At 43.8% G+C, this 251,933-nt stretch overlaps 5 protein-coding genes and 1 long non-coding RNA gene across 13 annotated transcripts; 3 read left to right on the forward strand and 3 right to left on the reverse strand.

The window, feature by feature from the left end:
* Nucleotides 1-918: 918 nt before the first annotated feature.
* Nucleotides 919-20,433, forward strand: LOC139547972 (beta-crystallin A1-2). Of its 6 annotated transcripts, none has more exons than XM_071357226.1 (7): nt 1,136-1,229; nt 14,750-14,798; nt 17,160-17,223; nt 17,433-17,551; nt 17,875-18,016; nt 18,471-18,613; nt 19,887-20,433. In XM_071357226.1, exons 3-7 carry the CDS (start codon nt 17,185-17,187, stop codon nt 20,032-20,034), a joined length of 591 nt encoding a protein of 196 aa, XP_071213327.1. In that variant the 5' UTR covers nt 1,136-1,229; nt 14,750-14,798; nt 17,160-17,184; the 3' UTR covers nt 20,035-20,433. The 6 variants fall into 6 exon arrangements, with proteins under 6 accessions (XP_071213322.1, XP_071213327.1, XP_071213325.1 ...); XM_071357224.1 differs by having other exon boundaries at nt 1,139-1,406; XM_071357221.1 differs by lacking the exon at nt 14,750-14,798 and having other exon boundaries at nt 919-1,229.
* Nucleotides 8,344-12,029, reverse strand: LOC139547971 (beta-crystallin B1-like). Of its 2 annotated transcripts, none has more exons than XM_071357219.1 (6): nt 11,922-12,029; nt 10,788-10,861; nt 10,475-10,593; nt 9,460-9,592; nt 9,184-9,326; nt 8,344-9,070 (listed from the first exon to the last, which is right to left on the reverse strand). In XM_071357219.1, exons 1-6 carry the CDS (start codon nt 12,016-12,018, stop codon nt 8,902-8,904), a joined length of 735 nt encoding a protein of 244 aa, XP_071213320.1. In that variant the 5' UTR covers nt 12,019-12,029; the 3' UTR covers nt 8,344-8,901. The 2 variants fall into 2 exon arrangements, with proteins under 2 accessions (XP_071213320.1, XP_071213321.1); XM_071357220.1 differs by having other exon boundaries at nt 11,868-11,957.
* A 21,724-nt stretch (nt 20,434-42,157) lies between the features above and the next one.
* Nucleotides 42,158-80,401, forward strand: LOC139547974 (carboxypeptidase D-like). The gene is made up of 21 exons (XM_071357227.1): nt 42,158-43,124; nt 45,410-45,657; nt 60,612-60,754; nt 61,031-61,200; nt 61,548-61,856; nt 62,190-62,302; nt 70,170-70,361; nt 71,199-71,366; nt 71,515-71,624; nt 71,826-71,928; nt 72,030-72,172; nt 72,347-72,516; nt 72,696-72,998; nt 73,587-73,782; nt 74,034-74,169; nt 74,275-74,421; nt 74,505-74,603; nt 74,754-74,818; nt 74,997-75,128; nt 75,662-75,950; nt 77,491-80,401. The coding sequence occupies exons 1-21, from the start codon at nt 42,412-42,414 to the stop codon at nt 77,721-77,723; spliced, it is 4,182 nt and encodes a 1,393-aa protein (XP_071213328.1). The 5' UTR covers nt 42,158-42,411; the 3' UTR covers nt 77,724-80,401.
* A 532-nt stretch (nt 80,402-80,933) lies between these two features.
* On the forward strand, nt 80,934-135,255 carry LOC139547975 (Golgi SNAP receptor complex member 1-like). 2 transcript variants are annotated; one of them, XM_071357229.1, is made up of 9 exons: nt 80,934-81,106; nt 81,873-81,984; nt 82,295-82,385; nt 82,550-82,657; nt 82,852-82,943; nt 89,706-89,780; nt 127,242-127,271; nt 131,461-131,543; nt 134,363-135,255. In XM_071357229.1, exons 1-9 carry the CDS (start codon nt 81,076-81,078, stop codon nt 134,485-134,487), a joined length of 747 nt encoding a protein of 248 aa, XP_071213330.1. In that variant the 5' UTR covers nt 80,934-81,075; the 3' UTR covers nt 134,488-135,255. The 2 variants fall into 2 exon arrangements, with proteins under 2 accessions (XP_071213330.1, XP_071213331.1); XM_071357230.1 differs by having other exon boundaries at nt 81,068-81,177.
* Nucleotides 135,256-140,496: 5,241 nt separating this feature from the next.
* LOC139547976 (trafficking regulator of GLUT4 1-like) lies at nt 140,497-172,156 on the reverse strand. Its single transcript, XM_071357231.1, has 3 exons — nt 171,016-172,156; nt 143,637-143,763; nt 140,497-143,294 (listed from the first exon to the last, which is right to left on the reverse strand). The coding sequence occupies exons 1-3, from the start codon at nt 171,430-171,432 to the stop codon at nt 143,284-143,286; spliced, it is 555 nt and encodes a 184-aa protein (XP_071213332.1). The 5' UTR covers nt 171,433-172,156; the 3' UTR covers nt 140,497-143,283.
* A 35,373-nt stretch (nt 172,157-207,529) lies between these two features.
* LOC139547977 (uncharacterized) lies at nt 207,530-230,113 on the reverse strand. The gene is made up of 2 exons (XR_011669614.1): nt 228,394-230,113; nt 207,530-210,666 (listed from the first exon to the last, which is right to left on the reverse strand). It is a non-coding gene; the product is annotated as an uncharacterized lncRNA (long non-coding RNA).
* Between the last annotated feature and the right edge of the window lie 21,820 nt (nt 230,114-251,933).

The following is a 251,933-nucleotide window of genomic DNA, read 5'->3' on the forward strand; positions in this document are numbered from 1 at the left end:
GACCAGGACAAAGCCACTTGATAGAACCATGATGCACTAGGTAGTTGACATAAAGATGACCCTGTAAAATTACTTTTACAGCTCACCAGTCACCAGTAACCTAGTGTGAATGCAGAAGGAACAGAGAGTGGATGTGTTTTATACAACAACAACAACAACAACAACAAAAAGCCTATCTGTGTCCCAAGTGACTGTAGCTGTGTTATTGTGTCATGTAACAATCTAATACAGATCTTTAAATAGGCTCTGACTGTCTCAATCTCAGTTGGCAGGCACAGAGCACTGACCACCTGTTACCTAAGAGGAAACAGGTTCTTCGGGTTGGGGAAAGGATTTAAGAAAAGTCTGATTTTCTTTTTTTCATCAACGTGGACAACAGCGGTCATTAGAAAGAACAATTACACGAATCCCTGCCTGTCTGGTTCAAAAGGACTATTTACACACTCTCTCTCGCTTGCTCCAACCTTCTCTGTCTTTATCCCTCTTTCTAGCTCCTTCTCTCTCCCTCTATTTCTCTATTTCTCTCTCTCTCTCTCTCTCTCTCTCTCTCTCTCTCTCTCTCTCTCTCTCTCTCTCTCTCCCACACACACACACACACACACACACACACAGGGTTGTGTGCATACCTATGTTCCGGTCTACTAAACCTGTCTGAGCTAGAGGCTGATAGCCTACTCCCATGTCTTACATCATTATCTATTATGCCCACACAGAAACATTCAAGTATACATTTCGCTAGCCTATATAACCTGTATTTCCACAAATATACTACTTTAGCCTAATGTTCCTCTATGTCGCTATCCAATGCACTGGCAGTATACCCTTGAAAATGAAAACCTGGCACGAGGGCAACTAATATGCTACTACGCGGATGGATGAATAGATGGATGGCTGGCTGCACGTTAACAATGTAACGTTGTTGCTGTGGACCGGATGCTTCATGCCAGGCATCAGGCATCCGAGCAACAGCAGGTGCGCTGTGGCCAGAACGGTTCAGGCTACCCTTCAGACCAATTAGTAGTCTACTTACTTTCAGTGATCTTCTGTAACCCAAGTACATCCTCAGGCGATATTACGGGGTTTCTTAGCAACTCGTCTTCCGATGTAACCGGGACCCCAGCATCTGTCGAGTTGCAGCCTTTCTTCACTTTCATGGCCACGAGCGGTTTGGGTTGCGACTGGCGGGAACTAGGGCTTCTGCTGCTGCTGTCGAGATCTCCGCTGCCACGGTTCGTATTATTAGTAACCGCTTTCTTCGCACTGGCGTTAGGTGCGTCCTGGCTATTACACTCTGTGCTGGTACAAGAATAGCTCATTCTCCGTGCCTCCTCCCCCTCCCGATCTGGTGAAGATACAAATCAGTCTCTCTCCCTCCCTCACCCAAGGCTCAACGGCTCTCTCACTCGGTATGTAATTTAAATCCTTAAAGTTCTTTAAACCCGTCTGTCCGTGACTGCTTGTGTGCGGCGGCTGAATAGCCCTTGCTCTTGGAGCGCGCGTGTGGTGGTGGCGGGGGTTTACTGACTTCAGAACGTAGAGAGAGGAAGGAAGGATGTGGTGGGTCGTCTGCGCTCATACGAAAGCATCATAAACCGTTCATGAAAATACATATAAACTCAAATGATAGCAGGATATTCTCACATAAACGGAGTCCTTTCACCCTACATGCATCTCTGCGGTGGCCAACTAGCGCATGGACATGCGCATCCGCATTGAACAGCCTATGTATGACTCATTCAATTGTTACTGTAACTTCTCATCAATTTATGACATGATCATTACATGACTCCCAGAAACTGTAAAAATGGCCACTTGGCCAGTGTAGGTCATGTCAAGCAGTTGTCCCTTTTAATCAGCTCACATCCATGACTATTCACGTGTACATATGCAATTTACATGTTTGCAGATATTTTGCCATTACTGATCATATCTGAAGGAATCAGCGATTCAGACAGCATTTTGGACACATTCGTACCAAAATTCTGTGAATAATTTAACATCCTTATATACCTTATCTGGCACAAGTGCCAGACGTGGTTGTGTATTCTACATCACTATGAACATTTTAAGATATTTCAGGGCATATTACAATTATATTTCATACAGTTATGGTCCTGCAAAATGTTATGATAAGACCACATTGAGTTGTTTGGTAGCCATATTGGAAAAGAGCTTCTGTGGGGCTAGTGAATTATGTGATGGCCCTATAGCTACAAATCTTTTTTTAAACCCTGTTCTACCGTGTGCCTCTATCACCAAAGTTACAATCCAAAAACGTAGCTGCCACATTACATGGAATTATATGACTAAACGTCCAACATTCTAATGTCAATGGCACAATATGGGCGATTTTTAAACAATAGTTGCAGCTGATGCTTTCAAAGTTGGTTATATTATACAGTACCAGTCAAAAGTGTGGACACACCTACTCATTCAAGGGTTTTTTATTTTTACTCTTTTCTACATTGTAGAATAAGAGTGAAGACATCAAAACTATGAAATAACACATGGAATCATGTAGTAAACAAAAAAGTATATATTTGAGATTCTTCAAAGTAGCAACCTGTAAGGGTGTGTGCTGGTGGCAGGGAAGTCAGGTGCAGGAGATCGAACTTGGTATAAACGGAGCAGTTTAATAAGTGCTAAAAAAACTCAGAAAACCAAAATATACAAAATAATACAAGTGGGTACAAAACCCGTCACACACCAGAACATAACTTGCACAATGCTTACAAACTAACAATCACCGACAAGGACAATGAGGGGGAACAGAGGGTTAAATACACAACATGTAATGAATGAGATTGAAACCAGGTGTGATACAAGACAAGACAAAACCAAAGGAAAATTAAAAGAGGATCAGCGATGGCTAGAAGGTCGGCGACTTCGACCGCCGAAAGCCGCCCAAACAAGGAGAGGGACCAACTTTGGCGGAAGTCGTAACAGTACTCCCCCCCTGACGAGCGGCTCCAGCAGCGCGTCGACACCGGCCTCGGGGACGACCAGGAGGGCGAGGCGCAGGGCGATCCGGACGAAGACGGTGGAACTCCTGCAGCATAGATGGGTCCAACACGTCCTCGACCGGAACCCAGCACCTCTCCTCCAGACCGTACCCCTCCCACTCCACGAGATACTGAAGGCCCGTCGCCTCGAATCCAGTATGGAGCGAACGGAGTACGCCGGGGCCCCCCCGATGTCCAGAGGGGGCGGAGGAACCTCCCGCACCTCAGACTCCTGGAGCGGGCCAGCCACCACCGGCCTGAGGAGAGACAAATGGAACGAGGAGTTAATACGGTAATCGGGTGGAAGCTGTAACCTATAACAAACCTTGTTCACTCTCTTCAGGACTTTAAATGGCCCCACAACCCGCGGACCCAGCTTCCGGCAGGGCAGGTGGAGGGGCAGGTTTCGGGTCGAGAGCCAGACCCGGTCCGTCTCACTGCGGTGGCGATCTGCATTAACCTTCTGGCGCGTCACGGCCTGCTGAAGGTGGACACGGAGGGCTTCCCATGTCTCCTCCGCGCGCCTGAACCAGTCGTCCACCGCAGGAACCTCGGTCTGACCCTGATGCCAAGGCGCCAGAACAGGCTGGTACCCTAGTACACACTGGAAGGGAGAGATGTTAGTGGAGGAGTGGCGGAGCGAGTTCTGTGCCATCTCGGCCCAGGGCACGAACTCCGCCCACTCCCCCGGCCGGTCCTGGCAATGGGACCATAAGAAACCTGCCCACATCCTGGTTCACTCTCTCCACCTGCCCATTACTCTCAGGGTGAAAACCTGAAGTAAAGCTGATCGAGACCCCAGACTTTCCATGAACGCCTTCCAGACCCTAGACATGAACTGGGGACTCCGATCAGGCACTATATCCTCAGGCACCCCGTAGTGCCGTAAGACGTGTGTAAATAAGGCCTCCGCAGTTTGTAGGGCCGTAGCGAGAACGGGCAGAGGGAGGAGACGACAGGACTTAGAGAAACGATCCACAACGACCAGGATCGCGGTGTTACCCTGTGAGAGTGGAAGAACAGTCAGAAAATCCACCGACAGGTGCGACCAAGGCCGCTGTGGAACATAACTTGCACGATGCTTACAAGCAAACAATCACCGACAAGGACATTGAGGGGGAACAGAGGGTTAAATATACAACATGTAATGAATAGGATTGAAACCAGGTGTGATACAAGACAAGACAAAACCAAAGGAAAATGAAAAGAGGATCAGCGATGGCTAGAAGGTCGGTGACTTCGACCACCGAACGCCGCCCGAACAAGGAGAGGGACCAACTTCGGCGGACGTCGTGACACAACCTTTTGCCTTGATGACAGCTTTGCACACTCTTGGCATTCTCTCAACCAGCTTCATGAGGTTGTCACCTGGAATGCATTTCAATTAACAGGTGTGCCTTGTTAAAAGTTAATTTGTGGAATTTCTTTCCTTCTTAATGCGTTTGAGCCAATCAGTTGTGTTGTGACAAGGTAGGGGGGTATACAGAAGATAGCCCTATTTTGTAAAAAAAAAACAAGTCCATATTATGGCAAGAACAGCTCAAATAAGCAAAGAGAAATGACAGTCCATCATTACTTTAAGACATGGAGGTCAGTCAATCCGGAAAATTTCAAGAATTTGAAACGTTTCTTCAAGTACAGTCGCAAAAACCATCAAGCGCTATGATGAAACTGGCTCTCATGAGGATTGCCACAGGAAAGGAAGAGCCAGAGTTACCTCTGCTGCCGAAAATAAATTAGAGTTAACTGCACCTCAGATTGCAGCCCAAATAAATGTTTCACAGAGTTCAAGAAACAGACACATCTAGGGCCTCCCGGTTGGCGCAGTAGTCTAGGGCACTGCATCGCAGCGCTAGCTGTGCCACCAGAGACTCTGGGTTCGCGCCCAGGCTCTGTCGCAGCCGGCCGCGACCGGGAGGTCCGTGGGGCGACGCACAATTGGCCTAGCGTCGTCCGGGTTAGGGAGGGTTTGGCCGGTAGGGATATCCTTGTCTCATTGCTGCGCACCAGCGACTCCTGGGGCGGGCCGGGCGCAGTGCGCGCTAACCAAGGCAGCTAGGTGCACGGTGTTTCCTCCGACACATTGGTGCGGCTGGCTTCCGGGTTGGAGGCGCACTGTGTTAAGAAGCAGTGCGGCTTGGTTGGGTTGTGTTTCGGAGGACGCATGGCTTTCGACCTTCGTCTCTCCCGAGCCCGTACGGGAGTTGTAGCGATGAGACAAGATAGTAATTACTAACAATTGGATACCATGAAAATTGGGGAGAAAAGGGGGGGGGGGGGAAAAGAAAGAAACAGACACATCTCAAAATCAACTGTTCAGAGGAGACTGCATGAATCAGGCCTTCATGGTCTAATTGCTGCAAAGAAACTACTGCTAAAGGACACCAATAAGAAGAGATGAGCAATGGGCATTAGACCGGTGGACATCTGTCTTTTGGTTTGATGAGTCCAAATTTTTGATTTTTAGTTCCAACCGCCGTGTCTTTGTGAGACGCAGAGTAGGTGAATGGATGATCTCTACATGTGTGGTTACTACCGTGAAGCATGGAGGAGGAGGTGTGATGTTGTGGGGGTGCTTTGCTGGTGGCACTGTCTGTGATTTTTTTTGAATTCAAGGCACACTTAACCAGCATGGCTACCACAGCATTCTGTAGCGATACGCAATCAAATCAAATGTTATTTGTCACATACACATGGTTAGCAGATGTTAATGCGAGTGTAGCGAAATGCTTGTACTTCTAGTTCCGACCATACAGTAATATCTAACAAGTAATCTAACCTAACAATTTCACAACAACTACCTTATACACACAAGTGTAAAGGAATGAATAAGAATATGTACATAAAAATATATGAATGAGCGATGGCCGAACGGCATAGGCAAGATGCAGTAGATGGTATAGAGAACAGAATATACATTTGAGATGAGTAATGTAGGGTATGTAAACATTATATAATGTGGAATTGTTTAAAGTGGCTAGTGATACATTTATTACATCAATTTTTCATTATTAAAGTGGCTAGAGATGAGTCAGTATGTTGGCAGCAGCCACTCAATGTTAGTGATGGCTGTTTAACAATCCCATCTGGTTTGCGCTTAGTGGGACTATCATTTGTTTTTCAACAGGACAGTGGCCCAAAACACAGCTCCAGGCTGTGTAAGGGTTATTTGACCAAGGAGAGTGATGGAGCAGTACATCAGATGACCTGGCCTCCACAATCACCCGACCTCAACCCAATTGAGATGGTTTGGGATGAGTTAGACCGCATCGTGAAGGAAAAGCAGCCAACAAGTGCTCAGCATATGTGGGAACTTCTTCAAGACTGTTGGAAAAACATTCCTTATGAAGCTGGATGAGAGAATGCCAAGAGTGTGCAAACCTCAGTGGTGTAAAGTACTTAAGTAAAAATACTTTAAAGTACTACTTAAGTAATTTTTTGGGGTATCTGTACTTTACTATTTATATTTTTGACTACTTTTACTTCTACTTCACTACATTCCTTAAGAATATATTGTATTTTTTACTCCATACATTTTCCTTGACACCCAAAAGTACTTGATACATTTTGAATGCTTAGCAGGACAGGGGAAATAGTCAAATTCACGTCAACCGAACATCCCTGGTCTTCCCTACTGCCTCTGATCTGGCGGACTCACTAAACACACATTCTTTGTTTGCAAATGATGTTGGAGTGTGCCCCTGGCTTTCCGTAAATAAATAAAAAACAAGAAAATGGTGCCATTTGGTCTGATTAATATAAGGAATTAGAAATTATTTATACTTTTACTTTTGATACTTAAGTATATTTAAAACCAAATACTTTTAGACTTTTACTCAAGTAGAATTTTACTGGGGGACTTTTACTCAAGTATGACAGTTGGATACCTTTTCCACCACTGCCAAAGCTGTCATCAAGGCAAATGGTGGCTACTTTGAAGAACGTAAAATATATAATATATTTGTTTAACACTTTTTTGGTTACTACATGATTCCATATGTGTTATTCCATAGTTTTGATGTCTTCACTATTATTCTACAATGTAGAAAATAAATAAATAAAAACCCTTGAATGAGTAGGTGTATCCAAACTTTTGACTGGTACTGTATATCATTTGAAAGGTAATTTCATGATCTTTCAGAACCACCTGTCAAACAAAGTTTAAAATGTATCAGGGTTTCTGATTTAAAGCCATTTATACAGGTAATTTTGATATGTACCCTAGAGGTCAGAGATCAAAGTTCTGTTGACCTGAACTTTCTGAACATGTGTCTGATGTATAACTGTGAATCTAAGCTTTCCATGGATATATGATTAAAGGGTATAAGCGAGAAATAACTTGTTGCATATTGACATTGTTTGTCATAGGGTAAATTCCCTATGAAAAAACATTGGGATGGAGGGATGAAAGAAAGAGTGATAACACACAGAAAGCTACCATTGCTGCACTGCTATCACACATTTTCCAACATTAGGGACATAGACTTAAAAATGTAAAAAAATCACTCTGACATCGGCCCAAGTGATCCCCCGACAGTCCAAATTTGGGGGTCTGGCTCATGGACTATTTGTTGGATTGCATGAACATGATATGGTTACAATTTGTCACTGTTGATGTTGATGCAGGATTGCCTTTGTGAGGATATCCATATTATGTGGAATAATGTTTTGAATGTTCAGCATAACTTATATGAAAACGTGGGACAAACACCACAGGTAATCATACAACACACAAGAGAACAAAAAGTCAAACAAGTAACTTGACATGAGCCACTGATTGCATTTCCAGCACTGAGGTTAGGAATCTTCATTCATTTTTTTATTTTATTGGAAAGTTGCTTTCCAGATGCCAGCATCCCTGAGAAATATATAGTGTATATAACAAAATTCCTCAGCAACCCCATCATTAAGAGGGGGGAGGGGTCTCCCAAAAGGTCAGCATGTCTAGAAAAACACTACCAGGTAGTCTACAGCAGCCTGTCTCCCAATCATGCCCCCTAGCTCACTTCCTCCTTCAGACAGCCTCACTGCCCTAGACTGAGTGGGTCATGGGCATAGCATCACTGCCCTAGATTGAGTGGGTCATGGGCATAGCTTTGAAGCCTTGAAGGTAGAATGTCATTGGGGAAATTATGGTTGAGGTGCAATCCCTAGACTAGAATGTGGCCTTGGGGGAGAGTACATGGGGAAACAGTGCCTCCCGTGGATGATTGAGCTCACTGCAGGGCATGGACAGAGCACAGAGAGCTGGCAGCTGTCCATCATAGCTTAGGGACGAGTGAGAGCAGTATGTAGTATCTCTGCTCGCTAAAATCATTCACAGATCGCAGGAGGGTAGAGCATTGTAATGAACAAGCTTATTCGGCATCATTAGGTATATAGCTAAGAAACACATAAGCAACTAAGATGTATAAAATAAATTGGGTTTGCAGATATGGAAACAAACTAGTGAACACAAACTAATGAAGTTATATAACTTATTAAAATCTTTGTTAACTAATTCCCTTTCTCCAATTAAAATCCCCATCATAAATATCATAAATATTCTCATGCTATAATTCCATCAGGTCTTGGAACAGAGAGTACAGCTATCACTTTCACCAGTATTATTATATTCAGGCATTGTGGAAGTCAGCTGCAGGTGAACTGCAGTAGGAACTTTTGCCCATTAGGTGGCACTGTCTTCATTCAAGGATTGTGCATCACAGTACACACACCCTGAATGTTGCTACTTGTAAAAGTGATTGAGGTGGAGCCAGTGATGTACGCTGTTAGCTTATGTTGGCTGTGTGGAGTTCCAAGATGGAGCTCCAGACCCAGGGATGGTTAGCTCCAGGGCAAGCCAGGCCCCTTCCCCTCTGTCCTGCTGGCCCATGACCCGTCACCTTCCTGGCCCCTTCTAGACGGTCCACTCAAAGCAGCCTCTGCGATGTGTCTGCATGTCCCTCACTCTACGGATGGACTGGATCTGGGGATGGTGGGCGCCCCACTCGTTCCAGTGCTTGAAGACACCGCACTCGAACACGTACTGGTAGCCACGGTAACCGGGGTACTGGTAGCCAACCCAACTGTCATCCAGAGAAACAGACAGATAATGAGTGAGAGAAATGGAAGTTAACATCTTAAATCAAATGGATGTGTAGATGGATGGATTGATTGATAAGTTAATATGCCAACTCACGTTCCACCAGTGACCTGGATACTGGCCACACGGTCCTGGAAGCCGTAGGACCACAGACTGGGGATATCCTCATCACACACCTCCATCTTACGGCCCTCAAAGTTATTACACTCAAACAGGCAGATCTTGTGGTCCTGGGTGTCCTGTAGGCATAGAGGGACAGAGGGAGGGATATCAGCAATAGAGTTTACCCCCTATTCACCCACATCCCTCAGACAAGGAGGGGAAGCCAGTTAGACTAGAGTATCCATGTAGTGGATGGATGGATAGACTAACCATGCGAACGGGCCTGACGGACATGAAGCGGTCACACCTGTAGCTGTTGCTCCAGGTATCCCAGCGGGGGTACTCTCCCTTCTCCAGCATGAACATTTCTCCACTCAGGTTCTGCTGCTCATAGCCCACCCAGCTGTATGGGGACATTATAAAAGTGTTACAGCACAACTATAACACACTTATAATGAATTAACACAACTCTTATGATCAGAAGCCTTGAGGCTAGGTACAGCTAAGTGATTAGAAGGTTCCTAGGTGACATCATGTTAGATGTCACATGTTCATCGCAAAAGTCATGTATCATTGGAAATTGCATGTTGTAAATTAACTATGTATCAGGTGTCTCATTGGACTAAGATAACGTTAGTATTAGTAGGTTTTATTGGTTTCTCTCAGTCATAGACTGAATTGTAAACCAATTTACAATCATAACATCAATCACATAATTATCAAATAGTTCAGGATTGTACTATCAAAACACTTAATATAATATAATAAAAGGTAAAAATATGTAATATATACAAAACAACAATACTACGACAACAAGGTTTGGGGTGGCAGCTTTAGAAAAGGCATCTTCAGAGTTCTTAGGAAGGCATTTCTAAGGCCCTGGGCTATATGGTGTGTGTATTGATCAGTTTAGTGAAGTATGGAATGGGAGAGTTCTGATAGCGGCCTGTGTGTGTTATGGGAGTGTTCAGTTTGTGGCTGTTGCGGGTTGCCTGTCCAGTAATCTGAGGTCTGGTAGGGGGGAGCCAGTCTGCAAACTGGGAGTTCTGTGGGGATTTAGCAAATGTCAGGCAGATCTGCTCCCGTCTGCTGTCGAAGGACATGATTCTGAGGGTTTTGAGGGCTTCCCAGTAGCTGGTGTACGACCCGCTCAGAATTATTCTGCAAGCTTTCTTCTGGACATGCTCCAGCTGACAACTTCACTCTAATGGCTCGAATAATATGAATCCCTATGAATGTATTTTTTAATCTTCTATGTAAACAGATGAAGTTAGATATGACGTACGGTCCACACTCCACCCTGATGGAGCCGATCCTCTCAAAGTTCTTCTCACACAGGTTACGGCACTCAGTGATGCACTCCATCATACGACCCTGGAAGTTCTCAAACTCAAACAGGTACATCTGTAAAGATAGCGAATACCACAGTATGGTAATTTACCGTAATAAGCTATAATATAATACTGTTAATGATTTGATATGGAGATCTTTGATCAAGATGCCGGTCTTGGGCATTTAAAACAACTGGAAATGCTGTATCTTCGCTAGAGATTATTAGTTATGGTAAGTAGTTTGTTAAAAAAAGTGTGTTGACCTACTTTGTGGGCACGCAGCCCCATGGCTGGGTGGCTCCCAATGCTGCCCTGGGCTCCGGAGTGGGACATGGTTGAATCTGTGGCCAAACAGGAAGAGAGGGAGGAAGAGAAATAAAGAGGGAGAGAGGTTAAAGCCTAGCCTCTTGGAAAAACAGCTTCCTTTGACCTTCATATTGTGACACTCATTTTAGTCATTTAGCAGACATTCTTATCCAGGGCAACTAGGGTTAAGTGCTTTGCTCAAGGGAACATCAACAGATTTTTTCACCTCGTTGGCTCAGAGATTCAAACCAGCGAACTTTTAGTTAATGGCCCAACACCCTTAACCACTAAGCTATCTGCAGCCCATGCCCCAGCTGTGTATCTATTCAACAGGCCCCTGGCCCGTCAAGAGTCATATCTGTTCAGCTAAATAGATAAAAGAATGTTTCCCACAGGTTTCATATACAAAAGAGAAAAAAAGACCAACAGTAGTTCATGTTCAACTCAATGACTATAAACAGATTTCAATATTCGTCTTTTGGCAAAACTCCATATCAAAACCCACTTATCCACCCAAACTATTAATGAGAACATAATCTACTTGTATCTAGTCACTCGAGGTCTTAATCTAGACTGGTTTATAGGCTTTTTCCTCTATCATTAACTCTACCCCAAAACACACCTTTTGATGTTGAAGCCTGTTCTAAGAGACTTGCCTGTGCAATTTACCCCCACTAAATATTCCATAAAGAGCAATTCCTCTGTGAAAAAATAAAATCTCTAAAAATCTTTTTTAAACAACATGCTCAAACATATTTCTTACAATTACTAAATTCAGTGACACTGAGCACACTTTCATCTGCCAGATGCAGGTAGGCCTGTCATGTAGTATTACTGAGCTGAGAGAAGATCACAGTCAAACATGGGCTCATCTCTCTCACCGCCATTTCCCATTAAATGAACCACGGAACAGACAGAACGTCAAAGTAATGCAAAACATCACTCTCTTGATATAAGACAAAGAACATCCCAGAGTTAATTGAAGTCAAAAGCTTCAATTTGACAGTCCTTGATTTAGGTAATGGGACGAAGAGACCACACCTTTGCCCCCCATCTCTCTCGCTCACAACCCCCTTCCCTGAGCGTGAATCTCACCAAGTGGCTGGTTGTCAGGTACAAGGGAGGAACGGACGTCCAGAAAGATAAGCCTATGAGTTGAAATCATGCCCCCAGAGTAGGGATATATATACATTTACATCCCCATGCCGCCTATTGGGCCGGGATCCCACCTCGTCATTGGATGAGCAGGGTTCTCTTTGCTTGATCTCCACTAAGCCATGCTGAGTCGGCTGCTCGCTTTGTTGTCCTGTGCTGTGTGGTGGATCTCTCGCTGTCTCGCTCTCTCTAGCAGAGCAAGCAATGTGCTGACCTATTGTGTGTAGTGCGAATAGGCGGGCCGGCTACTGTTCAGTTGGAACTGGCACGCAGGGAGGCAGGTATGCACACACAGTTTGGTGTTTGCTAGGTTTTGTTTTCTGCTATAGCATATAGACACCTCAACGGACAGTAGTGTCTGTCAGACTGCCAACATCTAGTATAGTGAGAGGAACACAGCAAAAGGACTTGGCACCCATGTCATTTTACAATACAAGAATGGTTTACAGTGAAACAGTCAGAACATGACATAGCTAGATATTCTCTGCCTGGCCTAAGTGGAAATCATCAGGTACAGTTGGGTGAAGAAAGCAGTTTTGTAAAGCATGTTTGGTACAGGTGTCACATTATATAGTACATCATGTCAAAGATAAAGGGGGCGATCAAGTGGATTAGGATAGAAATAGTGCTTATTGATAATGGTGCTTAATATACTCTACAAGTCTAAGCTGTTGGGAGGGGGGGGGGGGGGGATTCTACTAAGCTAACATATGGAATTGTTTTAAGATGATCAAATCATGGATCATTTAGCTATTTGATTTTGAAATGTAGGACACTTAGGTAGAAAAAACATATTTACTACTATAGCCCATAGAAATGCATTGAATAACACCTTCATAAATGGCAACAAAGACAGTCCAAAAAATAAATAATAAGGATTTGAAGTGTCTGTCCTATATCTAGGAGACATAAGAAAGCGCAGGATAAAAAAAATAAAAAAAAGAATAATATATATTTAACCATCTCCATACTTCCATTCATTTGTATGGGTTACCTTCAGATGAGTCCCGTGACACTTATGGAGTCATATTAGTTTGTAGCCTAAATGGTTCAGATGCTATGGTCATTTGTGAGAAGACCGATTTTCGGGATGTCACATGGTCTGACAAACACCGCTGTAGCTCGGCCGCCTTCCACCGCAGATGCGGAGGATTGAGATGCAGCCCATGCGGTTCAACTCTACCATTGAAATCGTGATTGTGCCTCTGTCATCAAAAGGGAGGGGTTCGGTATGAAATACACTCCGTTCTAGATGTGCTGGGTGGTACCACCTCAAGGCTTACTATAAAAGCAGGTGAGAGCGTACCTTATGTGGCAATGGTCTTGTAAGCAACCTGGTCTCAAAGCATTTCGTATTATTTTGTATGTAAATCCGGGACACTCCATTTAGTATGATATGTTATGTTTCGTATGGTATCTATTCATTTGTGGATGTCCATTACCTGTTTCAAATCAAAATCAAATTTTATTGGTCACATACAGTACACATGGTTAGCAGATGTTATTGCGAGTGTAGCGAAATGCTTGTGCTTCTAGTTCCAACAGTGCAGCAATATCTAACAATTTCACAACAAATACCTAATACACACAAATCTAAGTAAGTTATGGAATAAGAATATATATATGGATGTCAGAGCGGCATAGGCTAAGATGCAGTAGATAGTATAGAATACAGTATATACATTATTAAAGTGACTAGTGTTCCATTTACTAAAGTGGCCAATGATTTCAAGTCTGTATGTAGGCAGCAGCCTCTCTGTGCTAGTGATGGCTGTTTAACAGTCTGATGGCCTTGAGATAGAAGCTGTTTTTCAGTCTAGCTTTAATGCACCTGTACTGACCTCGCCTTCTGGGTGGAAGCAGGGTGAACAGGCAGTGGCTCGGGTGGTTGTTCTCCTTGATGATCTTTTTGGCCTTCCTGTGACATCAGGTTCTGTAGGTGTCCTGGAGGGCAGGTAGTCTGCCCCCGGTGATGCGTTGTGCAGACCGCACCACCCTATGGAGAGTCCTGATATGATACGAATTGCAATTCATATTATATTTTACGAATATGTTACAAATTTGCAAAACGTATGATATGTTACAAATTCTAGCTAGGTAGCTAGATGGCTGGCTGCTAACATTATCTAGGCTAGGGGTTAGGGTTAAAGTTAGGGTTAAGTTTAGGAGTTAGGTTAAAGGGTTAGGAGAAGGGTTAAGGTTAGGGGAAGGGTTAGCTAACCATCTAAGCAGTTGCAAAGTAGCTAAAAAGTAGTAAGCAGTTGAAAAGTTGCTAATTAGCTAAAATGCTAAAGTTGCACCCTGACCAACCACCCTACTTTCATTTTGCCTTAAGTAACCATTGGTCTTATGTAACCATACCAAACGTACCATATCATACTAATGTTACATCTAGTCTATGAGACCAGGCTGTGGTAAGTGGAGTGTGTCAATATTTGCATGATGCTTCCTTGACTAGACCACTGACATTAAACAAAATTCAAAAGGCAGTAAGTTACATTTCCTTCGGGAATTCAAAATTACACCGCAAGTTGCAATAGATGTCAGGAACTCTGCACCTTACCACTGTGAGCTAACTGTCCAGAGGAGTGTTTGCTCTAGATGCACAATCTTATTATCAGAGCGTGCCAATGGACTTCTGGTAAGTATGCTTTAGTGAGAAAGTGTTGGGATCAGGTACAACTACCCCCCCACCCAAATGTATATTTATGAAAAATTCCCCCCAGCCACAACGTCTCACCTGAATGTATTTTGTTTTAAATTTGAAGGGGTTGAGCTGTAACGGCTGTTGGAAGGAGAGGACCAAGGTGCAGCGCGGTACGTGTCCATATTTATTTAATGAACACTGAAATAACAAAAATAACAACGTGAACGACCGAAACAGTTCTGGCTGGTGCAGACACACAACAGAAAACAACTACCCACAAAACACAGGTGGGATGACCTAAGTATGGTTCTCAATCAGAGACCACACTCGGGCCAAACACATAGAATTATAAAACATAGAACAAAAACATAGAATGCCCACCCCAACTCACGCCCTGAACAAACCAAAATAGAGACATAACAAAGGAACTAAGGTCAGGGCGTGACATGGGCAAAGGATGAAATTTGGGTTGAGAGTTACCCTTTAAGGAAAATGTTCTCGTTTAGTATTTCTCCAGTAGGTTTCCTCAAGGAGAAAGCCTGCACTTCTATGTCAAAGATAATAAAACAAAAATACTATAGTAGTGTCTGCAAGAACACTACAGTAAATACTACAGTCAGCAAAAACACTACAGTACATATTATGGTATACTACAATCCGCAAAAAACACTACATTAAGTACTGTAGTATACTGTATACTACAGTTTTTATACTGTAGTTAACTGTAAAATACTTGCCTAGTTAAAAGGCAATTTTTTTTTTGAAATACTTCACTATACTACAGTATTCACTGTACTGTTTTGTCCACAAAAAAACTACAGTGAATGGAGCCAGCAGCATAACACCCTGCATCCCACTTCTGGCTTAAATCTCAATCTCAGGGTTGGTCCTGGATGGGAGACCAGATGCTGCTGGAAGTGGTGTTTGTAGGGCCAGTAGGAGACACCTTCTTCTGGTCAAAAAATAAATCATTTCCCCAAGGCAGTGATTGGGGACATTGCTCTGTGTAGGGTGCTGTCTTTCAGATGCAACGTGAAATGGGTGTCCTGGCTCTCTGTGGTCGCTAAAGATCCCATGGCACTTATTGTATGAGTAGGGATGTTAACCCTGGTGTCCTGACTAAATTCCCAATCTGACCATCATGGCCACCTAATCATCCCCAGCTTCTAATTGGCTCATTGATCTCCCCAATTGTCATCTAAGAAACACATTTTTAAATGGTTAGAATTTTGGTACATCCTCTTTCTGACGTGTGTCTCTATCTTTTCTCTCAACAGCATATACATTAACTACTGCAATCATGTCGTGGGTTAGGGGTTGGGCTATGACCAGGACTGGGTGTAGTCTATGTCTGTATAATCATGGGGTCCGGACGCTTGTCCAGGGGCTTGTGTTAATCGGCACTGGGCACGGTGCCCTGCGTCCAGACCAGTACACCAGCACACCATGGTAGGCGGGGGAGAGCCTAAAGCCCTGTGGCTCAGTATGGAACAATGGAGGGCCCAGCAATGTGCTGACTCCTACCCCGTCCCACAGGCCTGGGCTCCATTTACCACCACTGTGTATAAATAGGCCCGTTTACTCAGGGGTCAGGACATCGTTTTGTGGAGCCCCCCTTGAGCGCTACACAGCAATTTTTTGGGGTAGGTCAGGTAAGCCCTCCATCTTTAGACCGTTCAGCCTTTTGCCAGCATTGTTGTCCATTTACATTGTCCATTGTCCTGTTTTTTTCCTTTGCTGTTTTCTGCTGAGCCTTGGGAATGTATAGAAAGGGTCATACGCACACACACATTCTCTAAATGGACACGCCAATCGTCATCATAGTCAACATCATACATGACGCCATCAACAGCACAGTTTACTTTACAACACTCAGGGTGTGACAATGGCATGACTTACAGGCACATGACACAATGGTTCACAATGTAGAATTTATAACAACTAATAAAGAAAAACATAATTATCACATATCATTCAGAAATGTGGATGGATGCTTTGCATTGTACCATTTTATTTGTGGTATTACATACCAACGGTAGATACCAGGCCTATGTATTAGAGAGGATTTTTCCCAGTATTATACTATAGTATTTGCACTTCTCTGTTTGTATCCATTTTCTGCTTTGTATCATCGCTCTGGCTTTAGCTAGCTGTTTTTGTATCGTCGCTCCTCTCTTTAGCTAGCTGTTTTTGTATCGTCGCTCCTCTCTTTAGCTAGCTGTTTTTGTGGTGTGCATCTCCTCCCTCAGCCCTATGTGCATTGTATTATCATCAGCAACAGCCAGGGCAGTGCTTTGTTTGGGCTTGTCATGAGTCTCTTGCATAGATTCTCTAGTTCCAGCCACATTAGCATAACCATTACATTAATATATTTGGGCATTAGCTGCTGGGCACAGACTGATGCAAGAGCTAGAGCTGAGTGGAGATGAGGTCCATTTGGGGTTTAGTCAGGTCTACCCTGGTCTCCCTGTAAGGCCAAACAGAAATGTGACTGCGTGACTGTCTGTGACTGTGTGCTTTCTGCACTGCAGGTCAATTATTACTGAGATATCAAACATGGCGCTGACTACTCCTAACCCAGTGGGACCATGGAAGGTGAGTCAGTGTTAGGTACACCACGTTTCCACAACCCTTTCCATTTTTCCTTAACAGACGTAAGAGGAGAAAGGAAAGCTTTGCACACGGAAGTGCATTCTCTAGCAGAGACACTGGTTGTGTTAAAAACAGTAAAAAAATATATATTTTTAAAAACAGCAATAGCGGGTCGGGCAGATTACAAATATGCACTATATCCTCTGTCCTAGATCACTGTCTACGACCAGGAGAACTTCCAGGGAAAGCGTATGGAGTTCACTGCTTCCTGCCAGAACATCATGGAGTGTGGTGTGGACAACATCCGCTCCCTGAAGGTCGAGTGTGGAGCGTAAGTCAGCCAGCCCCCCAAAACACATGTACATACTGTAGGATATTTATCTCCCTGACAGGTTACACATTATCCTTCAAGCCATTGCACAGGCAACAATTTCTAAGGGATACTGATAGACACATACTGTATCATGGACACATGACAAAGTCTTTGCCCCACCTTTGCAACTATCCACATGCACTGTATATCTCTATACCTCTGTATCTCCATGTCTTGCTATTCATCACTATGTCTCGCTATTCATCTCTATGTCTCTCTATCACTTTGTATCTATCCGACTTTCCATGTTTCCCTCGCTCTGTCTCTCTGTGTATGTGTAGCTGGGTAGGGTACGAGCACTCCAGCTTCTCCGGGCAGCAGTTTGTGTTGGAGCGTGGAGAGTACCCTCGCTGGGAGTCCTGGAGCGGCAGCAACGCCTACCACATCGAAAGGTTGATGTCCTTCCGCCCAGTCTGCTCTGCTGTGAGTGTACTATCCAAGCCTACTTCCTGTTCCTGTTCCTGCCAGACTAGACAGACACTCTCCTCTGTGGACTATGTTCCAATATCCATTGTAGAATTCCACTTAGAATGCCCAATACATTCACATAGTAAGCTAGTACCGATATTGGAACAGAAGCCTGGGTTCTGGCCTCAGTCCATGTCTCTGGCTCTTGTGAGTGACACTGACAGAGTCTGGCTCTACTCAGTATTACAGACACTGACATTATTACATTTAACAGATAAAAGTAGCTGTCCTTGATAGCCTCTACCAGCATTATTGAAAGTACTAAATGACAAAGTGAATAAAACACAGTATTACAAAGATTTCATACTTTCATTCATAGTTCTACACAGTATATCTTTCGTAAATAGTTTGGAGTGAAACAGGTTGAATGTAACCTGACATTGCCTACTCCTCTCTCTGAACTGCACAGAACCATAAGGAGTCCAAGATTGTGGTGTTCGAAAGGGAGAACTTCATTGGCAAGCAGTGGGAGATGAACGATGACTACCCCTCCCTGCAGGCCATGGGCTGGGGCAACAACGAGATCGGATCCATGCAGGTCCAGAGTGGAGCGTAAGTAGTAGGAGTAGAAATCCTGGCTTCCTTTTTCACACTACAGAAGACTATGCTCATAACAAATCAGAAATAGAGGAATCAGGCCTCCCCAGTGGCGCAGCGGTCCATGGCACTGCATCTACAGACCCGGGTTCATTCCTGGGTTGTCCCATAGGATGGCGCACAATTGGCCCAGCTATGTCAGGGTTAGCGGTGGGTTTGGCCGGAGGGGCTTTACTTGGCTCATCGTGCTCTAGCAACTTCTTGTGGTGGGTCGGGTGCCTGCAGGCTGACCCCAGTCGCCAGTTGAACGGTGTTTCCTCCAACACATTGGTGCGGCTGGCTTCCGGGTTAAGTGGGCGGGTGTTCAGGAGCGGGGTTAGGTGGGTCATGTTTTGGGGGACGCATGACTCCACCTTCGCCTCTCCCGAGCCCGTTGGGGAGTTTCAGCGATGAGACAAGATCGAATTTGGGGAGAAAAATACAAAACTTGGACAAACTGCTAAAAAGGTTTAAGGTGCAGTAAGAATAAAATCCATTGTAATAACTATATAATTAAAATCCATTGTAATAACTATATAAACTGTGAGAGCATAATCCTTTCTGTAATAGATCATAATATAACTAAGCAAAAAACTTTCAGAACTGAAATGATTATTTATCTAAATGAGTGTCCTGTGACCTTACTGACCTCTCTTTGCCAAATGTGTTCAAGGGACACTATGGTGAAAAATTTGAAAGAAATAGCTATTATATGGTGTCCCTGGATATTATACAGAGACTAACATGTACTGTAGAGGCCAACTCTTTCTGATCTGCAAGTGCCTAGACTCTGAACATCATGAGGGGCCACAGTGGCTGGGGGGCAAGCATAGAGAAAATGTTTCAGTTTTAAAGTAAGTTTGCTGCAACTCTACTCATTTTGCCATGTGGTGGAGAGAAATATTTGCAGGTTTTAATATGATATCTGATGATCAATGGGGAGCCACTGGTCGGTAATTCAACGATGATTTCTGCAAGTTTAGATAGCTGGCTAGACTAATTTACCAATCTGAAAAATGTTTGCTGACATGGGCTAATTGAGTGACTGTCATAAGAAGAAAAAAAACTGCTTATGTACAACCAAATTTTGAAATTGCACCTTTAGTATTTAATTTTTTTTTGTGGAACTTGATCTCCGGACCTACAAAAGTGGCCGCCAGTTGCCGATCCCTGCTCTACAGGGTAAGGGCTGGGGCTTGTTTCCTGGTATTTTCTCACTTCACCCACTTCCTCTCCATCTCCTCTTTAGCTGGGTGTGCTACCAGTTCCCCGGTTACCGTGGCTACCAGTACATCATGGAGTGCGACCGTCATGGCGGAGAGTACAAACACTACAGGGAGTGGGGCTCCCACGCTCAGACCTTCCAGGTCCAGTCTCTGCGTCGCATCCAGCAGTAAGAGCGTCCACAGCCTCCTCCCTCTTTCACCCCTCCTCTTCCTCCTTTCCCCTCATCCCTCCTTCGCCCTATCATTCCAAGCTTGACCAGTAGTCCTGTTAAACCTCCAAGACCGACGGCTCCTGAAGCTTCTGGTGCTCCACAGCGACAAACCTGTTTCCAGCACTTTTGTTTTGTTACATCGCCAAAAGAAGAAAAACGAGAGAACGAAAGAATAAGATAGAAAAGTGACATATGCATCCCACATCAAGCGGAGTGAAGGGTCTCGGGTGATGTGGTGGTACAACCCAGGCTTTGATGCTGTTCTTCAGTGTTGTCACAGGGAATTCACAGCCACAGTGATCAATAAAGACAAAATTAGCAAAAAAATAAACAGCGATACAAGTCTGCTATTAACCTGCTCAAGTGTCTTTACTCTTTTCACTGTCTTCTCTTGCATCTCTTCTCAGCCCTTTCCTCTGTAGGCGACTACTTTCTAATGAAGGCTTCACTATCTGTAATAGAAGTTAGTAGAGTATGTCAATATGCACCGGCCTACCATACAAAAGGGCTATAATCTACTGGTTCATGTTCAGCATCAGGTTTCCGGTCACTATAAAACGGGTCAAACTGGGCTGGAGTTACACCACAGCATTCCACCACTTCTAGGCCTACCCTTACAAGCCTACAGTAGCAGACAAGTAGCTATAAACTCTTAGTTGAAATGACCCTATAATGTCAGTTAATTTTATGTACAGTAGTTCCATCACCTTGAACAAACTAATTTCACCCTTGCTTATAAGAAATATAGAAAGTATTGTTAAGAAATATAAAGTGTCTACTAAGTGGACCTTCATACTGAAAGCAAACTGACACATATTACACCCTTATTACACGCTATAGCACAGCACACGGTTCGAAACTCCAGTAATCAACGTATTTTAGCCATAATTCAACATACCATACAAAGATTAAATAATGAGTGAAATTAAATACTTTGTGTAATGTAAAATGTTTTAATTAAACTCAGGTCTATTGTCAAATCAAAGTTTATTTGTCACGTGCGCCGAATACAACAGTGAAATGCGTACTTAGAGGCTCTAACCAATAGTGCAAAAAAAGGTGTTATGTGAACAATAGGTAAGTAAAGAAATAAAACAGTAAAAAGATAACCGAAAGGTTGCAAGTTCAAATCCCCGAGCTGACAAGGTACAAATCTGTCGTTCTGCCGTCAAATCTGTTCCTAGGCCGTCATTGAAAATAAGAATTTGTTCTTAACTGACTTCCCTAGTTAAATATAGGAAAAATAAATAAAATAAAATTCAGTGCCAAATCTTGCCTAAATGCATGGTGTCTGTCAGGCCTATCCTATGCAATTTAGTATCAATAGCCTATACTGTATGAGGAATATGTTTAGGAAATTTAGACTATGGTAATATTGGCAATTTACGACCTACCACATTTCAGAAATATTCATACAATGTATATATATTACATTACTGATTAATGTTGACGTCATTGTACATAACTAAAATGCACTGTACATAACTAAAATGCACTGTACATGTAGTCTCAAAGTCTAGCTTCTTCAAGCCACCTTAAAAAGGAGGGTCAATGCGATCTGGAATCCTTGGGGTGTTCCTGCCCTAAACCCTAACCTCTACTCTTACCCTAACTTGAAACATAACCATTACGTAACCCTAACCCTTAAAACTTCTTATGGCTGCAATCCCGTTAACGGGATGATATGACAACAGCCAGTGAAAGTGCAGGGCGCCAAATTCAAACAACAGAAATCTCATAATTAAAATTCCTCAAACATTCATGTGTCTTATACCATTTTAAAGGTAATCTTGTTGTTAATCCCACCAAAGTGTCCGATTTCAAATAGGCTTTTCAGCGAAAGCACCACAAACGATTATGTTAGGTCACCACCAACTCACAGAAAAATTCTGCCATTTTTCCAGAGGAGTCACAAAAAGCACAAATAGAGATAAAATTAATCACTAACCTTTGATGATCTTCATCAGATGACACTCATAGGACTTCATGTTACACAATACATATATGTCTTGTTCGATTAAGTTCATATTTATATCCAAAAACCTCAGTTTACATTGGCGCCATGTTCAGAAATGCCTCCAATATCCGGAGAAATTGCAGAGAGCCACGTCAAATAACAGAAATACTCATCATAAACTTTGATGAAAGATACATGTTTTACATAGAATTAAAGATACACTTGTTCTTTATGCAACCGCTGTGTCAGATTTCAAAAAGCTTTACGGCAAAACACAATATTCAATAATCTGAAAACAGCTTTCAGCCACAAAAGCAAGCCATACAGTTACCTGCCAAATTGTGCAGTCAACAAAGCTCATAAAAAGCATTATAAATCTTCACTTACCTTTGCTGATCTTTGTTGGAATGCACTCCCAGGACTCCCACTTCTACAAGAAATGTTCGTTTTGTTCGGTAATGTCCATCATTTATGTCCAAATAGCTATTTCTGTAGAGTGTTTGGTAAACAAATCCAACGTCAGGAAGCGCGTTCACTAAAAGATTATGAAATGTCCAAAAGTTCCGTAACAGTCAGTAGAAACATGTCAAACGATGTATTGAATCAATCTTTAGAATGTTTTTAACATAAATCTTGAATAACGTTCCAACCGAAGAATTACATTGACTTCAGATGAGCGATGGAACAGAGCTCCCTCTCATGTGAACGCGCATGGTCAAAGAATGGTCAGATCATGGCAGACCTGACTAATTCCCCTCTCATTCGGCCCCCCTTCACAGTAGAGGCATCAGACAAGGTTCTACAGACTGTTGACATCTAGTGGAAGTGCAAACTCATCCATATCTCGCTGTGATTTCAATAGGATCTTGGTTGAAAATTGACCAGCCTCAGAATTTCCACTTCCTGTTTGGATTTTTCTCAGCTTTTTGCCTGCCATATGAGTTCTGTTATACTCACAGACATAATTCAAACAGTTTTAGAAACTTCAGAGTGTTTTCTATCCAATACTAATAATAATATGCATATATTAGCAACTATGACTGAGGAGCAGGCCGTTTACTCTGTGCACCTCTGTGCACCTTTCATCCAAGCTACTCAATACTGCCCCTGCAGCCATAAGAAGTTAACTTAACCATTTAAAAAATGTAAACTTCATTGGAGGTAGAGACGTCACAAGGACCCCGGATAGCGCGGACCTTAAAAAGAGGCTCCTCCTCAAGGAGGAGACTGACATCAGATGAAACCCCACCCCTTTATTAAAAAGAGTTGGATGCAGACACTGGCAGGCTGGCCGGAAAGACAGCTAGCAAAATTCTAGATAGGTAGAAATGTTTCCATCATTTACCTTTTTATTTCACAAGCTATGATGTTTCCAAGAGGTAGGAGTGTGGTGCTCTAGATGGCATGGTAGCATTAACTTGACAATGGATTGAGTAGAAACTATTCGGTTTTACCGTTTTATGTGTGGATTAATTGGTGGACTAGAGGACCTTGTGCAATTCAGGTAAAATAACTCAATGTTTATATCCCAGGACAAATTAGCTAGCAACAGCAAGCTAGCTAAATAGGACAAATTAGCTAGCAAGTGCAAGCTAGCTAGCTAAATTGCCATACATGTTTAATGCTTTTTGACCTGTCCCCAAATTAATATAATTGGTTCAGAGTTTGTTTTGATATTTTAACCTGCGTGTCGTGATCGCGTTTGGTGTGGGGGGGTAAAATACATTTATGCACGATGGCACACGCGCGCAGCCGGTTTGGGTTCTGTGTTAGCCCTTGGCAACGCAGATGCTCGTTGGCGCGCGCGAGCAGTGTGGGTGCAATAATTGAATAATAAATGTAAATGTATTTTGCAGCGCACGCGACGCAAGCGGTGTAGTCAGCCTGTAAGCCTCATTTATACCCTGCGTACGTATGAACGCAAGCTTTACAATTAGCTATGCAAAAATGGCGACCCTGCGTAGTTAAATAGCAAAAACATAGTAACCCTACTTTGAGTGTCAATGAGGGTAGCAGGGATGTCGGTAAGAACTTCCTGTGTTGCTGTATAGGGACCAGAGTTTTTCATGGTCAGATCAAATGGTCAGGAAAGACTTGTGACCCTAGCTATTATCCTACCCCCCCCCCCCTTCTACAGAGCAGAAACAGAACCTGTCATCCAATCAGGGCTCAATCAAACCAGTACCTAAGGAAAAACTCCCTAGATCAGTGGTCACTAACCGGTCGATTGCAATTGACTGGTCGATCTCCAAGCCATTCCTAGCCGATCACCTAACATTGCTGTAAAAAACAAAACATTTAAAGCCTATCCTAGCTTTTCCTTCCAGTTCTCTGCTGCCAGTGACTGGAACGACATTGCAAAAAATCACTGAAGCTGGAGACTTATATTTCCCCCACTAACTTTAAACATCAGCTATCTGAGCAGCTAACCGATCGCTGCAGCTGTACATAGTCCATCTGTAAATAGCCCACACAATCTACCTACCTCATCCCCATATTGTTTTTATTTTATTTTCTGCTCTTTTGCACATCATCATCTGCTCATCTATCACTCCAGTGTTAATCTGCTAAATTGTAATTACTTCGCTACTATGGCCTATTTATTGCCTTACCTCCTCATGCCATTTGCACACACTGTATATAGACTTTCTTTTTTTCTATTGTGTTATTGACTGTACACTTGTTTATTCCATGTGTAACTCCGGGGTTGTTGTTTGTGTCGCACTGCTTTGCTTTATCTTGGCCAGGTCGCAGTTTTACATGAGAACTTGTTCTCAACTAGCTTACCTGGTTAAATAAAGGTAAAATAAAAAATATTGATTTATTTTATTTGTTTTGCGCTGTTGTCAGTAGATGCACTTGATTCAGCAGCGCTAGCGCTAGGAAGGCATAGTGTTCCCATTTTTAACCGCTTCATGTGTCTAAACGTAGAACCCCGCCTACCCAGCAGGCCCAAGGAGCAAATCAAGTGCACTTATAGGCCGACCGCTGGCAAATCAGATAGCCCAGATCACCGTGTCTGCACAGGTTCCTCGAACGCACAGCAAAGTTGACAATGTGAAATTTCAAAGCTATGAAAACCATGACTAGAGAGACTCAACAAATCTGCTGTTTTTATGAGTAAGTTCATGTTTAAGTTGTTTTTCAGCACTGTCAACACTTTGTTTATAAGCCATAAAATGCACATTCTCCTTACTTCCACTCACGCTACAACCAGCATTGCAGCTGCAATGAATGAGTATAGCAAAGTGTTTCGATAAGCTTGCGTTATTATTTGCAGCTTGTCTTTTTTAATATAGAGGAATATTTAACTTTCTCTGGTCATAGGAGTAACATGAATTGGTGCATGAGGCAGAAATAATGCAGTGTTACTTAAGTTTCGCCATCAGCTGGAAGACTGTCCCGTTTTGTCAGCGGAGGGAGAAAGGAGGGACAGTGAGTCGGGTGACAGGCAGCCTTACTGCTGCTCCCTCCCCTCAGACTGACCATCAGATGTGGGCCATCAGTCCAGTAAAAAAATTACAAATTATGCTCAGCTGTGCCTTACAAGTAGTACAACAAAGGATCTATTACCAGTGTGATCATATACATAACATTTTGAACTACAATTTCAAAATGGTCTAACAACAACATTGGCAGAGCAATTTAAGCGTAGCCAATATGCAGTGATAATGTATTGGGCCTATTGCACAAACCTCGTTGCTAACATAACAGTTTTTAATTGGTTAATGTTGCACAGGCTTTTTTAAGTAATATTTTTTAAATATTTAAAAAAAATAGATCTCGGCTTCCATTTTGACTCAAAATGATCTTGACTCAGAAAAGGTTGTTGACCACTTCCCTAGTTAGTGTATATCTAGGGAGTTCCCTGGTGTTCTGGTCATGTAGTGAGAAAAAAACCTGTCCTACTGCTAGCTACAAATAGAGCATTTTACACACATTTTACACATATGTGCTCTTCCAGTCAATACAAACCACTGTAATACACTGTCTCTTGATTTTAGATGTGAAACTAAAATTCAATAAGTTGCAGTTGGTATGGTCTTGCTAGGGCAATTTAATTTAAGTGTTGTCTACTTAGTAGCCAACCTACATTGCTGTTTGACATCAGTTGTGACTGATGCTGTGGATTTTTTTTCAGGCCTATTTATTTAATAGTCTTGGTAACTGTTGGGTGTTTTAAGGGGGAGTGTCCACTCCTTACCTGTCTTCCATGACTATTTAAGGAGCTTCACTTGGCCCCAGTCTTAGTGCCTCATCTAAAGTTTGGAAGGATATCAAGTCCTACAAGAGTAGCATTTTTTTTTTTTTTCAATAAGTTGCTGTTGGTATTGTCTTGCTAGGGAAGTTTAATTTAAGTTATGTCTCTACCTGGTAGCCTACTTAATAGGGGTGTAATGGTACAGGTATTGGTACCGAACCATTCAGTACAGGGACCTCGGTTTCGGTCCGCACTGTGAACCTGAATGAATACATAAAAATATTTACAAAATAAAAAGACTAGACATATAGGCTATGCCTACACTGTGTTGTAGGCTCATGCCTCTTGAGTAAATTTGAGCTGAAAAAACAACATTTCCTTTAAAACAACTAAAGCCTATGCACTTGTTATCATCAAAATTCAAATCTTAATTGCCACATTTCCACATTTCAAACTACAACGGCGATGGAGAGTATTATGTCGCCTCGCTCAATGAGAATAGCCTATGCAGCTGCCAACACCGCAAATATTTTGACACATTTACACCAACATCACCCCCAGTGTATCGGAGCAAGATGGAAATGTAAAGAACCGCCACAACGTCGCCTCCTCTCTGCATTCAAGCAACCCTTGAAAATGAATTACAATAGCAATAAGTAGGTTATGTTTATATTTTTTAGTCTTTGGTTTATAGCTGTGTATATGCGCCCATTCTCTGTGGTTGAGAATAGGGGGTTTCAGCACCTCGTGAAAGTTCGAGACACATTATGAACTTCCCTCTTGCACACAATTCAGCAAACAGGTAGTACCTGATCTATACAAGCAAGCCAACGCCTACGTTTTTAATGAATTAGCCATTGCACGGTCGGCCAGATAGCTAGGTTCAGCTCCGAGACAGGATTGTGTCAAGGCACAGATTTGGGGAAGGGTACCAAAACATTTCTGCATCATTGAAGGTCCCCAAGAACACAGTGGCCTTCATCATTCTTAAATGGAAGAAGTTTGGAACCACCAAGACTCTTCCTAGAGCTGGCCGCCCTGCCAAACTGAGCAATCAGGGGAGAAGGGCCTTCGGCAGGGAGGTGACCAAGAACCCAATGGTCACTCTGACAGATCGCCAGAGTTCCTCTGTGGAGATGGGAGAACCATCCAGAAGGACAACCATCTCTGCAGCGATCCACCAATCAGGCCTTTATGGTAGTGTGGCCAGACGAAAGCCACTCCACAGTAAAAGGCACATGACAGCCCACTTGGAGTTTGCCAAAAAGGCACCTAAAGGACTCTCAGACCATAAGAAACAAGATTCTCTGGTCTGATGAAACCAAGATTAAACTCTTTGGCCTGAATGCCAAGCATCATGTCTGGAGGAAACCTGGCACCCTCCCTTTGGTGAAGCATGGCGGTGGCAGCATCATGCTGTGGGGATGTTTTTCAGTGGCAGGGACTGGGAGACTAGTTGGGATCGAGGGATAGATGAACGGAGCAAAGTACAGAGAGATCCTTGATGAAAACCTGCTCCAGAGCGCTCAGGACCTCAGACTGGTGTGAAGGTTGACCTTCCAACAGGACAACGACCCTAGGCACACAGCCAAGACAACGCAGGCATGGCTTCGAGACAAGTCTCTGAATGTCTTTGTGGCCCAGCCAGAGCCCGGACTTAAAACTGATCGAACATCTCTGGAGAGACCAGAAAAGCTGTGCAGTGACACTCCGCATCCAACCTGACAGACCTTGAGAGGATTTACAGGGAAGAATGGGAGAAACTCTCCATACACAGGTGTGCCCAGCTTGGAGCGTCATACCCAAGAAGACTCGAGGCTGTAATCGCTGCCAAAGGTGCTTCAACAAAGTACTGAGTAAAGGGTCTGAATACTTATGTAAATGTAATATTTATTTTTACATAAATTTGCTAAAAAAATCTAAAAAACTGTTTTTGCTTTGTCCATATTGTGTGAAGAGTGATGTTCAGATAACTGTTCAGATAACACTGCTCGCTCCTCGCTCCTCGCTTTGTGTGTTTTACAGACGCTTCCCACGCCTTGGCAGCAAACCTAATTTAGTTAATTCCAGCGGCGTTTGGAACTACCGATCTGCGGTCAAGAAAGCTGAGTTCATCCTTACACTTTTTGGCCCTGACGGACACCTGGACTACCCCAGAGAACAGTGCTACTACAGCTGCTTTCTCGTCATCGGACTATGCGTTCTCTCATAGTCTGAGTGCATCTGGTCATTGCGGTGGTGGCACAGGGCTACTTATTTATCCTAAATTGGAGATTCTCTTTTCCCTCTCACCTGTATCTCCTCATTTGGATGACAACAGTCAGTTCCGTTGATCTTGGTACCCTGTGGTCTCTATTATTGTCACGTTGGTATGAAGGATCGGGAGACATTACGATTTCGCACGCCTATTTTAATTTATTTTTGTTATTTCTTACCCAAATTACTGCGTGCCGTGTAAAGGCACGGGGACGAAGACCAAACAAACACTATAGAAAACACAGGGTTGAAACCCAAACAAAAGAGCGAGGAGTACCTCAAATAAATAACACAAGCGCACAATGATTAACACACTGGATGAGACCCGTAATCATCTGCGCAATCCACAATGGCACGAAAGCCAAAACACACAGCACAGGTACTCACACGAAACAACGGACATTGTAACAATAATCAACAGGACACTGGTAAACCAAGGGTACACTTATACAATTACTAATCACTGGGAATAGGGGCCAGGTGTGCGTAATGAAAGTTCCGGGGGAATCCGTGACAATTATGTCTGGTTTAGTGACTTAACATGAGACTGAAATGAGAACTGCTTGGCCTACTATAGATCTGTTATTCCAGTTATATTTGTTTTTATAACTGATAATAATCTCATAGATAGGCTGTTATTTTCTAGCTCAATGACATCCCAGCTAGCCTTTTAACAGCCATCAGCACAAATCATTATGCTGTGGTAGTGAACTATATTAAAGAGCATACGTGGCTTCATTTACAGTTACAATACTGAAGGCCTGGTTGCTCCAGCTCTGCACTAAATGTTATTCAAATGGGGTTGTTTTCTTACTAGCCGGATTAGGTACCCTGTATTCATATACCTAACAGCTTTATGTGTTTGTAGCTTTTGTCTGGATTCTGGAATGAATCAATTTTGATCTGCTTGTCTTGGGCTGTGAGGCTAATGTACAACAACTCCCAAGGAGACTCTTGGACAATAACTGTCACATTATGGATGTTTTTTGTGACATTGCGTTGGAAAATGTATCAATTGAAATTCAATCAAGCGCAGCTGATACAATACACTAATGTATATTTGAAAGTAAATACATTGCCTTACAATTTTAACCTAGTTCTGGTTTTCACACATTTCGGAATCAGAATGTCAGAAAACCCACAAACTACAACAAGGGCTGATAATAGTAGTGTTACATTAATTCCTGTTCTTCTTTTGATCTGTCCTCTACCACTTCAGAGCCTGTGGTTGTAAGTAAAGTAAACAGGAAGTAACAGACCTAGTGTATATTTAACCCCACGCAGCCTTTTTAACGCCATCCGTTCTTATATTATGTATAGATCTCATCTATGAACTCTGGGGGCTTTACCTGGGGCTTGGGTCAGGTGATAGATATAGACACAATGGTTTCCTCACAGTGAGACGAAGGTGTGTCACTATCATGCCGTGTGTATCCTGCTTGAAGGGAGGATGTGGAGGGTGGGACTGATAGGCTAGAGGTCCTGTCATGAGCTCAATCTCTGGAGGATGTTTGCTCTCAGATATTGTCTAATATGACATGTTGTCATATGATACACACATCACAGGTGCTCCCAGGCCAGTTTTGTTAAACACTAAAAAGTCAGTATAACGTGACTATTATTTGGAGCATTGTTACAATGCAAACGATAGTCTTTTTCATGCTAAGGTTATTAGCCAGTGTCCATAGAGGCACTGTCAGAGACAGCCTAGGCCTGTTGCACCCTGCTGGTGTCACCATATGGGACTAAGCCCCTGAGAACCATCCTGAACTAACATCCCTAAAGTACAGGCACTGCCCTGTTGATCTGTTTCACCACACCACAACTAGACTGGGGCTTACACACACCCTGCCATTTAACAGTCATGCAAGGCAGTCCAACATGTTTAGTAATGTTTCCACTAGCATGACTCAAGCAAAATACTTTGAAAACTCTATGAAACATGTAGAGATATATGTTATGCTGCTGCCATAAAGCCTGGCATCAAATATATTTTAAATAACCCACCAACTGTCTTGTGGTTTTATAACTAAACTCTTTACCAGTCAACCAAAACCACAGAACCCAGAATCAATCTGCAGGCCAGGCAGTCACAGTGATGCAGCCATTTGAGACGATGTACAACAGCTGCATGTACCACTCTGGCTTGTATTCTGGCTTGTCCTAGGCTTACTCAGTACTGTGTTAGTAAGGGCTTACTGTCACGTCTGCTCCCGCTCTTCCCCTCCCCCTGGCGCTTGAGGGCGCCAGAATGCCTTGCATCACTCACTCCTGCCATCCATCACGTACACCTGCCTTTCCTTGTCACGCGCATCAGCGTTATTGGACTCACCTGGACTCTCTTATCACCTGTTCATTTCCTCCCCTATATGTGTCAGTTCCCCAGCTCTGTTCCCTGCTTCTGCATTGATTGTTTTTCTGTTTGCTAAGCTGTTTATGTCTCGTTCCATGTCCGTTATTTATTAAATGTTACTCCCCGTACCTGCTTCGTCTCTCCAGCGTCATCCTTGTGATAGATCGTGACAGAATGCAGAAGCCATCACACGAAGCATCGGGGAGTACTGGCGTTCTGGTTGGTATAGTGGCATCGGCTCTGGGTCACCACCGATGGAACCGGGGGTGCCTAGCCTGCTCGTCGGGCTTCCACGCCCTAGCAGGCTCGAGAGGTTTCCTTGCCCCGGTTGGCTCGGATGGCGCCCATCCCACGTCGGGCCTCAGCTGGATCGTCAGTTCTTGTCTGCCCAGCCTGTCCAGGAGTTTTTTTGTTTGTTTGTTGTTTGTTTTGTCGGTGACGTCGGGGGTGGATTCTGCCGCCGATGGAACCGGGGGTGCCTAAGCCAGCCCGTCGAGCTTTCATGCCCTGGCTGGCTCGAGAGGTTTCATTGCCTCGGTTGGCTCGGTGGCTTCCCATCCCACGTCACAATCCACCGGATCATCGGGTTTCCTTAGCGGGATCGACAGGCGTCTGGACTCAGCCGGATCGTCAGGCTCCCATGCCTCAGCCGGCTCGCCAGGCTCTCACGCTCCAGCCGGTTCGTCGTGCTTCCACGCCTCAACCGGCTTGCCCAGCGCCCATGTCTCGGCCGGTTTGCCCAGGTGGGACGCCGGGTGGCGCCCCTAGTGGGGGGGTACTGTCACGTCTGCTCCCGCTCTTCCCCTCCCCCTGGCGCTTGAGGGCGCCAGAATGCCTTGCATCACTCACTCCTGCCATCCATCACGTACACCTGCCTTTCCTTGTCACGCGCATCAGCGTTATTGGACTCACCTGGACTCTCTTATCACCTGTTCATTTCCTCCCCTATATGTGTCAGTTCCCCAGCTCTGTTCCCTGCTTCTGCATTGATTGTTTTTCTGTTTGCTAAGCTGTTTATGTCTCGTTCCATGTCCGTTATTTATTAAATGTTACTCCCCGTACCTGCTTCGTCTCTCCAGCGTCATCCTTGTGATAGATCGTGACACTTACTCTGTGCTTTCTGATACCTTTCGTCTCTCAGTGAGAACTGGCCTAGCACGCACACGTTCAACCCTGATGTATGTGGATTAAACAGCCGCCTTACTGGAGATTGCTTTTTTTATCTGGTGCCTGGTAAGTGATTACAGCCACTCACTGATGATGGATGGATGGGTGGACTGACACTTGTTTTCTCTTTTCCTTTTCTCCCCCACCTCATCCCCTCTCACTGCCTCTGTGTCAAATAACTTCTGAAGATTCCTGTATTAAAGCCACGTCCTGTAGTTGGACAAATCTCAAGCAGCCACGTTAGCTGTCTGCTGCTGCCGGGGTGTGTGTTGTTCAATTATGTAAATGCTGAATCTGCTGTGTTGTATCTTGCCCACATTATGCTCTCTGATATCATAATATGCACACAGCAGCATTTCTAACCTGAGGCTGGTAGCAGGGGTTGTTTGTGATGTTAGTCTCCTGTGAATTTGTGTGTGTGTGTGTGTGTGTGTGTGTGTGTGCACGTGCGTGCGATTATGCGCACTAGCATGCATTTGCACGCTGAATTGTGTCTGTGTAAAGGCGGCAGTGACTTGGCCTTGTTTTTCTGTGTAAGGAAGATAGTTGAGTTTCCTACTTTTATTGGGTTCCAGTGCCCACCTAGTCATGGCAACCCTCCACAGGCCTACTGCCTGCCTGCTTTCTGGCTCTGTGCTGAGGGCAATCTGGGAATGCTGCCTGAGCGGCAGGTGGCACCAGGCCACAGCAAACACATTCCTCCCCCAGGCAGCCCTCGACTGGAGGAAAGGCTGGTGCTGGCCACAGCCCGCTCTGCTCTGCTCTGCCAGAGGAACTTTGCATTGATCAACATCTTGTAGCCTATATCCTGGGTTATGTGGAGATTTAAGGAAGTTCCTGATTCAAAGCGTTAAGGCTGTGTCCACGCTGTTGCTTTCATGACCTAAACAGAAGAGATTGAGTCAACACACTTGCTTGTGACAGTCAAGTTTATTTTGTATGCTTGCCCACTTTATTTTGTCTGTGCTTCCAAAAATGATATTGATGTCTTCATGAGAGGTTTTGAAGCAGAGGGACAATGAAATGTTTACAGGAAAAATGTTTGACATAGGCTATATTTTCATATTTTCTAATCCCTGTTCAGGAGACATGCATGACTATAACTACCTGAAGCCCACTTCCTGTTTCTGTCAGGCTAGGCCAGACAGGCACTCTCCTCTATGGGCTACGTTCCAATATCCATTCTAGCGTTTCACTTAGAATGCCCAATACATTCACATAGTAAGCTAGTACCGATATTGGAACAGAAGCCTGGGTTCTGTCCTCAGTCTATGTCTCTTGTGAATGACACTGACAGAGTCTAGCTCTACTTACTGTTACTGACACTGATATTATTACATTTAACAGATACAAGTGTCATGTTTTGTCATTGATCATCATGTCTTGTCCCTGTGCTTCCCTCTGCTGGTCTTATTAGGTTATTTCCCTCTTTCTATCCCTCTCTCTCCCCCTCCCTCTTTCCCTCTCTCGCTCTCTCTCTCTATCGTTCCGTTCCTGCTCCCAGCTGTTTCTCATTCTCCTAACGACCTCATTTACTCTTTCACACCTGTCCCCTATTTTGCCCTCTGATTAGAGTCCCTATTTCTCCCTCTGTTTTCCGCTTCTGTCCTTGTCGGATTCTTGTTTGATGTTTGCTGTTCTGTGTCCTTGTTCCGCCCTGTCGTGTTTTTGCCTTCTTCAGATGCTGCGTGTGAGCAGGTGTCTATGTCAGCTACGGCCTGTGCCTTCCTGAAGCGACCTGCAGTCTGTGGTCGCGTCTCCAGTCGTTCCTCTCTACTGACGAGAGGATTTCAGTTTCCTGTTTTGGATTTACCTTTAATAATATCCAGGAGAATTATTGTTTGTTTAAGACTGGAATAAAGACTCTGTTTCTATTACGTCGCTTTTGGGTCCTCATTCACCAGCATAACAGAAGAATCCGACCAAGAATGGACCCAGCGACTACGGATTCTCGCAACACTGCCGTCGAGATCCAGGGAGCAATGCTCGGCAGACACGAGCAGGAATTGTCTGCTGCTCGTCATGCCGTTGAGACCCTGTCCGCTCAGGTCTCCGATCTCTCAGGACAGTTTCAGAGTCTTCGTCTCGTGCCACCAGCTACTTCCTGGTCTTCCGAGTCTCCGGAACCTAGGGTTAATAACCCACCATGTTACTCTGGGCAGCCCACTGAGTGTCGCTCCTTTCTCACCCAGTGTGATATTGTGTTCTCTCTCCAGCCCAACACATACTCAAGAGAGAGAGCTCGGATCGCTTACGTCATATCACTCCTTACTGGTCGGGCTCGGGAGTGGGGCACAGCTATCTGGGAGGCAAGGGCTGAGTGTTCTAACGTTTATCAGAACTTTAAAGAGGAGATGATACGGGTTTTTGATCGTTCAGTTTTTGGGAAGGAGGCTTCCAGGGCCCTGGCTTCCCTATGTCAAGGTGATCGATCCATAACGGATTACTCTATAGAGTTTCGCACTCTTGCTGCATCCAGTGACTGGAACGAGCCGGCGTTGCTCGCTCGTTTTCTGGAGGGACTCCACGCTGAGGTTAAGGATGAGATTCTCTCCCGGGAGGTTCCTTCCAGCGTGGACTCTTTGATTGCACTCGCCATCCGCATAGAACGACGGGTAGATCTTCGTCACCGAGCTCGTGGAAGAGAGCTCGCGTTAACGGTGTTTCCCCTCTCCGCATCTCAACCATCTCCTCCCACCGGCTCAGAGACTGAGCCCATGCAGCTGGGAGGTATTCGCATCTCGACTAAGGAGAGGGAACGGAGAATCACCAACCGCCTTTGCCTCTATTGCGGTTCTGCTGGACATTTTGTCATGTCATGTCCAGTAAAAGCCAGTGCTCATCAGTAAGCGGAGGGCTACTGGTGAGCGCTACTACTCAGGTCTCTCCATCAAGATCCTGTACTACCTTGTCGGTCCATCTACGCTGGACCGGTTCGGCTGCTTCCTGCAGTGCCTTGATAGACTCTGGGGCTGAGGGTTGTTTTATGGACGAAGCATGGGCTCGGAAACATGACATTCCTCTCAGACAGTTAGGGAAGCCCACGCCCATGTTCGCCTTAGATGGTAGTCTTCTCCCCAGTATCAGATGTGAGACACTACCTTTAACCCTCACAGTATCTGGTAACCACAGTGAGACCATTTCCTTTTTGATTTTTCGTTCACCTTTTACACCTGTTGTTTTGGGTCATCCCTGGCTAGTATGTCATAATCCTTCTATTAATTGGTCTAGTAATTCTATCCTATCCTGGAACGTTTCTTGTCATGTGAAGTGTTTAATGTCTGCTATCCCTCCTGTTTCTTCTGTCCCCTCTACTCAGGAGGAACCTGGTGATTTGACAGGAGTGCCGGAGGAATATCATGATCTGCGCACGGTCTTCAGTCGGTCCAGAGCCAACTCTCTTCCTCCTCACCGGTCGTATGATTGTTGTCTTGATCTCCTTCCGGGGACCACTCCCCCTCGGGGTAGACTATACTCTCTGTCGGCTCCCGAACGTAAGGCTCTCGAGGATTATCTGTCTGTTTCTCTCGACGCCGGTACCGTGGTGCCTTCTTCCTCTCCCGCCGGAGCGGGGTTTTTCTTTGTTAAGAAGAAGGACGGTACTCTGCGCCCCTGCGTGGATTATCGAGGGCTGAATGACATAACGGTTAAGAATCGTTATCCGCTTCCCCTTATGTCGTCAGCCTTCGAGATTCTGCAGGGAGCCAGGTTCTTTACTAAGTTGGACCTTCGTAACGCTTACCATCTCGTGCGCATCAGAGAGGGGGACGAGTGGAAAACGGCGTTTAACACTCCGTTAGGGCATTTTGAATACCGGGTTCTGCCGTTCGGTCTCGCTAATGCTCCAGCTGTCTTTCAGGCATTAGTTAATGATGTACTGAGAGACATGCTGAACATCTTTGTTTTCGTTTACCTTGACGATATCCTGATTTTTTCACCGTCACTCGAGATTCATGTTCAGCACGTTCGACGTGTACTCCAGCGCCTTTTAGAGAATTGTCTCTACGTGAAGGCTGAGAAGTGCGCCTTTCATGTCTCCTCTGTCACATTTCTCGGTTCTGTTATTTCCGCTGAAGGCATTCAGATGGATCCCGCTAAGGTCCAGGCTGTCAGCGATTGGCCCGTTCCTAAGTCACGTGTCGAGTTGCAGCGCTTTCTCGGTTTCGCTAATTTCTATCGGCGTTTCATTCGTAATTTCGGTCAAGTGGCTGCCCCTCTCACAGCTCTGACTTCTGTCAAGACTTGCTTTAAGTGGTCCGGTTCCGCCCAGGGAGCTTTTGATCTCCTCAAGAAGCGTTTTACTTCCGCCCCTATCCTTGTTACTCCTGACGTCACTAAACAATTCATTGTCGAGGTTGACGCTTCAGAGGTGGGCGTGGGAGCCATTCTGTCCCAGCGCTTCCAGTCTGACGATAAGGTCCATCCTTGCGCTTACTTTTCTCATCGCCTGTCGCCATCGGAACGCAACTATGATGTGGGTAACCGCGAACTGCTCGCCATCCGCTTAGCCATAGGCGAATGGCGACAGTGGTTGGAGGGGGCGACCGTCCCTTTTGTCGTTTGGACTGACCATAAGAACCTTGAGTACATCCGTTCTGCCAAACGACTTAATGCACGTCAAGCTCGTTGGGCGTTGTTTTTCGCTCGTTTCGAGTTCGTGATTTCCTATCGCCCGGGAAATAAGAACACCAAGCCTGATGCCTTATCCCGTCTCTTTAGTTCTTCTGTGGCTTCTACCGACCCCGAGGGGATTCTCCCTGAAGGGCGTGTTGTCGGGTTGACTGTCTGGGGAATTGAGAGACAGGTAAAGCAAGCACTCACTCACACTGCGTCGCCGCGCGCTTGTCCTAGTAACCTTCTGTTCGTTCCTGTCTCTACTCGTCTGGCTGTTCTTCAGTGGGCTCACTCTGCCAAGTTAGCTGGCCACCCCGGCGTTCGGGGTACGCTTGCTTCTATTCGCCAGCGGTTTTGGTGGCCTACTCAGGAGCGTGACACGCGCCGTTTCGTGGCTGCTTGTTCGGACTGCGCGCAGACTAAGTCAGGTAACTCTCCTCCTGCCGGTCGTCTTAGACCGCTTCCCATTCCTTCTCGACCATGGTCTCACATCGCCTTAGACTTTATTACCGGTCTGCCTTCGTCTGCGGGGAAGACTGTGATTCTTACGGTTATCGATAGGTTCTCTAAGGCGGCACATTTCATTCCCCTCGCTAAGCTTCCTTCCGCTAAGGAGACGGCACAAATCATCATTGAGAATGTGTTCAGAATTCATGGCCTCCCGTTAGACGCCGTTTCAGACAGAGGCCCGCAATTCACGTCACAGTTTTGGAGGGAGTTCTGTCGTTTGATTGGTGCTTCCGTCAGTCTCTCTTCCGGGTTTCATCCCCAGTCTAACGGTCAAGCAGAAAGGGCCAATCAGTCGATTGGTCGCATATTACGCAGCCTTTCGTTTCGAAACCCTGCGTCTTGGGCAGAACAGCTCCCCTGGGCTGAGTACGCTCACAACTCGCTTCCTTCGTCTGCTACCGGGCTATCTCCGTTTCAGAGTAGTCTTGGGTACCAGCCTCCTCTGTTCTCGTCCCAGCTCGCCGAGTCCAGCGTTCCCTCCGCTCAGGCTTTTGTCCAACGTTGTGAGCGCACCTGGAGGAGGGTCAGGTCTGCACTTTGCCGTTACAGGGCGCAGACTGTGAGAGCCGCCAATAAACGTAGGATTAAGAGTCCTAGGTATTGTCGCGGTCAGAGAGTGTGGCTTTCCACTCGTAACCTTCCCCTTACGACAGCTTCTCGCAAGTTGACTCCGCGGTTCATTGGTCCGTTCCGTGTCTCTCAGGTCGTCAATCCTGTCGCTGTGCGACTGCTTCTTCCGCGACATCTTCGTCGCGTCCACCCTGTCTTCCATGTCTCCTGTGTCAAGCCTTTTCTTCGCGCCCCCGTTCGTCTTCCCTCCCCCCCCCCCCGTCCTTGTCGAGGGCGCACCTATTTACAAGGTACGGAAGATCATGGACATGCGTTCTCGGGGACGTGGTCACCAGTACTTAGTGGATTGGGAGGGTTACGGTCCTGAGGAGAGGAGTTGGGTTCCATCTCGGGACGTGCTGGACCGTTCGTTGATTGATGATTTCCTTCGTTGCCGCCAGGGTTCCTCCTCGAGTGCGCCAGGAGGCGCTCGGTGAGTGGGGGGGTACTGTCATGTTTTGTCATTGATCATCATGTCTTGTCCCTGTGCTTCCCTCTGCTGGTCTTATTAGGTTCTTTCCCTCTTTCTATCCCTCTCTCTCCCCCTCCCTCTTTCCCTCTCTCGCTCTCTCTCTCTATCGTTCCGTTCCTGCTCCCAGCTGTTTCTCATTCTCCTAACGACCTCATTTACTCTTTCACACCTGTCCCCTATTTTGCCCTCTGATTAGAGTCCCTATTTCTCCCTCTGTTTTCCGCTTCTGTCCTTGTCGGATTCTTGTTTGATGTTTGCTGTTCTGTGTCCTTGTTCCGCCCTGTTGTGTTTTTGCCTTCTTCAGATGCTGCGTGTGAGCAGGTGTCTATGTCAGCTACGGCCTGTGCCTTCCTGAAGCGACCTGCAGTCTGTGGTCGCGTCTCCAGTCGTTCCTCTCTACTGACGAGAGGATTTCAGTTTCCTGTTTTGGATTTACCTTTAATAATATCCAGGAGAATTATTGTTTGTTTAAGACTGGAATAAAGACTCTGTTTCTATTACGTCGCTTTTGGGTCCTCATTCACCAGCATAACAACAAGTAGCTATCCTTGATAGTGTCATGCCAACTCTCTCTCTCCAGCGCTCAACGTCGCCAGTCTACTAACCACTGGCCCTGGCAACCATTATTACGCACACCTGCTCTCCATCATTACGCCCACCTGCTCCACATCATTAAGCACACCTGGTCTTAATCATCACCTTGATTACCTTCCCTTTATTTAGCCCTCAGGAGCCTCAGTCGTCAGGCAGTATTGGTTTGTTTTCATGTTCATTACGCAGCCCCTGCTTTGTTCATTTGCCTTGCATCCTTGTTATTAAAGTCTTCTACTGCACCTGCTTCCTGACTCCCTGCCTATACGTGACAGAATACTACCTCACAATATGGAAGCAGCAGAGGAGAAAACCATCTTCCAGAAGGTCCAGGAACAGGGTCATCTACTCCACCAACACCACGACCAACTGGCGCAACTGGGTACGGGCATGGAGGATGTCCTCCGCATTCTCCACTGCCTCGACACCACCAGCGAGGCTCCCCATATACCTTTCAGAGGGCTTCCGACCACGGGTCGTCACAGTGAGCCAGTCTGCCAGCCTACCCAGCCATCCGCCCAGGTCAGAGATGCCCTACTGTCCCTTCCAGAAAGTATGACGGTACTCCATCGAAATGCCATGGCTTTCTACTCCAGTGCTCCCTCTATTTCGCCCCACCACCGAGAGGTCCAAGATTGCCACTGATGACCGGGCAGGGGTTGAAGTGAGCTACGGCTGTCTGGGAGAGAGGAGAGGAGGCGCTAGGTTCCTATGAGAGGTTCATGGCTCTGTTCAGGGCAGTCTTCGACCATCCACAAGAGGACAGAGAGGGAGTTGAGCGACTACTCCAACTCCGGCAGGGTGCTCAGACCGCTGAGGAGTAGGCCCTCACCTTCTGGACTGTGGCAGCCTCCAGAGAATTGAATGAGCACCCTATTCTGAAGAGGACTGCACGAGGAGGTTGGTGTGCCAGGACGACAACCTTTCCCTGATGTGCTCATCGCGATGGCCATCCGCCTGGACAACCTTCTTCGGGGGCGCCGGTGCTTCTATCGCCCCTCACCCTCCGCCTTTGGCCGTCCTGGGGCATTGTCTGAACCTATAGAGATACACATCTCTCCGCGGCAGAGTGACGTTGCCAGAGACAGTTGGGCCTGTGTCCCTGTTGCGGCCAGGAGGAGCACCGGCTCCCAACCCTAAGTCCACTGGGGCAGAGGGACGGCCCTGTGATCATCCGTCTCCCAGGGTAGGCGTGAGTATTCCTTCCTCGTTTTCCGCTAAACCCTCCCTGGTTTCCATTTCACTGGTTAGCTATCTCTCAGTTGTTGTCTCTATGGCTCCAATGGACTCCGGTGCTACGGGGAATTTTATCGACCAGGCCCTTGTCTCCTCCCTGAACATCACCACATACCCGCTCTCCTCTCCTTTCCCGGTCCAAGCCTTGGATAAATGACCATTGGGATCCGGCACTATCATGCACATTACAGCACCACTCACCCTCACTGTGGGAACCTTGTACCAGGAAAGCCTTCCCTTCCTCATCCCCACGGTTACCTTACACAAAGTAATCCTGAGGCACTGTTCCAGCAGGTCTTCTGGCACTATGGCCTTCCGGAGGACATCGTCACCGACCGTGGCCCCCAATTCACGTCACGGGTATGGAAAGCCTTCATGGAGAAACTGGGGGTCACGGTCAGCCTCACTTCCGGTTACTAGCCTCGGTCTAATGGGCAGGTGGAGAGGATGAACCAGGAGCTGGTTAGGTTCCTGAGGAGTCACTGCCAGGACCAGCAAGAGTACTGGGACCGATTCCTTCCCTGGGTGGAATACGCTCAGAATTCATTGCGTCACTCCTCCACCGGGCTGACTCCCTTCCAGTGTGTTCTGGGTTATCATCCAGCCCTGTCTCCGTGGATCCGAGCCATCACTGTACATGAGCTCAATTTCGAGTTTCATTACAAAGGGTCTGAATACTTATGTAAATAAGGTATTTTTTTATTTTGTTTTTTATAAATTTGAAATACCTGTTTTGCATTGTCATTATGGGGTATTGTGTGTAGATTGAGGACTTTTTTTCTTTCATTAATTTTAGAAAAAGGCTTTAATGTAACAAAATGTGGAAAAAGTCAAGGGGTCTGAATACTTTCAAAAGCACTGTCAATGAGTGTCCTGTGACCTTACTGACCTCTATTTGCCAAATGTGTTAAAGAGACACTATGGTGAAAAATGAGATAAATGTGCTATTATATGGTGTCCCTGGATATTATACAGAGGATTAACATGTACTGTAGAGGCCAACTCTTTCTGATCTGCAAGGGCCTAGACTAAGGGCTGGGGCTTTTTTCTGGATATTTTCTCCCTTTCGCTGGGTGTGCTACCAGTTCCCCAGGTAACGCGGCTACCAGCACATCATGTAGTGCGACTGTCATGTTGGAGTGTACAAACACTACAGGGAGTGGGGCTCCCATGCTCAGACCTTCCAGGTCCAGGCTCTATGCCGCATCCAGCAGTGAAAGTTTCCACAGCCTTCTCCCTCTTCCACAGCCTCCTCCTTCTTTCACCCCTCCACCTCTTATCCCTCCTCCACTCTATCATTCCAAGCTTCTGGTGCTCCACAGCGACAAAGATGTTTACAGCACTTCTGTTTTGTTCCATTGCAGAAAGAAGAAAAACGAGAGAATAGGAAAATGAAAGTGACGGATACACCCCACAGCAAGCGGGGTGAAGGGTCTTGTTTGGTGTGGTGGTAAGACCCAGGCTTTGATGCTGTTCTTCAGTGTTGTCACGGGGAATTCACAGCCACAGTGATCAAGAAAGAAAGAATGAGCAACAAAAATAAACAGCGATACAAAAGTCTGGTATTAACCTGCTCTGGGATCAATTGTCTAAACTTGTATTAACCATTTTTTACTAGTATATTTTCTCAGCAGTTCTCAGTAGTCCCAGCTCCTTGAACAAACACTTTCAACCCTTGGATATAGGAAACATAAATATTAAGTGTACCTTGATACCAAAAGCAAACTATATTACACCCTATAGCACACAAATATAAACCCCAGAAATCTAAACTATTTTATCAATAATGCAAAAGAAAATACAAAGCTTCAATCATGAGTGAAATTCTGTGTAAAGTAAAACGTTTCAATTTAACCCAGCTTTATTGAGACATCATGAACTGTTTATCCAACACTGCCTCTCTCAGGCAACACTAAAAACGCCAGTCTCAATTCAGTACCATTCTCCATCTGAAATATTGACCATTATAGGACAAATCGTGCCTAAATGCATGGTATCGCTCAGGTTTATCCAATGGAATTTGGTAGCTAATAGCCAATACTGTATGAGGAATGTGTTGGGAAATTGAGACTATGGAAATATTGAGACAACAATGGGAATTTACAACATACCAAGTTGAATAAATATTTATACAACGCATTGCACTTAAAAAGTTTTTTTTTTTGTATATTACAATAACGACTAATAGTGACAGATATCAATGTACAGAACTAAAATACACTATAGTACTGTACTCAAATTATGATATATTATGCAAACCACCTTAAAAAGAGGCTCCTCCTCAAGAAGAGTGACGTCAAACTAAAACCCCGCCCCTTTGAAAGCTTAACGGGATGTTGGATGCATCCAGTCTGGGTTAGCTAGCTAGCAATGTTCACCTTTTTATTTAACAACAGTGGATGTTCAAGAGGTAAGAGAGTCGGAAACATGGCAACATATTTGCGGGAGCATCGACATACAGCGCCGAAACTGTGTGTCTCACTTTTCGTCTCCCTCCTTTTTGTTGTTGTCCCCATCACGGCTCTGAGCGTCGGCGAGGCGAGGCTTGTCAGAAGCAACACCGCAGCGAAAGAGGTAGAAGACTATACAAAATACTACAATTATGTGCAAATGACCCGGCTACTGAAGTTCATGGCCTTGAAATACTCTCACATCGCCAACCTGTCCAGTATAGGCCAGTCCGTGCAGGGCAGGGAGTTGTGGGTTATGCGAATCACAAAGGACCCCAACGCTGACGTACCGGGAAAACCCAAATGTAAATACGTGGGGAACATGCACGGGGACGAAACTATCTCGAGGCAAGTATTGGTTTACCTTGTGGACTACCTATTGACGAGGTATGGAGAAGACCCGCGTATCACGGAGTTGGTGACGAGCACGGATATTTACATTATGCCCAGTATGAACCCAGACGGGTTCGAGGTGTCCAGAGAGGGGGACTGCAGTGGCGACGCCGAAGGTCGTTCCAACGCCAGGAACATGGACCTCAACCGAAGTTTTCCTGACCAGTTTGACAAAATCAACGTCCAGCAAGAGGATATTCCCGAGGTTACAGCTGTCATTAAATGGATCCTGGAGAAAAAGTAAGTATTTTTTTCTCTTTTCTATTTACATAGACCTACATACACCATGGTTTGTTTAGTTTACATTGTTTTTACCAAATTCAAATGGTGAGATGGGGCTCAACTTTATGGGCTACACCAGGGGTAGGCAACCCGTTTCCTGGAGTGGCCCAGGTACTACAGAATTTTGTTCTGACACCTGACCAACTGAGATAATTGATCACTTCACTGATTGCCTAAATTCAACACATCACACACCTGATCCTCCAGGTCAGTTAAATAAAACATATGAAGTGGCTGCGGCACTCCACGACCCTGGGCTACACAGACATCCCTTACTGCAAATCAAATTATAACTGCTAAAACCAAGGACTTTACTGGCAGCCTGCATCTATCATTGTTCCTATTGTTTTGAAGCACCTCATGGACTCTAAATACCCCCTCCCCCTTTATTTATTATTATTTATTAACTAGGCAAGTCAGAAGGACCCCTGAAGGATCTATCCATTTACCACAACGGTTGCCAGCTAACAGTTGTGAATGCCCTCGATCAACATCAGACTCCAATAGGCCAACATAAGTAGCCTGCCATGCAACTTTAGTCCGGCCACCTTTGTCTAAAGACCTGTCAAAACAAACTATACCTCCTCTTCCAGCTGTCACTGAACAAACAGCTGTTGAAAAACATCTAATGATGTCATGTTATTGCATATACTTTATTTTATTAAAGCACATAGGGTTTGTCTATATATGGAAAAACACACGTTTTAAATTGGCCTAAAAAACTGACGACTTTCAGTCGACCAAGATTTTTTTTAGTTGGCGACAGCCCTATTTGTTATAAACCCGTATTGCAGCTCAGGGCTTTAGCTATACAGTCAGGACTATGCTATCTTATGTGTTGGTAATGTTTTTGGCACTACTGCAGGATATGTTACTGTTATAGTCCCATCTGGTGTGTAGAACCTCCTGCATGGACAGGAAATCACTGTGTTATCTATTGGAACACAATAGACCAAATCAAATTATTTGTCACATGCGCCAATTACAACAGGTGTAGACTTTTTACTGTGAAATGCTTACTTACGAGCCCCCAACTATTATTAATAAAAATAAAAATAAAGTTAAATAAAGACAATTATTCATTATTAATATAAAAAATAAAATATATTTTACCTTTATTTGACTAGGCAAGTCAGTCAAGTCAGTTACAAATTCTTATTTTCAATGACGGCCTAGGAACAGTGGGTTAACTGCCTTGTTCAGGGGCAGAACGGCAGATTTTTTTTTTACCTTGTCAGCTTGGGGATTCAATCTTACAACCTTTCGGTTACTAGTCCAACGCCTGTCGCCCCGTAAGTTAAAGACAAAATAGTAACACAATAATGAGGCTATATACAAGGGGTACTGGTACTGAGTCAATGTGCAGGGGTATGGGGTAGTTGAGGTAGTATGTACATGTAGGTAGGGGAAAAGTGACTATGCATAGATAATATGTAGAGCGTAGCAGCAATGTGTGTGAAGGAATGTTAATGTGTGTGTGTGTGTTGGAGTGTCAGTGTGAATGTGTGGTTAGAGTCCAGTGAGGAGTGTACATCGAGCCTGTGCAAAAAATTACAAGGGGTTCAATGCAAATAGTCTGTGTAGCCATTTGATTAACTGTTCAGCAGTCTTATGGCTTAGGGGTAGAAGCTGTTCAGGAGCCTTTTGGTCCTAGACTTAGCACTCCGGTACCGCTTGCCGTGCGGTAGCAGAGAGAACAGTCTATGACTGGGGTGGCTGGAGTCTTTGACAATTTTTAGGGCCTTCCTCTGACACCGCCTGGTATAGACGTCCTAGATGGTAGGGAGCTCGGCCCCAGTGATGTACTGGGCCGTATACACCACCCTCTGTAGCGTCTTGCGGTCGGATGCCGAGCAGTTGCCATACCAAGTGGGGATGCAACCAGTCAGGATGCTCTTGATGGTGCAACTGTAGAACTTTTTGACGATCTGAGGACCCATGCCAAATCTTTTCAGCCTCCTGAGGGGGAATAGGCATTGTCGTGCCCTCTTCACGACTGTCATGGTGTGTTTAGACCTTAGCGATGTGGACACCAAGGAACTTGACGCTATCGACCTGCTCCACTATAGCCCCGTCGATGTGAATGTGGGCGTGCTCGTGTGTGTACTTCAGCTCAGCCTCGGATAGTTAAAGGTTTCACCCCTTTCCCTTCCCCCTGCTACAGACAGGCAGACAGTAGATACTAGGCCTACTATATATGCCCTGCCTCCTGATAACATTGTGTTGTTGTTATGTCCCTCCAGGTTTGTCCTGTCAGGGAACCTGCATGGTGGCACTGTGGTGGCCAGCTACCCGTTTGATGACTCGGCCTCCCACATAATGCAGGGTTACTACAGCCGCTCTGTGGACGACAAGCTGTTTAAACACCTGGCGCTGACCTACGCCAAGAACCACCCCGTCATGAGGACCGGGGAGCCCAAGTGCCCAGATACCCCTGACGAGACTTTTGAGGATGGCATCGTCAACGGGGCAAAGTGGTACGATGTACCCGGTAAGACTTTTTCCTCCTTAACTATCAGACCACTGATTTATGCTCTGTGGGGAGCAAAGGTCATGTTCTTTTTCCTTCTTAGTTTGTTGAAAAAGAGTTTATCTTTCACACACAAAGTAGCCTAGACCAGCTCTAGTATCTTCCTTTTGTGATTTCTAATGTATTTTTTTCTCCTTCATAATTTGTTTAATTTCCATTTCTTGACAAAATATCTTCACCTGCTTTTTTTGAATGTTTACCTCATTATCCCACCTCACCTCTCTCAGAACAATCACACATTATTGTTGAAACAGAGAGCGGAGTCCTGCGTTGCCATGACGATTAAGTCAATTGGGGTCAATTTTAAAATGTTCTCTTCTCAGAGACTGACGACATCATGTGGTATATTTACCTCTCAGGCGTTCATAATCAGCTGGATATCAGGTTTTACTCAGCTCAGTGTTGTATGAGTTCATGGAGACACCTTGAAATGAATATTGAATGAAATGTAGGCCTATAGTAAGGGAATAAAGGATATATGATAACATGTAAAGTGTGGACAGACTTACTGTTTGTAATTGGGACAAAGCCCAATGTGTCTAGCTACTAGACATCACCATTCTGCCATGAAAACGGGTTAATTAATTAGTGTGGTGGTTTCCTCTGTCTTTGCTACTGTACATTTTCCATGGCCCAATTTTCACTGAATATATTTCCCTCGACTCATTTTGGATCTATTTGAGAACCAAACCAGCATAGCCACAGCTGTAATTGTCTGTCTAGTCTTGATTTAAAACCCCACTAATTAGGCTATTGAATCAGAGTACGACTTTGAACATACAGGTGTTCCATTGCGCTGACTTCACTATCTAGTAGAGCAGCTGTGGCAGGGGACAACAGACCCAGCTAGCTAGTATTGTATTATTCACCCCTGCAGGACAGACCTGCTCTCTGTTCTCTCTTCACAGAAAGCGTGACTGGTCTCAGGTTATCCTATCCGTCTTTTACGAGGTGTGTGTGTGTGTGTGTGTGTGTGACACCACCTGTCCATGCAGCTTGCTGTCCCCCCACTACCCTCTTTCATGTTCAGGACTACAAGTGTCTGTGTTCACCAGGCAGTAACCGGACCCCCAGTCTCTGTTGTGCTGTGTGGCTGCTGTCAGGTCAGGGGTTTGGAAAGAGAGCCAGACGAGGAGCGATGAGATGATACTCTAATCTGAGTCTGAAGGTTTCAGGTGACCGTCAAGGCTTTTCCTGTATAGACGTGTGGCGTCATCACCCTGTGTGTATTTGTGTGTAGGGGTTGTATATTCTCAGCCATTCCTCAATAATCCCAGAATCTGCTCTAACTTCAGTTGTAAATTATGACTCGGCAGAAGACTAATTCTGATTTCTCACCTGAATCTAAATTGACCGCCTCTGTGGTTAATGGAGACTGCAGGAGGTCTGTGCATCAGAGGAAATCTGTTTTCTATAAGCACTACCAAAGGAACAGCAGAGGTGTCATTTAAAGGTGAAACTAGGAAGTGTAAAGTTTAGGTGTCTTAACAAGTATTGAAATATGACTCAATTCTCTGATGGTATTTGAGAATAGACACAATGCTCAATGAGGAAATGACAGGAGTGAAATGTACCCAATGATATTGTAGGATCTTATTAGAACATTACAAATGTGAGTTTAGATTCTAGATAATTGTCATTGTGACCTTCCAAGAGGTGACTGTTGAGAGAGCGAATGATAGGGAGGGAGAGAGAGAGGTAGAGAAAATAGGGAGGGAGGGAAAGTTTGGGTTGACTTGGATAATTGCAATAGTGACTGATAACCTTTTGGCAAGCTTTTTTTGTAGACCAATTTTATAGCTAGTTTATCTTTTTCCTCTATGCCAGAGGTGTCAAATTCATTCCATGGAGGGCCTAGTGCAGCGTTTCCCAAACTCGGGCCTTGGGACCCCAAGGGGTGCACGTTTTGGTTTTTGCCCTAACACTATTCGGCTCATTCAGATGATCAAAGCTTGATAATTAGTTGATTATTTGAGTAAGCTGTGTAGTACTAAGGCAAAAACCAAAACGTGCACCCCTTTGGGTCCCAAGGCCCAAGTTTGGGAAACCCAGGCCTAGTGTCTGCTGGCGAGGGGAGTTCCTATACTAATCAGTGACCTTAATTCATCAATCGAGTACAAGGGAGGAGCAAAACATGCAGACACTTGGCCTTCCGTGGATTGACACATGCTCTATGCTATTTTCTACTGTATTTGACATACCCATAGTTTACACAGGGATATAGGCTACTCCTAGAGAAAAAGCCTTGAATCAACTGGATGTACACTGAGTGTACAAAACAGTAACACCTGCTCTTTCCATGACCTAGACTGAACAGGTGAATCCAGGTGAAAGCTATGATCCCTTATTGATGTCACTTGTTAAGAATTTTAAGCCTTGAGACAATTGAGACATGGATTGTGTATGTGTGCCATTCAGAGGGAGAATGGGCAAGACAAAATATTTAAGTGCGTTTGAACAGTGTATGGTAATAGGTGCCAGGCGCACTGGTTTGTGTCAAGAACTGCAACGCTGCTGTGTTTTTCACGCTCAACAGTTTCCTGTCTGTACCAATAATGGTCCACCACCCAAAGGACATCCAGCCAACTTCACACAACAGTGGGAAACATGGGCCAGCATCCCTGTGGAACGCTTTCGACAATCCATGCCCCGACAAATTCATGAACTGATAATTCATGAAGTTTATAAACTACTTGGGCCTGTAGTCTATTTATAGCCTAAATCATTTTAACTAGCCTAGTCCTTTTACTCACCAGCAATACCCAGTGCTCTGTTTCTGACTGTTCATACTTGGATGACAACAGTCAGTTCTGTTGTTCTTGGTACCCTGTGGTATCTTTTATGTCCGGTTTAGTGTTTGTTATTTAACATGAGGCTGAAATGAGAACCACTGGACCTACTATTAGGGATGTAAGGATTCACCTGTACGCATCGGTCACCCATTCAAATAGTTAAGATAGGAGTGGATCGGTCCACGGGACCCCAAACCGATCCAAATGTAGATACTCGGTCAGAAAAACAGTACAAATCATTGGTTAAGGAACATTTTTTGCTCATGTTACTTTCTTTCTACCTTCTAAAAATACCTAATCTTTTGTGACAACTGTGTTGATCTACAAGTCATGTTGCATTCCGAATAACCCCAGGCCATATCAGTATTCTGGTCAAACTTCACACTGTGCCCTGCTTCATGTGTTGACCAAAGAGAGGTATGCAGCTTATTGCTGATCTTGCACATCTGCGTAGCACCTTCATCATTCAAATGCCTGTAAAATGGCTTGCGCAATATTAGGCTTTATTATTGATTTGATAAGTTATCAAATGCGGAATATACCGGAATATAAGTAAACCACCAGAGACACAACACATATGGCTATAGCCTACCTGCTGAACATGGCTTACATTAGATTTGATTTTGATCGGGTTCACCATCAGCTATAGTTTTGGTAGTTTTGCTTTATACGATCACTATATATGGTCATTTCTAGATATACAGGGTAAAGATGATCATTTCAAAATGATGACGGCCATCATCACTTTTGCGAGCGAAGCAGCACTGCATGGTCAAAAAAGGGAGGAGCTTACTCCATAACTTCCAAACGGTCAAAACCATTTCAGTTTGAGACTGGGTGAAATCCAAAGTTGTGCTATATATTCATTGGTTATGTCATGGCTAATTTTGTAAAAGATAAATATTGATACATTACTAGCTCAAACAATTTTAATCTGCAGAAATGGGTGATCAAAAGTGGGGTTAAAAAAACAACATACATTGCCTCCCCTTAATCTAATAGCGGGGTGGTAGATGCCCACTAGGATCCCTTATGGCTCAGGTGACTACATACACCATCGACACATACATCAGACCAGGGGCGCAACTTTCACTGGGGACGGGGGGGACCCCCCACATTCTGAAATTGCATTTTTGTCCCCCCAAGTTTTATCATTGGAATGTGATACAAAACGAGGCAACGATGTGCTTTAGGACCACGAGGACGCCTCCGAGTGTCGGGTAGGCTGTTTGGAGTGTTTATCCGACTGGATAAAAAACAAAAGTTATGTCCTCCCAACTTCTAAAACCAAAGTTGCGCCCCTGCAGCAGACAGACCAGACAGCAGCGCAGACAGATCCAGCTCAGAGCGGTCCAGCTCATGAGTTCTATCAGCAGCAGATTTAAATTTAGTGTGGAAAATGAATGTTTATTCACTAAATGTTAGTGCACAGAATCGCATTGATTTGTTTGTTGAATCGCATCGAATCATTTCAAACTAAAACATATCGGTTGGGAGCCATGATACATATGAATCATCTTGAAAGGGAAATATGCACATCCCTACCTACTATAGGTCAGTTATATATGTTGAGCAAGGCAATTGGTCAATGTGGTTTGGGTGGAAAGCCTATACAAACAGTATTGCAGAGTTGGTAGGCCTAATGCTACAAACAGGCATCACTGCAAACAGACGGAGAACAACAGACATGGTGATTGTAGTGATGACAAGGCTAGTTCTGTGGAATTTCTCTGTTTAAAAGTCTATTGCCATGAGACTCCCACTTGTCTTGTCGAAGTTATGTCTTGTCTTTGGCTGTGAGGTTAATGTAGGGCAATTCTACGGTAATGGAATTATGCTGAGAATCAGATTTTTAACTTAAAATGTATGCCAAACAAAAAACATTGGTTTCAAAGTTCAACAAACCATAGAACTCTATGCATAAGGACAATTAAAAAAAAATTGTACACAGAATATTTTACTAAAACGTATTTACTGGAAGATTGCATATTTGGGTATTCTACACATTGGCTATTATTTGAATGAGCTCCGCCAAAACACGCAGACATGTATTCAGTTACTGTTTGAATGAACGTTGGAATGGGCAAAACGAGTGACCTAAGCAACTTTGAGCATGGTATGCTCATTGGTGCCAGGCGGCCCTGTTCCAGTATCTCAGAAACGTCCGGCCTCCTGGGCTTTTCACGCACAACAGCAGTGTCTAGTGTTTTACCAAGGATGGTGCGACAAATTAAAACCATCCAGTCAGTGGCAGTCCTGTGGGCAAAAAAACTGCTTGTTGATGAGAGGTCGAAGGAAAAGGGCAAGAATCGTGACAGCTAACAGGGGGGCCACAAACAAGCAATTAACGACTCCGTACAACAGTGGTGTGCATAACGGCATCTCGGAACGCACAACTTGTCGGTCCTTGTCACAGATGGGCTATTGCAGCAGGTGACCACGTCTGGTTCCACTCCTATCAGTTAAAAACAAGAAGAAGCGGCTCCAGTGGGCATGTGATCACCCACACTGGACATTTGAGGAGTGGAAAAACATTGCCTGGTCTGACGAATCTCGGTTCCTGTTGTCCTCATCCTGCATGTTGTCAACTGTACAGGCTGGTGGTGGTGGTGTAATGACGTGGGGAATGTTTTTTTCCTGACAGATTAGGTCCCTTGATACCAATTGGGCAATGTTTCCATGCCCCGAAGAATTCAGGCAGTTATGGAGGCAAAAGGGGTCCGGTACTAGCGATTTATCTACAGATATATCATGAAAATATTAAATCAAGGTTGAATACCTACTATTCCTGCAGTGAGCAGTGGTGAGAGAGCCTCATTCGGGTCCAAAATATGATAAAAGTGATTAAAGGTTATAAAAAGGTTATAAAATCTAATGATACCTAGTATTATTAAAGATTTTGATATAGGCCTACTGATTTAATCAACGTGTCAAATGGAGTAGTCAACTGTTGCTTTCTGTATAGCAAAGCCCATGTTTAACACGTGCTTCATTCTTCAATCATACCTTCATTCTTCAATCATACCTTTGTGCACCCCCACTTTTATACAATCTGGCAGGGGGTTTGGGGGTCATACCACTGAATGTTTGCATTTTTAAAATCATTTTCCTGCATTTCTATATTGTTTCTCAAACTAAATATTACTTTATTCTCAAGAGAAGACAAGTTTAATGTTAAAGATTATCTTACTTAAAAAATTGTCCTGATCATATAGGGCTAGGCCATATCCAAAACAACTGGTCCTGATCATATAGGGCTAGGCCATATCCAAAACAACTGGTCCTGATCATATAGGGCTAGGCCATATCCAAAACAACTAAATGGTCCTGATCATATAGGGCTAGGTCATATCCAAAACAACTAAATGGTCCTGATCATATAGGGCTAGGCCATATCCAAAACAACTAAATGGTCCTGATCATATAGGCCTAGGCCATATCCAAAACAACTGGTCCTGATCATATAGGGCTAGGCCTAGGCCATATCCAAAACAACTGGTCCTGATCATATAGGGCTAGGCCATATCCAAAACAACTAAATGGTCCTGATCATATAGGGCTAGGCCATATCCAAAACAACTAAATGGTCCTGATCATATAGGGCTAGGCCATATCCAAAACAACTAACGCACTGAATTCATACATTTTCATTTTTATTGTGAAGTCATGTATTTCTACTCCAACTCATTTGACTAATCTGGGAGGTGAAGTCGTTAAAGTATTAAATCATTTGGTGTATTCGGATGGAATCAAGGCATTAGAATGTACCAGAGGCCACCAAAATAGAGCTCGTTCTGCAAAGTAGCCAGCCAAAACTCCCTGGCTGGCTACTTGTTCTATTTGGCTGGCTACTTCATGTAGTTAGGAAAACACTGGATGAGGGTGTGTCACTCACTGTGTATAGCCTATCCCAGGGGAGAATGACTGCCCCCTCTCACTGAAGCCACAGAAGTTCAAGGCTGACCACGGTACTGCAGGTATTGTTAGCAGAAAACATGATCCCCCATTATAGTGAATGGAAAAACTCGAGTTACTCAGAGGGGTCAGCCTGCAACTTCATTTCCTGGAGTAGCTCAGACGGCGCATGTTATGTCAACAATGTGACGTCATCTTAACCGACTTCATTTGGCTTGAATGCGCTATTGAGTCTGCACATAGGAATGAATGGTGTCACGTGACTGATAGCTTTGTCCAGTCATACTGTGTGTATATACAGTCATCGGGGAGGATGTGGAGGGTGGGGCTGATAGGCTAGAGGTCCTGTCGTGAGCTCGATGTTTGCTCTCTGATATGGTCTAATATGACATGTCATATTATACACACATCACAGGTGCTGCCGGGCAAATCATTAAACACGAAAAAGTCACTAAGATTACTCTTATTTGGAGCATTGTTACAATGCACACTGTACCGTCTTTTTCATGCTAAGGTTATTAGCCAGTGTCCATAGAGGCACTGTCAGAGACAGCCTAGGCCTGTTGCACCCTGCTGGTGTCACCATATGGGACTAAGCCCCTGAGAACCATCCTGAACTAACATCCCTAAAGTACAGGCACTGCCCTGTTGATCTGTTTCACCACACCACAACTAGACTGGGGCTTACACACACCCTGCCATTTAACAGTCATGCAAGGCAGTCCAACATGTTTAGTAATGTTTCCACTAGCATGACTCAAGCAAAATACTATGAAAACTCTATGAAACATGTAGAAATATATGTTATGCTGCTGCCATAAAGCCTGGCATCAAATATATTTTAAATAACCCACCAACTGTCTTGTGGTTTTATAACTAAACTCTTTACCAGTCAACCAAAACCACAGAAATACAAATGGTATAGAGAGAAATAGTCCTATAATAACTACAACCTAAAACTTCTTACCTGGGAATATTGAAGACTCATGTTAAAAGGAACCACCAGCTTTCATATGTTCTCATGTTCTGAGCAAGGAACTTAAACGTTAGCTTTTTTACATGGCACATATTGCACTTTTACTTTCTTCTCCAACACTTTGTTTTTGCATTATTTAAACCAAATTGAACATGTTTCATTATTTATTTGAGGCTAAATTGATTTTATTGATGTATTATATTAAGTTAAAGTAAGTGTTCATTCAGTATTGTTGTAATTGTCGTCATTACAATTTTTTTTTTTTTAATCGGCCGATTTAATCGGTATCAACTTTTTTTGGTCCTCCAATAATCGCTATCGGCGTTGAAAAATCATAATCGGTCGACCTCAAATACATACATACAGTGCGTTCGGAAAGTATTCAGACTCCTTCCCTTTTTCACACATTTTATGTTAGACATATTTGAAAATGTATTAAATAAAAAAAAATCCTCATCAATCTACACACAATACCCCATAATGACAAAGTGAAAACAGGTTTCCAGGAATTTTAGCAAATCTATTAAAAATAAAAGACAGTATCGGAAATATTCAGACTTTACCCCATAATGACCAAGCGAAAACAGGGTTTTTGACATTTCTGAAAATGTATAAAAAAATAAACTTATTTACATAATTATTCAGACCCTTTGCTATGAGAGTCGAAGTTGAGCTCAGGTGCATCCTGTTTCCATTGATCATCCTTGAGATGTTTATACAACTTGATCGTAGTCCACCTGGTAAATTAAATTGATTGGCCATGATTTGAAAAGGCACACATCTGTCTATGTAAGGTCCCACAGTTGACAGTGCATGTCAGAACAAAAACCAAGCCATGAGGTCGAAGGAATTGTCCTTAGAGCTCCGAGACAGGATTGTGTCGAGGCACAGATCTAGGGAAGGGTACCAAAAAATGTCTGCAGTATTCAAGGTCCCCAAGAACACAGTGCCCTCCATCATTCTTAAATTGAGGAAGTTTGGAACCAAGACTCTTCCTAGAGCTGGTCGCCTGGCCAAACTGAGCAATCGGGGGAGAAGGGCCTTGGTCAGAGATGATCAAGAACCCGATGGTCACTCTGACAGAGCTCTAGAGTTCCTCTGTGGAGATGGGAAAACCTTCCAGAAGGACAACCATCTCTGCAGATCTCTTCAATCAGGCATTTAATGTTAGTTTCCAGGCAGAAGCCACTCTTCAGTAAAATGACAGCCCGCTTGTTTGCCAAAAGGTACCTGAAGACTCTCAAACCATGAGAAACAAGATTCTTTGGTCTGATGAAACCAAAATTAACTCTTTAGCCTGAATGCCAAGCGTCATGTCTGGAGGAAACCTGGCACCATCCCTACAGTGAAGCATGGCGGTCATGCTGTGGGGATGTTTTTCAGCAGCAGGGACTGGGAGACTAGTCAGGATCGAGGGGAAAGATGAACGGAGCAAAGTACAGAGCGATCCTTGATGAAAACCTGCTCCAGAGCGCTCAGGACCTCAGACTAGTGCGAAGGTTCACCTTCCAACAGGACAATGACCCTTAGCACACAGCCAAAACAACACAGGAGTGGCTTCGGGACAAGTCTCTGATTCTCTTTGAGTGGCCCAGCTAGAGCCGGACTTGAACCCAATCGAACATCTCTGGAGAGACCTGAAAATAGCTGTGCAAAATGCTCACCATCGTACCTGACAGAGCTTGAGAGAATCTGCAGAGAAGAATGGGAGAACTTCCCAAATGCAGGTGTGCTAAGCTTGTAGCATCATACCCAAGAATAATCAAGGCTGTAATCACTGCCAAAAGTGCTTCAACAAAGTATTGAGTAAAGGGTCTGAATACTTATGTAAATGTTTTTGATTTTTAATACATTAGCAAATGTTTTTGCTTTGTCATTATCGGGTATTGTGTGTCGATTGAGGCATTTTTAAATATTTTTTTAAATCCATTTTAGAATAAGGCTGTAACGATGTGGGAAAGGAGTCTGAATACTTTCCTTATGCATGGTATGTAAACCATTTTTTTAAATCGAAAAGCCGATTTCAAATAAAATTGGTGCAGGCCAATTGTCTGGGAGAAGACAATCACATTGCAAAATAATGCTTTTTAGCTTATTCATTGATTGAAATATCAGTCAATGGAAATACATTTGATGGTCATGCTTATCGGTCTATCAAATCAAATCAAATTTTATTAGTCACATACACATGGTTAGCAGATGTTAATGCGAGTGTAGCGAAATGCTTGTGCTTCTAGTTCCGACAATGCAGTAATAACCAACAAGTAATCTAACCTAACAATTCCACAACTACTACCTTACACACACACACAAGTGTAAAGGGATAAAGAATATGTACATAAAGATATATGAATGAGTGGTGGTACAGAACGGCATGGCAGATGCAGTAGATGGTATAGAGTACGGTATATACATATGAGATGAGTACTGTAGGGTATGTAAACATAAAGTGGCATAGTTTAAAGTGGCTAGTGGTACATGTATTACATAAAGATGGCAAGATGCAGTAGATGATATAGAGTACAGTATATACATATGAGATGGGTAATGTAAACATTATATTAAGTGGCATTGTTTAAAGTGGCTAGTGGTACATTTTTACATAATTTCCATCAATTCCCATTTTTAAAGTGGCTGGAGTTGAGTCAGTATGTTGGCAGCGGCCGCTAAATGTTAGTGGTGGCTGTTTAACAGTCTGATGGCCTTGAGATAGAAGCTGTTTTTCAGTCTCTCGGTCCCTGCTTTGATGCACCTGTACTGACCTCGCCTTCTGGATGATAGCGGGGTGAACAGGCAGTGGCTTGGGTGGTTGTTGTCCTTGATGATCTTTATGGCCTTCCTGTGACATCGGGTGGTGTAGGTGTCCTGGAGGGCAGGTAGTTTGCCCCTGGTGATGCGTTCTGCAGACCTCACTACCCTCTGGAGAGCCTTACGGTTGTGGGCGGAGCAGTTGCCGTACCAGGCGGTGATACAGCCCGACAGGATGCTCTCGATTGTGCATCTGTAGAAGTTTGTGAGTGCTTTTGGTGACAAGCCGAATTTCTTCAGCCTCCTGAGGTTGAAGAGGCGCTGCTGCGCCTTCTTCACAACGCTGTCTGTGTGGGTGGACCAATTCAGTTTGTCCGTGATGTGTACACCGAGGAACTTAAAACTTTCCACCTTCTCCACTACTGACCCGTCGATGTGGATAGGGGGGTGCTCCCTCTGCTGTTTCCTGAAGTCCACAATCATCTCCTTTGTTTTGTTGACGTTGAGTGTGAGGTTATTTTCCTGACACCACACTCCGAGGGCCCTCACCTCCTCCCTGTAGGCCGTCTCGTCGTTGTTGGTAATCAAGCCTACCACTGTAGTGTCATCCGCAAACTTGATGATTGAGTTGGAGGCGTGCATGGCCACGCAGTCGTGGGTGAACAGGGAGTACAGGAGAGGGCTCAGAACGCACCCTTGTGGGGCCCCAGTGTTGAGGATCAGCGGGGTGGAGATGTTGTTACCTACCCTCACCACCTGGGGGCGGCCCGTCAGGAAGTCCAGGACCCAGTTGCACAGGGCGGGGTCGAGACCCAGGGTCTCGAGCTTGATGACGAGTTTGGAGGGTACTATGGTGTTAAATGCTGAGCTGTAATCGATGAACAGCATTCTCACATGGGTATTCCTCTTGTCCAGATGGGTTAGGGCAGTGTGCAGTGTGGTTGCGATTGCGTCGTCTGTGGGTCTAGGGTGTCCGGTAGGGTGGAGGTGATATGGTCCTTGACTAGTCTCTCAAAGCACTTCATGATGACGGAAGTGAGTGCTACGGGGCGGTAGTCGTTTAGCTCAGTTACCTTAGCTTTCTTGGGAACAGGAACAATGGTGGCCCTCTTGAAGCATGTGGGAACAGCAGACTGGGATAAGGATTGATTGAATATGTCCGTAAACACACCAGCCAGCTGGTCTGCGCATGCTCTGAGGACGCGGCTGGGAATGCCGTCTGGGCCTGCAGCCTTGCGAGGGTTAACACGTTTAAATGTTTTACTCACCTCGGCTGCAGTGAAGGAGAGCCCGCAGGTTTTGGTAGGGGGCCGTGTCAGTGGCACTGTATTGTCCTCAAAGCGGGCAAAAAAGTTGTTTAGCCTGTCTGGGAGCAAGACATCCTGGTCCGCGACGGGGCTGGTTTTCTTTTTGTAATCCGTGATTGACTGTAGACCCTGCCACATACCTCTTGTGTCTGAGCTGTTGAATTGCGACTCGATTTTGTCTCTGTACTGGGACTTAGCCTGTTTGATTGCCTTGCGGAGAGAATAGCTACACTGTTTGTATTCGGTCATGCTTCCGGTCACCTTGCCCTGGTTAAAAGCAGTGGTTCGCGCTTTCAGTTTCACGCGAATGCTGCCGTCAATCCACGGTTTCTGGTTTGGGAATGTTTTTATCGTTGCTGTGGGTACGACATCGTCAATGCACTTCCTAATGAACTCGCTCACCGAATCAGCATATTCGTCAATATTGTTGTTGGACGCGATGCGGAACATATTCCAATCCGCGTGATCGAAGCAGTCTTGAAGCGTGGATTCAGATTGGTCGGACCAGCGTTGAACAGACCTGAGCGCGGGAGCTTGTTGTTTGAGTTTCTGTTTGTAGGCTGGAATCAACAAAATGGAGTCGTGGTCAGCTTTTCCGAAAGGGGGGCGGGGGAGGGCCTTATATGCGTCGCGGAAATTAGTATAACAATGATCTAGGGTTTTTCCAGCCCTGGTAGCACAATCGATATGCTGATAGAATTTAGGGAGTTTTGTTTTTAGATTAGCCTTGTTAAAATCCCCAGCTACGATGAATGCAGCCTCAGGGTGTGTGGTTTCCAGTTTACAAAGAGTCAGATAAAGTTCGTTCAGGGCCATCGATGTGTCTGCTTGGGGGGGAATATATACGGCTGTGATTATGATTGAAGAGAATTCCCTTGGTAGATAATGCGGTCGACATTTGATTGTGAGGAGTTCTAGATCAGGTGAACAGAATGACTTGAGTTCCTGTGTGTTGTTATGATGATCACACCACTTCTCGTTAATCATAAGGCATACCCCCCCGCCCCTCTTCTTACCGGAAAGATGTTTGTTTCTGTCGGCGCGATGCATGAAGAAACCAGCTGGCTGCACCGACTCCGTTAGCGTCCCTTGAGTTAGCCATGTTTCCGTGAAGCAGAGCACGGTCTATAGGTTACTTTGTATCATTTAGTGGAATTAAATTGGCACGTGTGTACAGTATATTCGCTATGTGCAGTGCATTCGGAAATTATTCAGACCCCTTGACTTTTTACACATTTTGTTTTGATACAGCTTTATTCTAAAATTGATTACATTGTTTTTTAAATACATTTTAGAATAAGGCTGTAACGTAACAAAATGTGGAAAAAGTCAAGGGGTCTGAATACTTTCCAAATGCGCTGTATCTTATTTATCACACGTGCAAAGCATAGAGAGATACAAAGCCTTTGAGCAGAAAATCTGTCAGACATCGCGAGAGCTGCTTATACAGCATCTCAAACAGCAAAAGCATAGGCAACAGGAGGCATGCTTCATCAGCGCGTCAAACACCTATGCATTTTGACAACATATTTTTAATTGATTAAAACCTGAAAGTTTACCACATATGAGGTATGTTTTACCTTGCTTCAAAGTAAGCTATCCACAATCTGACCATGTCCGTGGAGGCAATTATTCTACATCAACTTTCTTTCATTGTCCAGTAGCCAAAGGCGCAATCGTAGTCATATTAGCAACACATGCTAACGTTAGTTGTAGCATATTAGTTATCCCCTCTTTCTAAATTTCGAATGGGTATTTTCATCTGTCACATGAAAGCGCTCGCATGTGCGGTGCACTTTGGACAACAGTTTTCCCGCTAATTGCATTATGGTTCGAACATTTTCGCTACTGCCTTGTGTGCATTGCTGTGTTTATAATGTGAAAAAATAGTTAATCAAAATGTTAAGCTAAATGTTCTTATCTGTTGCATCATACTCAATGCTTTTTAACTTGTTTTTATGTAGCCTATGCTTACTGGTTGTATGAATTTGCGATCAATTGTCCCAGAGTCTGTTTGGAATAGGCTATTTCTTTCTCAACAAGCTGACCAATACAATAGGCCTAGGTTAATTTTTCTACTATGGGGACTATGGTAGATTGACATAGGCTAGTGATTTTGCTGTTGCTTACTCATCTTGTTGGCTGAGGAAAAGTCAATGTGGACAGTTATTGTAACATCTTCAAAGTGTGCAACATATTTCAATAAGATGGACCACACATGGTTGCATCCAGGTCTTGCATGTTCTAGTACATTTCTCAAATGTCCGGTAAATTTTAAAAGCTGCTGGTCAAATTTCCGGCACCACATTTTCCAAATGGAAACCCTTATTGGGTTACAGCGCCCAGTCATGGCAATCCTCCAGAGGCCTACTGCCTGCAACCCTGCCTGGGCAGCAGGTGGCACTAGGCCACAGCAAAAACATTCCTCCACCAGGCAGCCCTGGACTGGAGGAAAGGCTGGTGCTGGCCACAGCCACTTTGGATTTATCAACACCTTTTAGCCTACTTAAAAAAAAACACACTTATTTTACCAGTTTAGTTGACTGAGAACACAGTCTCATTTACAGTAACGACCTGGGGAATAGTTACAGGGGAGAGGGGATGATTAAGTGACCATGATGGTATGAGGGCCAGATTGGGAATTTAGCCAGGACACCAGGGTTAACATCTCTACTATAACAATAAGTGTCATGAGATCTTTAGTGACCACAGAGAGTCAGGACACTCGTTTAACGTCCCATCCGAAAGACAGCACCCTACACAGGGGAATGTCCCCAATCATTGCCCTGGGGCATTGGGATATATGTATTTTTTTAGACCAGAGGAAAGTGTGCCTCCTACTGGTCCTCCAACACCACTTCCAGCAGCATCTGGTCTCCTATCCAGGGACTGACCCTGCTTCGCTTCAGAAGCAAGCCAGCAATGGGATGCAGGGTGGATTGGTGTAGATTTAAGGACATACCTGATTCAAAGCGTTAGGCCTGTGTTCATGCTGTTGCTGTCATGACCTAAACAGACTTTCTTTTGACAGTTTATTTGTATGCTTGCCCACTTTCCTTAGCTTGTGCTTCCAAACGTGATATTGATGTCTTCATGAGTGGTTTTGAAGCAGAGAGACATTGAAATGTTTGCAGGATTTTTTTTTGAAATAAACTACAATTTGTAATCCCTGTTCAGGAGGCATGCAGGACTATAACTACCTGAATGGAAACTGCCTGGAGATCACCATGGAACTGAGCTGCTGTAAATTTCCCCTGGCCTCCGAGTTAAAGAAAGAGTGGGAGTATAACAGGGAGTCACTCATTGCCTACCTGGAGCAGGTAGGCTTTCACAAGACACAGTGTCACACTCCAACTTTCAAACTATCATACACATCATTTCATTGCACATATGAATATCTGTAGTATTACTCTCTGGTTCTTACTACTGTACTCTATTTATTTTAATTGAAGAGATTTTTCTGTCTTGACATCCGTTTGCATTAGTTACTGAGTTCTGGGCAGCACTTAGTTATTTGAGCTTATTTTGTTCCCAGCTACTGAGGCAATAGAAACAGTGTTTGAGATCTCTTCTGACTTTATCCTGTTTTCTCCCAGGTTCACATTGGAGTAAGAGGCTATGTGAAGGAAGCTACCAATGGGACAGCTCTGCCTGATGTCAGGATCATGGTGGCAGGCATCAACCATAACCTGACCACGGCCCAGTTTGGTGACTACTACCGTCTGCTGCTCCCTGGGACATACAATGTCTCAGCTATAGCTACAGGGTAAGTACTGCTGGAGGAATGAGCTCCTCTATAGTTGCTACAGTAACTTTGCAGGCACAAGTTACTGTAGTCTTTAACAAAAGAAGCATACTCAACTCCTGATTTTAGTTCCTGTCTGTTTTCCTTAGAACTGATTTGTGTATGGTGTTTTCTTACAGGAAGTACATGTATATTTTAGAGCTTGTTACTGGTACTTAACCATGTTACCTGACACTTCCTGGTGAAATACATTTAAAATCACCTGGATGTAGATACACTGCTCTGCACAGGGGTTTTACTTAGTTTTTTGCATTACTAAATGTTTATTTTAACTGCAACAAAATAAACATATTCAATGTCTGTCATAGGTACATGTCCATGACAGTAGTTGGGGTTCAAGTGGTGGAGGGCAAGGCCACCGAGCTCAATTTCACCCTGGCACCCCTGGGAAATGAACCCACAGGTGGCATAACCGTACCCTTTACCCCCACCACCACTACCACCGGCCCTATCACAACCTCTGACCCTGACTCCACCAGCATCGAGACCTCCAGCACCACCTCTGAGATGGGGACCTCTGGGGCCAACGAGAGCTCCACTCCCCAGGAGCACCAGCCCATCCAGCCACAGGACTTCCGCCATCACCATTACAATGACATGGAGCTGTTTCTACGCAGGTACTGTTATGTTTGCTTTATAGCCTTTGCAGTGAAGCATTTAAAATGTTATGCTAGCAAGTATAGGCTACCTGGGGCGGCAGGTAGTCTAGTGGTTAGAGAGTTGGACCAGTAACCGAAAGGTTGCTAGATCGAATCCCTAAGCTGACAAGGTGAAAATCTGTCGTTCTACCCCTGAATAAGGCAGTTAACACACTGTACCTAGGTCGTCATTGTAAATAAGAATTTGTTCTTAACGGACTTGCCTGTTAAATAAAATAAATACAAAAAGTAATATTAGGATGTTGGAGCTTGAATTAAATGTGAAAAAGCCTTGTTCTTTCAACACAACAGGTACAGCAATGGGTTCCGTTCCATCGCTCATCTCTACTCCATTGGGAAGTCAGCAGAGGACCGTGAGCTCTACGTCATGGTGATATCAGACAACCCCACTGTCCATGAGCCAGGTATGGATGTGATTTGGTGTAGCTCCAGAAGAGACTATTAGCTCTAAAGCGAGGCCTTCAATCAATGGCTGTTTGTTTTATGATCTAACTTCTTACAGTAACTGGATTGTGTTCATACACTGAAATTCATAGCAGTTCTGCTGTTTTCTTCGGCCCAATTATCTAGCAGCTTCATAGCAAGATGGCGATGACAGACATGGCAGCTCTGCTTCTAGCTCCTAAGCAACTTTTCAGTATTTAATTTTTGTGTGTGTTATTTCTTAAACTATTAGCCCAGAACGTTTTTTGTGTTAATACATAAAGCTGGAAATAGCTTTTGGATATCAGAGCGGCGGTAACTTACCAGCACTACGACCAGGAATACTTCTTTCCCGAATTGGATCCTTTGTTCGCAACCCCCAGGGAAATTTAACTTCTCCCAGAGGCTGCTCCAAGACTCCGCCGGCGGAGAAGAGGTATTCGGAGTGGACTTCTAGTCCGACTCAGGAGGCGGGCACACCATCCACCGCTTCCAATTATATTACTCACAAATGTTCGGTCTGTGGACAATAAAGTAGACAAGCTCAGGACGAGGATCTCCTTCCAGAGAGACATCAGGGACTGTAACATACTCTGTTTCATGGAATCATGGCTCCGGATATACTGTCCCCGTCCATACAGCCAGCTGGGTTCTCAGTACATAGCGCAGACAGGAATAAAGAACTCCGGGAAGAAGGGTGGTGGTGTATGTTTCATGATTAACCACTCATGGTGTGATTGCGATAACGTACAGGAACTCAAGTCCTTTTGTTCACCCGACCTAGAATACCTCACAATCAAATACAGACCGTATTACCTCCCAAGAGAATTCTTTCGGTTATAGTCACAACCGTGTATTTCCCCCCTCAAGCCGATACCACAATGGCCCTCAAGGAACTACACTGGACATTATGCAAACTGGAAACCACATATCCTGAGGCCACATTTATTGTGGCTTGGGATTTTAACATAGAACTTCAGGAGCATTTTCCTCAAATTTTCTATCAGCACATTGACTGTAGTACTCGCGCTGGGAAAATACTCAACCACTGCTATTCTCTCTTCCAGGATGCCTACAAGGTCCTCCCCCGCCCTCCCTTCAGCAAACCAGATCACAACTTTATTTTGCTCCTCCCTTCCTATAGGCAGGAACTCAAACAGGAAGTAACTGTGCTAAGGTCTATTCAACGCTGGTCTGACCAATCAGAATCCATGCTTCAATATTGTTTTGATCATGCGGACTGGGATATGTTCCGGGTAGCCTTGTATAATAACATTGATGTATACACAGATACAGTTGTTCCCACTGACTATTAAAACCTACCCAAACCATAAACTGTGGATAGATGGCAGCATTCGCGCTAAACTGAAAGCGTGAACCGCTGCATTTAACCATGGCAAGGTGACTGGGAATATGGTCGATACAAACAGTGAAGTTATTCCCTCCATAAGGCAATCAAACAGACAAAACGTCAGAACAAATACAAAGTGGAGTCACAATTCAACGGCTCAGACACGAGACGTATGGGTCTACAGACAATCACGGATTACAAAGGGAAAACCAGCCACATCTCGCTTTGAGAATAACACGGTGCCATCGACGCGGCCTGCACTCTGTGGCCGACGTGAGTAAGACATTTAAGCGTGTTAACCCTCGCAAGGCTGCCGGCCCAGACGGCATCCCTAGCCACGTCCTCAGAGCATGCGCAGACCAGCTGGCTGGAGTGTTTATGGACATATTCAATCTCTCCCTATCCCAGTCTGCTGTCTCCACTTGCTTCAAGATCTCCACCATGGTTCCTGTACCCAAGAAAGCAAAGGTAACTGAACTAAATGACTAGCACTCCGTAGCACTCACTTCTGTCATCAAGAAGTGCTTTGAGAGGCTAGTTAAGGATCATATCACCTCTACCTTACCTGACACTCTAGACCCACTATGATTTGCCTACCGCCCCAATAGATCCACAGAGATGCAATCGCCATTACACTGCCCTACAATACCTGGACAAGAGTAATACCTATGTAAGAATGCCATTTCAGTGTGGTGAAGAAGGCGCAACAGAGCCTCTTCAATTTGGCTTGGCCCCTCAGACCCTCAAACTTTTACAGATGCACAATTGAGAGCATCCTGTCAGGCTGTATCACCGCCTGGTACGGCAACTGCACCGCCCACAACCACAGGGCTCTCCAGTGGGTGGTGCGGTCTGCCCAACGCATCACCGGGGGCACACTGCCTACCCCCCAGTACACCTACAGCACCTGATGTCACAGGAAGGACAAAATGATCATCAAGGACATCAACCACCCGCGCCACTGCCTGTTCACCCCGCTACCATCCAGAATGCGAGGTCAGTACAGGTGCATCAAAGCTGGGACAGAGACTGAGAAACAGCTTCTATCAAGGCCATCTGACTGTTAAATAGCCATCACTAGCCGGCTGACACCCGGTTACTCAACCCTGCAGCTTAGAGGCTGCTGCCCTATATATACACTGCTCAAAAAAATAAAGGGAACACTAAAATAACACATCCTAGATCTGAATGAATGAAATATTCTTATTAAATACTTTTTTCTTTACATAGTTGAATGTGCTGACAACAAAATCACACAAAAATTATCAATGGAAATCAAATTTATCAACCCATGGAGGTCTGGATTTGGAGTCACACTCAAAATTAAAGTGGAAAACCACACTGCAGGCTGATCCAACTTTGATGTAATGTCCTTAAAACAAGTCAAAATGAGGCTCAGTAGTGTGTGTGGCCTCCACGTGCCTGTATGACCTCCCTACAACGCCTGGGCATGCTCCTGATGAGGTGGCGGATGGTCTCCTGAGGAATCTCCTCCCAGACCTGGACTAAAGCATCCGCCAACTCCTGGACAGTCTGTGGTGCAACGTGGCTTGGGTGGATGGAGCGAGACATGATGTCCCAGATGTGCTCAATTGGATTCAGGTCTGGGGAACGGGTGGGCCAGTCCATAGCATCAATGCCTTCCTCTTGCAGGAACTGCTGACACACTCCAGCCACATGAGGTCTAGCATTGTCTTGCATTAGGAGGAACCCAGGGCCAACCGCACCAGCATATGGTCTCACAAGGGGTCTGAGGATCTCATCTCGGTACCTAATGGCAGTCAGGCTACCTCTGGCGAGCACATGGAGGACTGTGCGGCCCCCAAAGAAATGCCACCCGACACCATGACTGACCCACCGCCAAACCGGTCATGCTGGAGGATGTTGCAGGCAGCAGAACGTTCTCCACGGCGTCTCCAGACTCTGTCACGTCTGTCACATGTGCTCAGTGTGAACCTGCTTTCATCTGAAGAGCACAGGGTGCCAGTGGCGAATTTGCCAATCTTGGTGTTCTCTGGCAAATGCCAAACGTCCTGCACGGTGTTGGGCTGTAAGCACAACCCCCACCTGTGGACGTCGGGCCCTCATACCACCCTCATGGAGTCTGTTTCTGACCGTTTGAGCAGACACATGCACATTTGTGGCCTGCTGGAGGTCATTTTGCAGGGCTCTGGCAGTGTTCCTCCTTGCACAAAGGTGGAGGTAGCGGTCCTGCTGCTGGGTTGTTGCCCTCCTACGGCCCCCTCCACGTCTCCTGATGTACTGGCCTGTCTCCTGGTAGCGCCTCCATGCTCTGGACACTACGCTGACAGACACAGCAAACCTTCTTGCCACAGCTCGCATTGATGTGCCATCCTGGATGAGCTGCACTACCTGAGCCACTTGTGTGGGTTGTAGACTCCGTCTCATGCTACCACTAGAGTGAAAGCACCGCCAGCATTCAAAAGTGACCAAAACATCAGCCAGGAAGCATAGGAACTGAGAAGTGGTCTGTGGTCACCACCTGCAGAACCACTCCTTTATTGGGGGTGTCTTGCTAATTGCCTATAATTTCCACCTGTTGTCTATTCCATTTGCACAACAGCATGTGAAATTTATTGTCAATCAGTGTTGCTTCCTAAGTGGACAGTTTGATTTCACAGAAGTGTGATTGACTTGGAGTTACATTGTGTTGTTTAAGTGTTCCCTTTATTTTTTTGAGCAGTGTGTGTATATGTATATATATATATATATATACACAGTGGGGAGAACAAGTATTTGATACACTGCCGATTTTGCAGGTTTTCCTACTTACAAAGCATGTAGAGGTCTGTAATTTTTATCATAGGTACACTTCAACTGTGAGAGACGGAATTTTGTATGATTGTATGATTTTTAAGTAATTAATTCGCATTTTATTGCATGACATAAGTATTTGATCACCTACCAACCAGTAAGAATTCCGGCTCTCACAGACCTGTTAGTTTTTCTTTAAGAAGCCCTCCTGTTCTCCACTCATTACCTGTATTAACTGCACCTGTTTGAACTCGTTACCTGTATAAAAGACACCTGTCCACCCACTCAATCAAACAGACTCCAACCTCTCCACAATGGCCAAGACCAGAGAGCTGTGTAAGGACATCAGGGATAAAATTGTAGACCTGCACAAGGCTGGGATGGGCTACAGGACAATAGGTAAGCAGCTTGGTGAGAAGGCAACAACTGTTGGCGCAATTATTAGAAAATGGAAGAAGTTCAAGATGACGGTCAATCACCCTCGGTCTGGGGCTCCATGCAAGATCTCACCTCGTGGGGCATCAATGATCATGAGGAAGGTGAGGGATCAGCCCAGAACTACACGGCAGGACCTGGTTAATGACCTGAAGAGAGCTGGGACCACAGTCTCAAAGAAAACCATTAGTAACACACTACGCCGTCATGGATTAAAATCCTGCAGCGCACGCAAGGTCCCCCTGCTCAAGCCAGCGCATGTCCAGGCCCGTCTGAAGTTTGCCAATGACCATCTGGATGATCCAGAGGAGGAATTGGAGAAGGTCATGTGGTCTGATGAGACAAAAATAGAGCTTTTTGGTCTAAACTCCACTCGCCGTGTTTGGAGGAAGAAGAAGTATGAGTACAACCCCAAGAACACCATCCTAACCGTGAAGCTTGGAGGTGGAAACATCATTCTTTGGGGATGCTTTTCTGCAAAGGGGACAGGATGACTGCACCGTATTGAGGGGAGGATGGATGGGGCCATGCATCGCGAGATCTTGGCCAACAACCTCCTTCCCTCAGTAAGAGCATTGAAGATAGGTCGTGGCTGGGTCTTCCAGCATGACAACGACCCGAAACACACAGCCAGGGTAACTAAGGAGTGGCTCCGTAAGAAGCATCTCAAGGTCCTGGAGTGGCCTAGCCAGTCTCCAGACCTGAACCCAATAGAAAATCTTTGGAGGGAGCTGAAAGTCCGTATTGCCCAGCGACAGCCCCGAAACCTGAAGGATCTGGAGAAGGTCTGTATGGAGGAGTGGGCCAAAATCCCTGCTGCAGTGTGTGCAAACCTGGTCAAGAACTACAGGAAACGTATGATCTCTGTAATTGCAAACAAAGGTTTCTGTACCAAATATTAAGTTCTGCTTTTCTGATGTATCAAATACTTATGTCATGCAATAAAATGCGAATTAATTACTTAAAAATCATACAATGTGATTTTCTGGATTTTTGTTTTAAATTCCGTCTCTCACAGTTGAAGTGTACCTATGATAAAAATTACAGACCTCTACATGCTTTGTAAGTAGGAAAACCTGCAAAATCGGCAGTGTATCAAATACTTGTTCTCCCCACTGTATATAGACATAGACATAGACATGGAATCACTGGTCACTTTAATAATGTTTACATACTCCTTAACTCATCTCATATTTACAGTTGAAGTCAGAAGTTTACATACACCTTTGCCAAATACATTTAAACTCAGTTTTTCACAATTCCTGACATTTAATCCTAGTAAAAATTCCCTGTTTTAGGTCAGTTAGGATCACCATTTTATTTTAAGAATGTGAAATGTCAGAATAATAGTAGAGAATGATTTCTTTCAGCTTTTATTTCATCACATTTCCAGTGGGTCAGAAGTTTACATTCACTCAATTAGTATTTGGTAGCATTGCCTTTAAATTGTTTAACTTGGGTCAAATGTTTCGGGTAGCCTTCCACAAGCTTCCCACAATAAGTTGGGTGAATTTTGGCCCATTCCTCCTGACAGAGCTGGTGTAACTGAGTGAGGTTTGTAGGCCTCCTTGCTCGCACACGCTTTTTCAGTTCTGCCCACAAATTGTCTATAGGATTGAGGTCAGGGCTTTGTGATGGCCACTTCAATACCATGACTTTGTTGTCCTTAAGCCATTTTTCCACAACTTTGGAAGTATGCTTAAGGTCATTGCTCATTTGGAAGACCCATTTATGACCAAGCTTGAACTTCCTGACTGATGTCTTGAGATGTTGCTTCAATATGTCCACATAATTATCCTCCCTCATCATGCCATCTATTTTGTGAAGTGCACCAGTCCCTCCTGCAGCAAAGCACCCCCACAACATGATGCTACCACCCCCGTGCTTCACGGTTGGAATGGTGTTCTTCACCTTGCAAGCATCCCCCTTTTTTCCTCCAAACATAACCATAACCATGGCCATTATGGCCAAACAATTCTATTTTTGTTTATCAGACCAGAGGACATTTATTCAAAAAGTACGATCTTTGTCCCCATGTACAGTTGCAAACCGTAGTCTTGCTTTTTTATGGCGGTTTTGGAGCAATGGCTTCTTCCTTGCTGAGCGGCCTTTCAGGTTATGTCGATACTGTGGATATAGATACGTTTTACTGTGGATATAGATACTTTTGTACCTGTTTCCTCCAGCATCTTCACAAGGTCCTTTGCTGTTGTTCTGGGATTGATTTGCACTTTTCGCACCAAAGTACGTTCATCTCTAGGAGACAGAACACGTCTCCTTCCTGAGCGGTATGACGGCTGCGTGGTCCCATGGTGTTTATACTTGGGTACTATTGTTTGTACAGATGAACGTGGTACCTTCAGGCGTTTGGAAATTCCTCCCAAGGATGAACCAGACTTGTGGAGGTCTACAATTTTTTGTTTCTGAGGTCTTGGCTGATTTCTTTTGATTTTCCCGTGATGTCAAGCAAAGAGGCACTGAGTTTGAAGGTAGGCCTTGAAATACATCCACAGGTACACCTCCAATTGACTCAAATGATGTCAATTAGCCTATCAGAAGCTTCTAAAGCCATGACATTTTCTGGAATTTTTCCAAGCTGTTTAAAGGCACAGTCAATTTAGTGTATGTAAACTTCTGACCCACTGGAATTGTGATACAGTGAATTATAAATGAAATAATCTGTCTGTAAACAATTGTTGGAGAAATTACTTGTGTCATGCACAAAGTAGATGTCCTAACCGACTTGCCAAAACTATAGTTTGTTATCAAGAAATGTGTGGAGTGGTTGATAAACAAGTTTTAGTGACTCCAATCTAAGTGTATGTAAACTTCCGACTTCAACTATATACTGTATTCTATTCTACTGTATTTTAGTCAATGCCACTCCAACATTGCTTGTCCTAATATTTATATTTTTCTCAATTTGATTATTTTACTTTTAATGTGTGTATTGTTGTGAATTGTTAGATACTACTGCACCAACAATAACATCTGCTAAATATGTGTATGTGACCAATAAAATTTGATTTGATATCCTTTTGAATGTGGTGTACTCACTCATATCAGCAGGCCCATTACAGCATTGTGTTTTTTCAATATTTGGTGGCACTGCAAGGATAAGGAGGGTTTTAAAATGATATGAGTGCTTTAGTTTAATTGAGTGTCAATTTGTTCAGGAGAATTCCGCCCTCATTCTCTCTCAATCGACTCTGCCCTACTTCTCTTTTAATAGCACTCAAACACTTTTTGTATTTATTTTCCCCGCTCTTTTCTCCCCTCTGCTTCAGGTGAACCAGAGTTCAAGTACATAGCTAACATGCACGGAAATGAGGTGGTGGGACGCGAGCTACTCCTCAACCTTATTGAGTACCTGTGCCGTAACTATGGCAGCGACCCTGAGGTCACCCAGTTGGTCAACACGACTCGGATACACATTATGCCTTCCATGAACCCAGATGGTTATGAGATCGCCAGGGAGGGTAAGAGAGGAACGTGTATGTGTGGGGGGTCTATTTGTGAAAATGTTGCTTGTACACATGCCAGATGAAGAAAAATGCAGTGTAGGTCTAAAAGAAGGTATTTAACATGATTAGCGGTAGCAAGAAGTCAGTGGTTCCTCGGTCCGGCTTTCAACTTACTCGAGAGTTGTAATAGTAGAATGCACCTGGTGCAATTTTGAGGTCGGGTAGTGCATCATCAGTTCCTCTTGTCATGTCAGTCATTGCATACCTTAGAGAGCCATTTCTAACTTGCAAGAAATGTCCTGATCAACTAGCGCATGTCAGCAAAAACATTTTAGGTAGGTTTTTTACCCCATAGATTTTGTTGTATTGTTTGAGTCACTAAAATATCACAGGAATACACATTAGAATTTGTATAGAATTTTAAGAAAACTGTCTGGCTGTGAACAAAAACAAGTGTTCAGACCCAAATAGCTTGAGTATGCTAACATAAACTATCTGTACATCAAGTGTCAGACTGAGACCTTGAAATACTTCTGAATGGAATTTCTTCTCTTTTGCTGCCTAGCTTCCTTATTTGCCCTGTAGATTTTCTCACATTTCCTCTTACATAGGTCTAGTTTTAGCTCAGCTAGTTGTGCTGCTGTTTTCCCCAGCACTTTATAAACAGGAAGTTGATCACTGGTTAAATATTTAAGGTGGAACTACCCTATTATTAAAAGAAGCCATGGAAATATGTGTTTTGCTACCTGGGTACTGTGACATGAGAATGATCCGTTTCTGTTGTCTTTGTATAATGGATTGAGATATAGGTATCATGTATTTGTATTGTTTTCTGTTCATTTTCTCTGGCAGGTGATGTCAGAGGGTACACGGGACGCAACAACAGTAACAACTTTGACCTGAACCGTAACTTCCCTGACCAGTTTACTACCATCACTGAACCCAGGCAGCCAGAGACCATCGCTGTGATGAACTGGCTCAAGAGTAATCCCTTTGTGCTCTCAGCCAACCTACATGGAGGTAAGCCCTAAGCTCCCCCATTTTTCAATGTTTATAAAAATTGTATGTTGGCCTGCCACCAACATATTGGCCCACTTTTGGGGGACAGCTTTATAATTTTAGTAATATACTGTATTCTCATTGAATATTTCCTCTCTGCCCACCACAGGGTCATTGGTGGTCAACTACCCATATGATGATGACAAGCAGGGACGTACGGAGTACAGCAAGTGTCCTGATGACAAGGTCTTTAAACAAGTGGCCAGAGCCTACTCTCAGGTCAGTGGACTTCAACACACAATTTTGGTCCTTATATCAGTCCATTTAACGTAACTTTTTAATTAATACATTTATACATTTGTAAACTATTTTAATTCTGTTAATAAAACCACTGGACAGTTAGAAGATACGTTGATACGTTTACTGTTTCATTTCTGATGTTTTTATTGCATTGCATTTGCCCTGTGTGTGTGTGTCCAGGAAAACGCTCTCATGCACAAAGGACACCCTTGTGAGGACCTTTACCGATCAGAGTTCTTTGAGGACGGCATCACCAACGGCGCCAACTGGTACAATGTTCCCGGTACGTGCCCTCCCATTCCAATTCACATACTGTGAGGAACAATTTGTATGTCTGCGCACCTGTGTGTGTGTATCTGACTTCTCTTTGTGTTTACTTGCCAGGTGGGATGCAGGACTGGAACTACCTGAACACTAACTGTTTTGAGGTGACCATAGAGTTGGGTTGTGTGAAGTACCCTAAGGCCCAGCAACTGCCTTTGTACTGGGACCAGAACCGTAGAGCCTTACTGCAGTACATCCAGCAGGTCAGCGTACTTACATGCAGTCCTTCACACACTCTCTCTCTCTCTCTCTCAATTATTATTATTTAAAAAAATGTACGTGTATATTCTTTCCCTCTATATGTCTTACCTACTTATTTTGTCTCAAATGCACCAACTTGTATTTGAGGTATTCATTGTGTGTGTGTGCCTCTGTAGGTCCACAGAGGCGTGAAGGGCATGGTGATAGACATTAAAGATGGTACAGGCATCCCTAATGCCACCATCACGGTGGAAGAGATCGATCATCAAATCACAACCAACCTAGCTGGAGACTACTGGAGACTTCTGGTCCCTGGAACGTACCACCTCACCGCCTCCGCACAGGGGTGAGAGACAGGACCGTAGCAGTAACTGAGATAAATTTGAGGGTTTGTTTAAAATGTAGACCCAAGACCGGTCCAAAAAAACCTGTTTATCTGCAGGGTAACCACACACTAACCCATAGAAACAGAACAACTAGAATGAATGACCTCTATGGCCTAACCCTTCCTCCCCGTCTTCTCAGGTATAACTCAGTAAAGATCTATGCCACAGTGCCAGAGGAGGGGGTGGAGCTGGTAGACTTCCGGCTGACACGGGTGCGTTCTGATCCCAACGGCCAGGCCCCAATGGACCCCAGGGCCACCCAGGACCCTGCAGAGGAGGTGTTCCAGAGCTTCATTAAGGACCTGTCTCTGGGCCAGGGGCTGGAGCAGCTGGTTCAGAGTACCGTCACAGAGAGCAGCTTCAGATACAGACGCTACAAAGAGCTGTCAGAGTTCCTGAGGGGTTTGACGTTCAACTTCCCCAAGATCACCTCTCTGCATAGGTAGGCCTGAGTTATGACCCCTGACCTCTAAACCCTAACCTGACAATTAACCTCTAAACCTCAACTTTCCCAAGAGGAACTCCCTGTACAAGTAGGCCTGAGTTATGACCTCTGACCTCCTAGCTAAATGCATAAAATGTCACCTCCCTGCATAGTAAACTCTGACCTCTAACCCCTAGTGTAACTGCACTTAATCAAAATAATTTATCTTGTCATGTAAAAAAATAAATAATGTATATGTATTGTCACATACACCAGATAGGTGCTATGAAATGTATTGTTTTACAGAGTCTGCCGTAGTAGTACGGCGCCCATGGAGCAAATTAGGGTTAAGTGCCTTGATCAAGGGCACATCGACAGATTTTTCACCTTGTTGGCTTGGGTATTCGAACCCGCGACCTTTCGGTTACTGGCCCAACGCTCTAACCACTAGGCTACCAGCCACCCTGTACTTCTAATGGCTAACCTCAAAACCTCTCCAAATGTTTTGAATTACGGTCTACGTCTCTTTGCAGAAGAGTCTGCTAGGTGACCATATTCCATATTATCTACAGTGGAACTGATAATAACATGCATTTTTCTGTGTAGTTTGGGCCAGAGTGTGGAGTACAGGACCATCTGGGCCTTGGAGATCTCCAACAAACCAGACGAGCCTGAAACGGCCGAGCCCAAGATCCGCTTGGTGGGAGGTATCCATGGCAACGCCCCTGTGGGCACAGAGCTGCTGCTGGAGTTCGCTGCCTTCCTCTGCATCAACTACGGCAAGAACCCCACCATCACCAGGGTGAGATATTTTAACTGAGATGGTTTTACTACACCAATCATAACTACGTTACCTAGTGAAATTATTCACACCCTTGCACAGTTGTGTTGCCTAGAAATTGCTAAATATTCATCATGTGGATTTCTTGATCTACCACACTTTCTAAAAAGTTTAGAGATGTTGTAAAATACAAAAGCTCCCATTAAATATCACTGATGTCCTGTTCTACCCATCATTCCTCTTTATCCTTCTCCCTCTTCTCCTCTCCACAGTTGATAAATGAGACGCGGATCGTCATCCTTCCCTCCATCAACCCAGATGGACGAGAGCTGGCCAGAGAGAAACAGTGCACCTCTACTGTGGGCATGACCAACACACACGGGAAAGATCTGGACACTGACTTCTTCGGTCAGTACCTGCTGTTGTTTGTGTATAGACAGATGTTTTGTGTGTGTATGCTTGCATGCCCTTACATGTCTGATGGTGTCCTGTCTGTGTGTGCTGCTGTTGTAGGTAATGCCTCCCAGCGCCTGGTGGAGGCTCAGCCAGAGACCAGGGCAGTGATGGACCTGATCTTAGAGAGGGGCTTCACACTCTCTGTAGCCCTGGATGGAGGCTCCCTGTTGGCCACTTACCCCTACGACAAGCCTGTACAGCCAGGTAGGACCATAGGGCTCCAAATAGAATACTTTAGTGGGATAACTATAAGATAAATAGTTAACTAATAGTGTACTTTTTTTCAGTTGAAAATGAGGAAACTCTGAAGTACCTGGCCAATGTTTACGCCAGAAACCATCCCAAGATGCACCTGGGGGATACAGGATGTCCAAGCAATGACCAAAGTATGTACCAACAGCACCACAAATAGATCACTGTGACCTATAGACTGTATAGTGAATTAAAAGGAAGTGGTGAATTGGAAAAGAAGATGGATAGCTTCTATATATCTATTGACGCCTCTGTTTCAGCCTCCTCTTCTCTTCTCTCCTCAGTGGGTAACATCCCAGATGGAGTACTCAGGGCAGCAGAGAGACAAAGTCATATGGGCAGCATGAAGGTATGTTCCATCAATCCCTGCTTCTTAATGCTATCTAATGCTATACCTCTCTCAGGAGGAGGGTTGTTCTGACACCCCGGGCCCAAAGAGGCATCTGCTGGTTGAGTCCTGGAACGACAGGACTATTTATTGGTCACCAATATGCCTCTTCTGATCTGTGTGTATGTCTGTGTTCCAGGACTTCAGTGTGGACTTTGGCCACTGTCCAGAGATCACGGTGTATACAGGCTGCTGTCTGTTCCCCCCGGCCGTGCAGCTGGCCACGCTGTGGGCTGAGAACAGGAAGGCACTGCTTAGCATGCTGGTGGAGGTCAGTAATACCCTTGATCTCTGACCTGGGGCCATGTGATACAAATGCATTAAATAAGTTCACAAATGCGTTGATAAGAGTTATTGAGTGTGTTTGATAATAATTAATTAATGCATTTCGGCACTCCGATTTGGTTACTTATCAAACGCATTTGTCAATCGCAGTTGGGGCGGCAGGTAGCCTAGTAGTTAGAGCTTTGTGCCAGTAACTGAAAGGTTGCTGGATCGAATCCCCATGCTGACAAGGTAAAAATCTGTCTGTCTTCCTGCGATAGACTAGCATCACAGATAGAACAATAAGACAGATATTTCATCCACTATGACTAATTTGTTCCCATTTGAAACAACGTGGTCTATCTTGGTTTAGTTATAAAATCTTTGCTAGAGTGTGTACTTGTACTGCACATCAAGCTGCCTTACGCTACAGTAACAGGATATAGGCTCCTGCCCTATCGGCCGTTCTGGCTCGGACATGGCTACTTACTTTTTGTTCTGTGTACTTTACATTCAATCTGTGTTTCGTCTGTCTCCCAGGTCCATAAAGGTGTGCGTGGCGTGGTAAAGGATAAGAGTGGGAAGCCCATCGTGGGGGCCATGATAGTGTTGAACGGGGGTGTGAGGGTGTTCACTGCAGAGGGAGGCTACTTCCATGCTCTTCTGGCACCAGGAAACCACAACATAGAGGCTGTGGCTGATGGCTACCAGCAACAACGGCAGGAGGTGGTTGTGTCGTCATATGAAGCCGCCAGCTCCATCATCATTGAGTTTGACATGGACAACCGTATTTTTGGCCTGCCCCGGGAGTTTGTTGTGGCTACTGCAGGTAAGCATGAGGAGAAATGGTTTTTATGGAGATGTTACCTTTTATGTAATGTTGCCAGATGACTGCAGACAATTACATTTTTTTGACATTTTTGTCATTTAGCAGACGCTGTTATTATAAGAGCAATTAGGGTAACGTGCTTTTCTCAAGGGCACATCCACAGATTTTTCATTGTAGGGAGTATAACAAGGTGAATAAGTTAAATGCTGTAGGTTTTTAGGACGCGTTTGTTTTGTGCCATGGTCTGAGAGTCCTTTAGGTGCCTTTTGGCAAACTCCAAGTGGGCTGTCATACTCACTGTCATAAGTATTCAGACCCTTTGGTATGAGACTCAAAATTGACCTCCGATGCATCCTGTTTCCATTGATCATCCTTGAGATGTTTCTACAACTTGATTGGAGTCCACCTGGTAGTAAATTCAATTGATTGGACATGATTTGGAAAGGCACATACCTGTCTATATAAGTTCCCACAGTTAACACTGCATGTCAGAGCAAAACCAAGCCATGAAGTCAAAGGAATTTTCCGTAGAGCTCCGAGACAGGGTTGTGTCGAGGTACAGATCTCAGGAAGGGTACCCCAACATTTCTGCTGCATTAAATGTCCCAGCATTAAATGTCCCCAAGAACACAGTGGCCTCCATCATTCTTAAATGGAAGACGTTTTGAACCAACAAGACTCTTCCTAGAGCTGGTCGCCCGGCCAATCTGAGCAATCGGGGGAGAAGGGCCTTGGTCAGGGAAACTGAGCTCCAGAGTTCCTCTGTGGAGATGGGAGAACCTTCCAAAAGGACACCCATCTCTGGAGCACTCCACCAATCAGGCCTTTATGGTAGAATGGCCAGACAGAAGCCACTCCTCAGTAAAAGGCACATGACTGCATGTTTGGAGTTTACCAAAGGCACCTAAAGACTCTCAGACCATGAGCAACAATATTCTCTGTTCTGATGAAACCAAGATTGAACTATTTGGCCTGAATGCCAAGCGTCATGTCTGGAGGAAACCTGGCACCATCCCTACGGTGAAGCATGGTGGTGGCAGCATCATGCTGTGGCTAAGGTTCACCTTCCAATAGGACAACAACCCTAAGCACACAGCAAAGACAACGCAGGAGTGGCTACAGGACACGTCTTTGAATGTCCTTGAGTGGCCCGGACTTGAACCTGATCGAAAATCTCTGGAGAGACCTGAAAATAGTTGTACAGCGATGCTCCCCATCCAACCTGACAGAGCTTGAGAGGTGTGCCAAGCTTGTAGCGTCATACCCAAGAAGATCGAGGCTGTAATCTCTGCCAAAGATGGTTCAACAAAGTACTGAGTAAAGGGTCTGAATACTTATGTAAATGTTATATTTGTTTTTTTCCCCCTACTACATATTTTTGCTTTGACATTTTGGGGTATTGTGTGTAGATTGATTGAGGGGGATTTAAAAAAATAAAATAAACATTTTAGAATAAGGCTGTAACGTAACAATGTGGAAAAAGTCACGGGGTCTGAATACTTTCCGAATAAACTTTATGCTTGTCTCTCCTTCCCTGCAGCGGCCTCCATGACGGCCCTGGTGGTGACAGCCTGTATCATCTGGTGTGTGTGTTCTGCTAAGTCCAACCAGCAGAAGGATGGTTTCCACCGGCTGCGGCAGCACCGTGACGATTACGAGGACGAGATACGCCTCACGTCCATGGGCTCCAAGAAATCCCTGCTCTCCAATGAGTTCCAGGATGAGAGCGAGAGTGATGAGGACACACTCTACGCCAACGCCGACAAACTCTGAGATCCCACATACATACACGGCCAACCTGGTTCGTATTCGTTAGGCACCAAACAGACGGGAGCAGGGAAGGGACAACAAGAAATGCTTGTTTTTGCTATCTGTTGTTAAAAAACATTTTGCTACAGTGTGCCCTAATGAATACGATCCTGTTAGCACTGGGCAATTCCACATTAACAGAGTGCTGCTGAGACTCAGATTTTCCACTTTAAAACAAAAACCAATGATTGCAAAGTTGAACACACCATAAAACTCTTATGCACTACTTTTAACAATTTCCATAGAACATTTTACAAAAACACATTTACTTGAAGAACAATGGTGATGCGAAGTTTAGTAACAGAATGATGGTTTGTGCAGTTGGTGCCGTCATTCTGTTACCAAAATTTGCATCTGCACTGTTCTTCATGTAAATGTGTTTATGTAAAATGTTCAGTGGAAATTGTAATAGTTAGAGTGCATAGAGTTGTATAGTTTTTGTTTGACATACATTTTAAACATGAAAAATCTGAGTCTCAGCATCACTCTGTTACTGTTGAATTGCTCTACTGCCCATCCCTGTGACTGTTGAGTTGGTATTGTGCTCTGTGGCTCTGCTTTACTGGAGGAAGAGGTGGAGCAGGGAGGGCTTGTTCTTGTCCTTTCCTATAAGATTCCCCAGGTCCTATTTGCCTGTCCTCCTCCAGCCCACCAGAGAGAGCTGTTTCAGAGTCTACAACTCTCCTCTATGGCTGGTGTCCAAGCCGAATCGTCCAAATCAGCACCTGCTTAGCTCTGTTCATGGATGCACACTAAAGGCCTAGTGGAGCTGGAAAACCTTTTTTTTTCTTTCATGCACGCAACGCACACTTTTGCAGCTCACCACTCATCAACCTGTCCATATATGTATTTGATACTTATACTTGGAACTAGTACAAATGAATACACTAACTACAGTAATTTGAAATGATTCAAGAAATGTCTGTTTCTCATGGTTTTTGTCAATGTTGTCCCAGTCCAGTTAGCCAATCTTTCAGAGGGAGCATCAAACACAGTGCCTTGGATGCTGTAGAGTTAGACACCTCACTCTCTTTTAGGGCTATAGTACAGAAGCGTGGTGGTGTGGGTACTAGAAGCATAGTAAATATACTAGAATCTCATCCAGATTATGACCTAGTACAGATTATATTCTGTGATCCATCAGATACTCAGGTGGTATGGAAGACATAATAGTCGTCCAGGATTCATCCGGGAGTCTTGAGTATTTTAAGTGATGCACTCTCAGAGCAGAAGACTTGCAATGGGCCTGGGTTCACAGGCGGTATGTGTTTTCACTTCTATTGCCCTCTGCTTATTAATGTGCCCTCTTGGACATACAGCACAAGGCCGTCTATGCATTATACTACACGCACTGTATGTTAAATACAAATACATGATTCCCCATTTAATTGTTCAGGGAAAGCACTTTGAAATAGATGCAAATACTGTAGATTACAAATGGATGGTTTTCTTTAAAAAAATCAATTTTAAAGAATATGTATGCTTTTTTTCTTTCTACACATAGACCAGCTTGTTTAAAATGTTTCATATCTTAAAATGACCTTTTAAGATGGCAAATTACTTACCCATGCTTTAATAATCGTCAGCAACATAGATGTATATTTTGTTGTAATTTACTTTTATTTCTCTATTTTTGCTGTTAATTGTTTTGCATGCATTCATTCATGATTTATATGTACATCTGATATAATACAATTCTATCAAATCCTTATGGTAGATGGCAGCCCTACATTACTGAAAATGTGCAGAATGTCTGCTCTAGAACCATCCAGCAGTGGCAGGAGAGTGTTTAGAGAGGAGGGCATCTTCCTCTACAACAGTGGTCACCAACCCTGGTCATGAGGAGTATGAGGTGTGCAGACATGTTCTAGGCCAACACTGACCCTCCCAATTCTACTCTCATCAATGTCTTATTGAGTAACTGGTTAGTTGAATCAGGTGTGTTAGTGCTGGGCTGGAACAAAACCCTGTACACCATGTAGTTATTCAGGACCAGGGTGGAGGACCACTAGTCTACAGGAGTGTCTGACTCCTAGCTTTCATCTCAGTTGCACATAATCAATATTGTAGCGAAGCCAGCTAATCTTAGGGGAGGGGGAGAAATTAAGTTATTTTTGTTTTTGTTTTACTTTCTGTGTGAGAGAGAGATGGAGAGAGTGTGTTTTCTGAATGGATGTTGGTGTTTTGATATAAATGGTTATTTTTGTTTCTTTTTATATGAAACTGAATTGATTGTAGATAATGAACTGTTGCCAAGTGTATTTGAGTGAGAAAAATAAGTGCAATTCAAGTTAACCCTGACTATACAACACACATTTCATAACAAACCAACCTGTTACTTTGTATGTGGTGATAATTTTTATTTTACTAGGCAAGTCAGTTAAGAAGAAATTCTTATTTACAATGGCGGCCTACCCCGGCCAAACAATAACCTGGACGACGCTGGGCCAATTGTGCGCCACCCTATGGGACTCCCAGTCATGGCCGGTTGTGATACAGCCTGGAATCGAACCAGGGTCTGTAGTGAAGGCCTGAGATGCAGTGCCTTAGACCGCTGCGCCACTCGGGAGCCCCATATGACAGACCATGCTGACATGAACATTCTTCAAGACACATTGATGAAATAAATCATTTTCTTTCAATATGGTTTTATGTCCTAATTCGTTGCATTGGTTTGACTCTACACTAATCTCTTCTCAGAGATGTCATTCAGCAGCAACATAGCAGCAAAATGTTAATGCAGATTCTCAATTTTAGCATCTTCTATTGACCCACTATTGCCACTAGTGGACAGCCAATGAATTGATGTTTTGAATGAAGACAACTTGCATGGTGGCTGCTGTGAAAGGTTAAAAATGTGTTACCGCAGATTTCGTTTAGTCAGTTTAATAGGCTGGATTTTGAGATGTCAATGCAGTTGTTTGTGTTGCAGACTACTAGGATTTACCATTTTATTTTTATGGGGAGGGGAAGAAGAATGTAGAGAGAATAGGACCAGTTTCACAACATTCCTCATTGCTTCTGTCGACACAGTTTATATGAAAAGAAGGCTATAACGGCAACATCCTATTCTCTTCTGCTGGCAGGTGTGGTCTGTAGCTGTCTTTCTCATAAAATAATTCCGCTATCAATTACTGTTTGAGGCTATACATACACTGCTTTTTTTGTTCCCAAGGTTCTGACCAGTTTGTCAATGGATGCTGCACATGACTAGTTAACAGCACGGGGAGGCGCTGTTGTAGTGTACAGTTGTAGGAGTTTTCCAGTTCCAAGTACAGTAGGTGGGCCGTGCGTCAGCTGATGACGTTGGACAAAAATGGCAGGAGGAAGCAGCAACTACTGGGAAGGTGAGGTGGCAAACTGGCACAACTAGGGTGCGATCAGACAGAGCCATTGGATACATTTACAACGATGTTTGGTAAATTATAATGGGGTTTACAGGCCAAAAGTGTTGTCAAATATGGAGCAAATCGACACTGTTGGGTTGGGTGGCCTGTCTAAGAGCTCAGCTAGCTAGCTAGCAAAACAAGCTTTTGCTAGCAAGTGAAGCGTTTACCGATGTAATGTTAACTTCGTCAGCTAGCTAGCTAATGAAACTAGCCAGCTAGTTTCACATAGCTATACAAACTTTAGGTTGTAGCAAGCTATTTTAGATTAGTTGTATACAATAGTTAGTTTACTAGTTAGGTTGCTGTCGAGTTGATTAACTAGCTATGTGATTTCAGTTTCACTTAGTTAGCTAACAGTAGTTATTTAGCTAAATGATCAGCCAACCTAAGCAAAATTGTTTTTGTGCTAGCTAACTAAAGTAGTTGGTTAGCCAGCAAAGTTATATTGTCAACAGCAGCAGGATGATTAGAGTGTTGCCTGGTTGTTTTTTTGTCTCCACTTAGCGAACGTTAGCTATCTACCACTATTGTATAGATAACTACCGTTAACATCAATTCAGATGTTTAACTAGCTATACGAAAAAGACAGCAAGACATCTGATTTAATATGACTGATTTCAGCTATTTGGATTACAATCTTTCTGTAGACGTACGTTGCTGTTGACGCCAACCCTGTTAATCAATTCCAAACGGTGTGTGTGTCTATGTATGTTGCACATCCCAGATTTGCGAAAGCAGGCCAGGCAGCTGGAGAACGAGCTGGACCTGAAGCTGGTGTCCTTCAGTAAACTGTGTACCAGCTACAGCAGCTCCAGAGATGGCCGTCGAGGAGACAGGTAAGACTAAGACCAGTTCCTTTTTTGTCCCTAACCCCTTTCCCAATGGCCTAGGTCCTACATTACAGGTGAGACTAGTGCCTGCCACCACAACTTTGGGGCCAGTTTCCCAGAACCGAGATTAAGCCTTCTGGACTAAAAAGTACTTTCAATGGAGATTCTCCTTTAAACATGCTTTTTCTTGGTGTTTATGGATCTAAAAGAACTGATAGGTGTTACAAATATGGCGATACAGTACCTCCACCAAGCCCACATGTTGCCAGTCCTAATGGTCTTTCTCTCCCTCCTTGTCTTCCTTTCTGCCCTATAGTAACTCGGATACTACTCCCCTCCTCAACAACTCGACACAGGATAGAATGTTTGAGACCATGTCTGTGGAGATTGAACAGCTGCTGGCCAAAGTAAGACTTCCCAGCAAATAATTATCATTGTATGCAGTTGATATGAAATTTCAGAATGGATTTTGGTCCTCAAGTAGTATTCAGCTTCACTATCATAGGCATGCCAATATGGTTGAATCTTGCATTGTTGTGTGTATGTGTACTGACGGTGCTGTGTCTCTTAGCTCACGGGTGTGAACGACAAGATGGCGGAGTACACCAGCACCCCAGGTGTGACGTCCCTCAACGCAGCCCTGATGCACACGCTCCAGAGACACAGAGACATTCTGCAGGTCCGTCTGTCTTCTCTTACTTTCTAAGTTTTTCTTCTCTCTCCCTCTCTTTCTTTGTTTCACTCCCCCTCTCTCTCGCCTATTCCTCTATCAGAACTTAGTCCTAACTTGAGCTCTGCATGCATCATTTTCACTTCCATGGTTAATGGTTTTTCATTCCTTTTACTCCTGTTTTTTTTGTTGCTGTACCCTAGGACTACACTCACGAATTCCACAAAACCAAAGCCAACTTCCTTGCCATCCGGGAGAGAGAAGATTTGCTGGGGTCTGTCCGGAAAGACATTGAGTGAGTATTTCTCCCTCCAGCCATCCCTCCCTCCATAGATCCTGTCTTACCATTTGTACTGACTTGAAACAACAGATTGTCGACTATTTCAACTGAAAAGGGTGATTGATAAAGCATATGATTATATTGATTATTATGGTTCTCTATGTAAGAACACGCCCTCATGTGTGTCTCAAATCCCTGATCATTTAACAGTGAAAATAAAAGAAAATAGAATACCAGTCCTATATGCTGTTTAGATGTTGAAGTTTAATAAAAAATGTTTTAGTGACAGTTCATCCACTTCGGGCAGGGTGACGAAAGCATATACAATGAAAGGGTAAAACGCTGCATTGAAACTTTCTTTATAGGCACTTTCACACTCACCACATACGCTGCCGCTACTGTCAATCTGTCCTGTTGCCTAGTCACTTTACCCCAACCCATGTACGTAGCTACCTCAATTACCTCGTACCCATGCACATTGATACGGTACTGTTACACCCTGTATATAGCCATGTTATTGTTAGACCTGTGAAACCAAAATTATCATATCACTGTAGTTTTCATATTTTTGATGGTATTTGATGTTTCAGAATAAAAATAGTTTTAAATATGCTTAGCGGTAGTGCATGGCAACAAATCTATTCTTAGTAGTTTTAATGAACTTTCTCCATTCTGATTGCTTTATACTGTTCAAATAAACTTAAACCGAAAATAATAGGAATACAAAACTGACAGTGAAGTAGTCGGCAGGTAGCTTAGTGGTTAGAGCGTTGGACCAGTAACCAAAAGGTTGCTAGATCGAGTCACAGAGCTGACAAGATAAAACTGTCATTCTGCACAAGGCAGTTAACCCACTGTTCCCCGGTAGGCCGTCATTGTAAATAAAATGTTGTTCTTTAACTGACTTGCCTAGTTAAATATTTGTATTCTTTTTTTAAGTAGGCCTATTTGTAGAACATTGCATAGGATTGAAAATCCTATTTTGTAACCTCACTCTGGTACTCAACCAATGGTTCCCATTTCCATAGTTATTTGTTGAATTCTAGCATTCACTTCCTGCATTTTCATACATTTCTTCATTTCCTGCGCTAGTTTGTTGTCACTGTCACTAATTTTTGTCTTAGTATATGCCTGTATTTCGTCAAGTTTCCTTTATGAAAATAATTATTCTCCCCTTTGACTGTTTTTGGATTCAATTACAGTTCTTATTTGTGCGTAGTCAACCTACTTCTGGGGGGTTTGCCAAGCTTGCCCTCCTGAAGTGGTTGACTTGTCGTGCTAGAAAGTTAGCTAGCAGTTCTCAGCTTTTAGCCGTTTTCTTACTGGCGATAAAAAGGGTGATTGCTATAATTTTTTTACTCTTTACTGAATGTTTAATATAATAAATCAAACATTAAAATGCCTTTTTAATAGAAGGTAAAGTAAAAATCCAAACCGGTCCTTGAATGAATACAGATATGTTTTTTTTTAATGGTTTACCGCCCAGCCCTACACCCATGGGCCTCTAATGAGAGAGAAGGTGCTCAGTGCTCCACTGATTGGCTTGGTAGTGAATGAGGAGATTTAAATGAGGGCTAGGCAACCAGACCATGACTCTTGTCTGCTCTAATGGCTTATTGATCTATGGTAAGATGCGTCAGGCCGCACCACAAGATCACTGCAGGATTCCTATTGAGCACACACACACACCCCTCCTTTATATAAGCATATAGCCTTATTCATCAGTGCTCTCTGTTGTTCCATGCAGTCATGTGTGTTCTCCTTGTGCTCCACAATAAACCAAACATCATGGTGCCTGGGAATGAACCTTTCACTGTTCTGTTGGCTGTGGACTGAATTTATAATTGTTCTGCTTGAGAAAAGGACATTACTGCCCACCCACATAATGTGATGGGAAATGTGAGCTTTGTTTTAATGGTATTCCTATCCTGTCTTAGTCATCACTAAAGTCCCCAAAGGAGCATTTTTATTATTGTATGCATTCTGATCCATGTAGCCTACATGGTGTATGATGTACTGTAAGCATTAACATACACATTGGGAAATGAGATACTACATACACTGCCTCCAGAAAGTATTCAGACCCCTTGACTTATTCCACATTTTGTTAGGTTACAGCCTTATTCTAAAAAAAATACCCTCAATCTACACACAAAACCTCTGCGAACAATTACTTTGACTTCATGGCTTGGTTTTTGTTCTGACATGCACTGTCAACTCTGGGACCTTTTATATAGACAGGTGTGCCTTTCCAAATCATGTCCAATCAACTGAATTTACCAAAGGTGGACTCCAATGAAGTTGTAGAAACATCTCAAGGATGATCAATGGAAACAGGATGCACCTGAGCTCAATTTCAAGTCTCATAGCAAAGGTTCTGAATACTTATGTAAATAAGGTATTTCTGTTTTTTATTTTCAATACGTTTGCAAACATTTCTAAACCTGTTTTTGCTCTGTCATGGGTTATTGTGTGTCGATTGCGGAGGACTTTTTATTTAATACATTTTAGAATAAGGCTGTAACGTAACAAAATGCAGAAAGTCAAGGGGTCTGAATACTTTCCGAAGGCGCTGTACATGCTGCTCCTCAAGGATTTAGACTGGTGTTGTAGTGCTTTCAAAGCCCACGTGCTTGAATCTTGTGGCGTGCTAAGGCTGAACTAACGCACACTAATAGCCAAGCTACTGAAGCTAACGACACTGCTCATAATCAATACAACAGCGCTAAGCTAACAAGAACCCCTATTGTCTTGTACTATCAAGCATTGAGTTGAGAGACACAGGCAGTCGTGCAGATGCAGAGACTCAGAGCTTCCATTTCCATGAAACTCAGAGAAATTGGGAAACAGAGAGAAAGTGATGGAATAGAGAGGGAGATGGTAGAGGTGGTAGTCTGTCAGGGCACCACTGGGATGCTTCGCCACTATTCTGTAACAGTTGTCCATTTTGTCAAGTTCCACAAGTTCTAAGGCCATTTCAGTTTTTCTGATACAGCAATACATGATACTATAGTCGTTATAAAATGGACCTATAGTCATTTTGCCTTCTTTGCTACTTGGCTGACTGGACTAAAAATCATTTGCCATCTGTTCTAGTACAATAACTGTTGTATCCTCTTGTTCTTCCTACCCATTTACTGTACAGTATGTTCAAGCTTCATACAGACTTTGGACTGTATTAGTAAGTCATCTTGGCAACCCGATCGGGCACGTTTTCAGCCTCGTGTCATTCAATGGTGTCCTTTGAGACTTCCCATATATCAATTCATGTTATGTCGATCAATATTATGGCAGCTTGCAACGGTTTGTTTGGTGGCCATGCTAGTTACTTAGCTTATATGTCAAACTCTACTGTAATGTTGCATACCGTTGTTGGGCTTCTTTGAATCAATATAGTATGTTGCGCTGTTTTATAAGTTCACCATGCAATCATGCGTACTCTTATCAATACTGTTTGCATTATTTCTTAAGTGATGTATTACTTCCTGTAACCAGACAATGCCAAATCCCCCAATAAGTATATTTTAAAAGATCCCTGCCAACATGGCATAACACATTATCCACCATGGATGTTCCCCCTCTAGTAGGTTTGGGCGATATACCGATGGTAGGATTTTCAATACTGTGCTACGCCACTGCTTATAACTAGAAGTTAATTAAAACTATAAGAAATCTAAGATGTGTCAAATTATATCTAGCTCAGGGCTCCAGCTATGCCTTCGGTTTGCTAACTTGCTATGTAAGAGGCTAGATGTCAAGCTTCTTGTTTACAGCAGAGACATTCGATCATAGAGATCTTATTAAATTACTATTAGTATTCTGATTCTATGCATTCATCCCCTCCTGGATCAAGTATTGAAACAATGGCTGCCTCTCCTTTCCCCAGGTCAGTGGAGAGGAAGGAGAGCATTAATAAAGTGCTTATGGGCTTACAGCCTATAGCTAGTCCAGCAGCCACTTCCTATAGCACCCACTGCAGTGGGAATTGAGAGTAGCGCTAAGGAGCTGTCGACGGGTTGCTGGGTGCTCATATCTACTCTGTGAGTGTGCCGTTGTGTAGGCTACATGGTGAACAGTATAGACTTAAGCAATAAGGCCCGAGGAGGTGTGGTATATTTCCAATATACCACGGCTAATGGCTGTTCTTAGGCATGACGCAATGCGACAACGACACATTAGCCGTGGTATATTGGCCATATACCACAAACCCCCGAGGGTTTTATTTCCGCTCAAACTTAATTAACCATTATTGAAATGGTTCTAGAAACCCTGAAGCGTGTGGGGCTGGTCTTTCTTGTGTAGCACACATTCCCCTGTTGCCCACCAGGTGGCAGTAGATCTTCTGCATACCTGACTGGGTGTGTGTGGCTGCTTAAGTAAGCAGTCACAATGAGGGATTTTTCTGTTTACAACCATACCACACACACACACACGGCTCCAGCCATCTTTAAAGGATTCTTCTGCATTTTGGTATCTACTTCCCCAGAGTCGGATGAACTAGTGGATATCATTTTTATGTCTGTGTCCACTATGAAGGAAGTTGGAGGTAGTTTTGCGAGCCAATGCTAACTAGCGTTAGCGCAATGACCAGCAAGACTTCTAACGTTGTTACTGTAGCAATGACCAGACAATCCCTCTGAGATGTGGACCATTCCATTACTACCTCGTCATCCATTTTCATTATAATTCTCCCACAACTAACGTAAACTCGTACATCGCCTTGGTCCGTACAATTGCCCTTATTTTAGCGCCCCAAAAACGTAATACTTCCAGATCAACTGTAATGTCAATACCATTGTAAAGCACAATTTCTCCCCTTTCCAACAGAATCAATTATATGACCTAAACGCTGTCCGTTTCTGCATAATTCAAGCAGGCAATGAGCCCCGTCGGGTCTTTTTAAAAATGGCGGGTGGGGAAGCGAAACTAATGCGTGATAGTGAGAAGGAGAGATGTTGTGTGGGAAAATTGCTTTTTTTCACTCGATCTGTCCAACTTATCACCTTATCGCCTCTAAAATGTAAATAAAACACTATAAAGAGTTTATATAATGTGTCATTACATACCTATTTGAAGGTTTGTGTCGAATTTGAATCGGGTTTTTAGCTAAAGTGATCTTAGAAGTAAACAGCAGCTTTGAGAAGGATGATCGCATGCAATGATGACGCAAAAAATGACTAGGTATCCCCCCCTTACCCCTGTCACTGTCCATTTCTTGTTTTTAAACGATGAGAGAAGTGCTACACCTGGTGGAGAGAGATTGTAAGACAGAAATAATGCTTTATGCGTGCTGTACGTTACGACATGACCCGTCACGATGTAACGGAGGGTCCGTTTTTTTCAACTTTTCTCCAATACTATAGAGGCATTACCATGTCGATCAATGCTTGAATTGAAACCTAGTTCACACCACCGATTTTGAAGTCAACACAGTCGCTACAGTCCCATTAGTTTTCTTTGTGTAGCCTCGTTTGAATGTTGCGTTTGTGCACATTTGTAAGGAATGGGGTGAGTTTACCTTATGGCCCTAGCAGGGTCAACAGATCACTCTGGCCAACACACACCAAGCTATGGAGCAGCACTCCGGGCCAGCACTAGTGATGGTGGAAAAAATCGCTAGTTGCATATCGCAATATTATTTTGGATATTATAACAATACTTTGACTCCAAGTATCGATTTGTGTCCAAGTATAGCTAGTTAGCGTCAGTTAGCGCTAGTCTGCTGTACCTGTGCAGAAACGCTGATGTTTTTCATCCTATAGCTTGTTCTCCATCCTTCTTTTAAAATAGTAAGCCAACATGTCTTCAGCACTTTTATTTCCATCACTGATTTAACTCATTTTCTCATGCTCTCGTCTCTCTGCAGCAGACAGAGTATAGTGAGCAATATGTTTGGAACATCATCGTAATAAAATCCCAGTATCAAATCTTAATACATATAGAATCGTAATACATATTGTAACGGCACCACGGTGTTGGGATAATATCATGAGGCCCAAATAGTACATTTGAGTCATTTAGCAGACAAATCAAATATCTTATTGGTCACATGCGCCTAATACAACAAGACCTTACAGTGAAATGCTTACTTACAAGCCCGTAACCAACAATGCTTTAAGAAGTTTCAAGATTATTTAATTTTTTTTTTTTACAAATAAGAGTTAAGTTAAAAATGGAAAATAAAAGTAACAAATAATTATAGCAGCAGTAACATAACAAGTGAGGCTATGTACATGGGGTAGCGGTACAGAGTCAATGTGCGGGGCCACCGGTTAGTTGAGGTAATATGTACGTGTAGGTAGAGTTAAACTGACTAAGACAGTCATCCAGAGCGACTTGAGTTAATTTTACATGGTGATGTTGACAGCAGGAGAAACCATCCTCAGTGTTTTCCATTCAGGCCAGGCTGCTTTAAAAGAGCTGTACATCTACTGCAGTCCTATAGCGGGCTCTTTAAACCACCTCAGCATGGCTGGCCTCCTATTATACATGAACTCCTCCTTTTACCAACTGTGCCCGTCTGCTTGGACTGTAGCTGCATAGACAAACCTTGTGTCAAACAAACCTTGTGTCAAATGGTCACATTGATGAATCCATAGATGTTGTGTTTGATACAATCGTGGCTGAATTTGGTAATACCTTAGATTAATCAGGATCAATTTCTCAGTAAATATTTAATATGGTCATAGCAGTGATGTCATCTTGAGTTGTTTGTGTGTCTAATTTATATGCACTGTGTTATATCAATGAAACCCATTCTCTCTTTCTGTCCAACAGGACATACAAGAGTGGCTCAGGAGTAAACAACAGAAGAACGGAACTGTTTCTGAAGGAGCATGACCACCTGAGAAAGTAAGAACGAACACACACACGCGCGCACTCACACTGCTCCTGACTTTTTGTGACTCTAAATCACCAGATTACTTCGCAATATCATCTTGCAATATTCTCCAAGTACCCATACTGTCATCTCACAATTATTCTGTCAAGCTTTTTCTGATATTCTTACAAGCAAGTTGGCTTTTTGCTTCTGTCAATTCCAAGTACAGTGTCTTTGCTGTTCCCAGAGCTGTTATCATAGCTGTATCAGGTCTCAGAGGAGCTGCTACTTCCCAGTAACCAGACCAATAGCAGTCTGCAGAGCAGCACAGTGCTGGGATAACTCATGTTGATGGGCCCAGTTAGGCATTTTGAATAACTCTAAAATGATCTTCCTGCTCTTGCTGTTTGCTTGCTAAGCACTGCTTAAGCACTTCTTCCCCCAACAAGACAGATGGGAAGCTGTTTGGGTTTTTCATTTTATAGGTAGAGCTCGGGGTAAGGATGTTTTGGTGTATAAATCAGCGTGTGTCATCTTGATTCACTGGCATTTCTGGCAATTTTTTTCTCCGTAGACAGCAACTTGACTGCTTAAGTTAATGATCTGTTTAAATGAAATGTAAGAGAAAAAAATAGATTTAAGGTAAAGGGTCATTTAGGTCTAATAATTCATAAATACAATAAAAAATCCCTTCGCGTTATGTATTATTCTCCCATTAAAATATCAAGGCAATAACTCCTAAAGGTCAAACCCCACCACACACTCAGTCATAGCACAACTATACATTTGAGTTCAGGAAGGTTATTCTCATTCAGTCAGACCATAAACGTCACACGGTGAAACACAGCAATGGAACTGTCATTTTATAATTTACCTCAACTTGAATGGACTTGCATGGCGCGCTAAATTTCAAGGGTTAATTCTTTGTTTACCTCTGAAGTCGTGTGACGCGCAGAGGTGTTAGCCCATTCAACCTCACACAGGGTATCAGCATGGTGCAAAGACAGACAGACACATACACATTAACTACAGCGTTACATGTGTCATGGCCAGTGTCAGGAGGGAGACATTGCAAACCATCTGACTGAGGGGACAAATTAGGCGTAACATAACTATAAAGAACTCTGATTGGTCTGCCCATTCTTTTCTGCCAACCCCGGTGTGTCCTGGCTACACTAAAGAATTGGCCCCCAAATAGCAGTTTCTCCAGATACACCCCAAACTTCCATTCACTAGAAGAAACCGTCTGACTGTTCTGTCACAAAATGGCTGTGTCGTGTCTGTGACTCATTAATGACATGCTATTTTATCAAATCGATTATCTAATGTTTAATTGATTACGTGATTGAATTAAATCATGCAACAATTAACTAATTAATAACCTGGGGCACCACGGAGATGTTTATTTAAGGAGTTCCGTCTTCTGAATTAACTCTTAGCGATCTAAAGATCTTTTGCATTTCAGTCATCAATCGGTCATTAATTATTCTTTACCTTTTCAGTCTCATCTGAACGTCGTAAAATTCTTGGTTATCTGCACGAACCCTAGTTTCCATTATCAGCAATATACAAATTGGCTTAATTATTTATTTACTAACTAAATAATCACAGAAATGCTTAACAAACCAACAGTAGATATTGGTTACTAACAATGATAGAGAATTCCCTAGTGGGCTAAGCCGATATGACAGCTTGGTAGACAAAGGAAAGGGGTGGGGACTGAGAGAGCGGGAAAGACGAAATGGATTCACTACAAACAGTCTATAATTATATTCATTGAAATGCTAATCCTTTTCATATGAACGGCCGCTCATTCGAGAATAATTTAAATGTATATGTTTGTCTTCTGTTGGAATCCTTGATCGTCCTGTAGGGTTCATCAGAGTATCTGGTTCACTTTCCCAGAAGTCACGATGTCTTTCGTGGTTGTAGTTGGTACCATTCGGAAATGTTCTCATAGATAGATGCTTCCGCGTTTGTCGGTATTCTCATTCTAGACTTACGTAATTTCTAGCTGCAGACTAGTAATTATGTCTAAGATTTGCTCTAATTCTGTAGTGATGGATAGTCTCAGAGTTTAACCATTTCCAGCCGTGTAGCCAATGCTCCACGTGGTATGGTCTTGTCCTTTGGTAGAGTTATAGTGCCAACTATTTCAACATGTCGCATCAGCGACATGTTTTCTAGTCTTAGAAATTCATCCATTTGCAACCTTAGCTTACACCGGGGTTTGCGTGATCTTAACAATTCGAGACGTCCGGCTTACCGTTGATCTCTTTGGTATGAAATGTAAATTTCGTCACGGGTGGTTTTATACACTTCAGAGAAAAGGGCCGGTCCATGACGCCGACGTAATGTCTACGCTCTCGTGGGCGTGGTTACTGACTTGGTTAACTTGATATAAAAACCCATATTTTCTCATTTAGAAGGTTAACATCAAATTACATCTTTTCACAAATGGTTTCATGTATAATCACATGCGTTTCACAATATTTAGATGTAAACCTGACAGCTGGGAAATGTACACTTTAAGAGATACCGTTATGTGTGTTTCCTGTCCTTCATGAGATCACGATATCACCAAATGAAACACACTCGTCATAACTGTCCTTTGTGTCCACGGACCATTTCCACATTCTCAGAAGTTGAGATGTTTCATTCTCCCATTTTGGGGCTTAGGAGTTTGGCCAAGTCTAGTTCTTTGTTCTCTCTCTCAATACTGCATGTCTAAATGGGGAAAGGGTTCCTTCCAGGAATTTACGACATGTCGTTAAGTCATAAAACTGTGGCGAGAGAGGAACTTCTGTGAGTGTAATGTTTACTGTTCATTTGATTGTTTTTCACTTTTGTGTATTATCTACTTCACTTGCTTTGGCAATGTTAACATATGTTTCCCATGCCAATAAAGCCCCTTAAATTGAAATGGGGTGGGGGCGCCTATGATACCCCTAGGGCACATGACAGCTGAATGGTATTTTTCCAGTCACTGCACTGAATGTGCTCATTCAAGTACAGTACATGACCAAAAGTATGTGGACACGAACATCTCATTCCAAAATCATTGGCATTAATATGGAGTTGGTCCCCCCTTTGCTCCTATAACAGCCTCCACTCTTCTGGGAAGGCTTTTCACTAGATATTGGAACATTGCTGCAGGGACTTAATTCCATTCACCCTTGCGCATTAGTGAGGTCAGGCGCTGGTGTTGGGCGATTAGGCCTGGCTCGCAGTCGGCTTTCAAATTCATCCCAAAGATGTTCAATGGGGTTGAGGTCAAGTCTCTGCAGGCCAGTCAAGTTCTTCCACACCGATCTCGACAAACCATTTCTGTATGGACCTCGCTTTGTGCACGGGGGCATTGCCATGCTGAAACACGAAAGGGCGTTCCCCAAACTGTTGCCACAAAGTTAGAAGTACAGAATCATCTAGAACAGTGATCCCCAACCTTTTCTGAGTCAAGATCACTTTCTGAGTCAAAATGCATGCCGAGATCTACTGCTCAGACTTAAAAAACGTAAGCCTATGCAACATAAACCAATTAAAAACAGTACTGTAGCAATGAGGTTTGTGCAGTAAGCTATAGGCTCAATACATTATCACCGCATATTGGCTTTGCTTGAATTTACCTGCCAATGCATTGTTTGGGACATTTTTTTAAATTGATTTAAAAAATTGAGGTAGGCTATATGATCACACCGGTAATAGATCCATTGTACGTGAGAGGCACAGCTGAGTGAGCATACATTTAAATAATTAGCTTTTTATTTTACTGGGCTGATGGTGCCTGCATCTGATGGTCAGTCTCAGCAGAGAGGAGAATGAGGGTCCCCCTCAACATCCCTTCACTCTCCCTTTCCTCCACTGACACTGACCAAAAAGGGACACCGTCTTCCAGCTGATGGTGAAATGCGAGTCGCACCGCATTAGTTCTGCCTCATGCACAAATTCATGTTGTTTCTCCTATGAACAGAGAAAGGGATATATTCCTTGATATTGAAAAGACCCAAGCCACTAATAATAACAACGCAAGCCTATAGATACACTTTCCTACTCATTCATTACTGCTGCACTGCTTGTTGTAGCGCAGAGTGGAAATGGGAAGAAGGCGCATTTTATGGCGTATAAAAGTGTTGACAGTGCTGAGTAAGAACTTACCCTCACTCATAAAAACAGCAGCTCTTTTCTGTATTTGTTGACAGTCTCTCTCTAATCATGGTTTTGAAATCTCACAGTATCAATTTTGCCATAGCTTTCTTTTATGCCTGCCTCGTTACTGCAGACTCGGTCATCTGAGCAATCTGATTGGCCAGCGGTGGCATAGTGCACTTGGATTTCCTCTCCAGGCCCACCGGGAAGGCAGAGTTTGTGCAGAACCGCCTAGAAATGCCTTGGAGATCGACAAGACGATCGCGATCAACTGGATGGTGACCTCTGGTCTAGAATGTCATTCGATGCTGTAGCTTTAAGATTTCCCTTCACTGGAACTAAGTGACCTAGCCCGAACCATGAAAACAGCCTCAGACCATTATTCCTCCTCCACCAAACTTTACATTTGGCTCTATGCATTCAGGCAGGTAGCGTTCCCCTGGCATCCGCAAAACTCAGATTCGTCCGTCAGACTGCAAGATGGTGACGCGTGATTCATCACTCCAGAGAACCCATTTCCACTGCTCCAGAGTCCAATGGCAGTGAGTTTTACACCACTCCAGCCGACGCTTGGCATTGCGGATGCTGATCTTAGGCTTGTGTGCGGCTGCTCGGCCATGGAAACCCATTTCATGCAGCTCCTGACAAAGTTATTGTGCTGACGTTGCTTTCAAAGGTTGTTTGTGTTAACTCGAAATGACACAACGACAAGGTTCCAGTTTAACAAAGTTTACTATACTATATGAACACACTACAAGTAGCCATTACACTCAAGGCCAGGTCCATCAACGACAAGACTTCCTGCGCATGCGCACTCTTGACTCAGTGATAGCCCCGTAATAACAGAAGTATAGGGATACTTAAAACATGAACTTAACAATCTCCCCCTTTTCTTTAAAGACAAATAAAACATCAACAACATAATTAAAGGTCCAAGTATTATTCAAGATCCCCATTACAAATGGGTTGTGTGACAGTTTTTATTTGTATTACTCAAGCTGCCACTTTCCATTACTGAGAGCCTGTAGGAGCACAAGACTTGATGCTCCTTTTTTAGTCAGACAGTCAGCAAGCTGTTCCTTTGTGGTCGACCACAGAATCCGCTGGATTCTCTGTGCTTGAATAAGTTCCTTGATGCTGCTAATCTCAAGACGAAGTCTTTTCTCTGTGACAGACTTGGTTGACTTCACAGCATCAACTAATGAGTAGTTGTCAGTGACACAAACTACAGGTAGAATGTGCCGTTTTGTCTCACCAGTGGTAAGCTCTGAGAACAGTGTTGCAAGAAAGATCGCATTGTCAATTCCATCCGCAAGAGCAAGTGTTTCTCCAGCAAGTGTGCTTCGGACAACCCTTCTGATCCTTTTTGACTGCCAACAGATAGGTGAGAATCTTCCTCCTTCACCCATTAACACGATTAGATGTCCACCTTGTGTGCCTCCATCTGTAAGGTTCCCTAGCGAAGCATCACTGAAGACAACTAGTTTCAAAGAGTCATCTTTTCCAACATGCTGAAACTTTAAAGTCACTTGTTGTGATTTCAGTTTACGAACAACTTTGTTTGCCTCATGAATGGTTTGTACAGTGGCGTGTTTTGTGTTAGATGCCAAGTTGCAAACATCAAACATTACACCAGGTATACTCTGTCTAGCAACCCATAGAATTTGACCTATCTTCGACCTCAATTGATCAGCTTCAATTCCACATAGAGGGGAATTCCTTTGTACGGCTCTTGAAGAATCCATGTGGATGGGTTGAAGATTCTTAATATAGCTCTCCTGTTGCATCAGTATTTTTCCATCAACTGTAATAAACTCTCTGCCAACATAACAAATGATCATGCTCCTCACGGCCAACCTAGAAAACAGCTTTGAGGTGTGGAATCACAGTTGAAGCCAAGGTCTGTGAGCCACCCCAGATAAAGTCATCAACATGACAGGCAAGTACTCCAGTCACATTGCAGTCTTGATCAAGCCAATAGAAGAGTGCAGGATCCACTTGTGACATTTTTCCACCTGTATTCAGCATTGTTGCCTTGACTTTGTACCAGTAGAGTGATCCATCTGCCAGTCCATACACACACTTTTTTAGTTTCCACAGTGTTCCTTCGCTTTTAGCTTCGGGCAGAGGTTGGATGTGAATGTCCCTTGACAGCTCTGTTCCCTGCAAAAATCCAGATTTGATGTCTATGGAATTAAGTTTCCATTTTTTCTGGCAGATCACTAACATCAGCAATCTGAGTGACTCTGAGGCGCATGTCGGTGAGTCTTTTGGGAGTTCTTTAGCAGCCAGCTCCTCAAAACCTCTAGCCACTAGACATGCTTTGGGCACTATTCCAGTTAAGGATTCTTTAAGGGTACACACCCACCTTGTTGAGACGCACTTTTGGCCAATGTCTTTGACTTCCTCAAACACTCCATTTTTCCTCCAATTACTGAGCTCATCTAGCTTAGCTGAGTCAAATGACACATCCTTTGTTTCAAGTACATCATCATTTTGAATGTCATTCTGTTTTTCTCGATTTTCCATTGGTTCAATTCTGATATTATCTACAAGTGACAGGTCAGCTGACCCTGTTGTACCAGAAAGTGTGGCTGGTTCAGAGTACTGCAAGTTGTACCAGTTCTTGTGTTTTGCTTTTCCTGCTCGTCCAATGACGGTTGCTGAATGTGGAATACCACTTTCTCTGTCCATGTATTTAACAGTTTGTCCAGTTTTCAGATTGGAACAACCATGTTCTCTTAACACATGTGGCTGTTGTTGAATGTTTTCCTCATTTGAACGCTCAATAGTATTACCTGTGGCATGGTTGAAGGTCTCTGCTCCATTTCCTGTGTCAGTTTCGGTGTCCATATCATTGGATGCGACATCTGGTAGGTTTGTGTCTGTTACTGTGTCCTTTTTGTCATTTTCATTAGGAGACTGATTCTCAGCAACAGCCCCTCTATCTTGTTGATCATTTACTTTCCGCAATCTTGAGTGATGCACCCTGACAATCATGCCTTCGTGCCTCACAAATATCACTTGACCAATGACTACTCCCGGTCCTTTCCACTCTTGACAGTCAACTCGTTTGTAGTACACTTTGTTTCCAGTTTCCTACTTCTCATCATCATTATTCCCTGAACTGCTGAGAAACTTCTGAAGTCTGTCAACTGTATCATGTCCAAACTGTTTGTAAAGCTTTAACAATACTTTGTGTTTTTCTTTAGTGCTCATGTTCTCTGTGTCAGTCAGAATCTCATTTTTGCATGGACTCTGTGTGATGTCTTTGTCTAAAATGTTTACACAATAGTGGCCTGAGGTAGTAAGTTCAAGAGTCACTGGTTGTTTAAACATCACTGCCTTGTCATTTTTTAATGTCTAGTACAGCCTCTGCCTTCTTGAGGGAAGCTTTGCTTAATAGTAAGGGGATATCTGTAGGGACCACCTCTGTTTCAATGTGACACTTAGTCTGACCAATTTTTTTGCTGGTATCTTAACTCTCTTGGTAGAATGGACAATTCTCCCGTCTCCAAATTTGAAAGCTCTGTTGCTTGGTGTGTCAATCATATTTTGTACTTCTTTCATATTTAGTTCACTGACATAGCTATCAAGCCATTTTGCACCACACACTGTCCGTGTACATGCAGCATCAATCACAGCTGATCCTAAGGATTCAACTATAAAAATCTCAGTATCAGTAGCAGATTCATTTGAAAACAGTGTAATGTTACACTGCTCTATCTCTGTGTTTACATTTTCCTCTGTTAGTTTAACTTGTTCATTTTTATGAGGACAGTCTTTAACCCAATGGTAAGTGCTTTGACAAATTGCACATTTCGATCTCCTTCCATATTTGTCCAGTGGATTTGTGCCGGGAAATGGCGCCCTCTTCTGGTTGTCTTGAGAACGTGACTTGTTGGCGCCTTTTCTGTGCTGCTCGGTGTAATATGCTGCGTCACTCACTTGCATTCCATCTGTTATTGGCGCGACAGACGTCTTTTCACCAAATATTATTTTTAGTGCCGACTTCATAGATGCAAAAGTCAGCACAGTACAAGCAGTCAAAGCCAACTGTTTCTCCCTACCATCTAGACAGGTAGTATCTAGCAACTTGAACGCTAACACTGCATCTGGGAGAACCATGTCGTACTTGCGCATCCTATTGTACCTCTGTTCGAAATCAATGATGTAGTCCATCATTGCAACCGAAATATCTCGTAACACTGTCAAACTTTGAATATGCCTCGTAGGCACGGTCTTTCTCTTCTTTAAGAAATACAGAATCCAGTGCTGTGATCAAAGTTCCCATACCGTCATCCTTGTTCAAATCCTCAACGGATATTTCCAGTGCTGTATTTCTCGCTCTTCCCTCGAGCGATAATACCACCGCAAGTGCTTGCTTTTTCGCGTCCAGATTAGTAACGCGTGTCCAGATTCCCAGTTCATTTTTCCAACTTTCGTACGACCTCTTCTCGTCGATGCGAGGTGGCACATTGTAGTTATTAGCCATCCTCTGCTACCAATGTTAACTCGAAATGACACAACGACAAGGTTCCAGTTTAACAAAGTTTACTATACTATATGAACACACTACAAGTAGCCATTACACTCAAGGCCAGGTCCATCAACGACAAGACTTCCTCAACTGACAAGACTTCAGTCTCACAATGTTTTTGTAGAGGACCTTGGTTGGTTTCGAAACCTGTCCTAGACCAATCCCCAGAACCTGTCTTTAAGAGAGGAGGCTATCTGTAATCTGAGCCATATCTATGCCAGTTCAGACATACAATACAATCTAGGAAAATGTGGTCATGTTTGCTGTCGCGGTATGGGAACACAGCCTCAACCACATGACAAGCTAGGAGGAGCACAATATGATGTTAACCACAGGAGATACCAGAGAGGACTTTCCCCTACTATACCAATGACTGAGGAGAGGAGAGCGAGCTGTAGCTTAGTGGGCTTGATTCTATTACCTTAGATCTATTGTATTAAAGAGAGGGCAGGAAAGGGGGATGTAGGAAAGAAGGGATGACGTGTTACTGGCTGCTGTGGTAATGGCCTATAGCGGTTTAGAGACACAAACAAATAGATGCCAAAGGAAGAAATGCTTCCCATCAAGGTTTTCAGCTCTGCTGCGTAGACCAGTGGAAATGTTTGGGAGGTAGGGTGTGTGTGCGTGCCCAGTTTCCCGTGGTCAGGAAAAACTTCTTGCCCTAAGTACCCTGCTCTACAGGAGGTCAACCTTACCTTGGCAGATGAAAATGGACACACACAGAATCCCCATGCCCAGGCCAGAAATGCAGAGGCTGTGTTTTGAAGAACACTTTGAAGAGCACTGTCCCTACAGGAGGTGTATTTCTTTATTCATTACTAACTCCAAATTCAATATTGTTGACCTGTGTACAGATACACTGTTTGCATTTATTATGTATCCCCATTAGCTGCTCCCAAGGCAGCAGCTACTGTCCTGGGGTCCAGCAAAATTAAGGCAGTTGTACAATTTTAAAAACATTACAATACATGTGTGCTCCCGAGTGGCGCAGCAGTCTAAGACACTGCATCACAGTGCTAGATGTGTCACTACAAACCCTGGTTCGATTCCAGGCGGTATCACAACCGGCTGTATTTGGGAGTCTCATAGGGTGCCGCACAATTGGCCCAACGTTATCCGGGGTAGGCCATCATTGTAAATAAGAATTTGTTCTTAACTGATTTGCCTAGTTAAATCAATTAAGGTTAAATACTACCACGTATCTACAACACAAGATCCGTGTGTAGTGCTTATGTTATCGCATGTGTATGTCTGTGCTTATGTTTGTGTTGCTTCACAGTCCCCGCTGTTCCATAAAGTGTTTTTAAAATTAACATTTTACTGCTTGCATGAGTTACTTGATGTGGAATAGAATTCCATGCAGTCATAGCTCTATGTAGTACTGTGTCTATGTAGTACTGTGCCATAGTCTGTCCTGGACTTGGGGACTGTGAAGAGACCTATGGTGGCATGTCTTGTGGGGTATGCATTAGAGGTCGACCGGTTAATCGGCATGGGTGATTTTATCAGGGCCTATGTCAAGTTTTCATAACAATCGGTAATCGGCATTTTTGGACGCCGATTTACATTGCACTCCACGAGACTGCATGGCAGGCTGACCACCTGTTACGCGAGTGCAGCAGGGAGCCATGGTAAGTTGCTAGCTAGCATTAAACTTATTTTATGAAAAACAGTCAATCTTAACATAATCACTTGTTAACTACACATGGTTGATGATATTACTAGTTTAACTAGCTTGTCCTGCGTTGCAAATAATCAATGCGGTGATTGTTAATTTCTCATCATATCACAGCAGTTTGGGCTGCCTGGCTCGTTGCAAACTGTGTGAAGACCATTTCTTCCTAACAAAGACCGTAATTAATTTGCCAGAATTTGACATAATTATGACATAACATTGAAGGTGGTGCAATGTAACAGCAATATTTAGACTGGATGCCACCCGTTCGATAAAATACGGAATGGTTCCGTATTTCACTGAAAGAATAAACGTTTTGTTTTCGAAATTATAGTTTCCGGATTTGACCATATTAATGACCTAAGGCTCGTATTTCTGTGTGTTTTATTATAATTAAGTCTATGATTTGATAGAGCAGTCTGACTGAGCGGGGGTAGGCAACAGCAGGCTCTTAAGCATTCATTCAAACAGCACTTTTCCTGCATTTGCCAGCAGCACTTCTCAATGCTTGAAGCACAGCGCTGTTTATGACTAAAAACCTATCAACTCCCGAGATTAGGCTGGCAATGCTATAGTGCCTATAAGAACATACAATAGTCAAAAGTATATGAAATACAAATGGTATAGAGAGAAATAGTCCTATAATAACTACAACCTAAAACTTCTTAACTGGGAATATTGAAGACTCATGTTAAAAGAAACCACCAGCTTTCATATGTTCTCATGTTCTGAGCAAGGAACTTAAACTTAGCTTTTTTACATGGCACATATTGCACTTTTACTTTCTTCTCCAACACTGTTTTTGCGTTATTTAAACCAAATTGAACATGTTTCATTATTTATTTGAGACTAAATAGATTTTAATTTGTGTTATATTAAGTTAAAATAAGTGTTCATTCAGTATTGTTGTAATTGTCATTATTACATATAAATATATCTCGATCGACCGATTTTAATTGGTATCAGCTTTTCTTGGTCCTCCAATAATTGGTATCGGCGTTGAAAAATCATAATCGGTCGACCTCTAGTATGCATGGGTGTCAGAGCTGTGTGCCAGTAGTTCAAACAGACAGTTTTGTGCATTCAACATGTCAATACCTCTCACAAATACAAGTAGTGATGAAGTCAATTTCTCCTCCACTTTGATATTATTAATGTTAGCTCTGTGTACATCCAAGGGCCAGCCGTGCTCCCCTGTTCTGAGCCAATTGCAATTTTCCTAAGTTCCTCTTTGTGGCTCCTGACCAAACGACTGAACAGTAGTCCAGATGCGACAAAACTAGGTCCTGTAGGACCTTCCTTGTTGATAGTGCTGTTAAGAAGACAGCCACTCTTTATTATGGACAGACTTCTTCCCATCTTAGATACTGTTGTATCAATATGTTTTGACACTGACAGTTTTCAATCCAGGGTTACTCCAAGCAGTTTAGTCACCTCAACTTGGTAAATTTCCACATTATTGATTACAAGATTTAGTTGAGTGATTTGTCCCAAATACAATGCTTTTAGTTTTTGAAATATTTAGGACTAACTTATTCCTTTGTTAAGCGTTGCAGTCATTTCAGTTGCTGTAGTAGCTGACATGTATAGTGTTGAGTCATCCGCATTCATAGACACACTGGCTTTACTCAAAGTCAGTGGCATGTCGTTCGTAAAAAAATTTAAAAGCAAGGGGCCTAGACACCTGCCCTGGGGAATTCCTGATTCTACCTGGATTATGTTTGAGAGGCTTCCATTAAAGAACACCCTCTATGTTCTGTTAGACAGGTAACTCTTTATCCACAATATGTGACTCTACACCTGGATTCAGTCTTATGTAGCAACATTTGAATTTTTTTAATTATTTTTTTTACATTGGATAAAAGTAGAGACTCAGAGCTACAAAATGGTATATCATACACTGCATTTGAGGAAACAATGGGAAAGTAATTCTGCTTTGAACATTGATCAACTTGTAATCTCACTTTTGAGAACCATCTTTTAAATGTTTTGATACCACTATTGGAGAGCCCTTTGTCTACACCCATTCAGCATTGTTCACAACCTCTTAAGCTGTAGCCCCACCCATCTCTTTATGGGTTGATCCCTGCGTTCTGGGTTGATCCCAGCTACTTCCAGACATCTAAGAGAGAGAACAGCTCACTGAACATTACTCGCCCTAGCAGAGCTGGTTAGGCTGTTATGTTATCCAGAGTGTTGGTGACTACAACTGTCCTGCCAGATTGTCCGTTCGTAAATTCAGAGGACGCTTGACGCTCTGGCCAATAAGTAGGGTTGTTCCGAAAGCTCTGACCTCACAATGACAGTCAAGCACCCAAGCTAACTGGCTAACATTGGCTAGCTACTTCCAAACACATATTGAGAGAACACCCCACTCTGACCATTTTACTCCCCCTAGCAGAGCTGGTTAGGCAGTTTTCATGTTCTCCAGAGCATTGGTGACTGTAACTGTGCTGCTAACAACAATTGAATTACGCTTTGTTGCCGATGTTTACTGACACGGGACATATTCAACGAGTGTTGTGCATTCAAAAATCCATAAATTTTGACTTTTGTTAAGAAATGTAGCTAGATAGCTAGCCATGTAAACAATGAATCCCACCGCATGACGTAACGTTAGTTAGCAAGCCAGCCAGCTAACATTAGCTAGCTAGATAACAGTATACTAACTTGAAGTGAAAATACTTTGTCAAAATTAGTTGTCTTTTGTTAAGACATGTAGCTAGCTAAACAATGGACCATAATCACAACTCATGACGTTGCTACCCTGCATGAATCTGCAGGTAGCTAACCAACCAGGTTCTATGGCTATAACTAGTCAAGCTAATGTGTCTGAGATAGGAAGAATTAGATCATACACAACATTAGCTAGCGACCCAGCCAGCTGACGTTAGCTTAGCTAGCTAAGCTACAGTACACTTGAAATGAAACCACTTTCTGTGAATTAGAAATGTGTAATATCTGAGAATGTATCTTACTAGTATACATCATGGTTGGATGCGTCTCCTGTCTGATGCCATGCATGGTTGCCCATAGTTTCATGTAATCCAGACTGGTGTTTTCTCCATCTCCTTAGCTATCATATTCGAATTCCACTCATTTCTAAACTCTGTCCTCCCAGAAAGTGTAAAGCATACACAAAACGTTAGCTAGTGAGCCAGTCAGCTAATGTTAGCTAGCTAACAGTACACTTTAACTTGACAATAGGTTTATGCAGTTTTACTACGAGATACATTTTTTAAATGTAGTGTTTGACACGGTTACCTAGACATACTGACAAGCTCCAATAGACAGACGCATGCTATATGGCAAACCAATCCAAACTCATCTCTCAGCATGTCCAGCACACTCATCATCTCAGCCAATCATGGCTAGCGGGAAGGTTGCTCTCTTTCTGTGGCTAAACCAACTAGGCTGTTTTTACAGGTGACAAACGAGTTTGATATTAAGGCACATAAACGTTCACATGTTCGAGAAGGTATTTCTGCCAAAAACGCATTTTGATTAAAAAATGTACGATCATACCGCTCTCCTGTGAAGTCGTGACTTGCGACATAACCCTAGTTTCCTGAATCGGGTCATATATAGCAGGGGGTGTAAAGCCATAACAAATACAGTTGGAAGTCGGAAGTTTACATATACCTTAGCCAAATACATTTAAACTCAGTTTTTCACAATTCCTGACATTAAATCCTAGTAAAAATTCCCTGTCTTAGGTCAGTTAGGATGACCAATTTATTTTAAGAATGTGAAAAGTCAGAGTAATAGTAGAGTGATTTATTTCAGCTTTTATTTCTTTCATCACATTCCCAGTGGGTCAGAAGTTTACATTCACTCAAACGTTTCAGGGAGATTTCCACAAGCTTCCCACAATAAGTTTGGTGAATTTTGTCCCATTCCTCCTGACAGAGCTGGTGTAACTGAGTCAGGTTTGTAGGCCTCCTTGCTCGCACACGCTTTTTCAGTTCTGCTTTTTCAATTCAGGGCTTTGTGATGGCCAGTCCAATACCTTGACTTTTTTGTCCTTAAGCCATTTTGCCACAACTTTGGAAGTATGCTTGGGGTCATTGTCCATTTGGAAGACCCATTTGCGACCAAGCTTTAACTTCCTGACTGATGTCTTGATGTTGCTTCAATATATCCACATAATTGTCCTTCCTCATGAAGCCATCTATTTTGTGAAGTGCACCAGTCCCTCCTGCAGCAAAGCACCCCCACAACATGATGCTGCCACCCCCGTGCTTCACGGTTGGGATGGTGTTCTTCGGCTTGCAAGCTTCCCCCTTATTCCTCCAAACATAACCATGGTCATTATGGCCAAACAGTTATTTTGGTTTCATCAGACCAGAGGACATTTATTCAAAAAGTACGATCTTTGTCCCAATGTGCAGTTGCAAATCGTAGTCTGGCTTTTTTATGGCGGTTTTGGAGCAGTGGCTTCTTCCTTGCTGAGCGGCCTTTCAGGTTATGTTGATATAGGACTCGTTTTACTGTGGATATATACAGTGAGGGAAAAAAGTATTTGATCCCCTGCTGATTTTGTACGTTTGCCCACTGACAAAGAAATGATCAGTCTATAATTTTAATGGTAGGTTTATTTGAACAGTGAGAGACAGAATATCAACAAAAAAATCCAGAAAAACGCATGTCAAAAATGTTATGAATTGATTTGCATTTTAATGAGGGAAATAAGTATTTGACCCCTCTGCAAAACATGACTTAGTACTTGGTGGCAAAACCCTTGTTGGCAATCACAGAGGTCAGACGTTTCTTGTAGTTGGCCACCAGGTTTGCACACATCTCAGGAGGGATTTTGTCCCACTCCTCTTTGCAGATCTTCTTCAAGTCATTAAGGTTTCGAGGCTGACATTTGGCAACTCGAACCTTCAGCTCCCTCCACAGATTTTCTATGGGATTAAGGTCTGGAGACTGGCTAGGCCACTCCAGGACCTTAATGTGCTTCTTCTTGAGCCACTCCTTTGTTGCCTTGGCCGTGTGTTTTGGGTCATTGTCATGCTGGAATACCCATCCACGACCCATTTTCAATACCCTGGCTGAGGGAAGGAGGTTTTCACCCAAGATTTGACGGTACATGGCCCCGTCCATCGTCCCTTTGATGCGGTGAAGTTGTCCTGTCCCTTTAGCAGAAAAACACCCCCAAAGCATAATGTTTCCACCTCCATGTTTGACGGTGGGGATGGTTTCTTGGGGTCATAGGCAGCATTCCTCCTCCTCCAAACACGGCAAGTTGGGTTGATGCCAAAGAACTCCATTTTGGTCTCATCTGACCACAACACGTTCACCCAGTTGTCCTCTGAATCATTCAGATGTTCATTGGCAAACTTCAGACGGGCATGTATATGTGCTTTCTTGAGCAGGGGGACCTTGCGGGCGCTGCAGGATTTCAGTCCTTCACGGCATAGTGTGTTACCAATTGTTTTCTTGATGACTATGGTCCCAGCTGCCTTGAGATCATTGACAAGATCCTCCTGTGTAGTTCTGGGCTGATTCCTCACCGTTCTCATGATCATTGCAACTCCACGAGGTGAGATCTTGCATGGAGCCCCAGGCTGAGGGAGATTGACAGTTCTTTTGTGTTTCTTCCATTTGCGAATAATCACAGAAACTGTTGTCACCTTCTCACCAAGCTGCTTGGCGATGGTCTTGTAGCCCATTCCAGCCTTGTGTAGGTCTACAATCTTGTCCCTGACATCCTTGGAGAGCTCTTTGGTCTTGGCCATGGTGGAGAGTTTGGAATCTGATTGATTGATTGCTTCTGTGGACAGGTATCTTTTATACAGGTAAGAAACTGAGATTAGGAGCACTCCCTTTAAGAGTGTGCTCCTAATCTCCGTTCGTTACCTGTATGAAAGACACCTGGGAGCCAGAAATCTTTTTGATTGAGAAGGGGTCAAATACTTATTTCCCTCATTAAAATGCAAATCAATTTATAACATTTTTGACATGCATTTTTCTGGATATTTTTGTTGTTATTCTGTCTCTCACTGTTCAAATAAACCTACATTTAAAATTATAGACTGATAATTTCTTTGTCAGTGGGCAAACGTACAAAATCAGCAGGGGATCAAATACTTTTTTCCCTCACTGTAGATACTTTTGTACCTGTTTCCTCCAGCATCTTCACACGGTCCTTTGCTGTTGTTCTGGGATTGATTTGCACTTTTCGCACCAAAGTCCGTTCATCTCTAGGAGACAGAACACGTCTCCTTCCTGAGTGGTATGACAGCTGAGTGGTCCCATGGTGTTTATAATTGGGTACTATTGTTTGTACAGATGAACGTGGTACCTTCAGGCGTTTGGACATTTCTCCCAAGGATGAACCAGACTTGTGGAGGTCTAAAAAAAAAAAATCTGAGGTCTTGGCTAATTTCTTTTGATTTTCCCATGATGTCAAGCAAAGAGGCACTGAGTTTGAAGGTAGGCCTTGAAATACATCCACAGGTACACCTCCAATTGACTCAAATGATGTCAATTAGCCTACCAGAACCTTCTAAAGCCATGACATAATTGTCTGGAATTTTCCAAGCTGTTTATAGGCACAGTCAACTTAGTGTATGTAAACTTCTGACCCACTGGAATTGTGATACAGTGAAATAATCTGTCTGTAAACAATTGTTGGAAAAATGACTTGTCATACACAAAGTAGATGTCCTAACCGACTTGCTAAAACTATAGTTTAACAAGAAATTTGTGGAGTGGTTGAAAAACAAGTTTTAATGACTCCAACCTAAGTGTATGTAAACTTCCGACTTCAATTGTACGTTTTTCCAGCAGCAGACAAGTTATATTTGCATGATGTTGCATAATTCATCATTACCGTTTTGTTTCATTCATGTGGCAGACCAATACCTCACGAGGCTTCTTCTCTCTAAGCTGAGACCTTGAAACTGAGATGTTTTGTTCTCAAAACAAGGTCTGGGCGTACTGCCCAATTGCAGATAGTGATAAGTGAGGATTCGTTCAATCAGTCACTTGCATGAACACAGAAATTGGTTATTAGAGCAGCACATGAATAGAACACAGAAATTAGTTAGAAGAAAAGCACATGTATAAAATGTCCATCACAATATCACATACATTTATCAAGCATTTCACACAGATACTGAATGTTAGCACCTGGTGGTCTATAGCGGCTTCCCACCAGAATGGGCTTTAGGTGAGGCAGATGAACCTGTAGCCATATTACTTCAACAGTATTTAACATCAGATCCTATCTAAGCTTTACAGGAATGTGGTTCTGAATATAAACGGCCACACCTCCACCTTTTGGCGTTTCTGTCTTTTCTGTAGATCTGATAACCATGTATTGCTACCACTGTATTATCTAAGTGAGTTTCAGAGATTGTCAGAATATGAATGTCATCTGTTACTAGCAAATTATTGATTTCATTAACCTTATTAACTTGTTTTTTATGTTAGTGCAGGGTGAACTGCAAACAGTGAACTTCCTACTAGGGCTTACCGCCTCAGTGCTACCAGTATAACTCTGGTTCATAGGCACATCATTACTGCATACAATAGCTGTAGGATCAGCAGAGGCGTTCAGGGCAGTAAGAGGAACATAAATTAGGTTACATACATTGTGTCTTCCAACACCCCTGGGATAATGTACATTTGCTGACGCATTATGACAACTCATCGACACAATGGTAGGGATTAACTGAGCTGGGTTTGGCTCATCGATAAGTAATTCTCTCAACGCAGCCTTATAATGCTGTGAAAGGATCCAGGAACTTAAATGATTTGGGTGTATCCCATCCTGCTTCATAATATGAGCTTTGTTTCCAGAAAGTATCTAAATTGTCAAATGTTACACCCACAGAGCTGCAATAGTCTTATAGCCAGTTATGGAGGGCTAAAAGTTCAAAAGGACAAACATAATATTTCATTGACGAACAGACTAAATGAATAGGCCCCATATGAAACCACACAGAGCATAAAATACTTCCTGGGACCCCCCCTGCTTGGTGTCACTGTGAGAAATATTATTTACAATTCTCCACTGTCCCATCTGAAATCCTAGTATTTGTGAATGGTGAAGAAGCCTAGTTTTGGATATGGATACTCATTGATTGAAAGGGGATCTGAAAACACTATAGGCCTTTATCGAAGGTTGTTTCATATACAACTATGTTAAAAGCAGACTACAGCACATGTAATAACTATTAAGACACATCCATGTTGGAATCAGATCTGGATATAAGGTGACTGGCTGTGTGAAGTTGGAGAGTGGACTTATCCCTGTGTACCAAAATGGCTAGGGGAACTCTTGTGACATGTATTGTCCTCCGCTATGTTACTCCCTTGTTCCCTCTCTCTCAGGGAGGAGGAGGATGGGGGTGGCGGGAGTGAGGGATAGTCTGTTGTCCCTAAGGAGAACATTTGTTTAATCAGGTTTGGCTGGGGCCTTGGAAGTGTGTTGTGCCGTACTGTTTAGGTCTTTCTGTCTCTCGCCGACACACGCACGCTCTTACTGTCTCCCACTCATGCGCTCTTTCCATTACATAGCCTCTTCCTTTCTCGCTTTCTTTCTCTCCCTCTCCCTTTCCCCTCCCTCTCCGTCTGTAAAGAAAAGGTCTGGTCATGATTAAATGAGAGGAAGGGAGGAGCATGCTGCAGGACCAATCAGTCCAGAGTGACTGGAACTGATGTTGGTTGTGGTTCTGCTGATTGCAGCTCTCTTACAGATTTTTTGCTTTCTCACTCTGTTCTCCCTCCCTCTCCTCCTTTCCTTTTCTCCTGCTTTCTTTCTCTGTTTCCAGCCAGTTAATCATCCATCCCTGGCCATTTCAGTCTAGCATCCAGCAGAATCCTGTACTGCTTGAAGACATAACATGCTCCTATTAGTGATGTGCTGTTTGAGACAGGAAACAGGCAAACGATCCAGTCCTCTTTTCTATTGGGAAATAACCTTCTCAGGGATGGAAAATGTTGAGGTAATTTCCACACTAAATCAGTGTCTCAGTCCGTAGCGGCTGGGGACAGAAGAAGCAAAGATGGCTGGGGGTAGGGCTGTGGCGGTCTTGAAATTTTGTCAGCCGGTGATCAAGAAAATAACTGAAGTAAATAACTGATGGTCTAACAGTAATTGACCTCTAGTTAACATAAACACATTTAGCATCACCTGGCCTCCACACAGCCTACAAGCCACTGATGCAGACCTTTGGAACGTCTACATTTTAAGTGTAATAAATCCATGTAATATGGCCTACACCATCACAATAAATTCATTATTTATTTTACAGGTCTAAAGAAACATGATATGAAGTGAATCTAGTCTATTTCAGAAGAAAATAATAGCATACTCTGAGTTGTCCTGATCTGGCTATGCTATATGGCTGTGGGCTACACGAGTTCATTTAGCAGACAATATTTGCTTAGAATTCTTTGGCATTATTTCATAGTATGAAGAATACAATTGAACAAAGCTGAATAAAATAGAAAGGATATTTTCTCAATGATTTGAGGGAGTGCGCACATGCGGCTATTCTGTGTTGGGCGGTTAACAAAGAAACAGGTTCTCCTATATGCTTAATTTAGACGTATTTATGTAACATTAGTTGTGATACATACGTTGGGCTATACTGTGTTTTTTGATTTTTAATACATTCTAAGGCTGCATGATGTGATTCTAATGATGATTTGAAAAGGCTAATTACCGTGACTAAACGGTCATGTGGCATTTGAATGCCGTCATGACTCTGTTACGGTCACCGTTAACAGCCCTAGCTGGGGGCCTACGGGCCAATGACTCAGCACTCCGTTTTTCAATGGAAGTGGAGACTAGCAATGAGAGATTCTCCTTCCTGCTCTCTTGTTCACTTTCTGTCATTGATGCTCTCTCTCCCACTGGCGAGTGAATGTCTGCAGTATCGACGCAGGACTAAACGGACGTAAGGCTCAGATGTTTTTCTTCCCCTCCCTTTCTCTCTCTTGGTCAACCTATCCCATCTCTCATATCTCTCTATCTTTCTCCATTCTCTTCCTCCCTCTCTCTCACTCAATTTTACCCTCCCGCTTCTATCTCTTTCTGTATCTCCCTCCATTCTCTCGCTCTGCTCTGTTATCCTCTTCTGTCTGCTCCCTCTCTCCCTCACTCTATCTCTGTCTTTCTCACTTATACTCACACACGCGAGCTCATACTCATGTCTCCCACTGGTACTTTCTTTCCCTTTTATATTGCCTCATCCTTCATCTCTCACTTTCTCTGACCACTGCACTTCCTGTGGCTGTTCTGGTGCACGTTATGCTAGCTCCAGATATGCTAATGTAATCAGCATGAGTGGGGAGAACCCTGGGGAACCAGAGAGGGAGCGGCAGCTGCTCCTCCGTTTTGCCTATGAGCTGCTCAGGAGTGATTAGAGATGGAGCCAGTCACACCCTTTACTGGAGGTACTGCCGTTAGTAATAGTGTTCGTCATTTTTTGTGTATATCAAGTATTTTTCACTCTCGCACGCTATTCCCTCAACCTCACTCTCTCCCTCATGCAGCCTCCCCATCACCCCTCTTGTACCAGTACTCCCTCACAGACCATTTCTCCCTTCTTCCCTCCCATCTGTTTGTGTCAGTTTTCAGTAGCATGGACATATCTCTCACACACACACAGTCCCAATGAGAAGCTGTAGCAAGACAGTGTGTGTTACTTTTGAAACAAAAATAAAAACCTATCTCTCTCCAATATCTGTCTTACTTGGTGCATCAATGAAACGGACATCCTCATAGCAGAGCTGAGGCTGATCACGCCTGTTTAATTAGCTATCTGATTTTCTAATCTGGCATCGATCATCTCACTCACCCCCATTGTCTCAGAAAAGTTATGAAGACAGAAACTACTGTACTATCTGAAAAGTTATGAAGACAGAAACTACTGTACTATCTGAAAAGTTATGAAGGTTAACCCCAGTAGTTCTGATTTAGGAGACATTGTGGACAGTGTGTGCCAGTATGCCTTCAACAATGCAGTTGTTACGTTACATTAGTTCTTCACTGAGTCATTGATCTCTGCACTTGCGGTAAAGTTTTGCTCCTAGAAAGGTAGGTTTCTAGAGGATAAATCACAATACCACTTGGAATTAGCTTTGCTCTGATGGCTGAACATCAGAGCAAAGCACTGAGCTAAGAGGCAGGATGGAGAACACCCTAGTCGTGGCTGCCGCAAGGATACACACATCCCTACCTTGTCCTACCTCCCCTCCACCCCCTCTACAATTGAACCATATAGCCTGAGAGTGAGTGAGAAACGCATAAATCCATCCTCCATCTCATTGGCGCATATAAAAATGCCATGAATTAGCTCCCGCTGCAGCTCAACAGTCATCGTCCCCCTTTCTGCACCTGATGATTTACTAGCTGAGCAGTCTTCCTTTCTTTCCTCCTTCCATTCCTCCTTTTGCTACCTTGCCTTTTTATTCATTCACCCAACCTCTCATAACAGCTGTGTCAGGTGGCTGTCAACCCCTCACCCCCTACCCTCACCCAGCTGTCCTCCTTACCCCCTATCCTCACCCAGCTGTCACCATAGTTAATAGACCAATAACAAAGAATTCCAAACCTCTCTGCCAATAACAGCTAGTTTTCAGTTTCCCCCTCCCCACTAGGAGCACTCCCAGACAGTCCTAGCAAAATTCTTGCTTGAAAGTTTTTTGCTAAAAAGCTATTTCTGCCCATTTTGAATGGAACTCTATTACAGCTGCTGCATTGGACCTTTTTAAATGAAACCTTTTCATTGGCTCATTCATTTTACCCATGTTGCACTACAATTTTTTCGGTTTCCTTACATAATTTTTTATCACTGTCAATTTGTGCGATTTAAAAAATGTATATACAGTGGGGAGAACAAGTATTTGATACACTGCTGATTTTGCAGGTTTTCCTACTTACAAAGCATGTAGAGGTCTGTAATGTTTATCATAGGTACACTTCAACTGTGAGAGACGGAATCTAAAACAAAAATCCAGAAAATCATATTGTATGATTTTTAAGTAATTAATTTGCATTTTATTGCATGACATAAGTATTTGATACATCAGAAAAGCAGAACTTAATATTTGGTACAGAAACCTTTGTTTGCAATTACAGAGAACATACGTTTCCTGTAGTTCTTGACCAGGTTTGCACACACTGCAGCAGGGATTTTGGCCCACTCCTCCATACAGACCTCTCCCGATCCTTCAGGTTTCGGGGCTGTCGCTGGGCAATACAGACTTTCAGCTCCCTCCAAAGATTTTCTATTGGGTTCAGGTCTGGAGACTGGCTAGGCCACTCCAGGACCTTGAGATGCTTCTTACGGAGCCACTCCTTAGTTGCCTTGGCTGTGTGTTTCGGGTCGTTGACATGCTGGAAGACCCAGCCACGACCCATCTTCAATGCTCTTACTGAGGGAAGGAGGTTGTTGGCCAAGATCTTGCGATACATGGCCCCATCCATCCTCCCCTCAATACGGTGCAGTCATCCTGTCCCCTTTGCAGAAAAGCATCCCCAAAGAATGATGTTTCCACCTCCATGCTTCACGGTTGGGATGGTGTTCTTGGGGTTGTACTCATCCTTCTTCTTCCTCCAAACACGGCGAGTGGAATTTAGACCAAAAAGCTCTATTTTTGTCTCATCAGACCACATGACCTTCTCCCATTCCTCCTCTGGATCATCCAGATGGTCATTGGCAAACTTCAGACGGGCCTGGACATGCGCTGGCTTGAGCAGGGGGCCCTTGCGTGCGCTGCAGGATTTTAATCCATGACGGCGTAGTGTGTTTCTAATGGTTTTCTTTGAGACTGTGGTCCCAGCTCTCTTCAGGTCATTGACCAGGTCCTGCCGTGTAGTTCTGGGCTGATCCCTCACCGTGCTCATGATCATTGATGCCCCACGAGGTGAGATCTTGCATGGAGCCCCAGACCAAGGGTGATTGACCATCATCTTGAACTTCTTCTATTTTCTAATATCTGCGCCAACAGTTGTTGCCTTCTCACCAAGCTGCTTGCCTACTGTCCTGTAGCCCATCCCAGCCTTGTGCAGGTCTACAATTTTATGCCTGAGTCTGTTTGATTGAGTGTGTGGACAGGTGTCTTATATACAGGTAACGAGTTCAAACAGGTGCAGTTAATACAGGTAATGAGTGGAGAACAGGAGGGCTTCTTAAAGAAAAACTAACAGGTCTGTGAGAGCCAGAATTCCTACTGGTTGGTAGGTGATCAAATACTTATGTCATGCAATAAAATGCAAATGAATTACTTAAAAATCATACAATGTGATTTTCTGGATTTTAGATTCCGTCTCTCACAGTTGAAGTGTACCTATGATAAAAATTACAGACCTCTACATGCTTTGTAAGTAGGAAAACCTGCAAAATCGGCAGTGTATCAAATACTTGTTCTCCCCACTGTATGTTGCATCCCTCTAGTGAAGCTCCAGACACTTGTAGAATCTATGCCAAGGCGCGTTGAAGCTGTTATGGCGGCACGTGGCGGCCCAACGCCCTATTAAGACACTTTATGTTGATTTTGGCACCTGTATATGGCTTACATCCTGTATGTCTTCAGCTCTAGCCAAATACTTTCCAAGCTCATGATGTTTCATTTGGGTGATTTATATTATAGTTGATTCGGATCTTTCCTCAAGCTTCAATGCTCCACAGAGTAGCTAATTGGTGTTTTGCATTGCATACTTGCATAGGATATTAATGAGGCTTTAGGTCATTAACAGCTGTTTGACAGATGGGAAGACCCTGTAACACAACTCCTCTCGAGTGGCCAGAGAGACAGCAGGTAGATTTAGTAGATTTGAGAGTAGTCATCTTTCCAGGAACGCCAGTGAACACCAACTGGAAGTAATCATCAACTCCCCATACATACACACCATTAGGGCTTGTCAGAGCACAAATATTATACCAGAACGCCCCCATTAACTCTAGCACAGTTTAGATCACTAGTCTTATCTTGAGCTCTGTCAGAAGTGGAGCATTTTGGAAACCTGTGACAGGACATCGAGTCACATGCTCCCCCATTGGTGAATTCAGTGATGTGCAGTTTAAGCACTTTGGGACATCTGCTAATGTAAATTGATTTGATTTGTAGCCGTCGGATCCTGGACCCACAGAGGAGTAGTTGTACTTGGCAAACGCTCTGTTTCCCTCAAGTCCTCCATGTCCACACTCAACTCATACTTCCTCCTCAGGGTGAAATGGAAGATGTTTTCCAGACAGTATTCTCCATCTGCATTGCCAAAGCCTCTCTTGTAGTGATCCCATCGCCTGTAGAAGTACCGTCCCGCCTGCTGTCAGTGGCCATGTCACAGCACACTTGCTGGACGTTGGGCCAATGGGGTCGGCGCTTTAGATGCTGCTGGGTTGGGTGTTGTCATGGTTGTAGATGTCAGCACAGTAAAAAGGCAAGGTTTACTAAGAGTGGACGGCCACAGGAGCCAGTAGAACCAGGGTCAACACTACCTTCATTCTACCGGGTGGAGAGAGCTTCTTCACGTTGATTTGTGTCGTCTCGTTTTCTGTCTGAGATGTTTCTGCTCGACTCTGACTCGATTATGCCTGTGATGAGCCCAAAATAACGTGATCAACATTACGGCTTATATGGAATTAACTGTGCAATAGACCTTTTCTGCTGACTGGGTGAAATGTTGTGGCTGTGTGTGTTCAGTGATGTTAAGGTACCTGTACTGCTTTTTTTAAATGTTGCCTTAAACCCTGGAAGCATTTGGTCGTAGCAACTTTTAAAGCTACAGTCTGGCGACTTTTCTGATATATAGCCATTGATTCTTGAATAGGGCTATTGCGGTGACCGTATTACCGCCACACCGGCGGTCACGAGTCATGATGGCATTCAAATTCCACGTGACAGTTTAGTTTTTCTCCAAGCTCTGATGCTGCTGATGGTCATTAGTAGCCTACCAAACTGCCTGGTACTCGGCGCACTATTGTCCCTGTAATCTCTGACATCAATGCAAATGTAATTGAAAATCGAATCAAACTTCGTGAGAGCCCATGTTGTGCAACATTTCTATAGGCTATGAAATTGTGTGAGAATACAGAGATCCATTGATCGTCCTTGAGATTTTTCTACAACTTGATTGGAGTCCACCTGTGGTAAATTCAATTGATTGGATATGATTTTAGAAAGGCACACACCTGTCTATGTAAGGTCCCACAGTTGACCGTGCATGTCAGAGCAAAAACCAAGCCATGAGGTCGAAAAGCAATGCCGTAGCTCTCCAAGACAGGATTGTGTCGAGGCACAGATCTGGGGATGGGTACCAAAAAATGTCTGCAGCATTGAAGGTCACCAAGAACACAGTGGCCTCCATTATTAAATGGAAGAAGTTTGGAACCACCAAGACTACTCCTAGAGCTGACTGCCGGGCCATACTGAGCAATCGTGGGAGAAGGGCCTTGGTCAGGGATGTGACCAAGAACCCGATGGTCACTGTGACCGAGCTCTAGAGTTCCTCTGTGGAGATGGGAGAACCTCCCAGAAGGACAACCATCTCTGCAACACTCCACCAATCAGGCCTTTATGGTAGAGTGGCCAGTCGGAAGCCACTCCACAGTAAAAGGCACATGACAGCCCTCTTGGAGTTTGCCAAAAGGCACCTAAAGACCCTCAGCAACACTCCCCATCCAACCTGACAGAGCTTGAGATGATCTGCAAAGAGGAATGACAAACTCCCCAAATGCTGGTGTGCCAAACTTACCCAAGAAAACTCAAGGGTGTATTCTCTACCAAAGGTGCTTCAACAAAGTACTCAGTAAACGGTCTGAATACTTATGTAAATGTGATATTTCCGTTTTTATTTATTTTTGCTTTGTCATTATGGGGTATTGTGTGTAGCTTGATGACAAATAAAAACGAATTTTAGGTTGTACCATTGTACCATTTTAGGTTGTACCATAATAAATTGTGGATAAAGTCAAGGGGTCTTATGATTAAAAAAAAATCATAGTCGCACACCTCATGTAGCCTAGCCCCCATTGGCCTACATGTTTTAATAAGGTTTGTATCACAACTAAAGTGTCCAAATAACTTAAGCACATTAATCCACTTTACAAGGGGTGTAGAGCTAACTGGCATACATAAGCAGGGCATGAGTTTCAAGTTTGGGGAAGATCATTTTCACCATTAAAAATGCACCTTTTATAATAAAAGCATTATATGCATAATCACATTTGTGGTCACTTTTGATAATGGTGTTTATAGCCTACTGCCCTGTGCGCATTGCTGAACTTATATTGTGAAGAAATAGCCTTCTAGTTTATCAACATTTTAAGCTAAAATGCTTTAAACAAGTTTTTGATGCTAGCGGTTGTATTCATTTGGGATCTATCGCATCCCACAACTGTCCCAGACTATGTTTGGAATATTTATTTCTCACACAGAATATAATAGGTCAACTTTTGTACAATGGGGGATAGTAGATTGACATAGGCTAATGCTTTTGCTGTTCGTTAGGCCTACTCATCTTGTTGGCTGACAAAGGAAATGTGCACTGTTCTTCCAAGATCATCTTCTTTATGTTTCTGTCTTCACTTGTAGCCTGTGAGAAAGACCAGATCACATGATGGAGAGTCGTTTTAGTGAGAAGTGCTTCGGAGCAGGCACCACTCAGGGAGAAGAGCTGCAAAAGACATGGATTTTTTTAGGGTGCATTACGGCCTCACAAAGGGGATGCCGCCGTGAAGTTTGAAGCATTATCAAGTGCTTCTCAAATTGTGAATGAGAGACAAAGTGTGTACATTCTGCGCAAAAAAACAAAGCAGAGCTCATGCCTTTTCAAGCTACTTTTTTCAAAACATCATTAGTCAAAACCTATATCGTCCAATGTTTGTAGAACAACTAAAGTTACATTAATAACTCTAAATTAAGTATATAGGAGTGCCTATTTCTTTGTTAACCGCCCAACACTTGTGCTCATTCCCTCAACTTTTGGAGAAAATATCATATTCTTCAAACTATAAAATAATGCCACAGAATTCTAAGATAATCTTGTCTGCTAAATGAACTAGTGTAGCCCACAGCCATATAGCATAGCCAGATCAGGACCTAACATAAGGAAAACTCAGAGTATGCTATTCTTTTCTTCTGAAATAGACTACATTTTCTTCATGTCATGTTTCTTTAGACCTGTCTAAAATGAATAATGAATTTATTGAATAGTGTAGACTATATTACATGGATTTATTACACTTCAAATGTAGATGTTTCAAAGGTCTGCATCACTTTCGAATCCAAGATGGCGTAGCAGTCGGACGTGTCTTTGTCATGTCCTGTCCCGTGTAAATAGTCTTCGTATTTTTCGTGTACATTTCGTATATATTTTAATTTCACTTTCCATCTAGGAACTGAATATACATTCCTACATTCCGCCTCACCCAATGTGGTACGGACCTGCTATTTTTTTATACTTTAGAACCGTAACCCCAATCAGAAGCTAGCCAGATAACTAGCTAGTAGTCAGTTAGCCACTGCTGCGGTCTTCACCCTCAACTCGGACACAGCCAGCTTCAATACCGGGCCAATACCTGCCAGTCTGCAAGCGCGATATCAACCCAGAGCATATAGGACTGCTTTTTCTCTACCACATCACCGGATTCCTGACGCAAGCTCTGGACAATTACACCGTATCATCACAGCTAGCTAGCTGCAACCGAGTGGCTACTACTGGCTAACACCTCTGTCCCGAAGCAAGCACCAGTTAGCCTTGAGCTAGCCTCGAGCTAGGCCCATCTGCCGGCTAGCTGAAGAGGTCTACCAGCGAATTCTTGGGCTACAATACCAGCTACAAGCTAATTTAGCCATTTTTTTTTTTTTTTTTTTTTTTTGCTGCTGCTAGTAGCTTTTACCTTCTGCACAGACACCAGCCCTGTTATTAGCCTGGATATTACTCACCAATTTACCAGCATCGGACTGTCTCTCGACAACAACGCCGGATTCCTGCCGTAATCCCTGAGCCACTACTTCTGATCCTCACAGCTAGCTTGCAGCTAGCGCTGCTAGCGCCACTGCCACGAAGCTAGCACCAGTTAGCAAACACAATTCTACAATTCACAACCTCTCTTTCGCCATCGCCATCTGGCTTGGATTCTCTGTCGACACGACCACGTCTGAGCAGACCCCCTCCGTCTGAGCAGACCACCCCCCGGGCTACTAACTTTAAACGCCGCGTGCTAGCTTAGTGGAGGCCTCCCTGCTCCATCTACGGCTGCCCCCTGGACACTATGATCACTTGGCTACATAGCTGATGCATGCTTGACTGTCCATTAATTCACGGTACTCCATTCTGTTTATTTGTGTTTTATCTGTCGGCTCTGTGCTTTAACTCAGGATCTGTGTGTAGTTAATCCGACCCTCTCTGCCTAGTCGTCGCCATTTTTACCTGTTGTTGCTGTGTTAGACTAGCACCCTGTTATTGCTGCTGTTATCTTACCTGTTGTTTTAGCTAGCTCTCCCAATCAAGACCTGCAATCACTTTATGCCTTATTGTATGTCTCTCTCAAATATCAATATGCCTTGCATACTGTTGTTCAGGCTAGTTATCATTATCATTGTTTTGGTTTGCAATGGACCCTGTAGTTCCACTCTCCGTACCTCTGATACCTCCTTGGTCCCACCCCCACACATGCGGTGACCTCACCCATTGAGACCAGCATGTCCAGAGATACAACCTCTCTTATCATCACCCAGTGCCTGGGCTTGCCTCCGCTGTACCCACGCCCCACCATACCCCTGTCTGCACATTATGCCCAGAATCTATTCTACCACGCCCATAAATCTGCTCCTTTTATTCTTTGTCCCCAACGCTCTAGGCGACCAGTTTTGATAGCCTTTAGCCGCACCCTCATCCTACTACTCCTCTGTTCCTCGGGTGATGTGGAGGTAAACCCAGGCCCTGCATGTCCCCAGTCACCCTCATTTGTTGACTTCTGTGATCGAAAAAGCCTTGGCCTCATGCATGTCAACATCAGAAGCCTCCTCCCTAAGTTTGCCTTACTCACCGCTTTAGCACACTCTGCCAACCCTGATGTCCTTGCCGTGTCCGAATCCTGGCTTAGGAAGGCCACCAAAAATTCTGAGATTTCCATACCCAACTATAACACTTTCCGTCAAGATAGAACTGCCAAAGGGGGAGGAGTTGCAATCTACTGCAGAGATAGCCTGCAAAGTTCTGTCATACTTTCCAGGTCTATGCCCAAACAGTTCGAACTTCTAATTTTAAAAATTAATCTCTCCAGAAATAAGTCTCTCACTGTTGCCGCCTGCTACCGACCCCCCTCAGCTCCCAGCTGTGCCCTGGACACCATCTGTGAATTGATCGCTCCCCATCTAGCTTCAGAGTTTGTTCTGTTAGGTGACCTAAACTGGGATATGCTTAACACCCCGGCAGCCCTACAATCCAAGCTTGATGCCCTCAATCTCACACAAATCATCAAGGAACCCACCAGGTACAACCCTAAATCCGTAAACATGGGCACCCTAATAGACATTATCCTGACCAACCTGCCCTCCAAATACACCTCTGCTGTCTTCAATCAAGATCTCAGCGATCACTGCCTCATTGCCTGTATCCGCCACGGGTCCGCGGTCAAACGACCACCCCTCATCACTGTCAAACGCTCCCTAAAACACTTCTGCGAGCAGGCCTTTCTAATCGACCTGGCCCGGGTACCCTGGAAGGATATTGACCTCATCCCGTCAGTTGAGGATGCCTGGTCATTCTTTAAATGTTACTTCCTCACCATATTAGACAAGCATGCTCCGTTCAAAAAATGCAGAACCAAGAACAGATATAGCCCTTGGTTCACTCCAGACCTGACTGCCCTCGACCAGCACAAAAACATCCTGTGGCAAACTGCAATAGCATCGAAGAGCCCCCGCGATATGCAACTGTTCAGGGAAGTCAGGAACCAATACACGCAGTCAGTCAGGAAAGCAAAGGCCAGCTTTTTCAAGCAGAAATTTGCATCCTGTAGCTCTAACTCCAAAAAGTTCTGGGATACTGTAAAGTCCATGGAGAACAAGAGCACCTCCTCCCAGCTGCCCACTGCACTGAGGCTAGGTAACACGGTCACCACCGATAAATCCGTGATAATCGAAGACTTCAACAAGCATTTCTCAATGGCTGGCCATGCCTTCCTCCTGGCGACTCCAACCTTGGCCAACAGCCCCGCCCCCTCCGCTGCTACTCGCCCAAGCCTCCCCAGCTTCTCCTTTACCCAAATCCAGATAGCAGATGTTCTGAAAGAGCTGGAAAACCTGGACCCATACAAATCAGCTGGGCTTGACAATCTGGACCCCCTATTTCTGAAACTGTCCGCCGCCATTGTCGCACCCCCTATCACCAGCCTGTTCAACCTCTCCTTCGTATCATCTGAGATCCCCAAGGATTGGAAAGCTGCCGCGGTCATCCCCCTCTTCAAAGGGGGAGACACCCTGGACCCAAACTGTTACAGACCTATATCCATCCTGCCCTGCCTATCTAAGGTCTTCGAAAGCTAAGTCAACAAACAGATCACTGACCATCTCGAATCCCACCGTACCTTCTCCGCTGTGCAATCCGGTTTCCGAGCCGGTCATGGGTGCACCTCAGCCACGCTCAAGGTACTAAACGATATCATAACCGCCATCGATAAAAGACATTACTGTGCAGCCGTCTTCATCGACCTGGCCAAGGCTTTCGACTCTGTCAATCACCATATTCTTATCGGCAGACTCAGTAGCCTCGGTTTTTCTAATGACTGCCTTGCCTGGTTCACCAACTACTTTGCAGACAGAGTTCAGTGTGTCAAATCGGAGGGCATGTTGTCCGGTCCTCTGGCAGTCTCTATGGGGGTACCACAGGGTTCAATTCTCGGGCCGACTCTTTTCTCTGTATACATCAATGATGTTGCTCTTGCTGCGGGCGATTCCCTGATCCACCTCTACGCAGACGACACCATTCTATATACTTCCGGCCCTTCCTTGGACACTGTGCTATCTAACCTCCAAACGAGCTTCAATGCCATACAACACTCCTTCCGTGGCCTCCAACTGCTCTTAAACGCTAGTAAAACCAAATGCATGCTTTTCAACCGTTCGCTGCCTGCACCCGCACGCCCGACTAGCATCACCACCCTGGACGGTTCCGACCTAGAATATGTGGACATCTATAAGTACCTAGGTGTCTGGCTAGACTGCAAACTCTCCTTCCAGACTCATATCAAACATCTCCAATCCAAAATCAAAGCAAGAATCGTCTTTCTATTCCGCAACAAAGCCTCCTTCACTCACGCCGCCAAACTTACCCTAGTAAAACTGACTATCCTACCGATCCTCGACTTCGGCGATGTCATCTACAAAATAGCTTCCAATACTCTACTCAGCAAACTGGATGCAGTTTATCACAGTGCCATTCGTTTTGTTACTAAAGCACCTTATACGACCCACCACTGCGACCTGTATGCCCTAGTAGGCTGGCCCTCGCTACATGTTCGTCGTCAGACCCACTGGCTCCAGGTCATCTACAAGGCTATGCTAGGTAAAGTGCCGCCTTATCTCAGTTCACTGGTCACGATGGCTACACCCACCCGCAACACGCGCTCCAGCAGGTGTATCTCACTGATCATCCCTAAAGCCAAAACCTCATTTGGACGCCTTTCCTTCCAGTTCTCTGCTGCCTGCGACTGGAACGAATTGCAAAAATCTCTGAAGTTGGAGACTTTTATCTCCCTCAACACCTTTAAAAATCTGCTATCCGAGCAGCTAACCGATCGCTGCAGCTGTACATAGTCCATCTGTAAACTACCCACCCAATTTACCTACCTCACCCCCCATACTGCTTTTATTTATTTACTTTTCTGCTCTTTTGCACACCAGTATCTCTTCTTGCACATGATCATCTGATGATTTATCACTCCAGTGTTAATCTGCTAAATTGTAATTATTCGATTTATTGCCTACCTCATGCCTTTTGCACACATTGTATATAGATTCTCTTTTTTTTCTACCATGTTATTGACTTGTTTATTGTTTACTCCATGTGTAACTCTGTGTTGTCTGTTCACACTGCTATGCTTTATCTTGGCCAGGTCGCAGTTGCAAATGAGAACTTGTTCTCAACTAGCCTACCTGGTTAAATAAAGGTGAAATAAAAAAATAAAATAAAAAATGCTTGTAGGCTGTGTGGAAGCCAGGTGATGCTAAATGTGTTTATGTTAATTAACGGTCAATTACCGTAAGACAGTTATTTGCTTGACAATCACCGGCTGATTTAAATTTTGTCATCACCTCAGCCTTTATTCTTGAAGAATATAACTTTTTCCACATGAGCTTAGTTCAATTTTCTTACCCAATCAGAACCCTTCAAAACATCCATGAAATAATTTAGATTTCTTGGATGGTCAGTCTTTACATCCATAGCTCTGTCTATTAATGCGAGAGTCTTTCTCCAGACCCATTTCTCAGGCTTTTACCAAAGTGACAGACGGACATTTGTTGTTATTCAAAGCTTTAAAACATCATTTTCGATCTCCTCTTGGGGCAACATTCATCTATTCTTGACTAAATGTTAAAACTGTACCAACAAATGGTAAATACAGTATATAATATGTTTAATTCATAATACATTATCCAGACTTAGTACCATGGGCTATGTCTTTGAGGTACATGTGTGCTGCTTTGGCTATTGTAATAGTGCGAGGTTAGAACAGTTTCTATTGGGAAAGGAACTGTGTGTGTGTGTGACCCATCTGGTATTCAGAGGTGTGACTGTGGTCAGGTCCCGTATGAGGACAAGGCCTTTTGGCTTTGTGTCCCTCCACCAATGACTTTGCCAGAGAAACCCACTATCCTCCTCATATTCCGATTCTCTACCCTTCTCCAGAGGTGTTCACTCCCAATCATGCATTGGATTGGTGCAATGAAAGTGTTGGATTGGTGCTAGCATTTCTGGAAGGAGTTTCCACCATATTCCTCACACCAGTTCATTCCTTTTAAATCCATGACGGGGAGTGTAAGTGCACACTTCAGGAGAAGGGTAGAGAATCGGAACGCAGCCGATGTCCCAAAACAACCCCCTTTTTTTATTTTATAGTAAGTTTTTAAACAGGAACACAAATCATACAAACAGGAATCAAGACATAATGGTCATGTTATTTTCTGAATTGATGAAAAGAATGATCCATGTTTAGTTAAACCAGCTCACTAAATGCAATTGTACCTGTAATGGTTTGATAAGCAGATACAACTGTTTCCTTTGGGAACACAGCTACACACACTTCCTACTGTATTGTCAACACTCACTCTCCATCCTGATTATCAAGCCCTCTTTTGATTCATCATTATTGACGACCTCCATATTTTTTCCCCATGGACACGAGCAAGACCAACTTAGAGACCGCAACGCTCTGCACTCACCCCTTCTCTCTTTGAGTTGTGCTGCCCCTCCCCCTCACCTCTTTCTATCCCTCCTTTGTCCCCCCCATCTCCCTCCTCTCTCTCTCCCCACTCTCCACCTCGAGTCATGCTGTTCCCTCAAGTCCTAACCATAAAATATGTGGTTGCCAAGCACTGGTCAGCCCATTTAGTAACAAGAGGACCTTGCCAGTCATAGATCTGTCTCTCTCAGTAAAGCCAGGTGGCACAGGAATGAAGGATGGCGGCGCCCGCATCCCCTACTGCCCCCCCGGAGACCATTCATCACTGGGGGAATAGGGGATGAAGTGTGTCCGTGGGTATCCGTGTGTGTGTGTGTGTGTGTGCGTGCGCAAAGCCAAGACACCATTGTGTAGTACTGTTGTGTACGACATGATTCAAATTGGCTTGACTATCACAATCACGTCCTGTCTGGCAGAATATAAAATCATTATTTTTCCAACAATGGAGGTTTGTAAATGATGTTCCAGATTTGTTCACCAATGACCTAGCTATACCCTGGTGTCCTGTTCCCTGAAGGGAGGACTGAACTGACTGCTACTTTGTTTTTGTTTTTCCTCCTTTTCTGAAACATTATCAGTATTGATTCTAATTAGGAAATAAAGTGCCGAGACCGTTGTTTTTGACGAGCAACTTGAGCCACGGGGGGATCGTGACACTAGGAGAGTATGCATGCATGCTGTGACGTTATTAGGCTCTGTGGGACGAGATGGAGGAGAGTTCTCCTCGCCATGTCCTCTCCCTCCAGGGTAGGACAGTATACTCTGGGGGGAGCAGGATCCTGGGTCTCCTGAGCCCAGCTTACCACTTAGTCATCCAGGGCCTGGAAAACCAAACAAATAATTTACTCAGACAGACTGACTGAGGCTAAACCTCATTATCTCCAGCTTAGATGTTACTGCTTGGGTCCATCAACATCACAACAACACCTCTGGTTTAATTAACCTGTCAACACACACACACACACACACACACACACACACACACACACACACACACACACACACACACACACACACACACACTGCTCAGGAAAATGGTGAGGTGGGGGTGCTCCTTTAAAAGCCACACATAGCTACAGGAGTAGCAGATTGCCTTGTCTTCAGAATGCGTTCAGTATTTCCATCACAGCAATATTTAATGTAAGATGCTGCCCAGTGCCCATATACTGTAACAGTCATCCCATCCCACCACCAATCCACACCATTAGCTCCGTTCAAATTGGTTAGCATCCATAATGCTGTAATATACACGACCGGTCAAAAGTTTTAGAACACCTACTCATTCAAGGGTATTTCTTTATTTTTACTATTTTCTACATTGTAGATTAATAGTGAAGACATCAACACTATGAAATAACACATATGGAATCATGTAGTAAGCAAAACAATTATTAAACAAATCATGAGTCTAGGGTAAGCTAGTAGTAATTTACCAGTTTTTTTAAAAGTTTTTTTATTTTTATAGATCCATACCATATGGAAAACAGCTCTGCACAGCCATAAGATACTATTGCTAATTGCTATAGGGCAGGAAGAGAGACTGAAGAGGGCCTTGTCAGCAGCAACTGGGGCCATTTTATAACGATTAACAGCACATTGCTAACAGTGCTGATCTCCAGGCTTAATATGTTTTCATCAACTGGTTGGCTTCAGGCTGCAGATGAATGAAGGGCTAGGTCTGCCACTGCACTGACACAGTATGAGGTGACACACCAGCTAAACAGCAGGCTATTTATTAGCTGTGTGTGAAGAGACGAGCTCTGAGGTGATTGGTACTGTGTCAGAGTGAAGGGGACTAGAAATGATAGCAAGGCTATTTGTTTGTAGGATAGGTTGGGGCACCTTGGGAAGTAGGAAGTTAGAAGTAGTACTATTTTTGTCTGTGTGTTCGTATTCAAGTCAGGTATACACTGAGTGTACAAAACATTAGTCTCTTTCCATGACAGACTGACCAGTTGAATCTAGGTGAAAGCTATTATGTAAGCCTGACTTTGACTGACAGTGATAAAAACATAAGACACATCTGTCAGACTTCAGATATACATTCAGGTGCATCCTGTTTCCATTGATCATCTTTGAGATGTTTCTACAACTTGATTGCAGTCCATCTGTGGTAAATTAAATTGATTGGACATGATTTGGAAAGGAGCGCACACCTGTCTATATAAGGTCCCACAATTGACAGTACATGTCAGAGCAAAAACCAAGCCATGAGGTTGAAGGAATTGTCCGTAGAGCTCAGAGACAGGATTGTGTTGGCACAGATCTGGGGGAAGGGTACTAAAACATTTCTGCAGCATTGAAGGTCCACAAGAACACAGTTGCCTCCATCATTCTTAAGTGGAAGACGTTTGAAACCACCAAGACTCTTCCTAGAGCTGGCCGCCCAGCCAAACTGAGCAATCGGGGGAGAAGGGCCTTGGTCAGGGATGTGACTAAGAACCCGATGGTCACTCTGACAGCGCTCTCGAGTTCCTCTGTGGAGATGGAATAACCTTCCAGAAGGACAACCATCTCTGCAGCACTCCACCAATCAGGCTTTAATGTTAGTTGCAAGACGGAAGCCACTCCTCAGCAAAGGCACATGACAGCCCGCTTGGAGTTTGCCAAAAAACACCTAAAGACTCTTCGACCATGAGAAACAAGATTCTCTGGTCTGACGAAACCAAGATTGAACTCTTTGGCCTGAATGCCAATCGTTACGTCTGAAGGAAACCTGGCACCAGCCCTACGGTGAAGCATGGTGGTGGCAGCATCATGCTGTGCGGGTGCTTTTCAGCAATCGGGACTGGGAGACTAGTCAGGATCGAGGCAAAGGTGAAGGGCGCAAAGTAATGAGATCCTTGATGAAAACCTGCTCCAGAGCACTCAGGACCTCAGACTTGGGTAAAGATTCACCTTCCAACAGGACAACGACCCTAAGCTCACAGCCAAGACAACGCAGGAGTGGCTTCGGGACAAGTCTCTGATTCTTTGAGTGACCCAGACAGAGCCTGTATTTGAACCCGTATCTGAACCCGGTTGAACATCTCTGGAGAGACCTGAAAATAGCTGTGCTGCAACACTCCCCATTCGACCTGACAGAGCTTGAGGATCTGCAGAGAACAATGGGACAAACTCCTCTAATACAAGTTTGCAAAGCTTGTAGTGTCATACTCAGGAAGACTCCAGACTGTAATTGCTGCCAAAGGTGCTTCAACAAAGTACAGTGTAAAGGGTCTGAATACTTTCTGAAGGCACTGTAGGTGACAACAGCTGTCATAAGCCATCCCATCAAATCATATGGCTTTATGACCCCAACTGTGACATGGGACTTATTCAGTAGTTTTTCATCCTAACTCAAGATGCACAAAAGCAACTCTGTTTTCTTGTTAATCATAACTTCATACATTGAAGGCAATGGGAAATTGGAATTAAGGCCCACAACATAAATCAAAGTTAAGGATTTCAGCCCATAGGCTCTGTTAGCTGGGGTGCTGCTGGGGATAGATGGAGGGAGGAGGGGGATCCCAGCGCAGCCCGCCCAGGGACCTGATCAGGATTCTGGCCAGCTTGGCACCGATTGTTGCCACCCTGACTCCCAGAGATATGTGGAGGAGCTCAAGTCATTCGATCTCCCCCATATCACCACACTGCTGCTGCCTCACCACAGAAACTAACCATCTCTTTCTTCTCTGGTTCTCTCTCCCTCTCCTTGCAGCTCAGACCGGCTGATGGATGACACAATAAGGTAAGCCTAATGCAGACAGACGTTATTTCTCTCTCTCACACACACACACACACACACACACACACACACACACACACACACACACACACACACACACACACACACCATATGTTTTACTATTCTTGTGGGGACCTAAAATGTATTTCCATTCAAAATCCTATTCTCCCCACGAGGGAGAATTTTTGTTGTTTTACTATCCTTGTTGGGACTTTAGGGGATAGTCACACACACACTACTGTACTCCCTAGTGTCCACTTTTTTGTTGCCTTTAAACTGGTAGCTACATTGGACGTTAGACATCTCCATGGGCATGAGGTGAAGTCTCTCTAAAGAGTCCAGTACAGAGACACTATTGATCCTGACAAATCAGATGGTGACCTTGGTCTGTGTGGAGCTCCTTGCCTCTGACCCCACCTCTTAACATCCACTCTGTGACACCATTTAGATGAGATTACACCATTAGCCCAGAGATGGAGACAAGAACAGCTTTCAGGCCTAAGTGGGTTGATATGGTCAAGCAAAGTTTGAAGAGCGAGGAAGTGGGCTATGCATCTATCCCTCCCACCATCTCAGCCTCCCTGTTCCCTTTTCCCTCCCATCATCTCAGCCTCCCTATTGCCTCTATCCCTCCCACCATCTCAGCCTCCCTGTTGCCTCTATCCCTCCCACCATCTCAGCCTCCCTGTTGCCTCTATCCCTCCCATCATCTCAGCCTCCCTGTTGCCTCTATCCCTCCCACCATCTCAGCCTCCCTGTTCCCTTTTCCCTCCCATCATCTCAGCCTCCCTATTGCCTCTATCCCTCCCATCATCTCAGCCTCCCTGTTGCCTCTGCATCTTATGCAGTTAGGGGCGTCCCCAACATCCCCAGTCATGTGTGGCCACCCAGCCCAAACTCCTCCGACTCTATCCACCCTCTTATCTATCCTTCCATCCCTCTTCATCTATCCTTCCCTCCCTCCCCCTCTCATCCATCTTCTCTTCCTGCCGCAGCCCACCCACAGATTGCTGCCTGAGGGGAGGCTACTGGCACAGGTGCTTCATTAAGTGGATTTGTGGGCCGTGCAGCACCTCTTCCTGTCCAGCCCCCCCAAGTCTCCCTCTCTCTTCCCTCTTGTTTTAGCCAAGCAGAAAATTACACTGGATGAGAAAGCCACGATCATTACCGGTTCCCTCCCCGTCTTGAACACGCCTAACAAGACACACCCACGCACACAGCCAGAAGATAATGAAGCTTATTTTTTGTCCTGATTAGTTTTTGTGTGTTATTATGCCCTGTGGGAACGAGGAGGGTTGAGCTATGATTAATTTATGTGAATTAATATGCATTGGGTTTTAAGACCCAGGTTGGAAATAAAAATCGACAATATTTTGAGAGGAACAGTTGGTCGGGTACTCCAGTGAGTGCACCGAAGCAGAAAGAAAAGAGTGCGATTCTCACAGCACAAAAAAATGCTGTTTTTGGTAGTTAAAGTAACATATCCATATTAAGCTCTGTCAAATTGGGGTTAGACTGGAGAGAATTGGTCTCAATAAACGTATCTAGAAACCCCACAGTGACTTTACTTTAGATGCTAACGGTGATGAGCTGAATTAGTTTAGCATTGAGCTGGTTTTCAGCCAGAGTGTGTGTGTGTGCTTTAGCCTCGCCCCTATCAGATAGCAGCTCTGATTGCCAGCGCGTTAGCGTAGCGCTAACGCTGGCCCAGTGTTAGTCAGCAGTGTTGGGCTTTGGGAAGAGAGGCGATTGGTCTTCCCCTCTGACTCTGGAGAACATGATATATGAGCTAGATCCTTGGCATAGGGACTGATTGTCCCCTCAGCAACACCCTACGAGGTGTTAGACTGTCAGCAGCTGGCAGCGATGAAGATTACAGACACAACACACACATACACGCTTATTCAAACATGTACTACAAATGTTAAACTACCACACTTTCTCAATCAAACACCTTAGCTCCCACACACACTCAACACAGTGCACCCACATCCTTACTTGGTGAGGAAGTGTCCATATCACAGCCATTTAATCTTCCAATGACAAGGCAGCACTCAGTTGAAGGAGATGGGAGAACATTAAGTGCTTGATGTCCATGTTCACCGAAGAACACCACAAGATCTGAAATTAGCTAGAGCCCTCAGGCTTGGTTCCAGGCTTTACGTCTTTGAAGGAAATGGACTCTAACTGAATGGTACCGTCTCTGACGGTACTGAGGTGCATTTAGTCTCTTCAGACTAAATTACAGTTACCATGTGAAAGCTACTATTTTTCTTCTCAAATGAGATTGTATATCTGCTGTCTGGAGGTGTCTGGGGAAATCAATATCTAACATAGGGTCGTTCTCTGAAGCTTTTTTGCTGTGAAGTGTGTGTGTACAGTGCCTTCGTATTCAGACCCTTTACTCAGTACTTTGTTGAAGCACCTTTGGCAGCGATTACAGCCTCGCGTCTTCTTGGGTATGACGCTACAAGCTTGGCACACCTGTATTTGGGTAGTTTCTCCCCTTCTCTGCAGATCCTCACAAGCTCTAAGCTCTGCCAGGTTGGATGGGGAGCGTTGCTGCACAGCTATTTTCAGGTCTCTCCAGAGATATTCAACCGGGTTCAAATACGGGCTCTGTCTGGGTCACTCAAAGAATCAGAGACTTGTCCCGAAGCCACTCCTGCGTTGTCTTGGCTGTGTGCTTAGGGTTGTTGTCCTGTTGGAAGGTGAACCTTTACCCAAGTCTGAGGTCCTGAGTGCTCTGGAGCAGGTTTTCATCAAGGATATCTCTGTACTTTGCGCCTTTCACCTTTGCCTCGATCCTGACTAGTCTCCCAGTCCCGATTGCTGAAAAGCACCCCCACAGCATGATGCTGCCACCACCATGCTTCACCGTGGGGCTGGTGCCAGGTTTCCTCCAGACGTAACGCTTGGCATTCAGGCCATAGAGTTCAATCTTTGTTTCATCAGACCAGAGAATCTTGTTTCTCATGGTCTGAGAGTCCTTTAGGTGCCGTTTTGGCAAACTCCAAGAGGGCTGTCATGTGCCTTTTGCTGAGGAGTGGCTTCCTTCTGGCCACTCTACCATAAAGGCCTGAACTCTAGAGCTCTGTCAGTGACCATTGGGTTCTTGGTCATCTCCCTGACCAAGGCCCTTCTCCCCCGATTGCTCAGTTTGGCTGGGGGGACAGCTTTAGGAAGAGATTTGGCGGTTCCAAACTTCTTCCATTTAAGAATGATGGAGGCCACTGTGTTCTTGTGGACCTTCAATGCTGCAGATGTATTTTTTTGGTGCCTTTCCCCTGATCTGTGCCTCGACACAGTCCTGTCTCGGAGCTCTACAGACAATTCCTTTGACCTCATGGCTTGGTTTTTGCTATGACATGCACTGTGAACTGTGGGACCTTAAATAGACAGGTGTGTGCCAGACAGGTGTGTGCCTTTCCAAATCATGTCCTATCAATTGAATTTACCACCGGTGGACTCCAAGTTGTAGAAACATCTCAAGGATGTGCAATGGAAACAGGATGCACCTGAGGTCAATTTCTAGTCTCATAGCAAAGGGTCTGAATACTAATGTAAATAAGGTATTTCTGTTTATTACATAAACATTTTTTTTTAACACATTTCTACCCCACCCACCCACCGCTACACTTGCCACCACTCCTGAAAAAATATAATTGGGAAACACTGTGCTAGCACTACACGCCTCAGTGTATCTGCGCTAATATCCACAGGGCCTCGGAGTGACTCGGCTCCCCCTGTAATATCCACGGCCTCAGAGTGACTCAGCTCCCCCAGTATTTCTCTCTCTGCATTCTAAATGAATGTGAAAGTTCTCCTCCCCCCTCTAATGGGTTTCTCCGCCTCCACCCGCCTTCTGTCTGTCACGGTAGTTGCACTTGGGGGACCACACACACACACACACAATCGTGCCTCATACTTTTTGCTAGAGAAAAGCTGTTTGATGACAAGCCTTACAGGGGTGATATTGTAGTGTTGCCTATACTCTCGGTTGGAGAAAAGCTGTTTTATAACAAAGCAGAAGTCTTACAGGGGTGATATTGTAGTGTTGCCTATACTCTCGGTTGGAGAAAAGCTGTTTTATAACAAAGCAGAAGTCTTACAGGGGTGATATTGTAGGGTGGGTTACCTCTCCCCTAATTTAACCTGTGTATGTCACTGTCTTCCTCTTCTCTCCCTGCAGTATTGCCATGGCGACCAAGGAGAACATGACATCCCAGAGAGGGCTGTTGAAGTCCATACACAGCAGGGTCAACACTCTGGCCAGTATCCTTTACAACACCCAGCAAACTTTATGCACATTGGAGATTCTCCATGTAACATAATGTTTAGGACTGGGCTTAAAATGTGTCTGGGAAGCCAACCCTATGTTCATATCTATTTGAGAAAGAACAAATTCACATGAAAAATAACAATTTCACAAATACTTATTTAGGTATTTAATCCGTCAAGAAATTCTAGAGATTGTCAGGTATCGTGTGTTTTAAACCACTTTTATTTGATCATAATTGTCTTTTAATGTCACTTAGAAGATATTTTTATCCAAAGATATTTACAGAAGTGAGTACATGTGAATTGATCCCCGCAGGAACTGAACCCACGACCTTGGCGTTGTTAGCGCAATGCTCTTACTCATTACGTCCTCTATTTACCGTACTATTACCTCCTGTGAGCTGCAACCAGACACAATACAGCTATAGAGTCCCTTAACCTCTCTTGGGTACGTGAGACGTTAGCGTCCCACCTCTTCAACAGCCAGTGAAACTGCTGGGCGCCAAATTCAAATACAGAAATACTCATTATAAAAATTCAGAAAACAAAACATATTTTACATAAGTTTAAAGATGAACTTCTTGTGAATCCAATCACGGTGTCAGATTTAAAAAATGCTTCACGGCGAAAGCATACCTTACGATTATTTGAGAACATAGCCCACTAGACAAATCATTACAAACAGTAACCAGCCAAGTAGAACAGTTACACAAGTCAGAAATAGAGATAAAAGTAATCCCTTACCTTTGATGATCTTCATATGGTTGCACTCAGCAGACATTCATTTACTCAATAAATGTCCCTTTTGTTCAATAAAGTCTCTTTATATCCAAAAACCTCAGTTTTGTTCACGCGTTTTCTTCAGTAATCCACAGGCTCAAACGCAGTCAAAACAGGAAGACAAAAAAATCCAAATTGTATCCGTAAAGTTCAATGAAACATGTCAAACGATGTTTATATTCAATCCTCGGGTTGTTTTTAGCCTAAATAATCAATAATATTTCAACCGGACAATAACGTCGTCAATTTAAAAGGTCTGTGACACTTTAGGGTCCACTCATTCAGACTGCTCTTACTTCCTAATTTTTCAGAATACAAGCCTGAAACAATTTCTAAAGACTGTTGACATCTAGTGGAAGGCATAGAAACTGCCAAAGTCAATGGATACTGTAGTGGCATTGAATAGAAAACTACAAAATAAAAATAAAAACTACTTCCTGAATGGATTTTTCTCAGGTTTTTGCCTGCCAAATCAGTTCTGTTATACTCAGACACTATTTTAACAGTTTTGGAAACGTTAGAGTGTTTTCTATCCAAATCTACCAGGTATATGCATATCATATCTTCTGGGCCCGAGAAGCAGGCAGTTTAATTTGGGCATACATTTCATCCAAAATTTCGAATGCTGCCCCCTACCCTAGAGAAGTTAAACAATTAATGCCAGAGTGACTGTCGGTTTACGTTACGAATCCTAACTGTTTTATAGGGGGGGGGGGCAGCAGGTAGCCTAGTGGTTAGAGCGTTAAACCAGTAACCAAAAGGTTGCTGGATCGACTCCCCGATCTGACAAGGTAAAAATCTGTCATTCTGCCCCTGAACAAGGCAGGTAACCCACCGTTTCCCGGTAGGCCGTCATTGTAAGTAAGAATTTGTTCTTAAAACTGACTTGCCTAGTAAAATAAAGGTTAAATAAAAAATAAATATATGTAGGCACAATAAGCATGCTCCAAGTTCAGTTTGTATTGTTATCAAACGCATCTGTCCCAGCAAGATTTAAAGACATCCTCCAGTGGTTTTTGAACTTTTCCTGTTGAGAAGTGATAGCCCAAGTATAAATATAGTGAAGTACAAGTCACTAAATAGGTAAAAAAAGAAATTTGAGCTACATTTCAAGGAGTTCAATGAGTTGGTCTGATGGGAATGTGTGATGTCATTGGCCTCCCTCTTGCTTGAAAAGCAGAAGAGGAAAGCTTCCCCACCCCCACTTGTGCCATGTCATGACATACCTGGACCACCTATTGAGATGTGCCTTTTGTTAAGTAAATCAGGTTTTAAATGAGGTGAAAAGGAGACTGGAGTGCCACTTCAATGGGAGCCTGATTCTGCCTGTTATCTTCTCTTTGCTCTGAGCATGGTTGTCAGGCCTTTCGGCCGGGCGATACAATATCTTCCTTACACGGGGCACCAACACCAGCCTCTTGAGGTGAAAAACTCCTATTGATTCTAAGGAAATATCTGAGCATGCGGAGCATTTTGATCCATTCTGGTCCATTTAACTGACTGGGGGGGATTCAGGGCTTAGATTGCTCCATTCCTCTCTCCTGCTAGGGTTCTATGAACAACATATTGGATCTATATTTCACTTTGCTGTCAAAAGAAAAGATCAGTTGCCTGTTTCAGAAATACAATTTCAGAACAGACCAAAAAAATTAGCAATGACATCAGAAAAGCAGGCAGTTTGGCTTTTTTAGATTCTAATTAAGGATTAAGGCCAGAGGGGGTGTGGTATATGACCAATATACCACAGCTAAGGGTTGTTCTTCTGTATGACGCAACGCTTATACAGCCCTTAGCCATGGTATATTGGCCATATACCACAAACCTCCCAAGGTGCCTTATTGCTATTATAAACTGGTTACTAATGTAATTAGAGCAGTACAAATAAATGTTCTGTTGTATACGTTCTTGTATATTATGGATTTCAGCATTCAGGGCTCAAACCACCCAGTTTATAATTCCAATTGAATGATTTTCTGAACATACTTTTAATAAGAGGTGATTGGTTCTCTGTTTCCCTTAACTTCCTCCTCCAGATCGTTTCCCAGCCATCAACAACCTCATCCAGCGAATCAACCTGCGGAAGAGGCGGGACTCCCTAATCCTGGGCGGAGTCATTGGCGTCTGCACCATCCTCCTGCTGCTCTACGCCTTCCACTGATGACGGACAGACCGGTCGAACAATCGTTACTCTGCTTTTGTAACATCGGAATCAGAACTCTGGAGAATGGGCTTGAGTGATTGGAGGCTACTGAGCAGACGGACAGACAGACCGACACCCTCTTGGCCCAATCGGTTAACAGGATTGATCAAAGCCATCATGGACTACCTGATTTGTATTTAGCAGTGAGGGAAGGAGGAGAAGGAGATGGGGAGATGGAGCAGCATCTTTTTTGTTTAGTTTTTCTATCCAAAGTGAATGTGCTGTTCAACTCTGGTTAAGGGAACGGAGACCAAATTTACTAATATGACTAGATTTTAAAGAATTATATATAAAGAACACTTGCTTCAATGAGGAGTTAAAGGCTCTGAAGACAGATTGCGGATACGAAAGAGGGGGACTGTTTTGCTGTTGATTTCTGAGGTGGATGGATTTTTTGTTGAATGGTCGTTTTTTTAGTGGCGGCAGATTCAGGAGGTTTATCATCATCATGGGCTGTACAATGAGCATTATTAATAAATTATTAATATACAGTATGTGATACTAGGCACTTAACATTTTAGTTTTCAGTATTTTTTTGAACCTCGACATGTTTTGAGAAATTGTATTTTTCATTGAAGGCCATTGATTCAACTCTAGTGCTGCAAATACCATTATTCTGTTGTGCTGCATGGATGACTTCATAATGATGACTTCATAATGATGACTTCATAATCACTGTAGTACTTTAAACAATGGCCCACATACAGGTGTATGGTTAAACCAGAACTCTGACTTCTTTCATTACGTGTTTCCCTCTACTTACGCCGCTTAGCAGACACCTATCCAAAGTAACCTGCTGTACAGTGAGTGCATGCATACATTTTTATAATCGAATCCACGACCTTGGCTGGTGCCAAGCTCTCACCAACTGAGCCACACAAGTTCACTTGAAAACCAGAGATCTGTAAGAGTGATCAGCATTCAGCCCTCTGTGCTTCTTCATGATCAAGGACCTACTAAGTCCTACCTTGAGAAAAGTCCACAAACCTTAAGTCATACATTGATGTCAACTGGAAATCTGTGTTCAAACTTTTGTTCCATACTGATTTTGAAAGTTATGATTCTGTTCTACCCTATATGCCCATTATCTTACAGAGCCTCAAACCTCTGTCTATCCCTTCTGTCTCATCCTGTTCTGCCTCCTGAAGAAGTTTTGGGCTGATTAATTTGTTATTTGACTAACATTTAACATCCCTAATATGAACGTTGATTTGAAAGGTGCTACAGTTGGAGATTTTATTTATTTTTTTACTTGAAATTGCCAGTGGTATTTTAAGTGGTTTTACAGTGGAAGAGGCTGCAGATGTTACAGTAAACAAGGCTGCAGAAGCTAGATTACTGTTTAATGGGGTACTCTGACAATCAGATGCGAGTCACCGCCACACTCCCTCAGACCTCTGTTTTGAAAAAATATGCGTGCGTCTGCCTGCTTGTGAACCTACGTACGTAAGTGCACGTGTGTGTGTGTCGTGACAGCCACACTGCACATGAGCTGTAACTGCAGTCTGCAGGGGGTGACAGCTTCCCACCAGGACTCTACAGGAACCTGTCATCACTCCCATGTCACCTCCATAGCCACCTACCAGGTTTTAAATTAATTACCTTGTCTTTCTGTCTGTCACACCTTACATCTCACCATTTATCATCTGGTAACTAGACAAGGAAGTTTTAGTCACGAAGTTGATTACGTTTTGAAGTTTGGTTTATTGGTATAGCTACATGAAGTGGAAATATCTAAAAACATTCCAAGTACACCCATTTTCCCCTTTTTTCATAGGATGACACTGTCCACTTTATTCCTTTATCTCTATTTTCAGGTTACTCTCTTCTCTGAGGGCAAATGGGGGACTGCATTTTGTCATCTGAGTGCAGTTCTTCTATTGGTCTATAACTGGTTCAACAAACATCCATACAGTTAACACAGCTAGCCTACTCTGGTGCTACTGTGTATAGCTCCTGAATATTTCAGATCGTTTTGTCTGGTTTGAAGATCACTGGAGTAGAATTAAGTGTTGTGTACTTTCGCTGTGACTCAAGTTCTTCCACAGAATTCTGCTGATTCTAGCACAACACACAGGAGGGAGTCTATAATAAAATTAGATTTGATAAAATGTTATTTTATTTGTCACGTGCCGAATACAGCTGGTGTAGACGTTACAGTGAAATGCTTACTTATGAGCCCCTAACCAACAATACAGTTTACAAAAAATACGAGTAAGAATAAGAAATTAAAAGTAACAAGTCATTAAAGAGCAGCAGTAAAATGACAATAGCGAGACTATATACAGCGGGATACCGGTACAGAGTCAATGTGCGGGGGCACCGGTTTGTTGAGGTAATGGATACATGTAGGTAGAGTTATTAAAGTGACTATGCATAGACAACAACAGAGTAGCAGCGGTGTAAAAGGTGTGTGGGGGGGTGGCAATGTAAATAATCTGGGTAGCCATTTGATTAGATGTTCAGCAGTCTTTTTGCTTGGGGGTAGAAGACATGGCACTCTGGTACCGCTTGCCGTGTGGTAGCAGAGAGAACAGTCTATGACCAGGGTGGCTGGAGTCTTTGACAATTTTTAGGGCCTTCCTCTGACACTGCCTGGTATAGAGGTCCTGGATGGCAGGAAGCTTGGCCCCAGTGATGTACTGGGCCATACGCACTACCCTCTTGAGGCCGAGCAGTTGCCATATTAGGCAGTGATGCAACCAGTCAGGATGCTCTCGATGGTGCAGCTGTAGAACCTTTTGAGGATCTGAGGACCCATGCCAAATCTTTTCAGTCTCCTGAGGGGTAATAGGTTTTGTCGTGGGCATGGCTGTCTTGGTGTGCTTGGACCATGTTAGTTTGTTGGGGATGTGGACACCAAGGAACTTAAAGCTCTCAACCTGCTCCACTACAGCCCCGTCGATGAGAATCGGGGCGTGCTCGGTCCTTTTTCCTGTAGTCCAAAATCATCTCCTTTGTCTTGATCACGTTGAGGGAGAGATTGTTGTCCTGGCACCACACGGCCAGGTCTCTGACCTCCTCCCTATAGGTGGTCTCATCGTTGTCGGTGATTAGGCCTACCACTGTTGTGTCATCGGCAAACTTAATGATGGTGTTGAAGTCGTGCCTGGCTGTGCAGTCATGAGTGAACAGGGAGTACAGGAGGGGACTGAGCACGCACCCCTGAGGGGCCCCTGTGTTGAGGATCAGCGTGGTGGATGTTACCTTCCCTTACCACCTGGGGGTGGCCTGTCAGGAGGTCCAGGATCCAGTTGCAGATGGAGGTGTTTAGTCGCAGGGTCCTTACCTTATTGATGAGCTTTGAGGGCACTATGGTGTTGAACGCTGAGCTGTAGTCAATGAATAGCATTCTCACATAGGTAGGGCACTGTGGAGTGCAATAGAGTGATCTGTGGATCTGTTTGGGCGGTATGTGAATTGGAGTGGGTCTAGGGTTTCTGGGATAATGGTGTTGAAGTGAGCCATGACCAGCCTTTCAAAGCACTTCATGGCTACAGACTTGAGAGTGCTACAGGTCGGTAGTCATTTAGGCAGGTTACCTTAGTGTTCTTGGGCACAGGGACTATTGTGGTCTGCTTAAAACATGTTGTATTACAGGGAGAGGTTGAAAATGTCACTGAAAACACTTGCCAGTTGGTCAGCGCATGCTCACAGTACACGTCCTGGTAATCCGTCTGGCCTTGTGAATGTTGACCTGTTTTAAGGTCTTACTCGCATCGGTTGCGGAGAGCATGATCACACAGCCTTCCGGAACAGGTGCTCTCATGCCTGTTTCAGTGTTATTTGCCTCGAAGCGAACATAGAAGTAGTTTAGCTCGTCTGGTAGGCTCGTGTCTGGCAGCTCTCGGCTGTGCTTCTCTTTGTAGTCTAATGGTTTGCAAGCCTTGTCAGCGCCGGTGTAGTATGATTTGATCTTAGTCCTGTATTGAGGCTTTGCCTGTTTGATGGTTTGTCGGAGGGCATTGCGGGATTTCTTATAAGCTTCCGGGTTAGAGTCCCGCTCCTTGAAAGCGGCAGCTCTAGCCTTTAGCTCAGTGCGGATGTTGCCTGTAATCCATGGCTTCTGGTTGGGGTGTGTACGTACAGTCACTGTGGGGACGACGTCATCGATGCACTTATTTATGAAGCCAATGACCTATGTGTACTCCTCAATGCCATCGGGGGAATCCCGGAACATATTCCAGTCTGTGCTATCAAAACAGTCCTGTGGCTTAGCATCTGCTTCCTCTGACCACTTTTTTTATTGATCGAGTCACTGGTGCTTACTGCTTTAATTTTCGCTTGTAAGCAGGAATCAGGAGGATAGAATTATGGTCAGATTTGTCAAATGGAGGACGTCGGAGAGCTTTGTACGCGTCTCTGTGTGTGGAGTAAAGGTGGTCCAGAGTTTGTTTGTTTTTTCTCCCCACCTCTGGTTGTACGTTTATCATGCTGATAAATTTGGTAAGACAGATTTAAGTTTCCCTGCATTAAAGTCCCCGGCTACGCCTCTGGGTGAGCGTTTCCCTGTCTGCTTATGGCGGAATACAGCTCATTTAGTGCGGTCTTAGTGCCAGCATCAGTCTGTGGTGATTATGTAGACGGCTATGAAAAATACAGTTGAAAACTCTAGGTAGATAGTGTCGTCTACAGCTTATCATGAGATACTCTACCTCAGGCGAGCAAAACCTCGAGACTTCCTTAGATATCGTGCACCAGCTGTTATTTACAATAATACATAGTCCGCCGCACCTTGTCTTACCAGACGCCGCTGTTCTGTCCTGCTGATACAGTGTATAACCAGCCAGCTGTATGTTGATAATGTCATCGTTCACCCACGACTCCGTGAAGCAGAAGATATTACAGTTTTGAATGTCCCGTTGGTAGTTTAATCTTCCATGTAGGTCATCAATTTTATTTTCCAAAGATTGCAAGTTTGCTAGCAGAATGGGAGGAAGTAGGGGGTTATTCGATCGCCTACGAATTCTCAGAAGGCAGCCCGCCTTCTGGCCCCTTTTTCTCCACCTTCTCTTCACGCAAAGTATGATGATCTGGGCCTGTTCCAGGGGAAGCAGTACATCATTCACGTCGGACTCGTTAAAGGGAAGAAAGGATTCTGCCTGTCCGTGGTGAGTAATCACAGTTCTGATACGCAGAAGTTATTTTTGGTCATAAGAAACGGTAGCAGCAACATTATGTACAAAATAAGTTAAAGAAGTTACAAACAATGCAAATAAACGAACAAAAAACACAATTGGTTAGGGATACGTAAAACGTCAGCCTTGTTCTCCGGCACCATCTTGTTAGAATGGCGTATAGAACCACACAGAAGTAAATGTGGCATCATCACAAAAACAGAAGATTACTTTTTGAGAAATTAAGCAAACCTTTTGTATACCTTTTAAGTATACATGACTTGCGAGGCTCAATGTATTTATTCATCCCCGTCTTAAGTTTTTCAGTGCAGCAGGACATACCAAGGGGCTACTTCTGTAGGTAAAGAGACCCAATCTTATTGTTTAATAAAAATTACTAAAATGTTGATTCTGTGTAGTCATTTGTTTGTGCTGACTGCATTTTTGAGAGTACTGGAGGTGTGTGTCGGTGCGTGTTTGTAAGCCCTGTGCTGTGAGCGTTTTGAGTATTCTGTTATCATGTGTGTGTGAGAGAAAAAAGGAGTGTGGTTGTGAAAGGGCGTGTGTGTGTGTGTGTTAACATGAGGGTTTAGCTCTACACCTTTCTCTGTTCCAGTCAGGGACATTGACTTTGATCATTATGTCAGTGGAGCTGCTGCTGCAGCTTTACCCCAGATGCCACTTCAAAAGGCAGGTTGTCTGACCCTTTACTCTCGCTCTCACACACTACTCAGCAGTTTTCCCCTTAGACCATTCCTCTGTCTTACACTCTGTCCTTCAACACACAAACAAGCACACACGCATTCATCAAAGCCAAACCAACCAACATAAATCAGTCCAACTCAGCGTAGACCATGCATGGTAACGTTTATTCCAGACATGCAGAATGTTCACAACAGAGATGGAAACCAGCATATGCTATCCAAAAGGGGGAAAAAATCTGGACATAAAAAAAATAGACATGATTTTGAAAGTCACTGTTTACTGACACTGAACAGCACGAATGCATCTCGCAGCAGAAAGACAGTCAGAGAATTATGTGATAGAACAGTGCGGAAGGTGAGTGGGAACTATTTCATGTGATAGACAAATTACCATAAAAATGTGTCTTATGGGTATTAAGTTGAATTTTGTCTCAATGGCAAACTGAGTCACTGAATTTCCCCTGCTGGATTGGGGTCTCTCTGCCATTTGCTCTTACTGTATGCCATAGAGCAGCCATCTACTTTCTCCCCAAAGTCAGGTTTCTAAAAGCACTTTAGGAGTGTGTGAGAAGTTTCCAGACTGAGGCATGCCTGTTGCCCAAAGATGAACATTAGAGCTCTTTAGACAGGGATGTCTCTTCAGCCCATCTGTCTAGTGAAGCACGCTGTGGCTACAGTAGCTTCCTACTGTGCAATATAACTTGTATAACCAAAAGGGCAGCAAGTTTATCATACCCATTGATGTACTGTAAGGCTGTCTTGAGTTCAGTGCCTTTAAACATCATGACCTTGTTGAGTCATTCACCAGCTGTGGTCCTATTTCTATTTGTTTCTAGAAATACAATACAGATCCCAAAAAATGTAACCTATTGTCAAGAGTTCAGGTTTTAAATGCTATGACTTTCTGATTAGAAATGGTTTGTCAATGCTCGCTTTGGGTTGGATCTGGAGTGATCTAGTGCTTTGCATGCTTAGACAGGGGCATTATTGGGGGGTTTTCAGCAAGGAATGAACCAATAGGGTTTCATAGTTTGAATCCTCTAAAGGAGACCTCAAATGTTATGACCTATTTCACCAATTACAGGTTCTTTATCAATCACTTTAGATCTCTTTGAAGATTTTAAATTCAGGCCAAATAAATGCAATCAAATCATTATCATATAATTCTCTCTTTGGTCTCATTTGTGCAGCTAACACCTACATAAGCTCTTGATAATACAAGCAGTGGAATCAAGAACCATTGGCCAACTTAAAGTATTGAGATCAAATTGGAGTTCAGGAGAATGTTATGAGTAGTAATACAAACATGAATATAAGTCCAAACAAGGGTGTTATGAAGCATTATGTAGTTATGAAGGTTTAATAAGAGGTGTTATGACCTTGTAGTAAACATCTGAAGTGTGTCAATGTAACAGTCCTTTGTTGTGTTACCGTAGTTGAATCTGAACAAACTGACTTATTCCAGATTGCATAGTGGCACATTTGAATACAGACAAATTGGTGTGTTACAGTACATGTACAGAGAGAACTGCTGCTAATCAATCAAACCTCAAAACAATGTTCCTTTAACATTACAGCAGGTCCTTACAGTGGCATCCAAAAACCTGGGTACTGTTTAGTCCAAAGCATGCCTATGTAATATTGCATATATATATATATTCTTCATATAAATACATGTCATACCGATACAGCAGGGTGGCAATAGGTTAAGGATTTGTGTTGGTCTCTGTAGCACTACAAAATGCATTCAGTCAACAAGCTATGTTAACAGTCCCAGGTAATGAGACAAGGTACTGGAGTAGGGTGGGTTGTATTTGGAGGGGGAGCTAGGGAGTCAGTGGGTAAGGGGAGAGTGATTGATTATTCTGACAAATTGCATATCCTCAGACTTATGCCCATGCTCTGGCATGGATGTTTGGAGAGGTGTTGGAGGGATGGGGAGGGTAGGCATGCACATAAATATAGTCAGACCCCTCCCACAGCAAGGCAGGGGAAAGGGCGGGGGTATTCTGTTTCTGTGGAGTCCACAGTCGACCCACACGTGGCTGAAACACATTATGTACAACTCACTCTCAAGTCTCTAAGCACCTGGCATGTTTGATCCCAAAGTAAAAACACAGACAAACAAATATGAATTCACAAACAAAACAAAAAAGTTGGCTATCTACAGTCAAGTGGTCTCTTTTTTTTCCTGTAAAAAACCTACAAAAAAAACAACATAAATTCAAAAACATCTTCTCTGAATTGTGTTCCTTGGTCAAATTTTACATTCTTCGGCAACCTATACCAGGCGACAGCCACTGCCGGTCAGGCAGGCATCTTAACTTAACAGTCTCAATCATCGCAGCTCAGCCCAACATACACAACTTTTATAAAATGTAAATGGATATATTCATCTATATATATTGATATTGCAAATATATCTGTATAGTTGTATATGCTTTCAATCCAGGAGATCAGGTCAACCAAGTATATTTTCAGATTATTATTCAGCTGTCTTGATGTTTTTAGTCCAAAGCTTGGAGTTCATTTTCAAGGTCTCCTTCCATTCTTGATACAGAAAAGTTTATAATTTCATTCCTCTGTTCATCCCTCTCTTCTTAATTTTAAGAGTCTTTTTTACTCCACAGAGTCGAATGAGAGTAGCGAGTTCCTCAAACCATAAGTCAATCGTCCAACGTTCTTTTAAAATACACTTTTTATATCAAGGATTTTATTTTTCTTCGTCAAGCTAATTTTAGTGGAATCTAATGCATGCATATCTGGATCTTTTGTGTTTGTTTCATTCATTTGCTACTGTATTTCCTACTCTTTAAACGTTTTAATTGTTTGCCTTATTTTTTATCTCAGAATCAACGGAATTGATTTTGTCCCCATGCAGCATCCTCTGCTTGGCTTGCAGCAGTGCTCTTGTTTCATGGTCTATACACTGGTCACTTCGTTACTGTTAGGGAAGAGAGAGGGGGGAAGGGGAGAGAGAAAGGTTAAGGTCCAGTCATTCCTACAGTATGGCAGACTGGTCTGTAGCTTAAACAGCAGGAGGGTTACTCTCCTTGCCACACAGCCAGCCTGCTATAGCTGCAGCCTTTAATCAATCCACACAGAGCTCAGAAATTTGCTAACACACACACACACACAAGGACACACACATTATCCAGTCATCAATGTGATTGATGACAGACTGGTGTATGTTTATGTATGTTAAAATATTACCTTGGAATTGTTATGCAGTATGCGTGTATGTGCATGTGTTTATGCACTGCAGCGGTGTGTGTGTGTTACTTACCAGAGACCGTTACACAGACGACTATGGTGAGTATACCCAGGATTATGGAAACAACACTGAGGAGTCGAGCCAGTTTACCCAGTCTCTTAGCTCCGTCCAAGTCTCCCGACTGCAGGCTGTTTCTGGACTAGAGAGGAGAGGACACACAACACAAGGCCAGGTGTATTTACACCCTCACAGAGACACACAACAGTCATGACACAATTTGAGTTCTTACATTTTGGTCATTTAGCAGACAATCTTATCCAGAGCGACTTAGTCAGAATTATAATCAAGTTGTGATCTTGAACTCAAATCTTGAACTATATCATTTGTCTCATGTCATCTTTTAGTTATCTTGTAGTCTGATGTCTTATTTCCTGTCTGTATGACTTGTGCTCTTGTTGGACAAATGAATCTTACAACAACTGAAACACTTAAATCCATACAGAGATTCACTGGAACATGGTTTTACTGCAATTTACAACTTTAAACTTTTTCTCAAACGTACTTGGACATGATTGAATTTGTACATTTCACTCAGCCTCGATAAGTGTTTCACTGTGAAATGTATCACCTGCTAGCCCATCAACCCACAGAGAAATTGCTTTAAAAGCAATTTAACACAAACAATGAGATTTCCTAACGCTCAACAAAATTTGTGACCATTTCATTGCAGACCTTTAATTTATTTACCCTTTTGCCAGGTACTTTATTGAACATTTTACGATAACGACTTGACCAAGAGATTATCCTTGATGTGTGAAGTATTTCCAATATTTAAAAATGACAGTTAAGCCTATTCATTGACTGACAAAGGTTAAATTAAATTTTAAAAAATAAAGTCTGCAGAGCCTATAGGTTGTTATTGGTTGAAGTTGATGAATCGTATAGTGTGGGCCTTACTGTAAATCACACAAGGCAGCTTTATACGGTACTATACAGTGCATTCGGAAAGTTACGTTACAGCCTTATTCTAAAATTGATTAAATTGTTTGTTTTTTCTAATCAATCTACACGCAATACCCCATAATGACGAAGTAAAAACAGATTTTTGAAAAGGTATTTAAAAAAAATCTTAAATATCACATTTACGTAAGTATTCAGCACCTTTGGCAGCGATTACAGCCTTGAGTCTTCTTGGGTACGATTCTACAAGCTTGGCACACCTGTATTTGGGGAGTTCTCCCATTCTTCTCTGCAGATCCTCTCGAGCTCTGTCAGGTTGGATGGGGAGCGTCGCTGCACAGCTATTTTTAAGTCTCTCTTGAGATGTTCGAATGGGTTCAAATCCGGACTCTTGCTGGGTCACAAAGAGAATCAGAGACTTGTCCCGAAGCCACTCCTGCGTTGTGTGCTTAGGGTCGTTGTCCTGTTGGAAGGTGAACCTTCACCCCAGTCTGAGGTCCTGAGCACTCTGGAACAGGTTTTCATCAAGGATCTCTCTGTACTTTGCTCCGTTCATCTTTCCCTTGATCCTGACTGGTCTCCCAATCCCTGCAGCTGAAAAACATTCCCACAGCATGAGGCTGCCACCACCATGAATCACCGTAGGGAAGGTGCCAGGTTTCCTCCAGACGTGACGCTTGACAAAGAGTTCAATCTTGGTTCCGTCAGACCAGAGAATCTTGTTTCTCATGGTCTGAGAGTCCTTTAGGTGCCTGTTGGCAAACTCCAAGCGGGCTGTCATGTGCCTTTTACTGAGGAGTGGCTTCCGTCTGACCACTCTACCATAAAGGCCTGATTGGTGGAGTGCTGCAGAGATGGTTGTCCTTTTGGAAGGTTCTCCCATCTCCACAGAGGAATTCTGGAGCTCTGTCAGAGTGACCATCGGGTTCTTGGTCACCTCCCTGACCAAGGCCCTTCTCCACCGACTGCTCAGTTTGTCCGGGCTCAGCTTTGGTACCCTTCCCCAGATCTGTGCCTCGACACAATCCTGTCTCGTAGCTCTGCGGACAATGCCTTTGATCTCATGGCTTGGTTATTGCTCTGATATGTGCTGTCAACTGTGGGACCTTATATAGACAGGTGTGTGCCTTTCTAAATCATGTCCAATCAATTTAATTTATCACAGGTGGACTCCAATCAAGTTGTAGTAACATCTCAAGGATGATCAATGGAAACAGGATGCACCTGAGCAAAATGTTTTGTCTCATAGCAAAGGGTCTGAATACTTAAGTAAGGTATTTCTGCTTATTTTGAATACATTTGCAAACATTACTAAAAACTTGTTTTTGCTTTGTCATTATGGCGTATTATGTGTAGATTGATGTATTTAATTACCCAGGCTTCCCTAGAATTTCCCCATCTAAACACTTTCTTCCCCATCTCCTTGATAACAGCCGTTCATTTTTCTCTTTGGATGATCGTGACAAGTCACTAGTAGAAATCCCATAGTTGAGACCTGATTCGCTCTCCTCCTGACTGTCCAAGAGACACAAAAGACAACTAACCTCTGATGTCACCAGGTTGCAATTACCCAGGTTTCCCTAGTACACCACATTTAACCCCTCACTGTTTCCACGGATGCAACACACACACACACACACACACACACAACCCCCACTCCACTATACTGCATTATGAAGATCAATAGTTACAAACAGATCTCTACTCAACAGGCATCACCTCGACACTCAGTGGCCAACCTCAGCCTCTTAGACTGGGTTAGAGTGGTGAATTATCTGTTTCTGTCATCACCACATCCAACAGCTTATAAACCAAAATCTAACCAATCATCTCAAAGAAGATATAGGAAAACAACAACATGCTAACCGCAGATATACTATTTGAGCATGAAACAAACGTACTTCAAGAAGCATGTGGTTGCTGTCCATGGTGCTGGACTGGCCTCTATGAGGGTCTCTGTTTTCATTTATATCAAAGTCAGATCGGTTTAACCACACAATGGAGGAATGAAAGGACACAGTTTCAAAGTATTCTAACTGGCGGGAAATTACATATAGCTGAATTCAATTAGCCTTTATTAAACCATGATGTCTGAGTAGATGATTGGAGGCTCTGGTACAATGGTGATCTCACTTCTAGACTCTTTCTTCACCATCTCCTTGATAATCCTGATAATGCTTGATGTTAGAGCAGTGACTAGCTATGCTTAATGCTGTGTGCGTAGCGGCAGCCTCATTGTAATTCAGAACTCGGGGTGATAGCTATGTTTAAGAGTGGGCAGGGAGGAATACAAATCATCATCTTAAACAGAACACTGTCATTATTTTAGCTATGAATATTAAAAACATCCTCTGATGCTGTAGGTCTTCATCAGGACTGATCTGGCACAGAACCCTTCAAATGAGCCCATTCTTTCTGCTTAGCCCAGTGATACTATATTTACTGTTTGGTACAGTAACATAGTCTACTGTTTCAATATGCTCTGTGGTATGAGTAACAAAACTGCAATGGTTGACTAATACATGACTAATACATCAAAAAGGCATATACACAACAGTATATGTGCAAATTGCACAGCCCAAATATCAATGTATAATATACAGGTAACTGCCAAAATAAAGGAAACACCAACAAAAACTTTCTTAATAGGGCTTTGGGTCACCAGGAGCCGCCAGAAAAGCTTCAATGCGCCTTGGCATATAACTGGAACTCTATTGGAGGAATGCGACACCCTTCTTCCACAAGAAATTCCATCATTTGGTGTTTTGTTGATGGTGATGGAAAACGCTCTCAGGCGCCGCTCCAGAATCTCCCAAAAGTGTTTAATTGGGTTGGGATCTGGTCACACACACACACACACACACACACACACACACACACACACACACACACACACACACACACACACACACACACACACACACACACACACACACACACACACACACACTTTAAGCCTCCTGGGGCGGCAGGTAGCCTAGTGGTTAGAGCGTTGGACTTGTAACCGAAAGGTTGCAAGATCGAATCCCTGAGCTGACAAGGTAAAAATCTGTCGTTCTGCCCCTGAACAACCCACTGTTCCTAGGCCGTCATTGAAAATGAGAATTTGTTCTTAACTGGTTTGCCTAGTTAAATAAAGGTAAAATAAATTTTAAAAAACTTCTCCTTTGAGACACCTCTTTCAAAGTCACAGATCTCTTCTAGTCATTGTAGCCAAAATAATGGACAACTGGGCATTTTTATACATGATGGGATGTTAAATGCTTAATTAACTCAGGAACCACACCTGTGTGGAAGCACCTGCTTTGTATCCCTCATTTACTCAAGTGTTTCCTTTATTTTGGCAGTTACCTGTAGATATTCTCATTTAAAGCCTGTGTAACACGAATCAATTTGATGCAGTTGCAGGTTGAACATGAAATCATCTCAAGCAATTTTGCTGATACACGAAGCGACTCAAACACCATTGCACAATAGAGCATCTTCATGAAGCTGGAGCCTTTGACACAAACATGACATGTTCAGATTTTAGTTCTCAGGTAGAACATCATTGTAGTTCAGTGGTACTGTAGAGCATTGTGTGAGCGAGCCATTGTTTCTGTGAAATAGAGCTTTGAACCATTGTGTTTCCCTGGTTATCCCCTGTTATGTGTGTGTGTAGGAAGAGCTCCCTGGATGACAGGTCTGTATGCTCAGGGCTGGGAGGAGGGACAGGGAGGGAGACAGGAGGGGGAGGGATGGAGCACTGGGAGAGACTCCCTCCATGGGGGATGGATGAGATTATACTTTTATCACTGCAGGAAGCAACACTCCTACCCTTCCCCCTCCCTCCCTCTCTCCCTCTTTCTCTCCCTCTCCATCCCTCATTTCCTCTGTGTATCCCTCCCTTCATTCCTCTCCCTCCATCCCTCTTCCCCTCCTCCCCTTCCCTGTCCTTCCTCCCTTCCCTTCTCCCTCTACCCATGAGTCTCCACGCTGCCTCTGTCTCTGCAGTGGGAACTCGCACTGGTAGTCAGAACAGCCTGGGTCAGAGACCACCAACCAATCGGCTGTATTCTCAGAAAGAGAAATTAGCTTAAGTTCTGGTGTGTGTGTTAGTAGGTGGGAAGGAGCCTTCAGTCGAGGTGACGGTTGTATTGATATACAGGGAGAGGGAGACCTAGGGCTGTTGCGGTGACCGTATTACCGCTACACCGGCAGTCACGAGTCATGAAGGCAGTCAATTCCACATGACCGTTTAGTCACGTTAATTAGGCTTCTCCAAGCTCTGATGCTGCTGCTGGTCATTAGTAGTCTACCAAACATGCTAACTGCCTGGTATTCAGCACTCTATTGTCCCCTAATCACTCTACCATCAATGCTAATGTGTTCAAAAATCGAATCAAACACTTCATGCGAGCCCATGAGCTCATGTTAGCAACATTTCTATAGGCTATGAAATTGAGTGAGAAAACAGTGATGGCTGCTAATAAAAAGAGGAGGATCCCCTCAGCTTTCTATAGGCTAGGCCTACTATATTTATTTCTCAATTTTCCTAATATTAAGCACATTTCTTGTATTTACAACAGGAGTACAGCCTACCTGTCTGGCATGAAAATTAACCACGGGAAAAGCGTCCTCCATTTGCTATTTAAGTGCATAGATTACGTATTTCCCACTGCCCCTGTTTCAATACAGGTGCATGATAATGGTCCATTCTAAATCAAAACAAATGTCACACATACCTTATTTAGTGTATGTAAAGACCAGAGTAAATCAAGAAAAGTCACTTGTCAATAATGGCCAGCGTAAGAAACAATGCCTTTTTTTTGTGACTTTTCTAATCATAGTCGCACACCTCATGTAGACTAGCCCATAGGCCTATATTTTTTAAATAGGTTTGTATCACAACTAAAGTGGCTAAATAACTTCTTAAAATTAAGCACATTAATCCATTGGCATATATAAGCGGTGTGTGAGTTTGGGGAAGATCATTTTCACCATAAAAATGCACCTTTATAATAAAAGCATTAGATGCATAATTGCATTTGTGATCACTTTTTATAATGGTGTTCTCTGATAATGGAACATTTGCGCTTATAGCCTACTACCATGTGTGCATTGTTGCGCTTATAATGTGAAGAAATAGCATAATAGTTCTTCAAATATGTACCTCGGAATTGGATAAGGACCCGCGCAGTTGCACCCTGATGTCTTTTTTTTTTTAGGGTGCATTACGGCCACAAAGGGGATGCCGCCGTGAAATTCGAAGCATTATCAGGTGCCACTAGCGGTTCTGGGAGGGGCCCCCTTGTGGCCCCCCTAAATGTGGAGTATGAAATAATTTTTACATAACTCATTTTTGCTATCGTTCTTTTTTTTACATCCGTTATTAGACATTGGCAACGATGATGATTATGAACATGGTCTTTTGCCTGCTAATGCCTGCAATGCAGTGAAGAAAACTATATGACAACAATAACGTCTAATGTAACTGGCCCCAGCTTGGCCCCCCCAGTTGAAATGGTCTAGAACCGCCACTGTGACAGGTGCTTGTCAAATTGTGAATGAGAGACTATTTGAGTGTGTACAGCCTTTCAAGTGACTTTTTCAAATCATCATTCGAGTCTCATCATGCAGTCTTACAATGTATTAGAAATCTAAACATATAGCCCAACGTTTGTAGAACAACTAAAGTTACGTTAGTAAGTCTAAATTAAGCATACAGGAGTACCTATTTCTTTGTTAACCGCTCAACACAGAATAGCCGCACGTGCGCACTCCCTCAAATCGTTTGGAGAAAATATGTATATTTTATTCAGCTTTGTTCTATTGTATTCTTCATACTACAAAATAATATAAAATAATGCCACAGAATTGTGCGCAAATCTTGTCTGCTAAATGAACTAGTGTAGCCCACAGCCATTTGGCATAGCCACATCAGGACAACTCAGAGTACGCTATTCTTTTCTTCTGAAATGACTACATTTTCGTCATATCATGCTTCTTTAGACCTGTCTAGAATAAATAATGGATTTATTGTGAAGGTGTAGGCTATACTACATGGATTTATTAGACAAGGCTTGTGTGGAAGCCAGAAGATGCTAAAGGTGTTTATGTTAATTAACGGTCAATTACCGTAAGACCGACAGTTATTTGCTTGACAATCACCTGCTGACGAAATGACGTGACCGCCACAGCCCTAGGATGACTTGCTCATATTTTCCTGATGAATGTGAAATTCAGCAAAAACCTGGCCTCTTGTCCCACATATGTGATTGTCGTTCTGCAGCACAACCCGGCAAGCCCACATGACAAACACACACACACACATCCCCTCCCAAGCTCTGCAGTTGTTCCCACTGCAGTTGAGGCTGGAGAGTGAGAGAGAGAGAGATGAAGGAAGAGAAAGAAAGAGGGAGGATAGGGCGAGAGAGGGAGAAAGAGAGAAAGAAGGAGGAGATGGAGAGCTGTGAGTCTCTAAAAAAGTGCTCTCCCTCCCTCCAGCCTGCTGCTGTCATTAATAATGAGGAGTGTGGTCGCAGGGATGGGATTAGCCTGGAGGAGAGGAGATCTACTGTACTGTAGGGAGGGCCTGCCAGGACAGTGTGTGTGCGTGCGTGCATGGGTGCATCAGGGTTGGGCTCAATTCATATTGAAGGCAGTCAATTCGAGAAGTAAACTAAAATTACTTTTAAATAATCTAAAAAAAGGCATTTATTTTCAATGACTTCTCAATAAACTGAAAAGTAGAAGCTATTTTTATTCAAATCACTTCCTGAATTGAATGCCTTCAATTCGAATTGAGCCCAACCCTGGTGTGTGTGTGTGTATGCCAGTGTGTATTCAGATAACTCTAAAATGTTTCCTTTCCTCCCCTCCCTCCTTGAAGTAATCCCTGATCTAACATGATCTGATAGGCGAGATTGAGAGTTCCACTACGACCTAATTTCTACCAATCTAGTCACATAAGATCAGTTACCACTTTAAGGGAGGAAGGACAGTAGGATACATTTCTACAGTATTGGAATGGAGCCCAAGGGCAGGGCAGGGGTAGGAAACCCTGGTGTGTAAGAGTTCACTGAAACACCTGACTCAACAACTTCACACCTTCATCAGTTGTATGTTACGTCCCTGAAAATATCACTGATCTTAACCACATTCTATTGGTCAGTACACAGTTGAAGTCGGAAGTTTACATACGCCTTAGCGAAATACATTTAAACTCAGTCTTTCACAATTCCTGACATTTAATCTGAGTAAAAATTCCCTGTCTTAGGTCAGTTAGGATCATCACTTTATTTTAAGAATGTGAAATGTCAAAATAATAGTAGAGAGAGTGACTTATTTCAGCTTTCATTTCTTTCATCACATTCCCATTGGGTCAGAAGTTTAAATACACCCAACTAGTATTTGGCAACATTGCCTTTAAATTGTTTAACTTGGGTCAAACGTTTCGGGTAGCCTTCCACAAGCTTCCCACAATAAGTTGGGTGAATTTTGTCCCATTCCTGACAGAGCTGGTGTATCTGAGTCAGGTTTGTAGGCCTCCTTGCTCGCACACGCTTCTTCAGTTCTGCCCACAAACTTTCTATAGGATTGAGGTCAGGGCTTTGTGTTGGTCACTCCAATACCTTGAGTTTGTTGCCTCAATTTTGGAAGTATGCATTTGCGACCAAGCTTTAACTACCTGACTGATGTCTTGAGATGTTGCTTCAATATATCCACATAATTTTCCTCCCTCATGATGTCATCCATTTTGTAAAGTGCACCAGTCCCTCCTGCAGCAAAGCACCCCACAACATGATGCTGCCACCCCCGTGATTCACGGTTGGGATGGTGTTCTTCGGCTTGCAAGCCTCCCCCTTTTTCCTCCAAACATAACGATGGTCATTATGGCCAAACAGTTCTATTTTTGTTTCATCAGACCGGAGGACATTTCTCCAAAAAGTACAATCTTTGTGCAGTTGCAAACCGTAGTCTGGCTTTTTTATGGCGGTTTTGGAGCAGTGGCTTCTTCCTTGCTGAGCGGCCTTTCAGGTTTCAGGCCTTTCAGGTCGATATAGGACTCGTTTTACTGTGGATATAGATACTTTTGTACCCGTTTCCTCCAGCATCTTCACAAGGTCCTTTGCTGTTATTCTGGGATTGATTTGCACTTCTCGCACCAAAGTATGTTCATCTCTAGGAGACAGAACACATCTCCTTCCTGTGCGGTATGACGGCTGCGTGGTCCCATGGTGTTCGTGGTCAGGCTTCGGAGACGGGCACATCGCGCTCCACTCCCTAGCATACTACTCGCCAATGTCCAGTCTCTTGACAATAAGGTTGACGAAATCCGAGCACGGGTAGCATTCCAGAGAGACATCAGGGATTGCAACGTGCTCTGCTTCACGGAAACATGGCTAACTCAAGAGACGCTAACGGAGTCGGTGCAGCCAGCTGGTTTCTTCATGCATCGCGCCGACAGAAACAAACATCTTTCCGGTAAGAAGAGGGGCGGGGGGGTATGCCTTATGATTAACGAGACGTGGTGTGATCATCATAACAACACACAGGAACTCAAGTCATTCTGTTCACCTGATCTAGAACTCCTCACAATCAAATGTCGACCGCATTATCTACCAAGGGAATTCTCTTCAATCATAATCACAGCCGTATATATTCCCCCCCAAGCAGACACATCGATGGCCCTGAACGAACTTTATCTGACTCTTTGTAAACTGGAAACCACACACCCTGAGGCTGCATTCATCGTAGCTGGGGATTTTAACAAGGCTAATCTAAAAACAAAACTCCCTAAATTCTATCAGCATATCGATTGTGCTACCAGGGCTGGAAAAACCCTAGATCATTGTTATACTAATTTCCGCGACGCATATAAGGCCCTCCCCCGCCCCCCTTTCGGAAAAGCTGACCACGACTCCATTTTGTTGATTCCAGCCTACAAACAGAAACTCAAACAACAAGCTCCCGCGCTCAGGTCTGTTCAACGCTGGTCCGACCAATCTGAATCCACGCTTCAAGACTGCTTCGATCACGCGGATTGGAATATGTTCCGCATTGCGTCCAACAACAATATTGACGAATATGCTGATTCGGTGAGCGAGTTCATTAGGAAGTGCATTGACGATGTCGTACCCACAGCAACGATTAAAACATTCCCAAACCAGAAACCGTGGATTGACGGCAGCATTCGCGTGAAACTGAAAGCGCGAACCACTGCTTTTAACCAGGGCAAGGTGACCGGAAGTATGACCGAATACAAACAGTGTAGCTATTCTCTCCGCAAGGCAATCAAACAGGCTAAGTCCCAGTACAGAGACAAAATCGAGTCGCAATTCAACAGCTCAGACACAAGAGGTATGTGGCAGGGTCTACAGTCAATCACGGATTACAAAAAGAAAACCAGCCCCGTCGCGGACCAGGATGTCTTGCTCCCAGACAGGCTAAACAACTTTTTTGCCCGCTTTGAGGACAATACAGTGCCACTGACACGGCCCCCTACCAAAACCTGCGGGCTCTCCTTCACTGCAGCCGAGGTGAGTAAAACATTTAAACGTGTTAACCCTCGCAAGGCTGCAGGCCCAGACGGCATTCCCAGCCGCGTCCTCAGAGCATGCGCAGACCAGCTGGCTGGTGTGTTTACGGACATATTCAATCAATCCTTATCCCAGTCTGCTGTTCCCACATGCTTCAAGAGGACCACCATTGTTCCTGTTCCCAAGAAAGCTAAGGTAACTGAGCTAAACGACTACCGCCCCGTAGCACTCACTTCCGTCATCATGAAGTGCTTTGAGAGACTAGTCAAGGACCATATCACCTCCACCCTACCGGACACCCTAGACCCACTCCAATTTGCTTACCGACCCAATAGGTCCACAGACGACGCAATCGCAACCACACTGCACACTGCCCTAACCCATCTGGACAAGAGGAATACCCATGTGAGAATGCTGTTCATCGATTACAGCTCAGCATTTAACACCATAGTACCCTCCAAACTCGTCATCAAGCTCGAGACCCTGGGTCTCGACCCCGCCCTGTGCAACTGGGTCCTGGACTTCCTGACGGGCCGCCCCCAGGTGGTGAGGGTAGGTAACAACATCTCCACCCCGCTGATCCTCAACACTGGGGCCCCACAAGGGTGCGTTCTGAGCCCTCTCCTGTACTCCCTGTTCACCCACGACTGCGTGGCCATGCACGCCTCCAACTCAATCATCAAGTTTGCGGATGACACTACAGTGGTAGGCTTGATTACCAACAACGACGAGACGGCCTACAGGGAGGAGGTGAGGGCCCTCGGAGTGTGGTGTCAGGAAAATAACCTCACACTCAACGTCAACAAAACAAAGGAGATGATTGTGGACTTCAGGAAACAGCAGAGGGAGCACCCCCCTATCCACATCGACGGGTCAGTAGTGGAGAAGGTGGAAAGTTTTAAGTTCCTCGGTGTACACATCACGGACAAACTGAATTGGTCCACCCACACAGACAGCGTTGTGAAGAAGGCGCAGCAGCGCCTCTTCAACCTCAGGAGGCTGAAGAAATTCGGCTTGTCACCAAAAGCACTCACAAACTTCTACAGATGCACAATCGAGAGCATCCTGTCGGGCTGTATCACCGCCTGGTACGGCAACTGCTCCGCCCACAACCGTAAGGCTCTCCAGAGGGTAGTGAGGTCTGCAGAACGCATCACCGGGGGCAAACTACCTGCCCTCCAGGACACCTACACCACCCGATGTCACAGGAAGGCCATAAAGATCATCAAGGACAACAACCACCCAAGCCACTGCCTGTTCACCCCGCTATCATCCAGAAGGCGAGGTCAGTACAGGTGCATCAAAGCAGGGACCGAGAGACTGAAAAACAGCTTCTATCTCAAGGCCATCAGACTGTTAAACAGCCACCACTAACATTTAGCGGCCGCTGCCAACATACTGACTCAACTCCAGCCACTTTAAAAATGGGAATTGATGGAAATTATGTAAAAATGTACCACTAGCCACTTTAAACAATGCCACTTAATATAATGTTTACATACCCTACATTACCCATCTCATATGTATATACTGTACTCTATATCATCTACTGCATCTTGCCATCTTTATGTAATACATGTACCACTAGCCACTTTAAACTATGCCACTTTATGTTTACATACCCTACAGTACTCATCTCATATGTATATACCGTACTCTATACCATCTACTGCATCTTGCCATGCCGTTCTGTACCACCACTCATTCATATATCTTTATGTACATATTCTTTATCCCTTTACACTTGTGTGTGTGTATAAGGTAGTAGTTGTGGAATTGTTAGGTTAGATTACTTGTTGGTTATTACTGCATTGTCGGAACTAGAAGCACAAGCATTTCGCTACACTCGCATTAACATCTGCTAACCATGTGTATGTGACTAATAAAATTTGATTTGATTTGATTTGATTTGATTTGATTTATACTTGCGTACTATTGTTTATACAGATGAACGTTTGGAAATTGCTCCCAAGGATGAACCAGACATGTAGAGGTCTACCATTTGTTTCTGAAGTCTTGGCTGATTTCTTTTGATGTCAAGCAAAGAGGCACTGAGTTTGAAGGTAGGCCTTGAAATACATCCACAGGTACACCTCCAATTGACTCAAATGATGTCAATTAGCCTATCAGAAGCTTCTAAAGCCATGACATCGTTTTCTGGAATTTTCCAAGCTGTTTAAAGGCACAGTCAACTTAGTATATGTAAACTTCTGACCCACTGGAATTGTGATACAGTGAATTATAAGTGAAATAATCTGTCTGTAAACAATTGTTGGAAAAATTACTTGTCATGCACAAAGTAGATGTCCTAACCGACTTGACAAAACTATAGTGGTTGAAAAATGAGTTTTAATGACTCCAACCTAAGTGTATGTAAACTTCCGACTTCAACTATATACTGTATTCTATTCTACTGTATTTTAATCTAAAAATGTTAAAATGTCTAAAAACAATTGGTTTGATTTTTGCAATTAATTTACCATTCACATAATTGTTGTGATTGGTACCTGAACTTATAGGACGCCATGTTAAGAGATCACTGATCGGACCAAGTAAGATTGGTGAAAACAATGTTTCTACCCTTCTGTTTCCAAGGGACAGATTAAGCCTACTGTAGTTCAGGACTAAAAAGCAAGCTCAATGGAAAATTGCCATGTAAAATGTCCAGGTTAAATGTTGTTGATAAATTGTAATTGAAAATGCCCAGGTTAAATGTTAAATGTTGATCAAAAATGTAGTACGATGTAATAGTGTGTAGTACTCTTTCAGTAGGCCTACTTCGCAATGGCTAAATTTCCGCTACAATGCTGGAGCATGTTATGAGTCTATCTATACAAAATGATCTAATACCTTAGTCCTGTAACTGCTATCAAGCTTTGCCTAAGCACTGAATACCCATTTTCCTGTATCTGCACTGTCATTGGTCTACATTCAGTATCACACCCCATCTGTAAACATCAGGTGTCCTTTCCAAGCTTTCAGAGGGAACGCTGACTTCAAATCTACCCAACGTAGCAGCTGCACAAGATTACTAATTAGCCATTTAGAAACACACAAACACACACGACTCCCCCTTCCGACACCTAAACAGAAAGAGAAAAAGATCCATTGGGCTGAAGACTGAAGCGCATACTTCACCAGTGAACGTGCCGAGCGTGCAGTAGCAGTTTGGGCCTAGCAGTCAGTCCCATTACCTGGAGAGACCTGCACGGCCAATAAAAGCATATAGCCCTGCCTCTCCACTCCACATAATTGACTCCACGTCTTCTGTGTCTGCCAGCCGCAACCTCAATACCAATGGCCATCTGTACAGCTGTCATACATCTGTTAAGCCTACCTTGCTTTCTACCTACAGATCAGCATGAGTTGCCCATTGGTGGTCATACAAGATGCAGAGCATTTGGAAAGTATTCAGACCCTTTTTGCACATTTTGTTACGTTACAGCCTTATTCTAAAATGAATTAAATAAAAATTGTTCTCATCAATCTACACACAATACCCCATAATGACAAAGTGAAAACAGGCTTTTAGAAATGTTTGCAAATGTATTACAAATAAAAAACTGAAATACCTTATTTACTTAAGTATTCAGACCCTTTCCAATGAGACTTGAAATTGAGCTCAGGTGCATCCTGTTTCCATTGATCATCCTTGAGATGTTTCTACAAGTTGATTTGAAGTCCACCTGTGGTAAATTCAATTGATTGGACATGATTGGGAAAGGCACGCACCTGTCTATATAAGGTTCCACAGTTGACAGTGCATGTCAGAGCAAAAACCAAGCCATGAGCTCGAAGGAATTGTCCATAGAGCTCCGAGACAGTATAGTGTCAAGGCACAGATCTGAGGAAGGGCACCAAACAATGTCTGCAGCATTGAAGGTCCCCAAGAACACAGTAGCCCCCATCATTATTAAATGGAAGAAGTTTGGAACCACCAAGACTCTTCCTAGAGCTGTCCGCCTGGCCAAACTGAGCAATCGGGGTAGAAGGGCCTTGGTCAGGGAAACTGAGCTCCAGAGTTCCTCTGTGGAGATGGGAGAACCTTCCAGAAGGACAACGATCTCTGCAGCACTCCAACAATCAGGCCTTTATGGTAGTGGCCAGACGGATACTACTCCTCAGTAAAAGACACATGTCAGCCCGCTTGGAGTTTGCCAAAAGGCACCTAAAGACTCTCAGACCATGAGAAACAAGATACTTTGGTCTGATGAAACAAAGATTGAACTTTTTGTCCTGAATGCCAAGAGTGTGCAAAGCTGTCATCAAAGGCAAAGGGTGGCTATTTGAAGAATCTCAAATATAAAATATATTTTCTTTTATAACCACTTTTTTGGTTACTACATGATTCCATATGTGTTATTTCATAGTTTTGATATCTTCACTATTAATCTACAATGTAGAAAATAGTAAAAAGAAAGAAAAACCCTTGATTGAGTAGGTGTTCTAACATTTTTGACCGGTAGTGTATAAAAATCTATTACCATTTTTTTGGATGCCTTAGGTGGTTGAGCAAAATACTGTATTATTAACCGATTGTTTGGTATTCAGTGTTATGGAATGAATGTATCCACATTCTGTAGGTACAGAATGTAGACAAAAGTCATTTTTCCTCTTTGATTCAATTCTGTTCAGTTTCAGTGTTGGAAAATCCATTTTAGCCAATCTGTAGGCTGTCTGAATAGTCGTTCCACGTCCACCCCTGTAGCAGGCAGGTAATAGTGTGATTCCTTCCTGATGCTATCCCTGTATCCCCCTTCCTTGTGTGTGTGTGTGTGTGTGTGTGTGTGTGTGTGTGTACGTGTGTGGGTTGGTGGGGGTGTCTTTCTCCCCTCAGGACTGAGAGGATGTTTATCAGAGCTGCGTAGCTGGCTAACTGCTGAAATTTGCCCTTTGCAGAAAGGCTCAATTGACTTCTCTCGCCTGCTATTGAGTTAGTGGCCATCTCTGGTTTCTGCCCCTTCCCTCTCTTCTCTTCCCTCTCTTTCTCTCCCTCCCTCAGTGAGGTGAATGGTGAATGAGGCGAAGAGATACCAGCGCAGGTGGAACCTGAGGCTCCATGGAATTCCAGAGCAGGCGGGTGAGGACATCAAATGCAGAGTTGTTGACATCTGTGGAGCTGTCATTCCCGATTCAAAAGCCAAACTTCAGGAAAATGTAGACATCGTTCATCGTTTGGGAAGACTCAAGGATCAAGACAAGAGACCGAGGACAACCATCATCCGGTTCACCAACAGATCTACACGGGATCTTCTCTGGAGGCGAGCGAAGAATTGTGAATTCCTCATCAAGCTAAAATTGAGGTTCACTGAGGATCTGACCTCAGCAGACAAAGTGACGAGAGAAACTGTGGCCGATGGTGGCTGCAGCTTGAAAGGCAGGGAAAACGGCATTTTTTTATCGGTGCAAGAGTTATCATCGATGGAAAAGAAATGCGGCCAAATCAGAACATTTGAGAGAGAGCCAGAGTCTAACTCGGACAGAACTGGCAGGCCAAAATACTGATTGCCAGGTGAAAAGCTGCCTTTTATTATAAAAAATGTACACAAACACTTGAATGATAAAAGGCTGACCTGAGAACTGGTAAACTAAACACTAACTATAGGTGAATAACTTCTTATTGTAAAGTCTACACAATGTCTCCCCCTTGTGGGAGTAAGAATACTTTCGTATCTTTATAACCAATATTTTTAGTTTTTTTTGTTGGAGGGGTTAATAATGGGATGGAATTCCTTTTGAGTTACATATCCTTAGCAAAAGCTTATATTAGCATAACAAGGTTGTTGGTTGAAGTTAATGTCTTTATCTCTTTGTTCAATTAATGTCAGGGGTATTCGTAATTTACTCAAACATAACACGGAACCCAAACTGGCTGCGTGTGCGCTATTGTGCATAAATGTACTTTGTCCCCCTACACCAAACACGATCACAACACGCATGTTAAAATATCAAAACAAACTTTGAACCAATGACATTCATTTGGGGACAGGTCGAAAGCATTAAACATGTATGGCAATTTAGCTAGTTAGCTTACACTTGCTAGCTAATTTGTCCTATTTAGCTAGCTTGCTGTTGCTAGCTAATTTGTCCTGGGATATAAACATTGAGTTGTTATTTTACCTGAAATGCACAAGGTTCTCTACTCCGACAATTAATCCACACATAAAACGGCCAACCGAATCGTTTCTAGTCATCTCTCCTCCTTCCAGGCTTTTTCATATTTTTTCATATTTGAACTTATATGGTCCGGGGGTGTTATTTTACCTGAAATGCACAAGGTCCTCTACTCCGACAATTAATCCACACATAAAACGGCCAACCGAATCGTTTCTAGTCATCTCTCCTCCTTCCAGGCTTTTTCATCTTTGAACTTATATGTCCGGGGGTATCATCGGATGGGGCCACAGTGTCTCCTTACCCCTCCTGTCTCAGCCTCCAGTATTTATGCTGCAGTAGTTTGTGTCGGGGGGCTAGGGTCAGTTGGTTATATCTGGAGTACTTCTCCTGTCTTATCCAGTGTCCAGTGTGAATTTAAGTATGCTCTCTCTAATTCTCTCCTTCTCTCTTTCTTTCTCTCTCTCGGAGGACCTGAGCCCTAGGACCATACGTCAGGACTACCGGGCATGATGACTCCTTGCTGTCCCCAGTCCACCTGGCCTTGCTGCTGTTCCAGTTTCAACTGTTCTGCCTGCGGTTATGGAACCCCTACCTGTCCCAGACCTGCTGTTTTCAACTCTTAATGATCGGCTATGAAAAGCCAACTGACATTTATTCCTGATTATTATTTGACCATGCTTGTCATTTATGAACATTTTGAACATCTTGGCCATGTTCTGTTATAATCTCCACCCGGCACAGCCAGAAGAGGACTGGCCACCCCTCATAGCCTGGTTCCTCTCTAGGTTTCTTCCTAGGTTTTGGCCTTTCTAGGGAGTTTTTCCTAGCCACCGTGCTTCTACACCTGCATTGCTTGCTGTTTGGGGTTTTAGGCTGGGTTTCTGTACAGCACTTCGAGATATTAGCTGATGTATGAAGGGCTATATAAAATAAACTTGATGAACTTGATGATGGTGATTGGCGTCTACACTTTCATAGTATTACCATGACAACCGACAAAACATTTCATCTTTCAATCACCCACGTGGGTATAACCAATGAGGAGATGGCACGTGGGTACCTGCTTCTATAAACCAATGAGGAGATGGGAGAGGCAGGACCTGCAGCGCGATCTGCATCAGAAATAGGAATTACTTCTATTTTAGCCCTTGGCAACGCAGACGCTCGTTGGCGCGCGCAAGCAGTGTGGGTGCAATAATTGAATAACATAGATTTCTAAATGTATTTTGCGACGCTGGCACACGCGACGTGTCCTGTCTGGTCAGTATGTAAGGCTATTTACCTGTATTGCAAACGGTTTAATATAGACTTTTACTTTCTACAAGAGACACATGCTTGTTCTTCCGATCTATCTTTTTGGAAAAATCAATGGGGTAATGATATCTGGTTATCATATGGCATCAACCACTCTGCAGGTGTTGCAGTTTTAAGATGTGCATTTAAAGGAAAGGTCATCAGTAGTAAGACTCACCACTCTGGACGTTGGTTAATTTTAACAGTGAATATCAACAGTGAAATGTTTTTATTAGGGAATATTTATGTATCCAACAACAAACAAAACAACAGGATATTATTTCAATAAAAATTATCTTAGGTGGAGATTTTAATTCTGTATCTAATGTGATGATTGACAGATATCCCCCTCCTAACAGATCCAGCATAGTTAATCCTGAGTTTAATAATCTATGTCTTGGTCTTGGATTGGTCTAAATATCCTGATAAAAAGGACTAAACTTGGAGTAACAAGGACAGGTCCAGGCAGTCAAGAATTGACTTCTGGTTGATTTCTAATTCATTAGATAATTCTGTAGTCAAGGTATCAATTGAACCATCAATTCTTACTGATCATAAAGTTATATTCTTATCTTTAAATATTAATGGATGTCACGATCGTTTGTAGAAACGGACCAAGGCGCAGCGAATGTTGAGTTCCACATAATTATTTAATAGTGAAACTTAACAAAAACAATAAACGAACCGTGACTACAGAGGTGCTACATACACTAACTCAAAACACAAAATTCAATATCCCACAAAACACAGGTGGAAAAAAGGCTACCTAAATATGATCTCCAATTAGAGACAACGATTACCAGCTGCCTCTAATTGGGAACCATATCATACACACCAACATAGAAATATGAAAACTAGAACGCCACATAGAAATAATAAACTAGAACACCACATAGAAATAATAGACTAGAACACCCCAGTCACGCCCTGACCTACTATACCATAGAGAAACAATGGCTCTCTTTGGTCAGGGCGTGACAATGGATCTGAAGAGAAACCAAATCTGAGTTATTGGAAACTCAATAGTAGACTGTTGGAAGATGATAATTTCAAGATGGATGTCAAAGATATTATACAAGACAATTGGAGGAAAGCCCAACTATTTAAGTCTTATGGGAAATATTGGGAATTAATGAAGTATGAAATAAGACAAACAGGCATGAAGAGAGGTAAAGAAATGGCTGAACTTAAAAGATTGAGGGAAGATAAACTTGTTGAGGAAATACTTTCTCTAATCTCTATGGAGGACCTTGATGAAGAAGGAAAGGGTCAGTTATTTTCTTTACAACTAGAAATGGACTGAATGTATGAAGAGAGAGCAAAAGGGGCATTTGTAAGATCAAGAATGAGATGGTTGGAGGAAGGTGAAAAAAATACAAAATACTTTCACAATTTAGAAATAAAAAATTCTGAATTTACATCTATTCATAAGCTTAATATAGATGGCAAAGAAAATGAAAACCCCAAAGATATTCCAAATATGTTTCAGAATTCTATGGTAACCTTTATACCAGTAATGCCTGTCCTACTAGTGACATATCAGCCTTTCTAGACTCTGTCAAAGACTATGCAAAATTCATAGATGAAGACTTCTAAAAGTCTTGTGATTTAAATTATTTATATAAATGAAATAAAAAAATGTATCAGCAAGTTAAAAGAGAACAAATCTCCAGTGAATGATGGCATTATTAGTGAATTCTATAAATATTTTCAGGACGATATTATTGAATTTATATTTAATGTTTTTAGGCAATTGATTTAGGGGTCCTGCCTGTTTCTATGACACAAGGCCTCATTTCTGTAATACCCAAACCAAACAAAGATTCTATGATGTTAGAAAATTGAAGACCAATCACATTAATGAACAATGATGGAAAGCTGCTTGCATCCATCTTTGCAGAAAGACTTAAAAAAAGGTATTGACCAAATCATTGATGATACCCAGTCTGGTTTTATGAAGGGCAGACATATATGTAATAATATTCGACTAGTATTGGACTTGATAGACTACAATGAGCACACTATGGAAGATAGCTTTATTTTATTTGTAGACTTTTACAAGGCATTTGATACAGTTGAACATTATTTTATTTTTGACACTCTTCGATTTTTGGGTTTTGGTCAATATTTTCAAAGTGTAATTAAGGCACTTTACAATAATAGTAACAGCTCTGTTAAATTATCCCACAGAGATTTGACATTAGATGTGGAATTAAACAAGGATACCCAATTTCTCCTTTCTTATTTTTATTGGTCACACAAGTTATGGCACTTCATATAAATAAGGATAGTTTTAGGGGTATTCAGACACAAGACAAAGATATAAAATGTTCACAATTGGCTGATGACACCACTGTTTTTTTTAAAGATCATAATGAAGTCAGGAAAGCTGTTGAGTGTATTAATGCCTTCACACATGTATCTGGTTAATCTCTGAATATTAGGAAATGTGAATTATTTGCGTTGAAAAGATGTGACTTAAACTCTGTAAAACATGCGATCACATATCTTGGTATTAAAGTTAGAAAAGATCAGAAAGAAAGGTCCAACTTAAATTGCTCTCCTATTGTACAGAAAATTGGAAAGAGATTTAACTCCTGGTTATTAAGAGATCTTTCTTTATCTGGACGTGTACTTTTTTCAAAATCTGAAGGTCTGTCCAGATTAGTTTATACCTCCCTTGCCTTGGATGTTCCTCTGTCAGTAACTAAAACGGTTGATACTAAATTATTTAACTTCATATGGAGGAATAAACCTCATTATTTAAGAAAAGCGGTAATATGTAGCACCCAAAGTGAGGGAGGGTTGAATGCTCTGGATTTTAAAACCTCTAATATAATATTTAAGATTAAATGGAAACAAAACTATGTAAGAAATAAGGATTGCATTTGGAATATCATACCTAATTTAATATTCCAACAGATTGGTGATCTAGAATTCTTACTCAAATGCAACTTTGATATGGGTAAAATCCCTATTAAGCTTGCAAACTTTCATTAACAAGTACTTCTAACTTGGAACCTCATGTACAAACACAATTTTTCCCCTCATAGGTATACAATCTGGAATAATAAAGACATAAAATACAAAAAGTCTTTATTTTTCCAGAACTGGTTCGACAACAACATTATCTGGGTTAAACAATTATTGAATAGTGATGGACAACTATATGATTATCCAGAATTTATGAGAACACACAATGTTACATTCACTCCTGAGGAGTATCAAATTGTTGTTAGAGCTGTCCCTAAAGGTGCTATTCTTCTTTTAGGAGAATATAACAGTACTCCAAGTGCAACTGTTGCGGATTTTGTAGCCTCAATACAATTAGAAGGAATTGACATTTTAAACTATAAATGTAATAACATGTATATAAGGAAACTATGTCAATATGTTACTATTCCCTCTGCTAAAATGTACTGGAATGCAGCCCTAGGACAAGTGAACTGGAACAAAGTTTTGTTGTTGTCTGGTAAATATTGTATATCTAATAAGGTGAAAGAATTATCATACAAACTCATTCATAGAATCTACCCTGTAAAGACCTTTATTATACACAGATTTAAAATAGCTATTGATAACAAATGTGTATTTTGTGGTTGTGACCCAGAAACTCTTGACCATTTATTTTGGGATTGTTCTTATGTCAGAAGATTTTGGAGTGAGTTATAAGATTTTATTTGAAAAGAAACGACTATTAATGTTAATCTGAGAGACTCTGATGTTATGTTTTATTTTGATACAAATGATATGGACCCTGATTTAACTTTCATTGTTCATTTGTTTGTCCTTCATGGAAGATTCTTTATCCATAAAATGAAGTGGGCAGAGAACAAATCCCTTTTCACATTATTTAAAATATCATTTAAATATTATTTTGAAATGATCAGTAAATGTAAAAACAAAAAAGCAAAAGGCACCGTAAAAGTATTTAACAAATTGAATATGAATCTTGATATGTAATACCCCTGTCAGTTAGGTTTATGCACTCTTGTTTGTATATTTCTGTTTTTTGTATTTGTTGTGTTCATAATATTTTTTTTTTTAAACATTTAAATAAATAAAAATGTAGGCCAGTCACAACTTAAGTCAGACACTTAAATCAAATAACAGCAGCGTAATGAGATCTATAAAAACACTTGTAACATCTCAGTAGTTTCAACACAACCCTCTCCAAAACTTCTCTAGTTACTACACTCAGAAAAAATGGTGCTACGTAGAACCATATATGGTTATTCTGTTTGTCCCTATAGCAGGCTAACCCTTTTTTGTGCTAGGTAGAACCCTTTGCAGAGGGTTCTTCCTAGAACTATCAATGTAGGGTGATTTGTAAATGATTCTACCTAGTAAATGATTCTACCTAGATCCATCTATGAAGGGTTCTACCAATAACCTTTTCATCATCTAGGTTTTTCCATGAACCCTCTATGAAAGGTTCTACCAAGAACACTCTATGAAAGATTCTACCAAGAACCCTTTTATCTTTGAAGGGTTCTTCCTAGAACACTCTATGAACGGTTACACCAGCTTTATTAGCCTTTAAAACTCTTTATGACAATACATAGCATATTTCATATGGCCTTTTTTTTAAGGGCTTAGTTTACTCTAAGTCAGTGGTGTTAAGAAACTCCTGGTTTGCAGGGCCTGCAAGTCACATTATGCTGGCTTGCAACGTGATGTTCAATTCCTATTGGAATCCAGCCAGAGTTAAGATATCCAACAATTTGAACTTTTAATCAGCCGCAACCTGCATTCAGAATGACTGCCAAGGTAGGGAAGATAGACTGAGAAGACTACCTAAGTCCTCTAAACTGGAGCAACCATCTCCGCAACGGGTGCAATAAATCCAACTACTAACAGATTGGATTAGTTTAGAAACATGCATGTTATTTATCTTTGTGTGGCATAAGATTAATCAACCAATCAATATAAACACACAGATATTGAAACAAACAATTTAGAAAATCAGCCTGCAATAGAGCATGCTGGGAAATATGATGTTGACGGCTGTGGTTTTGCGTGTTTTACTCTACACAGTAAAAAAAGACACAATCACACTCAACTCTGGTTATTAGAACCAACACTGGGGCCATTTTACAGCAACACTGATTGATACGTTAATTTAACTGCTGAATCAACACTAGAAATGTTATACTGAAAAAATCAACAGGAGATAAAATTGGCCAATTTGCTATTTTTTATTTATTTAGCAGATTACTTATACTCCTGATGTTACTAATGCTCAGGCACAATTTATTTTTAATAAGAAGAAAAAAACACAATGAAAAAGCTTATTCAGATTCAGAAGGGTTCTGTGTGGAATCCTTATTGCTTTCCAAAAAATAATCAAAGAACCCTTTCTTCCAAAAATGGTTCTTAGGATAAAAAATGTTTTAGGGATACCTTTACCCTTTACTTCGAACCCCAGGAAGAGTAGCTGCTGCTTCTGCAAAAGCTAATGGGGATCCACATTTTTAAAAGTATGAACCCTCGTCTTCCAAAAAGCGTTCTCCAAATGTAAATGGTTCCTGGTAGAACCCTATCCGTCCACAAATAAACTTTTTGGAACCCTTTTTCCTAAGAGTGTACATGACCATCCATAAGTCTCTACAACATCAATGCCTCTAGAGAAACAGCACCTACAGCCTTTGATTTTGTTCATCATTGTGTTTGAGTGGCAACAGCAAACCTAAAATCCCTTAAAGCCGGGGAGAAGTGGAGGCTGCAGAGCACTGAGCTGTGGCCTTACTGCAGTGAGGAGAGAGATAGAGAGGACAACAGGGCTAGACATGAACCAGAAGCCTGGTGGTAAGACTATGGTTGCTCCCCAAATGACAACCTATTCCCTACATAGTGCACTACTTTTGACCAGAGCCCTATGGGCCTTATATAAGGAATAGGGTGTCATTTGGGACTCAACCTACGGGGCCAAACACACTGGGGAGACTGCTACTGACTGACTAGCTGTCTGGAAAACAGTGGAGGCTGCTGAGGGGGAACGGAGCATGTGGCATGGCATCAAACACCTGGTAACCATGTGTTTGATACCATTCCACTGATTCTGCTCCAGTCATTACCACGAGCCCATTCTCCGCAATTAAGGTGCCACCAACCTCCTGTGCTGGAAAACCAGTTAGATGCTAGATGCTTCGACTGCACTACATTCAACTCAGTACAGGATGACAATACATATCTGACTACAAGCAGCTGTCTCCCCAGGGAGGTAGGACCGGCATTGAGAGGGAGATAGACATGAACACACCATCACACACGCCCACTATACATGATGTACAGGCTTTGTTCTTCAAAATATGTTTTATATAGCATACATGGAGATACACACATGCACTAACATTCAAATGTAGACATTCACATAAAGCACCACCAACATGTACCACTGATAAGAAACAGCTACTGTAAGGATATGAGCACATACACATTGCTGTAACCCTTATTCAGTGAGCTGTAGGAACCACATTGTACATCTTCCCATTACAGGCCAATTCTCTCGGTCCAGCAGATGTCAGATGACCATGGCTGGATATAAAGATGTCACTGATAGGCTCTGCATTTATCCAACCTATCCAACCATCACAAGTGGAAACATTTGGAAATAGGACGGTGTCTTTCTCCTGAGTTGAGAAAGAAAGAAACGTATCCTTTGTAGTTTCTACGGTAGCCTATGTTGCCACGCCCAAAAGCTGTAACATCTTGCCTGAATCTCTGATGTTGTAATTATTACAATGCTGTAAGCCTCATCTTGATTCAACAACTCATTTCCATTCTCTTTTTTTGGGGTAAGATATCCACTACCGTTCAAAAGTTTGGGGTCACTTAGAAATGTCCTTGTTTTTTAAAGAAAAGCACATTTTTTGTCCATTTAAACAACATCAAATTGATCATAAATACAGTGTAGACATTGTTAATGTTGTAAATGACTATTGTAGCTGGAAACGGCAGATTTTTTATGGAATATCTACATAGGTGAAAACTATTGTCCTGATTAGAGAAGCAATAAAACTGGCCTTCTTTAGACTAGTTGAGTATCTGGAGCATCAGCATGTGTGGGTTCGATTACAGGCTCAAAATGGCTAGAAATAAAGAGTTTCTTCTGAAACTCGTCAGTCTATTCTTGTTCTGAGAAATGAAGGCTATTCCATGCGAGAAATTTCCAAGAAACTGAAGATCTCGTACAACGCTGTGTACTACTCCCTTCACAGAACAGCGCAAACTGGCTCTAACCAGAATAGAGAGAGGAGTGGGAGGCCCCGGTGCACAACTGAGAAAGAGGACAAGTACATTAGAGTGTCTAGTTTGAGAAACAGACACCTCACAAGTCCTCAACTGGCAGCTTCATTAAATAGTACCCGCAAAACACCGGTCTCAACGTCAACAGTGAAGAGGCAATTCCGGGATGCTGGCCTTCTAGGCAGAGTTGCAAAGAAAAAGCCATATCTCAGACTGACCAATAAAAATAAAAGATTAAGATGGGAAAAAGAACACAGACACTGGACAGAGGAACTCTGCCTAGAAGGCCAGCATCCCGAAGCTGCCAGTTGAGGACATTTTTTACAATACAAAACATACACATACACATGACAGCATACAGACTCACACAAACATCAACGACATCACACCTGCCCAGACCCACCTGCTCACACTCCCATCTCCAGCGCCCGCATCACTCTCCGTCACATGGCCTCAAACTGCATCAGTTTGTTTATCTCTGTCGCACACGCACTTTCAACATAATGAAGCATTTGATCTTTCCATTGTGTTAACGATGGAGGATTGATTGATTTCCAGTTTTCAGGTATATGTTTTATCAAGATGATTGATGAGAAAAGTATCTTCCAACCAATCGGGTATCTCGCTGCACCCTCATATGCCATGTCTTGAAATATGCAGACAGATGGATTAAAAGTAAATTTACATTGTAATGCTTCTGACAGCCAACTTTCTTACTCCGCCCATAACTTTTGGACTTTATAGCATTCCCAGAAGGCCTGGATTATTGAATCATTGTTAGTTTTACACTTAAGACATGACTCTGCCGTGCTGTAGAGTTTGTGAATTTTGTGAATTTTGTCTCTTGTATAATAAATTGTATACCTTTGTGTAACCGATGTGAAATAGCTAGCTAGTTAGTGGGGTGCGCGCTAATAGCGTTTCAATCGGTGATGTCACTCGCTCTGAGCCAACAAGTGCTCAGCATATGTGGGAACTCCTGCGAAACTGTTGAAAAAGCATTACTCGTGAAGTTGGTTGAGAGAATGCCAATTGTGCAAAGCTGTCATCAAGACAAAGGGTGGCTACTTTGAAGAATCTCAAATACAAAATATATTTTGATTTGTTTAACACTTTTTTGGTTACTACATGATTCCATGTGTTATTTCATAGTTCTGATGTCTTCACTGTTATTCTACAGTGTAGAAAATAGAAAAACTAAAGAGAAACCCTTGAATGAGTAGGTGTGTCCAAACGTTTGACTGGTACTGTATGTTGCTACAGAATATATTGTAGTTGGATATCAATTGAGGTAAGAATATTGCACTTTTTTCTTTACGACCACTTTTCTGTGAGCTCGTTTTTATATTTTCAATATTTGCAAAGTCAGGGCTTAACCGGCCATTTACGCTGCACAATGAGCATTCGCACACTCACCCTAGCCTCACCCTCATGTGGGTGCTAACAAGCTAGAAAGAAAGCTAGGTAGTGCTACGTATCAACAGCCATTGTCAGACAATCCAGTAGGGGTTGGAAGCTGTGGTGAGCTTCGATTAGTCACTCTGGTCACGATATCTCGCTTTGCTTCCATTGAAAGTAAATGGCTTCTGATGTTTCACCGCAGGATGCAACTTCCTAGTGTAAATAGCCTGCAAATCGCCCCCTTTATGCATAGATTGAAACCAGAAACACTGTTGCTTAAAAACAATATCAATCTGGTCAGCATACTCATTGATAAATCTGCTGCAACAAAGGCTACACTGACCATATGATTGTCTAGCTGGGACATCCTGGCAGGAAGTGCAGCTATGCTGCAGATCTTTTCTGAATGAAGCAGTAGGGAGGGCTGTAATCGAGTGTGCCCCCCCCCCCCTTCCCACAAGGTAGGCTAAAGACAGTTACTGGGAACAGAAATGTGCTTGATATACTGTCCTTTTCCCTTTATCATAAAATAATTTGTTGAATAGTGTTTTAGATGTAGGGCTCTATTCAATCCATATCGCGGAAATTCAGCGTTACAGCAAGATTGACATTTTAAGGCAATGTTCCCGTGTTAGCGGAGACCGCTTTCAAAGTAAACACTGCATATGTTGGCAACATCGGAAATTACCTTTACATTTCTAGCAGGTAATCTGGGCTATAGAGCTACGATGTAGTGGCAAAAGGTCGTAGACCTAAATCTAATGTATTAAGAAATTGCAAATTATGATTCCCTTATCCCCCAATGTTTTCTGTATAAATACAACATGGACAATGATGAACAGGGAATTGACAAGAAACGACAGGTGTTTTTAGACCCCACTTTCCTAGACAGACGATGGATATCCACTTACCATAATTGAATATGCCAAAGCAACAATGCTGACGGGCCAGAAAGGGCAGAAGCAGGACAATATGACCAGTATGAGATAGTCTTTGGGCTTTTGCGCCTCTTGGACCGCGGCGTTCCCGATGGAAGAGGTGCGACTGCGACTCAAACTGACCCGGGACGGGGAGGGGGGGGCAGCGGCCAGGTGCCCCGCAGAGCCCGACCTAAAGGGCACACTGTGACCGTTCTGGTCCGCATCCAGGTTATTTTCGCTCCCCACGTTGATGGTAAAGGAGGAGGACATTTTCATACGGTTGCCGCCAGCAGGCTCCGTGGTTACGAGGCTGAGAAGTTTCTCCGTCTCCTGAGACTCGTTGGCGGGCGCGCCGCCGCTCTTTCCCAGTTTAGATTTCTCGAATTCAGTGTCTGTGTTGATTGCCATTTCTTCAAAATTCCAAATATTTAAATTAGTTTCCAATAGAGGAAAAATAAATGCCTAATCGTGTAAAGTACTAAGACTGGTTAGAGTGGTGCTAAATTCCCATTATTTGACCTGATACATTTGATTTATTTTAATCGTGCCAAGATTAATTCTCCAATTTCTTTCGATGTTACAATAAACTGTAAGACTAAGACTACCCAATTTAACCAATTGCGTGGCAAGATGATATGTATACTAATGCACCATTTAGGTAGGATATGTCATCCACATGCGTTATAAATCAACCCCTTTTAATTAGAGATAAAACATTTTAGTGTTATTTTCCCGTTGGATTTGCGTATCATTCTTCATCTAGAATCAAGAATAATGCCTCCCGTCTCAATTCCGCAGTTCCATTCAATCCACACTCGCTATCAGAAAGCGATCTCTGAAATGTGCACTCCCTCTCTTCATATATAACGCCAGAGCCAAAGAACAAATCATTCAGTGAAGCGCCTGTCGCCTGCCTTTTTAACCCCACCGCAATGCTCTATTATTACCAGCTTTATATATTACGTAAATAAACGTTTTCTTTTTCATTCAAAATAATAAAGATGGACGGAAAACAGATGACTTTCTCTCAAATATACGCCCAGAAACAGAGAAAGTGAGTTTGTGTCCTGTGTGTTGTTCCGCAACGGGCCGTGTGTCAAGGCTGTTTCTCACGCTGCAGCGACAGAGCCACTGGGTTGAACTTGTAGCAGAGCAGTGTGGCGCCCCCCCCTCTCCTCCCCCTTCTTTCTCTCCTTCGGTGTTTCCCAACATCAGCACCACTATGGAAGCGCGCCAGGGGCAGTAGAGATAGGGCGTAATCTCTCTGGCGCTTTGATCCCCGCGTGGGACGTATCAACACTTCTTCTAGTATAGGCTAATATAGGCCACTTTTACTATTCTAATTTGTCGAAATAGCATTGATGATCTTAAATTTGATTGTGTAGATTTACTCAATGTCCCGAGGTCACGCGTGGTTGAGCATGTGTACACGGTGTGGTAGAAATGTTAACTGTCTTCCACTAGGCTCCCTTTATCAGGAACCTGATATAGCCTACTGGTCAATTGATACCAAATCAATAACCTACCACGGGGGTTGGTTTAATATGTGGATAATGACATAGAAACTTTGTAGTTCAAACTTGAATTTAGGCTTCCATCCACATTCTGTATCGACTGATTATAAACAGTGGGTAATTTTTTTCCGGATACAGCATTTAAAGTTCTAACTAGATTGATAATATGTACTGTATAGAAAGCCGTAAAGTGCTACATGTAATGATAAGGGAAAGGGGGATACCTAGTCAGTTGTCCAACTGAATCTATTCTACTGAAATGTGTCTTCCCGCATTTAATAGGTGATAGCTCTATGTTTTCTGCTGCTATGGTCCAAAATGAGGACCTATGAGAAGTGAGGTTCTTGAAGGGCAGGTTGGTGTTGTCTGTTTTTGTGTCCTACACTCTTAGAATAAAAGGTTCCTTATAGAACCCAAAAGGGTTATATCGCTTGCTTCATATATGGAGAGGTTCTTCTTCACTGAACCAAAATGGTTCCATACAGAACCCTGCATGGTGCCATTTATGAATTATGGCTACTACTATTAAATAGTAATATTTTTAGCTAACAATATAATTTAATAAACAATTAAGTAATGGACAATAGAATACCAGGATATTTTTGTGAGTGTATTGTCATTATATGCAAACATAGTTTTGAAATATGCACTGGTGGGCAGGAAGGCATGTCTTTGTTTGAATGATGGCCCAAGCCAACTCTGGCTGACTTCTTTACAATACAATATAACTTTATCCACTAGTTACAGTGAACAACAAAAATGTGTCTTCTGCTCCGTTCTCAACCCTCCAAACAGCAGACCTCACACATACAGTTGAGACGGGCACTTGTTCAAGCTGCAGTGCAGTGCCCCTGGATGGAGATTTGAGGATGTGAACCCAACAGCCCTCCAGTTGTCAGATCAATTCAGCCCGTTTTTTTCCAGTGCCCGGCCCCAGGATTTGAACTGGCCACCTTTCGGACACAGGTCCAACTCCTTAGCCGCTGGGATACCTACCGCCAATACAGTATGTGTTGTTGGGTGACTGGTTGCAGAGAAGAAAAAATGAGCAAAAACATAAAATGAAGACAAAATGCTATGCAGACATCAGTGGAGTCTCCTCAGAGGAGGAAGGAAAGGACCCTCCTCAGTGAATTTAATAAAAATAAAAATAGTGAAACATTAAAAAGTTATCCTTTTTAGATAAAACTATACTAAATATATTCACGTCACCAAATAATTGATTAAAACACACTGTTTTGCAATGAAGGTCTACAGTAGCTTCAACAGCACTGTAGGGTAGCACCATGGTGTAGCCGGAGGACAGCTATTTTCCGTTCTCCTCTGGGTACACTGACTTCACTACAAAACCTAGGAGGCACGTGGTTCTCACCCCTTCCATAGACTTACACAGTAATGATGACAACTTCCGGAGGATGTCCTCCTACCTATCAGAGCTCTTGCAGCATGAACTGACATGTTGTCCACCATATCAAAGTATCAGAGAATGAATCTAGTACTGAAAGCATGAGCTACAGCTAGCTAGAACTGCAGTACATACAATTCTGGTGAGTAGTTGACTCAATGAGAGAGAAAGATAATAGTTGAACAGTTGGAGAGAGAGATAGTTATATTTTGTATTTTCACTTACACTTTCACTTACTTAGCTAGCGAATGCAGCTAGCTAGTTTAGCCTACTCAAACACCTGGCTCAAACAGAGAGGGATACTATGTTACCTAGCTGGCTATGGCTATCCAACACTGGAACTCTTCCAGGTCAAGGTAAGCTTTTGGTTATATAAATTTGTTGCCACCGGGGCCCGCAAATGTAACTGCTAAACTGCATGCTAACTGTACACTGTACTGCATTATTGTAGCAGGTTTAATAACGCATTTGTTCTAGTAGCTATGTTGACTTGACGTTAGATAATATGGTGACAACGATGCAGGCTGTGTGTAGGGGTTAGCGGTTATGATATGATATGAAGGTTTGGCTTGGAAAGGTAATTTTTGTTTGCGTGTGATCAGGGGTGTATTCTTTCTGCCGATTCTGTTGAAAAAAAAGTTTCTTATACGGAAGCAAACGGAATGAAACTGGGAAAACATACCTGAATTTGTCCAATAGAAACTCTAATTTGCAACTGTTGGACTAATGATTACAATCTAGATCAGCTAGATGCAGGCAAGGTTGTTCAAGGTGGTATTGAATGTGTAAATGTCTGTCACCTTGATTAATCAAATTTCTCTCAACCTGTGCACCTACGTTGTAAACTTTCACTCATAAAAAACATAAATACCTTATTTACATAAGTATTCAGACCCTTTACTATGAGACACAAAATTGAGCTCAGGTGCATCCTGTTTCCATTGATCATCCTTGAGATGTTTCTACAACTTGATTGGAGTCCACCTGTGGTAAATTAAATTTATTGGACATGATATGGAAAGGTACACAGCTGTCAATATAAGGTCCCAAAGTTGACAGTGCATGTCAGAGCAAAAACCAAGCCATGAGGTCGAAGGAATTGTCCATAGAGCTCAGAGACAGGATTGTGTCGAGGCACAGATCAGGGGAAGGGTATCAAAAAATGTCTGCAGCATTGAAGATTCCCAAGAACACAGTGGCCCCCATCATTCTTAAATGGAATAAGTTTGAAACCACCAAGTCTCTTCCTAGAGCTGGCCGCCAGGGCCAAACTGAGCAATCTGGGGAGAAGGGCCTTGGCCATGCTTCTACACCTGCACTGCTTGCTGTTTGGGGTTTTAGGCTGGGTTTCTGTACAGCACTTTGTGACATCAGCTGATGTAAGAAGGGCTATATACAGTATATACATTTGATTGATTGATTGATTGATTGGTCAGGGATGTGACCAAGAACCCGATGGTCACTCTGACAGAGCTCTAGAGTTCCTATGTGGAAATGGGAGAACCTACCAGGACAACCATCTCTGCAGCACTTCACCAATCAGGCTTTACGATAGAGTGGCCAGACGGAAGCTACTCCTCAGTAAAAGGCACATGACAGCCCGCTTGGAGTTTGCCAAAAGTCACCTAAAGACTCTCAGACCATGAGAAACAAGATTCTCTGGTCTGATGAAACCAAGATTGAACTCTTTGGCCTGAATGTCAAGCATCACATCTGGAGGAAACCTGGCACTATCCTTACGGTGAAGCATGGCAGTGGCAGCTTCATGCTGTGGGGATGTTTTTCAGCGGTAGGGACTGGGATGCTAGTCAGGATCGAGGCAAAGATGAAGGGAGCAAAGTACAGAGAGATCCTTTATGAAAACCTGCTCCCGAGTGCTCAGGATCACAGACTGGGGTAAAGGTTCACCTTCCAACAGGATAATGACACCAAGCACACAGCCAAGACAATGCAGAAGGATCTGCAGAAAAGAAAGGAACAAACTCCCTGATTACAGGTGTGCCAAGCTTGTAGCGTCATACCCAAGAAGACTCGAGGCTGTAATCGCTGCCAAAGATGCTTCAACAAAGTACTGAGTAAAGGGTCACATATACTTATGGAAATGTGATATTTCCATTTTTAAATACATGTGCTAAATTATCTAAAAACTTGTATTTCCTTTGTCATTATGGGTTATTGTGTGTCGAATGATCAATTTAATACATTTTAGAATAAGGCTGTAAAAAAAGTCAAGTGGTCTGAATACTTTCCGAAGGCACTGTATATAACCTTTTTAGTGAAGGGTTCTTGAATCTCCTCCAAAAAATCTAAATGTTCTATAAAGAACACCAAATAACCCTTTTTTCTGAGTGTACAGAGAAAAGGATATGACGAATAGGGGATTCCCTGAATGAAAGTGAGCTCTCTGTATGCCATCGAGCTGATACTGTACACACGCACACGCACACGCACACACAGTCTTGTACAGCTAACCTTGTGGGGACACACAATTCAGTCCCATTCAAAATTATATTTTCCTTAACCCTAAACTTTAACACGTACTCTTACCCCTTAACCCTAACCTTAACCCTAAACCCCCTAGAAGTAGCATTTGACCTCGTGGGGACTAACAAAATGTCCCCAGATTGTCAAATGTTTGTTTGTTTGCTATGCAAACCACCTTCAGCTGTTTCCTAAACCCCAGGGGCATTACTCATCCTGAGCACTCTGTATTACTCACACACAAACAAACAAACACACACACACACACACACACACACACACACACACACACACACACACACACACACACACACACACACACACACACACACACACACACGTGTCTCTCAGACATTTACCCAATTATATTACTGTACGTAGCTTACTGGAGACAGCTGTCGGTGGGTGGGTGTGCTGTCTGTCATGTTACTGTGGGAGTGTCTCCATCACTAACCAGTATGTGGCCCCTATAACTCAGACACTGCAATCACCTATCATTCCTTTCACAGAAAAGTGATCCTTCATGTTAACATGCAGGCCATCAGAAAGCATATCCGGTCAACACATTAACTTAGAGCAGGGTTCTCCAAATCTAAAGCAGAGTTCCCCAACTATGCTCCTGGTGTGCAACTGCGTGGACAGGCTTTTGTCCCAGCCCAGCACTAACACCCCCTGTTTCCAATAATCAACTAATCAAAGCCTTCAGTCTCGACCGTGATTAGTGTAATCAGGTATGTTAGTGCTGGGCTGGAATAAAAGCTAGAAGCCTCTGCTTTAGAAAGCCGTCTGTTGGAGTAATCTATTGGAGAATGTCCTGCCATTGTGCCATACTGGTGAATTTATTATCCTCTTTGTTACTTTGTTATTGGAGTAGTTGTTGATATATCAGAAGTAGACTTTGATAGTACAGTATTTAGCCCTGAGGTCTATGCTATCGAAATAATTCCATCTAGTGGAATGTAATGGTGGCAACAAAATACAGAGAAATGACTACACTTATTTTTACCTTTATTTAGCTAGGCAAGTCAGTTAAGAACAAATTCTTATTTACAATGACAGCCTAGGAACAGTGGGTTAACTGCCTTGTTCAGGGGTAGAACATCATATTTTTACCTTGTCAGCTCAGGGATTTGATCTTGCAACCTTTCAGTTACTAGTCCAACACTCTAACCTCTAGGCTACCTGCCACCCCATGGAGGGTAGAAACCCATTATTGAGGGTAGAAACTTTGTAAGTGTGTGAAAATCCCTTTAAAACAATATTGATACCATGGATTAAAGGAAAGAATAAAAGGCTATATTCATAAAAATAAAAAAAAGTACATAATCTACAACCAAGCTTGATGTTTTATATTTTGCCAATTGGCCTGGACACTTTTACTACACGGAGCCCTGTGGATCCATCACGACAGGTTTGCCGACGTAACCGCACAAGGTGGCTACAACAGACTTCTTCCGTTGCGACGTCCCTCTGAGGCCCTTCTGCTAGCCCCGGCCCGCTAGCTGTCTGAATCGCCGTGTCTCCAGCCAGCTTAACTACTCACTGAACCCTATGATCACTCGGCTACGCATGCCTCTCCCTAATGTCAATATGCCTTGTCCATTGCTGTTTTGGTTAGTGATTATTGTCTTATTTCACTGTGGAGCCTCCAGCCCTGCTCAATATGCCTTAGCTAACCTTTTTGTTCCATCTCCCACACATGTGGTGACCTCACCTTGTTTAAATGGTGTCTCTAGAGACAATACCTCTCTCATCGTCACTCAATGCCTAGGTTTACCTCCACTGTATTCACATCCTACCATACCTTTGTCTGTACATTATGCCTTGAATCTATTGTAATGACCTGACTAGATCATAACGGAACAATTGTCCAGACAGAGGATTGAGTTTACGAATTGACGGTTTATTAAACCAACTTTACACAGGCTACTGTTTGGCCGTAGCCCACGCCAAATAAATGAAAGATAACCCACAAGCCAGTCGTGACCTTCTCTTGTGAAGCCCAGACGTAAGAGAGAGAACAAAGGCTAAACCTGGTCTTAGCTTCCAATGCTCCATCCCCCTGCCCAACCCCCCCCTCCACGCCACTCCGCCAACCGCCAGGATGCCCGGCATCAGAACATTCCAGGCATTCCCGTGATTGGCAGATAGCAGGTTGATTGACATGTCGGACCCCGCGAACACTGGGTACTGGTAAGTACAACACAACCACCTACTAGCCTAACACATAACACACAGCTGTCTGTGCGGGTCGCTACACTATTCTACCGTGGCCAGAAACCTGCTCCTTTTACTTGTTGTGTAATGTTTATGTCCAATGGCCGATGAGCACCAATACGTTTTATATATAATTTCTCTTCATATGACAAGGATTGAAAAGGATATGCCAGTAGATTGTCGAAGTGATTCATGGTGATTACTGCTTGTCTAGCTTCCTAGCTAAGATTTTAAAAGTATGATGTTGACATGATCAGTCCAATCAAAGCTATGGTAGATATAACGTGATTTGACGTCATTTTATCTAAGGCCAATGACCTTGAGCCTTCTTGGATGGGCATTTCTAATGTAACTCGAGGGTTTCCCCTTTTTTACTGATTTGAATGGATTGGAATGGGTGGAGTACGACATTGCTCATTGTCTGTCATATTTAGTATATCAATTAAACCAGTAAGGACCATGGTGTATTTGTGAATACACAAGTATTTGTGAAACTCTGCCAATTCTCCTCCTCAACTGAACTATGTCTCCTATGTAACAATATCGCCCTCCGCTGGTTGGGATGAGTAAACACTTCATTTGACCCTCAACACTGGTAGGGTCGCAGAATGTAGCCTACTGTAAAGCACCCAGGTTGTAGCTACTAGATAAGGAATGAATGGCTATGCCCCAGCTGATTTAAAGCCTGTCCCAGGTTGTGTTCATGGTGAGTCAGCAGTAATCACAGGCGATTAGGGAAAGTTGAAGCTGCTGCATATTAATAATCACATTTACATTACATTTACATTTAAGTCATTTAGCAGACGCTCTTATCCAGAGCGACTTACAAATTGGAAAGTTCATACATATTCATCCTGGTCCCCCCGTGGGGAATGAACCCACGTGGGGAATGAACCCACAACCCTGGCGTTGCAAGCGCCATGCTCTACCAACTGAGCCACACGGGACCACACCCAATCACACTCTCTAAGCTCTCCATCTGTTTGTCTCCTCCATCAACATACACATACAAATCCATGCACGTATAAACATACACACATACGAAAGTTTGCACACATATATGTACTTTTACACACACAGCCAGACTCTCGTAGACACAAATAACTGGGGTGAAAAGAAGTCACCCAAAGATGAAAATAGAACACACAACCTTAGGTTACCCTCACTAGCAGGTGTTGTAGATAGCAACCGTTAGTTACCCTCACTAGCAGGTGATGTAGATACACTAGCAACCTTAGGTTACCCTCACTAGCAGGTGATGTAGATACAGTAGCAACCGTTAGTTACCCTCACTAGCAGGTGATGTAGATACAGTAGCAACCGTTAGTTACCCTCACTAGCAGGTGATGTAGATACACTAGCAACCTTAGGTTACCCTCACTAGCAGGTGATGTAGATACAGTAGCAACCTTAGGTTACCCTCACTAGCAGGTGTTGTAGATACAGTAGCAACCTTTGGTTACCCTCACTAGCAGGTGATGTAGATACAGTAGCAACCTTAGGTTACCCTCACTAGCAGGTGTTGTAGATACAGTAGCAACCTTTGGTTACCCTCACTAGCAGGTGATGTAGATACAGTAGAAACCTTAGGTTACCCTCACTAGCAGGTGATGTAGATACAGTAGCAACCTTAGGTTACCCTCACTAGCAGGTGATGTAGATACAGTAGCAACCTTAGGTTACCCTCACTAGCAGGTGATGTAGATACAGTAGCAACCTTAGGTTACCCTCACTAGCAGGTGATGTAGATACAGTAGCAACCTTAGGTTACCCTCACTAGCAGGTGATGTAGATACAGTAGCAACCTTAGGTTACCCTCACTAGCAGGTGATGTAGATACAGTAGCAACCTTAGGTTACCCTCACTAGCAGGTGATGTAGATACAGTAGCAACCTTAGGTTACCCTCACTAGCAGGTGATGTAGATACAGTAGCAACCTTAGGTTACCCTCACTAGCAGGTGATGTAGATACAGTAGCAACCTTAGGTTACCCTCACTAGCAGGTGATGTAGATACAGTAGCAACCTTAGGTTACCCTCACTAGCAGGTGATGTAGATACAGTAGCAACCTTAGGTTACCCTCACTAGCAGGTGATGTAGATACAGTAGCAACCTTTGGTTACCCTCACTAGCAGGTGATGTAGATACAGTAGCAACCTTAGGTTACCCTCACTAGCAGGTGTTGTAGATAGCAACCTTAGGTTACCCTCACTAGCAGGTGATGTAGATACAGTAGCAACCTTAGGTTACCCTCACTAGCAGGTGATGTAGATACAGTAGCAACCTTAGGTTACCCTCACTAGCAGGTGTTGTAGATACAGTAGCAACCTTAGGTTACCCTCACTAGCAGGTGTTGTAGATACAGTAGCAACCTTAGGTTACCCTCACTAGCAGGTGATGTAGATACAGTAGCAACCTTAGGTTACCCTCACTAGCAGGTGATGTAGATACAGTAGCAACCTTAGGTTACCCTCACTAGCAGGTGATGTAGATACAGTAGCAACCTTAGGTTACCCTCACTAGCAGGTGATGTAGATACAGTAGCAACCTTTGGTTACCCTCACTAGCAGGTGATGTAGATACAGTAGCAACCTTAGGTTACCCTCACTAGCAGGTGTTGTAGATACAGTAGCAACCTTAGGTTACCCTCACTAGCAGGTGATGTAGATACAGTAGCAACCTTAGGTTACCCTCACTAGCAGGTGATGTAGATACAGTAGCAACCTTAGGTTACCCTCACTAGCAGGTGATGTAGATACAGTAGCAACCTTAGGTTACCCTCACTAGCAGGTGTTGTAGATACAGTAGCAACCTTAGGTTACCCTCACTAGCAGGTGTTGCAGATAGCAACCTTAGGTTACCCTCACTAGCAGGTGTTGTAGGTAGAATAAATGAACACTGAGTGTACAAAACATTATGAACACCTGCTCTTCCATGACATAGACTGACCAGGTGAATCCAGGTGGTCCCTTATTGATAAACTTGTTAAATCCACTTCAATCAGTGTAGATGTAGTGTAGATCAGTGTAGGGGCTCCCGAGTGGCAGGGTGCAACTCAATATTAGGAAGGTGTTCTTAATGTTTTGTGCACTCAGTGTAAGGTCACACTTTATTTGGATAGTCCGGATAGTCCATCTATAGATACTCTACAGATGGTCATGCTATCAACAAACTATCTGTTGATAATCAACTGCTTGCTAAGGTTAAGCGTTAGGGTTAGGTTTAGAATAAGGGTTAGGGTAAGGGTTAGGGTTAGAGCTAGGGTTAGGTTAAGTAAGGGTTAAGTTTAGGGTTAGGATAAGGGTTAAGGTTAGGGTTAGGGTTAGGGTCAGGGTTAGTAGATAGTTCATTGAAATGTTACTGTAGATAGTCTGTAGAGCATCTACAGATGGACTATCCAAATAAAGTGTTACCAAATATAAATGTATAACCAAACCCCTGGAAAGCCTACAATTGCAGACATAATACGTTGAAGAGCACAGATAAAACAGACAACTGAAAGTAGGTCCTACATTTTCGACAAATGTGTGCTTTTCATAGCTTACTAGAGATGTGTTGAATTGTCTGAGAAGGGACAAATAGCAAAAAAGGGGACCTGACAGAAATGCCTGGATCCTCTTCAATAATGGGTTGAGATTAGCATTGACATGACACAAGAGCTAATCTGTTTGTTTTTACCTGTCCCTAATGTTGTTTCTAATTATCATCATTATGACACAACACTGGCAATGAACACACACGGGACCACAAAGCACCTGTATTAGGTGTATGATATTAGGTGTATGATATTCCAGTGTGTTTGTATTGTGTCTCATGCTACTGAGAGAGTTATTGAGATATTTAAGTGTTTACTCGGTATGCTCTGAATAGAAGGAGCTTTTGTGTTTTTGACAATACTGTAATAATGGGTGGTGTCTCTTTTAGTTCCTTGTAAGATGCAGGCCGACCATCATGAGAGAGACTTTATTCTGATGTGATTTATACCTTTCAGCTTTTGTTAAACGTCTCCCTAGGTAAAATAATTGTTCACTTAGGACAAACCTTTTTTAATTGAGATAGTCAGTTGACTTCTGGAGAGGTGTTTAGAATCTGGAAACATGCTACCGTGGCTCTGCATTGTGGGAGAATGAGTTCTACTCACAGTGACATCGCACCAGAACTCGGCCACCTCTCCGATCTTCATGGAGGTGAGCAGGGTCTCCCAGATCTCCAGCTTGAACATGTTTCCGATCATGGGCACGCCCACCCCCTTACTGTCGTCTGTCACCGTACAATCATCACACAGCTGGGTAAAGAAATGGAAGGCTACCTGGGGGGGGGGGTAAAAGGGGATAGGGATAATGGAGGAGGATGTACAATATGAAAGAAGTGGAGGAGAGAAAAGAAGAAGATTTTCCTCCAGATTCTCCAGTTTCACCAAATGCCAGGCAGGATGCAACATGATAAGCTCTTGTACCATGTCATTACTAATGGAATGAATAGTGTCATATGACTCCATAAGTAAGACAATTTTATTTGTCCTGATTTGAGTGAGACAAACATTATTTTTATTTTCAGAATCTACACAATGTTCTAGAATCTATTGCAACCATCTTCTTCACAGTAATCAGATTTGTCTGGAATTGGAGACAAAGCACTGGATGAGTAACTGTCTGTGGCCTGGAGAAAACCTCCACTGTTTGAGAAAGAGGATAGAAAAGTCGATAGATGGAGTTATGTTAAAATAGATAGATCGAGAGATTCATATTGAGAGAAATAGAAAGAGAGAAAGACTGAGGATTATAAATTAAATAGATAGAGAGATCGAAATGGATGAATTTGGATAGCGATAAAGAGGTTGACGCAGAGGAATAGGTAGAGATGGAGAGATTGAGGCCTACCTTGGTCCCAGTAATGAACCGGGGCATTTCAGCTGTCCCTCCACACAGGATTGTTTTCTTAATGCCTTCCACCCCAGGAGCACGGCCCCTTCCATATCTGAAGACATCTTTCTATATGTCTGTCTATGTGTACAGTAAATACTGTAAATAGCTGTGTGTGTGTGTATGTGTGTCTGTATATGTATATGTGTTTCTGCTAGGGTAGCCTATAGACGGTGTGAGAGTTATGAACACACATTAATGTTACTCCTCGATGATTAGGAAAGAAAGAATGAGATAAGAATCCGTCCTCCATTCATCTCCATTCATCCATCCCTCAATCAGCTCTTCTCAACGTTTCTCCTGATGACTATCTATCATCTGCTGAACTAGAAACATCCAGAACGGGATAAAAAAACACTACTTCAAGCCCACAGTTACAAATCATTGTGATAGGGGCATAATGTGAAGCACTTAGAACGTGGACATCCTTATGATGGCTTGCTACTATCACCCAGTAATGATTCTGAGACAGTATCAGCCATTTTGAGGCTGTTGTTGATATATTGCTATCTGAAATACATGCTTATAACTAGTAATAATGGTTTATTACTGGTTTATTATTAAGTGTTGCTAAAGTTTCTAGTTTCTATTCAGTCATGATCAAAGAGAAAAGAAGAAGAGCGTCGTCCATCTCATAAAGGTCTGTCCGACTCCTTCCCTTTTAATATCCTGTGTTGCTGAGGTAGAAGCGAATATAATAGAATGTTTTAGATATTTTAGAGTAGAACATGGTTTCCATTCCACAGGAAATTTCCTGGATTTACCAATATCAGGATGAATAGATAGACATTTCTCAGTGCTCTTTAAGACTCCTATGTCAGGGTAGGCAATTATCCAGCACTGGTACTGTGGACTCTGTGACCCCAGCTTCATACATCACATCTGCATCCCATATGTGCTGCTGAGTGGTGTGTATGTGTGGTGTGTGTGTGCGTCCATGCGTGCCTGCGTGAGTGAGTGTGTGTGTGTGAGCGCACGCATGTGTGCACATTCGAGCATGTGTATTCATGCAGACGTGTGTGTGTTTTAAATCCAAAGCTCCTGTGGTGGTGTGTGTTGCAGCCAAATCCAGTAAATAATGGAGCAGCATTTCTACTCAAGTAAAGAGAACATCAGGGTGTGTGATTTTCTTTTCTGGAAATTCTAACTCTTTTCAGGGAACTCTAATAGGCTACTCTAATATACGAATAAGAACCAAAACAGCCTTCAGGTAACTGCCAAAATAATGGAAACACTTGAGTAAATGAAGGATACAAAGTATATTGAAATCAGATGCTTCCACACAGGTGTGGTTCCTGAGTTAATGAAGCAGTTAACATCCCATCATGCTTAGGGTCATGTATAAAAATGCTGGGCAGGCCATTATTTTGGCTACCATGGATATACCCGCATAGGATGACAATGTCCCCAGCCACAGGGCACAAGTGGACACTGAATGATTTGATGAGGATGAAAACAATGTAAACCATATGCTATGGCCATCACAGTCACCAGATCTCAACCCAATTGAACACTTATGGGAGATTCTGGAGTGGTGCCTGAGACAGCGTTTTCCACCACCATCAACAAAACACAACATTTCATGTGGAAGAATGGTGTCGGATCTTTTCAATAGAGTTCCAGACACTTGTAGAATCAATGGCAAGGTGCATTGATGCTGTTCTGGATAGTGGTGGCCCAAAGCCCTATTAAGACACTTTCTGTTGGTGTTTCCTTTATTTTCGCAGTTACCTGTATTTTTAATGGCTTTGTAGTGCATTATGAATCTATAATGTGGTCATTAAATGTCAGATGTACAGTAGGTGGAACACTAGACCCTATAAGACAACAAGCTGATCTCAAGTTTGCATTCCACCAATCATGTGGTAATCAGGATTGTGCAACAGCGCCTTATGTACCTGGACCATGGCCAGGCTAGTAACAGTATGATTTGTCGCCCTCTTGTGGCTGTGTCAGGTATACACACACATCAACGAGCAGGTTTTACTGAAATTAGTAGGTCATAGAAGCAGCGGTTGAATGAATAATTGAATGAATGAACGGACAATATTCATTGTCCTTCAAGACTGAAGTCTTAGTGAATGAAATTACCTCATATCTTGTCTTCAAAGATGAGATTATAATGTGATAGAGCACTTGAGTTCAGTTCTATGGAAAACATATCATTGCTGTCTGAATAGGAAAAACTAGTTTGACCTAACCCTGTGTCTACTGTATAACATATTACTGTATGTTAATATATTAATAACACACACACACACACACACACACACACACACACACACACACACACACACACACACACACACACACACACACACACACACACACACACACACACACACACACACACACACACACACACAGAGAGCATCAGAGAACGGCGTGGGTGGGGTGACGCAGGCTCTATGAGTGAGTCACTCTGACACAAAGACTGACTTACAGCACCATTATCACCCAGTTACATCTTCAACAGGTGTAGAGATAAACAGCAATGCAGCCGTTTATGTCTCAACATCAAATCATTTCTGGGTATGAAAATAAACAGCTTCTTAGCAAAGAGCAATTTCTCAAGCAAGAATTTGGCTATGACTGTCTGGGAGTGGTCTGAGTGGGGAGGGGAAAACTGAAAACTAGCTGTTATTGGCAGAGAGGTTTGGAACTCTCTTTCTAATTGACTAATTAACCAGACAGGCCAAAATTCCATCCCACCAAAACAGGCTGTAATTTCGGGCGGTATTTTCCAACAGCTCTCACACTAAAAGGGCATTATCATCATTTTCACAATTTCACAGAATAATTTCAACCTCATAGTATGGAAATATAAATAAAACATGCACTACATGGCCAAAAGTATGTGGACTGCTCGTCGAACATCTCATTCCAAAATCATGGGCATTAATATGGAGTTGGTCCCCTCTTTGCTGCTATAACAGCCTCCACTCTTCTGGGAAGGCTTTTCACTAGATATTGGAACATTGCTGCGGGGACTTGCTTCCATTCAGCCACAAGAGCATTAGTGAGCTCGGCACTGATGTTGGGTGATTAGGCCTGGCTCGCAGTCGGCGTTCCAATTCATCCCAAAGGTATTTGATGGGGTATTTGACGTTTCTGTATGGACCTTGCTTTGTGCACTGGGGCATTTGTCATGCTGAAACAGGAAAGGGCCTTCCCCAAACGGTTGCCACAAAGGTGGAAGTGTAACAGTATAGCTCTCGTCCCTCTCCTCGCCCCGAACCAGGGACCCTCTGCACACATCAACAACTGCCTCCCACGAAGCATCGTTACCCATCGCTCCACAAAAGCCGCGGCCCTTGCAGAGCAAGGGGAACAACTACTTCAAGGTGTCAGAGCGAGTGACGTCACCGATTGAAACGCTATTAGCGCGCACCCCGCTAACTAGCTAGCCATTTCACATCGGTTACAGAAGCACAGAATCGTCTAGAATGTCGTTGTATGCTGTAGCGTTAGTTCCAGTGAAGGGAAATCTTAAGGGGCCTAGTCTGAACCATGAAAACAGCCCCAGACCATTATTCCTCCTCCACCAAACTTTACATTTGGCACTATGCATTCGGGAAGGTTGCGTTCCCCTGGCATCTGTCAAACACAGATTCGTCCATCGGACTGCCAGATGGTGAAGCGTGATTCATTACTTCATTACTCATTGCGCATGGTGATCTTAGACTTGTGTGCGGCTGTTCAGCCATGGAAACCCATTTCATGAAGCTCCCAACGAACAGTTTGTGTGCTAAAGTTGCTTCCAGAGGCAGTTTGGAACTCGGTAGTGAGTCTTGCAACCGAGGACAGACGATTTTTACGCGCTATGTGCTTCAGCACTCGGCGGTCCCATTCTGTGAGCTTGTGTGGCCTACCACTTCACGGCTGAGCCGTTGTTGCTCCTACACGTTTCCATTTCACAATAACAGCACTTACAGTTGACCACGGCCAGTCTAGCAGGGCAAAAATTTGACTAACTGACTTGTTGGAAAGGTGGCATCCTATGACGGTGCCACGTTGAAAGTCAGTGAGCTCTTCAGTAAGGCCATTCTACTGCCGATGTTTGTCTATGGAGATTGCATGGCTGTATGCTCGATTTTATACACCTGTCAGCAAAGGGTGTGGCTGAAATAGCCCAATCCACTAATTTGAAGGGGTGTCCGCATAGTGTTGGACAGTCACGTTTTTGAGTGCACTGGGCCTTTACTAATCTGTGCTTCCTCTATGTTCGCACGCATGGGGTTCACCCTGTGACTGTACTCCTATTTAGCCACCATGGAAACACAGCTCTGATGCATTAGTTCCCTTTGATGACGTCATACGCTATTTGTGTTCATGTCATCTAGCTGCTGGTATTGAAGCATATTGAAAGGCCATTAATTCATAAATAGAACTGAGTCTGATGCTTCAGATGGAAAAAGACACACACAGGTGCTCTGACGTGTGTGCCACTTTTCTTTCTATGGCTTCAGAGGGAGAGAGAATTTGTGTGTGTGTGTGTGTGTATGTGTGTGTATGTGTGTGTGTGTGTGTGTGCAATGTGTGTATGTGTGTATGTTCGCTCTACTTATGCTTTGTTAACATAAAAACTATGTGTTTGTGTGTCTGCCACGTTAGGTTTTGTAGCATGTGTGTGTGTGCTCCTTCCTTACCTTGACATTCAGCGCTGAGCCAGCAGAAGGGCAACCACCAGCAGGGGTAAAGGAGAACATACCCTGGCCAGGGGTACAGGAGAACATACCCTGGCCAGAGGTACAGGAGAACATACCCTGGCCAGAGGTACAGGAGAACATACCCTGGCCAGAGGTACAGGAGAACATACCCTGGCCAGAGGTACAGGAGAACATACCCTGGCCAGAGGTACAGGAGAACATACCCTGGCCAGAGGTACAGGAGAACATACCCTGGCCAGAGGTACAGGAGAACATACCCTGGCCAGACATCTCCTCTTACCTGCCTCATCCTCTCACTGTGACAGACATGCATGCACACACACACACACACACACACACACACACACACACACACACACACACACACACACACACACACACACACACACACACACACACACACACACACACACACACACACACACACACACACACACACACACACACACATCTCACACACACAGGCACATCTCACACACACAAGAAAGCAAGTACACACACACATGCACAGAGTACATAGTGATTTCCAAGTAACCATGATATTGTATCATCATTGGACCATTTGATCATTGTTGATGATGATTTTGGCGATGATGATGATGATGATGGTGATTATGATGATGGTGATGATGGTGGTGATGGTGATTATGATGATGGTGATGATGATGGTTGTTCCTGCTGGGCCTGGTGACTGGCAGCTGGTGGTGGGCAACATGTGCGGGCACGTCCCCACACCCCACATGGTGAGAGTCTCTGGAAGTGCAGGGGAGTGAATCATGCCCCAGAGATATGACAGACAAGGGGGCAATGACCTGCCTCGTGCTTCAGAGCTTTGTGTGTGTGTGTTGCATGCACGTTTGCGTTTGTGTGTTTCACATGCGTGTTTCTGCTTGAACCTGTCTGTCTGTCCGTACACCCGTCTGACTACAGTACTTGGACTACTAACCTTCAGGTAGGTAAGATCTTAAACCTACATTATGCTATGATAAACATATGTAACAGTGAGTGACATGACATAAAAGCCACACCTGTTATAACCCTTTTTGGTTTCCCTGGTAGAACCCTTTTTTGGTTTCAGGTAGAACCATTTTGGGTTCCATGTACACCCTCTGTGGAAAGGGTTCTACATGGAACCCAAAGGGGTTTTTCAAAGGGTTCTCCTATGTGGACAGCCAAAGAACCCTTTTAGTTTTTTTAGTGTAACCCAGCCCCAGCCCCATGTAACCTCAACACTAGCCACATGTAACCCCAACACTAGCCCCATGTAACCCCAACACTAGCCACATGTAACCCAAACACCAGCCCCATGTAACCCCAGCACCAGCCCCATGTAACCCCAGCACCAGCCCCATGTAACCCCAGCACCAGCCCCATGTAACCCAAACACCAGCCCCATGTAACCCCAGCACCAGCCCCATGTAACCCCAACACCAGCCACATGTAACCCCAGCCTCATGTAACCCCAGCACCAGCCCCATGTAACACCAGCCCCATGTAACCCCAACACCAGCCCCATGTAACACTAGCACCAGCCCCATGTAACCCCAACACCAGCCCCATGTAACCCCAGCACCAGCCCCATGTAACCCCAACACCAGCCACATGTAACCCCAGCCACATGTAACCCCAGCACCAGCCCCATGTAACACCAGCCCCATGTAACCCCAACACCAGCCCCATGTAACCCCAACACCAGCCCCATGTAACCCCAGCACCAGCCCCATGTAACCCCAGCCACATGTAACACCAGCCCCATGTAACTCCAGCACCAGCCCCATGTAACCCCAGCACCAGCCACATGTAACCCCAGCCCCATGTAACTCCAGCACCAGCCCCATGTAACCCCAACACCAGCCCCATGTAACCCCAGCACCAGCCCCATGTAACCCCAGCACCAGCCCCATGTAACCCCAGCCACATGTAACACCAGCCCCATGTAACCCCAACACCAGCCCCATGTAACCCCAACACCAGCCCCATGTAACCCCAGCACCAGCCCCATGTAACCCCAACACCAGCCCCATGTAACCCCAGCACCAGCCCCATGTAACCCCAACACCAGCCCCATGTAACCCCAGCACCAGCCCCATGTAACCCCAACACCAGCCCCATGTAACCCCAACACCAGCCCCATGTAACCCCAACACCAGCCCCATGTAACCCCAACACCAGCCCCATGTAACCCCAGCACCAGCCCCATGTAACCCCAACACCAGCCCCATGTAACCCCAACACCAGCCCCATGTAACCCCAGCACCAGCCCCATGTAACCCCAACACCAGCCCCATGTAACCCCAACACCAGCCCCATGTAACCCCAGAACCAGCCACATGTAACCCCAACACCAGCCCCATGTAACCCCAACACCAGCCCCATGTAACCCCAACACCAGCCCCATGTAACCCCAGCACCAGCCCCATGTAACCCCAACACCAGCCCCATGTAACCCCAGCACCAGCCCCATGTAACCCCAACACCAGCCCCATGTAACCCCAACACCAGCCCCATGTAACCCCAGCACCAGCCCCATGTAACCCCAGCACCAGCCCCATGTAACCCCAACACCAGCCCCATGTAACCCCAGCACCAGCCCCATGTAACCCCAGCACCAGCCCCATGTAACCCCAACACCAGCCCCATGTAACCCCAGCACCAGCCCCATGTAACACTAGCACCAGCCCCATGTAACCCCAACACCAGCCCCATGTAACCCCAGCACCAGCCCCATGTAACCCCGACACCAGCCCCATATAACACTAGCACCAGCCCCATGTAACCCCAACACCAGCCCCATGTAACCCCAACACCAGCCCCATGTAACCCCAACACCAGCCCCATGTAACCCCGACACCAGCCCCATGTAACCCCAACACCAGCCCCATGTAACCCCAGCACCAGCCCCATGTAACCCCGACACCAGCCCCATGTAACCCCAGCACCAGCCCCATGTAACCCCAGCACCAGCCCCATGTAACCCCAACACCAGCCCCATGTAACCCCAGCACCAGCCCCATGTAACCCCGACACCAGCCCCATGTAACCCCAACACCAGCCCCATGTAACCCCAACACCAGCCCCATGTAACCCCAGCACCAGCCCCATGTAACCCCAACACCAGCCCCATGTAACACCAGCCCCATGTAACCCCAACACCAGCCCCATGTAACACCAGCCCCATGCAACCCCAACACCAGCCCCATGTAACCCCAACACCAGCCCCATGTAACCCCAACACCAGCCCCATGTAACACCAGCCCCATGTAACCCCGACACCAGCCCCATGTAACCCCAACACCAGCCCCATGTAACACCAGCCCCATGTAACCCCAGCACCAGCCACATGTAACCCCAGCCCCATGTAACTCCAGCACCAGCCCCATGTAACCCCAACACCAGCCCCATGTAACCCCAACACCAGCCCCACGTAACCCCAGCACCAGCCCCATGTAACCCCAGCACCAGCCCCATGTAACCCCAACACCAGCCCCATGTAACCCCAACACCAGCCCCATGTAACCCCAACACCAGCCCCATGTAACCCCAACACCAGCCCCATGTAACCCCAGCACCAGCCCCATGTAACCCCAACACCAGCCCCATGTAACCCCAGCACCAGCCCCATGTAACACCGACACCAGCCCCATATAACACTAGCACCAGCCCCATGTAACCCCAACACCAGCCCCATGTAACCCCAGCACCAGCCCCATGTAACCCCAACACCAGCCCCATGTAACCCCAGCACCAGCCCCATGTAACCCCGACACCAGCCCCATGTAACCCCAACACCAGCCCCATGTAACCCCAGCACCAGCCCCATGTAACCCCAACACCAGCCCCATGTAACCCCAGAACCAGCCACATGTAACCCCAACACCAGCCCCATGTAACCCCAACACCAGCCCCATGTAACCCCAACACCAGCCCCATGTAACCCCAGCACCAGCCCCATGTAACCCCAACACCAGCCCCATGTAACCCCAGCACCAGCCCCATGTAACCCCAGCACCAGCCCCATGTAACCCCAACACCAGCCCCATGTAACCCCAACACCAGCCCCATGTAACCCCAGCACCAGCCCCATGTAACCCCAGCACCAGCCCCATGTAACCCCAACACCAGCCCCATGTAACCCCAGCACCAGCCCCATGTAACCCCAGCACCAGCCCCATGTAACCCCAACACCAGCCCCATGTAACCCCAGCACCAGCCCCATGTAACACTAGCACCAGCCCCATGTAACCCCAACACCAGCCCCATGTAACCCCAGCACCAGCCCCATGTAACCCCGACACCAGCCCCATATAACACTAGCACCAGCCCCATGTAACCCCAACACCAGCCCCATGTAACCCCAACACCAGCCCCATGTAACCCCAACACCAGCCCCATGTAACCCCGACACCAGCCCCATGTAACCCCAACACCAGCCCCATGTAACCCCAGCACCAGCCCCATGTAACCCCGACACCAGCCCCATGTAACCCCAGCACCAGCCCCATGTAACCCCAGCACCAGCCCCATGTAACCCCAGCACCAGCCCCATGTAACCCCAACACCAGCCCCATGTAACCCCAGCACCAGCCCCATGTAACCCCGACACCAGCCCCATGTAACCCCAACACCAGCCCAATGTAACCCCAGCACCAGCCCCATGTAACCCCGACACCAGCCCCATATAACACTAGCACCAGCCCCATGTAACCCCAACACCAGCCCCATGTAACCCCAACACCAGCCCCATGTAACCCCAGCACCAGCCCCATGTAACCCCGACACCAGCCCCATGTAACCCCAACACCAGCCCCATGTAACCCCAGCACCAGCCCCATGTAACCCCAACACCAGCCCCATGTAACCCCAGCACCAGCCCCATGTAACCCCAACACCAGCCCCATGTAACACCAGCCCCATGTAACCCCAACACCAGCCCCATGTAACCCCACACCAGCCCCATGTAACCCCAACACCAGCCCCATGTAACCCCAACACCAGCCCCATGTAACCCCAACACCAGCCCCATGTAACCCCAACACCAGCCCCATGTAACCCCAACACCAGCCCCATGTAACCCCAACACCAGCCCCATGTAACACCAGCCCCATGTAACCCCAGCACCAGCCACATGTAACCCCAGCCCCATGTAACTCCAGCACCAGCCCCATGTAACCCCAACACCAGCCCCATGTAACCCCAACACCAGCCCCATGTAACCCCAGCACCAGCCCCATGTAACCCCAGCACCAGCACCAGCCCCATGTAACCCCAACACCAGCCCCATGTAACCCCAACACCAGCCCCATGTAACCCCAACACCAGCCCCATGTAACCCCAACACCAGCCCCATGTAACGCCAGCACCAGCCCCATGTAACCCCAACACCAGCCCCATGTAACCCCAACACCAGCCCCATGTAACCCCAGCACCAGCCCCATGTAACCCAAACACCAGCCCCATGTAACCCCAACACCAGCCCCATGTAACCCCAGCACCAGCCCCATGTAACCCCAACACCAGCCCCATGTAACCCCAACACCAGCCCCATGTAACCCCAGCACCAGCCCCATGTAACCCCAACACCAGCCCCATGTAACCCCAGCACCAGCCCCATGTAACCCCAACACCAGCCCCATGTAACCCCAGCACCAGCCCCATGTAACCCCAACACCAGCCCCATGTAACCCCAACACCAGCCCCATGTAACCCCAACACCAGCCCCATGTAACACCAGCCCCATGTAACCCCAGCACCAGCCCCATGTAACACCAGCCCCATGTAACCCCAACACCAGCCCCATGTAACCCCAGCACCAGCCCCATGTAACCCCAACACCAGCCCCATGTAACCCCAACACCAGCCCCATGTAACCCCAGCACCAGCACCAGCCCCATGTAACCCCCAACACCAGCCCCATGTAACCCCAGCACCAGCCCCATGTAACCCCAGCACCAGCCCCATGTAACCCCAACACCAGCCCCATGTAACCCCAGCACCAGCCCCATGTAACCCCGACACCAGCCCCATGTAACCCCAACACCAGCCCCATGTAACCCCAGCACCAGCCCCATGTAACCCCAACACCAGCCCCATGTAACCCCAGCACCAGCCCCATGTAACCCCGACACCAGCCCCATGTAACCCCAACACCAGCCCCATGTAACCCCAACACCAGCCCCATGTAACCCCAGAACCAGCCACATGTAACCCCAGCACCAGCCCCATGTAACCCCAGCATCAGCCCCATGTAACCCTGACACCAGCCCCATGTAACCCCAACACCAGCCCCATGTAACCCCAACACCAGCCCCATGTAACCCCAGAACCAGCCACATGTAACCCCAGCACCAGCCCCATGTAACACCAGCCCCATGTAACCCCAACACCAGCCCCATGTAACCCCAACACCAGCCCCATGTAACCTCAACACCAGCCCCATGTAACCCCAGATCCAGCCACATGTAACCCCAGCCCAGTTGGCCAGTACCTCCTCATCTCTGGGCTTGTCCTAGTCACAGCTCTCCCTGACAGAGCCTCATGCTCCTGCCCCGACCTTTAGCTACATACCTCTGCACATAGCAGCCAGTACAAAGAGCACATGCACACAGCAGTCACACACACTCACTGTGTACCGTCTACACACACACACACACACACACACACACACACACACACACACACACACACACACACACACACACACACACACACACACACACACACACACACACACACACACACACACACACACACACACACACACACACACACACACACACACACACACACACACACACACACTGCTGACACAGTCACATAGGCCTGGGGCTATTATTTAAGCTGGAAAACCCTGGGAGACCAGCTGAGTATTGTGGGGTGGAGGTGAGATCCCACTCACAGTGTTCAGAGCCTGACTTCAGACATCTTTTTGGACACACAGCGAGAGGATCAAACAGAGCTAGAGAAAAGCAGAACAACATCTCTCACACACACACACACACACACACACACACACACACACACACACACACACACACACACACACACACACACACACACACACACACACACACACACACACACACACACACACACACACACACACACACACACTTCCCATACGTTCCAACGTGCTGAGGGAACATTTCCCCTACTGTGCTGTATATTTCTCATGCCTCGTCTATGGGACCCTGTGACCTAGTCAGGTTGAGGAGGTAAATAAATCGTCAGTGGTTCTTCAGATTCAGTGAACCAAGCTCAGACTTGCGTTAGCTCCTCCAACCTAATGCCTACACTTTGTCTTTAGCTCAGTGGGCTTACGCAGTCTTGTGGCAGCCAGTCAGTCACTTAAACAGGAGCTCCCTCCCAGTGGTAGTGAGTGGTATGAGGATGGGGGCATGTAGGGAACACCTACTGCGAACTCATTCAGCTCATGTATGGAGTCAATACAGCTAATCCCACTGTTTACTTAAAACAAGAGCTTTGACAGCCCACACACCATAAGCTCTACACAAACACACAAAACACACACACACACAGAAATACGTAATTTGGTTTAAAAGTAGCCTGGGAACGCACATAATAACATGCAATACAATATACAATACATTACACACACAGTTGATAATACATTCCAATACAGAAAGTAGACAAATAACACAATTCCAAATCTCTAAGCAGATTCAATTCAATACCTCTGCTCTTCATCATGATCAAATTGAGTGATGATATAATGACGGTGACCTTTACTGCAAACCTTACTGGGATGTGAGAGGGAGGAGGGAGGGTATGGAGTGTGATTTAAATGAGCAATAACTGGGCCTCCCGAGTGGCGCAGCAGTCTAAGGCACTACATCACAGTGCTAGAGGCGTCACTACAGACCTGGGTTCAATCCCGGGCTGTATCACAACCGGCCGTGATTGGGAGTCACATAGGGCAGCACACAATTGGCCCGGTGTCTTCTGGGTTACTGGAGGGTTTGGCCGGTGGGGCTTTACTTGGCTCATTGCGCTTTAGTGACTCCTTGTGGTGGGCCGGGCGCTTGCAGGCTGACCTTAGTCGTCAGTTGAACTGTGTTTTCTCTGACACATTGGTGTGGCTGGCTTCCAAGTCTAGAGGGCGGTTGTTAAGGAGCGGGGTTAGCAGGGTCATGTTTCGGAGGACGCATGACTCCGCCTTCGCCTCCCGAGCTCGTTGGGGAGTTGCAGCGATGAGACAAGATCAAAATTGGGGAGAAAAAGGGGGTTAAATACAAAAAAAGGAAATGACCAATATCTTCAATCCTAATCTGGGGTCATCCCAGGTCTGTGGATTAGAGGGGGAGAGGAGGGCATACTGTAGAATACGTGTTTGACCGCAATACATTTTACTTTAAACTAGTGGGCCTCGACAACGCAGACACACCTCTTACTGTAACATCACCTGGGTTACGTTCAGTATGAACAAACGGGACAAAATGTTTTGAAACCTGAAACAAAAATCTGCATTGTTATTGGGTAAATTTGAGTGGGTTCCCTGTTCAAATGTTCTCCTACCATTTCATGCCTACCTATAACCTCAACTTGTTAAAGCAGGCCACACCTTAAACTCACTGAACTCTATCTTGCCTGAGGAGGGGGTGGCTTTTAAAACAGCGTAATTTCCGACCCTATAAGGCAACCCATTGAAATGCTCAGACGTTTGCACCAAGAAGCCGGCAGCGTGCTCTGGTCTCTGGTAGGAGATTGCTCTGTCTGCTCTAATGTCTTCCATGTGGCCTGCCAGGAGACAGCGAGGCTACATTCAGGAGTGGCATGCAGTGTTTCTCTCTGTAACCAGCTATTGACAATTTCCTCAAGTATGTGCGAGGCACACACACGCACACACACAATGTGTGAGGCACATACGCATATGCGCATTACACACACCCGCTACACACTTCTCCCCATCCCAATGAGGCCCTTGCTGCCGGAAGAAATCAAAGGCCAGCTTGTTCTCAAAACACAATGGGGAATGGGGAATGAGGAACACTATCGTCCATAGTCAATAGGGACTTGTTTGTCCACGTCCAGAAGTTTCAGTAAATCAGTGTGTTTGTGTATATATATGTATATACAATACAATACAATTGCATCGCATTGTATATACAGTACATATACACAAACACACTAATTTACTGTGTGGACAATCACAAGGGTAAAAGTACTGGATGTGGACAATCACAAGGGTAAAAGTACTGGATGTGGACAATCACAAGGGTAAAAGTACTGGATGTGGACAAACACAAGGGTAAAAGTACTGGATGTGGACAAACACAAGGGTAAAAGTACTGGATGTGGACAAACACAAGGGTAAAAGTACTGGATGTGGACAAACACAAGGGTAAAAGTACTGGATGTGGACAATCACAAGGGTAAAAGTACTGGATGTGGACAATCACAAGGGTAAAAGTACTGGATGTGGACAATCACAAGGGTAAAAGTACTGGATGTGGACAATCACAAGGGTAAAAGTACTGGATGTGGACAAACACAAGGGTAAAGGTACTGGATGTGGACAAACACAAGGGTAAAAGTACTGGATGTGGACAATCACAAGGGTAAAAGTACTGGATGTGGACAAACACAAGGGTAAAAGTACTGGATGTGGACAATCACAAGGGTAAAAGTACTGGATGTGGACAAACACAAGGGTAAAAGTACTGGATGTGGACAAACACAATGGTAAAAGTACTGGATGTGGACAAACACAAGGGTAAAAGTACTGGATGTGGACAATCACAAGGGTAAAAGTACTGGATGTGGACAAACACAAGGGTAAAAGTACTGGATGTGGACAATCACAAGGGTAAAAGTACTGGATGTGGACAAACACAAGGGTAAAAGTACTGGATGTGGACAATCACAAGGGTAAAAGTACTGGATGTGGACAAACACAAGGGTAAAAGTACTGGATGTGGACAATCACAAGGGTAAAGGTACTGGATGTGGACAATCACAAGGGTAAAAGTACTGGATGTGGACAAACACAAGGGTAAAAGTACTGGATGTGGACAAACACAAGGGTAAAAGTACTGGATGTGGACAAACACAAGGGTAAAAGTACTGGATGTGGACAATCACAAGGGTAAAAGTACTGGATGTGGACAATCACAAGGGTAAAAGTACTGGATGTGGACAAACACAAGGGTAAAAGTACTGGATGTGGACAAACACAAGGGTAAAAGTACTGGATGTGGACAATCACAAGGGTAAAAGTACTGGATGTGGACAAACACAAGGGTAAAAGTACTGGATGTGGACAAACACAAGGGTAAAAGTACTGGATGTGGACAAACACAAGGGTAAAAGTACTGGATGTGGACAAACACAAGGGTAAAGGTACTGGATGTGGACAATCACAAGGGTAAAAGTACTGGATGTGGACAAACAAGTCCCTAGTAACTGATAATGCTCCTTATTCCACTGACAATAGCATTGTAACTTGTTTTCATTTATGTAACATTTTATGTATTTCTCCATCACTCCTTCTGTCACTCTATGCCTCTCATTTGACATTTTAATCATTTAGCAGACACTTATCCAGAGTGACTTGCAGTACTGAGTGTATACATTTTCATACTGATCCCCCATTGGAATTGAACCGGCAACCTTGGTGTTGCAAGCTCCATGCTCTACCAACTGAGCCACACGGTTTGTTGCTGTGTCCTAATTAAAGTACATGTTGTTCTGTACTTTGTCCTGGGCTGGCCAGCCGCAGCACAGAAACAGGAATCACACAATATCCCTACCACACGGGCTTGACAGCAGAAGAGCACAGATCACGTTTCACATAAAGTACACTGTGTATTTGTGTGTGTGTCCCTGTGTGTGTGTCTGCCTGCTTGCCTGCCTGTCTGTCTGTGTTTCTGTCTGTCTGTCTGTTTGTATATCTTGGCGAGTTATAGGAACAGAAGCAGTTAAAAGTGTGTCTGTGAAAGTGCTGTCTCTTGTTTTCTTTTTAAAATTGACTTTTGTTTATTTTTTTGTAAAGTGTATTTTTTGTCAAGTGTAAATCAAATGTGACTTGACTTGTGATAGCAACACCCTGTGTTTGGTATTAAGAGCCAAGTGGGAATATAAGCAACAGTGGCTGAGACATAAACACATAAGCACTTGCTATCAATTTGCTATCTCTCTCTCTCTCTCTCTTTATCTCTATCTGTCTTTTACGCAGGATTAAGTTGTCAGGTTTCATTGAACTCTCAGCACCCTCCACCACACAAAACCTTCTTAAGGTACTGTACAGTTATTTATAACTAAGTGTTGGGTAACCCTCTACTTTCAATGTACCTAACCACCCATAGATAGCACCTGAGTGGATTCACTGTCATGGTTACTTGGACACAGCAGAGGTGGTGTGTGTGTGTCTGGCTGTCATGTTCTTTTAACAAGATTGTCTGGTCGCTGCTGTGCGTCGGTCTACCCTGGTCAGACTTTTCTTTCCGAGGAATTACGCAACAAGCGTTCTGTGGACCCAAGAGGGAAATCGTCTAGGTGATGGCAAGGCCTCCTCTGATGTCACAGCGCAGGATTAACCATGGCAACCAGTCAGGGCTCCCGAATGGGGCAGCGGTCTAAAGCACTGCATCTCAGTGCTAGAGGCATCACTACAGACCCTGGTTTAATCCCGGGCTGTATCACAGCCAGCCGTGATCGGGAGTTCCATAGGGCGGCACACAATTGGCCCAGCATTGCCTGGGTTTGGCCGGGGTAGGCCGTAATTGTAAAATAAGAATGTGTTCTTAACTGACTTGCCTAGTACAATTAAATTACACAATACCTCTGTCTGTTACTACTCTTTCTCACTTCCTTGCTCACCCTTTTTCTCTCCCTACAGCCCATCTATAGAGAAGTCTGGAGTCTTCACTGCAGGGCTGGGGCCCAGGGCCTGGGTGCAATGTATAACATACATCATGGCCTGGACTGCCTGCTGGCTGGGGCCTCATTGAAATGTACGGCTTGTCGTTGGATGGGGCACAGCGGTGGGTGGGTGTGCATACTGTACAAGTTCTCTCTTTCTTTCTTGGTCTTTCTCTCTTTCCCTGGGTTCTGGTCTTGTCTCTGTATCACATTCACTCTTTCTCTCTTTGTCTATTGGTTTCTGCTATGTCACCATGGGCACATGCACATGCACATGCACATGCTCTACATGTTGTGCTGTACCCTCTCCCCTATATCACTCCTCTCTCCCCTATATCACTACCCTCTCCCCTATATCACTCCTCTCTCCCATATATCACTACCCTCTCCCCTATATCACTCCCCTCTCCCCTATATCACTTCTCTCTCCCCTATATCACTCCCCTCTCCCCTATATCACTCCTCTCTCCCCTGTATCACTCCCCTCTCCCCTATATCAGTCCTCTCTCCCCTATATCACTCCCCTCTCCCCTATTTCACTCCCCTCTCACCTATATCCCTACCCTCTCCCCTATATCACTCCTCTCTCCCCTATATCACTACCCTCTCCCCTATATCACTCCTCTCTCCCATATATCACTACCCTCTCCCCTATATCACTCCCCTCTCCCCTATTTCACTCCTCTCTCCCCTATATCACTCCCCTCTCCCCTATATCACTCCTCTCTCCCATATATCACTACCCTCTCCCCTATATCACTTCCCTCTCCCCTATATCACTCCCCTCTCCCCTATATCACTCCCCTCTCCCCTATATCACTCCTCTCTCCCCTATATCACTACCCTCTCCCCTATATCACTCCTCTCTTCCCTATATCACTCTCCTCTCCTCTATATCACTCCTCTCTCTAATCGCTAATATGGTCATACATTTGGTAGGAGGTTAGGAAGTGCAGCTCAGTTTCAATCTCTTTTTGTGGGCAGTGTGCACATGTCTCTCTCTCTCTCTCTCTCTCTCTCTCTCTCTCTCTCTCTCTCTCTCTTTCTCTGGCTGGCGTCAGTCTCCTACCCACGTGGGTTGGTTTTTCCAGGGGCACCTGATGAAGTCATCAGACTGAAGGAGTAGAGAAGAGAAGGAGGGAGGGAGGGAAGGAGCAACAGTAGCCAGGGTGTCCAAACATGGAAACTGAGACATACAGTATGGGAGAGGGGGGGCACACTTTTCCACTTCCCTCTAAATTGAACATTAACACATACATACAGGTCAATGGTCAGCACTGACTGACTGACGAGGTACAGCTGGGGTGGATTGGCCATCTGGCAATTCTGTCAAATGTCAAATGGGCTAAGCTATTTTTGAGTTGGGGGGGATGGTCGAAATTGACACACACAAAAATATTTTTTAAATATACAAATTAAAAATTAATAAGGTAACATGGCCAGCGGCCTATGGGCCTGTTAAGATGATTATTTTAAAGATTTTTGCGCAATTTCTCTGTTATACAGTGGACAAAGGCCGGCCGTCCCTACCAAGATGGACTGGCCCGGTGTCACGCAAACTGACATTCAAAGTCAAACGCAGCATCAGCAAAGAGACCTGCTCTGACTCTGTCATAAGTTAGACAGCCAAGATCATGGATCATAAAAAATTAAAAAGGAGCCTATTAACGTAGAAAGAACACATTCTACATTGTCACCTCACTCAAAACATTTTATTTTTAGGTCGGCTAAAGAGTGCCCCACCAGTTTCGAGCTCCACCAGTTCTGAGCCCCATTTTTATTCTAAAATGGATTCAATCGTTTTTTCCCCTCATCAATCCACACACAAAACCCCATAATGACAAAGCAAAAAAGGTTTTTAGAAATGTTTGCAAATTTAAATTTAAAAAAAGGAAATATTAAGCTTACATAAGTATTCAGACCCTTTACTCAGTACTTTGTTGAAGCACCTAAGGCAGCAATTACAGCCTCGAGTCTTCTTGGGTATGACACTACAAGCTTGGCACACTTATATTTGGGGAGTTTGTCATATTCTTCTCTGCAGATCCTCTTAAGCTCTGTCAGATCTATTTTCAGGTCTCTCCAGAGACGATTGATTGGGTTCAAGTCCGGGTTCTGGCTGGGTCACTCAAGGACTTTCAGAGACTTGTCCCAAAGCCACTCCTGTGTTGTCTTAGCTGTGTGCTTAGGGTCATTGTCCTGTTTTTATTTTTAATACATTTGCAAATATTTCAAAAAACCTATCTTTGCTTTGGCATTATGGGGTATTGTGTGTAGATTGAAGAGAACATTTATTTTTTAAATGTATTTTAGAATAAGGCTGTAAAGTAACAAAATGTGGAAAAATTCAAGGGGTCTAAATACTTTCCAAATGCATGGTAGTTTTTAGAACCCTTGACTTTTTCCACATTTTGTTACTTCACAGCCTTATTATAAAATAGATTTAAAAAATATGTTTTCTCTCTCTCTCAAGAAAGTAGAAAAGAGACCATGTTTGTGTGCGGCTTTATTAACTCAAAGATATATATTTTTTACATTGTTTGCCAACTGTTATGTGACATGTATTAATGCCAAAATAATATGCAAAACAGGCAACAATTGTACAGTAGAAATATATATAAAATAGCTTGCTCATATATACAGTTGAAGTCGGAAGTTTACATACACCTTATCCAAATACATTTAAACTCAGATTTTCACAATTCCTGACATTTAATCCAAGTAAAAATTCCCTGTCTTAGTTCAGTTAGGATCACCACTTTATTTTAAGAATGTGAAATGTCAGAATAATAGTAGAGAGAATGATTTATTTCAGCTTGTACTTCTTTCATCACATTCCCAGTGGGTCAGAAGTTTACATACACTCAATTAGTATTTGGTAGCATTGCCTTTAAATTGTTTAACTTGGGTCAAACGTTTCGGGTAGCCTTCCACAAGCTTCCCACAATAAATTGGGTGAATTTTGGCCCATTCCTCCTGACAGAGCTGGTGTAACTGAATCAGGTTTGTAGGCCTCCTTGCTCGCACACGCTTTTTCAGTTCTGACCACACATTTTCTATAGGATTGAGGTCAGGGCTTTGTGATTGGCACTCCAATAACTTGACTTTGTTGTCCTTAAGGCATTTTGCCACAACGCTGGAAGTATGCTTGAGGTCATTGTCCATTTGGAAGACCCATTTGCGACCAAGCTTTAACTTCCTGACTTAAGCTGTTGCTTCAATATATCCACATAATTTTCCTCCCTCATGATGCCATCTATTTTGTGAAGTACACCAGTCCCTCCTGCAGCAAAGCACCCCCACAACATGATGCTGCCACCCCTGTGCTTCACGGTTGAGATGGTGTTCTTCGGCTTGCAAGCCTCCCCCTTTTTCCTTCTAACATAACCATGGTCATTATGGCCAAACAGTTCTATTTTTGTTTCATCAGACCGGAGGACATTTCTCCAAAAAGTACGATATTTTTTTATGGCGGTTTTGGAGCAGTGGCTTCTTCCTTGCAGAGCGGCCTTTCAGGTTATGTCGATATAAGACTCGTTTTACTGTGGATATAGATACTTTTGTACCTGTTTCCTCCAGCATCTTCACAAGGTCCTTTGCTGTTGTTCTGGGATTGGTTTGCACTTTTCGCTCCAAAGTACGTTCATCTCTAGAAGACAGAATGCGTCTCCTTCCTGAGAGGTATGACGGCTGCGTGGTCCCATGGTGTTTATACTTGCGTACTATCGTTTGTACAGATGAACGTGGTAACTTCAGGCGTTTTGAAATTGCTCCCAAGGATGAACCAGACTTGTGGAGGTCTACCATTGATTTGACAGACTTGTGGAGGTCTTCGCTGATTTATTTTGATTTTCTCATGATGTCAAGCAAAGAGGCACTGAGTTTGAATGTAGGCCTTGAAATACATCCACAGATACACCTCCAATTGCCTCAAATGATGTCAATTAGCCTATCAGAAGCTTCTAAAGCCATGACATCATTTTCTGGAATTTTCCAAGCTGTTTAAAGGCACAGTCAACTTAGTGTATGTAAACTTCTGACCAACTGGAACTGTGATACAGTGAATTAATCTGTCTGTAAATAATTGTTGGAAAAATTACTTGTGTCATACACAAAGTAGATGTCCTAACCGACTTGCCGAAACTATAGTTTGTTAAAAAGAAATTTGTGGAGTGGTTGAAAAACAAGTTTTAATGACTCCAACCTAAGTGTATGTAAACTTCCGACTTCAACTATATATATAAAATTGTTGCCTGTTTTGCATATTCCTTTGGCATGTCACATATCAGTTTGCAAACAATGAAAAAAAAATGGGTTAATAAAGCCACATACAAACATCTCTTTTTTTGCTTTCTTAAGTAAGGCAGCTCCAAAATGCAGGTGTTTCAGCCTAGCTCAGTGCTTTCTGTGGTGGTGGGGCAGCCAGCGGAAAATACAGAGCGTAGGGGTTGGTTCTCTAGTTGCGCCGTGATTGGCTTAGTGTTCTGTTACTCATGGGGACACTACATCACCACAAAATCTACTGACAGAGCTTGAAAATTCAAGCCCCTTGGGTGCTGCCATAGAGTTACATTAGAAGTGCCCATCCAAGAAGGCTCAAGGTCATAGGCCACAGATAAAATTACGTCAAATCACGTTATATCTACCATAGCTTTGATTGGACTGATCATGTCAACATCATACTTTCAAAATCTTAGCTAGCAAGTTAGCGGTCATCATCATGAATAATGTCGACAATCTACAGGCAAATCCTTTTCGATCCATATGAAGAGAATTTATAGATAAAATGCATTGGACATAAACATTATACAACAAGTTGGTAATCACAAATTCAACAATGAGTGGTTTGGAAGGAATCAGTGGCTAACTGCAAGCGTTGCAAAACAATCACCAGACTGCTATTCAGTGGAGTGGGTGTGTGGTTCATGTCTGGGTTTAAGAGTCTCTTTTCCAAGCTTAAAAGGATAAACATTCAACAAGATGGATCAGAAAAGGTTGAATACATTGGCCATGCTGTGAATCCAACATGACTTCTGCCGCGTTCAAAACAACTGGAAACTCGGAATTGGGAAATCTCAGACTTCAATGAGTTCAAGACAACTGGAAACTCTGAAAAAAATGATCTCCGACTGGGAAAAAACGTTTTGAACGGTCATCCAACTCGGAATTCCAAGCCGGGAACTCAGGCTTCTTTCTAGAGCTCCAACCTGAACATCACTGACTTCATGATTCAACCTTGGTTTTTTCAGTGTTCAGAGTTCCCAGCTGTCTTGACGAAGTTTGATAACAAAATTTGCCCACGAAGGACTGCCATGCCACCTTCCTGTTCAAGTAAGAACAGCACAACAAGGTGAGTCCAAAAATGTAGGAGGGGTGCGTCACTTGAGTGGGTTGAGTCACTGACGTGATCTTCCTGTCTCGGTTGGAGCCCCCCCTTGGGTTGTGCCGTGGCGGAGATCTTTGTGGGCTATACTCGGCCTTGTCTCAGGATGGTAAGTTGGTGGTTGAAGATATCCCTCTAGTGGTGTGGGGGCTGTGCTTTGGCAAAGTGGGTGGGGTTATATCCTGCCTGTTTGGCCCTGTCCGGGGTTATCGTCGGATTTGGCCACAGTGTCTCCCGACCCCTCCTGTCTCAGCCTCCAGTATTTATGCTGCAGTAGTTTATGTGTCGGGAGGCTAGGGTCAGTCTGTTATATCTGGAGTATTTCTCCTGTCTCATCCGGTGTCCTGTGTGAATGTAAGTATGCTATCTCTAATTCTTTCTTTCTCTCTTTCTCTCTTTCTTTCTTTCTTTCTCTCTTTCTTTCTTTCTCTCTCTCTCAGAGGACCTGAGCCCTAGGACCATGCCTCAGGACTACCTGGCCTGATGACTCCTTGCTGTCCCCAGTCCACCTGGCCGTGCTGCTGCTCCAGTTTCAACTGTTGGAATCCTGACCTGTTCACCGGACGTGCTACTTGTCCCAGACCTGCTGATCATAAAATCATAATCATAAAGATCATAAAATATATTGTTAATATCGCTTCTCTATTTGAGTCAGGATGTATCACACATCTCCTGCTTAAAGAAGGTTTCCACTAGATAGCCACAAAGTCAAAATTGGCTACAAAAATGTGCGTTTTGATCTTAATTTAAGGTTAGGGTTAGGCATAAGGTTAGCAGTGTGGTTAAGGTTAGGCATTAGGTTTGCAGTGTGGTTAAGATTAGGGTTAGGTTTACAATCAAATAAGAAGAGAAATGGGGACAATAGGCAGAGTTTAGCCATAATTATGATTTTGTGGCTGTGTTAACTAGTGACAAACCTTAAAAAGAGAGAGAGCCATATACGTTCCCAGGTACAGTCCTTAGGTGGCCTGCCTTATGTGAGTGGCCACAGGCCTCTGCTGGGCCCCCTTGGTAAAGGTCTGGGTGCATTGTTGGAATGTGCTAGGTCAGTCTGGGCTTGGGATAGGTCAGGTTTGGGTTAAGTTGCACACCGGCAGTGTTTTTGTCAGGTGCAGCGGTGATCTACCACCCGTCAGCCAGCACATAGGGGTAATCCTAACCCTAAGAAGCTTTCACAGACGATTTCACGAGGCTAAGGGGAAGTTAGGAAAGGTTTGTAAACCTCTTCAGAGCAGAGCCAGGCTTGGCCTCTTGCTGGCATTGACACCTCTTCCTCCTCTCCTCTCCTTTCCTCCTTCTTCCCCTGTGGTTTTCAGTATGGCTGGATTGAGCCATTGAGGAGAAATTGTGTGTGTGTGTGTGTGTGTGTGTGTGTGTGTGTGTGTGTGTGTGTGTGTGTGTGTGTGTGTGTGTTCCCTTCCCCCCCTTTACTTCTTATTAACTAATAGCGTCCACAGAGTGTCAGTGACATTTCTTCTAGGAACAGGAGAGGGGGAGATTAGGTCGTCCTGTGTTATGGGTATCTTTTGAAGTCTAAACACCACCATGTAATCATACTGGGCAGCCATTTTCCCAGAGAAGAAAAAAAGCTTATCTGGCCATTTTGAGCCTGTAGTCAAACCCACAAATACTGATGCTCCAGATACTCAACTAGTTTAAAGAAGGCCAGTTTAATTGCTTATTTAATCAGAACAGTTTTCAGCTGTACTAACATAATTGCAAAAGGGTTTTCTAATGATCAATTAGCCTTTTTAATGATAAACTTGGATTAGCTAACACAACGTGCCATTGGAACACAGGATTGATGGTTGCTGATAATGGGCCTCTGTACGCCTATGTAGATATTCCATTACAGATCAGCAGTAATTTACAACATTAACAATGTCTACACTGTATTTCGTATCAATGTGATGTTATTTTAAATGGACAAAAAATTTGATGTTCTTTCAAAAACAAGGACATTTCTAAGTGACCCCAAACTTTTGAACGGTGGTGTATATCTACTCACAGTTCAAATAATACAAACACAAAGAATGTTTTGTCTCCATGCAATTCAATTTATTATCACATCAAAATGAACAGTCCACGGAATTACGTAGCATACCTTATTATACATAGCATTTTATAGCATACCAAAACACATACCATACACTTGCAGATCTCAAGCCTCCATAGTTAAAGTGCATGGTTAGGTGTTGGTGTGCTTTGACTGTGCTTTGTGTGATCAGGCTGGGCAGGATGGCATGATGGTGTGGGGTAACCTCTGTCCTGTCACCTCTCTCTACTGTCTGCTTCCCTCTCTCCCTCCATCTGTCGGTCTCTCTCTCTCCCCCTCTCTCTCGTCTCTGTCCCCCTCTCTCTCGTCTCTGTGTACCCCTCTCTATCTCTATCCAGTTGGCAGATGAAGTAACTTTAGGGCGGGTAAGGGTGCCGAAGGACAGGGGCACGCCTGAGAGGGCATAGGTTGGGTAAAGCTCAGAGACGATACACACAAACACACTGATACACACACACAGTCCCTGAAAGACACACCTTCCACGTGTATCCTTGTTAGGTGGAGCAGAGCAGCCAGGATTATGTGTGTATGTCTTTAAGTCGAGCCAGTGAGCCTCAGCTCGGCGCCCCACCGCAATCTCTTAATGTACTCGCAGGCCGATTCCCTCAGAGCGGATCAGGTAGGATACCTTGGCCTGTGACCTGACACACACAAACACACAGCGGGAGACACACACACACACACACAAACACACAGAGGAATACACACACACAAACACACTACTCTCTAGGTCACAGCCTTGCTCTGACTGCAGTGCTTCTGTTACATGCTCACAGGGGACTGGCAGCGCTTACCGGAGAGGATCAACTTGTGAGAGTGGGATAATCCTGTCTGAGGGATGTGTGTGTGTGTGTGTGTGTGTGTGTGTCGCTCTCGGTCTCTGTGCGTGTGTGTGTGTGTCGCTCTCTGTCTCTGTGTGTGTGTCGCTCTCTGTCTCTGAGTGTGTGAGCGTGCGTGTGTGTGTGTTTGTCTCTCTTTACCTCTATGTATGTGTGTCTTTGTGTGTGTTTTAAGAGGGATGCTAGACAGAAGAGGGGAGAAAGAATGAGAAGAGTGACAAGACAACAAGATAAGGAGATTGAAGCAGATGCACTAACAAAGAGATAATAGTAGATAATAGTAGGAAACAAAAAGCTAGCTTACCAAGAGGCCAAAAAGAGAGATGGACAAGCTAGACAACAGAGAGAAAATGCATGGAAAGAAGGGGGAAAAGATAAGGCCTGCTCGTTGGCCAACTATTGGCTCCACATGTTCCTAGACTGCAGCGGCCAGGGAATCTGGAACATTCTCTACCTTTGTTCTCATCTGGAGGGGAAGGTTTTTAGAGGGACACGCTCTCATATCCTGTTCTTGCCGACGCCAACACCGCCCTTGAAGTCAGATTTATGGTATGCTGTGTGTGTGTGCGCATGTGGGGGTGTGTGACACAGAGAGAGAAAGAGTCAAATAGAAAGAGTTACAGAGAGACACACACATAGAAAGTGAGTAGAGAGAGAAAGAGAACAGAGAGGGAGAGAGGGAGAGAGAAAGGGAACAGAGAGGGCCTGAGCAGTCATGGTTTGAGACAAACAGCACAGCTAAGTCTAGAACAATGCCACAAATTGCCTTTACCAGCATGTCAGGAGGCTGGTTTTGTCCAGCTGTTTGTCGTATGTCCTTGCCTTGTTCTCCCTCCCTCCTTTCCCTTTCCTCCATCCATCTATCCTCCTAACCTTCCCTCCATCTATCCTCCTAACCTTCCCTCCATATATCCTCCTAACCTTCCCTCCATATACCCTCCTAACCTTCCCTCCATATATCCTCCTAACCTTCCCTCCATATATCCTCCTAACCTTCCCTCCATCTATCCTCCTAACCTTCCCTCCATCTATCCTCCTAACCTTCCCTCCATCTATCCTCCTAACCTTCCCTCCATCTATCCTCCTAACCTTCCCTCCATATATCCTCCTAACCTTCCCTCCATCTATCCTCCTAACCTTCCCTCCATATATCCTCCTATCCTTTCCCCAATCTATCATACTGTATCATTCAATCATCCTATGCTTTACATACTTCCAGCTTTCGAGTAGCCAGTCCATCTACCTTCCTATCCTTCTACTTTTTGTTGTTTTTGAGTAGCATAAGAAATTATTCTAGAGATGTTTTGTTCTGATATACAATGAAGCACCCATGATGCCCCACCATGCAGCTTCAATCCATATAAGGGCAGCAGGCGGGTCCTGGCTGGGGTGTGGAATGTTGGCTGACTCAGCATGTACAGTAGCATCAATGTGCAGTCGTCTTTGTTAATGCCTGAGTAGAATAAAGCAGCCATTTTGGGGGGCAGTTGATGCTGATAGTGTGGTTTAAAAGAGCTCACATTGTACATGAAAGCATACATACAACTCTGTTGAGTATACATACATAAAACTAAATACAATATAGTGTAAATAGAGCAAAATACAGCACACATATAGTAAAATCTGTCTTCAGTAAGCATACTTCAAGTAAGCGTACTTCATACTTTGGGACCATACTTGATATTTAGTAAGCAAACTTCATACTTAGTAAACATATTTCATAGTTTGTAAGCATTTTTCATACTTGGAGCCTTCATTAGCTCTAACATGAGCAGAAGAATTAATGAAAACATTCCATTTGAGTGCAGTGGGTTCACGTGTTTTTAACTGAGACCTATTGCATCATATCAGATGTCTTGGATAGCTAGCTATTCTGTTTAGCCTAATCTTCACGTGTGCTGTATTTACAGCTAAACATACTGTACACTGCTACCATTGGCTGCAAAATGGAACATCTGGATGGAGAATTCACTGATCCGATGCATGGCATCTGGACACACACACACACACACACACACACACATTTCTTGAAGGCGTCTGTTGGTCTTCTGTGTGGGATGCAGGAAAGAGCCAACCACAACAGTTCTTCAGCTGGCAGCTTTAGTTGGTACACAAGGACATAAAGCTTGCCAGTGAAGAACTGCTGTGGGTCAGCCAGTGAGCACCCACGCAACATGCACAAAAACACACACATATAAACACACACACACACACACACACACACACACTAGGCTACATCTTCTTCATCTTTGGCCATCAGGGTGGGCAGAGGTGGAATCTGTAGAGAGAGAGAGAGAAGAGAGGGTGGAGAGAGAGGGAAACATTAGAATGTATGTCTGACAGACTTGTGCTAAAATACAATATTCAGTACGACATACAGTACCAGTTAAAAGTTTGGACACAACTACTCATTCCAGGGTTTTTCTATATTTTTACTATTTTCTACATTGTAGAATAATAGTGAAGACATCAAAACTACTTTTGGCAGGGCTTTGGTCAAAAGCAGTGCACTGCATAGGGAATAGGGTGCCATTTCACAGAGTTTGCATTTATTTTAGGCACTACTGTTCCCGCGAGTCTTCAACTGTTTCTACAACAAACTATCAAAATTGAAAAATAACATGGTGTCTTACTTACAAGAGAGTGTCACCAAAGGACAGAAATGTTCACTTTAATTCATGTCAGATTAATCCCAAAGAACTGCCAGGAGGGCTGTGAAACCTTCAAGAGATACTCATTACAACACGTTATCATCAATGATAAAGAATGGAGCTTAGCTGTGCAGCATTTTCAGCCTTAGCCTAGACAAAAAGTGTTGAAAGTTAGTTACAATGCTAAAACAACTCTTATACTTGAGTGTTCCATCTATGTTGGTTTTTTTATTGTTATAAATAACTTATGTCCTTTAGTAAAACCCATAAAACAACCAAAAAAACACCCAGAGAACCACCAACTGTAAATATATACCCAGTAACATAGTAAGGCCTATTTAGTTCAGTCAGTGTATGGTTAGCCTTTTCGCTGAACATATGATTAAAGTCTCGCTATGTGATGTAGTATATGAAAACTATTCTTGTTATGCTGTTTAAATGCCTCTTCCTAGATGCATATTTTCCAGGCAGCGCAGACAGATTTGTCACAGTTCAAGGACAGGGTTTTGGGCAAAGCTATCCCTTAGCAGTCCAGCGAACCCAACGACTCTGTAAACCCAACGAACCCACACACTGCCCACACACACATGCGACCCAGCCTAGGAAAACTAGCCAGCTCTGCCAAAGCGCTGAGTCCCTTTAAATACAGCCGCCTCAGACCCATCTTCCTCCTGAGGCTAGCCAAGCACAGGACCTCTGAGCAGAGTAAGGTAGTGGATCTGATTAGATTCTAATGGATCCATTTTGGATGTGTGCACGTGTTAAAACTAGTTCTTCAGGGACACCTGATTGGCGGAATCAGCCTTTGTTTTTTTCAGCTTTAATATTGCAGATAGATTGTGGCTTCTATCAATGTAGCTGTCTGCATAATTTCCAATCCACAATACATATATTTTTTTTTAATGTATTATTTTACACTAAGCTTACCACACCTCCCCTAATCGGCATTTGTTTGCAGACAGAGCTGGACAGAGAAGATTCCTCCAGTGTTCAACAGGAACAATACAGTAGCTAGCTGTCAAGGAGATCCAGTAGAGTACTGTTACAGAGAAAGTAAGAGAGAGAGAGCGAGAAGGAGAGAAAGAGAGAGGGGGAGAGAAAGAGAGAGAACAAGAGAAAATAAGGTCGAAAGAGAAAAGGACAAGAAATTAGAGCGATGGGCTACACTAATCCACTAACACATTCGAACCAAAGAGAAGTGAGTAGCGCTGAGGGGGAGCTGACTGGTGACTGTCCTAAATCCCTAATGTGACTTGTATAGTGTACAGAACTAGCCAGGGGCTAACTTAACTTCTACCCTACTGTGGAAATAGATAGTATGATACGTAGCTAACATAAGGTAACATAAGGTAGATATCTAGATAATGTAATCCAGCTACTGTACCTTTGGGCAAGTATCCGAGTCAAAATTAAACTCAACTTTATTTCTGGATAAAATAACACGCAATGTACTGTAGCTATTATAGCGTAGCTAGAGCATCCTAATGTAGCTAGCAATGTAGGTAGTCAAGATTCAGATGGCAAGGCTTTCACTGCTAGCATTATTACCATTTGCCAGCCTCAGAATCTTCTAGTACCATTAGAATGAGGACTAGCATTAGCCAGCCTACTGTCCTGACCTACAGTACAGTAGTGTTTGTTAAAGGACACGGAGCAGTAAGTCAGTCAGTGTCCTCCTGCACCTGCAGACTCTCCAGAGAGGCTCTGACAGAGCATAGTACAGCACTCAGCCATCACAACACACCTGCAGACTCTCCAGAGAGGCTCTGACAGAGCATAGTACAGCACTCAGCCATCACAACACACCTGCAGACTCTCCAGAGAGGCTCTGACAGAGCATAGTACAGCACTCAGCCATCACAACACACCTGCAGACTCTCCAGAGAGGCTCTGACAGAGCATAGTACAGCACTCAGCCATCACAACACACCTGCAGACTCTCCAGAGAGGCTCTGACAGAGCATAGTACAGCAGTCAGCCATCACAACACACCTGCAGACTCTCCAGAGAGGCTCTGACAGAGCATAGTACAGCACTCAGCCATCACAACACACCTGCAGACTCTCCAGAGAGGCTCTGACAGAGCATAGTACAGCACTCAGCCATCACAACACACCTGTAGCTCTAGCTGTGACTGACCTCATCTTAAAGTGTGTGCATGTGCTCCCGCATGCATTGACATGGAACATAACGTCATACTTCATGTGCATGTTTAAGTGTGTTTGGGCTGTGTTATTAGTTGTGTTATTAGTCGTGTTATTAGTATTAGACATGGAGGAGAGCAGTATAGAGAGAGAGAGAAAGAGGGAGAAAAGAGAGCGCAATAGAATATTATTCAACCCTTGGTGACAAGGTGCTATGTGCTTTCGTTGACCCCTCTTTCCCCTTCTATGATACCAGTTCCTCCACAAAGAGTCGACACAGGCATCCGTTTGCATAACACCTACACAGGTACTGAGAATTATGGATAATGGTCTGATACCAGTAGTTCTCTTCTCGATGCAATTTCACCCCCTAGAATCATAGACACCATGTTTATCATTCTTACATCATCTCTCTCACACACACACACACACACACACACACACACACACACACACACACACACACACACACACACACACACACACACACACACACACACACACACACACACACACACACACACACACACACACACACACACACACACACATGAAAACACACCTCTGGAACAGTGTATTCTGCATCAGGACTCTGTACGGGTGTGTGTGTGTTGTGTATGTACAGTTGAAGTCGGAAGTTTACATACAGTTAGGTTGGAGTCATTAAAACTCGTTTTTCAACCACTCCACAAATTTTTGGTTAACAAACTATAGTTTTGGCAAGTCGGTTAGGATATATACTTTGTGCATGATACAATTTTTTCAACAATTGTTCACAGACAGATTATTTCACTTATAATTCACTGTATTACAATTCCAGTGGGTCAGAAGTTTACATACACTAAGTTGACTGTGCCTATAAACAGCTTGGAAAATACCAGAAAATGATGTCAGGGCTTTAGAAGCTTCTGACTGACATCCTTTGAGTCAATTGGAGATGTACCTGTGGATGTATTTCAAGGCCTACCTTCAAACTCAGTGCCTCTTTGCTTGACATCATGGGAAAATCAAAATAAATCAGCCAAGACCTCAGAAAATAAATTGTAGACCTCCACAAGTCTGGTTCATCCTTGGGAGCAATTTACAAAATGCCTGAAGGTACCACGTTCATCTCTACAAATAATAGCACGCAAGTATAAACACCATGGGACCTCGCAGCTGTCCTACCGCTCAGGAAGGAGATGCGATCTGTCTCCTAGAGATGAATGTACTTTGGTGTGAAAAGTGCAAATCAATCCCAGAACAACAGCAAAGGACCTTGTGAAGATGCTGGAGGAAACAGGTACAAAATTATCTATATTCACAGTAAAACGAGTCCTATATAGACATAACCTGAAAGGCCGCTCAGGAAGAAGCCACTCCTCCAAAACCGCCATAAAAAAGCCAGATTACAGTTTGCAACTGCACATGGGGACAAAGATCGTACTTTTTAGAGAAATGTCCTCTGGTCTGATGAAACAAAATAGAACTGTTTGGCCAAAATGACCATTGTTATGTTTGGAGGAAAAAGTGGGAGGCTTGCAAGCCGAAGAACACCATCCCAACAGTGAATCAAGGGGGTGGCAGCATCATGTTGTGGGGGTGCTTTGCTGCAGGAGGGACTGGTGTACTTCACAAAATAGATGGCATCATGACGGATGAAAAATATGTGGATATATTGAAGCAACATCTCAAGACATCAGTCATGAAGTTAAAGCTTGGTCGCAAATGGGTCTTCCAAATGGACAATGACCAAGTAACCTTCCACAGTTGTGGCAAAATTTCTTAAGGACAACAAAGTCAAGGTATTGGAGTTGCCATCACAAAGCCCTGATCTCAATCCCATAGAAAATTTGTGGGCAGAACTGGAAAAGTGTGTGCGAGCAAGGAGGCCTACAAACCTGATTCAGTTACACCAGCTCTGTCAGGAGGAATGGTCCAAAATTCACCCAATTTATTGTGGGAAGCTTGTGGAAGGCTACCCAAAACCTTTGACCCAAGTTAAACAATTTAAAGGCAATGCTACCAAATACTAATTGAGTGTATGTAAACTTCTGACCCACAGGGAATGTGATGAAAGAAATAAAAGCTGAAATAAATCATTCTCTCTACTATTATTCTGACATTTCACATTCTTAAAATAAAATGGTGATCCTAACTGACCTAAAACAGGGATTTTGTACTAGGATCAAATGTCAGGAATTGTGAAAAACTAAGTTAAAATGTATTTGGCTGAGGTGTATGTAAACTTCCGACTTCAACTGTCTGTGTGTGTGTTTGTGTGCACGTGTGTGTGTGCGCACACTGTATTTGAAAGTGTGTCCCCCGGACCTAAGTAACACACACACGTTATGAAGTGAGTCCCTCCGTGGCCTCTAAATACAATTATTACTCACAGTGATGTCCTGTACTATGCAGAAAAACACACACATGCTTTACACAACAGACACACTTTATACAACACACACACTTTCATATTTCACCCCCTCCAACTTTCCTCCACTTGGGGAGTGCATGGTTGCCTGGGTGAGGAGGGGAGTCAGTGACCACTCATCGGAACAACGGCCCTCTGACGTCAAACACTGCTGGACGACCGGTGAAAAGGGCAAGTCATCAAAAGTTGAGTGTGTGTGTGTGTGTGTGTGTGTGTGTGTGTGTGTGTGTGTGTGTGTGTGTGTGTGTGTGTGTGTGTGTGTGTGTGTGTGTGTGTGTTTAAGGAGGGAATTACATACACATATAAACACGCACTGCTGTTCTGTGATCTCCCATTAAAAAAATCACTGCAACACACCGACACACACACACACACACATACACCACCCTCAGGCCCAGGCCGCCATACCACTGTAAATAATGCCCCTCACCACCACCACCTCCCACCCTCTAACCCTCATAAATTGCTTTCAAGTCAATGGGAGATCAATATATTAGTCATTGGCTCCCTCGCCTCCCAGTAGAATTACTAGGAACAGGAAAGGGACTGTATTTCAACTAAAACCTCTGTCTGTCTGCCTCTCGCTCTGCCTGACTGTGGATTAACTGTATATTACAGAGGAGGAACCACTCCCAGCTCCTATAGCTCTGTCTGTCTTAACAGCTTGTTCACCAGAACAGAGCCATGCATCAAGAATACAACACACTCTGGTGGAGATGCTCCTTTCTTGCAAAATGATAGAGACAGGAAGAGAGAGAGAGAGAGAATGAGAGAGAAAGAGAGACAGAGAGAGAGAGAGAATGAGAGAATGAGAGAGAAAGAGAGACAGAGAGAGAGAGAGAGAATGAGAGTCAGGAAGAGAGACAGAGAGAGAGAATGAGAGAGTCAGGAAGAGAGACAGAGAGAGAGAGAATGAGAATGAGAGAGACAGGAAGAGAGAGAGAGAGAATGAGAAAGACAGGAAGAGAGAGAGAAAGAGAGACAGAGAGAGAATGAGAGAATGAGAGAGACAGCGAGAGAGAATGAGAATGAGAGAGACAGGAAGAGAGACAGAGAGAGGGAGAATGAGAAAGACAAGAAGAGAGAGAGAAACAGAGAGAGAGATAATGAGAGAGACAGAGAGACAGAGCGAGAGGAGAATGAGAGAGACAGAGAGACAGAGTGAGAGACAGGAAGAGACAGAGAGAGAAAGAATGAGAGAGACAGGAAGAGAGACAGCGAGAATGAGAGAGACAGGAAGAGAGACAGCGAGAATGAGAGAGACAGAGAGAGACAGGAAGAGAGACCGAGAGAGAGAGAATGAGAGAGACAGGAAGAGAGACAGAGAGAGCGAGAATGGGAGAGACAGGAAGAGAGACAGTGAGAGAGAATGACAGAGTATGCATGCATAAAAGAGAGTGCGTGAGACCAGGAGCCACACCCAGTTGTCTGGAGGCATTGGCAGTGCACTCTCTCTCTCTCTCTTTCTCTCCTCTCTCTCTCTCCCCCTCCCTCTCTCTCCTCCCCCTCCCTCTCTCTCTCCTCCCCCCACACTCTCTCTCCTCCCCCCACACTCTCTCTCCTCCCCCCACACTCTCCCCCTCTCTCTCTCTCTCTCTCTCTCTCTCTCTCTCTCTCTCTCTCTCTCCCCCCTCCTCTCCTCCCCCCCTCTCTCTCTCCTCCCCCCTCTCTCTCTCCTCCCCCCCACACTCTCCCCCTCCCTCTCTCTCTCCCCCCTCTCCCTCTCTCCTCCCCCCCACACTCCCTCCCTCTCTCTCTCCTCCCCCCCTCTCTCTCTCCTCCCCCCCACACTCTCCCCCTCCCTCTCTCTCTCCCCCCTCTCCCTCTCTCCTCCCCCCCACACTCCCTCCCTCTCTCCCCTCTCTCTCTCTCTCTCCCTCCCCTCTCTCTCCTCCCCCCTCACTGTCTCTCTCCTCCCCCTCACGCTCCCCCTCTCTCTCTCTCTCTCTCTCTGTAGTGAATAACAGTGTATGTGATTTGAGTTATGAACCAGTGTTCTCTTCTCTAACTGACTGCAGGAAGTCATCTCTGAAAGGGAAAACCGCCGAGCCTTCTGGGAATACACACAATCCATTTGGGCTATGAAATGCCAGTTGACAATGGTAACGAAGGAGGAGAGGGACGAGTCACTGCAACGGGGGAAACATCTCTCTGTCTCATGTCACTGTTACTGCAACCGGATGTGTTTTGACATCCCATAGGATTTATATCTTATGTTGCAAATGCCACTCATGTTCAGTTCATTTACAACATTATGGCAGTAATGTGACACCAATATAACAACTTCTCATAAATTCAAAGACAATGAAGAAATATATAAATATATATTTTATTTATTATATAAAATGACTCCCCAGAGGGAAATATTACTTAGTATTTTTCACTCTGTAGTGTAGAGGTTGTTAACTAATGCCCGAAATAAGTGATGCAGAGGAGAGAGAGAGAGAAAGAGGGAGAGAGAGAGAGGAAAAGATGAGAGAGAGATACATAGAGAGGGAGAGAGAGAGAAAGATAGCGAGGAAAAGATGAGAGAGAGATACATAGAGAGGGAGAGAGAGAGAAAGATAGCGAGGAAAAGATGAGAGAGAGATACATAGAGAGGGAGAGAGAGCAGAGAGAGAAAGAGAAAGAGAGGAAAAAATGAGAGAAAGATACATAGAGAGGGAGAGAGAGCAGAGAGAGAGGTGAGAAAAAGAAAGGGATGAAAGTGAGAGAAATATAGGGAGTGAGAAGAGCAACAGGACATAAAAATGGTGAGTAGGCCTTGGAGGCATAAGCAGCAGCAGTGGTGGTCATATGGATCTCTGAGACAAATACACACACACACACTTTCCAACCAACCCATTAGAAATTCACTGCAACATCACACAGGCCTTCAGTGAATTATTCATAAGAGCACCATGCATATGCATCAACCAGGAACCATGTCCACTCACTGCTAACTGAGGAGGAGAGAGTCTGTGTGCTTGCTTGTGTGTGTGTATGTCTCAATGTTCCAATGTTTGTCTACATCCTTTCAATGTGTGCATGTGTGTATGTGGTTGGTTGCATGCGCTTACCCACTACACATGTTGTTTCAACATATGTTATAGTGTTTGCATGTTAGTGTGTGTGAATGCGTTTGAGCAAATGCTGTAGACATCTGATCTCAGCTACTGTAAGCGTTGCCATTTTACCAAACCACCTCCGACAACATCAATCTGACAGCAATTATGCCACGGTGAGTCATCTGGTGTGGACACACACACACACACACACACACACACACACACACACACACACACACACACACACACACACACACACACACACACACACACACACACACACACACACACACACACACACACACACACACACACACACACACACAGGTGTGAAGACACAGCTTGCTTTGAGCTCTTTGCTGTCTGCTTGATAGCACTGATTTCATTCATATGCATCTACACCCCTGAATAGGAAGTGATGATGTAGGAGGAACTGGAAGAAAGGGACAGGAATTAGCACTATGACACGGTTACGTGTTATGAAAGAACACCTGTAGCCGGGAAACAACTCAGATTTTGTTGTTAATTAGTTGTTATGGTGTGTGTGTGTGTGTGTGTGTGTGTGTGTGTGTGTGTGTGTGTGTGTGTGTGTGTGTGTGTGTGTGTGTGTGTGTGTGTGTGTGTGTGTGTGTGTGTGTGTGTGATGGAGGTAAACAGGAAGTGTGTGTCAGGGGGTATCCGGCTCCCAGACGTCAGAGGGACAGAGGCAGACATCCTGCCCCAAACTTTCCCACAATGCAGCATACACACACACACACACGCACACGCCACAACACACTCATCCTGTATGACAGCTGTGTGTGTGTCATTAGCTGATCATCAAGGCTGTGTGCCTGTCTGTGTCTGCCTATGTATTTGTATGGCATCTCGGGTCATCAGCTTCACACGCACTGATCCTTTTCTTCTTGTAATCTTTCTTTAGTCCTCTTAAATTTGAGACAGTTTGCTAAAGCAGGAAAATATTCCTGCAGCAACAGGACATAGGAATTTTTATGGGGATTATAATTCATGGACATTTTAGTAGGGGTTGATACATTTTTTGTAAGGGAAAATGAACGAACGAAGGGGGCTGTAAGGTTATCAACAATGTGTCATGACTAGCTACATCGTTAATGTTGCTCTTCTAAAACCAAAAGAGCAATAAGTGTGGAGAGAGAGAGGGAGGTAGAGAGAGAATCAGAGAGAGAAAGAGAGACATAGTGAGAGGGAGATAGACACAGAGAGAGAGAGAGAGAGAGAGAGAGAGAGAGAGAGAGAGAGAGAGAGAGAGAGAGAGAGAGAGAGAGAGAGAGAGAGAGAGAGAGAGAGAGAGAGAGAACAAGAGAGAGACAGAGAGCCAGGCTAGACCAGTCTAGCCATCGCCCTTCCCTTCCCGGATATAGGAGTGTGTGTGAATAAAAACGTTGTTTCTGGGTCTGCATCTGTGTGTGCCTGTCCGTATGAATGTGAGTGTGTGTGTGTGTTTGTGTGAATGCATGTGTCCATCTGTGTGTGTGTGTGTGTGTGTGTGTGTGTGTGTGTGTGTGTGTGTGTGTGTGTGTGTGTGTGTGTGTGTGTGTGTGTGTGTGTGTGTGTGTGTGTGTGTGTGCATTTGTCCATCTGTGTGTGTCCTTCCGTGTGTGTATGTGTGTGTGAATGCGTGTTTCCATCTGTGTGTGTTCATGTGTGCATGTTCCCCTTCAAGCTCCTCATACTTCCTTACCTTTCCATTCATGTGTGAACTTTGCCATCAGTGCTGAAAACGAAATTCCTTTGGCCACTCGCTTGCAAACAGACAAGTAAGCAAACAAAACAGTTTGATAGAGAGAGAGAGGGAGGGAGAGAGGGAGCGAGAGAGAGAGAGGGAGCCAGAGAGAGAGAGAGAGAGCTAGAGAGAGAGAGAGAGAGAGCTAGAGGGGGGGGGGGGGGGGGGGATTCCATGGCCCTTACACAATGGAGAGGACTGTGGGGCAACACGGAAACTGCTCAACCATCTCAGGAATTCTCGTAATCTCCTAACTAATTCCCTGATTGGAATAGGGGGGAGGAGGTGAGAGGTGGTGGGAGGAAAAGGAGGGAGAATGGGCTGAGAGAGGGAGATAAGGGAGGGAAGGAGAGGGAAAGGAGGGGGAGGGAGGCAGTGGAAGGGGGGGGAGAGAGAGGAGAGAAGGAGTTATACTTCTTCTTGAATGTGTAATGATGAAAGTTGAGGGAAAGAGAGTAGTAGCCACACCCAAGCTCAAGTACAGGGCAGAGGGAGGGGGAAGCCGGGAGGGGGAAGCCGGGAGGGGGAAGCCGGGAGGGTAGAAGCCCCTTCTTTCAATGGGCTTATACACCAATGAATTGCAATGGACCCAATGTACACTATACAGTATGAAAACGCACCACACAGATGTGCTTGTATGACTGGGCTGTAAAATAAAATCAAAAAGTACTACCAGAGGAGAAGGGAGGAGGCCTAGGAGGAAGCCTCAACTGGGCCAACAGGGCTGCATGAATTGTGGCCTTTACCATTGTGCCTATCCTTCCATCCATCCTAACCCATGTGAACTCATAACTTAAAACACACATTCAGGGCATGGATCCATTTCCCCATAGGACAGAAGATGTTAGTTTCTTCATAAAGAACAGTGCTAGTCTCACAGTGGTGTGCCTGTCAATGAGAGTTGTTGACTAGCGGTTGACCACGTTTCCAGACACACCTCACCTCACAGATGTGACTGTGGGGATAACAGACTACACCATAGGACAGTGTGTGTGTGTGTGTGTGTGTGTGTGTGTGGGGGGGGGGGTCATAAGGTAGGTAGATACTCTAAGTAATGACAGTCTTTGCGGGTTAGTAGGAGATAATTTCCACTCGGAACTTAAACTATCTGCTCACTGTGTCTCAGTCTTCCAGAATGTTCCCTGCGTGGAATATACTCCCAGGCTATCTGTGTACATCTGTGTATGTGGCAGCCTGCAGCTGATGAAATGCTGGACACACACACATAACACAGACATACATGTCTTTTCACTCTTGCTGTCTCACTCAATTTACACATACACATGCTCAAATCAGTTCACCGTCTCTTTCCAACAGGCATAGGCACACACACACACACACACACACACACACACACACACACACACACACACACACACACACACACACACACACACACACACACACACACACACACACACACACACACAGAGAGAGAGGCTCTTATCCAACCACAGATCGCATTGACATTCTTTACGTGACACTGGCTGCCATAATGCCAAACTGTTCCGTCTCTCTCCTCCCTGATCAGCTCGAACATAGACCAGTTATGGCATTAGCATGTATCTGATAACCTCAATTATTATATGAAGCATGTTCAACATAGTGTCAGTTACCACATGAATGTACCACAGACAACTGAGCAGTAAAAAGAACCTCAGACATGATATGGACGTCATAAAACAGAGCAAAGCAGCTCATTGCTTAGTAATTGCTAACAAATGTACGGTAGTCTTTCAGCGAAAGTGTTACAGTCGAGAAATCATAGATTTTTTGAGAACTACAGTCAACTAATGTTTCTGACAAGAATATGTTGACTCATGGAGGTGGAAAAGAGGTCACACAGACAGTGCATTTGAAAAGTATTCAGACCCCTTTATTTTTTCCACATTTTGTTACGTTACATAATACCACATAATGACAAAGCAAAAACAGTTTTTTAGACATTTGTGAAAATGTATTCAAAATAAAAACCAAAAATACCTTACTTACATAATAGGTATTCAGACCTTTTGCTATGAGACTCGAAAATGAGCTCAGGTACCTCCTGTTTCCATTGATCATCCTTGAGATGTTTCTACAACTTGATTGGAGTCCACCTGTGGTAAATTCAACTGATTGGACATGATTTGGAAAGGCACACACCTGTCTATATAAGGTCCCACAGTTGACAGTGCATGTCAGAGCAAAAACCAAGCCATGAGGTTCAAGGAATTGTCCGTAGAGCTCAGTGACAGGATTGTGTCGAGGCACAGATCTGGGGAAGGGAACCAAAAAATGTATGCAGCATTGAAGGTCCCCAAGAACACAGTGACCTCCATCATTCTTGAATTGAAGAAGTTTGGAACCACCAAGACTCTTCCTAGAGCTGTCAGCCTGGCCAAACTGAGCAATCGGGGGAGAAGGGCCTTTGGTCAGGGGGGTGACCAAGAACCCGATGGTCACTCTGATAGAGCTCCAGAGGTCCTCTTTGGAGATGGGAGAACCTTCTAGAAGGACAACCATCTCTGCAGCACTCCACCAATCAGGCCTTTATGGTAGAGTGGCCAGACAGAAGCCACTCCTCAGTAAAAGGCACATGACAGCCCACTTGGAGTTTGCCAAAAGGCACCTAAAGGACTCTCAGACCATGAGGAACAAGATTCTCTGGACTGACGGAACCAAGACTTAACTCTTTGGGAAAAAAGCATCACGTCTGGAGGAAACCTGGCACCATGCCTACGGTGAAGCATGGTGGTGACAGTACAGAGAGATCCTTGATAAAAACCTGATCCAGAGCGGTCTGGACCTCAGACTGGGGGTGAAGGTTCACCTTCCAACAGAACAACGACCCTAAGCACACAGCCAAGACAACGCAGAAGTGGCTTCGGAACAAGTCTCTGAATGGCCTTGAGTGGCCAAGCCAGAACTCGGAACGAATTTCGAACATCTCTGGATAGACCTACAAAATATTTATGCAGCGATGCTCCAAGTCGAACCTGACAGAGCTTGAGAGGATCTGCAGAGAAGAATGGGAGATACTCCCCAAATACAAGTGTGCCAAACTTGTAGCGTCATACCCAAGAAGATCGAGGCTGTAATCGCTGCCAAAGATGATTCAACAAAGTACTGAGTAAAGGGTCTGAGTACTTATGTAAATGTAATATTTCAGTTTTTTATTTTTAATACATTTGCAAACATCTCTAAAAACCTGTTTTTACTTTGTTATTATGGGGTATTGTGTGTAGATTGATGAGGGAAAGAAACGATTTAAAAAAAATTAGGATAAGGCTGCAACGTAACAAAATGTGGAAAAGGTGAAGGCGTCTGAATACTTTCCGAATGTGCTGTATACCATGTAGTTAAATATAATTGTTAATATTTTGGGGGTTGCCTTGGTGTAACTACATAGTAATTACATAGTTATTGCAGAACTCGTTTCAATAACTAGTTGGGCAAAATCTGTGTATTCATCTTTATCGTTGCATATGGAATCCCAAATAACACCCTATTCCTTTATAGTGCACTACCTTTGACCGGGGCCCATAGGGTCCAGAGATACAACCATGTTAAACAGATGTGTCCACAGCAAGCAGCCATTTTGCAAAATATGCGCTTAGCAGGTTTGTTCCTGCAGAATGGATGGATCTCTCTCTCAACCTCTCCCACTCTCCCACTCTCAAACTCTCCCACTCTCAAACTCTCCCACTCTCGAACTAGCTCCATCAAACTCTCCCATTCTCTCTCTCTCTACCTCTTTCTGTCTCCCTCCCTCCTCTCTTTCCGTTGGTCAGCTCTTTGGGCCTAGGGTGCATTCCTGGGATGCCTGGTACATATGGTATAAATTCCATTCAGTCTGCTGAGGCCCCAGACGTCCACGCTGTCTGAACACAGAGCACACACACAGACAGCACGCACGCGCAGGCCCCACCCTGTTCCTCTACCTCTATCTCGCTCACTGTCTGTCCCCCTCTCTGTCTCTCTAGCTTTCATTCTACCTCTCGCTTTTCACTTTTCCACCTTGTGTGTATGCATACAGTAGGTTGGCCAATGTATGTCTACATGTATGTATGTATGTATGTATGTATGTATGTATGTATGTATGTATGTATGTATGTATGTATGTATGTATGTATGTATCACAGGACGTTGGTGGCACCTTACTTGGGGAGGATGGGCTCCTGGTAATGGCTGGAGTGGAATCAGTGGAATGGTGTCAAACACATGGTTTCTATGTGTTTGATGCCATTCCATTTACTCCATTCCAGACATTATTATGAGCCGTCCTCCCCTCAGCAGCTTCCACTGGTGTGTATGTATGTCTACCTTCCTCACCATGTACAACTACGTATAGGGAGACTGAAATTCGGCAAGGCACAATAGCACTGGATCTTTAACTAGGTCACTTACAGGGCCAGGGATACAGGGCTGTGGGAAAAACAAAACCTGTGGCAGTCCATTTAATCAACAGGAGATTACACAATGACACAGCATCCCTCCCGCCATGTACTCCTTCCATCACAGGGGAAGTGGTACCCTATTCCCTATTTAGTGCACTATTTTTGACCAGGTGCTCTGGTCAAAAGTAGTGCACTATATAGGGAATAGGATGCCAATTTGGACACACCCAGGGTTTTCAATATCTGGATGGGACTAGTTCATGCTGAATTGGCACTGCTAAGTTTACTGTTACATACAAATTCTGGCTATTCCTTGGTGGTACTGGAAATGCCTTAAGGGTTCATGGCGATTAAATGGAACCAATGGAAGTTAAATTAGTTGAGCTGTAAACTGTTAACTGTCAGTCCAAACTTGACCAAGGCACTATGAGGACTAGAGCCAGTCCTAGCCTAAGCCCTGATGAGAGTGGACTAGACCCCAAGGCCGCTAAGAGCACAAGACTCAATCCCAGTCCCAGCCCTTAGAGATAAGGGGTCTGAACTCAGCCTTGAGTCACAAGTGAATTGATCCAAGCACCAAATAGGCTGGACTCTTCGAGATAGAGTTGAGGCTCATAGAGAACTGGTCTTGAATATATGGGAGTACTGGGATCTCAAATCAACATCTGCTGTATGGGTTTTTAAAGTCTGTCTGTTATTATTGAGATTACAGACTGACAATGTCTGCCTTCCTACACACAGTCCCACACACAGAGCCCATGTCTGTCTGATACACACCACCACAGCACCTACTAAGTAGAACCCACTCAGCCCACTCAATGTCTGTTGCTAACTTCTCAGTATAATGCCATTTCAAAAGAAGCCAACTAACATTGCTTGTGAATTCTCATCTGATCTGGTTCCACGCTCACCTAAGTGTTTGGAATTTTGTCAAAACTAAAACGATAAAAGTGTTATAAAATAATTATTACCTAGGTATAGTTTTTGGTTACATGGGGATTAATTGTAACAAACCAAGAAAGAACCAATTTACAATTAGAGTGTAAAGTAAAGTGTGTACTCTGATGTGTGATGCAGTGTATACATCTATAGCCATAGGGTGTGGCCCTGTCTGAAACGTGCAACCTCATTCTAGAATGCGCATTTTCACTGCAGTTCCTCACCCACTGGGAATACTCTGATAGCCCATCAATAACTGTCCATGTGCAATCCAGAATCCAGAACAACCCAACTATGCTACTCAATAAGAGCTGCATTAGCACGCTAATGTCAAAACTAGAGTAATATTGGCTTCTGGTGAAATTAAACTGTTTCGTTTTTTTTCAGAGGATAGGATCAATGCAAGTAATCCAATGGTTAAATCCAATTTAACCTGCACTTGAATGTATGTACTTTTAATGTAAGGTATCCTTAAGTGTCCTGTAAGATGTCTGTCAAATGAAATGAATTATTATTTTATTAATAGATCATAATGGGTTAATACCATTCATGTGAGGGAGTGGATGATTTCTAGGACTAACGAGAATGTTATGTCTCATACACACTTACCATACGAATGTACACACACATAAACACACACACATATCGTCACAACTTTTGCTATGACTACAATAATTTGACGGGAGTAGGGCAAAGGGAACACAGGACTGGAGAGAAAGACCTTGAATTACAATTATTCTTCTCTTTCATCATATCCTCCCTCTCCCAATCTCTCTCAATCCCTCTGTTCATATACGCCCATACAATCCGTCTGTCGGTCTGTCTGTCTGCCTGATTGCCTGCCGGTCCATCCGTCCGTCCACCTGGCCTGCCAGTCTGCCTATCCTGCCAGCCAGCAGGGCTGTCTTTCTGTTCGTCTGTCTTTCTGTCTGTCTGTTGTTCTGTGTGTCATTCTGGGGAGCGGCTCTGTGGAAATCAGTTTTAATCTAATCCAGTCATGTGGAGATAAAGACACTGCTCGCTAACCACACACACACACACACACACACACACACACACACACACACACACACACACACACACACACACACACACACACACACACACACACACACACACACACACACACACACACACACACACACACACACACACACACACACAGCCAGGTCAGTGTGACGTGGCTAGACAATCAGGACACATAACAAACATACAGCCAGAGATGGAAAGATACTATGTTGTTTACGGTCTTGAGGGTTTGTCTCTGTAGCTGTAAATAAAAAGGTCCCTTTTATGAAGACTTTGATGTGATCCATTGGTTTTAGTAATAAGTAAAAAGAATCTTATCTGGGTTGTGCTCCATTCCTTTTTAATTCAATTAGATTGTGAGCCACACCCCCTCCATCCATAAAGCCACACCCCCTCGGTCATCCCCCAATCAATGTTATCTCATGTGATTTACAACTGAGGTATCACAGGTAGGTTAAATCAGACCTCACTGTAACCGTTCCTATGGAGGCACCCATCTCAGATCCTCCAAGTAGGTTTTAGTGCAGCATTCATTCATACAGAATCATTTCATTGTCCATTAGACGGACAATGGAGTCCCTCATTGGGTCCATCATAACGTACATGACAGTAGGCTACATGTCATGTACGTTAAACCATGTACGTTCAACTGTTCTCCAGTTACACCATTGAACCATCTGAGGTTACAATGGGGCGTTAACTTAGCTGCCACTGACATAATTTCCATGTAATTCTCCAAAAATGGTTCAAGGACTAAGTGTTAAAATGTGGCATTCAGATAGTCTGGCTGGAGCCAATCGACTATGGCCTGTGGCTGTTAGTTTTGCTAGGCTAGAAGTTACACAATTAATTTCCAAACAGCTGATAATTGCTGTCTAAGCGTTCTCTGGGGAGGAGGGGGGTGGGGGGTTGTTGGAGGAAGTGGCCCTGAGGAACTTGGGAGGCTGAGGTCTTGCTTTCGTGACAAAACAGTCTTTCACTCTCCAGAGACATCAAACTAGAAGGTGTATGGGAAACCAAAAAGGAGACTACTGCCTGACTCTTGCCCCTTGCAACTCATCCAAGTAGCCTGCCTGGTCAATTTATTTTCAGCCAGCCTGGGCCTTAAGAATTCATCCACACCCAGTGAATAAGGATGAAGCATCAAAGTCACACCCGAGAAGAGACGAGTCACTGCCCAACAGAAATGGATAAGAATTCACCATTCCATTCCGCAGGCTGTTTGCCTAAGAGGCTTCAGAGAAAGGATGAATCCAACGAGGTCTTGACTGCAATTCAGAATAAATCGATTGTCTGGTGGTGGTGGAGTGGAATAGTGCTCGGGATATTATGTGTGCAAGGGAGCATTGTTGAATTAAATTGATAGGCTTTGAGGATTTGAGGAATTTCAGGTGCATTTAACAGTTATTGAGTGAATAAAAGATGACATAGTGACAAATCTTTAGAGTGGCGTGCAGCTTTCTTTGATGAGCTGTCACATTTTAACTAACAGCTCTCCTCTGAGTGTTGAAATCCTCAAACTGGGATTGCATAAGCATGAGTTGGAGAGCTTGTAAATACTTGTTCCTATACTTACATAATCCCTGTCACAAAATTCCACCGAAAAATAAGTAAATAATGGAAAAAGTTAATAATGAGGTCAGACTGTTCATATCTTACCTTGATCAAAGGAAGGGAGACTCATTGGAGTTTGAATGAAGATCCTGCAGCTTGATCTTTAGGCGGTTGCCAGCCAGTTTATATGGAAGGTTACAGGTTCTCTCCACTTAAAGCAGGGCCTATGGCTACACACTTGGCAACGTAAAGTTAGAGAGAGGAAAAAGGGAAACAAGAAACTTCTGGCGAAAATTGTGATCCACATCCATGTTTCGCTGTAAAGGGTGGGGCCTTGAGGAATTCGCTCCGCAATTCTCTCCTTTAAATCGAATTAAACCAAATTACAGTGAGTTACTGTAACTAAATAATGAAAAGATATGAGTAAGGTTAAATTCATTATGTATTTAGTCTACCCTACTACTAAATGCTAAAAGTTAATAAGTCAAACATCAGATCTATGAATAGGTATTTTAACACGTTTTTACAGTACAGGAATGATCTTGATATTTTACATATTTAAAAAAAGTTTTAAATATGACCGAATCTTATTCTGGCCCCTTTGGCCCCATTCTTCTTCACAAGTAGGCTAGTTGATGGGCACGCCCGTAGACTCTATAGGGCACGAATGGACGCAATAGAAGTGTCCATAATCTAATCCATTTAACGTTTAACCTATATGAGATGGCCTTTGAAATAACTCATAAATCTAATATTCAATTCACTGCTGTATTGAATTAAGTAATATGGTAATTAATGCATCGCCTACAGACCAGCGGACTACATATAGTCCAAATGGAACTGCAAGTCAACTATTTGATTACATAATTTGTTACATTCAATTTGCTTCATTAGTAACAGTTATGGCAATATTCTCAGTAGGCATATAATCATCCGGGTTCATTTGACGCTCTAATTTATCTCTTAATTGCAGCCTATCTAGATTACTTTATTATATTCAGTTAAGGTTATTCCACACTCATAAAGACATTTAAACGTTTTTAAATTAATATTGACGCACTTACTTTTTTCTGTAGGTTAGACTAACTTCTTTCCTCGGTGGGACTCAAAATGGCAGTAGACTAGTTACAAGTATCGCCATTGATCATAAAGGAAAAAAATCTAAAGATAATTTTTTTTAATCGATTATCGTGCGAGAATAGCTCTATATCACCAACTAGGCCTACTCCCCCACAGGTCCGTTGATTTCCCTTTCATATGTAGAATGCGATACTAACGTAAAGTTGCTATGTCCATTTCAAAACATTATACAGCGAATTAACCTACACGATTATTAAATACTTGTTATAATCATCCAAATAATAGCCGAATAGACTCCATCGGTAATGTTTAGAATAATGCACATTATCCTTGTCGAGGTGGCACTGTAGGTCGTATAAACGAATGCTTCCTTTTTCAAATGCGCCATTAATGTTGAAAATCGATCAGCTAGGCTACTTCTCACTGTTATAATGTCAAGCTTTATTATTATAAGCATTTAGTTCAGAGGAAAGCCTTGAAGAAGAAAAAAACGTTTTGAAGACAGCCACACCTTAACTCTCTCAATCAAATCTGGCAGTTCTAGTAATGGACGAAACGCATCTATTATAGCTCTAGTTTAAAATACACGTACAACTATTCAGCTACCACTCTTGTATCTATTAGGACGCGCTACATTGTAACTTAATCCGTAAAAACGAAGATACCGCCCCAGTTTCACTTCCCAGTTTCCTAGCGGTTCCCCAAACAGCAAGTTGCTCTATCGCCGTGTCTTGGTTCTTTCTAGCCCAACTCCCTTCAAACCGGCTTCTCACTGCGATCAGCTGGCGGCGCAGTGACGCCAATAGAAACAGCTGGCCAATCAAACTCCAACGTCAAAGAACACTGACGACTCCCACTGCTTATGCACCCTGATTGACAGGTGCTCTCACAAATGTTGAGGGGGATGACTATGGGCAAGGAGGCGTGAACAAGAAATGCCTACCAATAAGAGTGGCATACAGGAGAGACGTTTTACCAATAGTTAGGGTTGTGTAAAGTAGTTGAGTACTGTGAACTTTTCTAGTTAAAACAGGTTTCATTCAAAATATAGAGCAGGACTCTGTGTGTGTTGCAAGGAGGTTACAGCATCTCTAGTAGTAGGCTATATAAGGTGGTTTCCTTTCCTCTTCTCTCATTTAGACATAATTGCACAGGAGGAGAGGAGATGAGAAAAGAGAGAGGAGGAGGAGGAGAGGAGGAGAGGAAAGAGGTGGAGAGGAGATGAGAAAGGAGAGAAGAGGAGGAGAAGAAAGAGGTGGAGAGGAGATGAGAAAGGAGAGAAGAGGAGGAGGAGAGAGAGGTGGAGAGGTGATGAGAAAGGAGAGAGGAGGAGGAGAGGAGGAGAAGAAAGAGGTGGAGAGGAGATGAGAAAGGAGAGAGGAGGAGGAGGAGAGGAGGAGAAGAAAGAGGTGGAGAGGAGATGAGAAAGGAGAGAGGAGGAGGAGGAGAGGAGGAGAAGAAAGAGGTAGAGAGGAGATGAGAAAGGAGAGAGGAGGAGGAGGAGAGGAGGAGAAGAAAGAGGTGGAGAAGAGATGAGAAAGGAGAGAGGAGTAGGAGGAGAGGAGGAGAAGAAAGAGGTGGAGAGGAGATGAGAAAGGAGAGGAGGAGAGGAGGAGAAGAAAGAGGTGGAGAGGAGATGAGAAAGGAGAGAGGAGTAGGAGGAGAGGAGGAGAAGAAAGAGGTGGAGAGGAGATGAGAAAGGAGAGAGGAGTAGGAGGAGAAGAAAGAGGTGGAGAGGAGATGAGAAAGGAGAGAAGAGGATTGAGATGTTGTTCTGATATTGCATTATTACATTATTTCATTATTAGATTATTAGATTATTACATTGTAATAACACAAAACTGTGGTAATGTTCTCAAAGTGTCAAGGGAAGAATTATCTCTGTTGTCGACACCATTCCTGAATAATGACTCTGTGTGCGTTGCAAATACTGTAGCACCCTATTCCCTACATAGTGCATTAGGCCTACTTTTGTGCACTCTACAGAGAACAGGGTTCCATTTGGGACATAGACTCTGTCTATATCACAGATGTTTCTCCAATGTGAATAAAATAGATGCATCCCCTAAAGGATGTCTGCTAAGTACATTTGCTGTATTATGTAACAAAGAAAGGCATTCCTTTGCCATAGCTGTCTTATGTCACCCTTAAATGGACAGCCCTGTTTGTCATTGTATGTCTTCATCCCTATATCATCTATGCTGAGGCCGATAAGTAATCAATTTAAAAAATAAAGGAGAGCCGCACACTCTAGGAGCTCAGATGCAAAAATATTTAATTTACCAACGTTTCGACAGGCAAGCTGTCTTCATCAGGGTACAATCACAGACACTGCGGGATGACTCGTTTATATATAGTGTCAAGACACACAGGTGTCTGTAATCATGGCCAAAAGTGGCCTAATATCATTGGTTAATTTCTCAAATATTAAAATGGCATAGAAAGAGCAGCATACAATAAATACAAAATGGATAGCATACGATCATAGACTCACTTAAGACCACACAAGCCTACAAACAACCACAATGGCAAAGTCACAACAATCACAACAATCACAAGAATGGCTTCAGATCAAAGTCCACGTTGAGACCGAAGGGAGCAAGGGTCTTTAAGTTAAAGATCCAAGCAGCCTCTCGTTTTAACAATAAATTATCAAGGTCATCCCCTCTCCTAGGGAGGGTGACATGTTCGATGCCATGTATAATAAGTAATCAATATCTGTACTTCTACTCCTTATTGTGCTATTCCACTCAGGAAGAAAAACAGGAAAACGTCACCCCAGTTAACCCAGTCACCCCAATAAAATCTCTTTGCATATACAGTGTTTTTCAACATACGCTCCTGAGGCTGTGAGAGTAGTACGAGGCAGTGGCGCTCCATTACCAAACAGGCCATTGCCCATCTTGTGGATGGAAACCTTAATTGATGGCTTGCTGAAATCACAGAAATTTCCCTTTTGGAATTCTACATTTCAAACTTTCCATTCCCTCAGCAATCACTTGTCAATTATAGCACGCAGCAACCCAAAAGTACAAAAAATGAACTGATGAAAAAATATCTGATTATTATATCATAGATTATCATATGGCGGACTGTTATCATCCTGGCTACGCCAACCCCGGCCAACAGCTCCGCCCCCCCCCCCCCCCCCCCTGCAGCTACTCGCCCAAGCCTCCGCAGCTTCTCCTTCACCCAAATCCAGATAGCAGATGTTCTGAAAGAGCTTCAAAACCTGGACCCGTACAAATCAGCTGGGCTAGACAATCTGGACCCTCTCTTCCTAAAACTATCCGCCGCCATTGTTGCAACCCCTATTACCAGCCTGTTCAACCTCTCTTTCGTATCGTCCGAGATCCCTAAAGATTGGAAAGCTGCCGCGGTCATCCCCCTCTTCAAAGGGGGTGACACCCTAGACCCAAACTGTTACAGACCTATTTCCATCCTGCCCTGCCTATCTAAAGTCTTCGAAAGCCTAGTTAATAAACAGATCACTGACCATTTCGAATCCCACCATACCTTCTCCGCTGTGCAATCCGGTTTCCGAGCCAGTCACGGGTGCACCTCAGCCACGCTCAAGGTTCTAAACGATATCATAACCGCCATCGATAAAAGACAGTACTGTGCAGCCGTCTTCATCGACCTGGCCAAGGCTTTCGACTCTGTCAATCACCGTATTCTTATCGGCAGACTCAATAGCCTTGGTTTTTCTAATGACTGCCTCGCCTGGTTCACCAACTACTTCGCAGACAGAGTTCAGTGTGTCAAATCGGAGGGCATGTTGTCCGGACCTCTGGCAGTCTCTATTGGGGTACCACAGGGTTCAATTCTCGGGCCGAATATTTTCTCTGTATATATCAATGACGTCGCTCTTGCTGCGGGCGATTCCCTGATCCACCTCTACGCAGACGACACCATTCTGTATACTTCTGGCCCTTCCTTGGACACTGTGCTAACTAACCTCCAAACGAGCTTCAATGCCATACAACACTCCTTCCGTGGCCTCCAACTGCTCTTAAACGCTAGTAAAAACCAAATGCATGCTTTTCAACCATTCGCTGCCCGCACCCGCCCGCCCGACTAGCATCACCACCCTGGACGGTTCCGACCTAGAATATGTGGACACCTATTAATACCTAGGTGTCTGGTTAGAGTGTAAACTCTCCTTCCAGACTCATATTAAACATCTCCAATCCAAAATCAAATCTAGAATTGCATTTCTATTTCACAACAAAGCCTCCTTCACTCACGCCGCCAAACTTACCCTCGTAAAACTGACTATCCTACCGATCCTCGACTTCGGCGATGTCATCTACAAAATAGCTTCCAATACTCTACTCAGTAAACTGGATGCAGTCTATCACAGTGCCATCCGTTTTGTTACCAAATCACCTACCACCCACCACTGCGACCTGTATGCTCTAGTCGGCTGGCCCTCGCTCCAGGTTATCTATGAGTCTAAGCTAGGTAAAGCTCCGCCTTATCTCAGTTCACTGGTCACGATAACAACACCCACCCGTAGCACACGTTCCAGCAGGTATATCTCACTGATCATCCCCAAAGCCAACACCTCATTTGGCCGCCTTTCCTTCCAGTTCTCTGCTGCCAGTGACTGGAACGAATTCCAAAAATCGCTGAAGTTGGAGACTTTTATTTCCCTCAACAACTTTAAACATCAGCTATCTGAGCAGCTAACCGATCGCTGCAGCTGTACATAGTCCATCTGTAAATTGCCCACCCAATCTACCTACCTCATCCCCATACTGTTTTTATTTTATTTACTTTTCTGCTCTTTTGCACACCAGTATCTCTACTTGCACATCATCATCTGCTCATTTATCACTCCAGTGTTAATCTGCTAAATTGTAATTATTCGCTCCTATGGCCTATTTATTGCCTACCTCCTCATGCCTTTTGCACACACTGTATATAGACTTTCTTTTTTCTACTGTGTTATTGGCTTGTTTAATGTTTACTCCATGTGTAACTCTGTGTTGTTGTCTGTGTCACACTGCTTTGCTTTATCTTTGCCAGGTCGCAGTTGTAAATGAGAACTTGTTCTCAACTAGCTTACCTGGTTAAATAAAGGTTAAATTAAAAAATTTAAAAAATAAACTCAGCAAAAAAAGAAACGTCCCTTTTTCAGAACCCTGTTTTTCAAAGATAATTCTTAAAATCCAAATAACGCCACAGTTCTTCATTGTAAAGGGTTTAAACACTGTTTCCCATGCTTGTTCTATGAACCATAAACAATTAATGAACATGCACCCGTGGAACGGTCATTAAGACACTAACAGCTTACAGACGGTAGGCAATTAAGGTCACAGTTATGAAAACTTAGGACACTAAAGAGGCCTTTCTACTGACTCTGAAAAACACCAAAAGAAAGAGGCCCAGGGTCCCTGCTCATCTGCGTGAACATGCTGCAAGGAGGCATGAGGACTGCAGATGTGGCCAGGGCAATAAATTGTAATGTCCATACTGTGAGACACCTAAGACAGCGCTACAGGGAGACAGGACGGACAGCTGATCTTCCTCGCAGTGGCAGACCATGTGTAACAACACCTGCACAGGATCGGTACATCCGAAAATCACACCCGCGGGACAGATACAGGATGGCAACAACAACTGCCTGAGTTACACCAGGAACGCACAATCCCTCCATAAATGCTCAGACTGTCCGCAATAGTCTAAGAGAGGCTGGACTGAGGGCTTGTAGGCCTGTTGTAAGGCAGGTCCTCACCAGACATCACCGGCAACAACGTCGCCTATGTGCACAAACCCACCATCGCTGGACCAGACAGGACTGGCAAAAAGTGCTCTTCACTGATGAGTCATGGTTTTGTCTCACCACGGGTGACGGTCGGATTCGCGTTTATTGTCGAAGGAATGAGCGTTACACCGAGGCCTGTACTCTGGAGTGGGATCGATTTGGAGGTGGAGGGTCCGTCATGGTCTGGGGCGGTGTATCACAGCATCATCGGACTGAGCTTGTTGTCATTGCAGGCAATCTCAATGCTGTGCGTTACAGGGAAGACATCCTCCTCCCTCATGTGGTACCCTTCCTGCAGGCTCATCCTGACATGACCCTCCAGCATGACAATGCCACCAGCCATACTGCTCATTCTGTGCGTGATTTCCTGCAAGACAGGAATGTCAGTGTTCTGCCATGGCCAGCGAAGAGCCCGGATCTCAATCCCATTGAGCACGTCTGGGACCTGATGGATCGGAGGGTGAGGGCTAGGGCCATTTCCCCCAGAAATGTCTGGGAACTTGCAGTTGCCTTGGTGGAAGAGTGGGGTAACATCTCACAGCAAGAACTGGCAAATCTGGTACAGTCCATGAGGAGGAGATGCCCTGCAGTACTTAATGAAGCTGATGGCTACTGACTGTCACCTTTGATTTTGACCCTCCCTTTGTTCAGGGACACATTATTCGATTTCTGTTAGTCACATGTCTGTGGAACTTGTTCAGTTTATGTCTCAGTTGTTGAATCTTGTTATGTTCATACAAATATTTACACATGTTAAGTTTGCTGAAAATAAACGCAGTTGACAGTGAGAGGACGTTTCTTTTTTTGCTGAGTTTACATTTAAAAAAAAAAATAGATTATGTTTTGCTCATTACATCAGCTAGAATACAGATTTTGATACTAATCGTCTCTGACTGATGATACATAATTGAAGATATCTAACATCTCCTCAAACCTTAGCATGCATGGGGAGAGGCAGAACGTGAGTGTATTTTCTACCTCATGTATTTTTTATGAAGATTTCTCTGAGAGAGTGAGAGAGCGAAAGAGAGAGAGAGAATGTGTGTGTATACTTGTGCGAGTGTGAGCATGATGCTTGAGGTTGTATAAGTGTGTTTGTGTGCCTACGTGCGTGTGTACATCCATGTGTGTGCGCGCCTGCTTGCATGTGTAAGAGTGTGTGTGTTTGTGTCTTGGGGCAGTAAGGCAGTAGTAATGCAGTAGTTTAAACAGCCTTATATCACCCCTTTCAGGTTCGCTGCAGAGTTGCCTTGCAGTCAGATGACAGGCACTGGCCTGTCAACCCCTTTCTTGTTGCACATATCAAAAAGGCAGTAATATGAGAAGCAAGGCATCAGCCTCAGCACAGTGACACAGCTTTTATTCCTTAGCCTCAGTTAGGTGGATGATTTGCAAAGCAGGACAGGAATGAGCTGTGTGTGTGTGTGTGTGTGTATGTATGTGCGTGTGTGTGTGCGTTTTATGTGTGTGTATGTGTGTGTAAAGCAGGGCAGGAATGCGCTACAGGCACCATTCGTTCAGGAAATAAATCCCACTTCCTCCCAGCAGTGGTTGGTCCCTGTGGGGCTTAGACTAAAGAGTGACCTGGGGAGGGTGCTTCCAACACACACACACACACACACACACACACACACACACACACACACACACACACACACACACACACACACACACACACACACACACACACACACACACACACACACACACACACACACACACACACACACACACACACACACACACACACACACACACACACACACACACACACACACACACTTACATACACATACATACACACATGAAAACATCCAGTCAGCTGCCTGGGAAGAAGCCTGCTGTAGAATCTTCTCGTTACAGGCTCTGGTCAAAAGAAGGGCACTATGTAGAGAATAGGGTGCCATTTGGGAAACAGACATGGTGTCACGTTCTGACCATAGTTCTTTTGTGTTTTCTTTGTTTTAGTGTTGGTCAGGACGTGAGCTGGGTGGGCATTCTATGTTCTGTGTCTAGTTTGTCCATTTCTATGTATGACCTGATATGGTTCTCAATCAGAGGCAGGTGTTAGTCATTGTCTCTGATTGGGAACCATATTTAGGTAGCTTGTTTTGTGTTGGAGTTTTGTGGGTGGTTGTCTTCTGTCTTTGTGTTCTCTGCACCAGATAGGACTGTTTCGGTTTTGCCACATTTGTTATTTTGTATTGTGTTCATGTTCAGTTGTTTATTATTAAAACATGGACACTAACTACGCTGCGTATTGGTCCGATCCCTGCTACACCTCCTCGTCAGACGAAGAGGAGGAAGGCTGCCGTTACACATGGTCAGAACAGGGTGTCCCATTTCCAAATCCCTCCGCATCTCACACTCCTACACTCATATTCTTGTGGTGCAGTGGATTGCACCAACTGCTACCCATAGAGAGCTGTAGTCTAGGAATAATATCCTGGCCAGGAAGCTCACATCTAACTTAAATAACTTATGATCTTCCAGATCGCCATTGAAATTCATGGGCCTTACATTAAATGCACTAATTGTAAGTCACTCTGGATGAGAGTGTCTGCTAAATGGCTAAAATGTTTAGTTTTAAGATAGCTCGGTAAGACAACAACACATCACAGCCTTGTAGTTTAGGAATACCCTGGAAGCTAAACTAAGCTAAGTTAACCACTGGCTTGAATAACTTGGGATCCTGTGGATCAGCATTGAGATTCAGGGTACTTGTAGTCTAGGAATAGCATGGAAGCTAAGCTAAGCTAACCACTAGCTAGCTTGAATAAGTCATGAACCTCCATGTGCCACATTGAAATTCATGGACCTGGTTGATTTCTCTCTTCAGAGAGTGTGTTGTTACCTCAGGCATGCTAGATATGTGCTGCGACGCTGGCTCCATGATTGGAGACAGGAGGCACAAGGCAGGAACAACAGAGCTAGTTTAGACACTGCAGGCGCTGAATAGAAGAAGACTGGAAGAAAACTGTGAGGATATTGTTTACTTCTTCGCCCTAAAACAATTATGCTATGTAAGTGTGATGATCGTTCCACACCATGTCTCCAAAACTCAGTAAATACGTTGCTTTGTTGGACCACAATGCTGTTTTGTGTAAGTGGACATCTAATGAAGAAGTATGACTATGTATGTCCATCTTATTGACAAGTCATCTCTTTCTCTCCATCTCTCTGTCTCCCAGACACTGTTGCCTGCCCCGTCACCTTCCATTAGGATTCTAGTGGTGATTCCATTGAACCGCCTCCAACTCGGCTGAGTTTCTTCCTTATACAGTCATTGGCTGAGTCACCATACTGAATAAAGCATGACATGGTCCTGGTCTTCTCTTATGAGAGTTTTATATCATAGTCAGTGGGGGGAATCCTGCTGTGTTATGCTGTATGACATGAACCATATTCAGTGGGATGGAAACGTTGCATTAGAGCTTCCTATGTGGCTGTATGTGTCCTTAATAAGCTCTCAAAGCTCAGCTCAGGAACATAGCAGCCTTTAACTCTGACTGCACCAGCTTAATATAGTACATCCAGGCTGTGGATACTGTACTCGGAGCTTCTCTCTCTCTATCTCTCTCTCCCCCCCCCCTCTCTCTCTCTCTCTCTCTCTCTCTCTCTCTTGCTCTCTATTTCTATCTCCATCTCTCACGCTCTCTCTCACTCCATCTCTCACTCTCTCTCCATCTCTCACTCTCTCTCAACATTAATCCCGCTCGTTAAATATATTCCAGGAATCAATCAGCACCTCTGCTAGGCAAGCAACAGCTTGGATCCCTTTCAACCACAGATACAATGTCTTATTCCTCTTTCCTCGCCCCATGGAGTCCACACTGATCTAGAAAACAGAGCAATAGGAGGGAATAGGAGGGCACCTTTCCTCTATGGATGAGTGAGAGCAAGGTCATGGGGTGACAGAGTTGAGAGGAAATAAGGTAATAGTGGTAGCATGTTATGATGAAGACATGATCCATCCATAGACAGTATTAGAGAACAGCAGGGAGTGGTTGGTCTTGTACAGTAAGTGGGCTTTCACTAAGAACTCCTTCAGTATGGTGTACAGTAGAATCTGCATCTGTATTTACATGTACTATGTATCCTTAAATAGGACTATTACAGGCTCGTGTCTAGGTTATGTAGTTAACAGAGGACTATGACAGAGTCAAATCAAATCAAATCAAATTTTATTAGTCACATACACATGGTTAGCAGATGTTAATGCGAGTGTAGCGAAATGCTTGTGCTTCTAGTTCCGACAATGCAGTAATAACCAACAAGTAATCTAACCTAACAATTCCACAACTACTACCTTATACACACACAAGTGTAAAGGGATAAAGAATATGTACATAAAGATATATGAATGAGTGGTGGTACAGAACGGCATAGGCAAGATGCAGTAGATGGTATAGAGTACGGTATATACATATGAGATGAGTACTGTAGGGTATGTAAACATAAAGTGGCATAGTTTAAAGTGGCTAGTGGTACATGTATTACATAAAGATGGCAAGATGCAGTAGATGATATAGAGTACAGTATATACATATGAGATGGGTAATGTAGGGTATGTAAACATTATATTAAGTGGCATTGTTTAAAGTGGCTAGTGGTACATTTTTACATAATTTCCATCAATTCCCATTTTTAAAGTGGCTGGAGTTGAGTCAGTATGTTGGCAGCGGCCGCTAAATGTTAGTGGTGGCTGTTTAACAGTCTGATGGCCTTGAGATAGAAGCTGTTTTTCAGTCTCTCGGTCCCTGCTTTGATGCACCTGTACTGACCTCGCCTTCTGGATGATAGCGGGGTGAACAGGCAGTGGCTTGGGTGGTTGTTGTCCTTGATGATCTTTATGGCCTTCCTGTGACATCGGGTGGTGTAGGTGTCCTGGAGGGCAGGTAGTTTGCCCCCGGTGATGCGTTCTGCAGACCTCACTACCCTCTGGAGAGCCTTACGGTTGTGGGCGGAGCAGTTGCCGTACCAGGCGGTGATACAGCCCGACAGGATGCTCTCGATTGTGCATCTGTAGAAGTTTGTGAGTGCTTTTGGTGACAAGCCGAATTTCTTCAGCCTCCTGAGGTTGAAGAGGCGCTGCTGCGCCTTCTTCACGACGCTGTCTGTGTGGGTGGACCAATTCAGTTTGTCCGTGATGTGTACACCGAGGAACTTAAAACTTTCCACCTTCTCCACTACTGACCCGTCGATGTGGATAGGGGGGTGCTCCCTCTGCTGTTTCCTGAAGTCCACAATCATCTCCTTTGTTTTGTTGACGTTGAGTGTGAGGTTATTTTCCTGACACCACACTCCGAGGGCCCTCACCTCCTCCCTGTAGGCCGTCTCGTCGTTGTTGGTAATCAAGCCTACCACTGTAGTGTCATCCGCAAACTTGATGATTGAGTTGGAGGCGTGCATGGCCACGCAGTCGTGGGTGAACAGGGAGTACAGGAGAGGGCTCAGAACGCACCCTTGTGGGGCCCCAGTGTTGAGGATCAGCGGGGTGGAGATGTTGTTACCTACCCTCACCACCTGGGGGCGGCCCGTCAGGAAGTCCAGGACCCAGTTGCACAGGGCGGGGTCGAGACCCAGGGTCTCGAGCTTGATGACGAGTTTGGAGGGTACTATGGTGTTAAATGCTGAGCTGTAATCGATGAACAGCATTCTCACATGGGTATTCCTCTTGTCCAGATGGGTTAGGGCAGTGTGCAGTGTGGTTGCGATTGCGTCGTCTGTGGACCTATTGGGTCGGTAAGCAAATTGGAGTGGGTCTAGGGTGTCCGGTAGGGTGGAGGTGATATGGTCCTTGACTAGTCTCTCAAAGCACTTCATGATGACGGAAGTGAGTGCTACGGGGCGGTAGTCGTTTAGCTCAGTTACCTTAGCTTTCTTGGGAACAGGAACAATGGTGGCCCTCTTGAAGCATGTGGGAACAGCAGACTGGGATAAGGATTGATTGAATATGTCCGTAAACACACCAGCCAGCTGGTCTGCGCATGCTCTGAGGACGCGGCTGGGAATGCCGTCTGGGCCTGCAGCCTTGCGAGGGTTAACACGTTTAAATGTTTTACTCACCTCGGCTGCAGTGAAGGAGAGCCCGCAAATTTTGGTAGGGGGCCGTGTCAGTGGCATTGTATTGTCCTCAAAGCGGGCAAAAAAGTTGTTTAGCCTGTCTGGGAGCAAGACATCCTGGTCCGCGACGGGGCTGGTTTTCTTTTTGTAATCCGTGATTGACTGTAGACCCTGCCACATACCTCTTGTGTCTGAGCTGTTGAATTGCAACTCGATTTTGTCTCTGTACTGGGACTTAGCCTGTTTGATTGCCTTGCGGAGAGAATAGCTACACTGTTTGTATTCGGTCATGCTTCCGGTCACCTTGCCCTGGTTAAAAGCAGTGGTTCGCGCTTTCAGTTTCACGCGAATGCTGCCGTCAATCCACGGTTTCTGGTTTGGGAATGTTTTAATCGTTGCTGTGGGTACGACATCGTCAATGCACTTCCTAATGAACTCGCTCACCGAATCAGCATATTCGTCAATATTGTTGTTGGACGCAATGCGGAACATATTCCAATCCGCGTGATCGAAGCAGTCTTGAAGCGTGGATTCAGATTGGTCGGACCAGCGTTGAACAGACCTGAGCGCGGGAGCTTGTTGTTTTAGTTTCTGTTTGTAGGCTGGAATCAACAAAATGGAGTCGTGGTCAGCTTTTCCGAAAGGGGGGCGGGGGAGGGCCTTATATGCGTCGCGGAAATTAGTATAACAATGATCTAGGGTTTTTCCAGCCCTGGTAGCACAATCGATATGCTGATAGAATTTAGGGAGTTTTGTTTTTAGATTAGCCTTGTTAAAATCCCCAGCTACGATGAATGCAGCCTCAGGGTGTGTGGTTTCCAGTTTACAAAGAGTCAGATAAAGTTCGTTCAGGGCCATCGATGTGTCTGCTTGGGGGGAATATATACGGCTGTGATTATGATTGAAGAGAATTCCCTTGGTAGATAATGCGGTCGACATTTGATTGTGAGGAGTTCTAGATCAGGTGAACAGAATGACTTGAGTTCCTGTGTGTTGTTATGATGATCACACCACGTCTCGTTAATCATAAGGCATACCCCCCCGCCCCTCTTCTTACCAGAAAGATGTTTGTTTCTGTCGGCGCGATGCATGAAGAAACCAGCTGGCTGCACCGACTCCGTTAGCGTCTCTTGAGTTAGCCATGTTTCCGTGAAGCAGAGCACGTTGCAATCCCTGATGTCTCTCTGGAATGCTACCCGTGCTCGGATTTCATCAACCTTATTGTCAAGAGACTGGACATTGGCGAGTAGTATGCTAGGGAGTGGAGCGCGATGTGCCCGTCTCCGAAGCCTGGCCAGGAGACCGCCTCGTTTGCCCCTTTTACGGCGTCGCACAGGGTCGCCGGCTGGGATCAGATCCATTGTATTGGGTGGAAGGCAAAACACTGGATCCGTTTCGGGAAAGTCATATTCCTGGTAGGAACGATGATGAGTTGACGTTAATCGTATATTCAGTAGTTCCTCCCGACTGTATGTAATGAAACCTAAGATTACCTGGGGTACCGATGTAAGAAATAACACATAAAAAAACAAAATACTGCATATTTTCCAAGGAACGCGAAGCGAGGCGGCCATCTCGTTTCGGCGCCGGATGTTGTAATGAGTCATACCAAGGTTATGTACTTTAGTTACCCGATGCCTATTATTGGGTCATATCTAGGTTATGTAGTTACCAGAGGACTATTACAGGGTTGTATGTAGGTTATGTAGTTATCTGGTGACTATTACAGGGTTGTATCTAGGTTACGTAGTTATCTGGTGACTATTACAGGGTTGCATCTAGGTAATGTAGTTATCAGGTGACTATTACAGGGTCGAATCTAGGTTACGTAGTTACCAGGTGACTATTACAGGGTTGTATCTAGGTTACATAGTTATCAGGTGACTATTACAAGGTTGTATCTAGGTAATGTAGTTATCAGGTGACTATTACAGGGTTGCATCTAGGTAATGTAGTTATCAGGTAACTGTTACAGGGTCGTATCTAGGTTACAAAGTTATCAGGTCACTATTACAGGGTTGTATCTAGGTAATGTAGTTATCAGGTTACTATTACAGGGTCGAATCTAGGTTACGTAGTTATCAGGTGACTATTACAGGGTTGTATCTAGGTAATGTAGTTATCAGGTGAATATTACAAGGTTGTATCAAGGTAATGTCGTTATCAGGCTACTATTACAGGTTCGAATCTAGGTTACGTAGTTATCAGGTGACTATTACAGGGTTGTATCTAGGTAATGTAGTTATCAGGTGACTATTACAGGGTTGCATCTAGGTAATGTAGTTATCAGTTGACTTACAGGGTTGTATCTAGGTAATGTAGTTACCAGGTGACTATCACAGGGACGTGTCTAGGTTACGTAGTTACCAGGTTATTATTACAGGGTTGTATCTAGGTAATGTAGTTATCAGGTGACTATTACAGGGTTGTATCTAGGTAATGTAGTTACCAGGTGACTATTACAGGGTTGTATCTAGGTAATGTAGTTATCAGGTGACTATTACAGGGTTGTATCTAGGTAATGTAGTTATCAGGTGAATTACAGGGTTTTATCTAGGTAATGTAGTTACCAAGTGACTATCACAGGGTTGTATCTAGGTTACGTAGTTATCAGGTGACTATTACAGGGTCGTATCTAGGTTATGTTGTTATCAGGTGACTTACAGGGTTGTATCTAGGTAATGTAGTTACCAGGTGACTAATACAGGGACGTATCTAGGTTACGTAGTTATCAGGTGACTATTATAGGGTTGTATCTAGGTAATGTAGTTACCAGGTGACTATTACAGGGTTGTAGCTAGGTAATGTAGTTATCAGGTGACTATTACAGGGTCATATCTAGGTAATGTAGTTACCAGGTCCCTATTACAGGTTCGATTCTAGGTAACGTAGTTACCAGGTACCTATTACAGGGTTGTATCTAGGTAATGTAGTTACCAGGTGACTATCACAGGGTTGTATCTAGGTTATGTAGTTATCTGGTGACTATTACAGGGTTGTATATAGGTAATGTAGTTATCAGGTGACTTACAGGGTTGTATCTAGGTAATTTAGTTATCAGGTGACTATTACTAGGTTGTATCTAGGTAATGTCGTTATCAGGTTACTATTATAGGGTTGTATCTAGGTTCGTAGTTATCAGGTACTTATTACAGGGTTGTATCTAGGTTACGTAGTAATCAGGTGACTATTACAGGGTTGTATCTAGGTAATGTAGTTATCAGGTGACTGACAGGGTTGTATCTGGGTAATATAGTTACCAGGTGACTATCACAGCGACGTATCTAGGTAATGTAGGTATCAGGTGACTATTACAGGGTTGTATCTAGGTTACGTAGTTGTCAGGTGACTATTACAGGGTTGTATCTAGGTAATGTAGTTATCAGGTGACTTACAGGGTTGTATCTAGGTCATGTATTTACCAGGTGACTATCACAGGGTTGTATCTAGGTTACGTAGTTATCAGGTGACTATTACAGGGTTGTATCTAGGTTATGTAGTTATCAGGTGACTTACAAGGTTGTATCTAGGTAATTTAGTTATCAGGTGACTATTACTAGGTTGTATCTAGGTTATGTAGTTGTCAGGTGACTATTACAGGGTTGTATCTAGGTAATGTAGTTATCAGGTGACTTACAGGGTTGTATCTAGGTAATGTAGTTACCAGGTGACAATCACAGGGACGTATCTAGGTTACGTAGTTATCAGGTGAGTATTACAGGGTCATATCTAGGTAATGTAGTTACCAGGTCCCTATTACAGGGTAGTATCTAGGTAACGTAGTTACCAGGTACCTATTACAGGGTTGTATCTAGGTAATGTAGTTATCAGGTGACTATTACAAGGTTGTATCTAGGTAATGTAGTTATCAGGTGACTATTACAGGGTTGCATCTAGGTAATGTAGTTATCAGGTAACTGTTACAGGGTCGTATCTAGGTTACAAAGTTATCAGGTGACTATTACAGGGTTGTATCTAGGTAATGTAGTTATCAGGTTACTATTACAGGGTCGAATCTAGGTTACGTAGTTATCAGGTGACTATTACAGGGTTGTATCTAGGAAATGTAGTTATCAGGTGACATTTACAGGGTTGTATCTAGGTAATGTAGTTATCAGGTGAATATTACAGGGTTGTATCTAGGTAATGTCGTTATCAGGCTACTATTACAGGTTCGAATCTAGGTTATGTAGTTATCAGGTGACTATTACAGGGTTGTATCTAGGTAATGTAGTTATCAGGTGACTATTACAGGGTTGCATCTAGGTAATGTAGTTATCAGTTGACTTACAGGGTTGTATCTAGGTAATGTAGTTACCAGGTGACTATCACAGGGACGTGTCTAGGTTACGTAGGTACCAGGTTATTATTACAGGGTTGTATCTAGGTAATGTAGTTATCAGGTGACTATTACAGGGTTGTATCTAGGTAATGTAGTTATCAGGTGACTATTACAGGGTTGTATCTAGGTAATGTAGTTATCAGGTGACTATTACAGGGTTGTATCTAGGTAATGTAGTTATCAGGTGACTATTACAGGGTTGTATCTAGGTAATGTAGTTATCAGGTGAATTACAGGGTTGTATCTAGGTAATGTAGTTACCAAGTGACTATCACAGGGTTGTATCTAGGTTACGTAGTTATCAGGTGACTATTACAGGGTCGTATCTAGGTTATGGTGTTATCAGGTGACTTACAGGGTTGTATCTAGGTAATGTAGTTATCAGGTGACTTACAGGGTTGTATCTAGGTAATGTAGTTATCAGGTGACTTACAGGATTGTATGTAGGTAATGTAGTTACCAGGTGACTATCACAGGGACATATCTAGATTACCTAGTTATCAGGTGACTATTATAGGGTTGTATCTAGGTAATGTAGTTACCAGGTGACTATTACAGGGTTGTAGCTAGGTAATGTAGTTATCAGGTGACTATTACAGGGTCATATCTAGGTAATGTAGTTACCAGGTCCCTATTACATGTTCGATTCTAGGTAACGTAGTTACTAGGTACCTATTACAGGGTTGTATCTAGGTAATGTAGTTACCAGGTGACTATCACAGGGTTGTATCTAGGTTATGTAGTTATCTGGTGACTATTACAGGGTTGTATATAGGTAATGTAGTTATCAGGTGACTTACAGGGTTGTATCTAGGTTATGTAGTTATCAGGTGACTTACAGGGTTGTATCTAGGTAATTTAGTTATCAGGTGACTATTACTAGGTTGTATCTAGGTAATGTCGTTATCAGGTTACTATTATAGGGTTGTATCTAGGTTCATAGTTATCAGGTACTTATTACAGGGTTGTATCTAGGTTACGTAGTATTCAGGTGAGTATTACAGGGTTGTATCTAGGTAATGTAGTTATCAGGTGACTGACAGGGTTGTATCTGGGTAATATAGTTACCAGGTGACTATCACAGGGACGTATCTAGGTCACGTAGTTATCAGGTGACTATTACAGGGTTGTATCTAGGTAATGTAGTTATCAGGTGACTGACAGGGTTGTATCTAGGTAATGTAGTTACCAGGTGACTATTACAGGGTTGTATCTAGGTTATGTAGTTGTCAGGTGACTATTACAGGGTTGTATCTAGGTAATGTAGTTATCAGGTGACTTACAGGGTTGTATCTAGGTAATGTAGTTACCAGGTGACTATCACAGGGTTGTATCTAGGTTACGTAGTTATCAAGTGACTATTACAGGGTTGTATCTAGGTTATGTAGTTATCAGGTGACTATTACTAGGTTGTATCTAGGTTATGTAGTTGTCAGGTGACTATTACAAGGGTTGTATCTAGGTAATGTAGTTATCAGGTGACTTACAGGGTTGTATCTAGGTAATGTAGTTACCAGGTGACAATCACAGGGACGTATCTAGGTTACGTAGTTATCAGGTGAGTATTACAGGGTCATATCTAGGTAATGTAGTTACCAGGTCCCTATTACAGGGTAGTATCTAGTTAACGTAGTTACCAGGTACCTATTACAGGGTTGTATCTAGGTAATGTAGTTACCAGGTCCCTATTACAGGGTCATATCTAGGTAACGTAGTTACCAGGTACCTATTACAGGGTTGTATCGAGGTTACGTAGTTATCAGGTGACTATTACAGGGTTGTATCTAGGTAATGTAGTTACCAGGTGACTAATACAGGGACGTATCTAGGTTACGTAGTTATCAGGTGACTTCCAGGGTTGTATCTAGGTAATGTAGTTATCAGGTGACTTACAGGGTTGTATCTAGGTAATGTAGTTACCAGGTGACTATCACGGGGTTGTATCTAGGTTACGTAGTTATCAGGTGACTATTACAGGGTTGCATCTAGGTTATGTTGTTATCAGGTGACTTACAGGGTTGTATCTAGGTAATGTAGTTACCAGGTGACTAATACAGGAACGTATCTAGGTTACGTAGTTATCAGGTGACTTCCAGGGTTGTATCTAGGTAATGTAGTTATCAGGTGACTTACAGGGTTGTATCTAGGTAATGTAGTTACCAGGTGACTATCACAGGGACATATCTAGATTACGTAGTTATCAGGTGACTATTACAGGGTTGTATCTAGGTAATGTAGTTATCAGGTGACTATTACAGGGTCATATCTAGGTAATGTAGGTATCAGGTGTAACGGTGTTCCTCTTCCTCTTCATCCGAAGAGGAGGAGCAGGGATTGAACCAAGACGCAGCGTTTTCATAGGACATAATGAATTTATTTAAACACGACAAAACAACGAACTAATACTTGAAATAAACTAACAAAATAACAAACGACGTAGACAGACCTGGACGTAAGAACTTACATGTAACGAAGAACGAACTAACAAGTACTGACTACAAACACAACGAACGAACGAACGATACAGTTCCGTATGGTGCAACATAGACACAGACACAGGAGACAACCACCCACAAACAAACAATGTGACCCCACCTACCTTAATATGATTCTCAATCAGAGGAGATGAAAACCACCTGCCTCTAATTGAGAACCATATTAGGTACCCATTAACCAACATAGAAACAGAAAACATAGACTGCCCACCCAAACTCACGTCCTGACCAACTAACACATACAAAACTAACCGAAAACAGGTCAGGAACGTGACATCAGGTGACTATTACAGGGTTATATCTAGGTAATGTAGTTATCAGGTGACTTACAGGGTTGTATCAAGGTATTGTAGTTACCAGGTGACTTACAGGGTTGTATCAAGGTATTGTAGTTACCAGGTGACTATTACAGGGTTGTATCTAGGTTATGTAGTTATCAGGTGACTATTACAGGGTTGTATATAGGTAATGTAGTTATCAGGTGACTTACAGGGTTGTATCTAGGTTATGTAGTTATCAGGTGACTTACAGGGTTGTATCTAGGTAATTTAGTTATCAGGTGACTATTACTAGGTTGTATCTAGGTAATGTCGTTATCAGGTGACTGACAGGGTTGTATCTAGGTAATGTAGTTACCAGGTGACTATCACAGGGACGTATCTAGGTCACGTAGTTATCAGGTGACAATCACAGGGACGTATCTAGGTCACGCAGTTATCAGGTGACTATTACAGGGTTGTATCTAGGTCACGTAGTTATCAGGTGACTATTACAGGGTTGTATCTAGGTAATGTAGTTATCAGGTGACTGACTGGGTTGTATCTAGGTAATGTAGTTACCAGGTGACTATCACAGGGACGTATCTAGGTCACGTAGTTATCAGGTGACAATCACAGGGACGTATCTAGGTTACGTAGTTATCAGGTGAGTATTACAGGGTCATATCTAGGTAATGTAGTTACCAGGTCCCTATTACAGGGTCATATCTAGGTAACGTAGTTACCAGGTACCTATTACAGGGTTGTATCGAGGTTACGTAGTTATCAGGTGACTATTACAGGGTTGTATCTAGGTTATGTAGTTATCAGGTGACTTACAGGGTTGTATCTTGGTAATGTAGTTACCAGGTGACTATCACAGGGACGTATATCTAGGTTACGTAGTTATCAGGTGACTATTACAGGGTTGTCTCTAGGTAATGTAGTTATCAAGTGACTTACAGGGTTGTATCTAGGTAATGTAGTTACCAGGTGACTATCACAGGGACGTTTCTAGGTTACGTAGTTATCAGGTGACTTACAGGGTTGTATCTAGGTAATGTAGTTGTCAGGTGACTATTACAGGGTTGTATCTAGGTAATATCGTTATGAGGTTACTATTACAGGGTCGAATCTAGGTTACATAGGTATCAGGTGACTATTACAGGGTTGTATCTAGGTAATGTAGTTGTCAGGTGACTATTACAGGGTTGTATCTAGGTAATATCGTTATGAGGTTACTATTACAGGGTCGAATCTAGGTTACATAGGTATCAGGTGACTATTACAGGGTTGTATCTAGGTAATGTAGTTATCAGGTGACTATTACAGGGTTGCATCTAGGTAATGTAGTTACCAGGTGACTATCACAGGGACTTATCTAGGTTACGTATTTATCAGGTGACTATTACAGGGTTGTATCTAGGTAATGTAGTTTCCAGGTGACTTACAGGGTTGTATCTCGGTAATGTAGTTATCAGGTGACTATCACAGGGACGTATCTAGGTTACGTAGTTATCAGGTGACTATTACAGGGTTGTATCTAGGTAATGTAGTTATCAGGTGACTATTACAGGGTTGTAGCTGGGTAACGTAGTTACCAGTTACCTATTACAGGGTTGTATCTAGGTAATGTAGTTACCAGGTCCCTATTACAGGGTCGTATCTATGTAACGTAGTTACCAGGTACCTATTACAGGGTTGTATCTAGGTAATGTAGTTACCAGGTCCCTATTACAAGGTCATATCTAGGTAACGTAGTTACCAGGTACCTATTACAGGGTTGTATCTAGGTAATGTAGTTACCAGATCCCTATTACAGGGTCATATCTAGGTAACGTAGTTACCAGGTACCTATTACAGGGTTGTATCTAGGTAATGTAGTTATCAGGTGACTATTACAGAGTTGTATCTAAGTAATGTAGTTGTCAGGTGAATATTACAGGGTTATATCTAGGTAATGTAGTTATCAGGTGACTTACAGGGTTGTATCTAGGTAATGTAGTTACCAGGTGACTATCACAGGGTTGTATCTAGGTTACGTAGTTATCAGGTGGCTATTACAGGGTTGTATCTAGGTTATGTAGTTATCAGGTGACTTACAGGGTTGTATCTAGGTAATGCAGTTTCCAGGTGTCTATCACAGGGACGTATCTAGGTAACGTAGTTATCAGGTGACTATTACAGGGTTGTATCTAGGTAATGTAGTTATCAGGTGACTATTACAGGGTTGTAGCTGGGTAACGTAGTTACCAGGTACTTATTACAGGGTTGCATCTAGGTAATGTAGTTACCATGTCCCTATTACAGGGTCGTATCTAGGTTACGCAGTTATCAGGTGACTATTACAGGGTTGTATCTAGGTTATGTAGTTATCAGGTGACTTACAGGGTTGTATCTAGGTAATGTAGTTACCTGGTGACTATCACATGGACGTATATCTAGGTTACGTAGTAACCAGGTCCCTATTACAGGGTCGTATCTAGGTAACGTAGTTACCAGGTACCTATTACAGGGTTGTATCTAGGTAATGTAGTTACCAGGTCCCTATTACAGGGTCATATCTAGGTAACGTAGTTAACAGGTACCTATTACAGGGTTGTATCTAGGTAATGTAGTTACCAGGTACCTTTTACAGGGTTGAAAATAGGTTACGTAGTTATCAGGTGACTTACAGGGTTGTATCGAGGTAATGTAGTTACCAGGTGACTATCACAAGGACGTGTCTAGGTTACATAGTTACCAGGTGACTATTACAGGGTTGGATCTAGGTTAAGTAGTTATCAGGTGACTATTACAGGGAATAGGTGGTAGGTACACTTCCAGTGCGTCACAGGCTAGTCATGAGGGAGGCATTACTCTGAGTCACATTGCACAATCTGCTGAGGGCTCAGTGCTTTTCCGTCTTTTCTTTCTGGGCTTCCACAAGATTTACTTATTTGTTGATACAGCATGACAATGAGTGAGTGCATCACTCTTATCTCTCTCTCTCTAGATCTCTCTATAGCACTTGTCTTCCATATCTCTCTCCATCTCACTATCTTTCTCTTTCTGTAGCCCCTCCTCACTCTCTCTTTCTCTCTAGCCCCTAACTCACTCATTCTCGTTCTCTCGAAATAGGGATTGTTCTTGTCTTCCTCATCCGCGGACAGTGTTGTGACCCCACCCCTGTGGCCCAGTGGCCCTGACACAGTCTCAGTCAGTTAGTCAGCCAGTCCGTTAGTCAGTCAGAGTCAGCCAGCCAGTCAGCCAATTAGTTAGTGACAGTCGGTCAGCCAGTCAACAAGCCAGTCAGTCAGTCAGTCAGTCAGTCAGTCAGCCAGCCAACTGTCCAGCCTTTCATTTCATCAGTTAGATATTCAGTTACTCAGTCAGTCATTAAGTAATTTAGGGGGGAGTGGTTCAATCACTTCGCTACTGTACCTTTAATAAGAGCTGCCTCTGGAAAAAAGTAACTGATTAGTGGTGCTGGCAGCCAACCACGCGGACCGCTGTGTGGAGACCAGAGCCAATGAGGAGCCCCGCTGGGCGGAGGTTACAAAATCAGCCTGAACCCAATGACTCAGCAGTTGGGTGCGTGCAAGATGACACTTAACAGAGATTTAAAGGGCCAGTGCACGGCATGCCGGCCGGCT

The sequence above is a fragment of the Salvelinus alpinus genome, chromosome 21, assembly GCF_045679555.1.
Source record: "Salvelinus alpinus chromosome 21, SLU_Salpinus.1, whole genome shotgun sequence".
Taxonomy (NCBI): domain Eukaryota; kingdom Metazoa; phylum Chordata; class Actinopteri; order Salmoniformes; family Salmonidae; genus Salvelinus; species Salvelinus alpinus.

Coding starts and splice junctions, on each gene's coding strand:
- LOC139547971 (XM_071357219.1), bottom strand. CDS start 12,018: ATGTATATATATCCCTACTCTGGGGGCATGATTTCAACTCATAGGCTT. Junction 10,594..10,787: donor TGGGGCTGCGTGCCCACAAA/GTAGGTCAACAC, acceptor CTATCTTTACAG/ATGTACCTGTTTGAGTTTGA. Junction 9,327..9,459: donor CCGTCAGGCCCGTTCGCATG/GTTAGTCTATCC, acceptor CTATGCCTACAG/GACACCCAGGACCACAAGAT.
- LOC139547974 (XM_071357227.1), top strand. CDS start 42,412: ATGTTCACCTTTTTATTTAACAACAGTGGATGTTCAAGAGGTAAGAGA. Junction 70,362..71,198: donor TTATGAGATCGCCAGGGAGG/GTAAGAGAGGAA, acceptor TTTCTCTGGCAG/GTGATGTCAGAGGGTACACG. Junction 72,173..72,346: donor TACTGCAGTACATCCAGCAG/GTCAGCGTACTT, acceptor GTGCCTCTGTAG/GTCCACAGAGGCGTGAAGGG.
- LOC139547975 (XM_071357229.1), top strand. CDS start 81,076: ATGGCAGGAGGAAGCAGCAACTACTGGGAAG. Junction 81,107..81,872: donor AAGCAGCAACTACTGGGAAG/GTGAGGTGGCAA, acceptor TGCACATCCCAG/ATTTGCGAAAGCAGGCCAGG. Junction 82,944..89,705: donor TCTGTCCGGAAAGACATTGA/GTGAGTATTTCT, acceptor TCTGTCCAACAG/GACATACAAGAGTGGCTCAG.
- LOC139547972 (XM_071357221.1), top strand. CDS start 934: ATGCTTCATGCCAGGCATCAGGCATCCGAGCAACAGCAGGTGCGCTGT. Junction 17,224..17,432: donor ACCCAGTGGGACCATGGAAG/GTGAGTCAGTGT, acceptor CCTCTGTCCTAG/ATCACTGTCTACGACCAGGA. Junction 17,552..17,874: donor CTGAAGGTCGAGTGTGGAGC/GTAAGTCAGCCA, acceptor GTGTATGTGTAG/CTGGGTAGGGTACGAGCACT.
- LOC139547976 (XM_071357231.1), bottom strand. CDS start 171,432: ATGGCAATCAACACAGACACTGAATTCGAGAAATCTAAACTGGGAAAG. Junction 143,764..171,015: donor CTTTGGCATATTCAATTATG/GTAAGTGGATAT, acceptor TCTCCTCTCTAG/TCCAGAAACAGCCTGCAGTC.